The sequence below is a fragment of the Artibeus jamaicensis genome, unplaced genomic scaffold (genome assembly GCF_021234435.1).
Source record: "Artibeus jamaicensis isolate MK-2021 breed Jamaican fruit bat unplaced genomic scaffold, CSHL_Jam_final scaffold_612, whole genome shotgun sequence".
In the NCBI taxonomy this organism is placed as follows: Eukaryota; Metazoa; Chordata; class Mammalia; order Chiroptera; family Phyllostomidae; genus Artibeus; species Artibeus jamaicensis.
This window is the reverse complement of record NW_026522049.1, coordinates 3,492,104-3,770,283: the sequence shown is the minus strand read 5'-3', so window position 1 is coordinate 3,770,283 and position 278,180 is coordinate 3,492,104. Positions and strand designations below refer to the sequence as shown.

The 278,180-nt window shown below is 53.9% G+C and overlaps 9 protein-coding genes and 1 non-coding gene across 24 annotated transcripts in view; 4 read left to right on the top strand and 6 right to left on the bottom strand.

The window, feature by feature from the left end:
* Positions 1–7,957, bottom strand: part of RHCG (Rh family C glycoprotein) — a 13,208-nt gene extending 5,251 nt beyond the window's left edge. Inside the window, exons 1-4 of the mRNA XM_037145033.2 lie at positions 7,715–7,957; positions 1,856–2,042; positions 1,352–1,502; positions 186–333 (exon numbers count right to left, since the gene is read on the bottom strand). Of these exons, the coding sequence (XP_037000928.2) occupies positions 186–333; positions 1,352–1,502; positions 1,856–2,042; positions 7,715–7,904 (676 nt within the window). The 5' untranslated portion in view covers positions 7,905–7,957. The remainder of the gene's footprint in view (positions 1–185; positions 334–1,351; positions 1,503–1,855; positions 2,043–7,714) is intronic.
* Positions 7,958–30,331: 22,374 nt separating this feature from the next.
* On the top strand, positions 30,332–62,070 carry TICRR (TOPBP1 interacting checkpoint and replication regulator). The gene is made up of 22 exons (XM_037145032.2): positions 30,332–31,295; positions 35,975–36,254; positions 37,220–37,458; positions 39,382–39,616; positions 40,735–40,864; positions 44,691–44,830; positions 45,621–45,836; positions 48,381–48,532; positions 49,280–49,380; positions 49,673–49,766; positions 49,852–49,931; positions 50,102–50,341; positions 51,090–51,186; positions 52,921–52,978; positions 54,058–54,201; positions 55,073–55,163; positions 56,093–56,145; positions 56,793–56,927; positions 57,519–57,676; positions 58,768–60,874; positions 61,045–61,170; positions 61,861–62,070. The coding sequence occupies exons 1-22, from the start codon at positions 30,633–30,635 to the stop codon at positions 61,971–61,973; spliced, it is 5,652 nt and encodes a 1,883-aa protein (XP_037000927.2). The 5' UTR covers positions 30,332–30,632; the 3' UTR covers positions 61,974–62,070.
* Positions 62,071–94,264: 32,194 nt separating this feature from the next.
* LOC119049084 (neugrin) lies at positions 94,265–99,512 on the bottom strand. The gene is made up of 2 exons (XM_053658928.1): positions 98,867–99,512; positions 94,265–95,341 (listed from the first exon to the last, which is right to left on the bottom strand). The coding sequence occupies exons 1-2, from the start codon at positions 98,923–98,925 to the stop codon at positions 94,753–94,755; spliced, it is 648 nt and encodes a 215-aa protein (XP_053514903.1). The 5' UTR covers positions 98,926–99,512; the 3' UTR covers positions 94,265–94,752.
* A 725-nt stretch (positions 99,513–100,237) lies between these two features.
* On the bottom strand, positions 100,238–110,524 carry TTLL13 (tubulin tyrosine ligase like 13). Of its 3 annotated transcripts, XM_037144996.2 has the most exons (15): positions 110,366–110,524; positions 109,619–109,888; positions 109,226–109,266; positions 108,451–108,569; positions 106,958–107,088; positions 106,584–106,740; positions 106,030–106,173; positions 105,611–105,696; positions 105,097–105,328; positions 104,473–104,657; positions 102,697–102,882; positions 102,204–102,390; positions 101,731–101,910; positions 100,849–101,167; positions 100,238–100,494 (listed from the first exon to the last, which is right to left on the bottom strand). In XM_037144996.2, exons 2-15 carry the CDS (start codon positions 109,876–109,878, stop codon positions 100,238–100,240), a joined length of 2,484 nt encoding a protein of 827 aa, XP_037000891.2. In that variant the 5' UTR covers positions 109,879–109,888; positions 110,366–110,524. The 3 variants fall into 3 exon arrangements, with proteins under 3 accessions (XP_037000891.2, XP_037000894.2, XP_037000893.2); XM_037144999.2 differs by lacking the exons at positions 109,619–109,888; positions 110,366–110,524 and having other exon boundaries at positions 106,958–107,060; positions 109,226–109,265; XM_037144998.2 differs by lacking the exons at positions 109,619–109,888; positions 110,366–110,524 and having other exon boundaries at positions 108,458–108,569; positions 109,226–109,265.
* On the bottom strand, positions 109,808–115,098 carry GDPGP1 (GDP-D-glucose phosphorylase 1). 2 transcript variants are annotated; one of them, XM_037145002.2, is made up of 3 exons: positions 114,567–115,098; positions 112,364–114,208; positions 109,808–109,888 (listed from the first exon to the last, which is right to left on the bottom strand). In XM_037145002.2, the coding sequence occupies exon 2, from the start codon at positions 114,197–114,199 to the stop codon at positions 113,036–113,038; it is 1,164 nt and encodes a 387-aa protein (XP_037000897.2). In that variant the 5' UTR covers positions 114,200–114,208; positions 114,567–115,098; the 3' UTR covers positions 109,808–109,888; positions 112,364–113,035. The 2 variants fall into 2 exon arrangements, with proteins under 2 accessions (XP_037000897.2, XP_037000898.2); XM_037145003.2 differs by having other exon boundaries at positions 114,807–115,098.
* Positions 115,099–115,177: 79 nt separating this feature from the next.
* CIB1 (calcium and integrin binding 1) lies at positions 115,178–118,230 on the top strand. Its single transcript, XM_037145004.2, has 7 exons — positions 115,178–115,328; positions 115,460–115,494; positions 116,492–116,600; positions 117,199–117,349; positions 117,472–117,590; positions 117,667–117,755; positions 117,974–118,230. Exons 1-7 carry the CDS (start codon positions 115,278–115,280, stop codon positions 117,993–117,995), a joined length of 576 nt encoding a protein of 191 aa, XP_037000899.1. The 5' UTR covers positions 115,178–115,277; the 3' UTR covers positions 117,996–118,230.
* A 431-nt stretch (positions 118,231–118,661) lies between these two features.
* On the bottom strand, positions 118,662–185,719 carry SEMA4B (semaphorin 4B). Of its 6 annotated transcripts, XM_053658924.1 has the most exons (18): positions 185,547–185,719; positions 176,206–176,294; positions 170,671–170,719; positions 141,585–141,661; positions 138,904–139,083; positions 127,471–127,634; positions 127,230–127,292; positions 126,000–126,098; positions 125,429–125,540; positions 125,140–125,253; positions 124,877–125,028; positions 123,887–124,068; positions 123,654–123,804; positions 122,737–122,947; positions 122,498–122,613; positions 122,148–122,314; positions 120,590–120,675; positions 118,662–120,334 (listed from the first exon to the last, which is right to left on the bottom strand). In XM_053658924.1, the coding sequence occupies exons 3-18, from the start codon at positions 170,709–170,711 to the stop codon at positions 119,607–119,609; spliced, it is 2,643 nt and encodes an 880-aa protein (XP_053514899.1). In that variant the 5' UTR covers positions 170,712–170,719; positions 176,206–176,294; positions 185,547–185,719; the 3' UTR covers positions 118,662–119,606. The 6 variants fall into 6 exon arrangements, with proteins under 6 accessions (XP_053514899.1, XP_053514900.1, XP_037000882.2 ...); XM_053658925.1 differs by lacking the exons at positions 176,206–176,294; positions 185,547–185,719 and adding an exon at positions 170,853–170,901; XM_037144987.2 differs by lacking the exons at positions 170,671–170,719; positions 176,206–176,294; positions 185,547–185,719 and adding an exon at positions 149,852–150,030.
* On the top strand, positions 159,386–159,489 carry LOC119049149 (small nucleolar RNA U13). The gene has a single exon (XR_005082468.2). It is a non-coding gene; the product is annotated as a small nucleolar RNA U13 (small nucleolar RNA).
* A 16-nt stretch (positions 185,720–185,735) lies between the features above and the next one.
* Positions 185,736–200,266, top strand: IDH2 (isocitrate dehydrogenase (NADP(+)) 2). Its single transcript, XM_037145001.2, has 11 exons — positions 185,736–185,942; positions 194,072–194,163; positions 195,025–195,190; positions 196,415–196,575; positions 196,663–196,806; positions 197,230–197,366; positions 197,548–197,699; positions 199,040–199,152; positions 199,286–199,383; positions 199,476–199,568; positions 199,911–200,266. The coding sequence occupies exons 1-11, from the start codon at positions 185,828–185,830 to the stop codon at positions 199,996–199,998; spliced, it is 1,359 nt and encodes a 452-aa protein (XP_037000896.1). The 5' UTR covers positions 185,736–185,827; the 3' UTR covers positions 199,999–200,266.
* A 1,130-nt stretch (positions 200,267–201,396) lies between these two features.
* ZNF710 (zinc finger protein 710) lies at positions 201,397–250,755 on the bottom strand. 7 transcript variants are annotated; one of them, XM_037145009.2, is made up of 7 exons: positions 250,060–250,755; positions 248,592–248,673; positions 247,796–247,871; positions 208,842–210,330; positions 206,424–206,615; positions 205,775–205,949; positions 201,397–203,970 (listed from the first exon to the last, which is right to left on the bottom strand). In XM_037145009.2, exons 4-7 carry the CDS (start codon positions 210,300–210,302, stop codon positions 203,801–203,803), a joined length of 1,998 nt encoding a protein of 665 aa, XP_037000904.2. In that variant the 5' UTR covers positions 210,303–210,330; positions 247,796–247,871; positions 248,592–248,673; positions 250,060–250,755; the 3' UTR covers positions 201,397–203,800. The 7 variants fall into 7 exon arrangements, with proteins under 7 accessions (XP_037000904.2, XP_037000902.2, XP_037000903.2 ...); XM_037145007.2 differs by lacking the exon at positions 247,796–247,871; XM_037145008.2 differs by lacking the exons at positions 247,796–247,871; positions 250,060–250,755 and adding an exon at positions 249,068–249,467.
* Positions 250,756–278,180: the final 27,425 nt, after the last annotated feature.

Genomic DNA, 278,180 nt, shown 5'->3' with positions numbered 1-278,180 from the left:
GAAGTAGGATCGCACACCCTGCCTGAGCGCCGGCCGGGGTACTGCTGTGTCTGCCCTGCAGCAACCGAGGGAAAGTGCGGGGGGACTGGCCGGGCATCTGGGATCCAGGAAGGGTTCAGGGGTGACCTCTATTCTGGGGGCCCTTGGTCATCAAGGTGGCCCTCAGTGGTTGGGGCCGCTCTCACCGATCATGGCAAAGAGGTCCGAGTGGTACACAGGACCGTTCCTCTCCTTGCTCTGAGACAGGTTGGGTCGGTAGAGGATCCAGGTCACCGTGAGTCCAAAGTAGGCCCCGAATGTGTGGATGGTCATGGAGCCCCCTGCGTCCTTCACCTTGGGGACAAGGGGCCTGTCAGGCTGGGACAGCTCCCCCCTGCCCCCTGCTGTCCACTGATGACATTGCACCGTCTCTGACCTGACTGGTATTGGATGGAGCCTGGGGTCTCCACAGACCAACCCACTGGGAAGGGGAGAAAGGAGAGATCCCTGAACCCCGGTCACCCTCACCCGCGTGACAGGTGGGGGCAGGGAGTCCAGGGTCGGGAGCCTCTTGTGCCGTTACGCAGCTGGAAGAGGGAAGCACGGCAAGAACCCAGGGCAACCCTGCATCTGGTTTGCCCCCCACTGGCTTTCACCTTCTCTTACTTCTGGGGAGCTCTCCTGTCCTCTGGGCGTCCCCTCCCCAGGCTCCCTGCCACACACGTGCTCCTGGCCCAGCACCGCCCACGGAGCCTGCAGCGACCCGCATTCCTGCATCCTCTCCCACTCCTTGCCCCCCACCTCCCAGCTAACTTCCCGCTGTCCACCCCACCCCCACCCTCCTCTCCTGGCCAGAGGATTTCAGTTTCTCATTTACAAGGGGGTGGGGGGTGACCGTAGTGGCCTAGCAGGGCTACCTCAAGGATACACCTGGACCACCTGTGTGAAGCGCCTCACACTTGACAGGTGCTTCGCTGACTTAGCTTTCCTCCCTGTCCCCCTCCGCCCCGTCTCTTCAGCCCCCTGCTCCCCCCCGCTCAGAGCAGTCTTTCAGCAGGGCACGCCCAGCCAGAGCAGGCCATGTGCCACCTCAGGTCACAGAGCTGGCTGACACAGCCCGCGGACACTTCTAGCTGTGTGACCTTGGATGAGCCCCCTAACCCCTCTGCGACCCAGCTTGCCCATCTGTACAATGGGGGTAATAACTGTGCCGATCTCGGAGAGAAGCCACAGGAAATACGCCCAACCCAAGGCTGCTCCCACTTCCGAGGTGGACACAGTGGGGTGCAGAAGGTCAGGAGATTTGCCAAGACTGAATTGAATCTGGCTGGCAGGTCCCCCCCAGCCCTCTCTTCCTCTGCCCCCCAGGCACCTTCAGCAGGCTGAGGAGGATGAACTCGTTCACGGAGAAGAGGGTCACTTGGAAGAGAGTCATGATGAGCAACTGGATGGGGCTGACCTTGCCCAGAATCGCCCCAAAGGCCACACAGACGGAGCCCACGCAGAAGTCGGCGTTGATGAGGCTGTGGGGGGACAGGTCCGGGAGGGGCCCATGGACTGGGGTTTCTCGAGGCAATTCCCTCCCCCGTGTCTGCATGGAGGACCCAGTGGCGGCCCCTGGACAGGAGACACTGAGGTGTCTCTGCAGCCTTAAACTTAGGGGCAGGGAGACCCTCCCTGTGATGCGTGGACACTGTGAGAACTCCCATCCTAGGGACTCAAGAAGCAGGAAGGGGGGAGAGAGAGAGAAAGAGAGAGACAGGCCCAATGGATCCTGATTGGATGAGGAGGAGTGGGCACAAAGCCCAAGCCCTAGGCCCCGCCCCTAGGCCCGCCCTAGGCCCCGCCCCTCCAGGGCCCCGCCCCTACCACTCACTTCTCCACGCCCACGAGAATGTAGCCGTTGTGGAAGGAGTGAAACCAGCCCTGCATCAGCACTGCCCACTGGATGCCGAAGGCCGCCAGCAGGAAGTTGAAGGCCACGGAGCTGTAGCCATAGCGCTTCAGGAAGGTCATGAGGAAGCCGAAGCCCACGAAGATCATCACGTGCACGTCCTGGAAGCCTGCAGGGAGAGGGCGGCCAGGGTAGGTGACGTCTCCCGCTCTCCACCCTCACCCGGGCGTTGAAAATTGGGGCCGTGCTGTGGATTCCACCCCGGATCCGGGGCCTTGCCCCCTCGATCCCATTCCACCTGAACTTGGACCCCGGCTCCTGCATTTGCTGGGTAGACGGCTCTGCAGTCACTGAGCATCCTGGGGGCTCGGCAGCCCCTTCCGAGACGCTCACTCACAAATGCGGCAATGACGTGCAGTTCTGTCTGCAAAGCACCTCGCAGGGTGACTGTCCCGTCACAGGTGTCCAAGCCGGGCAAGTGTCCTCGTCTGGTGTGACTTAGGCACACTGTCACTCTGAGTCCTGGCCCAGCCCGTCTGCCAACTCGCAGCTCAGCCTGGACGAGCCACGTCCCCTCTGAGGGCCTCCGTTTTCGCCACGGTAACCCTGGAGGTAGAGCCACGCCCAGCGCCTGCCCAGAACGAACCCTGCATGGTCCTCCATTCCCAGGAAATAACAGAGGGCAAAGCGCTTTGAGACGCAGAGACAGTGACGCAAGCACGAACGAGCCTGCGGGTGTGTCACCGGGCACGGGGGCTGGCCGGAAGAGGTCCCACGGGCCAGGTCTGAGCATCGACATCGTGACGAACGGCCACGAATGAAAACCCCGCGGTTGCAGGGAAGTCCTGTGGCTGAGAGCAGAATGCTGAGGGCCCGGCGTGGGATGTGGAATGAGCCGAAACTGGGAAATCGGCGTTTTCACAGCAAAGGTTCCATCAGTGGGCGCCAAGTCCAGGGAGCTGTGCTGATGACGAGCGGGACGTTTGCATGGGTTTCGGGAGTGTCTCCATAGGGTGCTGCTGAGGAGTCCCAAGGGAGGGAAAAAGAAAAAAACGCCCAGAACAACAACCCAGTAACCAGACAGCGGAGAAAGTGGGCAGCAACTTGAGTGGACGATGAACACTGACATCACCAATGAAGGGCGGATGGACGCTGCCCGTCTTCAGATGTGACACTGAAGAAGACATACACCTAGATGGTATTCTGGCTGAGGAAGCACAGTGCCAGCCTCAGGCACGTTCGAGAGGGGAGAGGCTAAAGTCGATACCCCATTCCAGACTGGATCCTGGATTTGGCGGAGGGAAAGGTTGTTATTGGCAAAATTAGATGGAGACAGTAGAGGATGGCATTGTCCAGTGCAAACTGATGAGCTTGACTCATATGGTTTTGAAACAGAATACCTCTACTGTTAGGAAATACATGTGAGTTTTGCCGTGGCTGGTGTGGCTCAGTGGATTGAGTGCCGGCCTGCGAACCAAAGTGTCACCGGTTCGATTCCCAGTCAGGGCACATGCCCGGGGTCGTGGGCTGGGTTCCCAGTAGGGGATGCATGAGAAGCAACTACACATGGATGTTTCTTTCCCTCTCTTCTCCTCTCTAAAAATAAATAAATAAAATCTTTAAAATATATATACAGGAGTAATTAAGGCTCCTGAGCTGTGACATATATCTGGCCTTCAAATGGTCCAGAAGAAAAAAGTGTGTTTGCATCAATGTGTAGAAAAAAGGGGAGGAAATGGCTCTTTCGGAGTCAGAGAAGACCCACTGTTCTTTGGACTCTTTCTTGTTTTTGTAACTTTTTGTGCATTTGAAATGATCTTCTAATAAGTTCAACAGGAGCGGGGCGGCGCTGTGCCCTCCTGTGTCCCTCAGCCCCACCTGGATGACCTTCCCGCAGAATGGCCAACCTCTGCCCTTCCTCCAGATCTCAGCAAAGTGTCACTTCGTCACAAGGGCCTCCCGGCTCAAAGCCGGTCCCCTCCCTCGTGGCATTCCTCTTCCTTCTTTACAGTTTGCCGTTGGGTTGGTTTGTCAGGGCCACTAGACTCTGAACCGCCGAGAAGGTGAGGCCACGCCTCCTGGTTCACACCCAGGAGTCCCAGGTGGGCTCTTGATACAGAGCCATGAAGGAAGGAGAGCCCATGGCTCTCCTGTGGGCAGCACTCCGATGGGCTGGCTGAGTGGCAGTCCGGGAACCCGGGTGGGGGTTCCCCGTCAGGGGAGGCTGCAGCCCCCATGTGTAATCCAGTGCCTCCTGCCCACAGCACCCAGAGGCCCAGGTGCGCACTGCCGCCTGGCTGAGGTGCAGGGGCAGCCGCGCTTCCGCCACAGCTGCCCTGCCCTGCCCGGGTGGGGATCTGCCCTGCTCTGCCTGCTCCGCAGGCTTCCCTGAGGCCCGGGCCTCAGCCAGGGGCCCCTTGGCCAGCAGCCACCTGGGGGAGGCTGAGGAGGGCGGGCACACCTCGGGGAGGGGGCAGGGGGCGCACAAGCTGATGCAGGAGAGCTGTGGCCTTGCCCCCCCCCCCGCGCCCTGAGCTTCTGTGGGGGCACCGGAGCGGGTTCACACAAACAGCGGCTCGGCTTGCGTCTCACGCCATGTGCCGCTGATGTCGTGTCTTCCTGAGTCCCCTGGTTTGTCACGTTTCCCGCTGTCGTGGGGAGACAGAGCCAATGCATGCGAAGCAGCCTGCGTGGTGTCACGGTTATTCTCGGGAGGAGTGGGTGGGCGACAGACTGGGGGAGGGGTGCGAAACAGGGTGGGGGTGTGGGACCCGCTCACACTCAGGCTGCAGTTCTAGAGCCGGGAGGGGAGTCGGCAGGAAGGCAGGGCTGCTGGCCGGGAGGGCAGGGGGAGGCCACGGGGCGGGGTGGGGGTGAGGGGCAGGCAGGGCTGGCTGAGTGGGTGGGAGCGGGCATCTGAGACCCAAGAGGGCAGGCCTGCAGGGACAGCGGTGAGTCGGGAGGTGAAAGCCACAGAAGTGGAGTGCTGGCCAGCCCGGAAGCCCGAGGAGTGGACAGGGAGGGCGCAGGCAGGGAGCGGGGAGGAAACCTGGGAAAAGGCGGCCTCCGAGAACCCTTACCAGAAGAGGGGTGTCAACTGAGTGGTGGCACAGAGGGACCATGCGCGCAGGGGTGAGGCTGGAGGGGCTGGCAGGCAGCTCACTGGGGAGGTGTTTGCGGCTCAGGTCTGCCTCCCTTCTCCCTGTGAGCAGGGGCGGGGCCCTCCCTTCCCAGTGCTTCCCCCCTGCCTGCCCCCACTCCCCCCCTCCTCCCCCCTGCCTCTAGGGGTGCCCTGACCTGGCTCTGACCCTCCCTGTGGCTGTCTCTTCTCCCCCACACCCCTGCCTCAGACACAACCCCAATTCATTCTCTTCCTTCCTGTTCCTTTATTTCCCTAACTGGTCCTAACTTACAACCCAAATGAACCAGTGTATCAGTTCATTTCATAAGGTTTGCTGCTACCTGAAATGCTTTTTTTTTTTAAGATTTTATTTATTTATCTTTAGAGGGGAAGGGAAGGAGAGAGGGAGAGAAACATCAATGTATGGTTGCCTTTCTCGCACCCCCTGCTGGGAACTGGCCTGCAACCCAGGCATGTGCCCTGACTGGGAATTGAACCGAGATTGCCTGGTTCGCAGGCTTGCGCTCAATCCACTGAGCTACACCAGCCAGGGCGCCTGAAATGCTTTTTTTTTTTTTTTTTTTTTTGAAATGCTTTTTATAGTGACACTTCAAAGCTCCAGATGGGGCAAACCAGCAAGGACATAACCTCTCTGACCTGCTCTGCCTTCCCCGTCCAGTGGGGAGTCGTGACCACCTGGGAGCCCCTGTTTCACATCCCATGAGGGGATCCAACCAGCGCCCCGCCCCGGCTTAGGTCCGGCCCCTCAGCAATTGCTCCATCTTACTAGCTACCATTTCTCTTTTTCCTCTTTCAGGACTGACCAGCTTTGCATTTGTTGACATGGAGACTTGCTGAAGGCCAGTGGAAGTTGGTGAGACACCCCCTCCTGCCTTCTCTTTCCCCAGAAAGGGGTGACTCAAGCAGCCCAGCCCAGAACCTACCCCTTACATCGGGGGTCCCTGAGGGAGCTGCCACCCCTGAGAACAGCCACAAGGGGGCACCAGTACACAGCTGTGCTCACTGTCCAGGTCCCCCCACCTGCTTTGAAGCTCACTCTTCCCGGCCAAGATGACTCTCAGAAATCTCCGAAATCTGAAACAAAGTTTCTCACGCAGCTGTTGATAGGCCACAGCAGCTCCCGCCTCTCCCACGCCTTGGGGCCGTCCCCAGGCCCATGCCGTCCCTGCACAATCTCCTGGGGATGCGGTCAGGGGCTGGCAATGCCACAGGAGGCCCTGGAAAGCAGGTGGGCTGTGGGGGGAGGGCCTGGCTCCACCCCTGTGGGTGCCGGAGACTGGCTGAGCACTTTAGGCAAATCCCTAACTTCCATTTTCTGCACCACAACATGGGACCAAGCACATGCCATTCCTGACAGCTCTCCGCATGCAAAAAGCACGGGTAAGTGGGGACAGCCTGAAGGCATTGAAATGCTATTCAAGGTGAATAGCAGGGAGATGTGCCTTGGTTACATCTCTAAAGAGATGCAGGGAGATGTGCCTTGGTTACATCTCTAAAGAGATGCTGGGCCTCCACTTAAATACCTCCAGCGACAGAGCGCTCACTCCCTCATGAGGAATCGCAAGGCCAGCATTTACTGGCCTCTCACTGTCCTACCAGGCACCAGCCACCTTCCGTCTTTCTGGAGATCCTGTGCATGAAGTGACACCCCCAGTTTGCAGATGGGTGTAGGGAGTCTCACAGTCATGGCCCCAGAGCTGTGCGATTCCACAGCCCAGGTCACACCGCCCTCTGCTGGTGGGAAAGCTGGTCGCTCGTTCAATGGAGCTGAATCTGAGCGAGGTGCAGGTTGGCTGCTTCTCCTTCAGGCTGTGTCCCCCCAGATGAGGCCATGGCCCCACAGGCCCGGCAGTGCCAGCCCGTGTGCAAGCCTGGCGGTCAGCATTGGTGCCCACAGGCAGGACTCCGGGGGCCTGTGTGACCCAGGGTCGGGGCAGTTCTTCCCACCCCTGAGTCCTAGGGCATCTGTGTTCAGCGCCTTTCTAGTAATTGTCCCTCGTGAAGTGAGGGTTCCATGCCCAGCCCTGTCCCCTACCGGCCTCGCTCCACCCCCGTAAGGCAGGTAGGTCCCTGTTATTTTCATTCCACAGGTAAGGACAGAGTTTCAGCAAGGTTGGCAATGGAGCCACCCCCAGGTGAGCGGCGGAGCCAGGAGAGAAGTCAGGTCTGGCGATCCCAGGCACGCTCTTAATCACAGCACTTGGATCCCGAGAATTCGGCGGTGCCCCTTCTCCCTCTCCCAGCCAAAGAGGGCCCCACACCCCTCTCCGGGCAGCAGTTTGGGCAGGTCCACACGAGTCCCTGCGGCCCTCGACAAGGACAGTATGGGACAGCTGGACGGACAAGGGAGCCTCGGTCCGCCACTGGCTGGTGGCTAAGATGGGACTCTTTGAGGACATCGCTGGGGACTCTCCGACGGGGAGGTGGTGGCCCGCGGATGAGCTCCCCAGGTGGGTGAGGTCCCATATTACTTGTTCACGGGCGGGGGAGGGTGGTGGAAGGACTTTGCACTTCTGGCCGTTTCTCCAGCGTGGTGCCCGGGGACGCGCAAGCACCCGCGTACGGGGGACGAAGGGGGGCAGAGGCTGTGCCAAGCATCTCCTCCCGCCGTCGCCCTCGTTCTCAGCCGCCAGGCGCGGGGTCAGAGGAGGACGGGCTGGGCGTGCGGCAGGTGGGCCTGCCGGGGCGGCGGGACTTACTGGGGTAGCGGTAGTAGAATTCATTGTCCATGTCGCCGCCGGAGACGTTCCGGCTTCCCTTCTTCTCCATCCAGTGGGCGTCGGAATCCTGGTCGTAGCGCACGAACACGCCGAAGAGGACCACCATGGCCGCCTGCAGCAGCAGGCACGTGAGCGGCAGCCGCCAGCGGAGGTTGGTGTTCCAGGCCATGCTCGTGGCGGGGGGCTCCTGGCCGGGCGGCTGCGGCGGGAATCAGGCGCTCGGAGGCGGGCTGGCTTTTAATAAGACCGGGGCAGGGGCAGGGGCGGGGCCGTCGCGGCAGGTTACCCAGCAGCCGATCCAGGTGCCGCCCGTGTGCGCGCGCGCGCCCAAGCAGCAGCGACGGTACCCACGGCCCAGGCTGGCCCGGGAGAGGGACAGAGGTGGGCGCAGCGACCGAGGGGCAGTGGGTGGGGCGAGGGCGCCGCACCGTTGCAGGACCCGTCTCCGGGACCGCAGTGCCTGGTCCGCCTTGTTCCCTTGAATGGAGAAGAAAAGGTGATGCGTGTGCCTCCCGCCGAGATAGAAAACGGAGCCATTCCCAGACGTAAATGGACATCATCGTCGTTAGCATGAGCCCTTTTTTTTGTGTGGTTGCAGAATTCTTCTCTCAGGGCACCTGCAGAGCCAGGGGAGGCTGAGAGCCCGCCCCAGCCGCAGCGGAGACTGCACTGTGGAACAGGAGCAGGTCAGTGGGGAGGGTGGCGAAGCCTAAACGGCCTGAAGTTTAGTTAATAGCTGCAGGCCCACCCACGTGGGTTTCTTAGTTGTGGCCAATACACGCTGCTTATGTAAGATGTTAACAATATGGAGGTAGCCCTGGCCTGGTAGGTAGCTCAGTTGGTTAGAGCATGGCCCTGATACATGAAGGCTGCAGGTTCGATCCCTGGTCAGGGCACGTACAAGAGTCTGCCAATGAATGCACGAATACGTGGAACAACAATTTCATGTTTCTCTCTCTCCCGATATAAAAATAAATGATGGGAGGGTACGCAGGGACTCTGTACTATTTTTGCAACTTTTCTGTAAATCTCAAGTTATTCCCAAAGAAGAGGGTATCAAGGAAAAGTTGTATAAAAAGTTGTAAGAAGAGTTTGTGAGTTTCTCACAGGGTCACTGAGCGATGACTGGGAATGACCTGTTGGTTCATGTGTGGGATCTTGACTTGAGCTAACTCTAGAATTCGAGTTAAATCTATGCTTAGTCCATATTTGGTCCGAACAAATCTGGCTTTCTATTTTTTCTTTTAGAAAAAGTTACTATGAGTATATGGTAGAGATTTTGGGGGAACCCCCCCAGAAAAGTACGAAGAAGAAACCAAAAGGCACCTGTAACCACCTACAAATCGCACTAGTGAGAGAGCGTGACCGTAACACTGATTTATGGCCTGCTTTATTTATTTAGTATTTCATAAGCATCTTCCCACACTCTTCTTGCTCCACAACATCTTTTTTCTTTTTGCTCCTCACCGAGGACATATTTTTCATTGCATTTTTAGAGAGAGAGGAGAGAAATATCAACGTGAGAGACAAACATCGATCCGTTGCCTCCCACACGCGCTGCAGCTGAGGATCCAACCCGCAACCTACACATGTGCCCTGACCGGGGATCGAACCTGCAACCCTTTGGTGCAGGGGACAGCACTCCAACCCACTGAGCCACACCAGCCAGGGCACGCCGACATCATTGTAATGGCAGCATACCGTGCTTTATCTGGCCAATCCGTCCTGCCGAACAATGAGGTCGCCTCTGATTTGTTTGGTATAGTAAATAACGGTGTCAGCATCCAGGAACACCAGTCTTTTCCTAGAGGTAGTGAATTCCTAGAGGCGGAACTATTTGGAGACACATTTCTAGATTCCCCCGGAAACGAGGCAGGCACCCCCTGCCTGCAGAGCGAGCGCGGTGCCCATGACCTCCCCTCGCCAGTGCCGGATTTGAAACAACGGTTACCAGTCTGGGTCCCGGATTTGTGACAGCCACAGACGCCACACAGAACGCCTGGAACCAAGCACTGGATCGGGGTGCTGGGACCTCGAGCGGGGCCCCAGGGCGCCAGCCTGGAGCACCAGGGGGTCCCCGATTCCCTGTCAGGAGAAGCAGCCCGCATGCTTCAAGACACAGCAAACACCGCAGGAACAGTGCCGGCATGTGCCCACAGTGGCCAGACCCTTTCAGCATATCCCAATGACCCACGACCCTTCAGGGGGATGTGGGGGCCACTCCTAGAGATGAAGAAAGCAAGTCCTCAGGCAGGCTGAGAACGTGCTCACGGACAAAGACACCGGGATGTCCCATCTCACGAAACCGCGAAAGGCCCAATTCCCAGTGTGTGCGCTCTGTCCAGAGAAAGACATGGAAGCAAAGGACGGTGAGTGGAGGGGAGGGAGGCGAGGGGCTGGGACCTTTGGGGAAGAAGTAGGTGGGGGCACGCAGGCCTCTGGAGCCGTCCGTCGCCACGGTGGTGGGGCCGCTCCTTGAGGATAGAGGTGGTGTCTGTCTGATTCATAATCTGCCCCATGTGGCTGAGGAGGGAGGAAAGGATGAGTGATGTTCTCTGAGCACCTACTGTGTGCCAGGCACTGTTCTAGGTGCTGGGATGTACCAGTGAGACAAAGAGGCAAAAGGCCTGTCTTCATGGAACTTGCATTTGTTTTTTTTAGGGGGGTGGGGGAGCGATGTCAAAAAGAAAGCAGATGGGTCAGTAAAGTGTGTAGTCTGTTAGAGGCTGGTCAGTGCCGTGGAGGAAAATGATGCCCCCCCACGTTTGTACAGTACAAGAGAAGGCACGAGTCGTTTGCCTCTGTGGGTACAGCGGAAGCAAGCACTTTCCTAGGTTGTTGAGAGTTTGGAGGACACTGGGGTGATCTGGGTGGGCTTCATGGAAGAGGTGAGCTGATGCAGGATTTGCAGAGCAGATAAGAAGTGGACCTTCTCCTCTTCCCTTTGTCTTTTTTTCTCTTGTCCGCCCACCACGGGAAGAATCCAGGCCAGCTCCTCACCCAGCCCCAGGATTCTGATGACCATCAGAAAGCTGTCATTCTGGGCTGGCCTCTGAGAGCAGGGTTCAAGAAACCAGCTGTTCAGGTTGGCGGGGTTGGGCAGGGGTTTCCCCTGAGACGCCAGTCACTTCCTCCTAAACTGCAGCTGCCTCGATAATGGCGGTGACAGGGAGGATGCCAGGGACGGGATGGTTGTCTCCTCAGGGGAGAGAAGCAGAGGGCGTGGCAGCTGCCTCGGCAGGCAAGGGGTCGGGGGCGGTGCGGGTTGAGAGTCAGGGTGAGTCTGATTACCCTGCTCGGAGGCAGGGTCTCCCTGCTCCAGGCCTGGTGGCCAAGGTGAAGGAGATGTACAAGGGACAGGCACTGGGTCGTCCTTCCTTCTGCCCATCCGTCTTGGCAGATCGCCCTTGGCCTCCTTGGCCTCGGTCCCTTGAGCAGCTCGCAGCGGTGGCAAGGGCAGGACTCCAGGACTCAGGCTTTTCTGGGGCGGGTCCCAGGATGGCAGCTTTGGTCACAGCGAATCCCCTCTCGGGGCCTTGTTTCCTCCATCCGCAAATGACTGAGGACCTGTGGTCGGCCCTGCCCGCTGCCCTGGTCCGCTGTGAGACTCCAGGGAGAACCCACAGCCTGGTGCAGAGCCCTGGACACAGACGTTCAAAGGGGCGGGGGTTCAAGTCCCAGCCCTGCTGCCTCCCTCCTGTGCACCCTTAGGCAAGCTGTTGACCTCTCTGGGCCCCAATTGCCCATCCACCCAATGGGGTGAGAGAAGGACCCCACCCTCAGGAGGCCTATGAGAACCAGGTAACTCTAAGGCATGTCCTGACACTGAGGTGGCTCCTGGCTCCCGTGGGGATGGGTGACTTCAGACCAGGTGCCAATGCTTCAAGGAAGCAGTCACTTCTGTTTCCTGTGGAAGTGGGTGAGAGTCCTGTGGGAAGCTCCTGAGTAAAACCGGGACATGCTTCCACAGTGCACAGCAGCGGTTTTCAACCGGTGTGATGCAAGATTTTTTTTAATTGATTGATTTTAGAGAGAGCAAGGAAAGTAGGATGGAGAGAGAGACAGACAGACAGACACATCAATGTGTTGTTCCACTTATTTATGTATTCACTGTTTGCTCGTACATGTGCCCTGACCAGGGATCAAACCTGCAACCTTGGTGTATTGAGATGATGCTCTAATTAACTGAGCTGCTGGGCCAGGGCAAGAATGTTTGAAACATGCAATACCTGACTCTGCAGTCGGGGCACTGGCCTCTTTTCCTTCAGATGGTCAAATTTAAAAATGACAGCAGCCAACACAATAGTCAACTAGTGTGAATGAATCAAAAGTATACCTATTTTATTTTTTGTCAAACTGGCAAAAAAAAACAACACACCATGTTTTCTGGTGTGCCGCAGAATTTTAGTGATTAGTTTGAGTGCCACGAGGTGAACGAGGTTGCAGATGGCCGAGGTAGACCATGGCCTGTTCTCTCTGGGGCTCTCTGCCCTGGGCCCAGGAGGACTCAGGAGCCCCAGGCCTCCCCAGGGAGGGTGTGGCTGCCGGCCCGTGGGGGAAGGGGAGAGGACGCAGTCTTTGTGCAGAACTCTCTCCTCCGTGACAACCTGTGGGAGCAAAACCAAGGTCAGGGGTGCTGGGGGGCGGGACACCCTGTGCTCCCAGGTGGGCGGATCTGAGAAGGACACAGCATCTCGTCCGTGTCCTTGCAGGCAGAGACGTGTACCCCGACTTTAATCGCGCAGAAACAGTAGCACCCCCACATTGAGAGGCCTTGTGTAAGACAACAGGCCTGGGTTCTTTTTTAAAAAAAGATTTTTTAGTTTATTTACTTTTAGAGAGAGAGGGGAAAGGAGAGAGAATGAGAGCGAGGGAAACATCAACATGTGGTTGCCTCTCATGCGCCCTCTACTGGGGGCCTGGCCCACAACCCAGGCATGTGCCCTGGCTGGGAATCAAACTGGGGACTGTGGTTCACAGGTTGGTACTCAATCCACTGAGCCACACCAGCCAGGGTTGCTTTGTCTATCTCTCTTTAAAAAAATGAACTTGAGATTGCACTTATCACAGCCTCATATCAGTCCTGCAAGGTTATGTTTACTTATCTCTTCTCCCCGGTTGATTTCTGGTCATAGGGGTGAGGGGCCGGGTGGGGGGTACAGTGAGCGGTGAGGCTGGCCTGCGCCTGGCATGAGGGCCGTTGGAGGACCTAAAGCCTTTCTGTCCTTGCCTCCCTTTGTAGGAACGGCAGGTGGGGTGGGATCTGGCACAGCGGGGCATTCCAGACGTGCTCCCAGCCCTTCGAGAGAGACCAGCAGTGATAATGGAGGAAGGGAAGGAGCAGAGGCTCATGGAGCCACACCGACCCCAGCGGAAGGACCACGCTCCATCGGCCCTGCACCCTCAGCTCAGGGTCCCTCTGCCTCAGGTCTCCCTACTGGCTGGGGGGCACAGTCAGCCCAGGCAGAAGCTGGCCGTGCGCCCCCACCATCTGATGAAAACCCTCTCTCCACCTCACCCCAGTTTTCCCCGAATCAACCTTTCTGACGGAGTCTGCCCGATCGCCCCCCCTGGCTGCCTTCCCTCCGCACCCCGCCCTTTCTGTGAGTATAATTTTTATTTATTTTTATTTTTTAATTGCAGAACAACACAAGTGTATTCGTTTCCCCTCATTTAAACAGTTTCAGGGGGGCCTCTCTCCCTGGCCCGGCCCAACCTCTCGTCCTGCTCTCCGGTGCCCATGTCTGACCTCCAGAGTCGGCCCATCCTGAAACTGACCTCTCTAAAACCTGTATTCACGTGGCACACCTTTCAAAAATTATTTATTTATTTATTTTTAGAGAAGGGAAGGGAGGGAGAAAGAGAGGGAGAGAAACATCCATGTGTGGTTACCTCTTGTGCGCCCCCTACTGGGGACCCAGCTCGCAACCCAGGCATGTGCCCTGACTGGGAGTCAAACTGGTGACCCTTTGGTTCGCAGGCCAGAGTTCAATCCACTGAGCCACACCAGCCAGGGCACATGGCACACCTTTTAAATCCAGGAGAAATTTAGAAAAGGCAGGGACTCTATCCACAGACACAACAGACGTTCTATCAGGGCTAATGATCCCCAAGTGCGTCTTTTATTCAGTTACGGCCCAAACACGGCGGAGGGTCCAGGAAGGCTCCTTGGCAGAGGGGAAAGTATGAGAAAGGTCCCCAAATGCATTCCTGCCCCCTCACACCTTTGCCTAGAGGGCTCCATGACCTTAAGCCTGACAGAGACAAGCCTAATCACAGCTTTCTAGAAGAACTGTTCTCCTGTTGGAGCAAGGAAACCAGTTTTCCTGCATTTTTAAATTTGTGGGGAGAAAACAAAGAATGGAAGATTAAAAGATCTGGGCCCCAAACGCGGAAGAATTGTCAAACCTATGGTGAGAATCACGCGGCCCAGGCATGACCCCGCAGGGGAGGTGGGCAAGCCGCTTCCGAAAGCCCTGGGCGCAGAGGCGGACCCTGACTCAGCTGCGGCCGGCCGTGGGGTGAGCCGAGCCCAGCCCTGCGGTGCGCTCAGGCTGCTGCATGTCAGGACTAGGTAGGCTGGTTTGCAGGGGAGACAGAGGTGCAAGACGGTCCGGGTAATGCCCCAACCAAGGAAGTCCTCTTTGGCAGGGCTGGTTCTGTGGAGCAGGAGGGACCTGTTGGGAACCTGCAGCAGCAACAGATCTGCCTGTGAGGACTAAGCTATCATTCATTTTCTTCCCTGAGTAACTCTTCCTCGATTATCAGGGTTCATCACAAGTATCACTTCCTCCAGGAAGCCCTCCCTCAGGCCTCTGAGCACACAGCAGTGAACTCTAGGACTTCCCTGCTTCCCTCTCCAGGCTGCAGGTCCCTTGGGAAAGGACAGTAGGTGGTTCATCATTGTGTCCCTCTTGCGCGACAGATGACTGGGGTTGTGGAGGAAATGAGAGGAGCAAGGAATGGAGGGGAAGGAAAAGGGAGGAGGGGTGGCTCGGTCGGCTGGGTGTCATCCTGTACAGCAAAGGCTTGTGGCTTCGATCCCGGATCCCTGGTCAGGGCTCATACCTGGGTTGCAGGTCCCACCCCAGTTGGGGTGCCTGCAGGAGGCGACCCATTGATCTCTCTCTTTCTTTCTCATCAATAAATATATATTTGGGTGAGGATTAAAAATAAAGGGAGGAAGGAAGGGAGGGAGGCAGTAAGGAGGGAGTCTGGAGGAGGGAGGAGGGGAAGAGGAAGGGAGGGAGCAGTACGTGTCCCCCACACAGGTGCCCAGAGCTCACCCCTGCTTGGTGAACATTGGCTTATCCACAGTGTCAGTCACTCAGGCTTCCCTGCCATGGGACTCATCCTCTGCCCCATGCAGGCCCAGGCCAGGGTCAGGGGTCGGCCCTAGGCTGGTGGGTCTCGATCCTGGGATTGTGGGGGCTTGCGATGACCACAGGCTGGCAAATGAGGGTGGGCAACCCTTGGGGCCCAGGGGGAGCCCAGCCACAGACAGAACCGTGCAAATTCCCCTTGGATCCAATTCTCGTGCATTTCAATTCGATCCACACCGTTTCCGAGGGGTGTTCTTAGAGTGACATCTCTCACCAGTGACAATAGCATTATTGTCGTCCCTGAGGGTAGAGGGCAGGAAGCCCGCTGTGGCCAAGGCAAAGGAAAGAGCAGAAAAGTGACCTGGAATCCTAGAGATACCTCTCGCCAGCCTTCCGTGGCATTTCCTTCTGGAATTTACACGTGCTCTTACATATTGGTACCATAGCGTTTCAGTCTCTGACCGTTTTAGAAATAGCTCCCTGGTGAGTTAGCAGCCCTGTGACTTATTGAGCCCAGACTTGTGGGAGCGGCACAGGATCAGGCAGCGTCTGAGGCTGGGATGACTGGTCCTGAGATCTGGGAAGGAGGCGGCTCCCTCTCGGAAGCACGGACCCTGTGCGACCCCACCTGCAGGAGGCCCTGCGCAGAGGCCAATGCTTGGATACAGAGCGTGGAAGAGTGCCCGAGGGCGGGGGCGACGCGGGAGTGCAGGGTGCGTGTCTGGGGGCCGGAGGTCGTGGGGGGCGCAAAAGTGTGAGCGAGCTTAAAGCCCGTGAGTCGGGCACCTCAAAGTGGTTAAAATGGTCTGTTTTATGCGATGCATATTTTACCACAATTTAAACAGAAATTGAAAAAAAAAAAAAAAACCCAAAACTCGAGAGGAAGAAAGCCTGCGGGCGGGCGCACAGACAAGCGGCGTCAGGACGGGTGTCTGGGGCGGAGGCGGGAATAGACGGAGACGTGGGTGGACCGGGAACAGCAGTGGGAGGGAGACGTTCGTCGTGTTCCTCTCAATGCTTTTTCAATGACTCTACTGCCTACTCAAAACACGAAGCACATAATACTTTTTTCCCCCCAGCAAAAGAAAGTTCTTTCTGATATTGAACTAAAACCAGTCCTGTATCTGTGATAAGCAGGTCGAGTTCCTCCTCTCAGGGATGGTCCTCCGAGTCCTCCGAGTTTTCTGCTTCCCCTGGGCGTTGTCTTCAGTTCTCTGTGCCTCCTGATCAGTATTTTGGGGGTGCCGACCACTGCAGGAGGGCGTCTCCGTCCGTGTGCTCTGTGGTGGGCATGTGTGGTTTGGGGGTGTCGGCATCCACTCCCCCTGCCCCGCGGCCTCCTGCTCTTCTTTGGAGAGTCTCCCACTGTGTTCAGTCTCCTTTGGAGAAGGTCCCGACTTCCCACTGTGAAAGCAAAAAGTACCAATGGCCCCATCAGGAAGCAAGGTTGTGACTCAACCAATCCCGCTCTTCCTGGGCTCTGCTCTTACGCTTCTTCCTTTGCTACCCAGGCCTCCAGAGCTCCTTGGTTTGGCTCATTCTCCAATCCTAGCCTTCTAGCCTCCGTCACTTCTGGGAGCCCTAAAGGCTGTTGACCCTGGAAGGAATTTACCTGTGAGAGAGAACTCCTAGTGGGTAACTGGGCCCCAATTCATAATCAGAGGCTAACAGCTGTTGTTTACAAGAAGCCTCTGGTGCACGCTGCGCCGTGGGAAAGCCACATGCCAGGCTGCCTGCACTGCTATATCCTCATTTGCATCTTTAGTGACGAAGCAGAGTGGCTCCATAATGACCAATCAGGGGTCAAGATTCCAACCAATCCGGACAGTGCCATTTGGATCACTCAAACTGTGCAAAGTTGGATCCTTCATTTGCATAAAAATGGACCAATCAGGATCCAGGGTAAACAGTTGCTCTGTATAAGTGGGCATCCCCTTTGATTCGGGGGGAGCTCACTTTCAGCTTCCTCTAGAGGCTTGTTTTCCTGGATCTGCATACTACTGTCATGAATGAAGGCTCTTCTTTTACTGCATCCCAGACAGGGGACTCTGGGGGCAGTGACCTCTCGTTGATGAGAGCCTTCCAAAAATTTTTGCTTAAGCTGACCAGAGCCAGCCTCTGACGTTCATGAGCAAGAATCCTAACTGATAAAAGCCCCAATTTACATGTGATTGGGGTGGGGGTGGGGTGATGCTCTATTCCCCTCCCCCAAAGAAGGCCTCAGTGCCTTCCATCTCAGATGCTAGTCTACAGGCTAGCGGCTCCTTCCACGGAGAAGTGGGTCTGTGCCTTCTGCTCTTGAACCTGGACAGATGTCCACAAATAGATAATGTGAATTCTGAAACTAGGTCATGAGAAAGTTGGGCAGTTTTGGCCTGGTTCCTTGAGAGGCTTGCTCTGGTGGGGAAGTCACCCCGATAAGTAAGAAATTCAATGCCCCCCATGCTGCGAGGGTGCCTGTAGGTGATCTGGCCGGCTCTCCCAGGTGGGACCCCCCCAGCCAACAGCCAGGATCAGCCGCCAGCCCAGTGAGCACGTCGCTGTGGGCACCCCAGTCCTGCCTTCACAGGATGGCAGCCCCCGCCCACAATTGTCTGGGCGCCCCCAGCAAGGACCTCCCAGGTAAGCCTCCCCAGATTTCACACCCTCAAAACCATGAACAATAAGTGGATTTTTTTTTTAATTTTTAAAAATGTGTATCGGTTTTAGAGAGAGAGGAAGGGGGGAGAGAGAGAGAGAGAAAGAGAACATCCATATGAAAGAGGAGCATTGATTGGCTGCCTCCTGTTGACACCCTGACTGGGAATCGAACCTGCAACCTTTTGGTGTATGGAACAGTGCTCCAACCAACTGAGCCACCCCAGCCGGGAAAAAAACAGATCGCTTTAAGATGCTGAATTTTGGGATTATTTGTTATGCAGCACTAGAAACTAGAAACTCTTGCTTGTGACTTATCTTATGCCAAATCCTTTCCATATACCACTTCATGCAAAACCCTCATGAGTCTGTGAGTTGGGGACAATGATCCCCTGGTGGAAAAGAAGAGTCAGTCAGGCCTCAGAGAGGACAGGTGGCTGGACAAGTGTCGCTGTGCAGAGTGACACTGGTGCTTTGTCTGCTGGGGCAAAGCCCTCAAGCACAAGGCTGAAGGAGCAAGGGAAGGAAGAAAGGTGGTTTGGTTTTTTTTTTTTTTTTTTAGATTTTATTTATCTATTTCTAGAGAAGGGGGAAGGGAGGGAGGAAGAGAGGGAGAGAAACATCGAGGTGTGAGAGAATTATCAATCGGTGGCCTCCAACCATGGACCTGGCCTGCAGCCCCAGCCTGGGTGCCCTGACCAGGAATCACACTGTCAACCTTTCAGTTTTTGGGACAACCTTTCAGCGGCCCAGCCCTCTGAGCCACACCAGGGAGGGCAGAGAAGAGAGTTGAATTAAACAACTCGATGTTGCGAAAATCAAGTTTCCTGAAGCTTTGCGATACTTCTAAAGGGATTAAAGGGCCCACGGTGCTCCTTCCCACGCAGGGGCCACAGGACAGGTGGAACATGCAGCCCGTGATGTGGGGCTGAGGTGTAGGTGTTGTCTCGGAACCTTGCCGTGACTGAGTGCCACAGAGCGTGACCTCCTGGTGCTCGTAAATCACCTCCTGTGATTCTCTGACAAGTCTGTTAAGATCCGGGCTGAGCCCTCCGGCAGGTGCTTGGCTTCAAGGCGGGGAGACAGTATTTAGTGCATGACGGTAGCGGCCGGCAGGCTTAGCGATAATTCCCCGCTGAGCTCCTGTTAGGAGCTCGGCGCCTTCCGAACGTTGTCCCTAATCCTGCCAGGTTGACTGCGTTATCCTGTTGTGACAAGCGGAGGTGTTGTTTCGGGTTATGAAGTTATTTGTCCCAAACATCACTCAGTGAGGGCGTGAGAGTTAAAGAAGGGATCCCACTGGGTGGAGAAGACAGGGTGATAGGAGGTGACTCCACCCCAGGGCTGTGAGCTGCACGGAGAGCAGGTTCTGGAGGAAGAACTAGCAGAATGCAGGGTCCCCAGAGGCCAGAGGCAAACTTCAAGGGAGGGAGCAATGTCCCCACCAGCCTAGGGGGACCCTGGGGGACCCACACTAGAAGGTGGCCCATCTGGTTGGACCCCTTCCGTTGAGATGGGGCAGTGGCAGCTGGAGAGGACTTGCCTACGGTCCCCCAGGTGACAGCAGCTGGCCAGACAGGAGTTCATGGTCCTGGCTCCTGGACCAATTCCCTCTCAGCGTTGCCTTCCTTTGGTTCTGGGGACCAGACTCGGGCTATAAGCAGGGTGACCCTTTAATATATTATCTAAAGCAGAGGGAGGGGGCATTATTAATAACTACACTGGGGCGGCAGGTGTAAACAAAACTGCCCTGGGCTAATGGGACAGATGGTAACCCTAGCGTGACAGCTGAATGCCACTCACCTGCCCACAAGGAAGGCTTCCTTGCAGCTGAAGGGGACAGAGAACTCGTCATCACCCCCCTCGGCTGGTGAGGGGCCGAGGGACCCAGCAGCCCTGAGGGCCCGGCCTTCCCAGGGGTGTTCAGGGCGCCCAGAGCCAGCAACTGGGCGAGCTCCCCAGCTGGAGCTGTGTACACATAAACAGAGGCCTTGCTTATGCTGTCCCCACCTATCAAGGACAAGTGTCCTGCCAAGCCCAGCAGAGCTCCGGTTTCAAGTGCTTCCCTCTGGTGGGTGGCAGCCACTGAACCTAAGCTGTCTCGCCACACAGCCGTGAACAAGGCCCTGCTGTGCGCCCCAGGACCGCGGGTCCCTCCTGGGCTGGTTGCCGGAGGCAGCGGGAGCGTCCAGGGTGTCAGGGTGTCAGGAGCAGCCCTGGGGACCGGGGCTAGTGTGCTGTTTGCTCACCCTTCCTCATACCTCCTCCCTGCCCCAGGGGCACAGCCTCTCAGACCTCACCGTGCACGGGAATGCCGGGGACCTGGCTAAATCGTAGACTGGGACTCAGGAGGCCCGGAGAGGGGCCCGGAAGCGAGGTGAGGCCAGCACTGCTTGGCCGGGACCACGTTGAGTAATGAGTCCAAATGGCCCCCGTCAGGGAGGCCCTCCCTGACTTTGACCTATATGAGGCCCCCATCGCCCTCCCACGGCATCCCGCCTTCGGGACAGCCATCCTCGCTCATCACCGGCTTTTTCTGTGTGTGTTTCTGGCAGCGGGAGGTTGTTTCCCTCTGTCCACGCCTGAGCGTGTCTTCTATACCCACCCTGCTCCCAAAGCCTCTTCCCCGAGCGACACCGGGCCCTGTCCTGACAGTTGCTTGGGCACACGGTGATGCAGAACTGTGATGTCACTTCAGCAGTACGTGCATGCGTGCTGGGGTGTTCAGGCACCCCACTTTTCAAAGCTCCGGGGTTCTCTGCCCTGTGAAAACCGACCCCGGGATTCCCTCCGCTCCCCGCTCTCCTCCCAGGGACTGGTCTCCTGTTGATCTTCTCTTCCCCCTTGGGCTGAGCCGTCAGGGGGACTGCTTCCCGGCAGGAGGCCGGGTTGGCAGTATCTGTAATCGAAGGAAATGATGTTGTGCATACACTTGTCGCAAACCCAACCCCGCAGTGCGGGCGTGTGTATACACACTCCTAGAAGGAAGGGATCTTGCAGAGCATCTGGCCCAGCTACATTTTTTGGGTAAAGATTTTGTTTATTTATTTTCAGTGAGAGGGGAAGGGAGGGAGAAAGGGAGGGAGAGGAACATCCATGGGCTGCCTCTTGCATACCTTCCCCCGCCCAGCCCCGGATCCTGGCCCCGGCTGGGAGTCAGAGGGGTGACCTTTTGGTTTGCAGAGGACGCCCGGCGCACAGAGCCACACCAGGCAGGCAGGTCCAGTCACATGGGTTTCCCAGGTGAGGAAGGTGAGGCCCAGAAGAAGACTCGGCTGGTCCGAGGTTCTGCAGTGAGTGAGGTGCAGAGCCTGGGACAAAACCCCCGTCCCCTGGCGGGGAGCCCACGGCACTGTCTCTCCGCATGTCACCCTGATGCCTTCCTGGGGCTGCAGAGTGGAGGACTCCAGGCAAGGACCTGGCTCTTTAAACCCTCCTCCTTTTGCAGGCAGGGCGGGAGGGAGCCTGTGCAGTGAGGAAGCACTGGACCCCTCGGGAGGTGACCTTGGGCAGGGAGGGGGCAGCGCGGGGTGGGGGCACGTGGCAGCAGAGATCCGATGGCCCCTGAGATAAGGGAGACCTGTGGGGGAGGGGAGGCAGCCAGCTGAGACTATCGCTGGGAAAAGCAGCTAACCCTGTCCCCAGTGGCCGCCTACCCCTGCAGGGGGGAGGGAGAGGGGCGGGGAGGGGGGAGGCATGGGGCAAGGACAGCAAATAAATAGCCCCCTCCCCACTGCAGGGGCCCTGCGTGGACAGACAGGGATGGGGGTGAGGGTGGCCTGATCGAGTCATCCCCCCCCACAACACCTGCAGGACCCGCCCCTACAAGGGGCAGCCTCGTGGCCTCCTGAAAGGCCGGGGCAGGGTTTGGAGTCCTGCAGACGCAGCTTCAAGTCTTACTTTCCGCCTTCGGAGCGGGAGGGAGCCTCTGAGCCGGTCTGAGGCAGTCTCCCTGCCTGGAAGCCGATCGCAGTCCCTGGGTCGTGTAAGGATTCTGAGAACACACACACACACACACACACACACACACACGGGGCTCGGAGAGGCCCCTGGATCTGCACAGCGAGCCATGTGGTCGCCCACTCCTGGTTTGGAATAACACAAAACATGTCTGTTGGTCTCTGCCCGGTTCCGGGCGCCGAGCTCCTGGAACCCGGGAAGTTCCTGAGGGCCGAGGGCCCCTGGAGCACCTGTGACTGTGTCCAGGAGACCCGGGTGGGCACCTGCTCGGGGCTGGTCAGGACCATGGTGGGAAGCCGGGGACCTTCACCCCCACCCCCATCCTCCAACAGGGGAGAGGGGCTGGAAATGGAGTTGATAACTGATCGCGCCTGCGTGAGGAAGCCTCCGGAAAATCCCGAAAGTGTGGGGTTCAGTTTCCAGGCTGGCAACCTCGTCCACCCCCTGAGAGGGGTACCCCCCAACTCCATGGGGATCCTTTCAGACCTCCCAGAATGCACCTCTTCACCTGGCTGTTCATTCGCATCTTTAGCGTGTCCTTTACTAAACTGGTAAATGTATTTTGGAGCAGGTCATGGGCACCCCGATTTGTAGCCAAGTCAGATGTGGGTGACCTGGGACCTACTTGCAGCTGGCATCTGAAGCGAGGGACAGTCACCGAGGTGGCATCTGTCTCCAGGTCCACGGTGTCAGAATGGCTGAAGAGACTGCGGGACACCAGAGTACCAGGTGTGGGGAGTGCTGGGGGGTGCAGTTGCGTGGGAGGGAGGGAGCACAGGAGAGCTGGATGGGCGGGGGTGGGGGGGTGGGGGGTGGCGGTTTGCCACGAAGCTCCTGTCATCGGCCAGAAATGGGCCAAGAGGGTTCGTGGCAACCGAAGGCTGAGTCAGCAAAGCCTAGGACGGGTCCCCTGCCAAAGCAAACCTCGAGAGTTCCTCCGGCCTGTGCCAACAAGTGCTCTCTGTGGATCAGTTGGAGGCCTGACCACGACACACGGCGTCAGCACTGTCATCGTCCTCATGTTAAAACCAGAAAACCGAGAATCAGAGAGGTCCAGTGACCTTCCCACAGTCATGCCACCGGCTCGCTGTGGGGGCAGGGTCAAAGGAACTGTGGCGTTTCTTGCACACCTGGGACAGGACCTCAAAGTCTTGCATGTCTACACCTTAACTCGGTTCTGAAAAGAGCCCTGTCTCCCTTTGGCTGATGATGAAACTGAAGCCCCTAGAAGTTCAGGGTGTTGCTCACAGTCTCAGGGCTGGGAAATGGCAGAGGCAGCATTCAGGGCTAAACGCACCCTCCCAACTTCACAACTTTTCCACGGAACTGGAGGGGAGGGCGGGCAGGTGCAAGCCCCACCCCCACGGCCGTGGGATGTGCGTGTGGGATGTGCGTGTGAGCAAGGGAAGGGAGCGGTAGCCTTCACACTGACTTTCAGCAGCCAAGTAAGTGGAACAACAAATCAGTCTTTCTCTGCCTGCCTCTGTCTCCTTCCCTCTCTCTCTAAAATCAATCAATAGAAAATTTTAAAACATCTTTTGTCCCTAAACTAATAGAAAAAGGAGTAACCCACAGGCCCCATCCAGCACTGGGGTAAAGAAACCCTGAAGCTGGCTGGGACGCTGAAGTTTCTTCTGGACACTGGGAGACCTTGTGCTTGCGCTGTAAAAAAAAAAAAAGATTGAAATTGTACTGCTACGCAATGTTGTATGAGTTTCAGGCGTACAACACAGCGATGCAACATTTAATTCCCTTATAAAATGACCGTCATGGCAGCAGGAGTGGCTGTCACTCAGCACACAGAGCTATTACAGTACCAGCGACTGTTTTCCACGGCACACATTCCACCCCTGTAAGTCAGTTGTTTCGTAACTGGAGAGTGTGCCTTTCCCTCCCTGTCCCCTGTTTTACCCATCCACTTACCCTGTTGCTCTGTGTCTTAAACTTGCATTAAAAAAAACGTTTATTTTAATCCTCGCCCAAGGGCATTTTTTCATTGCTTTTAGAGAGAGAGAAACACTGATCAGTTGCCTGACTGGGGATCGAACCCGAAACCTGGGTATGTGCCCCAGCTGGGAATCGAAGAACCCGTGGTGACCTTTTGGTTGGGACAGCCCTCTCCACTCTGTGTCTCATCCTCGTGAGTGACTAGGCAGGAGGGAGTGTGGGGACAAGGTTTCGGACACGTCTTCACTCAACCTCCCTGCGCCTCGTTTGCATACTGATTACAGTGCATGGTACTTACCTCATGGAGCTTTTATGAAACGAAATGTTCACACATGCATCATTCTTAGCACAGCGCTCAGCTCAGGGCAAGTGCCAGTGATGATGAATATTGACTGTTCCTGTCTTCGTCTCCCACGGCTCCACCTGCGTTTCCTGCAGGAGGGAACGTGTCCTCGTGTCCTCGGAGGAGCCTGGAGAGTCAGGTTCCGAGTCCCAGTCCCAGAGCAGGGCCAGGATGGGGGCAAACCCCGGGAGCTGAGACGGGGGGCAGGGCTGGGTGACTGGAAGGCGTGGTCCTCTTTTCTCCTTCCGCTCCCCTGGGCCCTGGCTGGGGTCCAGAATGCGCAGGGGCTTCATCTCCACAATGTTATCAACGGAGTGAGCCAGAGGGCATCGTCTGGGCAGGGCTGTGACGTAGTGTGTGGCCGAGTGCTTTGGGATGCTGTGTGCACTCTTGCCCAATATTCTGACTCTGTCTATAGCTATGGGTTTCTCCCCACTCCTCCTCTCTGTAGGCACTGCACATGGTCTCTGGGAATCTTGAGGAGCAAAGAATCATGGGGTCCTGGGACCAGGGTGGTCCTATCCACTGAGCTCTGGGGGCATCCAGAAGGGATATGCATCAGAGGAGATTCTAATATTCAAGTAGGCCCAAGGGAAAAAACCTGTCGGGCTGGCTTAGGAGAAGTTCAGCTCTCCTGTGTCTGATGGAATGGGGTGGCTGACTCTTCCCTTTCGGGAGGCATAGGCGAACCCAAATGCCTCTGTGGGTCAGGAGGGCAAAGTCATGAGACTAGGCGAGTACAGGGGAGGGCACACGGGGCGCAGCAGAGGGACAGAAGGAGCGGCCCCTGCTGGGAGAGCGCTCCTTCCATTTGGAAATACGGAGACGGCAGCCGCTCGGAAGGTTCCAGAAAAGCCAGGAATCTGCGTTTCTTTCCTTGAAATCTTCCGATGTTAAAACCTTGGCTCAAATATTCTTGTTCTAAAAATTGTTTTATTATGAAAAGTTTCAAACGCACAGAAAAACAGTGACAGTAGAAGACGCACCCACACCCCAAAACATTCATCACTTAGATTCGACGTTTTGCCGTATTTGATTTTATCTGTCTCCTCCAGAGCTATTTCACAGTAACAAAGTCAAAGAAGCCAATAAACTATTTTTGTCTTTATTTATTTTTTTAAAGATTTTATTTACTCTCAGAGGGGAAGGGAGAGAGGGAGAGAAACATCCATGTGTGGTTGCGTCTAGTGCGCCCCCTACTGGACAACCTTACCTGCAACCCAGGCATGTGCTGTGACTGGGAATCAAACCAGCGACCCTTTGATTTGCAGACCGGCACTCGACCCACTGAGTCACACCAGCCAGGGCTGTTTTCATCTTTAAAAACTTCAGTAGGTGTCCCCACAAAACCTATTTTCCTAAATAGCTACCATACTACTTAGGAAAATGGACAAATATCTTGTTTTTTATTCAAATTCCTTTCAACCACCCCTGAAATGACTTCTTCAGATGGATTGTTCAAACTGTAATCTAATCAAGGACCAAGAACTGGATTTGGTTGTTGTACCTTAAGTGTCTTAAACTGGAAGAGTTCCCTGCTGGTCTGTTTTGTGACATTTCTTGTGGTTTTGCGGCCATCGACTTGAAGAACTCAGGGTTGACTGTCCCGTCCAGATATGTCTGGTCACGTCTGATCGCTTCCTCGTGCTCTCTCGTTCCTTAACCCCTGCGTCTCCTGCCACCTGGAAGCCAGATCTAAAGGCTCGATGACACTCAGGTTGACATTTGGCACGAAGACAGCCCAGGCGCCGCCGCTGCTGCCTGCGGACCCTGTTGGAACACGAGGAAACCTGACGTGCTTCCTGAGCAAACCCCAGTTTCGCCTCCTGTTTATTTTTTTTTGGAGTAAAATATACATGACATAAAATTGACCATGTTAACAGTGTTAAAGTGGACACTTCGGCGGCATGTAGGATGTCCCCAGTGTCCCGCCACTGCCACCCCCCTCCAAAATTGTTCCCCATCCCATTACGCAGCTTCATCTTACAAAATGGTTTTCATCTGTCCTTACAAATCTTTTAAACAAGTAGTTGAGGTCTTTTATAAATTGTATTTGTTGATTTGTAAGAGAGAGAGCACAAAACATCGATTGGTTGTTCCAATTATCGATGCGCTCATTGGTTGATTCCTGTATGTGCCCTGACCAGGGATCAAACCTGCAACCTTGATGCATGGGGACGACACTCCAACCAACTGAGCTGCCTGGCCAGAGTGTAACCTTACACTTTTGAAGGATAAATTAAAAGCACTTTCCCAGCCCTCTACTCCCAAACCACTTGGCAGCCTGAGGTTCACAGTGAGGTAAGAAATATTTCCTTGTGGCTCTGTGAGCCAGTCCGGGCCTCCCTGGCTTAGCTCACTCCAGCCTCTGAAACTGCAGGGTCAGTCTCCTAAACTGGGGGGGGGGGGTGAATTCTGAGGGGGGCCCTCCAGATTCACTGCATCCCTCCCTATGCTCTGGCCATGGCTTTTTTAGAAGAGGCCGCAGCACTTCCTGAAAGGGTGAAGCTACTTCCCACCCTCGCACCCAGGGCCCCATGGCTTTTCTCAGCCTCTGCAAGTCCCTCGGAATGTAGGACTGTAGGGAGGGGACTTGGAGCCCCTCCCTCCACAGCGAGGCCACTGCCTCCTGGGCAGATGGCCAGGGTGCTGGTCCCGGGGCTGCACTGCCCCAGCCCATTGGCAGAAGCAGGTTCTTTGCGGCATAATTGGCTTCAGCGGAGTTTGATTTTATCAGGAGTTTCAGCCCTGCTTGGCAGCCAGGGCCCCCATCTGCCTTAACTTCGTCCCCCAACAGGCTTCCTCAGGGGGTCTGGGCTGCCTCCAGGGGGGCCTTCTCTTCATCCTTGGACCCCCACACCAGTGAATGGACCTAGTGTTCCAGAGCAGGTCCGCAGGGCCGAGCCCAGGGCTTCCTGGGCTCTGCACAGTCCTGATAAGGCAGGCCCGGGTGCCACCCCACTGGCTTCAGCCCTGGCGTTGCTCTCCCAGACAGAAAGGGGAGGGCCCGCTCCTCAGACTGTGGGGCGGTTCTGGCCCTCAGACTGGTCTCAGGGCTGCTATTGTGGGAATGGCATGGCTCTGGAGCACATCCTTGGCCTCAGGCCAGCAGGGGTGGCAGGCAAGCACCCCCCAGCCTCATCCCTACATTTTGGTCCCTGTGTCTGAACCACCGCTGCCTGCCCCCCCACACACACACTCCAGTAAGCAGAGGGATGGCTCCATCAGCTGGGTGATGTCCTGCAACTTAACCTCTCAGAGCTGTAAAAATGAGGGTTACAAAACTATACCCAGAAGGGTTTGGGGAAGATTAAATACGAATCTTCTAGACACGCAGGAATTGTGTGATAAGCTTGATCTTCTTTTTTTTTAAATATTTTATTTATTTATTTTTAGAGAGAGGGGAAGGGAAGGAGAAAGAGTGGGAGAGAAACATCAATGTGTGGTTGCCTCTCGTGAGTCCCCTCCTGGGAACTGGCCTGCAACCCAGACTTGTGCCCTGACTGGGAATTGGACCGCGATACTCTGGTTCGCAGGCCCTCGCTCAATCCACTGAGCTACGCCAGCCAGGTAAGCTTGATTTTCTTTCTGCTTGTTTGTTTGACACAGCTTTCTGCCATCGCCGGGGCTGGGTCAAGGAAGCTGGGCAAGCTGGCCGTTCCCAGGAGGGTGGAGAAGCCACCTTGTCCCTCTGCGCCCAGAAATGCTGCCATAGACAGGTAGCTTCCCCCGGGACCACCATGTAATGGTGCAGTGTTGAGACCTTGGGCAGAATGGCCGCTGTGGAGGAGGGACAATGTCCTTGGAAGACCCGCCCCTTACCCAGAGCCACCAAGGACACATACTCTTAGTGTCAGTAAAAATCTCCCAGCTGAGACCTCAAGACTCCTTGTCCAGCCAGGACTGGAGTTGCCCAGATACCTCAGCTGCCTTTTCCAAAGGGGAAGGACATCTTCATTGTCATTGTTCCCCCCCCAACAGGAACCAGAGGCCTAGAGCAGGAGAGAATCCCCCCCCCACACGCAGTTCAGTGAGAATCTCTGGGGGTGGGGCCCGCTCTGGGTTGGGGATCATTTCAGATCTCCAGCAGGCGCCTCTAATGTGTAACCAGGGCCAAGTACTACTGGTCTGGTCCAGCCGCCTCATGGTGGAGAGAGGAACTCACAGGGAGAAAAGCAACCCCAGAAAGGTTAAAGGAAATGCTTAAAGTGACAGAGTGCAATGTAATGTAAACGCCCCAGGAAGGACGCTATTATGATTTCAGTATTTCTCTCACAACCATTTTCAACGTTAAAAAAAAAAATCACCTGGCACGCATACACTGATCACTACAGCTCTGTGGCACACCAAAAAGACTGGGTACACGCTCAGGGCTCAGAGGCTGGCTGGGTGCAGGGCTGGCCTGGCCTGGCCTGGCCCTCTGTTGCCCAAGGAGGTCCCTTCGTTCTGCCCCATTGCTGGGAGGAGGCTCTGTCCTCACGGCATTCGGTAGACACTGCGGCTCTTCAGTGCTCCTTCTTACTGGCTGTGAGAGGCCCTCTGAGCCTCAGTTTCCCCATCTGTGAAAGGGAGGATGTAACGCCTGCCTTGCAGAATTACCGGGAGAAGTGCACGGAATCATGACTGTCCTACTAGGTGCTGGAAATAAGTGCCTTCCCTTTGCTTTATTGGGCAGAGGGGGAATCCCCATCCACCCTCAGATGCATGGGCCCCGTGTGCTTCAGATGCAGCCTTTGCAGCCACCCCAAGGACTTTCTCCCCCGTGGGTGGCCCAACTAGAATAAGTTCCCGGATGTCTGCTTTTCTCACCCAAATTAAGGACAAGCCGTTCTGGGGAAAGGTTTCTTTGTGGAGCCCGACAGGTAGGCTTGGGAGAGGCCTTTAGTGAAGGTTGGCTGCTACTGCCCCCTGGTGGTGACTTATCTGTACCTGCACGAAGTCCTAAAATCCTGGGAAGGAAATGCTTGATAACGTAAACAATTCAATTTAAAAAAAAAAGTATTGCTACTGTGCTAGGCACTAAGGATACAAAGACTGATAGAACACAGTTCTTGCCCTCTCAGGACTCACAGTTTAGAAAATGAAGCAAACTCCTAAAAGTTGACACAGCACCTTTTGGGTGCTGTGCATGTGGGTGGCCCGGGATGCCCAGGCAGGAGGGTGTGATTGGGACCACGTGCAGAGACCACGTGGATTTGACGGTCTTTTTCCAAGCCATTGGGTCAGAGACTCTCGGTATTGGAAGGAAAGGCAGTCAGGTTTTGCAAGAGAGTTTAAGTTCCTCTCTGCTGTTACAACCAATAATACCTTTTCTGCAATCGAGGATTCTTTTTACTTATTAAAAAATATCTGCTCCCCGCCCCAGATCACTATAAAAAAATTTTAAAATCACCATAATCTCACCACCCAGAAACATGCACTGTAGACAAGTTTCATGCACAGTATTAGCTTAACAGTTTAGAAATACGTATGGATAGAAATTTGGAGAAAGTGTGTGCAGTTTGCAGTCTTTTTTTATTTAATCTAACATTACATATAACATTATTTTAAAAAGCTACCCGACGTTCCTTCCCCTTGAGTACCATACCTCAATCATTCCCGTTAGAGTTGTTTCCAATTTTTCTCAAATTAAAAAACAATGATGTCCATACCTCTTTTATTTGGAGCTGGTTACCTTCTTCAAATATAAGTTACTGGGGCAAAGGGAGTGAACTTTTCATTTTTTTAAAAGATTCTTATTTATCTTTAGAGGGGAAGGGAAGGAGAGAGGGAGAGAAATGTCAATGTATGATTGTCTCTTGTGCATCCCCTGCTGGGAAGTAGCCTGCAACCCAGGCATGTGCTCTGATTGGGACTAGAACCGCAGTTGTCTGGTTCGCAGGCCCGCGCTCAATCCACTGAGCTACACCAGACAGGGCAACTTTTAATTTTTAATAACGTCACTTACATTACAGAAAATTAAAGTCTTTGCAGTAGATTCTACTCCGTAGACAGTCTAGGGTGGCTTCAACCCAGTTGGATTCAAACCATCTCAAACTCCTTCCCGGTGCTATTTTCAAGGACATTGTAAACATCTAGAGCGGGTCGCCAAGCTTTTTGGCACCAAGGACCGGCTTTGTGGAAGACAACGTTTCCACTTGAGGGGGTATGGTTTCAGGATGATTCAAACGCATTACATTCAAGCTCACATCCTGCTGTGCCTGGGGATCCTGATAGACCCAGACCCGTACTGGTGGTCTGCGGCCTGGAGGTTGGGGATCGCTGCCCCAGAGGTGTGCGTTTCACACCTGCGCATTTTCGCCCAAACGCACATCTTCCCAGAAGGGAAACTTTCAGACACCGCCCTAGCACCTCCTCTTTAAATTTTAAAACGAAGGCTTAGGCCAATCAATGTTAAAAGTTTCCCGGAACACGGAGCCCCGCCTACAGACACGCCCTCCACCAATCAAGCTGAGGTTTTGCCCCACGCCCTTCCAATCAGAGCCGAGGAAGACGGTCGCTCACGTAAATTACGTAAAGGGAGGGACCAATAAGAGCCGAACTTGTAAACTGGCTCCGCCAATGGTATTGTTTCCTGGAGAGCGCGCGAGCTTTTAGACCAGGATCCCGAGGAGAAGTGAATGGCGCTGGATCCCTGAAGCAAGATTCCAGGGGACAGCCCCGGCCGTCCGGCGGCTGCGCGGCCGACATGGCCTGTTGTCAGCACGTAATGCTGCTGCTGGATACCGCGGGCGGCACCGCCGACCAGAACCTGGCGCGGCGGGCCGCCCTGCGCCTCCTCATCTACCTCAGCTGCCGATTCGGGCTGGCCAGGGTCCGCTGGGCCTTCCGGTTCTTTGACTCTCTGGGGGCGCGGAGCCGGCCCTCCCGCGTGTCTGACTTCCGCGAGCTGGGGGCCCGCTCCTGGGAGGACTTTGAGGAGGAGCTGGAGGCCCGGCTCGGGGATGGCGCCCCCGGCGCCCACCTGCCCGGCCCGGCGCCCAGGGCCGCCCACACGCACGGCGCCCTGATGGAGACGCTGCTGGACTACCAGTGGGACCGGCCCGAGATCACGTCGCCCGCCAAGCCGGTGCTGCGCAGCAGCGGCAGGCGGCTGCTGGACGTGGAGAGCGAGGCCAGGGAGGCCGGGACCGCGCTCGGGGGCTTTGGGAACGCGGTCTTCCTGCTGGCCCCCTGTCCGCACTCTCAGAGGGAGCTGCTGCAGTTCGTGTCCGGCTGCGAGGCTCAGGCGCAGGGCCCACTGCCTGCCGCCAGGCAGCTGATGGAGAAGCTGCTGCCCAAGAGGGTCCAGGAAGGCATGATCGCCCGAAAAATCACCTTGTACTGGGTGGACACCACCGAGAGGTCGCAGGTAAGTCAGATGCAGCGCGCGGTGGTCTCTTGGTGAACCGGACTCGACCATGACACAGGTAGGTAGGCAGGCCCTCGGTACCTACTAAGTCAAAGCGCTGGCGGCGCGAACTCGGCACCTTGTTTCCGCTGAGAATTTCAGTGCCAAGACTCAAACTATTGCATAAAGTAGAAGAAGGGGGCTCAGGGAACGAGCTACGGGGGCAAACGTAGGGAGGGCCCTTGGAGCACAGTGGGGAGAAGTGCGACGGTAACGTGGTTAGGGGGAAGAGGAGGGGAGGGAATAAAGGCGGGCGGATCCCCGGGGACCGGGAGTGGCTGAACCCAGTCCTAAGGGATTTAGGGCAGGATCTGTGGGCTGTTCTCCTTTCCTGCGGCGCCCTTTCAGAGTCCTGGTCGGCACAGGGGCGGGGGTCATCCGTGTGTGCGGCTGGTCCAGGTGTGGGCTGAAATATCTGGGTGCCCAGCCATGGGCCAGACTAGGAAAACGGGGACCTCCTTTCTCGCTTTCTTTTCGGAATTGTATTACAATAGGTGGACACGATCTTTTTTTCCCTCTAACCTTTTGTGTTTTAATTATATTTTATTGCTTATGCTATTACAGGTGTCCTGATTTTTCCCTCTTTCCCCTCCTCCACCCACACCCCCGACTCCCTCAGGCAATTCATGTCCATGGGTCACGAGTGTAAGTTCCTTGGCTGCTCCCTTTCTTTTACTGTGCTTGACAGCCCCGTGGCTTTTCTGTAACTACCTGTTTGTACTTCTTCATCCCCCTCCCATCTGGCAACCATCCAAACGCCCTCTGTATCCATGATTCTGTCTCTGTTCTTCTCATCTGCTGAGTTTGCTTTTTAGATTCAGTTGTTGATAAATAGGTATTTTTTGCCATTTTATTGTTTGTAGTTTTGATCTTTTTCTTAAATAAGTCCCTTTAACATTTCATATATGAGGTGGTGATGATGAACTTCTTTAGTTTTTTCCTTGTCTGGGAAGCTCTTTATCTGCCCTTCCATTCAAATGAAGGGCAGTCTTGGCTGTAGGGGACAGAATTTTTTTAAAGATCTCCTCCAGTTCTGATATGCCACCGTGGGACACGGTGGGTCTTTTCTGAGGCTTCTCACATCTGTTAGGTTGTTGCCCCCAGGAAAACACCTGTCAGGTGTCAGGTAATCTTAAACTTTGCTGTTTATTTTTTTTGTGATGATCTGCCCTTTCTCCTTCAAGAGCCTCTGGCCAGCCACACTGTGGAGGCAGTAGGGAGCCTCACCACCCAGGGAGGAGAGGGAAGGAGAGAAAATGCAGGGTCTGCCTGGCAGGACTCAGTCTGGAAGCTCAGATTCACAGAGGGTGGGGGTGTGGTGGGAGTGGCCAAGCTCAAAGAACTCTGGCAAAGGCACAGGGACCACCGTATGCTTCTGACTTTATGCTTCTGATGTATTCAGTGCCTATTTCTCATGTGTCTGCCGAGTGAGCTAGTGAGCCGAACGGGTGTGGTCCTGCTCTCTTGCAGCTTCTGTGTGGGATACTTAAAAATCCCAAATTTGAAACTACCACTAGGCAATGGCTGTTACCCTACCATATGCATAAAAATGAAAAATTTAACCATACTCCATATATTGCTTGTAGGTTTTCTGTTTGCTGATTCTCTGGCTGAAACAATTTCAACGAATTTTTTGTTTCCCTCTGGCAGAAACTAGGACCCATGGCATCTGACCTTGCTTTTCTATTCTCCCTGGCAGCAGGGAAGGCAGGCCTGGGAACGGCACGTGCTGACTGACTGACTGATCTCACGGCATTTTCCACACTGGCGTGCACCACTGAGCCCACCGTTCCACGATGCCTCATTTATCTGCACTGCATGTGATATTTTCTATTGTGCTCTGATATTTTCTTTTCTTTTTTTCTTTTTTTAATGCTGATTATGAATCACGCAGTTCATTGATCAAAGGATCCATCTAGGACCATCAATGGGTCACAAGCCTCTCGTTCTTTTTTTGAAAAGATTTTATTTATTTGCCCTGGCTGCTGCGGCTCGGTGGATTAAGTGCTGGCCTGCAAGCCGAAGGTCACTGGTTTGATTCCCAGTCAAGGCACGTGCCTGAGTTGCAGGCCAGGTCCATAGGTTTCTCTCACATGTTGATGTTTCTGTCACATGTTGATGTTTCTCTCCTAGTCTTTCTCCCTTCTTTCCACTCTCTCTGAAAATAAGTGAAATCTAAAGAGAAAAAAAAAGCTTTTATTTATTTGTTTTTAGAGAGGTGGAAAGGGAGGGACAAAAAGAAGGAGAAAAATATCTGTGTGAGATAGAAACATGGGTCGGTTGCCTCTTGTACCCGCCCTAACCAGGAACTGAACCCACAACCCAGCACGTGCCCTGACTGCGTAGGGAACCAGCGACCTTTCGCTTTGTGCCCAAAGCACTGAGCCAGAGCGGTCAGGGCACAGCCCTCACTTTAAAAGCACTATCCAAAATAGTCCTAGCCCTGGGTTCTCAAACTGATATTTCATTGTCTTGCTTTGACCTTGGGCACTCTTAGCCCCCTCTGAACATGACTATAATAAAACAGAAAGTTTGACGATGACCTAGCAACTTAGGGTCTCCAGTCATGAGCACCTGTGGAGTAGGAACCCAGCTGCCGATCGTTTTCTAGGGTCGATGTTCCTCCTCCGTGTTCCCGTGGTTCCTGACTGTTGTTATCCTGTGCTGCTGAGTTACATATTCCACCTTATTGCTCCTTTACTCACCCTCCGCCCCAACTATGGGATTCTCCAAGATAGAATATGCCTTGCTGGGTCACGGGCCCTAAAGGTTGCTCAGTAAGAGTTGAATGTGAAGGAGTAAGGCACGGCTTTTACAGAGAAAGCGGGGTCTGAGCTGGATGAAAGTCTGTGCTGTGATTACCCTCCAGCTGGTAAACCAGGAAGGGGAAGGGACAGGCAACAGAATCAGTGGAAACGTGGAAGCACTACGAAATGCGGTGTGTTGAGGAAACCGCAAATGATCCAGTGTGCGCGGAAGCTAGGGTCGAACGTGGGGAAGAGTGCGTTTGGGAAGGATCAGGGCTCTGTGCGGAGGGTTCTGTGGCTGTGCTGGGACGACCGCGCCGTGCAGGTGACGGGCAGCCCTGGGAAGCGTTTGGAGAAGCAGCGTGCTGCTGACACCTGAGCACTTCTTCCAGCCAATCTGCCAAAGGGTGAGGCTGGGCAAAGGCTTCAGGGCTACAAGCAGGCTGACAGGGACCAGAGGGGAGAGGGGAAGGATTCACAGGAACAAGTATAAAGGACACATGGACAAAAACCAAGGCGGGGGGGAGGGGGGAATGGGACTGAGGTGGGAAGCACTGGGGGGTTTGGGATGGGATGGGAGTAAAAGAAAACTGTACTTGAACAATAATTAAATTTTTTAAAAAAAAAGAGGTGATGAGAGCTTCGGTGCAGACAGGATGGAGAGGGCCTGCTTGGGCCCCGCCCAGTGCCGTGGGAGGGTGAGGTGTACCTGCCTGGCTCCCAGGATACCTGACCGTTGCTGTGGGGGACAGGGTTGTTTTATAAGTGCGTCATGGTTTCGTATTCCTTCCGACTCTTAACATTCTGTGGTGTAGCTCCTGGTGATTTGCATTCCTTCTGCTGCTTTTATTTTTATTTTTAAATTTAAAATATATATTTTATTGATTATGCTGTTACAGTTGTCCCACTTTCCCCCTTCACTCCCTGCACACCCCCTCCCACCCACATTCCCTCCCTTTAGTTCATGTCCATGTCTCATATTTACAAGTTCTTTAGCTTCTACCTTTCCCATACTATTCTTTCCCTCCCCGTGTCTATTTTCTACCTACCATCTGTGCTACTTATTCTTTGTACCTTTTCCCCCCTTCTCCTCCCACTCCCCTGTTGCTAACCCCCATGTGATCTCCATTTCTGTGTTTCTGTTCCTGTTGTAGTTGTTTGCTTAGTTTGTTTTTGTTTATATTTTATTTTAAGTGTGGTTGTTAATAATTGTGAGTTTACTGTCATTTTACTGTACATTTTTTTTTATCTTTTTCTTAGATAAGGCTCTTTAACCCCCACAGATGTTTTCAATCAGTAGTTTGAGGCTTTATTTCCTTGTTTGGGGCCCTGGGTTGTGTGGTCCGTCCTGTTCCCCAGTTTCACCTGGTTTATCCGCATGGGAATGTGGGACCGCCGGTCACCAGCCGCCGCCTTGCCATGGATCTTCTCTACTCTGGCTGCCAGTCTCCGCCCCACCTACCAGTCTGGATGAATGTGTCTTTAACTCCTTGGTTGTTGGACTTCCATACAGTTCGATTTTCTGTCAGCTCTGGTTGTTTTTTGGTTTTAAATAGTTGTCCTTCTTTTGGTGGTTGGAGGAGGCACAGTGTGCCTCCCTAAGCCTCCATCTTGGCCAGAAATCTCCCTTCTGTTTTTTGATGGGAAATAGAATTGAAGTGGCATTTTTCCTAAATGGACGCTTTCCTGAAGGTGTGTTGTGTAGTAATTCTATTCTTGGGCTGCACAATAATAGGGTGCTGGCCATTAGCTGTGTTGAGTTCAACACACACACTGATTGTGTCCTTTGATCCTGTAGTGCAGAAATCAACTTTACTTTCTCCTGGATTCCCTTAGCTTCATTTTGAATGTCTCGTTTAGAGTAACTTGAGGTCCTATGTCATTGTATTTCAGTTGCGGGAGTCCCCGGACCACCTCGGGTACTGGGCGGTATGCGAACTGCTCCACCAGGTGGGGGGCGCCATCTTGCCTTCGTACCTGTGGAGCCAGGACGGTGTGAAAGCTGGGGAGTCTCCGCCTGGTGGTGAAACGCAGCTGCCGAGGGAACCCGGCCTCTCCTCGTGGATTTCCACCCTGCCGACCGATTCCACTTTAAACTGTTTGCTCTACAACTCTCCTGAGTACGGAGCCTCATTTCCACGGACAGAAGGAACGTTGTTTCTCCCTGTTGAGGGTAAGCAGATAATGATTTTTCGGGGGTTCCGGTCTCAGTTACTGTCTATCCGTTTCTTCAAGGCGGGCCCACGCTCTCAACTTCTTTAGGATTTCAGGCAGCCCAGCCCCTCAACAAGGGCTTGTGATTAGGTGTCAGCAGAATCGAGGGCGCGCGGGACAGCACGGAGCTCTGGCGCAGCACGTCCACCTGAGAACAATTTAATTGTTCTACTGCCCACCAGCCCCCGGGTAGAAAGAATAAGTGAGTGCTTTCAAAGGGCCTCTCAGCAAAGAAAGACAGTATTGTTCAAGTGCCCAAGCAGACGGGCGGTAAGATTCCCTTGCCTCATAGAAGAGACTATGAACTTAGACCACGGGGAGACCATGACTGATAAGAAATTAGTAAAAAACAAAACAAAAAAAACAAGTTGAGAGTGGCGCTTGTGACCAGGAAGAGCCAGCGTGCGGGACCCTCCTCCATGTGCTTTGTTCACTGCTTGGTGAGCTCATTTCTGAATCGCCGTGTGTTCACACGGAAATGGCATTGTATAGAAAGATGAACACTAAACCATGGTATACATTATGGGCAGGTCAAGGAAATTTTTGTTTAAGCAATTTCATCTTTAGAATGCAATCGCCTCATAAGATATGCTGTGCACTGTGTTTTGTGGATTTCAGAAGTGACATCTTCTTGTTTGTAAGTAGTGAGTCCTGCTTGCATATTTATTTCTAAGTCATGGTTACTAAGATGGCCTGACGCCAGGCCTTGCCCCTGTAATGCTGTTCACGTACAGCTTTTCCTGTTGGGCTCCATGAACTTGCTGTTGGCAACGGGGTGAGGGCTGAGTGTGAACTAAGTAGCAATAATAGTCCCTCAGCTGACTATCTAATTTTTTATTCTTCTCACTGTTAAATCTGTGATTAGTAACCATTTATTACATTATAATGCTGTTGATTACATTAGATCTTCTTCATTTCTCACAGGCAAAGAGATTCAAGAGGCATGGGCGGTCGTCCTGGAGCCCTTGGCCATGCACCAGAGACGTTTTCAGAAACCAGTCCAGATTTTCCTAAAAGGCACGGCCGCCCGGTGGTCCCCGCCGATGAGCAGCACCGTGGGCAGTGACAGCTGGATGCTCCGGAGTCCGGAGCAGCACCCATCAACCCAAAGGGCGCTATTTCAGCAGCTGGTGGACAGGCTGACTGCCGAAGAGTTACATCTGGTAGGTCTCGTCCACGCACGTGCTCAGTCGTTCTTGCCTGAGATCACACTGTAGAGGGAAACGCGAGTGTCTATCATGGGACCCCAGGCACATGGACACAGGCATGTGATGCAGTCTCAGCAGAACAGACGTGTGTAGGTGGTGTCGCCCACCCCACAGCACCACGACGGTGCTCGTCAGTGAAGAGACAGCCTGTGGACGTCCGAGTGCCTGGCGTCCCGCCAAGTGACATTAGACTCACGCAAGGTTAAGGGCTGCGGGCCAAACGCCGAGATCGTGTTAGGGTGGCAAAGTGGGGGGACAGTCGCTCCTCCTCCCCCACCCTCATTATCCGCGTTTGCACTTTCCACGGTCAAATGCAGTCTGAAATAGTAAATGGAACATTCCAGAAATAAGTTTTAAATTGCAGCTGTTCTGGGTCCTGTGATGAGCTCTTGTGCCGTCCTGCCTGGGACGTGGGCCGTCCCTTTGTCCAGCGTCTCTATGCCGCCTACACCCCTGGCCCACTAGGTTAGCAGCCGTCTCAGTGTCACAGCGCCTGCGTTCAGGTGGCCCTCGCTTTACTTAACCACGGCCGCAGGGCGCAAGGCTAGTGGAGCTCACACGTCAGAGAGGCCACAGCGAGGCCGGAGGTGCTCCCTTCAAGTGGACGGGTGCGGACGGTGCAGGACGAGGTGTTGAGAGCGATAAACCACATTCCCCGTAACTTTTGTTAGTGTATTGTTACAATTGTGCTGCTGTATTGTTGCCTGTTAATCTCTTACTGTGTCTAATTTACGAAGTAAACTGTATCACAGGCCTGCATACACAGGAAAAAACGTTGCGTGCGTGCGTGTGTGTGTGTGTGTGTGTGTGTGTAGCATGCAGTGCTGTGTAGTTTCAGGCACCCACTGCAGGGCTCGGAATGCATCTCCCACGGACAGGGGGGGACTTGATACATACCTATCACTTTTTAGTGTATGTGCTGCCGAAGCGAGCACCGTACCTATCACTTTTATGTACAAAATACATTTCATTTTTTAAAAGCCCTACACTGTAAAATTAGATATAATAGTGTCCAATAGTTACACAAACTTAGAAGTGGCTTCTAAAAAGGAATACCTACCCAGGCTTGATTTAAGGGTGATGGTTATTTTTGTTTAATCTTTACTGTATTTTTCCCCATTACCATTTAGTCCCCTTCCACTCCCCGCCCCCTAGCAATCACCACACTCTTGTCTGTGTCCACGACTCTTTTTTCCTTCTTGCTGAAAGGTGATGGCTATTTTTAAACTGCCAACAAATCCCTTGCCTTATTTTGTCTTCTGGCTTTGTGACCCCAGAAGGCTTCTCTCTCCTAGACCGCAGTGTGAGAAATTCTGGAGATGAGCTGGGCGGTCCCTGAGCAGAGGTTCTAAGGCTTCTCTGCCCTGACAGATGGAAGAGCACCGGGAGGGGTGTCGTGCGGCGGGATCGGGGTCAGGTCTCGCCTCTCTGCCCACTGTGCGAGCTGGTTAACCCCACAGCGGCCGTACTGTCTCGTGATTAAGCACGGGTTTGGGATTCATGCACACGTGGCTTCTGCCCCTGGCTAACTGGGCGACCTCGAACTGGTTACTTATTTCTCGGCCTCAGGCCTCCAATAAAATGGGGCAGGAACCGTGTTTGCCTCAGAGTGGCTGGGGGCGCGGTGAGTTACAGCGAGCGCAGAGCGCATGCTCAGTACACACTCCCCGTGGCCCCGGGCTTTCCCGGGTTTGTTCATTGAGGAGTTAGGATTACGTGATCTGTAAATTCAGTTCCAGCGTTGACACCCTTAAGCCCGTCTCTACTCTAGCTTTTTATATGAATAATCGTTGGGAGAGGCTGCTGTTTCTCTTACTGAGTGACTTTCTTTACGCATACATCAGCGACCTTCTCAACTACCTAGAACTTCTCGTGTAGGTTGCCACCGTGGACCCCGGGGACGGCGGGCCGCCCGTCACTGGAGTCATGTCCCCGCTGTCTGCCAGCGCTACAGTTCTCACCGTGTTCCGCACCGAGGAGGCTGGATTTCAAAGACACGTTCTCCAGGCAGTGGTGGCAGAGAGCCCCCAGGATGCAGCGCCCCTCTTCCCCAGTGTGGTGGACGTTGTGGTGAACCGGGCTTGCAACCTGCGGGAAGGCCCCGCCGCCTCCGGTTAGTTCTGAACCGACTACTGGCACCCGGGGCAGTGGTTCGCAGCCACTTCCAGCATCAGGATTTTTCTCACTATGCTCTTGGTAGAGCCCTGATATCTGTTATAAAACAGGTAAAAGCAAACGGTAGTGCTTCAGCCAGTGTAAGTCATGTTTCCTTATAGAAATCCCGAAGTCCTTTTGAGAAGACCAAAGGCTCTGTGAAACCAGGTTGAATCCACAGGCGTAGCACGAAACCTGGTTTTCAGCAAATTTAATGAAGGCTGCACCTACAACTTTGGGGTTCCATCTGCCTTCCAGTGCACGGCATTGTTATTTATGCTAGTAGATAAAAATAAAATGAATGTGATATTCTGCCTACTGAACAGATTTAGGGAGTGCCTGCCATGTGTCAGGCATGGTTCTAGGTGGGGAATACGTCAGTGAACAGAATAGACAAAGGTCTCTGCTGTTGTGGGGTTTGCCATCAGTCCGGGGAGATGGGACAATAAACTGCATAAGGGAGTTACACAGTGTACTTGAAAGTGGTGAGTGCTATATAATAAACAGGGAAAAGGGAATGGAGCACAGTAAAGGGGAGTTGGAGGGCTGCAATTTTATTCTATGAAGGTTTATTTCTAGATGGGAAGGGAAGGTGAAAAGGAGGGGCAGAAACATGAATTGTGGCCTCGTGCACCTCCACCTACTATCGACCCAGCCTGCACTCCAGAAATGTGCCCTGACTGGGAATCGAACCAGCAATCCCTTGGTTTTCAGGCTAGTACTTAATCCACTGAGCCACACCTGCCAGGGCCAGAAGGGGGTAGTTTTAAGCAGCCTTGTTGAAAAGGCAGTATTTGGGCCCAGGCTTCACGGAAGTGGCAGGGAGCGTGGGTTCCTGACAGAGGCCGTGGGCCAGGTGTGCGTTCGCTGTGTCTGAGATGCGGCAGCAAGCATCTGCTCAGTAGCGGGTTTTCGTAGACACACGGGCCTGCCGGAGTTGGTGCAGCTGAAGAAATGCAGTTAATGCCCCTTCATATGTCCTTGGGGAGGAGGCGGTGGGTCCCCGGCAGGGGCCAGTGCGGGACCGCCACTTTGGTTCTCACGCCTCTTTCCCCATCTCTGCTGCTCGCCCTGCAGCGCCTCCCGGTCCAGAGTGGGTCCAGCAGGAGCTCAGCCGCACCGCGCCCTGGACCCCGGCGGTCACCGAGCGCTGGTTTCCCTGCTCCAACCTGAGTGGCGCCAGTTCCAGCTTGACGGAGTCGTTTTGGTAAAGCCTGTTCTTTTCTTCTCTGGGTGTTGACAACTGAGGCCGGAGCTGGGTGTGTGTGTGTGTGTGTGTGTGTGTGTGTGTGTGTGTGTGCGCACGCGCGCGCGCATGCACACTTTAACAGACCACATTTCATGAATGTAGTTCAATAATATGAAAAATGAATTACGTAACTGTGTGGTGCCAGGTTACTGGACTTATGACTCCAGAAACTATATAAGTGTCCACCCACCATGCCGCACCCCTGAGATACACATAAAATAATACTGAATGTCAACTATAATTTACAAAATCTGAAAAAGCAAATTTAAAACCCGTAGGATCGTGTTAGAAACCACTTCTACTGATTAAATGATTTTCAAAGTTAAACAAGTAAATTAAAACTACAAAAGGAGAGTGTTGTTCAGTGGTGTATATCCTGGTTTTATGAGACAAGGGGAGTTCTGGAGAGGACCATCACGAGCGATGGCCACGCAGCGTTGTGAATGCACGTAAATACATTTACGTTCTGTGTATTTCACCAGGTAACAGAACTTGGAAACAATTACAAAAATAAAATGTTCTCCCATGTCATGGTTGTGAGAAAATATTTAGTATTACATCTCTAAAAGTGGGAAATTGCACACTCGTATAATGCAGCTAAATTTATACTTGAAAGAAAATTTATAGACTTACTGTCTTTTAAAGAAGGAAAGTTAAAAATGAATTAGCTAAGTGTCCAACACAGAAAATGATACAAGAGAGGAAACCCAATAACAAAGAAGGAAGGCAGTAGTAAAGACAGAATAACAACGAATCAAACAGGAAACAAACAACAGAACCCACGGAAACCAGAGAGGACTGAGAAGCCACATGGTGTTACCTAGCTGGAGGGCAAAAGCACATTGGGCGATCAGAAATGAGCAGTGTGAGCAGTGCACCATGTGGCGGAAATGCAGGGTGCTCAGGCAGTTAAAGACGTTCTCTCTCTCTCTCTCTCTCTCTCTCTCTCATTCTCATTGTCTTGCTGTGGCGCCTTTGTGGGGATCAGGTGACCGTCACCACGCAGGCCTGCCTCTGGGCCTGGTCTGGCCCAGAAGTTCCCAGAACACCCCTTTGTCTTTTTTTTCTTTAAAGAGTTTATTTATTTATCTTTAGAGGGGAAAGGAAAGGAGAGAAGGAGAGAAATATCAATGTATGGTTGCCTCTCCTACGTCCCCTGCTGGGAACTGGCCTGCAACCCAGACATGTGCCCTGACTGGGAATCAAACCTCAGTTGTTTGGTTCACAGGCCCGCGCTCAATCCACCGAGCTACTCCAGCCAGGGCGCCCTTTGTCTTCATGGGTCCTGGCGTCAGGTGCTCTACGTCCTCGCAGCTTCACCACCCCCACCCCAGAATTTGTTTGGCTGTCCTAGATTTTTTTGCATTTCGATGTAAGTTTTAGATTCAACCTGTTAATTTCCACCAAGCAGGCTGCTAGGGTTTTCGATGGCCTGCATGGAGTCTGTAGGTCACTTTGGGAAGAGCTGACATCTTGGTCATGATGAGCCCTCTGATTCGTGGACTGGGCACAGCGTGAAGGGGCTCAGAACAAAACAGGTGCGCTCTCGCCAAGAGAGGAAAGCTTCCCACAAGCTCCGGTGTGAAGGTGCGGCTGGGTGGAAGGGTCTTCAGGTAGGCCCGTGGGACGGGATGGGGGCCAGGAGTGCAGTGGTCCCGTAATCAGACACGCCCCCTAGGACTTGCAGGTCTGATTAATGAAAGTCAATGCTGTGCGTAACGATGAATGGTTCCGTGAACAGGTACCTGAGAAAATACATTTTTTTATTTTAATTTTTTTATTGATTATGCTGTTACAGTTGTTCTATTCCCCCCCTTCATTCCCCTCCACCCTACCCCCCCATCCCCACCGTTACCCCCCCTTTAGTTTATGACCATGTGTCTCAAGTCCTTTAGATTCTATATTTCCCATGCTATTCTTGCCCCCCCATCTATTTTCCATCTACTGTCTATGCTACTTATTTTCTGTACCTTCTCCCCCCTTCTCCTACTCCCACTCCCCTGTTGCTAACCCTCCTTGAGATCTTCATTTCTATGGTTCCACTCCTGATCTAGCTGTCCTTTTAGTTTGCTTTCGTTTTAGGTGTGGTTGTTAATAACTGAGTTTGTTGTCCTTTCACTGTTCATGTTTTTTAAACTTCTTTTTCTTAGGTAAGTCCCTTTAACATTTCATATAATAAGGGCTTGGTGATGATGAACTCCTTGAATTTGATCTTATCTGAGAAGCACCTTATCTGTCCTTCCATTCTAAATGAAAGTTTTGCTGGATAGAGCAATCTTGGTTGTAGGTCTTTGGATTTCATGACTTAGAATACCTCTTTGCAGCCCCTTCTTGCCTGTAAGGTCTCTTTTGAGAAATCTGCTGACAGTCTGATGGGGACTCCTTTGTAGGTGACTGTCCCCTTAGCTCTTGCTGCTTCTAGGATTCTCTCCTTCATTTTAATTTTGGCTAATGTAATGATGATGTGCCTTGGTGTGTTCCTTCTTGGGTCCAACTTCTTTGGGACTCTCTGAGCTTCCTGGATTTCCTGGAAGTCTATTTCCTTTGCCAGATTGGGGAAATTCTCCTTTATTATTTGTTCAAATAAGTTTTCCACTGGTGGCTGTTCCTTTCCCCCTTCTGGTACCCCTATAATTTGGATGTTGGAGCGTTTAAAGATGTCCTGGAGGTTCCTAAGACTCTCCTCATTTTTTTGAATTCTTGCTTCCTGACTCTTTTCTGGTTGGCCATTATTTGCTTTCTTCTGGTCCACTCCATTGATTTGAGTCCCCGTTTCCTTTTCATTGCTATTGGTGCCCTGTGCAATTCCATTCATTTCAATTAGTTTCGCCTTCATATATTTGTCTAATTTGTCGGTATAATCAACCAGTTCTGTGAGGATCCTGATGACCAGTGTTTTAAACTGTGCGTCTGAGAGTTTTGCTATTTCTTCATCGCTTAGATCTATGGGCTGTGGGGCTTTGAGATCTTGTGACATTTTTGGTCTGTTCTGGCCCTTTAAGTGTGAGAAGCGGTGCCTTGGACTCCCAGGTCGCTGGGTTGTGACGCTGTATGTGGGGGCGTGGTCAGAGCGGCAAAATGGCGGCCCCGGCCCCGTCTGCTGTTTCTCACAGCTGGGTGAGGATTAGCGTCTTAGGTGGTTCACCTGGGCCGGGCCACTCAGAGTCGCTGGGTTATGACACTGTATGTGGAGGTGGGGTCAGAGCGGGGAAATGGCGGCGCCCTCCACTGCCACTTGCCGCGGGGACCCACCGGGCCCTGGTCCAACCGCTCACTCCCTCGCCTGTCCGCCCGCGCACAAATGCGCGACCACAGTCAACACACAGCACCGCTCCCCCGCTGTCTCCCCCGCGGTCGCTCGCCTAGTGGCTCGCTGGGTCGCTCACTAGGTCCAACCCTGCGCCTGGATTCTGCGCGTCTGGATTCCACACCTGAGTCCGTCTTACCGAGTCCTCCTGTGCAACCCCTCACCAGCCGCTGGTTTCGCCCCTTACCGGTCAGGCTGAAGAATTTGTTGTTAACGGACTTCCGAAAAGTTCAATTTTCCGTGTTCTGGCTGTGTTTTCTGTTGCTAATATTTAGTTGTCTCTAAACTTGGTTGTGTGAGAAGGCACGGCACATCCACCTATGCCTCCATCTTGGCGGAAGTCCTAGAAAATACATTTTTGAAGGCATCTTGTGGGGACACATTTTGATTAGCTTATCAGAAGTCACTGTCGTTTGCTCTGTAAGGCATCTAGGGAGATCAGACTCCAGCTTTTTACTCGACACCTTGTGTTCACAGCTTACTGCAGGCCGCGCCGTCTAGCAAGGAGGAGCCCTCCCAGACGGAGAGTGAGCTCACACGGCGCCTGTCGGAGCTCTACCTGCGGAAGGCTCGCGAGGAGTCGGCGGCGCCGGGCCGGGAGGACCGCAGGAGGAAACGTACGCATGAGGAGGGGGGTTCTGCGTGGTCTTCCGTGACACTGTATGTTTAGAAGGCCGCCATTCCCTAAAATGAGGTTGAAATGGTAACCGAATAAACGGGGACAAGTTCCTCTATTTCAAATTAGAAAATAATTACATTCGTAAAATAGCGATTTAAAAATCAGCCACAATTCTACCTTCTTAATGAATAAGTCATTTTTACTTTTATTTATATTTTATTTAAAGACTTTATTGACTTATAGAGAGAGGGGCAGAGAGGGAGAGAAACATCCATCAGCTGCCTCACGCGCACCCCCAACCAGGGACCTTGTCTGCAACCCAGACATGTGCTCTGACTGGGAATCGAACAGGCGACCTTTTGCTTTGTGAGATGATGCCTAATCCACCGAGCCACACTGGTCAAGACAAACAATATTCATTTTTAGTTTTAGCAGAACTTTAACTACAACTATGTGTGCCACTTACTGATTTCATCTGCTACCTTGCCTTTTCAGTTACTATTCCACCTCATTGCTTAACAAAACTGACAGAATCCTATGTTGTTGAACATCCAGGTTGTTATTTTTCTCATTATAAATAATACTGGTGTGTACATCATGACATGATTTGTTCTTTAGCCTAAGCTTCCAAGAAAAGTTATTGCATCATGAAGTGGGAAAAGTAGCTCTTGGTGCAGAATTAAAGTAGTGTTTTGGTGGGGCAGATTTTTTATTTTTTGTAACAAGCAGTGCTTGGTTCTGCCGGGGATAGAAACCATTTTCCATTTCTTCCCACCATACACTGGCAGGGGGTGGCCCTCGCACCCCAGTGAGGCAGAAGATGAAGACCATGTGCCGTTCCCTAAAGATGCTGAATGTGGCCAGGCTGAATGTCAAGGCTCAGAAGTTGCATCCGGACGCCAGTCCAGAAGCCGCTGGGGAGAAGGGGTCCCAGAAGACAGCCGGCGGGAGAGTGGCGGCTAAACCAGAGAGCAGGGCAAGAGCACGGAGCTCCAGAGTGAAAGGTGCTGCTCGCTGCCACGGCACTCGGTGTCCCGGTCCCTATGTGCTCCCCCACACCCCTGTGCTTAGATGTTCCCATCACTTCCCCAGCCAGCGAACAGTTAGTCTGTTCCGGGCCCACACGTGTGCTGTGGGGAACACAGTAACAGGATAATGCCCTTAGATTTATGGCCCAGCCACAAAGAACAGTAGTGAGCAGGTGTATATTGACAGATATATATGGATGTGTATGTGTGTGTATATATATATATATATATATATATATATATAATACACACACACATGTTTATAATATAATGAACTGATGCAGCTAATCCATAAGAGCTAAGATCCGTTACAGAAAATACTTGCTCATTTGGTTAGTAAAGACATAATAGGAGGCGAGAAAGGGAAGGTCAGTCTTGGCCGAACACGCTCAGGAGGCTTCCAAGGGGCCAGTGAAGGAGCACAGTGGCGGTGTGTGTGTGTGGGGGGGAGCCTGGCAGAGTGGCAGAGGAGGGCTGTGGCTGGGCCGCAGGGCGAGCGGTTAAAGCCGTTCTCTGCGTTTGTGTGGAAAGGGAGGGAGACAGGGGTGAGGAAGCGGGCGAGGTCCTGGGGGCCTTTCAGCGTGTGGTGTGGCATCGGGTGGCGTGGTGCCACCAGCCTTGTTCTTTCTCAAGACTCTCTGGCTATTGGGGGTCTTTTGCAGTCCCATATAAGTTTTAGGACTATTTGTTATAGTTTTGTGGGAAATGCTGTTGGTATTTTGCTAGGGATTACCTTGATTCTGTCGACTGCATTGGTTAGTACCGACAGTTCAATGATGCTATTCTTTCAGTCCCTGAGCAAAGTATATGCTTCCATTTATTTGTATGTCTCCAGTGTCTTTGTCACTGTCTTATAATTTTCGGAGGGCAGGTCTTTTACCTCCTTAGTTAAATTTATTCCTAGGTATTATGTTATGATGCAATTGTAAGGGAAATTGTTTTCTTAATTTCTATGTCTAATAGCATTATTGGTGTATAAAAATGCAACCACTTTCTGAATATTAATTTTGTATCCTGCTACTTCACTGCATTTATCAGCTCTAATAGTTTCTTGCTGGACTTTTTAGGGTTCTTTCTACATAGTATTAGGTCATCTGCAACTAGTGAGAGTTTCTACTTTTCCAGTTTGTTGTGTTTTATTTCTTGTCTGAACACTGTGGCCAGGACTTTTCGTACAGTGTTGAACGGAAGTGGTGACGTGGACATGTGTGTCTCGTTCCTGGTCTTAAAGAAACAACGTTCAGCTTCTCACAGTCGAGCGTGGTGGTAGCTGTGGTTGGTGCAGATGGGCTTGGTTATATTGGTGTGTTCCCTCTGTTCCCACTTTGTTGAGGGTTTTTGTTGTTGTTAGGTTAGGTTTTTTCCCCTCCATAAATTGGAGCTGGATTTTGTCCAATGTTTTTTACCAACCTTGCGTCCCACGAACAAATCCCACTCGATCATGGAGTGTGACCCATTTAATGTATTGCAGAATTGGACTTCCTAGTATTTTGTTGAAGATTTTTACGTCTGTTTTCATCAGGGATATTGACCTATAATTTTCTCTTTTTTTATAGTGCTTTTGTCTAGTTTTGGAATCAGAATAATGCTGGCCTCATAAAGTGAGTTTGAGAGCCTTCCCTCGTCTCCAATTTTGGGGAATAGTTTAGGAGGGACAGGTGTTAATTCTTCTTTGAATTTGGTGAGATTTGCCTGTGAAGCACCTGGTCCGTGGCTTGTCTGTTGGGAGTTTTGGTTATTGATTCCATGTCGTTAGTAGTTACCAGCCTGCTCCATCAGCTTTCAGCAATTGTGTGTTTCTAGGAATGTCCCATTTCTTCCAGCTTGTCCAGTTTGTTGGCATGTAAGTGTTTGTAGCATTTCCTTATAACCCTTTGTACTTCTGTGGTGTCACTTGTCACTTCTCTTGTATTTCTGGTTTTATTTATTTGGAACTCCTCTTTTTTTCTCGATGAGTCCAGCTAAAGCCTTATCGTTCTTGTTTCTCTACTCAAAGAACGAGCGCTTGGTTTTATTGATCTTTTGTGTCTTTTTTAGGATTCTATTTTGTTTTTTTCTGCTCTGGTCTTCATCATTTATTATCAGCAGAGTGAGTGAATTTGTGAGCAGGTGGTTTCTGCTCCTGCCCTTTAAGGGAACACCTTGGTCTACAGCAGCGCTTTGTCTTTCTCAACGCAATCTGCTGATTTTCACAGCCAGACACTGTGTGGGCTTTTCTCCCCGGCACTGATGCCCCTGGCTCGGCTGGGACCCTCGCTCCTCACGGGGACTCTGCAGCCGAGAGAGACCCCTCGGTGCGGGACCCGCCTGTCCACGCGTCCACCCCTCCCGTCGGTGTCAGCATGTCTGCCTGTACCCTTCGTTGCAGGACTCCGGTTCCGCTAGTCTTCAGGGGGTTCCCAGTGTGTTCTGTAATATAGTTGTGATGTTGGTGTGGTCGTGGGACGAGGCAAGCCTGGCCTTTACCCACTCTGCCATCTTGACCGGAAGTCCTTGATTTCACCCTACCCGCCACCACAGATTTTAAAACTGAAGAGGAGCTGCAGTCTTACCTGCATGAAAATTACCAAAAGACTGTGGCTACAGGAGGAGCCATGTTGCATTCGTGTGCTCAGAACATGATCTCAACTGTGAAGGCTTTCCTGAAGGCCAGAGGCAGCCGGGACTTAGAGGTGAGGAGCCCGACAACAGGTGCCAAAGATGTAGTCGTTGCCTTGTGCTGGGCGTGGTCCGTGCGTTCACCGTGCGGCACCCGGTTCAGTGAGGACAGAAGGGGGTGGAATTCCAGGTCTTCGAAGTGGACCTGGCGAACTTGTAAGGCAGAAATCGAGGAGACGTGTTAGGTCGGGTAATCACACACTTTCCCGCTCCTGAAAGTTCTGTCCTCTGAGCTGCACGAATAAGCCGGTGAGCACACTTCACGGTCACCTAGGACGTCTGTTTACTAGCTGATGTCCGCCGTCCTCCAGATGCACGGGAACAGGTCCCTGGGTGTTGGGACCCAGGCGTTCGTACTGTTGACCAGCTGCTCACCTGAGCCTCAGGCACAGGGAGTGTTGCGGAGCCCTGCGCGGTCCACGCTGTCGCTCTGTCCGTGGCGAGGGGGGCCCAGCTCCTCCTGAGCGAGCGGAGTCGTTTGCGTACTCAGGCGGGTCCGTCAGTGCTGCATGGAGTCTTCCCTCCCTGCAACAGAGTTCGGGTCCCAGGCCCACTCTGTCCATGCCCGAGTGTTTCCTTTGGTTTTAACCATGTTCGTCTGAAAGATTGAAAAGAATATTCATTTCACTATTTTTCATTCAAATGAAAGAAGGGGGGAAGGGAAGACACTGCCCTGCCCGGGGCCTCCGTCGGCCGTGGGGAGAGTGGAAGTAATGACGAGGAACATGACATGCTTCTGTGTCACGCTTCTGTGTTTTCAGATGGACTGCCGGGACCGGGTGAAAAGCACCCTCTTAAAAGCCAGCAAAAGTCTCAGACAGAATATAGGGAAGAGCCTGGGTAAAGAAGACAGAGTCAGAGAGTAAGTAGCTTTTCCTTTTTTTAAACCATTACTCCAAAACAAAACTCTACAGTGCACTTGTGTCCATTTGGAATAGATGGCAGGGTGCTTGATGGGTTTTGTCGCAGGTTCTTCACGAACCAACGTGCAGTTCGTCCTCAGTGTACCCATAACCTTGTCCTTACTGAGGAGACGCAATGGTTCTTTTTGTTGCTGTTGTTTTTTTTTACGTAGATGTACGATTCAGGAAGGGGCCTTCAGCCGAGTGGCATTCCGAGCTGTGGCCCATCCGTCTGTCTGTCTGTCTTTCCAGGTGCCAGCTTCAGGTGCTCCTGCGTCTGGAGCTGTGTCGCCAGTGCCCGTCGGTGCCCGACCGCGTGGACGCCGTGGAGCAGGTGGTGGACGAGGCAAGTGCGTCGCCTGGTGCTGCGGGCCGGTGCCGTGCTGCTCCCTGCAGAGATGCACGTGGTCATTTTCTCACCTCTCCCTCAGGTGACAGACTTGCTGCGCACGGTGTGTTTAACTGAGGATTCGGCGTACCTGGCCAAGTTTCTGGAAGAAATTCTGAGCTTGTAAGTTGGATGACCACCGCCTTAACTTCGAAGCTGTTTTCCCAGGAACTTCCTGTGGTAGCGCTGCACAGTCGGGGGACCGTGAGGCCCACTCCCCACGCTGGGCGAGGACAGGGACGGCGACAGGGCCGTGGTGGCGGACCGTCCCCTTAGAACCGACCTCCCCGCAGGTACGCCGCCTGCATCCCCGAGACGCTCGGCAGACTCTGCGACAGCCTGGGCTTCGTCGTCCCTCAGAAGCTGGCCGACGTCCTTCCGACAGGCTTCCTCAGCGACGACTCCACGACGCAGGACAGCCAGTCGCCGCTTCTTTCTGTGCCTCTTCCGTCAGGTGCTCCCAGGTCAGCGTCGGGCGGCAACGAATCCCACCAGCTGGAGGAGCTTCGCACGCGGTCGGCGAAGAAGAGGAGGTAGGAGCTCGAGGAACGGCAGGGGCCGTGCCAGTGCGGACGAGGGTGCGTGGGCGCCGCCGCCCAGCTGTCTCTGTTCGTGGCTGTTGACTTCCCGGCTGCCCTCCCGTCTGAGTCGCAGACGCCCGTCCTCGGGGTTTCTACTGCACGTCCCCTGAGGTTACCAAAGGTGTCAGCAGCCTGTGACACTGCCACCAGGGCACACACGGTGTCTTTGTCACGTAGGCCACAGTGCCCCTCTTGACCATCACAGGCTCTCTAGGGACTAGGAGCCTTCCGCAAGACAAGCTCTGGGTTTCAGCTTGCTTTTTTTTCCCTCCAATTTTATTTATTTACTTTTAGAGAGAGAGAGAAGCAGGGAGGGAGAAAGGGAGAGAAACATCAGTGTGTGGTCGACTCTCATGTGGCCCCCACTGGGGGTCCTGGCCTGCAACCCAGGCATTTGCCCTGACTGGGAATTGAACTGGCGACCATTTGGTTCAAAGGCTGGTGCTCAATCCACTGAGCCATACCAGCCAGGGCTCAGCTTGCTTTTTAGGCTTTTCCTGATGCTTTTCATTGCTCACGACCAGCAGAGTTTATAGTAGTTACTTTTGGAAAGTCTGAGGTTGACGTGTTTTGCTATGAATCTAGGCCAACACCAAGATCACTGACCTTTATTTCAATCATGTTTTATTTCACACTGTAGTTCCAGTTCAGCTTGTAACCTCTGCGAAGGGCATACTGACTGTTTCTCTCTGTTTAAAAGGAAAAATGCATTACGAAGACATAAAAGCGTGGCGGAGGTCTCACAGAATCGTCGTCAAATTGAAATTCCCAAAATGTCCAAGAGAGCCGCCAAAAACGTAAGTGGTTTCCAGGAGACAGGAAGCGGCGAGAGCAGTCCTTCCTTCCGGCGTGAGTCCCACAGGAGATGGGACGGAGCGGCAGTGTCTCGGTGCTTAGGCAGCCGGCCCTGGGGCGCACAGGAGTGGGGGGGGGCGGTGTCTGTGCGCACATGCGCACGTGCGCACAGCTGTGATCCGGGGACTACGGAAGGAGGCGTGTATTCACGATGAACCCTTTACCCAAAAGTGTGGCAGTCACAGGTAATTCAAGTGTAAAAAAGCCAGCCAAAGTTAGGAGTGAGGAAGTTCACCTGAAATCTTTAATGTAGGTAAGAATACTCATAAAACAATAACGCGCGTGCGCAGAGGCCATTGGAAAGTAGTGTGCGGTCGCAGCAGGGCTTCGGCCGCCTGCCAGAAAGTGCTTCTCAGTGCGTCGTGTGTTTCATTTCAGTGACCAGTGCAACAGATTTGCGGGGGGGGGTTGTGGGTGCTGTCATGAAGCCAGGAGGTAACTGGCTTTTGTGACAGATGTGAGGGCTTTTTGTTGGTAGCAGAAGAAAAGAAACCCAGGTGGCGTCTGTGGACCAGGTAGAATTGATGTGCTGCTAAGGAGGGAGGGAGGGGGGATGACAAGTGTGTTGAAACTTTTGAACCACATGAATTACTGAGAGAGTTCCATTCTGTGAGAACCAGCTTCCGAAGCCCCGATCATCACCATGGTGGTTTGTGGTCTGTTCCTCGAGCTGCCCTTTGGAATCGGAGCTGGGATTGCTTTTACAGCCGGTGGTCTGCACCTTCTTAGTAGGGCTTAGCCAGTGTAGGTGAATGAGCCGCAGATCTGACAGTGATGTGCAGTAATAGTTAGTGCTGTGAAGACTACTTCTCATACAGATGAAACTTTCATTTGAGGTTGGCCAAGAAAGTTACTTGTGGGTTTTTTTTTAAAGCATGCTTCTTTAGAACTAGATAACTTGAGATCAGGACTCGATTTTGGTTATTAAAGTGTCGGTTTGTTAGGTTTCTCCGCCTGCACGGCAATTCATTCTTCAGTTATTCTAGTGGTGTCATTTTAAAAAATCAAAAAATCTGCAAAAACAATTCCATTGTTGATATACACCTGGATTGTAGGCTCTTGAGTGCTCTGCTGTAGTAGCCAACAAGTGGCAATTTAGTTCAGAGAAGTTCCTAACAGTGTAGCCATCCTGCAATTAGTTTATGTGGGTTTTCAGTTGTACATAAGCTATACATACATAAAATATTAGTACAGAGTCGAAATGATACAAAGTTAAAGGTTAGGGTGTCCGTTCTCCATGAGTGTCCAGAAGTGACCACTGGTGACAGAGGTGTGTGTTCCCGGGCCCCGTCCTGCACGCACACACCAGCAGTGCACACGCATGTACATCACGAGTGGTGTACCTGCTGTACCTCATCTGCATGTTTACTTTTCCCATTAGGGACCCGTCCCTGGGTGAGTGTGTTCACGGGCCTCCGTCCACTCCTCTGAGAGACCTTCCTAACTTCCTTAATGCCTGCGTTGGAGGGAGGAGCCACAGCTCATTTCCCTCTGTGGATGGCACGTAGGCTGTTGCCTGTGTTGCGTTATTGCGCCGTGGCCTTTGGTGTCCTTGGAACAAATATCTATTTTTGTGCCTTTTGCAACTTCCTGTATGGGCCAAAGGGTTTCTTGGGGAAATTTACTCTTTGACGTTAAATGCACGCCTGCTTTCTTACTGGGCTTTCTTGTCTCAGGAGAACTCTCGCCCCAGTCTGCAGCAGCCCTCACTCCCTCCGAAGGACACGGTACAAGGTAGGCGCTTTGTTACCCCGGGGCACCTGAGTGCGGACTAGAGCGGCCCCTTTGTTTTGACTGCGTGAGCTGCAGCGGCTGCACTGTCTTGTGCTGGTTTGGGTTGACGAAAGGAGTCCCGGGAACACGAGCGAGCAGGACAGGGTGTTCCCGTGTCGCGGCACACTGCGCGCTGCAAAATAACTCACCTGAGATCTTTTTTAAAAACCGCCCTTATTGTGAAGATCAAAAGAATAAAAGACAGTGGAACTGGTTCAATGAGGGGCATTGAAGAGCGACAGCTAAATGCACCCCATGGCCCCTGCTTGAATCTCACATGTAGAAGGAAGAAAAGCTACACAGGATACTGAGAGCGCGAGAAAACTGCACACGGGCGGCAGGCTAGGTCACGTGCCCTTGCTCTTAGGACGCCCGTGTGGGGCCCTCCTTCCTTCGGTTTCTCGTCCATGACGGGCTCGTAGAGGCATTTACCAAGGAGAATTTTTGAGTGGCCTTCACTAGGCCAGCTTGAGACGAAGGTGCCGTTTTGCTAACTTTACCAAGGAGTTCCTGACTCATCTGCCTTGTTCCCCAACTGTGAGTCTAAATGGTCACGGCTGTCACGTTCTTAGGTCAGGAAGACAATTTAAAATGGCCCAGAAAATTAGTAAAACACTCATAAAAAGAAAGGAGCCTTTGAACCTGAGCAGTTTCCCACCACTTAGGCAGAGGTGAGTACAAAGCAGCAGGGAGGTCCGAGGTGACAGAAACCAGCACAACACTGGGGCCCGCTGAAAAGACCGTGACTCATGTCAGCCTTCCGTATGGGTCACGTCCAGTGTGCAGCGAGCGCAGCTCCTGGGGCAGGTGCTGGGTCCTGCCACGCATCTGAGAGGCGGGTTTTACGCCGAGTCTGTAAGCGTGGCTGACGTCAGTGCACCACGTGGGCACGGTGTGTAAGGAGGTGCTGTGGGTGCAGTCGTCAGCTTGTGGGGCGGTTTCCCTCAGCAGCTTCTCTGTTCTGGGTAACTTTTCCCAGACAGGGCATTTGTTAATGATAATATTTGGCCTTTTGGGGTTTCTTTTTTTCATGCTTTCAGAAGTGACCAAAGTTCGAAGAAATCTCTTCAACCAGGAATTTTCCCCGTCAAAGAGACCGGCAAAGCACGGGCTGCCCCGCAGCCACTCCGTGTCCGTAGTGGAAGGCCTGGCACGGGAGCTTGACCAGGCCGAGAGGGCCACAGGTGTGTGTGTGTGCGCCACCAAGGGAGCGGGCGTCCCCGGCCCAAACCAGCTGCGAGACTCGCGTCATCGCAGAAGCTCACTGGTCTCTGCGGGTTCCCTCTTCTCTGTGGTCCGGCCGGTCAGCGTCCCCTGGGCGTCTCTCAGGCCGTGGATGAAAACACAACCCTGGTCTCCTCTCCGCCCTTCCCAGGCACCCTGCAGACACGCGTCTGTGTTATAGAACCGGTCACAAGCAAAGGACGGTCACTCGGCAGTTTTCTAGTCTCTTTTTTAATATTTCAGGTTGTTTTGTTTTGTTTGGCTTCTTAAATAATTGAGATATAATTCATGTACTATGAAATGAACCCTTTCAAAGTATGAGGTTCAGTGCTTTCCAGCATATCCACAAAGGTGGCAACTCTCAGAGTTGTCTCCCTCCAGAACAGTTTCGTCACTGGAGGCAACCACCAGCCTACTTCCTGTTTCTGGGCGTTGGCCCGTCCTGCGCGTGTCTCTTCTCAGTGGGGTCGTGGAACACGCGGCCCGTGTAAGCAGCTGCCCTCGCTCAGTGCACTGTCTTCCGTGTTCGTGTGCGTCACACTGTGCCGGGTCTCAGCACTTCGTTTCTTTTTATTGCCAGCAAACGTCGTGTGGCCACATTAGATGTCGTTTATCCACGCATCACTTGGTGGGCATCCGTGTTGTCTCCACTGTTTGTCTGTTGTGAAAAGTGCTGCTGTAGACATTCATGGAAGAGAGTTTGTGCAGACACGTTTTTAATTCTCATGCACATGGCCAAAGCGGAGCTGCTGGGATGTAGGGTGGCCCACGCTCGCCCCTGGCTTCGCTGCTGTTTCTGGAGAAGTGATGGGTGTGCCGCTCACTTTTCAGGTCACCGCAGACTGCTGACGAGGACCGTGGCTGAGACTCCGGAGCACAAGCAGGTGTCCAGGAGGCTGCTGCACAGACAGGTCAAGGGCAGGTGGGTGACGTCCTCGGAGGAGCTTCTCCGACCTCCTCACCATCTTCGTGACGCCAATCTTAACTGTGTTTCCTAGAACCGAGGCGTATTCTGTCAACTCCCTGAGGGCCTGCAGGAGGCACTCTGTCCTGGCCTCGTTCACCTGGCATAATTGTCTTGAGGTTTATCCACATTGCTGCCTGTATCAGTAGCTCATCCCTTTGTGTTACTGAGTAATATACTGCTGAATGGATATTGTACAATTTTCAACTCTACTCACCTGCCGACATGGGGAAGGAAGGAGCCCTCGTTACGGCCAGGCAAGCAAGGCTAGAGGCTCTGGCCTCGCCTTCCGTGCTGGCCAGGGCCGGTTTCCCATAGCGATTGCTTGGGCCAGGGCAGCGCAGGCCCAGTCTTAGAAGCTTCTGTCCTGCTTGACCGCTCCTCTCCTGGTTCTCTGACAAAAGAGCTGGCCTTCCCGAGGACAGTTTTGGTCTGCGCTCCTTAGTGTGTTCCAGCTGTCAGCCTCTCCAGCACCCAAACTGGGGCCTGTGAAGCAAAAAGGAAATTCTTAGGGTCCCCCAGCTGGTCCCCAGTCCTGGCCCAGTTGCCTCTTCTCCCTCCCTTTGGGCCTCACTCACTGACCGGGGTGACTAGCTGTGCCTTAGAGGAAGACTGGGGAGAGGCACATGCACTTTGGCTTGTCACGGCTCCATCTTGTCATTACTGGTTTACGGGTTTCACGCGCTCAGGCCTGCTGGTCTATAATATAAGTTAGTTACAAGTAAAAACCGCCCCAACTCTGCACAGTGGAGTCTGAGAGCGCAGCACCGGCCTTACCAGACTCTGTGTCTCTGACCTTGTGGGCTGAGAGGCTGTGTCTCTAACATGGTAATTGTAAACTAGTTCTCAGTGATCGTGAATAATCCTCGTGTTGTTTATTCCTGAAGATCCTCTGATCCCGGTCCTGACGTTGGTGTCGTGGAGGAGTCCCCGGAAAGAGGTAGCGTGCAGGGTTTGGGGTTTGCTTTATCCACACACTGCTGGTCAGTGTGTCCAAAGGCGCCTCCCGGACACAACTCCGGCCCACAGTGCGCGTCAGCCACGCTGACCCGCGAACGGTCTCGTCACGAAGTGTGTATGACGGGCTTCCAAAATCTAACTTCTCTGTTCAATCAAGAAATTTATGTGTATTATAGAGAAATGAAGTATAGAGACGCCAAAATTTTAACAATCACTTGGTAATCCCATAACTCAGAACATTTACTGTTAATAAGATTTTGCTTTAGCAGTGTTCTTACAGGTAACATTCTACACAAATATGTTGTAATATACACATGAAAGCTACAGTTCTTAAAATTTTTTTTTACTTTTTTGGCAAAAGCCACCATGTCTCACACACATCCCCCCCAACACCATGCTGCATGGTGACGGTTCTCAGCACTGCCTGCAGGTGGCGGTCTCCTGGGTCAGTGGGGCTTTCACACCTTGTTGGGGCCACCCGTCAGCCCCTCTCATCCTTGTTACAAAAATTAATGAGTTTGATTTATATCTTGTGTTTGATATAACGTAGGTTTTACTCCTTTCGTACATGGGAGGTGGCAGGCTTGCACTTCCCCCTGATTACTAAGTGTGACTCCGGTTTTGTAGAAATAAGTCTGAGAAGAAGCCCTCGCATCAAGCAGCTGTCACTCAGCAGGACAAGTTCTGGTTCCTTTTACTCCGTGTCTCCGCCGAAGTCTCGAAGTGTGCAAAGAACTCACTCGCTTCAGCAGAACAAGCCAGGTAACGCACTTAGCAACCTGTGTTCCGCAATTCACGCTAACTGCATCGGGAGTGTTTCTGGGACAAGAAGTTTGAAATCTGACTTTTCGTTTCTTCACATGGGAGCTGTAGACCACGCATCCATGTTTGAGGTTCAGGGTGATGACCAGCTGAACGGTCCGGGGTCTTAATGATCAGGACCATCCCTCTGGATTCTGACAGCAGGTCATCCACACTGTTGTGATCGTACATTCATGGAAGAGGAATTTACCTGTCATTTCCAGCCTGTGTTCAGACCCTACACACGGAGCCACAGGTGGAAGGTGATGTCTGTGTGGCCTTCACCCAGTGCCATTAGCTTGTCCCATCAGCAGTGCGTTTTGATGCTACAGATTGTTTGTTTTAGTTGCCTACATCTCCTGACATAGAGGATGGAGTTGGCTGCAGCCACTGAAATTCAGGAAGGCAGCAGCTGCCATAGCCGGACATCACGTAGCAGGAATTGCCCTGCTGGTCCCTCCCCACGAGTATGGACCCGCTGTTGTTTGTATGCATGTTGAGAGGACAGAAGTGGAGATAGATTCAAATATTGTCCATGTTTTTGACTTGCAGACCAAAGAGAACATTCTACTACCCCAAGTGTTCGGTCTCCAAAGAAGCTTCTTTTTGGGGCAGTGTCTCCAATGCTCAGCCCCTCAGAGAAGGGCTCCGCTCGAACTCAAAGGCCTTGGGGAAAGAAGCTGGCTGCTGAGCTGCCTGCAGACCCTCAGGTAGGGCGTTTCCACGGCGCTTCGGCGGCGGTTCTGGAGAAGGAGGCCCTGTCAGCCTCACGCTCCAGTCCAGTCTAGAGTAGCGATGCCTAGAGGTTAGAGAAAGAAGACGGAGAGACGGAGATCAGGGAGAAGAGACTTCAGAGGGAGAGGAGACATGAGAGACCCGGGTAGAGAGACATTTGAAAAAGAAGGGAAGGAGGCAGGGGTCACAGACGGGTCTGTGATCTCAATTTGAGATTGGAGAGAGAGAGAGCGAGCAAGTAGAGACTGCAGACATCGTGGAGCCGTGTGGGAGGCTGGGCCGATGTGACGGAAGAGATGGGGGGGCTGGGGTGATCTGCCTGTGAGGAGCCGGGGGGGGGGGGCACACGCCTTGCCTTGCTGGATCGGCCGGGCAGGGGTGCTTACCTGCAGCGTTCTCCCGGTCCTCACATGGCTGCACCTGAAGCTTTTTTATTACTGAATTTATTGGGGTGCATTGGTTAACAGAATTAGATCTCAGGTGTGCAGTTCTATAGCATGTCCTCTGTGTATTGTATTTGCTCCTGAATCTTTGCTGTACGTGTGAATGACAAAGGAGAGAAGGGGTGGGGTAGGGAGTCTCAGATTTTAGAGGTAGAAAGTGGGGCGCGGGGGTTAGTGGGTTTCTTAACCAGCTCAAGGTCAGGCCCCAAAGGCAGCTCTAGTTTGGAGAATGTGCTTTTAGTGAGCGATGCCGCCTGTGGTGCACCGACTGTGCCTCTCCCACACTCCATCTCCAGCTACACACACACACACAGTCCTCGCCTGCTGAGTGTGGGTGGACAGCAGGTGATGTGTCACCCAGGGGCTGCTTCAGACAAAGATCAGAGACGGTCACGCTGAGGGGAAGGAAACCTGGGCATTTTGAGTGGCAGGGGGAGGTGGGAGTAGCATAGCTGCCTTACGCAAACTATTTATTTTAGGGAAACAGACTCCTATTGGATAAGTGCTTATTGCTAGAAAAAGTGGCCAAGTAAATAACACGGAGCCCGGCTGTGGACGTGGAAACTCGTCCGCACTAAGCTTGCTCCTGTGGCTGACACTGACATGAGCGCTTTTGTTCCCAGACCCCCAGGAAGAGTGCCCAGAAGTCTAGCTCTCCTGCAGCTGCCGCCAGAAGGCTCCCTGGTACCCCGCAGACCCCACCACTGCACACCCCTGAAAGGCAACCGAAGCCCCCTGCACCCCGGACCCCTGCCCGACAGGTGCTCTTGCGGTCCTTTCAGGATTCCTCCGTGCAGGGTTGCGATCTACCTTCTCCTCCTAAACTGCCTGCACGGAAAGGACGCCCCCTGCTGGAAAGAGGGGTCTCTCCCCTCGGAAGGATTCCCAGAACTCCCACAAGGCCACACGGCCGGCCCCTTGGGTTTTTGCAGGATCCTGCCCGGTCACCTGTCGTGAACTCCAGTCCTGGAAGCCCCTCTGGGCTGGCTGCCGCCTCAGTGCTGTCCACTGGCCAGGGAAGTCCTGGGGGTCTGACTTTCGGCAGGGTCTCTCTCAAGTCGCCCCCCGGAGAGGCACCGACAGGGGTGCAAAGGGACACAGCCCTCATGGGCACACCTCCCAACCAGAAACGCCAGTATCCCCGCGGCCTCAGAGCCTCTCAGGGAAAGGAGCCAGCACAGAAACAGCAGGTCGAAGCTGGCAGAACCCCAGAGAGGCCTGGGGACCCGCCCATGACGCCTTTCCCACCTGCTTCTCCAGAGGAGCCTTTGCCCTCTCCCGTCTGTGATGCCTCCCGGAGCCCACTCAGGACACCTCCGGCAGAATCTCCTCCCCCTGCACAGCTGGACTGGAAAGCGCTCTGGGATCCAGGCAGCCGGGCCCCGCCTCTCTCCCATCCTTCAACTGGCCCCAAAACCTCGCAGAGCGCTAACCCGGACGTCACACCCGGTCAGCCCCCCTCTCACATCAGGACAAGGGACAGCGGGACCTCCGATCCGGAGGGCCACTTCCCAGAGGGTGAGCCCAGGACCTCGGCTCCTCCTGCAGCTGATGCCATGGACAGCCCGGCTGTCTTCACCGACACTAAGAAGCACCCAAAGGACGTGGATCCCTCCTCTCCTAGGCCTCCCCAAAAGCACCGTGACCCTGCGCTTGGCTTCAGCAGTGACTGGCATCGTTCTTCCCCTTGGCTCATCGCAGGGGACACAGAGCACCTCCTTCTCCTGGATGGAGCCGAGGGCCGTGGTGCCCGGGGCCAGAGCAGCAGCGCTTCTCCCTCGGGTGAAGGTACGGGGTTGAGGACAGTAGTTGCCGATGAGGGGCCTTCTCTGTGTCCCCTCGGGGATCCCCCATCTCCCCGCTCTGGGCCCAGCTCCCCGCCGACACCATCCTGCACCCTGCACTGTCCTGAGCACAGAGGGCCACGCCGGGCAACCACTCCCACCCAGCTTTCAGGAGCCCCCACCAAGGTGCAGACCTATGAGGTGGAGCTGGAGATGCAGGCTTCCGGGGTGCCCAAGGTCCGAATTAAAAAGAGAGACGCCAGCCCTCAGTCAGTAGTCGAGCCCCCAAGGCGGGCCCAGAGTGTGCCCCCTGGTCTTGGCATGCCCAGGGCCAGCAAGCCCTCCTGCAAACCCGAGATCACCTATATGTCACCCCCCTGCCCCCACCCCTCACACAGCAGCCCCAGCAACAGTTGGGGACAAACCTACATCTGCCAGTCCTGCACCCCCAGCACCCCCAGCCCGTTTCAAACAGACGTTGGGGTCCCTTGGACACCGTCTCCCAAGCACGGTGGGAAGACAACTCCTGACAGCATCAAGGACTGGCCCCGCAGGAAGCGGGCGGTGCTCTGCAGCCTGGGCACTGCCACGGGGAGGGGCGACGCCGGCACAGGACTCCCTGCGGAGGGCAAGGAGCCGGGCCTCCAGCTCAGCGTCAGCAGGTCCCCTGTGCTGGGGGATTTTGAGCTCGAGGGGGTGTATCACCTGCCAGACCAGTCACCTCCCGGAGACAGCGAGTCAAAGGCCGAAGAAGCCTTCTCCTGGGGACAGTTTGGGTTGGGACCCAGGAAGAGACTACTTTCTGCTGAGGAAGCCGAGTGTGATGCCAAGAAGGTCTGTGACAGGCCGAGAAGAGACTGGGAAGTTGGTCAGAGCGAGGAGAGGTCCCCAAAGATGGGGGTGCGGCAGCTCCCTGCCACGGGGGTCGGCGAGGGACCAGTCTCTGGTGAGTCTGCTGACTGAGCCTGGCTGGGGGGCTGGGAGGGGTTGCTTCTCTAGGAGGATCGGGCTCCCTGTGTGGAGCCTGTAAGCCCCGCGGGTTGGAGGATGCCCTTCTAGACCTTAAGGGCCTGTGTAGGCTGAGCAGGGCAGTGCTGATCGAGTGCCATTCCGCAGGTTCCCCCTCACCGCCCGGCTGCGCCCCGCGCAGCTGCCTGTCTGCCAGCGGGCTCCAGGCACTGACCCAGTCCCCTCTGCTGTTCCCAGGGAAGACGGGCTCCTTGCAGCACAGAGACGCCCCAGGTAACTTGCGCGAGCTCCTGGGGCTCTTACTACGGCCAGCCCTGCATCCTTTGGGTGACTCCCTGGAGTAGGGTTAGGGCTGCCAGGCGGTTGAATTTGGGAGGGGTCCTGGCGACTGTTTGGTGACGGGGCAGGGGGCTGTCCCTGCAGCGATGTCCGCTGTGCCCTCCCCAGGGGAACGCCACGCTGAACTTCTGCAGGTTTGCACAGAAACCCCACAAAGCCCTACCAAATAGTTGAGGTTCTCGGAGATGGTGACAGAGAAGGGCACACGGCATGGTCCCTGGACTCTGAGGACACTGTCCCAGCTGGCCGTTCCCTCCAACAAGGGACTGGCTGTCGCTGTCAGGCTGCCCTTCTGCCGCCTGCCTGGAAAGCGCTGGGCTGAGCCCGTAAGCCACGCGGGTGGGAGGACGCCCTTCTAGACCTTAAGGGCCGTGCAGGAGGTGGGAAGTTTCCGTGGGCCTTGTCCCTTGAGACCATGATAGAAGGTGGGCAAAGTGGCATAAAGCCCCACAGACCTTTGTAAGAAAGACAAGTGGTCGGACTGAAGTAGGGCAGGGGCTTTGTTTCGACTGTGGAAAGCAGCTCTGCAGGGGAGAGCGTGACCTTCATGTGACCGCCTTCAGTCCCAGCCCGTTTTCCTTGTCCGCGTCCTCAGTCGCCACCTGTGTGTCTGCCTTTTTCTAGACGAGGACACGGACTTGTTTCCCCCAGCGGCCGAGGACTCGCCTTTCAGCGGAGCCTTTTCCAGGCGACGCCCCATCAGCAGAACCTACTCTCGGAAGAAGCTGATCAGCTAGTGAGGACGGACAGACCAGGGGACTGACAGCCGCAGACAGTGTGGGGCTGGCCCAGGCGCTCCTGCTTCCCCGCTGCAGAAGCGCTCCGGGAGCGCTGTGCTTGGCCACAGCTGGCGCTGCGGGCGCAGCGGAGCACCCAGAGGCTGGCGTCGCCTGAGCCGGGCCCGCCACACGGAACGGGAAGAATGGGCTTCTGGGAACTGGACGAGTTCCAAAGAGGAAGGTAGGGTCACTCCACAGGCATAAAGTCTCCGGGCCTGGCCCCAGCCTGCATCCCCTCAGCCCCTGCCCATGGTTGGAGGTGCTGTGCCTCAGAGGCAGCCTGGAGCCGGGCACGGCCCTGCAAGACCAGGATGCCATTCCAGCCCCACCCCGACCATGACCATGACAGGTCAGGACAGTGCTACCTTTCTTGTGAAGTGGGCCCCTTGTGAAGCTGCTACAAGGCTGGGACCCTGCCTGAGACAGGCGGGCGGCAGGGTGAATGTTTCACATTCCCTGTAACAATAAAGTTACCTCTGGCTACTCGGCTTCTGGCGCTTCTGAACAATGCTCAGCCCAAGGTTCACTGTGGCCGTGGCCCAGCTTGGTGCCCCGAGAGCCAGTTGCCGGCTCAGTCCTCGCCATCTGCGGGGGGGACTCACAGCGTCGGGTAGGCCGGCCTGCTGTGCTGCCCTGGTGCAGGGCCCGCCCGCAACTGCCCCCGGGTCTCGGAGTGACTTCCAGGCCCACTGCGCTCCCAGAGCCGCTTCCTGCTATTGTCGGTCAAACTCAGTGAACGCCCTGTGTCTCCAGAGGCTGTTCTCATTTATTACAAAATGTTTGTACAAAACTCCAAACACCTGCTGCTCTCTGACCCCCCCCCCGCACTGTGCCCACTTAAGCCCCAGGCCGCTCCGGGACCAGCTCCCAGCTGCCCTGTGAGTGAGCGCACAGCCTGCAGACCGGAAGCGACCTGCTGGAACCGCTCAGAGCCAAAGGCGGCCGTCCTACCGCAGCTCACAGGAAGGGGACAGTGGGGGAGCGATGCTTTTTAAAAAAGTCGTAACACCTGAGCCCAGTTCACTTGGGCTGACTCGGATTTAGAGTGAGGTGAGGACTCCTTGGCAGACGCAGGCACGCACTGTACCTTTCAGGGGGCTGGACGCCCCTCCAAGGCCGGCTCTGCCCCGGGCCTACAGGGGGCTCCTCCTGACGTCGATCATCCCCGGGCTGGCCCTGCGCAGCTCCCGCCGGGGTCTGCCCAAGGGCCCCGCCTGCCAGGGCAGGGCCCCCACCCCCACAGGCAGCACCTGCCCGACAAGGGGCTCTGAAGCCTCCCGCTGCCGCGGCTCCTCCGGGGACCCCTGCTCCTCACTGCCCAGGCTGGAGCGCTTCCAGGTCAGTGGGAGCGGGGCGTGGACCAGGCCCCGCCCCTCCTCCCGGGCACAGGGGGCGCCCTCTGCAAGGGGCAGCTGCCCAACAGGCTCAGGTGCTGCGCGCAGCTCGTCCTCATTTCCAGGACACGGGCCTGTCACGGAGGACAGCGACACCCAGGTCAGGAGGGGAGGTGCCAGCGCCCAGCACAACAAGCAATGTGGAAAAGGAGCCCCAAAGAGCTGTGGGCAGAGGGGTTTCTCCAAGGGAGGGCCGCGTGTCCAGCCACAGCGAGGCTCACCCCTGCTCGGTACCCCTGCTCCCGTACCGCTCAGCTTCTGCTTCAGCTCCTGGTTCATCCACATGTGGTGGCCCAGCTCCCTCTCCAGATCCTGGATCCTGGCCTCATACTGCCTCCTGCTGTCGGCCAGCCCTTCGCCAAGGTGGTCTGTGGGGACACACAGAGAGGTGGGGTGGCCAGGCGCATGGGGTGGGGCTGTGCGTGAGCTGCGTGCGGGCCTCACCTCGGCTCTGCTGCAGGAGCAGCTGCAGGCTCCTCTCGTGCTCCTTCTGCTGCCGGGTCAGCTGGCGGTCCGTCTCCAGGCGCTGCCGCTCTAGGGCCGCCTCCAGCCAGTACACCAGTCTCTGCTGCTCCTCCCGCAGCAGCGTCACCACCTGTGCGGAGGCCGGTCCTGCTCAGACATGGTGCTGACTCCCTGCACCAGGGAACCCTCAACCAGGGACAGACTGGCCAGCACTGCCCCACGCCATGCCCAGCATGTGGCTGTGGGCACACGCCAGGGGTTCTGTGTGAGGCCAGGACCCAAAGGACCCAGGAGGCAGGCCCTGCAGGAACCCTGAGGCCCCCCAGCCTGGCTTCACCAGCTCCAGCCACAGCCCCACCATCTCCTCCTGCTGCTCACGCAGAGGGGGGAGACGGACTAGAGAGCCGGGGCAACTGGGACGAAGCGCAGGAGACTGGGGAACAGGTGTGAGGCCCCCCACTTCCTGAGGAGGGTCAAACACTCTGATCACCTCTTGGTTACACACACACACACACACTCTCTCACACACATACAGCCCCCACATCCCCGCCCCAAACTGACTGGCTCCAGCTCTCATCCCACCCTGCCAGTCCTCCATGTCCCTGCCAATCACTGCCACCAGAGGGTGCCAGGAGCAACGCCGACCCAGTTACCTTGGAACCAAGAAAGGATCCAGCTACAGTGGCCCACCCTGCTGCCCTCCAGGCCCACCTGCCACCCACACTCAGGAGCATCCTGCACACCCACCCACACTGTTGTGTTCCACCACAAGGGTTTAGCTTCTGCCCGTTTGTGCACGCCCTCATCTCCCCTGCTCTGGCTGCTTTCCTCCCGCTGGGAAACTCGCTCCCTGGCACCCCCTCCGTGGAAGTGGCAGCCCCACCTGCAGCTTGTACTGCTCCGTGGCGTCCTCCAGGCAGGGCAGCCAGAAAGTCTCAGTTCTCCTCCTCCAGCCGGGCCACCTGGCTCTGCAGGGCCTGCATCGCCCCCTCGCCTTCCTAGGGGGCAGGGAGACAGGCTTCAGGGGCAGGAGGGAGCAGGACAAGCCTGTCTGTCCCTGGGGCACCCCAGCCCTCCCTCTGCCCTGCCCAGGGCCACACCTTGGTTTTGGCCACCTTTCTGCCACCTGGGCCCTGACCCACACTGGCCTCCATAGTGTACATCTATCCAGAGCCGGTCTGGCCATAGGCAAAGACCATGGCATTGAAGCCCCGAAGAAAGCCTCCATCAGGGGCTGCACACAGGCCTGGTATACGGCCTCCTGCCTGGCGTGCTGCACCACATGGAAGCCAAAGTGGCGGTCCCGGCCCAGGGTGACCTGGTTGCACCCCGGCTCCACCCGCAGACAGCGCTGGTGCCCACACAGCAGTTCCTTGGGCAGCAGTGGGCGGACTCGCAGGGCCACCCTCACCGGGGCCTCCTCAAGGCTGATGTGGCCCCTGGTGAAAATGAGTCTCACGTCCCTGGCTTAGATCTTTGAATCCTTAGTAAAACTCGGGAGTGTGGGCTGCAGGGGACTGTGAGAACCTGTCATCTTTGGAGCATTTTCTTCTGTGTAAAGGATAGTGAGCTTGACTTCTGCCAAAATGGAGGCATAGGTGGAGATGCCGTGCTTTCTCATACAACCAAGTTCAGAGACAACTAAATATTAGCAACAGAAAACACAGCCAGAACACAGAAAATTGAACTTTTCGGAAGTCTGATAACAAATTCTTCAGCCTGACCGGTAAGAGGGGCAAAACCAGCAGCTGGCGGAGCGGGGTAGCACAGGAAAACTCGGTCAGACGGACTCAGGCGCGCGGAATCCAGGCGCAGGGTTGGACCTAGTGAGAGACCCAGCGACCTCGGGGAAACAGTGAGGAAGCAGGGTTGCGGGTTCACTGTGGTCGTGCATTCGTGCGTGGATAGACAAGCGAGGGAGTGGGCGATGGACCGGGACCCAGCGGGTCCCCGCAGCAAGCAGCAACAGAGGGCGCTGCCATTTCCCTGCTCTGACCCCACCTCCACATAACCCAGCAACTCTGAGTGGCCCGGCCCTGGTGAACCACCTAAGACTTTGCTCCTCACCCAGCTGGGCGAGAACAGCAGAAGGGGCTGCCATTTCCCCGCTCTGACCACGCCCCCACATACAGGGTCACAACCCAGCAACCTGGGAGTCCAAGCTCCTCTCCTCATATTTAAGGGACACGAACAGACCAAAAATGGCTCAAGAAGATCTCAAAGCCTCAGAGCCTATAAATCTAAGCAATGAAGAAATAGCAAAACTCTCAGACGCACAGTTTAAAACACTGGTCATCAGGATCCTCACAGAACTGGTTGATTATAGCCACAATTTAGAGAAACATATGAAGGCGAAACTAATTGAAATGAATGGAATTGCACAGGAAACCAATAACGATGAAAAGGAAACTGGGACTCAAATCAAAGCAGTGGACCAGAAGAAAGCAAATAATGGCCAAACAGAAAAGAGTGAGGAAGCAAGAATTCAAAGAAATGAGGAGAGTCTTAGGAACCTCCAGGACATCTTTAAATGCTCCAACATCCGAATTATAGGGGTACCAGTAAGGGGGAAAGGCACAGCCACCAGTGGAAAACTTATTTGAACAAATAATAAAGGAGAATTTCCCCAATCTGGCAAAGGAAATAGACTTCCAGGAAATCCAGGAAGCTCAGAGAGTCCCAAAGAAGTTGGACCCAAGAAAGAACACACCAAGGCACATCGTCATTACATTAGCCAAAATTAAAATGAAGGAGAGAATCCTAGAAGCATCAAGAGATAAGGGGACAGTCACCTACAAAGGAGTTCCCATCTGTCAGTGGATTTCTCAAAAGAGACCTTACAGGCAAGAAGGGGCTGGAAAAGAGGTATTCTAAGTCATGAAATCCAAAGACCTACAACCAAGATTGCTCTATCCAGCAAAACTTTCATTTAGAATGGCAGGACAGATAAAGTGCTTCTCAGATAAGACCAAATTCAAGGAGTTCATCATCACCAAGCCCTTATTATATGAAATGTTAAAGGGACTTACCTAAGAAAAAGAAGTTTAAAAAACATGAACAGTGAAAGGACAGCAAACTCACAGTTATGAACAACCACACCTAAAACAAAAGCAAACTAAGAGGACAGCTAGATCAAGAGTGGAAACATGGAAATGAAGATCTCAAGGAGGGTTAGCAACGGGAGTGGGAGGAGGAGAAGGGGGGAGAAGGTACAGAGAATAAGTAGCATAGACAGAAAATAGATGGGGGGGCAAGAATAGCATGGGAAATATAGAATCTAAAGAATTTGAGACACATGGTCATAAACTAAAGGGGCGGTAATGGTGGGGACGGGGGGTAGGGTGGAGGGGAATGAAGGGGGGGAATAAAACAACTGTAATGGCATAATCAATAAAATAAATTTAAAAAAAAAAAGAATAGTGAGCTTCATTCCAGGCAGCTGGGCTTTAGGGCTTTACCAGAACCATCATCCTTTGGAGGTTTGGGGTTTTTTTTTTTATCTTATTTTTTAAAATATTTTGTTTATTTATTTTTAGAGAGGGGGAAGGGAAGGAGAAAGAGTGGGGTAGAAACATCAATGTGTGGTTGCCTCTCATGTGTCCCCTACTGCTGACCTAGCCTGCAACCCAGGCATGTGCCCTGACTGGGTAATCGAACTGGTGACCCTTTGCTTCACAGGCCCGTGAAGGGGGCAAGAAGGGAAGGAACATTAGAGGCTTCTTAGACCTGCACTATTGACACAGTTACTTCTGCCTACTCGCCATTGGCCAGAGCGAGACACCTGGCTGCATCCCCAGTCAAAGGCTGGGGAAATACACTCCTCCCACCTGGAGGCTGTGGTGAGGATATGGTAGTAAAGTGATGAATTGGGGCAAGTCAGTCTTTTTTTTATTTTTTTATTTTTAAAGATTATTTATTTTGAGAGGAAGAGAGAGAGAAAAACATCAATGTGTGGTTGCCTCTTGTGCGCCCCCTACTGGGGGCCAACCAGGCATGTGCCCTGACTGGGGAATGGAACTGGCAACCCTTTGGTTCACAGGCCAGTGCTCAATTCACTGAGCTGCACCAGCCAGGACAAATCACTCTTAACATGGTCAGTCAGTGATGGGATTCTGGATGCTACCTTTGACCTGTTTTGGCAAACAACACCTGAGCAGCTGTACTGAGCAATTGTTTGCTGAAATAACTGTGGTTCTTGGCAAGCTAGGGGAGAACACGCCCTGATTGAAGGGGCAAAGGTTAGAAAGAATGGGACCACAGAACGACAATATGCGAGGGATTGAAAGGGGACACCATCATTCATGCATTCTAATAACTCGAAATCTATGAAATCCGAGTTGAATAAGCCTGTCATACTGTATGCATCTGCATGCAAACACAGATGCACCGTGCTGCAGCTCACAGTACAGTGAAACCCTGGTTCTTGAACTTAATTTGTTCTGAAAGGCTGCTTGAGAAGCAATTTGTTAAAAAGCCAAATTATTCATACTCATGCATCTTCTCCATCATTACCCGAGAGACACAAAAATGTTTGATCACACATTTTTTCTGTGAATGACCTTGTTGAGAATGAAATTGTTCAAAATGAGAGACAGTGGCCCTGATTGGTATGGCTCAGCGGGTTGGGCATTGTCCTGTGGACCAAAAGGTCAGCTGTTCAATCCCCTGTCCAGGAATTGCTTAGGTTGTCAGCCAGGTCCCCAGTAGGGGGCACATGAGAGGCAACCGCACATTGATGCTTCTGTCCCTCTCTTTCTCCCTCTCAGAAAGTAAATAAATGAAATCTTTTTTTTTTTTTAAGTGTTTATAGCCCTGGCTGGTGTGGCTCAGTAGATTGAGCATCAGCCTGCAAACCAAAGGGTTGCCAGCTTGATTCCCACTCAGGGCACATGCCTGGGTTGCTGGCAAAGTCAATACCAGGGGTGTGTGAGAAGCAACCACACATTGATGTTTCTTTCCCTTTTTCTTCCTTTCTTCCCCTCTAAAATAAATAAATAAACATAAATAAAATCTTAAAAAAAAAAAAAAAGTGAGCCCTGGTGGGTGTGGCTCAGTGGATTGCGCACTGGCCTGCAAACAAAGGCGAAGGTCACAGGTTTGATTCCCAGTCAGGGCACATGCCTGAGTTGCAGGCCAGGTCCCGAGTCGGGAGTGTGCAAGAGAACAGAAACATTGATGTTTTTCTTACTCTCTCCCTTCCCCTTGCTCTAAAATTAAATAAAATTTTGGGGTTGGGAGAGAGGTTGTTTTATATATATATATTTTTTTTAATGGGGAACATTTGAGAATCAGGGTTTGACTATATTTAAAGCTGCTCCCAGAGCAAATATTACAACCATAAGCCCAAATTATTCAGTTTTGGCACAGGTTCTTCAAGATGCCAGAATAAATGAAAACTCACCTTAAAGCAATGAGTGATGACAGGTGAAAGGAAAACATTGAGAAGTAAGCATTAGCCCTGGCCGGATAGCGCAGCTGGTTAGAGCTTTGTCCTGCTACACCAAGGTTGTGGGTTTGATCCCCAGTCAGGGCACACCTGATAGTGATATGGGAAGCTCTGAAGAACCTTTGTTTACCCAAACGCCAAGCACCCTAGGAAGAGCGATAGGGCCGTTTGGGAAAGTGAACAGCAGGATATTCACAAGGGCTAGGACTAGCACCCCCGCGGTTAGAACTAATTTCCGCATTCCGCTTCTGTATCCCACTTTGCTACATAGACAGGAAGACCCCGTAGACTATATAAACCCCAAGAATCCTTTGTTCGGAGCTCAGAATTTGGAGACTGCCTCCTTTGGGCCCGTACACGTTAATACCTCATACTCCAGAATCCCTTGGTGTCTGGTAGCTTCATTTTCCTGTAACAATAGTTCAACCAACAAGTGCATAAACAACAAATTGATAGTTCTCTCATGTCAATAAATAACATTTTTTTAGAGAGGTGTAAAAAAAATTCAACCTGCCTCTGACTGGTATGGCTCAGTGGACTGAGCGCAGCCTGTGATCCAGGGGCAGAGGCCTTGCTCTCTCCCTTCCAGGAAGTTCATTTACTGGGACATCTGGTCGACCCACCAGGGCCCCCTGCTCTTTCTTCTAACTACTTCCCTTCCACTCTGTCCTTCATTTTTTCACCCTTAAATCATCACGTTTTTGGTGTGCCCTCAAACCCTATCAACACAACCACTGGACAGCATCTTAATGACACACGAGTCAGGTTAGGGGATGTTTTTAGAATCACTCCACCACAGAATCCCAAACACAGCGAGTGCAGAGCTTCTCTTTTCAACACACCATGCACTTGGCTCAGGCTCGTCATTCTCTGCTTTCTCTCACGCTGCACCATCCTCTCAAGAAACTACCCTCAATCACCTCTGTAGACTTTTGCTGTCTGATTGGAAGGGTGCTTCTCTTTCCCTTCTCTTCCCAAAATTATTGCTGCCGCACCCACTCTGCTCCTGTAGACACAACAGCCTGGCGTGGGCAGCAGGTTGTGCTGGGCCTAGAAGAAGGGCACATGCCCTGAAAACCCAGCCCGACTGTCACACAGCACCAGGCTGCTCAGTGAAAAGGCCAATAACCAAGTCCTTGCTGATACACAAAGGGCTCAGACCTGGGGACGAGGTATTATAACTCAACATACTCCAGTGTGGCCACATGCAGGTGAGCGGGTTTCACCCAGTGACCAAGGGCAGCTGTCCCTGGTGCCCTGCACCCCTTTTTCCCCCTAGTCCCCCCATAAAGGAACAAAGGGTATGAAATAGCCTCTCATTTTCAGGGTCACTTTTGTTGAGGAGACTGGGGCCAGCCCTTCACTCCTAAATGTACTGGTCTTCTGTTCACCCACACAGCACCCCACAGATGCTGTCTTCAGCTGGAGTGTTCCCTAACTTCTATTCCACTTTCAGGGTGGGGCCACAGCTCCTGTTATTCCAAGAGGCCTACTCTGAATTCACAAGTCACCAAACAGTGGAGGAAAGTGGCTAATCCAGTAACTTGTCACCCCACATCACCATGGCAAAGACCAGGGGCAGTGTGTTCTCACACAGATATGCACCTCTGTTTGGTGGAAATTATTCCCTCTGCTTCCTCTCAGGTTACAGCCCTTCATCCGGGGAAGGAGGTGGAGCCTGCTCCTGGAGACCTGGACGGACAGGCCCCACAGCTGGTGGAGGAGGCTAGGAAACCTTGCTGGTGTCCACTTGGGCACTTAGCAAGGTGAACTCTTCAACCTCACTTCGATTGCCTTAATGCACACTTTTTTCACACTGACTAAAAAGCCCAGGGGACATCCCATTTATTTCTGTTCTTAACCTCCAGGTTAAGATCCGTCCCCCCTCACAGTCTGTGCCAGGTCCCACCTCCACAGTGAGCTGGGTCCCGCTGAGGGCACTTCTGGTGAGGGCCACCTTCTGACGACCTGAAGCCACAGGAACCAGACAATCCTGCTTAGTGCCGACGGCCTCCTGGAGCTCTGCCCAGTTCACTGAGGCCAAGTCCTGCGCTCCCGAAGGAGGGAACGATGTAAGAACATCCACCCCATAGCACCTCAGACAACCAACGCAAATGTCCAGTGGATGGGTCAGCGTTGCAGGATGGCGAGGCCGCACCCACGTCTGCTGAGTCCATAGGTTCAACCTCAGAGGCATGTCTCTGACCTGACAGATGAACACAGGCCCCATGAGCAGAGTTGGTCACAACACAGGCCCAGCCAGGGGCAGAGCCAGTCTGAGGAGTGCATGAGGGCCACATAAGAAGAGCAACCAGGAGGGGCTGCGTGAGTCTCGCAGCCACTTTTAGGTAAAGTCTAGCTTACAACCTCGGAATAGGACCTCCTGACACAAAACACCAAGACCTGCGAGGTGGGGTCACCGCAGCCCCCGCCTCTCTCAGGCACTGGAGACCAGAGACCATAACGAGGTCCTGGGTGTACAAGAGCTGGCAGCGAGACCCCGATGGTGAGAGCTTCTGCAGAAGGGCCTTGTTTCTTTGGACCAGGGATGAAGCAAAGAGCATCGCTTTCCCATGCCCTGAAACAAACCTCTGTACCACCTGTGGCTCCCACTTGCCCCCACCATCAGGAGGGAGACCCAGAAGATTTTAGAAACACTCAACCTGGTGAGCAGCTCCCTCTGTGTGTCTGCAGCTGAGTCCATCTCGCCTGCCTGTGGGCCAGTTCTCACCTCCAGAGGGGAGGCCTCCGCTGTCCCAGTGGGAAGCAGTCTCTTCTCCCGTTTTGTGTGGAGCCCCAGTGGGCTCCTGGGGTGGAAGGGACTGGCGTTTTGCTGATCAACTAGCCCCCAACACAGCCAGAAGTTGCAGCTCACTGCAAGCCCCCAAAACCGTGCAGAGAACAGATGAAGGGTGGACACCTGGGCACTAATGGGGTGAGCCTGAAAGTGCCGACGACCTCCTGGAACTCTCGCCCCGGTACTGAGACCAAGTTCCATCCCTTACCCACTACTGTGTTTATTTCCTACCAGGAATTAACCAAAGAGAGCACCGCCTTCCCAGGCACCAAAACCTCTACCACCTGCGGCTCCGGCTGATGAGCAGCTCCCCCTGCCTGTTTTCAGCCGGGCTCACCTTGCCTCCTCTGGGCCAGTTCTCACCTCCGCAGCGGACTCCTCCCGTGTCTTCAGTGGGAGGCACTGCCTTCTCCCGTTTTCCATGGAGCCCCAGTGGGCTGCCACTGTACAAGGGACTGGCGGTTTGCTGGGGGCTAGTTAGCCCCCAACACGTTAGGCAGAAATTGCAGCACAACCACAAGCCCCCGAAACCATGCAGATACAATCTCCAGAGAACAGATGAAGGGTGGCCCCCTGGGCGATACCGGAGTGAGCCGGAAAGCACTGCCCACCTCCTGGAACTCTCCCTCGGGCATCGAGATCAATTCTCTTCCCTTACGCATTGCCCCCGAGCTCCCGCGGAAGGGAACAATATGGGAACAATATGAAAGCGGCCACCAGGTGGCGCTGTGAACACTGGCGCCGCGGTGACCAGGAGCGATGGCCGCTGGCAAGGGCGCACCTCCCGCCTCCCCCACTCCCTGCCTCATCTTGCTCACCTCGGAGCCCGTCCTTGCAGGGTTCCGAGCCCGGGCAGGGTGTCCGGCACGGTCCCGGGCGTCCACCTCGAAGTTCACCACTGGCATGACGCGACCCTGGCTGCAGCAGGGGCATTTGTAAGTATATTTTGGGGGGCGGCTGCAGGGATGGGACCAGACTCCCCACGCGATGTCCCCGGTGGCTGACAGAGACGTGTAAATTCCCCGGGACGCGAGCACGGGTTCCCCAGGGGCGCACGAACGGTTCTCGGGCTCCCGGGAGGACTTACCTGCAGCTGGGTGTGGACTGTAAAACGGAAACCATGCAAGTCCCCAAAGGACAGCAACGGACGGAGGAGTCATTTTTATTCCACAATACAACCAGGCATAATTGGACAGCAGACCCTAATAGTGTTTTTGTTTTGTTTATTTCTCCCCAGGTTTTTGGGGTTTTTGCCTTTCAGGAGATAGCAGGCCTTCTCTCCGCACCTCTGAGATCATCAGACCCAGCCGAATCAGATGTGCGCCCGAAGACTTATGCAGGCGCAGAAAACCAACCAATGAACCACCAACCGGGACAGGTGGCCAGATGTGGGCAGACCATGTCCTTGTGGGCAGTTTTCAGAAGCCAGGGGTGCCCGGTGATTTGTGCTTGGCTGGGCACCTAGATGTCACCCCATCTGACCCTGCCGACCCCGAATTCCTCTATGCTTTCCTTCACCTTTTCTATTTCTACCTTAGTTTAGTTCCAACACTGTCTAGTTAAGGCTCCCAGATTAAAAGTAATGAATGTGTCTAGTTTCTCCTTTTAAAAGCAGCACTGATATTTTTACTGGATTCATTCTTATCTCTCAAAAGTAATTTTGTACCAGCATTTTTATACTGGGAGTGTTTATATGTAGGGACAAAAATTTATAAATGGAACCACATATGAGTGAAACATTTCTTCTGGGTCAAAAAACCACCACCAAGCTAAGCAACAAACTGGTAAAGAATATTTGCAAACCAATACAAAGAAGACTTACAAGTCAATAGAAAATGTACTAAGAATGCAAATAATAAATGTCACAGAAAAGAAAGTTTACATGGGTTCTAAACCTCTGAAAAGATGTCCAGCCTCATCTATATGAAAGGGACACCATGCAATATCATCCTTCCTCCAGCCCCTGCTTTGGCCTATAAAGGTGGCAAATGTAAAAATAAATTAAAACAAAACTTAATAACATTGACAAGAATATGGGGAACCGTACACTCTCAAATCTCAAACATTGTGGATGGGAGTGTAAGTGCAACCACTACAGAAAGCAATTTGGATACAGCAGAGTTTTAAAGGCACACAGTCTTTACCTCACCAGCTGCTTTTCCAGAAACAGAAAAGGTTGCTAGATCTTATACTACCACTCACATTATGGATGATTGCCAGAATAGAATACCAGAAGTAAACAAATGTGCAAAACTGATTTTCATAAAGTTGCAAATGAATTCAGTGGACAGTCTTTGTCAATAATTGGTGTTGAAAAAAATGTGATGGCCATATGGCAAAACATAAACTTCAGCCCAAATCTCTCAGAAAAATTAATTTAAAAGAGTTCATGGACCTTAGTTATAAAACCCAAAACTGAAACTTCTGAAAGAAAGCATAAAACACCAATCTTTGTAAGTCTTGATTTAGGCAGAGATTTCTTAACTATGGCGGGAAGAGCACGGTCTCTGAATTTCTGCTCTTTGAGAGACACACGCCGTTAAGGGAAAGCGTAGGTTTCTTCCACCCGCATCTGGCACAGGACACCCTGGGGGCAGGTCGTCCTGAGTCCACGCTCCCCGGATCTGTGGTGTCTGAGTTGGTTCAGGTTTCGTACCGAAGTGTTATCGGCTGTGCAGCTTCTAAACAACAGGAATTTAGATCCCACGGTTCTGGGGGCTGGAAGTCGGAGACAGGTGGCCATTGTGGTGCGGTCCTGGGGAAGAAGCCCCTTCTGGTTGCAGAGGGCCACCTTCTGCTTGTACCCGTCCCCCCCCATGGCAGAAAGAGAGCAAGCCTGCTTTCTGGGGTGTCCTTTATAAGAGCATTCATCCCATTCATTAGGGCTCTACCCTTTCGACCTACTCACCCCCCAAAAGCCCTGCCTCCTAGTCCCACGTTACCTGTGAGACTTCCATTCCATTTGCTGGGTGGGAGGGCACACTGTCGGAATGACCTCTGAGTTCAGGTGTGAGTGGGGACTGGGCTTTTTCTTTTTCTGTTCTTAACTTAAACAATTTCATATTTATTGATTTTTAGAACAAGAGAGGATGAGAAAGAGAGAAAGAATCATTGGTTTGTTGCTCTACCCATCCATGCATTCATGGGTGGCTTCTTGCATGTACCCAGACTGGGGAATCGAACCTGCAATCCTGGCACATCAGGATGATGCTCCAGAGGACTTCCGCCAAGATGGAGGCGTAGGTGGAGGCACTGCGCCTTCTCACACAACCAAGTTTAAAAATAACAAAGTTTTAGCAACAAAAACACAGCCAAACCACAGAAACTTCAACTACACGGAAGTCTGACAACAACGAACCCTTCAGCCAAACTGGTAAGAGGGGCAGAGCCAGCAGCAGAGCGGGGTCAGGCAGGAAAGATCCACGGGACTGACCAGGGCGAGCGACCCAGGTGTGGAGAAGTGGGCGGACCCACTGAGGGCAGACCGTGGTTACACATTTGCTCGCAGATAAACCAGTGAAGAAACTAGCGGTGGTGAGATGACCGTGCAGGCCCCAGCAGTGGGAAGCGGCCGAGGTAACTGCCATTGTCCCTCTCTGACCCTGCCTCCACACACAGCATCACAAACCAGCGACTGGGGTGGCCCCGCCCTGGTGAACAACTAAGGCTCCGCTCCTCATACTTAACAGGCGCAAACAGATCAAAACATGGCTCAAGAACAACTCAGAGCCCCAGAGCCGATAAATCTAAGCGATGAAGAAATAGCCAGACTTTCAGATGCACAGTTCAAAACACTGGTGATCAGGATCCTCACAGAACTGATTGCTTTTAGTCACAAATTAGAGGAACATATGAAAGTTAAACTAATTGAAATGAATGGAAATACACAGGAAACCAATAGTAATGAAAAGGAAACTGGGACTCAAATCAAAGGAGTGGACCAGAAGGAGGAAAAAAATGACCAAACAGAAAAGAATGAAGAAACAAGAATTCAAAAAAAGGAGGAGAGGCTTAGGAACCTTCAGGACATCTTTACATGTTCCAACATCTGAGTTATAGGGGTACCAGAAGGGGAAGAGGAACAGCCACCAGTGGAAAACTTATTTGAACAAATAATAAAGGAGAATTTCCCCAGTCTGGCAAAGGAAATAGACTTCCGGGAAATCCAGGAAGCTCAGAGAGTCCCAAAGAAGTTGGACTCAAGACAGAACACACTAAGGCACATCATAATTACATTATCCAAGATTAAAATGAAGCAGAGAATCCTAGAAGCAGCAAGAGCTAAGGGGACAGTCAACTACAAAGGAATTTCTATCAGACTGTCAGCAAATTTTGCTACGTCCATTGCCGCGTCCATTGTTGGATCTTTCTCTCTGTGACAAGGTCTTGAGAGGGGGTGTAAGACTTCAAGGAAGCAGTTTCCAACCTGGTGGACGTGGCATGGAAGGCCTTGCAATACCTATTGTGATTGTGCTTGCTTTGGAGATCATGACCTTTTTGCTTTAATCATTATGAATACCCTGGCAGTGATTCAGATAGTGTGCCTGGACCTTTCCCGGCTCAATGAACAGAATAATAATATCATACTAGAACGTCAGGGAATATAGGCACAAAGAAACAATCAGAACAATCTGAGAATTCAAGCTTAATCAATAACAGATCATTAGAAAAACACCTAAGATAAGATAGAATACTCTAGGAAATCAGGAGATGATCTCACTGCTTTCTTAGAGGGAATCAAAGTACAAAACATGTCTATAAAAAAATTCTTAGAGAAATTTTTAAAAAGTATTTTTAAAAGCCCCTTGCAACATAGGAATAGCCCCTCTTTTACCTTGAATAGGAATATATATCAACTAGACAGGCAAAGTAATAATAAAGGCTAGTTAGTTATTACAAACTAAATAGTCACTAGGGAGTCAGAATTTATGGTACACTGAAAAAACATTTTAAACAAAAAAAAAGGTAGATAGCTAAGTTAGACATCACGAGGGCTTTATAATAAATCTCTTATTTTCTCTACTCAGTCTAGCGTATCTTTATGCTCTATACTAAATTCTGAGAAACTTTAATATACAATAAGATATTTTTAACTGTCTGATTAATGGCTCTCTTAGTCAAAATAATTTTTAACTAAACCTATGGGAACTTTTGTACTTTTACTGATTGCCTTTGTATTGATTTTTTCTGCTTAAATGATCATATTATACTGCAAATATTAATCACTACCTGAAATGAAAATATAAAAACCTGCTTGTACTTTCAATAAACGGAACAGAGCTTCACTGTCCTTTGAGGCGTGTTGTCGTCTGTTACCCAGCGCCGACGCCTTGCCCTCACCTGTGGGACCCCCTGACCCCCTGCGGCTGGACCGCGGCAAGTGGCGCCCGAACAGGGACCCTCAGGTAAGACCCCTTAAATTATTGTCGGGTAGGCTAGGCTCTCACCGACCGGGTGCTGCAGACCCCCTGGTAGACAGACCAGGTAGCAAAGGGTGAGTAATCATGGGACATGCAGAGTCCAAGGAAAGAGGTTTATTCATTAATATAACTAAACATACACTCCATAAGAGAGGAATAAGTGTGTCAGGAAGACAGCTTAGAGATTTTTTTCATTTTGTTCAAGAATATACGCCCTAGTTCCCGGAGGAGGGATCAGTGAATCCAGAGACTTGGCAGCGACTTGGCCAAGATATGAAGACTTATTATACCCTTCATGGGCCCGAAAAGGTTCCAGTAGGTGCTTTTCCCCTTTGGAATGTTTTAAAAGATAGTTTTGACCCCACTCATGAGGTTGCGTGCCTCGCTAAACAGGCGACCGAGGAGGAAAAACAGCCTGTGTGTGGAGGTAAAAATAGCAACTTGTGAAAATCTAGCGCCTTCTGCCCCGCCGCCCGCTCTAAATGAGCATGAAAAGAGTGAGAGTGAGTCTGACTCTGACTCGGATAATGAACAGCCTGAGAAAAAGGAAGAGTTGCCACCTGATTATCAGACTGAATTAGAAGAAGAAGCTGCTAGATATCATTCTAAAGATTTCGATCCCTTGGCGTTAGCTGCGCTGCGAGACCGGAAAGTGAAAGTAAAAATAAAGTCCGTTCGGTCTCGGCAAGCGAAGCGTCTGCCTGATAAGGTCGGGTTTCTAGGGGCCATGAGAGAGGCAAGGAGGCAGGGTGAGACCTTGAGTTGCTTCCCAGTGATTTTTCCAATGACTCCTCAGGACCCCCCGCAGTGGGAACCTTTGCCGTTTAAGTTAATAAAAGAAATAAAAACGGCTGTTAAAGACTTTGGTCCTACTTCCCCTTATACTTTACAGCTTGTAGATTCCATTACTGCTGAGTGGATGACCCCTTATGATTGGCAACAAACAGCAAAATCATGTCTTAACTCTGGGCTCAGTCAGGGAGCGCAATATAAAGGTTGGTCACCTGGCGCTTCGAGCCCTCCCTCGCAGTTTTAAAAGCGTGAGAAAAACCTGAAACCCATAAGCGGGGTCAGGGTACCCTGGGTACCAGGCAGCTCTCCCTGGGGGTTTTCACCAACAGCACATCTCTGACCCACCACACTACACTCCCCAATAACTAATTAGTTAGGCTTTAACTCAGGCTACAGAATCTAAAACAGCAGAAATCAAAAATAAAAAAAAAACTTTTTGACAAGTATAGACTCTCTAAAGAACAAGAGCAATTTGTACTAATTTAACAGTTTTTTAAAGTTGCTAAATATCTTCCTAATAAGGAATCTTTAGACTTAGTTATTTAGGAAAAGTTAGGCAGAGATTGAAACAACACCAGATAGTATAAAATAAAGACTAGTATCTCACTCCCTCCTTTAGAGGATTTAATTTAAAATATTAGCTTGCTTGAATTTTACTTTTGTTTTTATTTTTAAAATAACATGTGTCTCAAAATATTTCAATGAATAGAATAAGATCTCTAATATTATTACATCATAAAAATTCTACTCAGAAAAAATTTAAATTAATTCTTTAAAAAAAAAATCTCACTTCCCTCAGACAGTACAAGACACACACACAAAAAAAAAAGAAAATATGTCTTTTAACCACTCTGAATCCTCCTTCTAGAGACTCAGAGACTACTTTAATCTTAAAAACAAAAAGTGTAGAACTTAACATCTCCCCCCCCTGCAATAATCAATAAAAATTAACAAAAAAATTAAAATATTTACCAATAAAAAACTATTTCTAAAGGTTATAAATGTATTCATAAATTTATCAATATAAAACATAATAAAAGTGACATAAAAATATGACATATTAAAAAATATTAAAAATCCTCCTTATTTATGCCAGAACTGTGACCTTTATTATAAAACTAAGATCTAAGTACTGTCTCCCTAGGAGAACTAGCCCTTCTCCCTAGAAAACAAAATACCATTTTTTAACTCAATACCTGTAAACACTGATCATTTCCTTGGGAAAAAACTGACTATTCTATTCCCAAGGAAAAACGATTAGTCAATCAAGTCACAAAAAGCCCTTGACATATAACTATTTTTTCAAATTATTAAAAAATATCCTCATTTTACAAAAGTTAATCCTCAAAGATTAAATTCTCAAATAATTTGACAAACAAATGTCACTCATTACACTCTCCTTAGAAAATTTATATACATTCATATTTCTATCAATACTTCTTCTGACACTTTACATACATCTACTTTAAAAAAAAAATCCACAAAAAATATACAAGTCCATTAGCTTGAGAACAACCTCAGCAAATTAAAACTAATAATAGCCTAAATACCTTGCTTATTCTACTCAAGTTTTTCTTCAACATTAAAATTTCAACATAAAACAAAAAATACTTTACCATCCAACCAGTCAGACAATTATAGAACAAGCTCATAATACTTTACAAGATCTTCTTAAAAACAAAAAAGAGAGTCATGAGTCCTCCCCCCCAAAATTTAATTTTACTAGCCATGTTTACCTATAATTTTCTAAATATTAATATATTACTCTATACTCCAACTATAAAACATTTCCAAACAAAAAAGTCCAAGCCACCTTTATTTAAAAATCTACTAAGAAATAGCACTTGACAGGGCTCTATAAAACTTTTAACTTAAAAAAAAAGATATGCTTATGTTTACTTTCCAAAATGACTCTTAGAACTACAACAATAAAAATAAAACCATATCACAGAAAAAGTTTCCCTAGCCATAACCCACCTCCACTCATTAGACTCTCTTGATCCAGACTTCTCCAAGCTATATGTCATCTCCCTGAAATAAAATTCCAACTAACAGCCCTAAAACAATATTCAACATCACCTAAAAAAGACTTTTTCTACCAACTTAAAAAAACAAATTAATAAATTACAACTAGAACTACATTTAAAACTATAACAGTTACAAGACATTCAACACCTAACAGAAGAAAAAGTTCTTCAAACCCTCTATGACAATTTTAACTAACTGAACCCCAAAACATTAATTTAATAGACTCACTCTAAAAATATAAATCCTTAAAACCATTAATTATTTATTGATTCTAATAACACTTCGTAACTTATTCTTCCTAAAACTCTCTCACCCTAAGTTCAGACACAAGGCCTTACTGCATATCTTTAAAATAACTTCCTAAAGCCTGTGTCAATACTCCCCATACAATTTTAATAAGACCTATTTATACTGAACAACAAGAGTCTTCCTTTTATATTAATTATTCTAATTATATTTTAACTAATTACATTAATTCAAGACTACTCAAAAATTTAACTACATTCATGATAGTTTTTAAACCCTCGCATGTCCTAATGCCTATAATACTATCTAAAAATTAATATACTAATACAAATTTATATATACTAAAAAAAATAAATAAGTTAATAAGACCAAAAAAATTTGTAGCCACTCTAATATTAAGAATTACTACTTTAATCAATATAATAACCTCTATTACATTATCAACTACCGCTTTAGTACAAAAAATACATACTATACAACATATTAATCAGCTCACATTAATTCTACAAAAAAAATTAATAAAAAATTAAAAACTAAAATAAATGCCTTAAAAAATACAATTATATATTTAAATAACCAAATTCAAAATATAAAAACTCAAATGACTACTAGTTGTCATACAGATTTTAAATAGATTTGTGTCACACCTTTGCCTTATAATCAAAATTCCACCACTTAACCTCAGATAAAAACTCATTTACAAAATATTTAACACAATACTATGTTAAGACCTGATCTCAAAGACCTACATACCAAAATTACAAAAATTAGTCAAACATATTTAACTGCACCAGGTTCTAAAATTACAAACAGAATCTAAAAGTCTATTCAAAAATCCATTAACCCTATCATATAATAGTCTAGTTTAATACATATTAAAATCACTAGCCTAATTATTCTAATTTTAATCCTTGTTTTTCCAGTCGTCTTCCGAGTAATCCTCTCCTCCCTTCGAAAAACTACATTAAAATTTCATCACTTTCAACTAAAAAATAAAAGAGAGGGAAATGCCACGTCCACTGCCGCGTCCACTGTTGGATCCCTCTCTCCGTGACAAGGTCCTGAGAGGGGGTGTAAGACTTCAAGGAAGCAGTTTCCAACCTGGTGGACGTGGCATGGAAGGCCCTGCAATACCTATTGTGATTGTGCTTGCTTTGGGGATCATGACCTTTTTGCTTTAATCATTATGAATACCCTGGCAGTGATTCAGATAGTGTGCCTGGACCTTTCCCGGCTCAATGAACAGAATAATAATATCATACTAGAATGTCAGGGAATATAGGCACAAGGAAACAATCAGAACAATCTGAGAATTCAAGCTTAATCAATAACAGATCATTAGAAAAACACCTAAGATAAGATAGAATACTCTAGGAAATCAGGAGATGATCTCACTGCTTTCTTAGAGGGAATCAAAGTACAAAACATGTCTATAAAAAAACTCCTAGAGAAACTTAAAAAAAGTACCCTTAAAAGCCCCCTGCAACATAGGAATAGCCCCTCCTTTACCTTGAATAGGAATATATATCAACTAGACAGGCAAAGTAACAACAAAGGCTAGTTAGTTATTACAAACTAAACAGTCACTAGGGAGTCAGAATTTATGGTACACTGAAAAAACATTTTAAACAAAAAAAAAGGTAGATAGCTAAGTTAGACATCACGAGGGCTTTATAATAAATCTCCTATTTTCTCTACTCAGTCTAGCGTATCTTTATGCCCTATACCAAATTCTGAGAAACTTTAATATACAATAAGATATTTTTAACTGTCTGATTAATGGCTCTCCTAGTTAAAATAATTTTTAACTAAATCTATGGGAACTTTTGTACTTTTTACTGATTGCCTTTGTATTGATTTTTTCTGCTTAAATGATCATGTTATACTGCAAATATTAATCACTACCTGAAATGAAAATTATAAAAACCTGCTTGTACTTGCAATAAACGGAACAGAGCTTCACTGTCCTTTGAGGCGTGTTGTCGTCTGTTACCCAGCGCCGACGCCTACCCTCACCTGTGGGACCCCCTGACCCGCTGCGGCCGGACCGCGGCAGAAAAAAAGATAAAAAAGATGAACAGTGAAAGGACAGCAAACTCACAGTTATTAACAACCACACCTAAAACAAAAGCAAACTAAGAGGACAGCTAGATCAGGAGTGGAACCATAGAAATGAAGATCACATGGAGGGTTAGCAACAGGGGAGTGGGAGATGGAGAAGGGGGGAGAAGGTACAGAAAATAAGTAGCATAAACGGTAGGTAGAAAATAGATGGGGGGAGGGTAAGAATAGTATGGGAAATATAGAATCTAAAGAACTTGAGACATGAGGTCATAAACTAAAGGGGGGGAATGGTGGGGGAGGGGTGTGCAGGGTGGAGGGGAATGAACGGGGGAAATAGAACTGTAATGGCATAATTAATAAAATATATTTTAAAAAAGGAGGCATGAGGGGAATTGCGTATGATCTATAGATATTTTTTTTTTTTACCACAGGCAAGTTTTACCTTCAGTCAGCCATAGTGGAATGAGTTGGTCCCAATGATGATTCAGAGTTCCTGGGGTTCAACACGCTAAAGGAGCCCCTTGATCAGTATCCAGAATAGTGTAAGTTCCGGGAGATGAACAGATAGATATAAACCAAAAAAAGTTGTGTTAGCTCACCCTGTAGGCTAAAAACAACTTTGAAAAAGCCTGAATTAGTTAGGTTACAAACTAGTTATTAGAATAAGCAGCTGCATATATAATGTGAGGCAGCATGGTCTAGCAAATAGAACTAGAATCTAGCTTCATATCTTAGCTCTACCACTTACTTGGGATCTTGGGCAAGTAAGAAGAAAAATGATAGTTCCTACTTCATATGGACAGTATAATTAATAAATGTGTTCATTCACGTAAAGTACAGTGCCTGGCATGTGGATTGTACAAAATAAAGTAAAAGTATGTTGGTTGTTTGTGTAAATGTTCATATATGCTCTACCTCCAGATTTTGTGTGGCCAAGTTCTATTTGACGACACAAAGAGTATGGAAATAAATATCATCAGCCATGAAAAAGGAAAAAAAAAAGGATGATGCTCCAACCGACTGAGCTATACCCATCCAGGGTGGGACTGGGGTGTTTTTGGGGGGTGGGGCATAAGCAAGGCAAACATTGTATGCAGACAGCCTTGCTGTGGATACTTTGCGCAAACAGATTAAAGTAATGTTTTGAAGAAAACATTTGAACCCCAAACTTCTGCCCCGAGGGCCTTAGCCTCCCCAGTGTGAACTCTGCAGCTGTGATCCTGGGCAGATGCAAGCGGACAGAACATTCTCTGTTAGCATCCACCACGGTATGCGATCAGTTTACACCGGCTGAGACTTTTCATCTGTTGGGGAAGTGGACCCATTTCCCACCCGAGAGCAGGGATCCATGGCTCGTAAACCTACCTGGGTGTCAGAATCACCCGGAGTGCTTGTTAAACCTCCAAACTCCAGTCCCACCTCCGCTAGTTTCTCGTTTAGCTTCAAGATTCTAGCAGACCATTTTTTAGTTCAAGTCCTCTCATCTAAGAGTATCACCAGCTAGTTAATAAAAATTCCAGTATCATGATGTCATCTTTGAAAATGCTGGTAAAGGCGGTTATTAGAAATAGGTTATTATTAACCAGAAAATAAACTATCTGATCATTATTCTCTTTGGATCTAAGAAGAGACCTCGATGTAACAGGAATAGCTAAACACCACAAGAGGGCGCCATTGTCACAAAGTTCTAGCACTTGGAGCCCTGTGTGGGATTTAATACTACAATAGTCTAAGAAAATGTGTTCAAGAAGGATTCTTTTGTTTATACGTTTAAGGTTTTTTAAAAATGGCACGAGGCCCTAAGATTATGGAAGCTCGAGAAGGAGGTGCAGGGAGGAGCAAGTATAAAACAAATGGAGAAATTGAGGACCAATTTCTTGGTTACCAATACTCTGCTTATTATCTGAGGGCTTCGACTTGTGGGAAATTGCTACTTTTTTGGAAGGTTAGTTACAATCACATAATCAAGTGGATATTTAAATTACTCACTGGACAGGTTTGCTCACATCTTTCCTTTCAACCAACTCTCCAAACCTTTCACTTTTGTTTCACGTGCATCCTTGGAGTGTTTTGTTATAAAAGCACTAAAAATTATTCTCTCCGCTCCTTCCGCACCTTGCAGTACCCTTTCTGTCCAGTAGAGGGAGTGCTTCCTGCTCACTGTTTCACCTCTGCAGGGTATTTCTTCCTTTGATGGATGATGCTCCATCATTTTTGTCTCTATTCCCCAACAAATAGACACTCGGATCTAATCTGTTACTGTCACAAACAACACAGCAAAGAATAACCTTGTGTAGCTGTCATTTTGTACTGTACTGGAGGGAAAATTCTCAGAAGTGGGGTTGCTGGATCAGAAGTAAATGCACCTGCAATTTGCAGTTTTGACAAAGCTGCCTTTCGAGTGGGTTGCAGGACTTCGCAGCCAGCTGAGGGCGTGGGAAGTGGCAACAGTAGCATCGGAGGGCGCAGAGGGGGAGGGGGTGCTGGCGTTATGGCTGCCAATTTCCTTCTTGTGAAATTCACGGCATAAACAACAACACTGCAGCCACAACAGACATGTTTGAGTCACTTACTGTCTAGATGACATTGTGACACTGTTTGTGCAAATTTTTTAAATGGCTGTGCTGCTTTTAGGGGAAGTCAGGAGTTGAAGCACTTGTTACCACAGTCCAAGAAAATAGTATTGGGAGCAGTAACCAGAGGTCTGGCTGCTTCATAAAGTAGCTGGAGAGCATGTTACAAATCCCAGACTCCAGCAACTACCAAGGCTTGGAGAGCCTGTCCATAATTTTTTCTTCCTTTCCTTCCTTTTTTCCTTCCTACCCAGAACTTTTCAAAATCCCTCTCAGAAAAAATAATCCACACCAGTAAACATCTTGAAAAGCCAAGCCCTGGCATCCAAGGGCCTCATCTCTGCCAATTGGTACCTAGGCGGTTCTTCACTCTGAATCACCCCTGCACAATTCACGAAGCAGCCTTTTGGCACAGCCCGGAGGCCCTGGGGAGCCAGCTCCCTCTCGGCCAGGCGCAGCCCAAGAGCAAAGGCCAGAGATCTGCTTGGTCCATGTGCCCGGGCTGGCCAGGTGCTGTGGCCCCATGGACACATATTCTGTCTCTGGTCCCAGCCGAGATCTGTGAACGACAGCCAGGGCCGGCAGGAACAGCTTGGGAGCATCCGGAGCTGGGAGGGGAGGCTCCCGGCTCCGCAGCAGCTGCTCCCCTGGGTGCTGCTGCGTCGAGCCCCGGGCCCACGGGATGCCAAGGTTAGACACGGCCTCCGCCAGCTGGTTTTAATAAACAGTCATCACCTTCAGCATCCCGTGGGCCCGGGATGAAGGTGATGACTGTTTATAAAAACCGGCTGGCTAGGGGCTGTTTCCAACCTTGGGGCTGCACCTGGTCGTTTGCTGGGGCCTGACTGCGAGGACAGTGTCACCCATAATTATTTATCTGCAGCCTAAAATTCCAGCTCCCTAATGCGGCGTTCAAGGCTCCCCTTGTGTCCTGCCTCCCCCAGAGATTCTCCCTGGACATATTCTGCCTCTGACTTCTACACGTTCAGTAGTACCCCTTCGTGCCTACCTAGGACGCAGCCTGCTCCCTTCCAGAACCTTCCGGCCCAGCTCAATCCCCAGTGCCCATCACGACCTGCCCAAGCCCACCTCAGCCATCCTTAGGGGTCCCTCCTCCCTCCTCACTCAGGACATTTACGTTTGTCAGGGGGTCACCAGACACCCTAACTTTGCTGAGTGAACCCTGATTCCACGAACTGCGTCCTGCTGTCCCCATGTGTCATCAGAATGTTCTAGAAATCTCACAGCCTTGCGACAGGTGCTGAATCACCCCCACAATGATCAGGATGAAAATGTGCCAACAGCATCTCAGCCACTAGGGACATAGCCGCCCCCCCTCCCCCCCCCAAGGCCACCGAGGCTGGGTGCGCCTGCGGGGGCTGATGCAGCTGGTGCGAGGGGGCGCTGGGCACTGAGGCAGGGGCCTGGGGAGCTCGGAGAACCCCCGACACCCAGGCCAAACCCCAGCCAGTGCATTAGAGTCCCTGGGGCCCAAACCCGGACGTGGGCTCTTCAGGGGACACTTACATATAGTCCAGGGCTTTGGGGGAGGCCACACATGAAGAGACCCCCACACCCTGGCCCCGAGCTTCATGAACCTCAGTTTCCCTGGCTGTGAAATGGGGAGAATCCCAGCACCTCCCACGATGGGCCTGCGAGCCCCGCGCCTCTCCCCCTGCGTTGGGTCTGGGTGGCAGACACCCACAGTTGCCACCCCCGTGGCGACCTTCCTGTTGCTGTGGAAGCGTCACTGCAGATATAGCTGCTTTTCCGTACAACCAGGGTTACGAGGGTTACGTGGGGAGGTCACCCAGCACTGTGGTTTTAGCCGGGTGCCTCTCGCCTGCACCTCACAAGTGCCCAACGACTCAACTGACGACTCAACTCTCGGAACCAACGGCCATCAGCCAGCTCGCCGCCCTCCAGCCCCCGCCCCACCCCCGCCCGGACCCCAGGACTCACCAGCACCCACAGGAAACGCCGATTCTGAAAAGCCCCAGCCCCGGCTGGGGCCTCCTCGGTGGCTCTCATGCGGGCCTGGCCCCTGCCCTGCAGTGCCCGGAGACCAGCGACGCTCTCTCTGGAAGGATCTGGAATCCGGGAGCCAGGTGGGGCGGGCCTCTGCCCGCCCCTCCCCTCCACACCTGTCTCCTGTTAAGGGGGCGGGAGGGAGGGGGTGGGTATTGTTCTCCGAGCCCCTCCCACTGGGCCTCTGTTTCACCACCCGGACCCAGCAATGCCCTCTGGGCACAGAGGCATCTCCGGCTTCCACACCAGGCTCTGGCTCTTGCCAAGGGGGGGGGGGTAGAGGCCAGGCAGGCTCGGGGAGCTGCCCAGGCCCAGGCCCAGGCCCAGGCCACTGCCTCGGGGTCCCGGGGCAGCTAAGGAAGCAGCCGTCCTCCCTGAGGGCCCCCAGGGGCCTGTTGTGACCGGCCTTCGATGAGGCTGGCAACCAAGGTCCCCGTGGGTTCCCCCACCTTGGGGCCGCCATGGTGAGGGCCACCCCACTTCGCTGAGGTTCTGGGGTGCTGACTGCTCCGTGTTTCCCGCAGGGTGCTGGCAGCATGCTCCCCCACTTCAGGGTGCTCCGAGATGGGGTGTGTCCCCCATGGTTAGAGCTGGAGTCATAGCCTGAAGCTCAGGGTGCTGGGTCCCAGCCGCTCCTGCTCTTAGAGACAGAGACACCTGGGGAAGGGGCCTGTGCTCGGCAAGGGGTCCCAGGCACCGCGGCAAGCGCCCCAACCTGTGCGAGGCTGGCTTTTCTGAGCAGTAGGCGTCTCCCAGCCCGGGCTCAGCTCCCACCGGGCAGCCACTCCGGTTTCCCGAGGGACAGAGGAGGCTCAGGAGGGCCAGCCATCCTGCACCCTGAGTCTCCCGGACCTTCAAGGGCATCCGGGTCAGCCCTTTGCAAACTTTCACCGAAAAACCTTTTTCCTTAAACCACATCAGACCTGGACATTCATCCAATCAGCGGAACCTTGAGAAGGGCAAGTGAGAGTGGGTGGGGGGCGCCCCGGTGCCTGCCCACCCTATTCCGAGACCCCCAGCGCAGCGCCCGAGTTCCGAGGAACAGAGCGGAATCCTCTGATCTGGTGCTGTGTACGGACGGCCTGTTCTCTGAGGGCACCTAGCGGACAGGCGGACTGGGCTGCAGGCCCAGGAAGAGGACAATGGGGCCGTGGGACCAGTGGGCACAAGGGGTGGTGGCCCATGTGTGAAGCCTCTTGCTGGGCCTGCCCCTCACTGTCACTAACTGTGGCACAAGTTGGGACAAGCTCAGTCCACTCCGAGGGTACCGTGGGGACTGGAGGGGCCACACAGAGAGGCTTATAAATGCTGATCTATTTTCTCAGGTCTCACTCTGGTCAGGAGAGGCCGCCACAGTGGTTTTGTGGCATCCCTGTGACTAAAACGCCCTTCAAACCTAAAGGCGTATCCAAAGGAACAGATGTCTTAATTATTAGGAGCAGGCAGGGTCGCTTTGAAGCGGGCATCTAGATGCCTTTGGAGGGCCCTGCTGGGCCCAGGTAGGAAGGCAGGCCAGCCTGCCCGGGGGCGCTGTGTGAGAAAGGGGAGGCCTGCCCGCTCCCCGCACCCAGCTCCAGGCAGGCCCTGGTTGGCCCGCAGAAACTCTTCATGTAATCCCGCAATGGTCTCCAGTTGCTCTTCAGAAAGTCCTGGTGCTCACCGACCCTTCCCTTCCTGACCCCTGACCCTCCTGCACCCCAGGCCCGTGCTCCCGCATTAGGTCCCAGAGCTTGGTGGGAGCCCAGCCTCCCAGGCCTGCGTCTGGCCTGAGCACAGCTGTGGGGCACCTCCGTCACCTCCCCCATCTGTCAGGGCCTCTCAGTCGGCCATGTTCCTCATTCTCTGACACTCAGGCTGTGAGGCAGGAGGGGCAGCTGGGGTGGGCCACCACGGGCTCCCAGGTGGCCTCGGGGGACCGGGGAGGGGCTGCCTACTCGGGCCTGGTCTGCTGCTTTGAGGGAGCTCCTGCCAGGGTGCCCAGAGCCCCCACCCTGGGAGAGCAGGGAGTAGTCAGCAGGGTGGGGGCTGAAAGGAGCCTTCTCTAGCATGAATGTGTCCTTGATTGTGGCCTTGAAAGGTCCCAACAGGATCCCTCTGCGGAGATGGGCCTGCTCAGGGTTCCTTCAGCAACTGAGGATGACAGTCATTCGCTCACAGCCTGGGAGGGGGGCAGGCTGGAGGCTGGGGGCTCAGCGTTTTGACGTGGCTCTTTCCTGAGTGTCATTTCTGCCCTCCCAGCCCCCCACGGCTGCCCAGCTCTCCCGGCTCTCACACAAGGCCCCTCCCCCTCAGTGCAGAATAGAAGATGGTGATCTACAGGCACAGCCTGATGCTTGAACTATTTCATGGCTGTTCAGGTTGAATTCTTTTTCTTTCCTTCAAATGTGTTTCTTAAGATTCTATTTATTTATCTTTAGAAGGGAAGGGAAGGAGAAAGAAAGGGAAACATTAATGTGTGGTTGCCTCTTGTGCGTCCCCTGCTGGGAACTGACCTTCAACCCAGGCATGTGCCCTGACTGGGAATCGAACCTCCATCCTTTGGTTCGCAGGCCCGCGCTCAATCCACTGAGCTACACCAGCCAGGGCTCAAATGTGTTTCTTTTTAAAGATTTAATTAATTTATTTTTTAGAGACGGGAAGGAAGGGAGAAAGAGGGGAGACACATCAATGTGTGGTTGCCTCTCATGCGCCCCCTGCTGGAGACCTGGCCCACAACCCAGGCATGTGCCCTGCCTGGGTATTGAACTGGTGACCACTGGATTTGTAGGCTGGCACTCAACCATTGAGCCACACCAGCCAGGGCTCTTTTTTTTTTTTTTCCATCCTCACCCAAGGCTATATTTATTGATTTTAGAGAGAGGAAGGGAGAGAAAGAAGCATCCATGGGAGAGAGAAACATCAATACGTGCCCTGACTGGGGATCACACCCATAACTTTCTGGTGCACAAGACGACGCTCCATCCCACTGAGCCACCCGGCCAGGGCTGTGTTATTTCACACTCAAATCAACTGCGGTCCAATTTTCATGCAGTAAAAGTCACCCAGTTAGGTGTACAGTTTGAGGTGTTTTGACCAGCCTGTACACTCGGTGCCCACCACCGCACTCCAGATAAGGAATGTTTCCATGACCTCAGTATGTTTCCTGTGACCTTTCGTGGTCGATATCCTTTTCCTGTCCGCAGGCCCGACAACCACTGACCTGTCCTCCTTCCTGTCGTTTTGCCTTTTCTAGATTGTCCTACCATTAAAATCGTAAACTATGTCGCCCTCTGGGTCTGGCTTCTTTCATTTCCCGTTGGCGAGTCCGTTGAGAGCACTGCGTGTGTCCAAGCTTCAGTCTCTCGCTGCTGGGTCAAGCCCCTTTGGGTGGGGGTACCGCTCTTTCTCAGTCGCTAGGTGAGGGGCTTTGGGAATGTCCCAGTGTTTAGCTATTTGGAGTGAGGCTGCTGCGGCCATTTCACACATGAGTTTGTGCGTGGGTCTACATCTTCCACTCCCTTGGGTGGGATTTCAGCTCACATAGTAGGTGTACATTTCTTTTCTTTTTAAAATATTTTATTTATTTATTTTTAGAGAGGGGGAAGGGAGGAAGAAAGAGAGGGAGAGAAACATCGAAGTGTGGTTGCCTCTCATGTGCCCCCTACTGGGGACCTGGCCTGACTGGGAATCGAACCGGTAACCCTTTGGTTTGCAGCCCCCCCCCTCCCCCCCCCCTCCCCCTCCCCCCTCCCCCCCTCCCCCCCCCCCCTCAATCTGCTGAGCTACACCAGCCGGGGCAGGTGTAGGTTTCTAAGAAAGAGCCAAGCTGTTTGCTAAAAGGGTTTAGCACTTTGTTTTCATTTTTTTAATTTATTCATTTGAGAGAGAGAGAAACATGGATGTGTTGTTTCACTTATTCATGCGACCACCAATTGAGTCTTGCAGGTGCCCTGACCGGGGATCAAACCCACAACCTTAGCACGTTGGGATATCGCTCTAACCAGCTGAGCCACCGGGCCAGGGCCCAGACCTCCCTTTCCGTGTTTCTAATTCCACAAGTAAAATAGGAGGTCGGACGGAGCCTCACCCGCACTCCAGCCTGCTCCTGCCCCCAGCCGGTGGCGCTGTGGGCTGGTCCTACCTGGCTTGTTGATGCCTGTCACACGTGAGCACAGCACCTCGAACGTGGACCTGTGCGCTTTCTTTGTCTGTGTCCTTCCAACTTGCTTTTGTCACTGAACACCAGGACTCGGCGGCAGGGGGAACCTGGCTCTTACCAGCTATGGGAACACCCCCGGCGGGCGATGACGAATGTCACAGAGCTGCCCTGTTACTGAGCAGTGTGTGGCGTCTCTCAGACCTCACTCAAGACAGAAAGGCCTAGAAACAATAGTAAGAGATTTCCGAGGTGTGCGCTTCATGAACTGTCTGGCGTTGGCAGGATGTCGTTCCAAGTGCCCGACCCACAGCGCGGTGAGGATGCTGTCCTGAGTGAAACTAGCCAGGCACGGAAGCATGCCTGACTCCGTCCACAAGCACCGGAAGTACCCGAGTTCTCAGACAGAAAGAAGGCGGGGCTGAGGGAGGGGGCGGGGCCTCAGTGTTGGAGTGGGGGACCAGAGTCACGGGCTGAGAAGATAACACGAGTTCTGTGGGTAGCTGCTAGTCGCCTCAGGCCGCTGTAACCGAGCGCCCCGGGCCGGGGGACTCAAACGACAGATTTCCTCAGTTCTGGAGGCTGCAAGTCCAAGGTCAGGGTGCCGGCCTGGCTGGGTTCTGGTGAGAGCCCTCCTCCTCGCCAGCACTGATGCGGCCTGTCCTCAGGGGGTGCTCCAGGGAGAGGGGGCATCTCCTTCCCTTCTGAGGACACGAATCCCATCCTGGGGCCCCGCCCTCACCACCTCGGGTGACCCGAACTCCTCCTGAAGGCCATTACTCAAACTGAAGTTACAGTCATGGCACATAGATCTATGTAAGTAGTAGTCCCTAGCTCTTTGAGATGTAGACTGAAGGACATACAGATGAAGCATGTCTGCAATTTATTTTAAGCCGGAGGTTAATGTGCAAGTGCAGGGTAATGAGGAGATTTTGGTCACTTGTTCAATGTTACAGCCGGGTGACGGGTGCACAGGGGTCCATTCCCTTACAATATTCTTCCTACTTCTGTGTATTTGAAAAATTCTGTAAGACCAAGCGAAAAAGTACTGTTGTGCTCGCGCTGGGCTTCCAGGTCATCTAGCAGTGGATACTGAGCTTTCCTCCCCCACCCTCCCTCCATCAGACTGAATCTCGGCTGCAGAAAGGCCAAGGCTGCCCAGGACAGACGAGACAGTCGCTGCAGAGCAGGGGGACTTAAACCCCTTCTCCTGTCGTTCACCAGCCTCTTGAGCTTGGCCCCCAGTTCCTCTGAGATGTCCATTCTACTCACAGCTGCTTTTTCTCCAGGTCCAGCAGAACCCTGCCATCTGTCGCTCCCTCCACCAGACACTGCACCTGGGCCCCTGTGGGTTGTTTAGTCCAAGACACAGGATGGGAGGGAACTCAGGCTTTGCTGACCGCTACCTGCATGGGAAGGCCAGCAAGGGTGGAAGGCGGGGATTTCTGCTGCCCTGGGCGGGCTGTTTGGTGTCAGGCCCCCCACCAATTTCCTCACCCCTATGAGAATCCATGCTGGGAGCTGTGACTGCAGCAACACAGACACGTCTCCTGCCCTCGTGGGGTCCATGTTCTACTGGGTGGGTAATCACAAATACAGTGGTAATGTTTTCCAAATACTGGGAAAAATTAAACAGGGTGTGGTGATCATGAGAACATGGAGATGCTTTAGATCTGCTCATCAGGGAAAGAAAACCTACAAAAGTAACTTTTGACCTGAGTCCTGAATGACGAGGAGCCAGCCCTGTGAGGACCTGGGGACAAAGAACCAGGAAGAGCAAAAGCCTCAGACTGACCCGTGCAAGAACAGAAAGACTGAAGCCGAGTGAACTGCAGCGGAGGACAAGGTAAAGGGAATACCTACCCCAGTCTGTAACAACGGGGAAAATTTCCCACAGCCCACTGGGGACCGGTCCGGACAAACAGCATCTCGCACCTCTCAAACGATGGAAAAGTTCTAACAGAAAATGACCCTATTCTTTTAAAATCATCACATTGATACACTTTTACTACAAACTACAAGAACAGCGAGAACCAGGGCTTTGTCTGCCCAAGGCTGCATTTCCAACATCTGGATTTTCTGTGATTGGCAGGTGATAAGACCATTGAAACCAACCAAATGCTCTGGTTAGCAGTGAGGAGTGATGTAACAATGGCTGTTGATGACATTTGAAAGAGGAAGGATTCACAAACACATCGTCAATAACAGGTTTGGAATGTGTTTTCCTTAAACATCCTGCATATGTTTAAGCTCCGAACAACCAACTTTTGCTGTAAATTTTTGCTCATTTTGTTACAATGAGACATGGTTGAGAACTGTCACCAGGTTCCTGCTGCTTGCATGTCTCATTCCATCTCTATGACAATCAACTTTGTTATAAAAAAAAGTGTCTCCAGTTTTAGAGGCCTTGAATTAAGGATCAGACCTGGGTTCAATACCCGGGTCGCTACTTAGGAGCAGTCATGTGGCCCTGGGCACATCCACATTGCTTTGAGATGCTGTCGTTAAAAGGGGCGTTTTCTGTCCTTGCCTCCATCATAACACTCTTGGCAAGATGTGAAAAACTGAAGACATACTTTCTAAGTTTTTGAAAGGGACTGGAGATGATGAGGGCTCCAAGCCTTTGCCTGCGTTGCATTAAAAAAAAATCAAACCCCACACACATCTCAATCTTTTATAACCTTAGCAACTAGAAAAAATTCATGTCCTTTTTACCTGTCAGATTCCCACACTGAGCAGTGACCTACACAGCTCTCTGGGGGATTCCTGAGGCCCCTCTCCCTGCCAAGGAAGGACCCTCCCCTCTTCCTTCCCTCACCAGGTTTCACAGGTAAATCCTCTCACTCCACAGAACCAACAAACACACTGCTACGTTTCAGTTTATTTTGCACATAATGAAAACAGCCAATTGACTAAACAGTTTCAGAACTGTTAGTGTTCATTAATCAACAAATAACAAAGTCAGAAGGCCAACATCTCAATTCCTCCAAAACATTATCTTGCAGGTACAACTGAAATCCCTAACACATGCAATATGGGCTGGTTTGGAAAGAGAGAACCTAAGCAAGATGGGTGAGTAGTGAATGTCCGTGTGGGTCAGACCAGGGGAGCCAAGCTCCAGGAAGCTGGGCTGTACCCGGCCGGGCATTCACGCTGCCCCCATATACACCTGCCCTGTGAAGTCCACTGCCTCTTGTCAGCTGGAAACCCAAGCAACTCTTTCCTCCATTTCCAGACTCATCACCTCCTCTTATTTCAGGGTGGCTGATCCACACACAGGAATCCAGGCAGCGCAGATGCCCTGGCCCAGCTGGGTTTGACGCAGCATCTCCGCAAGTCGGGCTCCAGCTCAGATTCTGTACAGGAAGTTTCCACTGCCGTCAAAGAACTCGCGCCCCCGCTGCACCACTTTGCTGCTGAAGTTCTGGCCGCCCTGCTCTCCTGCCTTCAGCTCCTCCAGCCTGATCGCACTTGACAACCCAGCCCTGTCGGTCCCCCTGGCGCCCTCACAGTCCATGGTGGGACACTTCCGCGGCTCTCTCCAATGACGTTCAGCCACAGGCGCCAAGCTCTCCTCCTCCAGGCTCTGGATCCCGTTATTCCTTCTCTTCTGTCTCCTCAGTGGGTCCGTGCTGTGAGTATTCGGTTCCGTCACCGTCAGCGCTGTGCTGGGACCCTGGCCTTGGCATGAGGCTTCACCTCCCGACACAGAGTGGCCCGTGGGAAGCAGTTTCCAGGTGTCCCCAGAGCCCGGAAGCTGGCGGAGCGAGGGGGTAAGTCCCGCTTTCTTAAGGACTTTTTGATCCTGCTTCAGTTTCTGCTCCAATGTGGGAACAAACTTGCTCTTTAAAACCCTTCTGATCACATCGGTGCTAACATCAAAGCCTTCCGCCAACCTGGGGACTGACCAGGACTCGGCAAACTCTTTATGTAAGTACCTATAGGAAAACGAAGCAGTTTTTGAAATTGTCAAGTCCTCTGTCAGAATAGCTGACTGATAATATCAGTGATAAACACATAAGAGGAGCTGAAAACGCAGGCTGTGTTCCGCTCCTGCGTGCCGAAAGCAACACCCAGCCACCGTGAGATCACTTCATTTCCCATCGACGGACCACCTCCCACCGCACCACAGCCCCCGTTAATCCTGGTGATGGTGTGGAGTCTGTCCTTCCCTTTAAAGAACACACAATCCAGGGGCCAAGACAAGTATGCTGACGTACAGCACCGTGACGGGTCTCCCAGCACAAGACGCTGTGAGGGCACCCACAGCAGAGACCCAAGAACAGGCTGTCACAGCACGTGCAGCGTGGCCCAGGAGCTGCTCTGGGAAGTCGATGTCAGAGCTGGTCTGAAAGGATGCAAAGGAGTTAGAAAGCCGGCAAAGGGGGAGGAAGGGATCAAAAACACGGATGGCGGAGTGAGCATGTGAAATGCAAAGAACACCATCTTTGGGGGAATAACTCATCTGACAGCGAGGACGGGAGCAGGAGCAGGATCTCACCATGCTGAGTATGGAGTTCATCACAAAGCAACAGCAAACCAGGGGAAGCGTCTAAGGGGTGGAATGCCACGAGCAAACTTCATTCTGAAGCTCAATTCAGTGGTAGTCCTTCAGTGGCTAGACTAGAGGTGGAAAGATCGGACAAGAGGCTGTGAGAATAACCCAGTGAGTTCACAATCCATGAACTGAGGTGGTGGCAGTGAGAACAGAGGCGGCAAGAGACCTGAGGAATATTTTAGGAGGGCCAAGTGGTAAAATTTGGTAAGTGAGGAAGGAGGCTGAGATTCAGGAGTTTAGCTGGGGGACTTGTGGGATCATTCAGGGGTATAGCAAAAGCAGGAGCAGGATTAAACTGTCCAGAACAGTGAGTGGTGAGTTCTGTTCTGTACACGTTGAGTTGGAGGAACCTGTGTAACATCCAAACAGAGGCATCTAGTGCCCAGCTGGAGGTCAGAAGAAAAACACGGACTGAAGATGATGGCTCTGGAAGTCATAAGCCAACAGCAAAGGTGGTTGAAGCCATGTGGGTGGCTGGTATTAGACAGGGAAATATGCAGAGTGAGATAAAATACCTGACAACACACTAAAAAAACAGCAATATTTAACAAACAGGAGGAAACAGGGCTGTTCAGGAAGAGAAAAAGCAGCTCTAAAAATAGAAGCAAGTGGTACCTGGGTGAAGGGAGAAGAGAATTTCACAAAAGCCGACTACAAGGTCAAATGCTGTAGCAACGTTAGGGAGGCTGAAGCCCAGGGCGTCCGTCCCGCCTGGATTTGCTTCACAGACAAGACAAGAAACAACGGCAGGCAGCCTGCTCGGAACAAAATACAGGGAAAACTTCTGCTGACAGACACGGGTCCCCGAGGAGGCGGGCAGGGCTGCAACCCCGAGCACACAGAGGATGAGCCCCCCACGAGCTCCCTCTGCGGTGTAGAGGGAACAGGGTTGAGGTGGGAAGCGGGAAGGAAGACAAAGCAGCTCTGGGGCGGGCCCACCCAGTGGCCTGTTTTCCTTTGAGTAAAAGGACATTTACAGGCCCCAAAAGAGGATGAGACAGGTAGGAAGATTTGAAAGGCTTTTGTGCCAGGCAGGAGAGGAAGCCAACGGCGAGAGAAGCTACAGGCCCACACAGTCCTGCGGATCAGCTCCACGGAATCTGTAGGTCTCGATCCCTGAGTTGTTCCGACGAAAACTGAACACAGCACACAGCCCACGGGCAGCTATTTAGGGACAAAATGAAAACCCACCTGCCCGCAGGGCCGGCAGCCCCACTCTGGGGATGTGTGAAACCACTGCGCCCGGCAGACCTGGCGCATGAACGGTTACTCACTAGTGATCTTCAACCTCTCACCTCATGGCCACATAAACTCATCACTAAATTCTGGGGCACACCAAAAATGATTTTTTTTTTGGCCAAGCTGACCAAAAAAGGGCATATTTTGATTCATTCAAAATAGGATGGCTATTGTGTTGGCTGTTTTCACTTTTTTATTTGATAATTCAAGGGAAAAGAGGTCAGTGTCCTAAGTAAACAGTCGGGTATTGCACGTTTTAAACATTCTTGCGGCACAAGCGGGTGAGAATCGCTGCACTAGAGCACTGTCTGCCACAGCAAAGGCGTGGGAACAACCCAAGTGCCCATTAGAAAAGGCTGGTTAACTACACTGTGATTGCTATAAAAAACAAAGCGCTTTCTCTTCTTTTTTTAAAATATAACTTATTTATCTTTAGAGGGGAAGGGAAGGAGAGAGGGAGAGAAACATCAGTGTGTGGTTGCTTCTTGTGCGTCCCCTTCTGGGAACTGGCCTGCAACCCAGGCATGTGCCCTGATTGGGAATCGAACTGCGATCCTTTGGTTCGCAGGCCTGTGCTCAATCCACTGAACTGTGTCAGCCAGGGCAGACCTTCTTTCTTCTGAAGCAGAAAGATATTAAGTGAAAAAAGTACAGACAGCATGTATTTATAGAATCCTACTGTTTGTGATGAAAATGGAAATAAAAACTACAATTAAATTGCTTTATTTGCACAAGGAAACCTAGAAAAAAAAGCAAAAAAAAAAAAAACCCAGTAAAAATGGCACCCACAGGAAACTGGCTGGGATTAACACTTCCCAGTGTGAACCCCATATTATTCTGTCCTAATTTTGAACCATCTGCAATATAATCTATTCAAAACAAGAAACCTTAAAGTTTGAGAAAGGATCCCTTTAAGATTTCCTATGCTACAGGATCCTTTCCTCAGAAAAATGGGCATAACCACGAAAGCTCCCATCCCTGGTTCTTAGATTAAGAACGTCCTGATTTACTAGCTAGCGTTTAAATGGTGTGATGTCTGCAATGGACTATTTTAAAATTTCAGCAAAAAGAACCAACTGTGTCACAGTGTTAAAAATTTTTAAATCAAGACGATGGGTTTACAGTAGTTCATTATATTACTTTACCGTAAGAAATCGCAAAGGAGCCCTGGGCCAGTAGCTCAATTGGTGAAAGTGTGTCCCGGGCCCCAGACGCCAAGGGTGCAGTCTAGTTCGGGCACACCACAAGCGACCAATGCATTAATAAAAAGTGGGACAACAAGCTGATGTTCCTTGTTCTCCCTTCTTCCCTCGCTCTGAAAAAAAAAAGGAATAAGTAAGAAAAAAGAAATCTGAGCTCCGCCTGGTGTGGCTAAGTGGACTGAGTGCCCACCCTTGAACTGAAAGATCGCGGTTCTGTTCCCAGTCAGGGCACATTCCTGAGATGCCGGCCAGCAGGGGCCCAGCGAGAAGGAATGCAATGATGTTCTCTCGTACTCCGATGTTTCTCTCCTTTCTCACTCCCTTCCCCCTTCTCTAAAAGAAATGAAATCTCTAAAAAAAGAGAAACCTGAAATGATAATAAAAGAAAGTAGAAAACCCACACGATCTGGCCCAGTATCCTTCCCTCCCCAACGCAGCCGATCCGGACACCAGGGGGGTCTTACCGGATCTGCTCCAAGGCCTCCATCGTCAGAGTCCTGGGTGGGGCACCTGGCGCCTCCATTTGCCTCCGAATTTGCTGGAACCGAATAGCTTTTTTCTGTCGTTTCAGGGTGCAGGAGAAGAGAACCAATGGCAGGAGCCATGCGTGGAAGGAGGCTGGGTGGGTGAAGAGTCTCGGGCTAAATCACGGAGTGCTAGCCCTCCTCTTTGTTCACCGTCCCAGAAATCGCACACCTAGAACTTGGGCCAGCCGAACTCTCTAAACGGGTGATGAAATACGTCACTGGTGAGGGGACCCGTGGTCCCAAAGGAGCTGAATACTTGCCCCTGCGTCTCTGGTCAGAGTAAGAAACAAGGGCCGCTGCAAACGCAACGGCTGGACGCCCGGCGCCAAGGAGACGCGGCCTAGATCGCCGGGGCGGGAGACCCTCCTTCAGGCTGAGGGTTCGGAAAGGAGCTGGTACCTCTCCACCTCCTGCAGCTCCCGCTCCTCCGGTTCCCAGTCGGAATCGGGGTCCGGCTCGCGGCCGATAGAGCCTGGGCCTGCCACCCCTCGGGTCGCGAAACCGCAGGGAGCGACGACAGCGCGGACACGTCCGGCAAAGAAGAGACCCAGGGTACCCGCCATGTTGACAGAAACGCCTGCAGCCCAAAATGCGGCAGCAGCGAAGCCAGACGGCGGAACCGGAAGTGAAAGGGCTGGAAGGGGGGCAGGGCGAGGGTCACGTCCTTCGAGCTTCCGGCGGAAGGTGGACTCTGGGCTTAGGGAGCTCCGCGGCCCACCCTTCCCTGCAGTAACTACGGATAGGACTTTGCTAAGACGCGCGAGTCTGAATGAGGTGGAGGACGATCCTGCAAAACGGCATAAACTTTAATAAAAAGACGGGTTCAACTGCAGAGAGCCAACCCTTCCCCACAAGGGCAGCTCAGGCCGGCCAGTCTCCCCATTGGCGGAAGGATGTTCCCAAGGCGTTCTGACGGCGACAGCCCTGTGCCTTGGGCACTCCGCTCCTCTGGTTAAAGGAACTGCTTGTCACCGGGATCAGCTCCAGACCCGGGCCGCACCAGTGTTCAGACCCATCAGCTAATGACAAATCCAGGCTCAGTCTTTGAAGGGCAGAGATGAGTGGGTGGCTGGCCCTGGCGCCTGTCTTCACTGTTGAGTCTTTCCTGGTCCGGAAACACTCTTGGGGTACTGAGGAATTCTCGGTGTCTTTGTGTTTGTGCCTTAGGCAAACCAGTTCCTGGCCAGAGCTTTTCAGACTCAAGCTTGGTGGCTGTCTTTTCACTGAGAGGTGCTTGAAGGCTCTTTGCCCCGTAGGAAAGCTGAAGGGTTCTCCAGCAGAGCTTGAGTGCTGGCTTCCTTCCTGCATTTACCTGTGGTGGCTGATGTCCAGGGCCGCAGTGGTACTCTGCATCAGGGGTGCGGAGGCACGGCAGAGGGGCAGGTCCTGGGCCTTGGCTGCTCTGTGTCCACAGTCGACGATGGAGGGCAAGCTGCATTCAGTCCACGGGCTACTTACCACTCTTTCCCGTTGCAGAAAATAGCCCTGCTTTGGGGTTAAACAGGATGGCACTGATCCTGCCATGGCTCTGTTTATGGCTTCTAGCCTTCTGCTGGCTTGGCCTTCTGCAGTGGAAACATGGGGCCCCCTAAGTTGCTTGCCAGTCACAACTCTTTCCCAACTGTTGCTCAGTGACCAACACAGAGAAACGGCACCCTATGCTTCCCTCCAGCATCTTTACCACACTGTATTGCCACTGGTGCGTTTACTTGTCCATCTCCCTGTTATGTCTGTGGAGCGCTGGGACTGTATTTCTGCCTTTTCCATCACCAGGCTCTAGCACACAGGAGGCAGCAAAGGGCTCCGCTGCCTCCCACGTTCCCACATTGCTGGAGGTGCCATATTAAATTTTGGGAGCATCCCGGCTGTAATATCTGCTAGTGGGAGTTTAGTGACCAAAACTAGTTTTGCATACTTACGGCTATTGGACCTGACTCTGGGAATGGGAAAACAGCGTTCGTCAGATTTCTTCATTGACAATGAACAGGGGCCAAAGGCGGCTGGATCTCTTATCCAGTTGAAGTTCCTGGGCTGTAGGTAGTACCGGGCATGAGGCAGGAATGCAGTGTTCATGCGTGGCAATGGCCCTAAGATCCTGGGGATCAACTCGTGGGATCGAACTGGATGCAGGACATGAGGAGGGCCCTGCTCTTTGTCCGCCCTGCTCATGAGGACCAATGGGAACAGACTCATAGACGGCAGTTCTTGACTGCTCAGCCCGTCCGGATGAGATCTAGGCTGGAGGAGAAAAGCAGCCTCTTACCACATTTCTCGCGAGGCTGGAGGGAGTGGTGGGAAACACAGAAAACGGAAACACCTCTTCTGGGCCAGAGCCGCCACCTCACCAGCTCATTCTCCAGGGCTCAACAAAAATGGGACCCATCAGGTGTGCCACTACCCCAGGGAACAGTGAATGCGGCAGCTGTTTTGTAGGCCCAAGGCTTTACTCATCTCCCCTTAGAGCCACAGCAGGGGCAGGGCCAGGGAGAGGTTACACAGAAGCCACTGAAGGTGGTGGGTCAGTCGTGGGTTTGGGGTCATTGCCAGATAGGGCTAGAGCAAACAAGTCTCTTGTGAGAAGGCAGGGAGCTGCACTTGGCTGGATGTCACTAACGGCAAGGGAGCTTGGGGTGCAGCCATAATAGGAACCGACAGCCCCTTTCCTGAGGCCCAGCACAGACTGCTTTCCCAGGCTCCACTGCCAGACACCATCACATTAGCCTCCTGGGGCCGTAGCCACCATCGTGTGCCGGCACCGCCCTTGTTCCCTGCTGTGTGAGATGCTGCACGGCGACCCTCACCCGATACTCATGAAGCTTTTTCTGGTCCTGGTGGTTGGGGTGCACCATGCTGGTGATCTGCTCTACGATGCCCATGCTTCGGATGAGATTCTCCCGCTGCAGGAGGGCCTTCAAGCGCTCCAGCTCCTCCTCTTCCACAATTTCTTGAGGCTGCATGGTGTCCAGGTACCCTGGGAGCAGCTACAAGGTACACGGGAGATGCATGCAGGATTTCTGATGATGAGTCCCAACCTCCAACGGATGACTGCAGGGCTCCTGCCCACTCTCCCGCCATCCCTTCCCTGACCCTGCTGCCAGTCCCTTTTGCTATCCATTCTCTCACCTCCTGTTCCAAAAGGTCAGATTCAATGTACTCACTAGGAACTCCTCTCTCTGTCTCAAACAAGAGGAGGAAAGGACAGCAGAGATTCCCCTCTCTAATACTCCTACCCCATTTTCCTGCAGAAAGTCAAGAGCCACAAAGCCCCTGACACCTCTTTCTTCCGGTTCCGGTTCTGGTTCCGGTAAGCCAAGTGGGTGGGGAAGCCCCGGGGCCTGGTCCTGCAACAGCTCTTCTCCCCTGCCGACTCCCCCTGGTTCTGCTCCTTGTTTTCCTTTCGCCTCTTAGTGTCCAAGATGTCACGCTGTTCCTGCTTGAGGCGGATCTCTTCCAGCTGCTGCCTGACAAGAGACAGCAGCTTCAGATACCGGAGAACTTGTGTGTGCCAGGGGGAGGGCAGTGGGGGAGAATGGGGATGGGAAAAGAACAGGGAACGATGGTCCTTTTGGGGGACTGATGGGAGAGGGATGCGGGATGCAGGGGAAGATGGGACACCTACTAAACTGAACCATTAAAGGCCAATAAAATGTGTGAGTCCACCCCTCTTTCCTCAAGTGTCTGTCATCCTCCCCACCCTGCCGGGGAGCAGTTTGGCTTCAGGATCTGTCCGCACCCAAGCGGAGAGAGGAGCAGGCAGGGCAAAGTACCTGGCACACTCCTCTCTGGCCTTGGAGGCCGCCGTCTCCTGGAAGAGGGAGCCGCTGTGCTTGAAGAAGGGCGCGTACTTCTCTGTGTCGGGCCCAGGGTAGATCCTCCGGTAGCCCCCAAGGTGAGAATCCTCGTAGCATTCCTGGTCCAGCAGTGCTGCCTGGGACAACTCGGTTTGTTCGCGCCTAGGAAACCGAGCTTTGGGTGAGGCGGGGCGGAGCCGTGAGTGCTGCGGCGGGAAAGGCAGGCTGGCCGGGGCTCTGAGGACCTCCCCCCAGCTTCCCGGCCTTGTGGGCCCCTGCCCATGGAGGGCGAGCTGCAAACCCCATCTGTGGCCAGTCCCGCCTGTGTACAGTAATGAAAATAGGCTCGACTTCCAGAAATCTGGTTTTCGTCTTCAGTGCGGTGGGGTCTGCTCATAAGCCAGCACCAAGGTCCCTGATTATAGAAACTTGGGTTTCTAATTACAGAATCTCTAGAGGAGCAAAAAAGATGATTTAAAAAAACTGCCCACAGCCTTACAGTGCAGTTTGTATATTGGTCACGAGCACAGATTCTGAGGCAGGACCTCCTCCTGAGTCTGAACCTTGGCTTATCTCGTCCTTCCTTTCTTGTTTTGGATGAAAGCGGGATCACACATTTCTAAATGGCTGCCTAGTACTGAGTGTATGAGTGTAATCATCACGTTCAGTAGTTTTCAACCTCTTATCCCCATTGAAGGATGGGATTCAGCGAGTCACGTGCACCGTGCAGTCTCACGCAAACATCCAGGGCACGTACAGTTACACCCCCTGCCCTCCACTCGCACAGACGTCCACTCGCCCTCTGTGCGCAAGGACCTCAGGACGGCATCGCAAACCAAATACACACTGGCCCCGCATCTTGCAAGTGGGGAAGAACGTTATTATGCTAACCCGAAATCTACTCCAATTCATTTTTATGTCTCATTCACTGTAATTCTGTGTCAGCAATAAATTACCACGTTGCAACCCATCTTACAATGAAAACAACAGTGAGCAAACAATACTGATTTAAACCGTCCCCTAAAAACAAAAAAAAATTTAACAAATTCTCCCCTAATGTTGAATGACTAAACTGTTTTGTGTTTCATTACTATCAACTTTTCTTTTTAAATATTTATTTATTTGCAGGGAGAGGGGGAGGGCAGGAGAAAGAGGGAGAGAGAAACATCGACCGTTTGCCTCAAACCCGCAACCCAGGCACGTGCCCTGACCAGGAGTTGAACTGAACTGGCGACCTCTTGTTTGCCAGGACAAAGCCCAACTAACTGAGCCACACCAGTCAGGGCTCAGGACTGTAAATTTTCTCAGGAAATGGTTTCTACAGGAACTTTGTTTCAAAAAGAAATAGCTAATGAAGCCACACACAGCTAATGTGCAAATTGGAAGTAGCTCTGAAACACTGCCAAGCAGGGCACAGAGTATACACGTTACGCAGCTGTCTGGGCGGCAAAGTGAGAGAAGCAATTTGTATAAATACATGTATGTGTGTGCATTAGATGCTTGTGGAAACAGATGCGTGACCCAGGGTACGCTGACTGGCCCCACGCAGCTGGAGAAGGGAGGATGGCAGACTCGTCACTGTGCCCTCTGCACTTTGAACATCAGTACCTACAACACACGATGCACTATCTATGCCCAAACGCATTGTCTCTCATAGCACCTCAGCTCCAGGCTGCCTCCTCCTTCTCGTCTCAGGAAAATGGCACCCAAGCGGCACGTTACACAAGGGACCAGGTCGGGCGCCCGCCCTACCTGGCTTCTCGCAGCTCCTGCTGGCACTGGAGGAGCCGGTCTTTCACTCGGCGCCTGTCTTCCTCCAGCACCTTCCTTCTGTCGCAGCCCCGGAGGTTGATGAGGACCAACGTGTCAGAGAGCAGCGTGTCCTTCACCTCTTGGTCCAGGAGTGAGTCAGTGGTGAAGCTTGGAGAGTGGTTTACCTGCCAGGAGGAGTCATTATCTGCCCGCTCCTGGGCCACCTGAGCAGGCAGGTGGCAGTCTCGTGCAGGCCCGGGGAGGGTGCGGGAGCGACACCCCCTCGGGTGGCCTCGGCCAAGGCGGCTGGGTATTCCGACCACACAAGACCTAATAAACTATCAGAATGGCTGTTGAGACCTGCTGTCCTTGAAGACAAGGCTTACACGAGCCACTCTTGGGACCCAAAACCTGGATTCCTACAGTGGACACCAGAGACCACCAAGGTCTGACTCAACGCGTCTGAAGTATGGAGACCTCATGCCTCCTGCAGTTCCTCCCCACCCCGGTGCCGCTGCACCCCCATTCCCTGCTCCCCCCCCCCCAGTGTGCTCCAGTCCCAGCTGTCCTGTTCAAGGAGGCCGCTGGACCTTGGTCTCGCCGAGCCCAGGAGACAATCCTCACCTCCAGCAGCCAGGGCTTCAGCTTGTGGTCCAGCAAGATGTCAAAACCAAGGATTTCAAAACAGGCACAAGTACCCCCACTCAGGTACTGGGGAAAGCAGGTTCGGTAGTTGTGGCGGAGCACAGAATGAGCTGAGATGATAGTTTTGATGATGATGTCCTCAATGCCCCCCCATATCTCTCTGGGGTCGTAGCTGTGCTCCCGCAGCCAGGTGTTGAGCGTCGACAGCTTCCTGTGAGGCCCAGTGCTCAGAGGAAGAGGCGGGGCTGCGGGCAGGAGGCTCCCTGACCCTAAGTCCATGCCTAGGCCTCTTGTGCTCTAAAGGGGGGCCCCCAGCTCGCAACAGGGTTTAGTTATCGGGGGGGCGGGGGGCCTCCCTTGGTGATCACGCACGGGACAAGGGTCTGTAAAGGTTGCCTGTTCCTGAGCAGTCGGCCTCCTGAGAGCCGGTCTCAGTTTCGTGGCCGCTGAGACTAGGGCTGAGGGACAGGGAAGAAGACGGAGTGGGCCGTACCTCTTACTGCCCATGGCGTCATCCCGGACGAAGTTCTCGTTGTGCTTGTTGATCGCGTAGTTGGTCAGGTGCATGCAGACATCATCCTGGGGAGACAGCGGCCTGTGGCCTCGGGGCCGTGCCGCGCTCCTCGCCAGCCCTCCACTGCCTTTTGAGCACCCCGGACCCCTCATCCCCTGCCCCTCTGTCCCCCACTCCCGGGGAGGACCACGCTGGCAGCTGCTGGGGAGGAAGGTGCGCTGTCCCTCCCCTCCCGGCCAGGTGCCGGAGCACTCTCTGGCTTCGCTCCTTGTCCTGGGCGACCCGCCAGCTGCGTCACAAGCCCCCCTCCTCGGTTTCCCCAAAACACCTCAGCACTTAGCAGTGGAAACGGTGGGGGGGCGTGCTGCCCGGCCCCAGGCCTGCCCCCCAGCCCTTACCAGGTTGTTCTGGTTGGGCTCCATGTAGGGCATGGTGGCGAAGCGGGCCAGGCCCTCCTCGTACATGAAGATCCGAAGGGGGTCACAGGATGTGAGCAGGACGTAGACGCGCATGTCAAACTTGAAGCCGTCAATGAGGAAGGGCTGGGTGCACAGAGCCAGCCACCGTGGGGCAGGGGGGTGGGGTGGGGGGAAGAACAAGGCTTTTAAGTGCTTACTCTGTATCACCCAGGGTCCTGCGCGCTTCGACTATATAACAACTCATTTAAATTTCGCAATTACCATATTGTTACTGCTATTATCCCCATTAACAAGTGAGGAAACTGAGGTACAGAAAGGGTAAGACAGGTGCCCAAGCCCCATGGACCTAAAATGTGGAGAAACTCAGATTCAAACCCAAGTAGGCTGGCTCTGAGCCAGGGCTCCACATGCCGCTCCAAAAGTAGGGACGGCAGAGAGGGAAGGACCCTGAAACCGGCTTCCTCCCTGGCTTTGGGAGAGCCAGGCACGCCAGTGCTGACAGAGGGGCCTGGCGGTGTAGAGGCGCCCTTCACCTTGGAGATGTACTGCTGGCAGATCATATGCTCTCCCGGCTTGATGTCCCGGGGGTTCCGGGTGATGAAGATGCCGCGGCCCTGAGAGCCACTGTCTGGCTTGCAGATGAACGTTCGGGTTTTCCGCTGACGCCCACAGGCGTGGAAGTCCCCGTAGCTACGTGCGGACAGAGGCTGCTGGTCAGAGGTCCCTGAGCATCATGGCTGTGTCTGGGCCCCTTGCTTGGAGTCCCTCCTGCCCTCTGGGCCATGCTCAGGCTGGAGCCCTCAGTATCAGAGCATTCCACTTTCATCCCCTGGGACGTTCAAGGTCGCAGAGCCAGAGTCTGCGGGGAACCCGATGGCGACCCCTTTCCACCCAGCGTGCCACTCACTCGGCGGGGAGGCACCAGGTGCGCGGGAAGATGTTGTACTCCAGGGGGTAGAGCTTCTGCATGCGCTTCATGTTCCGGGCCAGCAGGTCTTTGCGGCAGATTTCTGTCATGCCAGGGAAGTGGTTGATTTTCTGAAACGGAGCCGGCTGGTTATACCACCCCCCGGAGCAAGCGGCCATTCCCGGGGTCTGGGCACCCGGAAGGCAGGTGAGGACTGGGAAGGTCAGGGTGGTCAGCAGAGGTAAACCCTACCTCATAACCCAAGGAGAAAATAGGAAGGTTCCCTAAGGCAGGTGAGAAACCCCTCCTCGGACTCTTCCCAAAACACAGAAACACTGGGGTTAGCAAATGAGGCTCAGCGAGAAGGGCGAGATAGGGTTGTGGGCCATCTAGAGCCACCCTGATGTCCCTGAGACCACAGGAACTAGTTCTGTAAGCGACTGGTGTGTGGCGGTACAGAGCAAATGAGACAGCATTTCCCCAGTGAGAAAAGGACGCTGGGAAGCAGCCCACTGAGCGCATGACCCCAGAGGGCACCGCGCCACCTGTCCACAGCACAGCGCGGGAGGCAGCCTGTCACCGCGCCTCAGGGGTCTCTTGCTGACTGTCCCACTCGCTAGCTGCATGAGCCTCTGAGGCGCAGCGTCCTCCTCTTCACGGAAGACATCTGCCACTCAGGGCCGTTTTTGAGGACTGGGACTGGCTACGGTCTCCTTAACAAGGTTATTTTGAGGTTTTCCCTCAAAATGAGCCTGGAAGCCCCTTTTCATTATTTTATCCCTAACCACCACCAAGACCCAATTAGAGGATCACAAAAACACCATGAAGAGGTCATATTTGGCCCTGGGTGGTGTGGCTCAGTGGATTGAGCGCAGACTGCGAACCAAAGGGTTGATGGTTTGATTCCCAGTCAGGGCACTTGCCTGGGTTGTGGGCCAAATCCCCCAGTGGGGGCCACGTGAGAGGCAACCACACCTTGACGTTTCTCTCCCTTTCTTTCTCCCTCCCTTCCTCTCTCGCTAAAAATAAGTAAATAAAATAAAAAATATGCACTTAAAAAAATAAGTCATATTCATCTCGTGGACCCTGGTCCAACTTTCTTGACTTCCTTGCGGCCATGAAGGGCCCCGCGTGACTCAGTGGCTGTGAGGTGCTAGGCTAAGCTGCTGAGACGGCTGGATCCCTCAGCTGGCTCTGAATCCGAATGGGCCTGCCCTGGAGGGGCCAGCTGGGTACGCACACCTCCACGCACACAGCAGACAGTGAGACGGGATGTGCCCAGCAGACACTGCTCCAGATTACAGAAGTGCCAGAGACTCCAGAGGTTCCAGGGGAAAGTACTTCCACTTGAGCACACGCCCCTGGCCATGGCCTTCCATGCTCTGTACAGGGGCATGGCCACCAACCGACGGCCTTGGGTGCCTGGCAGAATGGGTGGGAGTGGTCATTCTGGGGCCTCAGCCCCTCTGGGATCTTGGGTCTGGAGGTTGTACCTGAAACCTCTTCATGTCCATGACGCGTTCCAGTGAGACAGCGCAGTCTGTCCAGTACACGGTCCATTCTTCATCTTCCCCCACCTCCTTCAGGCCACACGTCTGGGCTGCCCGACGCACTGCGGAGAGAGGTCGCAGGGCCAGCCTGGGCATTGGCAGAGGCCTTGGGACTGAGTCTGGATTATATAAGGAACAGCCCTGACTGGAGAGCAGGTTGAACACAGAGGTAGTTCTTACCTCGCCTGGGCACTTCGGGTGCTGTGTGACAACTCCAAGTGCATGAAGCTGTCAGGGCTCTTCCACAACCTGACAGAGAACACTAGAGCCTGCCTGTCTGCTCCCGTCATTCCCTCTCGCCATTAGGATGCTTCCTAGCCTACAGAGCTGACCCTTAGTAGGACTCACACTGGCATCTCACCCTCTGGGTGGCCCCTTCCACTGGCGACAGTGGGGACAAGAGGGGGGAAAGAGACGGCTGACCCAGCTGGTATTTTCTTAAACAATCACTGAAGCCACCTCAAGAACTTCCTTGAAAACAATGATTTTAACCGGGTCGTGTCTCCAATAAAAACTGAAAAGGCTGAGGCAACGGTGCCCCTGAGTAATTTTTTTCCTCCTTAGCCAAAGGGATTCCGAATCTGCTGGTGGCCGAGCCAGGCCGCTCAGTTCGGGCTACAGGCCAGCCTAACAAGATCCAGGTGCTGGACGCCTGACTAGAGACCATCTCCAGGGTAAAAGGGAGAGCAGTGGTGAGAGGGTCAAGCCAGGCACTTACCACTCTCATACCTGCAGTTGGTCAGGTTGATGGCCAGGGCTCTGGAATGCAGGAAGAGCAGAAATCAGGCACACTTACAACAGAAGAGCAGATCACGGGCCGCCAGGCACCCGGATGAAGAGACCCCCAACAAACGCACAATGCAATTTGCTTCCTCCAGACACCTCTGGAGGGCCAGGATGATATGAACATGCTGAAATTCTACACCAAGTCAGCTCTAATGGCTCTGGATTTCCTTTGTTTTTGTTGCACCAAAAGTTTAATGATGCCCCAGTATTCCCTGCCGTCCTCCCCAGGCCAAAGGGAAGACGCCGAGTCCCAGCCCAACTGCAAAGGGAGGCCAGGGGGTGACTCTGGGGCTGAGCAAGTGAGGGGGTCCAGGGAGCAAGTTACCTGCATTTTTGCTTTCTCTTTCTTCTTCCAACCTCTAAATCATCTAAGTCAGCTGGGGCTATGTCTTTTTTCGGAATTTTCGTGGCTACAATGGATAAGGGAACATCATTCCCCAATGCCTCACAGTCAGCCTTTGAGAGTGTCTGCTCAGAAGGGTCAGGAGGGATGGTAACTTCCTCCTTATCACATTCCTCTTCGGATTCTTCTTCTTCAACATAGTCTTCCTCTGATTCACTCGTCTTACAGGTAGTCGGCTCCATCCTTTAGATTCTGAGGGACAGGGTGGATGGGAGTGGAAGATGAGACTTCCCTCCAGGCCTGGAAAGGCCTGCAGGAGTCTGCCCTAAGGACCTTCCCCATGTTATAAGGGGATGTTGCTGCTCCTCTAGAACAAGATAATCCCACTGCAAAACTGGCTGTTTCCAAGTAATTCCGGGGGTTATGGGATGCCTGTAATTATGCTGGGTTTGCCGAGAAGCCCTAGTCATCCAAGATCACACCACACAACACCCCTGGGTGCAGCAGGAGCCAAGGCCATGGCATACAAAGGGGATGGCTGAAGGAGCACCGATGGCTTTGGTCTTATGCTCTTAAAATAGAGCGTAAGACCAAAGGTTCCCTAGGCCAGCCCTTTACCTGTCCCATGACTCAGTTTCTCTGTGTGTACACACTGGGGCCGGGCACCCACTAGCTAAGACCCCTCGGGAACTGATGGCAGAGGAGGAGCCCCCTCCGGCCTCTGCCCACCCGGACTGCTGTGCCTGCCGCTAGTGGCCTGGAACTGGACTCAGCTGGTTGCTCATGCCTGCCCTTCCTGCCCAGGTGTTGCTCCGCCTCCGGGACCGCCTCCTTGTTCCTTCAACAGGGTTTGCCGTCCCTGCCGATCGCGAGGGGGAGCCCGCTCCCCACTGGGTTTACTCTTAGCTACGCGATCCCTGAGGCGGTGGCTTCTCCTTCCACAAGCTGGCCGCCACCGCCCACCGTCGCCATAGACACGAAGGCGACTCCCATAGGGGCAGCGTTCTGAGGGCGGGGCTTCCCGAGAGCCACACCCACTCGGCCGCACTCCCTCTTCCTGTGGAAGCTGACAGGGTGGATCATGGGATTTGTAGTCCTTACGCTGCCACGCTAGTTCGCTTAACCCCACTCCTTCCCTCTTTTGAATTTTCGGGCAAAGCCCGGAATTTGGCCAACTCTGTTCCGGAGACACATCTGCTTGCCTTTCTGAAATTTTAAAATAACCATCCCTGAGCAGTGTCTGCATTCGGCAGGGGCAGCTGCGGTTAGCACACACCCCCTGGAGGCGCTTTGTCTGGTGGGCTGAGACAGCGCCACTGACTAAGGAATAACGGCCTTCTCATTAGATGGCTCCTGCACTGGCTTTTCGACGTCCGTCCGCTCTAGCTGACTTCCAAGGACCACTTCCACCAAACTCAGCTCACCTCGTCACTTTTAGGATCATCACATGTGGCTCAATTTAGAGGACACTTCAAAAATTTCCCTCCTTTAAAAAGACACACACGTTTTCTGATTTACAGACTTCCCCATTTTTCTTCAGCTTAAGATACTCTCAATTACCCACTCCTTGAAATGCTTTGGAGTCCTCTGCCCTCCAGGACACTCATTTTTCTCATTCTTTCAACAAATATTTAGTGTTCCAGGCACTGTTCTAGGGTCTGAACCATCACCATTTCTTGCCTGAATTGCTAACATTCAGCAGCAACCTCTTCACTGGACTCCCTGATTCAATCCATGTATCCATCCATCCATCCAATGCAGCTAAAGTATCCTTCCTAAAATGCAAATATTACTCCCCCAATTGAAACTCTTCAGAGTTTCTCATTAGATCAAATCCAAAGCCTCCTAGTCCATCAACAAGCAAGCAAAGAGGTGGGGAGGCCGGGGGGCTGGATCAGCCCTTCCTACCACTACCCCAAGTGTTCCATCCTCCAGCTTACAAAAAGCTCCCATCTAAAACTTCCCCTTCTTGAGAACTTACAAAGTATAGTACCACCATAGAGAAAGCCTTTTGATTTTTTTCCCCCTTTTCATGGAAAAACTTATTTGGGACAGAGAAGGCTTCCCTCGGAACATCAGTCCTATGGAGTAACTGGAAAAGTCCTGATATTTGGCCTCACCACCTTGGCCACAAAATCCACTTTGCTATAATGGTCATATGCTCCTAAGTGCAGAGGGTTGCAGAAAGAGGTATTAAGCTAAAATGATTGCAACGTGCCAAAAACTTGAGGGCAAGCAAAAAGATTTGGTAGAAATGTAAATGTTCAACACATAAACATTGAAATTTTCAGTTATAATATTTCTCTTATGAGATGGGTTATGAGTACATATTTTGCCTTATTCCGATGAGACTTTATAATGTCTTTTAGGATTAAAACCTCTGAAATTCTAAATATATTAAAGCTTCATAGAGGCCTGGGGACAGAGAGCCAACCACCTGGGGACCTGAGCCTCAGCTCAGGTGAACTGCAAAGGAGAGCACCAGTGAAGAGTTGCTGCCTGGAGACGTGGTCCCAAGTGCGTGCTCCCAGCTCAGCTTCGGGCATGCGCAGTTCCAGCTCCGCTCCTGATGAGCTGTGTGACCTCAGACGAGTTACTAAACCTCTGTCTGCCCACCTCTATCTCTTCATCTGTTAAGTGGGGGTACTAAGAGAACCTATACCTTTAAAGCTGTGCGGACCATTTGTTTTCACACGAGACAAAGTAGGTGAAGAACTCTCAACTCACTGTTGGGGCTGGAGAATTCGAGGTGGTCAAGCAGGTGAAGAATGTGGTATATAATGAGGGCATCTGGATGGAGCAAGGCCTGAGGCAGGGCAGAGATGAAGACATAAAATGCAGTGGTAGAGCCTGGCTGGTGTAGCTCAGTGGATTGAGCGTGGGCCTGTGAACCAGAAGATCACGGTTCGATTCCTAGTCAGGGCACATGCCTAGGTTGCAGGCCAGTTCCCAGCAGGGGACACATGAGAGGCAACCATACATTGATATTTCTCTCCCTCTCTCCTTCCCTTCCCCTCTAAAGATTAATAAATAAAACATCTTAAAAAATGGAACGGTAGACAAAGGGGGAACAAGCAGAGGGGCAAGATCAGAGGATGTGGGGGTATTCTGGAGTATATAACTCTTGTGCATGCCCCTTTCTCAACAGTAGGTTTGACATCCCTGGGGGCTTGTCCAAGAAGAAAGGTGAAAAGAAGCAGATACATCCATGAGAGCTCATTCATTTGATTTATTCCAAGGTCTCTTCTCTTTAAAGAGACCATTTTTATCAGTTTTTTATCCATCCTCTTAGATGGAGACAGGTGAGAAGGCAGCCATGAAAATGCCCAAATGACCCTCAAAAGCAGGTCTCCTGAAAGGGACATAGGCCAGTGGGAAAAATAAGTATTTCTGGCAGGATTATGGCTCCTTCTGGGCAGTCAAGGCTACCAGGGCTGCCTGTACCTCTTCTGCCTGGGCTGGGGGCAGCAGACAGTCTTGAATGAGGGCCAGAGCAGCTGCCTCTGTCAGGCTGCCAAAGTCCTGCGATGTTTTGACAGGGAGGTGCCCGGCCAGCTCACAGAGAGCAACATTGAAGGCCTCACTTTCCTTTATCCCAAAGCTGGACTTCCGGGCCCAGAGGATGACTCGGATGCCTGTGAGATCTGAGGAAGGTGAAGTCTTTCCAGGTGGGGCTCCCCGGGTCACAAACAGGTTATGTGCAATCTCGTGGTCAGTCAGATAGTCAGTGGCTCGACATACCCTGCTTATCAAGGCTTCCAAGTCGGGCCTTGGCCCACTGGTATAAAAGAGGAAGCCAGGAGCTGGGACAGCCTGGAGCAGGTGCAAATGGCCCCCAGGGTCCAGGCGTGTACTTGGTGCCCTCTCCACAGGCAGTCTGTGGGCCAGGTAATAGCCATGCAGGTGGAGGTGGTTCACTGAAGCCAAGCCACCCAGGCTGTTGAAGCCCACGCGAAAGCCCGGGTGAGAGCTCAGCAACACAGCTTCCAGCCCGGCCCGAAGTGCACCTGGTAGCAGGCGCTGGGGGAGTGCCCGAGCTGGCTCGGGCACCAGCAGTACATGGCCCCACTCCAGGGGACTGATATTGATCATCACCAGGATATCCTCTTGTTGGAGAACACCTGGGAGATCAGGCTTTCGGCGCAAACGGAAGAGGACTTCTTCGGGCCGGATTTTGTTGAAATTAAACTGTTTAGGGTCAAATGCCTGCCTCACGCTGCTGATGTTCTGGGGGGGCCTCCTCTGCACCCCTCGCTCCACATTCAGCTGAGCCACAAAACCCACAGCACCAGGGAGGGTTTGGGTCTGAAGCTCCCCCAGGCAATAGCGAAACAGCCCCAGCTCCATCCGCTGCCTCCAGGCAGAGCAGAGTGCAGAATCAAAACTAGAGCGAGGCACAGGCAGCGCGTCTGGGCGACTGGGTGCATTCCTCGGCCACTGAATCCCTTCCCACAGAAGTTCCTGTTGCCCATAGACAAAGTCAGGAATGCCTTGCTCTTCCCAGTCCTCCTTGTTTGGAGATAGCAAATAGGAAGTTTGATTTGAACCATGTGAAACAGCCATGGGGCCGACCTGAAAACAATCACAAAAGGCGAGAAAACCTATGATGCGATTCCACTTCCAGAGATTTTTTACTTTCATTTTCAAATAATCTCTACTTGTTCTTCTGATTACAAAAGTAATATATTCTAAAAATTATATATGTTGAGTGAACTTTCTTAATGGAGAAAATACAACCTTTATTCTAATGGCCAGGGGAAAATCACAATTTACATTTGGCCCCATTTTTTTTCTATAAATTTTTTTGGGGAGGAAGCAACCCCACACTTCTACTCAATCTCGCCACCTCCTCCTTTCAGCAGCTTGGAACCCTCACTTTGTGCAATAGTGTTAAGTTCATTCATTCATGCATTTGTGAATGTGAACCTACCTTGCAGGGGAGTTATAAGAATGGAAGTGGGTCCAAACGCATAGCGTTTGGCATTCAGTGGGTCTTCAGTAAACAGCCTCAGTGAGCAACAAGTTTATGGCTATTTCTGTAGAGGCGACCGACATAGGGGTTGCAACACGTCAGGTAGGGACCCGGTAGTATAACGTCTGGATGGAAAAGCAGTCCTGTTGCACCGGGGAAGCCGACTGCCTTTGGCCACTCAGCAAGTTTCCCGGTTACCTTGGTTCCACAGACTTCCTGCTGCCCTTTACCGGAGCCCGACCAAGGTTGCCACCACCACTTACTTCAGGTGAGGAAGACGCACCATACGACCTGCGCAAAGTTCTTACAGCTGACTGACTGGTGACCTCGACGCATGCGCACCCTGAACACTGAACGCAAGCACGCAAGCACGCGGCGGCTCGCCCCGCCCACCTTCAGGAGGCGGGGCCTTGCAGCCTGGGCCCCGCCCCGGAGCGTCCGGCCCCGCCCCGGACCACGCCCCCAACTCGCTAAGACTGCCAGGTGCCCGCAGCGGGAGGCGGAACCCGCTGGGAACTCTTAGGAGCTTAAAGGAGGGGGCGCGTCCGGGGGCGGTGGCTCCACAGGCGGTTGCTGAGGGGACGGGACGGTGACGCGGCAGGAGGGCGGAAGTGAGAAAGTTGTCTGCGTCCCGAGACGAGTTAGCGGAACTCTGCGCGCGTCGAGGCGATGGGGAGCTCGGGCAGCCGTCTGTCCAAAGAGCTACTGGCGGAATACCAGGTGCGCGGGACACCGGGCCCCGGGGAGCTTGCGCGCGGGCCTGCGCCCGGGAGCGGCGTCCCGGTGCCAGCGGCGGGGCGGGCGCGGCCTCTGGGCAGCCCGCTGACTCCGAGTCCTGTTCCGCCTTCCAGGACTTGACGTTCCTGACCAAGCAGGAAATCCTCCTGTAAGTGCTGTCTCCAACCTCGCCTCCGGAATCCTCTAGAGGTGGCTTCGGGGGGCTCTTTCTTACCGACGGGGGAACTGAGGCCACCCAGAGGGAGCAGCAGGGGCCCGTCTGAGGTCGGCGGCTGGGCCGGAACCGGAGTCCAGCTCCCCGAGCCCGGGGCTGCGCCGTGCTGCCGGCACACCCTCTCCGCCGGCGTCGGGGACCCAGCTGTACAGCCTCCAGCCAAAGGGGCACTTTTTGGCCCTGTGCTCCGCTGGCTTCTGCATAACCAAACCTCCAGCCCCAGTCCGGCGGGGGCTGCTGCGGCTCTGCAGACAAGCCTTGGGGAGCATGGCTCCTTCTCCCAACTTCACCTGAATAATACAGGAACCGTTAACGCTTATTGATCACTTAACGCTGCGCCAGGGACGGTGCTAAATTACCTTACATTACCTCATTTAATCCTCCTGGGGGAGGTACGGGGACGACGAAACAGGTCCAGAGAACTCTGGTGCCTTGCCTACACTCCAGGAGAGGAATTGAACTAGGGCTGAACTCTCTTCCTAGCCGTTTGGCAGTTTTATGTGGCCAGAGCTTCCTTTGCCTCAAGAAATCCCTATGGCGAGTAGGCAGTGCTGCGGCCGAGATAGTTTAGAGTAGCTGCTAAAAAGAGGGAGGAGGCCTTGAGGAACAGGGGATCCCTGGAGTTTTGCTTATTTCTCCCTCTTCTTCTGAGCCAACTTCTGGCTCCTTCCCCAACCTTTCCACCCTTCAGGGAGCTCTAGAACCGGTGTCCAGCATACAGTAGGCCCTCAGTAAATAACCTATTGCTAGAACAGGCTCCCAGCTTGTTCTGTTTGTGACCTATCTCCCTTTGGCTTATCAAGCCTGATGACTCAAAAGTTCTCTGTACTTAGCTCAGCTCCTCACCCGGTGTATAAGGGGCAGCACGGCAGGGAGTGCGGGTGCAATACACACAGACAGGTGGGTCGACCAGTTCCCCTCCTTCTTCCAGAGCCCACCGGCGGTTCTGTGAGCTGCTTCCCCAGGAGCACCGGAGCCAGGAGGGGTCCCTGCAGGCCCGAGTGTCCTTGGAGCAGATCCTCAGCCTTCCAGAGCTCAAGGTGCCAGTTCCCCACCCTCCCTCTGCTGTTCTCCTGAGATCATGTAGTCACCGCTCCCATTCTGGCCTTTCCTCTGTTTAGCCCTAACTTCCTGGGGGTCAAGGGCTTTACCTTGATCACCCAGTGGCATTAGCTAGAGCAGTGTTTTTTAGATTGGGATTCTAGGAACACATCCCTAGAGTTTCAAAAGAAGTTCTGTCCTTTAAGAAGCACTGGGTTACCTTGAAGTTTGAGAGACCCTGTCCCAGAGGCTCATTGCTTCTCCGCAGGGCTGCTGTGAAAATTTCTATGTGAAAGGCCTGGCCTAGTTCATGTAACACAGCAAATGTTCAATTAGATGTTCTTTTTGCTTAGGATGGCTTCCTCTTCCTTCTCTGCCCCTAGGCCTGCCTGTGGTTAACCTGACTCCCAGTAGCTGTCCCTGCCCCCTCCCCAGCTGGGTCACTGGCCCTCCTGCTTTTCAAAAAGTGCTGGTCATAGTCCCCCATGAGCCTGCGCTCCTGGCATGGGTCCTGTGAACTGTCCCCTCCACTTCCCTGGGGGGTTTGAGCGTGACCTGGGCTGCGTCCCGCGGCCTTCACAGAAGCTGTCTTCCTAGGCCAACCCCTTCAAGGAGCGCATCTGCAGGGTCTTCTCGACATCCCCATCCAGAGACAGCTTGAGCTTCGAGGACTTCCTGGACCTCCTCAGCGTGTTCAGTGACACGGCCACACCAGACATCAAGTCCCACTATGCCTTCCGCATATTTGGTGAGGACCAGACGGGGCCCGGAGACAGGCAGGGACTTCTGGGTGGTGCTGGTGGGGAGCCGGGGGTGACCAGTACTCATCCTGATCACGTCCTTTTGGGCTCTCTGCACCTGCCTCTCTAGATTTCGATGACGACGGAACCTTGAACAGAGAAGACCTGAGCCAGCTCGTGAACTGCCTCACAGGAGAGGGCGAGGACACTCGGCTCAGTGCTTCAGAGATGAAGCAGCTTATTGACAACGTGAGCGGCTGGGCCCCGGGAGGGCGGGACCCCGGGCCCAGGGGACGGCCCTGGCCTGACACTCTCCCTTCCCCAGATCCTGGAAGAGTCCGACATTGATCGGGATGGGACCATCAATCTCTCCGAGTTCCAGCACGTCATTTCCCGGTCACCGGACTTTGCCAGGTAGGACACTGGTCCCAGGTGTGGCATCTGGTCTGGAATGTGACTATGGGGGCGGTGTCCAGCGAAAGCCCTAACCCCTGAGTACCCCAGAGGGGACGGACAGACGCGAGACGCAGCCCCCACCCCCCAAGGCTCTTAGTGGAGCGGTGGGTAAGTTTGGGTTTAGTCCTCACCCTCCTCTTCCAGCAGCAAATCCAACCCACTCTCTTCTTCTTCAGCTCCTTCAAAATCGTCCTGTGACAGGAGGCCCAGCCTGTTGCCCAGCACCCTGTAGCGGAACTCCTCCACGGCTGAGCCATGGCCAAGGTCACATCTGTTGCCAGGGCCGGCCAAGCTGGCCTGGTCGAGCTGGCACTGTGAAGCCTTGTCCCGGGCAGGGAAGGACCCTCCATGTCAGGGCCTCACCCCTTCTCATTGCCACCATCATTGCTCTTGTTTCTACTAATCAATAATAATAAAGGTTTAGAAATTCTGACCCTGTGTCTGACACTGGAAACAGCAATATAAAACTGGACTCCTAGGAGGCTTGGGTTGCGCTGGGCCCGAGCCTCTACCGCAGGGACCAGCAGGAAGTCCACGTGGCACAATGAATGGGGAGGAGTAACGGGGGTGGAGTCCGTTGCATCCTGATCATGGGGGTCATTACATTAATTTCTGCATGTGTCAGCATTTGCCAAACTGTTTACCAAAGGAAAAAGTTATTTACTGTTCAGGCATTTTTAAAATTAAAAAAAATTAAGGAGTTAAACAAAAAACCCTGGCCCGTGCCCTGACTCCGGAGCAGAGTAAGGGCTGAAGTGGCTCTGGCCCACCGGCCCCTGGAAATTGGGGGCACAGGGCCCCCCAGAACTCGGGAAACCAGACCAGCCTCAAGAACCAACAGTCCTTTAAGAGGAAGGCCTGTGATTCAACTTCAGTTCTTCAGATTTTATTTAAAAAACAAAAAAACAAGCATAAAGTGCATCTTATTTAAAAAAAATATATAAAAGCCACAAAAACTGGGGCCCTTGTCCTGGGCAGTGTTGATATCCCTTAGACTGGAGGCAGGAGAATGGAGGGTAAAGGGGGACTGGGTCTCAGACGAGGTCGGTGTGGGTGTGGGGACAGGGTCACCCAGGTTTCCAGGCTGGACGGAGGAAGGCAGGCGACAGTCTCTTCCCAGAATTCCGAGGGAAAGGTGAACATCGTCATACACTCTCCTGAGCTGACGCTGCCCGCTGTCAACATGGCCACAGCCTGATACAGGCCGGGAAGCTCCAGAGCTGTCTGGAGCCCGGGGCCCCGTCGCGGCTGCAGTGCCAGCGTAGCCCTCCGGTCCCTGAGGTGACGGGATGATGGCTGTAACAGCTTGGCCCGCTGGCCAGGCAGGACTCACGGAGCCCGAGGTGGGCCCCTGGCTCTGCGTGACAGGGGCCGCCTGTGGCAGTAGAATAAGGCAGAGGCTGGAAGAGGCCAGCTGGTGAGGGATTCCCGATTCTTGTCTCAAACCACCACATCGGATCGGTCCCCAAGGCCCCCACGAGGCCATGAGCCCACCAGGCCGGGGGCGGAACCGGAGCGGCTGTGTGTACCTGGCATTCTGTGTGGTCTCATCCTCATTTCACATTTTCAATGTTTTTTCTAAACCGAAGGCTCAGTTTACACCAGGAGCACTGTTCTGCCCACCCAGGCAGGTGCCCATCTTCAGCGGAGACCTCTGGGGCCACAACTGTCTCGGTCGGAGGGGCCTCAGTGCCCGAACAGCGGCCGGCTGGCCCCACTGCCCACAGGGCTGGGCACCAGAGTCCGGCCAGCGCCCTCTGAGCATTCACGGCCCCTGAAGCCAGGGTCCACTGCTCTCCAGGTCAGCTGTCACACTACCGAGTCCCGGATGTCAGAGCCCAGGCGGACCCGGGGCCGGGGGCACACTGGGGACACCTCCACAAAGCTGTCATGGACGCTGAGCGGCCTCTTCTCTGACTCAGTGAAGACCCGGGGCCCCGGGGAGTTATCCGACAGGGCCTGGTAGCCTCGGTGGTCGAGCGGGGTGCTCGGAGGACCCACGCCGTTGAGCGGCCGGGTCTCGGGCGGCAGCACCGCAGGGCGGGTCTTGGGGTGCACGCTGGCGCACTCCCCCTGCTTCAGGAAGAGCTTCATGCCGTCCCGATGCCGGTAGAGGACGAACAAAAGCAGCAGCACCACGGCGAACACGAACAGCACGCTCATCACCAGGAACTCGGTCCAGTAGGACTTGACCACACCCCAGCTGGCCTTGCCCTGGGACGGCGCGCTCACCCGAGACGTGAGAGGCACTTTGCCACTCCGGCCGGCCACCGTGCCCTCCACCTTTGGGCAGTACCTGGCCACCAGCTGCCGGAAGTTTCCCTCCAGAGACCAGCACTGGAACTCCCCCAGCTCCTGCTGGCTGCCCACCAGCAGCAGGTCCCCGGTGGGCAGCACCCGGCAGGAGGCGGAGCCGGAGCCATCGACGGGGACATCATTATGCAGCCAGAGCCGTGTCGCCAGGTTGGAGAGCAGCGGGCAGGCCAAGGTGTTCACTGTATTGGGCTGGAATTTGACGTGCTCACAAGGCTCCTTGTCTGTGGGCAGGAGAGGCACAGGGTAGAGAGGGCCGGGCATCCGCCGCAGCCCAAGCTCACCCACCTCCCTCTGGGTTGCACCCATCAGGCCTCGACAGCGACTATAATGTGACTCACGTCCCATCACCTTGCTTGCTGGCCAGAGGGACAGGGATGGGAAGAAAAGCACTTACACCCACCCACCAGCATCTGAGTTCAGGAACCTTCTAAGCAACTTGGCCCCTGCCTCCCTCCAACCTCTGACAGGCACCTTACCTGCTGGTACAGCAACCCGAGCCCTGACCGAGGAAGCGTTGCAGAGGTTGCTGGCATCAGCCCCCTCGATGTCCTGGACCCATGGCCTGTGGACCAAAGAGAGTCTAGGGTAGGCCAGGAACACCCTGTGAGCCTGTGCCCCCACCACCCAAGGTGCAGCCCTGAGGGCCAGGCCCTGGGGCTCAGGAACCTCCAGGCCCAGAGCAAGGGTCAAAGGCAGGCCCCTCTGTCTTCATGGTATTTCAAATAAAAGTCACCGTAACGCTTCCCTGAACTACGAAAGCAGTCCGAGCCTTTAGAAAAAGTGTGGAAGGGCACCTGGCTCTGTATGTACATAGTCGTCTCATTTAAAGCAACGCACACGCACTGACTCATTTCATACAGTGTGATGAAGGAAAAAAGTAATTCTTGATGCACACAGAAACACTCAGAATCACCCAGTCAAGCACAAAGGCTAAAAATACTGTAGGTCCTGGCCAGGGAGCTGAGTTGCTTAGAGCACTGTCCCCATACAGCAAGGTTGTGGGTTCGATCCCTGCTCAGGGCACATACCAGAATCAACCAGTAAACGCATAAATAAGTGGAACCATAAATCGATGTTTCTCTCAAAAATCAACCAGTCGATAAAAAATCATTTAAAAAATACCGTAAAAACCACCCACAACCCAGCAGCCAGCAATCATGACAAGGAGCATTTTGGAGGCATCTCTCCCAGGATATGTGTGTGCATTCACATCTGGTTTTGTGACATATAAAACTGGCACCAGTTGCCGTAGCTCAGCGAATCGAGCGTGGGCTGTTGAACCAAAGGGTTGCCAGTTCAATTCCCAATCAGGGCATGTGCCTGGGCTGCAGGCCAGGTCCCCAGTAGGGGGCGTGCAAGGAGCAACTGCACACTGATATTTCTTTCTTTTTCCTTCCCTTCCCCTCTCCCTAAAAATACATAAATAATAAAATACTTTTAAAAAGAACAACAAAAAAACTGGCACCAGCTGTCCCCCTGTGTGCAGCAAGGACACACCACAAGTGTGGCAGGTCCCATTCCTACTCAAAATGCACTTAATTTTACACACACATATGTAGAAAAATCGGGGAGGATATACACCCAGGCGGGATTAGCCGTTGCTGTATTTTGATTAGGCTTCCCTCCGTTTTCTAAGTTTTCTACCTGAACGTTTTATAACCTGGGCAAGTTCCACTGAAGACAACTTTCAATGGCTTCCCTCGTGGACTGTCTCGGAGCCCTCACTTTCTGTGGTTTAGATCTGCTCACGCACCAATCCCAGCTTTCCCGCCAAGCTTTCCAGAGCTGCAGCACGTCCAAATTTTCCAAATCATGCCCCTCTTCCCCCGCCTCTCAGGTGGGGAAGGCCCACAATTTACCATCTGGACTACAACACTTTTGAGAGTCAGAAGGGGAGCGGATTCATAATCGCATTGCACCAAGACTGTGGTGGTAAGAGAAACTGCACAGTGACTGCAGAGCGCCTGGGGCCGGTGGTCTGAGGCCAAGGGCACAGGGACAGACAGGCGGGATGGGGCCTTCAAAAGCTCTCACCTGGAGGCCGCCTCAGGGCGGTAGAGGCTGAGGTGCAGGCATCTGGAGCCGCTCCAGGCGCAGTAGGGGTCCCGGGCCAAGAGGCAGTCCCCGCAGCTCGGGTACAGGCTGCAGTTGGCCACGGGCACCTGGACCACACCCAGGTGGGAGGCTGCGTACAGCAGGCCCTGTGCAGATGCTGGCGTGAGAGGCAGCCCCGGCCACCGCCCCCAGCCACACCCGGCTCAGGTGCCCAATCAGAGCCACTCCCCAAGGGCCTCCTCTCATGCCCTCCTGACACCCTACTTTCCCACACTTGTCTGTGAGAGGGGCACCCCAAGTGTGCTGACCGGCCTCTTCTGCCTGCTTACCCTGCCGGGGTCCAGGAGCAGGTTCTGCACCGGCTGGCCCGGAGGGAAGATCTGCAGCTCCTCAATGACGTGCACTCGGGGGCCCACGCTCACCGCCTTGTGCAGCCGGCCGTCCCCTGGAGTGAGGACGGTGGTCAGGCCCTGGGCGCTGCCTGCTGCCCACACCCCACAGCCGCGCCCCGGGGCCTCCGCGCCCTCCGCGCCGACCCCTCCATGCTGGCCCTTCCATAGGCACTCACCGGTGCCCAGGAAGAGGACGTCGTAGGTGCCGTGCAGGCCTTGGACGCGGTGCACAGCCACGCGCTGGTAGCGGGCCTGCGGCTGCAGCAGCAGCAGGTGGCTGCGGACCTGCCCGTCCATCAGGAAGTGGTCCTTGAGGAAGTTCAGCACGCGGTCGGGCAGCTGCAGGGACGAGTTGATCTTTCTCTCCCGGGTGCTGTTGGTGATGCACTGGAGGAGGAGGTGGCGGCAGCGTGAGGGTTGAGGGTGGGAAAACCCATCCCGCCAGGACGGCTTCTCCAGAGGAAGGCAGGTGTGTCTGCCCCTCCCTCAGAAGCCGCAGGTCTGCAGAGCCCGGGGCCGACCTAGAGGGCAAAGCCCAGGGTGCGGGCACCCAAGGGTCCCCGCTGGCAGATTTCCCTGCAGTGCGGCTTTCTGCCCCGCCCGCAGGCCGGGAGCAGCAGGCCCACACTCCCTGCTGCGTTAGCAACCTCTCTCTGACCAGGTGTCCTAGCACCGGCGCTGGTGATACACACCCCAGCTGACCGTGCCCAGGCGTGCTCCACACACCTGTATCCTGGCCCAGGTCTGCTCTGCAGGAGCCCATGGGCATGGAAGGAAAGAAGGAAGCACTGCCTCTCCACAGCCTGGCCACGCTCCTCACCCCAAAATTAAATAAGGAGTCACCGCCATCAGGGAGGCATGAGTGGGACAGTCACACAGGCGGGCAGTAAGTGACAGGGACACACTGCCCATCCTGAGAAGGTTCGAAGGCCTTCCGACAGTCACGGTCACAACTGTCCCAGTGGGGGCAAGCAGGCCGGAACTTTTGTCCTCACGTTCAAAACGGACTTGGAGAAGCCACGTCATCCCAACCTGGGGAGGTGCCCTGTCCTCCCGGCCGCCCCCCCGCCGGGGTGCAGGGAGAAGTCCTCACCGTGCCGGGCCGCGGCGTGGGCACCGGGTTGGTCACCGTGTACCACTGCTGGGTCTCCCGGTTCACCTCCTTGTAGAGGCCGCTGAAGGCCCTCTGCACGTCCCTCATGGAGAAGACGCAGACGGCAGAGCCCTCCGTGGTCCCTCTGTGCCTGCAGGAGACACGGCTGCTGAGCCCGGGAGCCCGGCCTCCCCCTCGACCCTCCCGTCCCCCGCAGGGTCCTGGGGCCCTACCACTGGGACGTGAAGACCCCGTAGAACAGGGTGTCGCGCCAGTCCTGGGGGCTGGGGCTCAGCGTGAAGACGTCCTGCAGCACGTTGAAGGGGAAGCCGTCCTCGGGCCGCGAGCACAGCAGCTGGGCCTTCAGAAAGGACGTCCAGCGCTGCTGCAGGATCCGCCCGCCGCCCTCGTCGCCCTGCGGGAGGGAGAGAGGCCTTGGCTCCCTGCGCAGGAGCTGCCTTTCCAGAACAACTCTCATTTGCAAGTAGTTCTCTTATAAATATTTACACACAGGCGAAAGAGAAGGGATTAGCAAGGAACCTCCTAAAATGTTTGCAGCGGACTTTTCATAGGACAGGGAAGGAGGAATACAATGTAACAGTCGACGTTTAGTTTGCTGCCTGCCACACGCCGACAAGGTTTACAGGGACTAGTTTAACCCAGACGAGCAGGAGGCAGGTTTGGTTCATGTTCCCACTGCACAGACCAGGGCGCTGGCGCTGAGCAGGGACAGGACTTGCCCAAGCTCACGGGACGGGCAGGGACCGAGCGCATGCAGCCCGGCTCCGGAGTCCACACTCGTTTATTTTCTTGAATTGATTTTAGAGAAAGAGTAGAAAGCGGAAAAAGAGAAACGCCGATTTGCCGTTCCACTTATTGATGCCCTCACTGGTTGGTTCTTTGTATGTGCCCTGACCGGGGATTGAACCCACAAACTAGGCGCGCTGGGACGATGCTCTAACCAACTCCAGCCCAGGGCCCGAGCCCAGGATCTCTCTCTGTCTTGGGATATCTGCATGTAATTTTCTGTCCTGCAGCTCTCACTTTTTACGTAACAGAAAACAGTAAGAGGTATTGTGACTTATAAAAGGAGAGAAAAGCCGTTAGCTAGGCCGTTCTTCCCAGAGAACAAGAGAACCTCACAGAAGCGCAAACCTCCTGGTGGCGTCCTGACCTTGGCCTCAAGGAGCCTTTTCAGGGCTCTGGGTGGCCCACCCCCTCACCTTGCAGATGCGGGCAACCCGGGACACAATGGTGTTCTCGAAGAATTCAAACTCCTTGCCGGTCTCGCTGAAGAAGAAGTAGATCTTGTCATCGTCCCCTTGTAAGCTGCCCAGGCTCTCGGGGACGTAGGCTGAGGCCACAAACGCCGGGTCTGCGGGAGCCGGCGGGGAGCCAAGAGTCAGCCCGGGAATCCCAGGGCGGCGAGGCTCTGATCTCAGGCCCCTCCCCAGGGCTCTGGACCCTGCCCACGGCAGGGCCTCACCTTGCAGCCAGTTGAGGGAGCTCTCGGTCTTGGTGGGGCGGCGGGTCTGGCTCCGGGAGATGGCGGGGTCGTTCCCCTGGAAGTTGCTGACTGTTCCGGTATAGAGCTCGCCATCTGCCAAGAAGACATTCCCACGGGGCTCAGACCTGCAGTGACCCCAGCCCTGCCCCTCACTTGGGGCGCACAGAGGAGGGAACAGGAAATGGGAGAGGCCAAGGGCAGCCCAAGGTCACAGCTGCATTTCACACCCGTGGAGTTTCACCGGAACCTTCCGGCTCCCAGCACTCACCAACCATGAGGGCCGTGGACTTGAAATTGGGGTCAAAGGGACAACGGCCCTTGCCGTCTTCCAGAAGGATATTCCCCGCCTGGTCCCGTGCCAGCGTGAAGTTCTCCACGTTCTGTAGGGAAACAGATGAGGGGGCTCAGGGGAGAAACAACTCTGAGGGGGCGGGGGAGAGGTCGGGTGGGGGGGAGCCCAGTCTGGCAGCAACCTCTGCGGTGGGCACTCGCTGCCCCAGGAGGCAGAGGGGCAATGCAGCTTAGAAAGATGGGAGCCAGGAAGGAGCAGCCACAGGATTCAAACCCACGTTTGGCCGGCTCCGGGCGGGAGGCCCAACCCACAGCCTCCGATAAGGTGAGCACAGGGCAGAATCCCGTGGGTGTGAGAGTGTGGAGGGGTGTACAGGCGGGCTGTGAGGAATCTGCAGGGTGTGGAGTTGCGGGTCAGCCGTGAGCCCACCGCCACCAGGGGGCCTCGCTGGGCCCTGCCTTGCACCAGGGGTCGGTGCTGGAGAACAGCTCCCCGGGCCGGAAGTGGGGAAGCTCCCAGGCCGGCTGGGCTGAGGAAGGGCACTCACGATGTAGGTGCACAGGGGACTGAAGGCCCCCGTGCCGCAGGTGAACAGGTGGCTGCTGTTGAGTGGCAGGAGGATCTTGATATAGTTTTGACAGTCCCGCTGGGGAGAGACGAAGAGGGTGTCAGGCCCAATCCAGCCACCAGGGGGCACCGCCGAGACCCAGGGCCCTGGAGTCGGGTGGGGGTGGAAGGGGAGACCCTGCAGAATCCAGAAGCAGAAGCCAACCAGGGACCACAAATGTGTCATGTGCGCTGGAGGGGGACCTTGGGGCTCCGCTCGTGCTGTGGCTGGCAGCCCTCTCCTCAGTCTGGAGCGAGGGCAGAGAACGCCTCCTTTAGGCTGTCTCTTCAGAAGGTCCTCTTCAGGACGCAGTGTGAACAGCGGGTCCCTCCCAGCCCCCTTGGGGAAGAAGCCACGGCCCGGAGCCGGAGGAGACACGCAGCCGGAACCCTGGCTCCAGACTCACACAGGCTCCGCCGCCGATGGCGGCTCCAAGCGAGATTCCGCTAGTTCCCCCAAACCTCCCTGGAGACCTTCCTCTTTCACTCACACAACTCCACCCTCTGTTTTTTAAATGAAGTGTGTAACCTGACTACCTTTTAAATGCACCGGTTTTTGCCTATTGTTCGTGCTTCTTTATCGCAGTGGGGGCCCCCAGTGCCTAAAAATACCTGGGCACAAAGCAAGTGCTGAACGAAAACTACCTGTACGGCTGGGGCGGCCAGGGCTTGAACCTGTGGCTTGATCCCAAGGCCGGTGCTTGTCTGCCTCCACCTCAGCTGCCCTCCCCCAGCCCCACCCCCACTGGACTCAGGACCAGGAGGCTTCTGGGAATGGCGGGGAGTCCTCCAGAAGAACCCCGGGCTGGATCGGACCCACCCCCATGGGTCAGGCCCCCAAAATAAACAGGATCTGTCTGTCCCCACCCAATTGCTGCTCCTGCTGGAAGCTTGCGTTTATTCCGCACTTATTTTGTGCCAGGTGCCTCACCCCTATCGGCCCATGGAATTGCCCCTCACAGTCAGCCCGGGGACACAGGCACCACCAGCCCCATTTCAGGGGTGAGGACCCTAAGGCTCAGACAGGCCCATCTATTTGTCCAAGATTCAAAACCAGGTCCGGCCACCTCAGCAGCCTAGGTCCCGCCCAGCACAGCTGGCTGCGGCTGCCGCTGCCGTCCTGGGTTCAGGTCCACCCTGCACCCCACCCGCAGCCCAGGTGCCGGCTCACCTGTGGGTCCTTGCCCTTGAAGCTGCACTGCTGTTTCCTCTGGGCATCTGCGCTCCACAGCAGCTGGGGCGGGCGAGGGGGCAGGTGAGTGTGCACGAGGCAGTGGAGGGTCCCCAGTTCTTCACTCCGTTCCCCTCTCCGTGTGCCTCAGGCCCGGGCCCAGGAGGTCAGTCCTCCCGCCCTCCTTCCGCACTGCCATCCTCCCTGCCCAGCTTACCCAGCCCCGGCCATCGTCTCTCACCTCCTGGTACCCCCCGCCCGGCAGGAAGCTGGCGCTGCTGTTGAGCGCAAAGAGGACCTCTCGGGCACCCACGTAGAGGGTCCTCCCGTCACCGCTCAGCAACAGGGCCGTGTAGTTGGAGATATTTTCAGCTTGGAATCTGAGGAATGGCCGCTCTTCAGAGCCTGGGGAGAGGAAGACGGACATTACTTGGGGGCCACCCCTCCCACACAAACCCAGCCTCTAGGATGGACCAATCAGAGTGAAGGTAGGTCAGTAAGACAGTGGGTGGTGAGGGGCTGGGGACAGGGGGGTCGGGCTTATGGGGGGCGCAGCATTCCCCCCTTGCAAACATTCTGTGTGAAAGAAACAGAAGCACACAGATGAATGGAAAGGAACATGAGTTCATCACAGCACCATTCACGGCAACGAAACACCGAGACCTAAATGTCCGCCCACAGGGGACAGAAGGCGACCACTGGACAGGACACCAGCAGCTCGTAAAAAGGGTGTTTGTGTTTTTTTTTTCCAGAAGCCCCAGAAAAACAAGCAAAGTGACATAAGAAAAGGACATGGTCGAAATATGAAGTGAAGTAAAACACAAAGGGATGGTTTCGGAGCCCATGTCTGAACGTAGGAAAGTGGAGGATGTTCACACGCGCCCGAGTGGCAGCAGGCCCCAGGAGAAGGCTTGGAAGCACCGCCCAGCCCTCGGCCCTGCAGAGAACAAGCCTCCACCGGCACAGACATGCGGACAGTGGTCTCCAACCCTTAGCACCACTCCGCAGTCACTCGTGAAACAGTTACGGTTATTAAACAGGATGCTCACCCTGGCTGGTGTGGCTCAGTGGACTGAGCACCAGCCTGGGAACCAAAGGGTCGCCGGTTCAGTTCCCAGACAAGGCACATGCCTGGGTTGTGGGCCAGGTCCCCAGTAGGGGGCACTCAAGAAGCTACGCACATTTATGTTTCTCTCCCTTTCTTTCTCCCTCCCTTCCTCTCTCTCTAAAAAGTAAAAGAAAATTTAAAATAAATGAACAAATATTCACGTTACAAACCTTGACCTCGGGGAATCTGAACGCACCCCCACACCAACCCGAGGAGAGGATAAGGAAGAAAATGGGAATAAACGCACACCCATGCACCGGGGTCCAGGGTGGGCTCTGGGCGGCAAATGGATTTGGAGAGAAATCATTCTGAAAACTCTATGCAGCTGATATGAAAAGAAAAACAAGCACAAGGCAGCTGCTCTGCCCAAGCTCAGCTGTCCCCTCACTGGCCAGTGGATGGTGACCACGCAGACGAGCATCATCTCCTGAAGCAGAGGAGGCGAAGGGTCACACGCCAACAGAGAGCTGTGAAGACGGCTTCGTGTGTGTCTCCACGGTGAGTGATTTTACACGCCCCCAGCCCGGCTCCACAAGAGTGAAGAAACACAAGGGAAAGAAGGTAACAAAATATAAACACTAAAGTCAAGAGCAGGAAAAAAAAACCTCCACATCTATGGAGAAAACACTGAAACCAAAAAGGAAGAAAAGGGAACTATAAGCAGGTCAGAGATCCCCACTCATTTAGCGCTGAGCCTCCCAGTGACCAAAGAGAAAAGGGAAATGAGGTCACCTTACTGTCCAGATTTGGAACTGGGCTGCAGTGGGAATTCACAGGGAAAATCCTCCCTGAGGTCCGCAGCCCGAAGTCTGCCGCTGCGACCACAGGGCAGCTGCGGTCGGAGCAGTTAAGGCCTGTCTTTGGACCCGAACGTCCAGAATCACAGGAGACTCTAGGTCTTCTGCCTCAAATTCCCAACTCCTCCGCACTTCCCATGGACACCCCGTGAGGCTCCAGGACATTTCCAGCACAAACCTCCCACCTCTCCCAACCAGAAACCTCCCGACACGCTGGCTCCCCAGCAGGTTGCTCCAGCTCTGTGCGGCCGACGAGCTGGCCTCCTGTGCTCAGGCCCGCTGGGGAAGAACCACCACCCTGCAGAGAGCCCTCCACAGCCGCCACAGGCCCACTGGGGAAGGTGCCACACAGAATGCATCGTGGAGACCAAGTCCTTGCATGCCCACAACCACGCCGGGAGGCAGAGGCTGCTGTTCTCCCCCTTTACAAATGAAGAAGTCAAAGCTCAGAGAGGTGAAGCAACTGACACAAAGACACACAGCAAAAAAGAGGCCGCAGTGGGAGTCTGGCTCAAGAGGTCTCCTCCCTGAACCCACAGTCTGCAAACAGCAAGGTGCCGCAACACCGCCCGGAAGACCTCAACTCCGGATCCTGGGTCTGCCGACCCTGGACGGGGCCTAAGAACGTGCAAATGGACAACCTCACAAGTGATTCCGGAGTAGAAGGTCCAAGGACTGTACTCTGAGAAGTGCCCCGTAGGTGCCCTGTAGGGCAGTGGCCACGTCATCTCTCTGGGCTTTGGTGTTCTCCTGCGCATCACGGGGGATAACGCACACCCGGAGCCCTCACAGCAGCCCCGCGGGGACTCGCTGAGTCCAGGGCAGGTGGCGATGGCGGTCCCTCCCTCCGTTTCCTGCAAGGGCAGGTCCGAATCTGCCCACGCCTACCTGCCCGCAGAGGGGCACTTGTGTCCAGGCAGGAAGCTGTCCTTGGAATCTGCCCAGATAATACAGAAACGCCAAAGGTCAGAGATAAAAGCTAAAGTCCAGGTGGCGGCTCGGCCCCACTCGGCCTGGAAGGGAGTGGGGACCTGCCAAGGGCCAGGCAGGCTGAGGGCAGCCAGGACACCCCCTGTGCACCCCACGCACAAGCCAGACACTCAAGGGTCGCCCTCTGCCCCCTGCAGTCACACTGGGAGAGAACTGCCTTGGAGAGCTGCTCAAAGGGCCCCTCACACCACGCCTTCCATTCTGGGGACACCCCTCCTGCTTCCCCCTGTCCCACGTCTCTCCGACTCAAAGCCATGGTGTCCTGAAGGCCATGCCTCCGACGAGCTCTGCCCCTGCCTGGCGGACGTCACCAGGGCTGGCTTCCCCATCGAGACAGATGAGGAGTGCAGAGAGAGCCCTGGGTTCAAATCCTGTCTCTGCCACCAGGACCAGCCGGATAACATCTTGGGGCCTCACTTTCCTTATCTGTAAAGTGGGCCTAATAGCCCCACGCCTCCTGGGCTTGTTACCAGAAGGAACAAGATTACGTATGTAAATAATAACACACGGAACCAGCCGGGTCTGCCCAGTGCTTACTCCACACAACCGCACACACGCCCCTCCGCCCCCCGGCGCTGGCACGGCGTCTGGCACACGCTCAGCGGCTCAAAAACAAAACCCCAAGCCCTGCAGGAAAATCCAGCCCAGCCAGCACGGCCGAGGAGCAGGGCAGGGAGGAGAAGCCGAGCCTGCCCGGCCCTCCCGCTCAGCCACCACCCGGGGGCTGCTCACACCAGGGTCGCAGGCCAATCGCAGAGCGGCGGGAAGGTGACCTGGTCCCCCGAGGTGCTCGGAGAGACAGGTGTTCTCTGCCTGAGCAGCCAGCGCCTGGGGTCACCCTCAGAGTCACACACGGCACAGGCGTCTGCGCGGGCCCTGCCCGAGCCTGCCCGCCCGTCTGCGTGTGCGTGAGCCCCACAGCCGGGCCTGTCTGTGCTTGTGTGCGCTCCGCTCCGGGTGCTCCTTGTGCAGAGGTGACAGGGAGGGGGGCTGGTGCTGAGCGTGTGCCGGCACACACCTTGGGGTTGGTCTGGGCAGGCGCAGGAGAGGGTGCCTTGTTTGGCCACAGGCATCCCCTCCCACTGCGTGAGTCCAGGACAGAGAAAGCCAGGCCGCCTGAGGCTGGGGCCACTTTCCCAGGTGGGGTGAAACTCTGGTGGCTCGTCCAGGGCTCCGGCCTGGGGCTCGGGGGACACAGAAGTCGGGTGGAGATACCTGCGGGGCCCCAGGATACCAACAGGAAGTGATGCGGGATCTACTCAGTCCCCAGCCTCACCTAGAGGTTCTTGCCTCCCCAGTGACTCAGCTGGAAGCTTGCAAGGAGCTGGAACAAGACGGGAAGAGGGCTCAGCGCCGTCCCCATCCCCCACCCGCAGGGAGGTGACTCAGAGCCTCACCCTACCTTTCTCTCCCTCTCCTCCGTGGCTGCCCACACAACACCCAGGCTGACCTGTCCCTGACAGCCCGCCCTGCACAGGCCCCGGCAGGATGAGGCTGAAAAACATCAGCTTCCAGGAGAGTCAGAGCCAGGACGCGGGTCCTCAGCAGGGGTGGTAGTGCCCTCACTCCCCTCCGCGGGAATCCCCAAGTCCCAGGGAGGGTCTGGGCTCAGGAGCAGCGCCTGCTCCCCGGGAGTCCCCCTCCCTGGACCCTTGGACCCGCTGGTGCCTCCCGGGCAGGGTGCTGACTCAGTGACTAACCAGGGCAACCGGCGACCTGGACACACACCGTCTCTCCGCACCGCCCAAGCGCAGGGCAGGGCAGCCCGACGGGCCAGAAACAGCGGTCACATTCTGCCGTCAGCAAACCAGTGCCGGGGCAGAGTCCCCAACAGGGGAGACGGGGTACGTGCCAAAATCGCCCTCCCCGCCCCCGAGGCCTGGGGTGGCCAAGAAAGAGGCAGGAAGGTGAGGGAGCTCAGCCTTGTAGCATCTGGTGCTCCAGGCAGGTCCCCGCTCTGCCCTGCTCCGCCCGGTCAGCAGCCCCCTGTGGCCCCCACCCCTCACAGGCCTCCTGGTGCCCACCCGGCCAGTAGAGCCCTAACCAGGTACCTGCCCTGAGCTGCCATGGCCTTGAGCACCTGACCTCTGACCCCCACCCCCAGGACCAAGGGCAGCTCCTCCAGCCCCTGCTGGGTGGGTGGGGTTCGGGCAGATCCCTAACGCCCCCTCCTCTCTCCTGAGGCCCCAGCGCCCACCTTTCTCCTCACAGGTGCCTCCCCATCCTCTGAGGAAAGTGGGGCCACCAGGCCAAACCACCCCCGACTTCCCACTGCTCCCCAGGGCCCTGCACCGTGTCACGGAGCCTCGGTCCTGGGTCCACAACCTCCGCCGCGCAGAAAGCACTGTTCTCCTTCCCTGTCTACCCTAGAACCACGCGTGCCTCCCCCTCCTGCTTCTCGGCCAAAACCGTGTAGAGAAGGGCCGTCCCCATCTCTGAGCTCCCACTCACTGGAGTCGGGCCTCAGCCAGCCCCACGCTCGCCCAGCCGCCGGGGGCCAGGCACCCACGGGCTGCCAGACCCCAGACGCCACGGGCGTGTCCTCGTGGAGGTCCCTGTCCTCCAGGTGTCTGCCACAGCAGCCTCAGGGCCGCTGCACTCCTCCCTCACGCTCCCCTGGGGCCCCCGTGCCCCCAGCGCTGAGGACCTGCGTGGCACTCGCTAAGCACCTTGAGCGATTACTGCCTGTAATCCTGGCAAGGCTGCCGTGACGTGGGCATGACCACGTGGGATTTTCAGGGGAGAAGACTGAGCTGCCAGTAAGGTGAGGGGCGTGCTTCCCGAGCTGGGAAGAGCTGGGTTTTGAACCTGACCCCCTGCCCCCGGTTCCCAGGTATCACCACATCCCCGGCCGAGGCTGCTGGGTTGGCCCCTGTTCCCTACCATGGCGCTACGCTCAGGGCCTCAGCTGGACCCTTGTCCCATCCAGGGAGTGACCTCAACAGATGTCTTGACCTGAAGGAGAGAGACGGCCAGCCGATTACGCAGGGTGGGCTGGGGTCCTGTCCACTCCACAGGTGACGCAGGAGGCAGCTGCAGCTGCAGTGCTTCCCTGGGCAGACGGCTGCGCCCCGAGGCCTGGCCCCCAGCCTTCCTAGCTGTGTGACCTGACTACGAGGCTTGGCTTCTCTGAGCCCCGGTCCCCTCACCCGTGGGAGACAGAATGACCTGTACAGCCAAGGTCCCCCCTGCCTGGTACATGGGGGACCCTCCTGGGGGGTTTGCTCCCTCTCGCTGTGACGGCCTGTCTCAGAGGACAGGTGGGGGGCACGGGGACAAAAAAGCAGCAGCAAGTGGGTTCACTTGGCCCCTCTGTGGGAATGCTGGTAAAATGAGACCTCTGTCTGCTGTCCCCACTGAAAACCCCTCGCCACAGGGCCGCCCTGGAAGGGCTTCTCAGGGACCCACAAGTGCAGAGACCAAAGGGGAACAGGTTGGGCCGCAGGCTTGGGAGGCCGAGCTCTCTGACTCGGACGAAACCTTTCTGCTCTCTGAACCTCAGGGACCTGAGCTGGGAAACGGGGTAACTGCAGTGACCAGGCAGGGGGAGACTGGACGACGGACGCCTGGGGCCCCCGGGCAGCGCTACCCACACCTGTTCCCGGGCGCTGAGTGCTGGGCACAAACGCCAGGAGACTGGCAGTGTCCCCTGACAGTGACCCCCGGAGGGCTGACTCCTGCCTTGTAGTGGACATGGTCAGGTGGGAGCGGTGGCTGAGGAGTGACCAGGGAGACCGCACAGGGCGAGGAGCAGAACACAGGCTTGTGGGAAAGGCAAGAGGTGCCTTTATGTCCCAGGACAGCCCCCCCTGTGCAAGCACGGTCTGCTCTGGACACAGGGGCGCGCTGCCAGGATGGGGAGGTCACCACGCAAGGACGGAGGCAGGGAGGGCTAGCGGGGGGGGGGGTGACAGCCAGAGGAACTGCTGAAAACAGGCTGCCTGCGACCTCGGGCGTCTCGGGTCCTGTTTGCTCCTCTCACCCCCGTCGCCCAGCGAGGGCCACCTCAGAGCCCTCTCCACCAATCCTGAGCACCCGCAGGGTGAGGGGCACCACAGGCCCCAAAGGGGACGTAGTGCCCTGGCTGGTGTGGCCCAGTGGACTGAGCACCGGTCTGCGAACTGGAAGGCCGCAGGTTCGATTCCCAGTCAGGAGGGCACGTGCCTGGGTTGCAGGCCGGGTCCCCAGTTGGGGGCGTGCAAGAGGCAACAGATTGATCTCACGCAGGTTTCTCTCCCTCTTTTCTCCTTCTCTTCCCCTCTCTCTAAAAATAAATAAATAAAATCTTAAAAAGCAGAAGAAAAAGGGGACATGGCAAGGAGTGACCGACAACCTGACCCAAATCCAGCCTTTTCTCCCGGCCCGATGCCACCCTCTGTCTCTCTAGTCTGGAGGACGACCCAGCAGGTGTACCCAGGTGTGCCCCAAAAGTTGTGCAAGCTTAGAGCTCTGTCGGACACCCGCATCACAACACCCAGCTGAACATGGGTCACACAGAGGGCAGAGCGGAGCCAGCGCGGTGCAGGGAGGAGAGGGGAGCGGCCCAGCCCCGGGCAGAGGAGGTTCTCTGGGCACAAGAGGGCTCTACACGAGCCGAACCAGGAGCACTGGAAAGGTGCGGGAGCCCTGGCCGGGCGGCTCAGCTGGTTGGAGCGTTGTCCCGGACACCAAAAGGTCGTGGGTTCAATTCCCAGTCAGGGCACATGCGTAGGTTGCAGGTTTGATCCCTGGTTGGGGCCCGTGTGGGAGGCAACCAATCCATGCCTGTCTGTCTGTCTGTCTCTCCTCCACACACTTTCTGTCTCTATAAACAAACATATTTTGGAAGAAAGAAAAGAAAAAAAACAAAAGAAAAGAAGGCTAAAAGAAGCGGGACCACGGGGCCTCCTCCAACCACCTTTGCCTTTTCCCCCGGGAGATGGGTCCGCACCATCTCCTTCCTTGACCTGGAGGTCTTGGCACCTCGCCAAGGGGCCACATACAGCCAGGGCTCCGCCAGTGTCTCCCGAACAAATGTAGGCAGCGCCCCCGCCAGGCCGGGCGGGCGGGACAGCTCCGCGCGGAAGAAGAGAAGCCGCTGCCTTCACTGGGGGTGCTGCGGCTGCCAGACCCAGCCAGGTGGTTCCGGACACGACCCCCACCTCGCCGGCGTGGAAACGGGCCCGCGCGGGCTGTGCCGAGAGGGGGAAGGCAAGCCCCTCTTCCACGCCGCGCCACCAGCACCCACACAGCTCTGTCCACGTGGCCTTGGGCCAGGCAGAGGCCAGCTCAGGGGGCAGCGTTGAAGACCAACGCTGGAGGGACAGCAGGGACCAGCCAAGGAAAGGACTTTGAAAGGGGACTGGCCCTGGACGGGAGGCTCAGCAGGTTGGAGCGCCGTCCAGTACACCAGGAGGCTGCAGGTTCAAGTCCCAGTCAGCGCACGTGCCTGGGATGCAGGTTTGGGTTTGATCCCTGGTTGGGTGTGTGGGAGAGGCAACTGACTGATGTTTCTTTCTCACGTCAATGTTTCTCTCTCTGTCTCTCACTTCCTCTCTTCAATAAACATCCTCGGTGAGATTTAAAAAAAAAAAAGCGGCCTGTACAGAGGGGGAGGGCGGGGGGGGGCGGCTTCACCAGGGGCTTCTCAGAGCAGCCATGACCCCGGATGCCCCTGGGGTCAGAGGTCACATGGCTGATCCCTGCCTGGACCGTGTTCTCCCAGCTCAATGGGGTTTTGTTTGGTTGCAGGGCCCAGGCCTGCGGATTTATTTCAACCTGGCTTGGAAACACTGTGTCGGTCCACAACCTCCCAGGCAGGCACTTCTGGTCAGAGGGAAATTAGCAGCTCCCTTTAATTGCCCAAATAAGGGGACCCAGTAACACGTTCAGGAGTGGGAGGGGCAGGTTTTGTTTCTTCCCTCATGGCAGGGCTGGGAGGCTCGGGGGGGCCCCCCAGCTCACCCCCTCAGCTGTCACCTCCACGCAGCGCCTCTCCAGCCCCTGCCACAGGGGACCCCGAGGCCCTGGAACACCAGACCGCCCAGCTTGCCACGCAGCGGAACCCGAATTCCACACACAGCTTTGAGGCGTCTCTTTCAAACCCACGTTACTTCCCCTCAAGGGCTCCATCTGCTCTGCTTACCCTACGGCCCCACCAGTCCTCCTGCCTGGCCTGGCCACAAGTGGGGCGCCCCCTCCGGGTGGCCCCGGGACTCTGATGGACAGCCGTGAGGGTTCCACAGGAAGGACGCCCCACTTCCAGGGGCTTGCTTTGAACCACAGACACAGCCCGCTATCTCCAGGCTTCCAGACCCTGGGGGGGCGGGGCAGGGGCTCGGATGAGCATTCCCTAGGGGAGGGAAGGTGGCAGGGAAGGGGGTGTGGGCTCTAGTTCCTGGCCTCGCTCCCTGTTCTGTGAGGAAGGGGCCTGGGGGCCAGTGGCCCATGGTGACCATGGGCCTGCCCGGATGGGCAGGCTGCCAGGAACATCTAACGAGCCCCCAGAGATGAGGCAGGAAGCAGCCTCCGGCTGAGCTGGGAAGGTGAGCCTGCTTGGTCACCAGGACATTCCCCTCTGGGGCACCCAGCCTGCCAGGAGAGCCTGCACCGAGACCAAAGGGCAGGGGCTACCCGGGCCGGGGAGGAAGCCCAGGGCAGCTCAGGGAAGCGTGGACTTGAGCTCCGCTCCCCCGCTCCAGTGCCCGGGCGCTGCCAGGCTAGGCCAGGGCACTGGAGGAACCGGAAAAAGACACCCCTCTGGGCAGACCCAGCCTCGAGAAAAGAAGCAGCGGAGGATCTTCTCCTCTCCAGGATCCACGACCTGGAGAACAGAGTGTGGGCTGTGTTTCCAGCCCCGAGTGGCCCCCAAACCTGGGTCACGGGGGAACCCAAGCGTGTCGGTCCTGTGGGGGTGAGGACTGGCAGATGTGAATTTTGGAATGACGTAGAACCCCAGCCTACAGCACCCATGGACATGAACTGGGGGGGGGGGTGGACAACAGGTGTGTGGGCTCGGATTTGAGGAAGTGGGCCGGGTCTCGGGGCTGCGTGTGTGGGTGATAACCACAAAGTATTATTCTAGGTGCTGTCAGAAAGTAGGTCCTCTCGGTTCCTCCTCGGGGCTCCCTCATCGCGTCACGCTGGGGAGCAGTCCCCACCCAGTGCTCACATCTGACATGCCCCCGGCAGTAGCCCAGCTTTTCTGGGGGGGGCGGCCGTCCGTGGAGACCCCAGAGCATTTGTCTCCACCTCAGGTCACGCTCTCTCAAAGCTGAGAGGGTTTCAGGGCACCAGGGAGAGCAGTGGTCACAGCAGGAAGACAGCGAAGCAGCAGGCCGGGGTCTGGATGCGCCTGCTTACCCTCTCTGACCGCGCCGCAGCACCCAGGCACCATGGTCAAAGCTACACACCAGCTCCGCCGCCCGCCAGGCAGAACTGCCCCCGTGATCTCGGGGGATGACAGCTACGCTCCCTGAGTGGTTTCTATGTACCAAGCCCGGTTCTTTTCAAACACAAACTGGACGTGCTCCTCACAACCTCCAGGCAGGTGCTCACAGTGCCCCTATTTTACAGATGAGGAAACCAGGCCCCTGAGAGGACCGGCAGCTCACTCCAGGTCACGTGGGTACTCAGGGGCTGAGGCCAGACTGGAGCGGGGCCACCTCCTCAGCACTAACCGGGCTGTGTTTCGGAAAGGGTTACTCCGGGCCAGGCGGTTAATGGAAGTGCTGATTCTGCTACTCTGTCCCTTTGTAAACTAGAACGCTTTTCGGGGTGGGGACGCTAAGAGAAGGAAGTCCGGTACAGTTTCAGGCTTGTACCCTCTAACTCCTAAGCCCCTTTTTCTAACTCGCACAGTGTGACAACCAGGCGTGTGTTGGAGAATCAGCATCCCCTGGGCACACACAGACGTGTTATGTCCACGTAACACACCTAGTTGCACGAACTCTCTGAGACCCGCCTGCAAGGGACCCGTGCCTGGGCCCATTCTGCAGATGAGCAAACTGGGGCTCAGGGAGAAGGGGCTTACTTGCCCAGTAGTAGAAATAGGCTTGGCATCCAGTCCCTCAAATTTCAGAGAGGAATTGGAGAAGCAACCGGGAAAAAGCGGGGTAAGGAGAGGGGAGAGCAGAAGTCAGCGGGTGGGCTACAGAAGCAGAGTTGAGCCTAGGAGGGGGACCTGGCCCGTGAGGATGGTCCTTCTTGGGTGGCTCGAGGACCATCCTGGCTTCCAGGGCCTGGGAATCTCTGCGCCCAGACTGCCCCCAGCCCTCGTTTGGTAGCTCTCCTCGGCCCTGGGGGGGATCCCGCCGTGTCTACTGGGGTGACGGATGGGGCGCCGTCCTGCGGCGGCTCCCGAGTGACTCGCCGGAATACCAAACCCCAGTGTTTACGGGCAGCAAGCACGGCCCCCTCCACCCGCGCTGCCCTGGGGGGCGGCACCGCGCCTGGCTCTGGTCAGCATCAAAGACAAACAGATGCGCAGGCGGAGGGGCGAGGCGCGGCGAGGGGGGGGAACCACCACCGGCCACCACCGAAAGGGCGCCCACAAGGGGCGACAGAGCAGGCGAGGGCCCCCTCCCCTAGCATTAAAAGAATGGAAGAAAGGGGCCCGCGGCCCCGCAGCTCCGCTCTCCCGCTCTCGCCTGGCGCAGCCCTTTGAAAGGAGGAGGGGGTCTCAGGCAACCCCCCCGCAACTCCGAAGGGCCCCCTGCCCCCTTTGTCACGGCAGCGTCCGAACCGGGCACTTGGCCCGCCCTCCCCGGCCCGCGCCCCCGCGGGGTCGTCCCGCACTCACCCAGCGGCAGGCTGATCCGAGGGACCAGCGCCCGAGCGCCCGGCGGCGGCGGCAGCAGCAGCAGCAGCAGCAGTGGCGGCAGCAGCGACTGGGTCCCCGGGGCCATCGCGGCGCGCGGGGCTCGGACAGCGGCGGCGTCCTGCGGGCTCCGGCTCAGGTGGCTCCCCTGCACTGGCGGACCTGGGGGTTGGGGGACGGGTCACGTGGCCGCCGCGAACGCGCCCCCTCGGCCCCCCGCAGCGCAGCGCGGTCCCGCCGACCCAGCTCCGAGGAGGCTCGCGGGGCACAGAGGGCGGCGCCGGAGGAGGAAGTGGGCGAGCGCCGAGCCTCTCCCAAGCTCCTTCTCCCTGCCCTGCCCTACCTTCCCCCTTCCTCCTTCCTGCTCGCCAGCTGGGTGCGAGCCCGGAGGTGTCGGGGGTCCTCCAGGCGCCGGGAGAGAGCGCAGCAGCGCACAGCCGAGCCCTAGGTCCCCGCCCCCACCGTCAGACCCTCCCACCGCAGCCCCGGCCCCCTTCCGGCCGCTCCGCGACCCTCTGCAAACTGCAGCCGGAGGTTTGGGGAAACGTGTGGGTCTCTCCGCTGTGCGCCTGGTGAGGGTCTGGCCTGGGTCTTGACCCTTTATCCCAGCGCCCCCCCCCCCAGCTAATGCGCCTGGCACCCACTTGTCCGTGACCACACGAACTGTGCCGAGCTCCAAGCGGACGCTGGGCTGGTGGCTTCGGAGTCTAATTTCTGCACGGGTCAGCCCACCTTGGGTCCTGGCTGCGTTCCCTGCAGGCCCACCCCTTAGTCCGGTACCCTGAGGGGCGTCTACGCTTAGAATTCTGTGCACGCGAAGCCAAGCCTCGGACAGGGGGGCGGGGGGGGGGGCGCTGCAGGATTAGCTTACGTAGAATAATAGGATTCGTACGCAGGAGAGGAGGTGAGACCTTCCCCACGGCCTGCGCGTGGCCAGGCACGAGACAGCACCGTTCTCCCTCAAGATGGAGGGAGCCCAGAGGCTCCCACTCAGAATCAGGGCCCAGCCTCCCTCACCACCCTGCCCCCTGACGTCCCCAAGGATGGAGCTCCGTCCTGCTTACAGCACGGGTTTCAAACTGCAACCTGCAGCAGCCCTCCGTAGATCCTGAAATCAATGCCCCCTTTCTGGCATTTAAGAAAGAAGTAGAAACGGCGGAAAGGAAGCTGTGGGAAACACGTTCCAACTTTTCCCAAGAGGGCAGGGGACCACAGGGAAATGTAATTGTTCCTGCGGTTCGAGGCCGAAGGAGTTTCAGAACCCGGCTCGTCATTTCCACCGCAGGGGGGAACGGTTGCTCCCGGAATGAGCGGCGGTCCTGGGAAAGCCCGCCTGCCCCCGCGCCAAAATCAGCTCCTCAGCGCCATCACCTTGTGCTCTCGCCCGCCCCGCCCCCCAACCCAGGCCCGCCGCATCCCCTCCAACAGGGCGGCAGCCAGGGTGGGCACAGTGCTCACGTGGTCCCAGGTTCCCTCTCTGGCAGCCCAGCTTCCCCAGGTCCCACGACTCCTGTGCCCCTGCGCCAGCCTGACACCCTTCTGTGGGCAAGGGCGAGGCTCGCAGCGCCCGTTTTAAAGGGTCTCCCGAGACAAAAGAAAGAAAAATAAAAACAGAGGGGCTCCCAGCACTGGACACAGCATTGCACGTGGGACGGGGGTGGCGCCAAAGCACCCCAGTTCTAGCCTCGCCCAGGCCTTGGGTACCACTTTTATTGGCGGCGTCCATCCATCTTCAGCCAAGGGTGCCTATGCTTCTGTCTGCAGCCAGGACCTCTGCCCTGAGTTCCAAGTGGCCTCAGCATTTCCACAGGCCGTCTGGTCTGCCAGCCATCCAGCACGTCCCAGACCGAGGTCCTGGCCTCTCCCACCTGTGCAAGCCTCTTCCCGTCCCATTCGGCCGCGAGTCCCCCTCAAAGCTGCTCAGGTTAAAAACCTTCCTCCTCCTTGCTTTTCCACATCCAGCCCATGAGCAAATCCATAAGCCGAGGATCCTCACCATCGTCCTCTTCCTCATGGTTAGGGCAAGGTCTCCCTGCTTCCACCTCTGTGGCACTGAAATTGGGGCTCAACTCGGCAGCCCACGCATGGGGCTCAGAGACAGCTGGGTCACAGCACTCGGCCACCCAGGCTCCCTTAGCCGAAAAGCCCAAGACCTCAAGGAGGTTGCAAGGCACAGATGTCATCCTCACCCCAGCGGCCACTGCCCTTCCCGCTCTCTCTCCCGCAGGATGACTCAAAAGTACTGCACCGGGACATTTGCCCTGGCTGAGACTCCCGAGGCCCGGAGCCTTCCTCCCAGAGTCCTTTGCTTCCTCCAAATCCTTGCTCAGACGTTACTTTCCTGAAGAACCAGAACTTCCCCCAATATTCCCCTCCCCCCGAGAGTTTTCTCCCCGCAAAGTACTCATCCCTTTCTAACATAATATTTGATTTGCTTATTTGTGGTGGTTTTTGCTTGCTTGTCTGAACTTCCCACCTGCCCCTCCATCCCCAAAATGGAGGTGGGCAGGGGATTCTGCGTATCTGCCTGACAGTTAGCCCAGGCCTCTAGGACAGTGCCTGGCGTGGGGCAGGCCCTCAGGAGATACTGAGGATGGTTGGATGGATGCAACCTGGGGATCATGCGATGCTACGGGCTCATGTCCACCAACAACCTGTGTTACCTTTGGATATCACCTTCAGTCCAATACTGCGTTCCCCCATGGCCTGACCGGTGTGGCTCAGTGGGGTGGGCGTCACTCTGCAAAGTGAAAGATCACAAGTTCAGCCCTGGCTGGTGGAGCTCAGTGGCTTGAGCGCAGCCCTGTGAACCAAATGGTCGAGGTTCGATTCCCAGTCAGGGCACATGCCTGGGTTGCAGGCCAGTTCCCAGCAGGGGATGCACGATATTTACATTGATATTTCTCTCCCTTTCTCCTTCCCTTCCCTTCTAAAGAGAAATGAATAAAGTCTTAAAAAAAGAAAGAAAGATCACAAGTTCAAATCCCACTCAGGGAACATGCCCAGGTTATGGACCAGTCCAGATTGGGGGGGGGGTGCGTGTGAGAGGCCTCGGATGGATATTTCTCTCTCGCATCAATGTGTCTCTCCCTTTCTTCCTCCCTTCCCCCCTCTCTAAAAATAAGGAAATAAAATCTTTAAATCAAAAAGAGTTCCCCTCAAACCCGAAATTACGCCATTCTCCTTTTCACCCCGAGCACGGCACTTCCTACTGACATCTTTGAAATCTGTTGGTTCTGGTTCAACTTTCGCCCTGTTAAGGTCATTCTGCGCGTTGATTCTATGATGCATTTTGCTTCTCCTCCCAGTTTCGAGTCATCTGTAAATTTGATAAGCATTCCTAATGCCTTTAGTCAAATCACTGGTGAAGGTGCTAGGTGCGAACACCTACCACCCAGTTCTAAATATCACTGTTTAATAAAAGGTTCCAGGATTCTGGGAAAATGAAAAAGAAAGTGTAAGGTGAGCCTGGGACTTTTCGTTGAGCCAGAACACAAGGGAGGGGTTAAAGATTAATAGGATCGTTGCCAAACGACAAAGAGCCAGCTCGATGATAAACTTGAGACAAGCTGAGCATCACAAAGGGTAATGAGCCCTGGCTGATGTTGCTGAGTGGATTGAGCATCAGCCTACAAACCAAAGGGTCGCAGGTTTGATTCCCAGTCAGGGCACATGTCTGGGTTGCAGGCGAGGTCCCCAGTAGGGGGCATGCGAGAAGCAACCACACATGGATGTTTCTCTCCCTCTTTCTCCCTCCCTTCCCCTCTCTAAAAAGAAATAAAATCTTCCAAAAAAAGCATCATGAAATAATGGATTCTAATGCATGAAATGAAAAGCAATCCATCCATCCACAGTGACGTTCAGAGAAACACAGGACGAGAAGGGACAGGAAGGAAGCGCCCTGCCTGGTACAGAGAAGTGTGAGCAGATAAATATGGAATAAAATGATAGACCTGGAAAACCTAGCCTCCAGCCGGAATGACCGCTGGGTGCCCGACCACCGGCAGGAAGGCGGTTGGGAGCCTGCGTGTTAACGACGTCTCCGAGTCAGCCCCACAGGTGACTCTGTGCCTCTGAGCTGGCTCTGGCTGCGTCACCAGCATTGAGAGGAGCAGCGCTAGCGATGGGACTTCCAGACAACATTTCCGCCCTGACGTGATGCAACGCACAGCCAGATGCATCCAGCATCCTGCTGACGGCTGGCTGGCATGCTTGGTAAAGTCCCCTCTGATGAAAGGCAGGAAAGCCGGGGACTGTGGAAGGTTAAGGAGCTAAAATGAGCTGAGGATCAAAGGCAACATGTGAACCCCCCATGCACCGGGGGGGGGGGGAGAAGAGGAGGTGCGAGCAGCTGGGGGGGGCGTTCGCCCACCCCAGGTATCAAAGGCTATTGCGGTGATGCTGTGCATGTCTTAGGTATGGTGGTGGCGTGCGGTGGCAGGAGAACATCCCTGTCCTTCGAAGATAGATGCCTGCTGAAGTGTCAGGATGTCAGCAAACTTGCTTTCAAATGATTCAGCAAAAACCTGTGTGCATGAGCATGCATGTGTGTGTGTGTGTGTGTGTGTATTAAGAGTGTGAGTGTGTCTGTGGCAAAGTTTTAACAATTGGTAAATACAGAAAAGCTACGGGTACTTTCTAACTCTGGGGGAGGGAGGAATTGGGTGATACAGGGCCCAAAACAGTCCAATGCCTTGTCCAAGAGACTTCCATCAAGCTTAAGACTGACCCATATCCACCCTGGCCAAGTAGCTGAGTCGGTCGAAACAGCGCCCCAATCTGCCAAGGTTGTGGGTTTGATTCCCAGTCAGGGCACGTTCAAGAATCCACCAATGAATGCATCAGTAAGTAGAACAGCAATTCAATGGTTCTCATTCTCTCTCTCTCTCTCTGCCCCTACACTTCCTCTCTCTCTCTCTCTCTCAAAGCAACAAGTGAAAAAAATTTTTAAATGATCAACACCCTTTGCAGGTGGAGCAGCTGGCGAGGTGGGCTTCCCCTGCTCTCGTCTGCCTCCGTTCCTCCATGTTTCCCATAAATCTGATGAAAAAGTTGCAAGAGATCTCGTTGCAACCAGGGAGCTGGCTGTAGCCCTTCCTCTGTCCTGTGCCTTCGGCTGTCACCTAGAACAGGGCCGGATGAGGGACACCGGCTAGTGCCCGCATCTGTGCAGCGGGTAGGTCGTGAGGGGGCATTGAGGCTGCCTTGCCCTGTGTTGTGGCAACACCTGGATTGTGTGTCTGCCGGGCTCACCCCGGAGGAGCAGAGGCAGGGGCTGCTGCAGCCTCGCTGGTGGGTAATTACATCCCGCTCACAGCCGCTCTGATGCGCTGACCATGCCCCGTGCCAAGTGGGTGACAAGCCTCTCCAGGACAGTGACAGGTCTTCCGTCTTCCAAAGCCCCACTGCCAAGGCCAGGGGGCAGACCAGGGAACTTGAGGGACGGTGAGAACCTTCTGCACCCTGATCTGGGTATTGGTTTCCCCAACTGTGTGCAAATGTGAAAATATTCCAAGCTGTATGCTTCAGATGTCTGCATTTTCCTGGGTCTACGTGTGTACTTTATACCTATTATGATGGGGAAAAAAACCATACAAAGAAGCTAAAAGGTACCAAAAAAAAAAGTCACCAGTAGGATTAGGTGGAAGGTTAAAAAACAGAAGAGCCAGAGAAGGAGGGAGAGAAGGAAGAGGCACAAAGAGAAAACGAAAGGGAAGTGTGGCCATAAATATGAGGCGGACGGAAACCTGCATCCGCCGCCTCTCTGACCAGCTCAGCACAAAGGGACAGGCAGTGGCCGCGGGCAACGGCCGAGGGCTGGCAGCGGGGTGGTCAGTCCAGGCCGTCGTGAGCCGCGCCAGCAATCAATACTCACTAATCATCTCTAAGGACAGCCCCTGCCCAGATGCGGGCTGGCCACGGTCTGGGGCGCCGATGGCCGGGCCTGCCTGCTCTTATCCCACTGGGGGAACCCGGCCCTGCCGCTCTCACAGGGCTGCTCTGGGAGCCAGTGCTTTGTCTCCTGGCCGTGGGGGAGGGGCCTCCTGCCAAGCCCGGTGGAGCTTGAACCCAAATGTCCCGCCTGCCCCCTCCTGAAGTAGCACTGCTCCTCCTCATTCCCGGGTTCCGGCTGGCAGACTGCCCGGCAAGCCTCGCAGACATGCACTGGCCCCGGCCCAGCTCCCCGGGGCCGTGGCCCCCCGCCACCGTGCCCCCGTAGCCCCGAGCCCTCCCTTATGCCAACTTGCAGCTGCAGCTCCCCGCCCTGCCCTGGCCGGGCGCCCCACCCCCACCCCGGTGTTTCCTCCCTGGGGTGGGGGGGCCGGGCATCAATCTGTGCTGCTGAGGAAGCGACAGCCCCTGGCACGCCCTGTGTGTGCTTTTAAACCAGCCAGTGACTTCCAGACCCTGGTGGCAGAGCGCCTCCTGGGGCAGTGGCCTCCACAGCAGAGGGCATTCCCAGGGGCGACGGTGAGAACCTTCTGGACTGACACGGCCTCTGGTCGCAGGAGCCGCATTCGCCAGCTCTGGCCATAAGTGCGCCTGCCCTCATCCCAGGTCCCCAAACTCTATTCGCCTCCAGAGTGGCCCTGGGACTTCCCGTGCTGGTTTACACGCAGGAGCAGAATCTCAGCATCACTGTCGTCACTTTGTGGACTGGGGGCAAGCCACACCACCTGTCTGGACCGCAGCTTCCTCGTCCGTGACTTGGGACCAGACAGACTCCAGGGCGGACGGGGGAGGCGATATGAGTGCCCATAAAGGGACTAGCACATGGCTCTGGGGACAAAGCTGATGTGCTCATGCTGGTGACCGACAACTCAACCACGTGGGCCCCCGACCCCGAGGACCCCCTTCTGGGCTTTCCCTCAAACCAAGTGCTGAGGCTGCAACTCCCTCACCGGGAGAAGGAACCAGCCAGCCTGGCCCCAGCCCGGGTGCGCCTGCCGTGGGCCTGTCGGGGCCTGAGCCGGCCGCTCCCTGGGAGGGGATCGCCAGCGCCCAGGGGGCCGTGGTGCAACCAGCAGGGCTCAACCTGTCCCTGCCCCGACAGGGCAGGACACGCAGTTGCTCCTGTCACTCCCCTACGCCCCACACAAGCTCAGGAGCCGCTGTCTGCCCTGGAGCCTGCTCACCTGGGGGCCTCAAGGGCCTGGGTACCTGGCCGGGGTGACACTGGGCACAATGACTGTGTAGTGATGCTCTTGCCCCTGAAACCACTACAGCCAGGCACTGTGGGGAGGTGGATGTTCTCGGCCAGGTGGGGGTGGGGAGCAAACGGTGGAAGGGGCTGGGAGGAGGCTCTAGCTTCCAGGTGGGCTCAGCAGACCTGAGGCCCCTCCGGCTCTAAGATCCTGAGAAATCAGGCATCTGCATTCCCATTTTCCCACCAAGTTTTTCCTCCTTAATTCCCTCTCTGAGCCCTAGGCCACTGCCCCAAGGAGGAAAGAAGGCCTGGGCCAGGGCCCTTCCCCCACCTTCCTTTCCAGACTCCCAAGGTTCTCCTCTCAGCTCCTCTGACCTCTGGAGCTTCCCAGCCACCTCCGGCCTCTGGTGGCCGCCACTGCCCCAGACAGAGCCTCGCTCTGGGTTCCGGCTCTGCCTGCACAGGGTGGGCTGAGCAGGTGAACCAGCGGGGTGATGGGGAGGTTGTTCCATTGACTTCCTGCCCCTCCAAGGACTGCACCAGCCGCCTGCTTTGCCACTGTGTGTGGCAGGGCGCCCACCTGCCACCCTAAAGCCACGGCATCAGGAGACACCCCCTGCAGAAAGCTGGAGTGAGGGCGGCCCCAAGGAGCCCGGCTTGGGCAGGGATCTTGCACACTGGCCAGCGGGGCCCCAGGCTCCTCCGGAGTCTCGGCATCTGCACTGAGAGAACCCAGAGCTGGAAGCTGCCGTGAGGCGCTAAGTGGTCCGAGGGGCCCCAGCAGATGAGGGCCTGGACCTGGGGTCTGACCCACCCGCTGTGTCAGCTTTTCTCCAGCTTCTCCGCCTAGCGGTCTCCACAGGGACCCCACAACCCCCCTGAAAGGCCATGTTCCCGCCTGGCCTCTCCCAGACCCTTCTTCCGTGACCGCTGCCTCAGTGTCCTCATTGCAGCCTGTGAGCAGGGAGCCCCTGAGCCCCAAGGGTGGGCGTCAGGGAGCTGCGAACTGACCCCTGAGAATGATATATGCTGCCCCATGAGAGGGATCAGAGCTTTCATCTGATCTGAAATGATCAGAAAGATCACTGTCCTCGTCCCCGACCCTCCCATAAAAAAGCGGAAAAGCATTCATTTAAGGTTTTCTGCAGGCACGGGGCACTTCCAAAATTAGCCTGTATCAGGGTTAAAAAGAAATTTATTCCTCCTTTTGGAGCACTTCTATAACTGTGACCTGCCTTACTTGGAAAACTTTTCCACCTAAATCAGAGCGGACGTTTATTTATAAGGCCACATCGATGCAGCGCTTTCGGGGAGGCGCACGCTCCGCTTTCTACAGCCCATCAGCGATTTCGTTCTCGCGACAGAGGGAGACAGGAATGGTCCGTTCCCACTCTCCCACACTGGAGCGCGGAGCGCTTCGGGGACTGGCTATGCTTCCCCAGGCACTGAGTCCGGGCTGGGACCAGAACCCAGGTCGTCCATACTCTGCCTACAGGTGGACTTTATGTCCAGTTATAGCGGTCCTCCTCCTGCTGCTCCTCCCTCCCTTCCTTCCTTCCTTCCTTCCTTCCTTCCTTCCTTCCTTCCTTCCTTCCCTCCCTCCCTCCCTCCCTCCCTCCCTCCCTCCTTCCATGCAGCAGCACCTCCTTCTGGTGCACAGGCTGCCTCTGCAGAACTTATACTTGGTCAGCATCCCTTACCACATTCCTTTGGATTCACTCCCTCCCTCCTGTCTCCAGCACAGGTAGGGGCTGAGGCCAGCCTGGCGCAGCCCCAGCCCTGCTCCAGGCTTCCCAGGCCAGAGTCATGCTGGCTCCCTCTGCGCTCTTCTCGGATTCTGCCAAGGCGCTCATTACGGGGAAACACTCGCTGACACATCGCATCCCTCCCTTCCCTTCTCTTCTGCAGGCTCCTGGCACCACGCAGGCACCGGGCCAGCCTCGGCCAGGTTTGTCCTCTCCAGCCCTCTCTGCACAGGGCTTGCCGAGAGCCAGGCCCCCAGTTTAATATTCACTAGACCAGTACATGAGTTTTCTGCTCTAGCTGAGTGCCTCGCACCATTGCCAAATGATTCCCTCCAGGGTCCTTTCCCTGGGCCTCTTTTCCCACCCCCCTCTCATCCTTTTCACAGGGAAAGGCACCTCACCAAGGCGGGAAGTCCCATTTCTCAGCTTTTGGGCTGCGGAAGGGTTTCTTGTTCCTATAGTTTCAACAGATAGGCTTGGCTTCAGAGGAGAGGGGGCCCTGGCTGGTGTAGCTCAGTGGATTGAGCACGGGCCTGTGAACCAAAAGATCATGGTTCGATTCCCAGTCAGGGCACATGCCTGGGTTGCAGGCCAGTTCCCAGCAGGAGATGCACGAGAGGCAACCATACATTGATATTTCTCTCCCTCTCTCCTTCCCTTCCCTTCTAAAGATAAATAAATAAAATAAAAAATTTAAAAAAGAAGAGAAGGTACATGCAGAGCTGGGAAATGTTTTGGCTCTAGGGGATTTATTTACAGGGAGCCCCTAGATGCTTCGGGAAAGCGAGCCCCAAGGCGCAGGGGCTTTTTCCGAGGTTCTCCCTGAGACTCCGGCCTCCTTCCCTCATCTTTCTGTCACCTGCCGCCAATGTGCCTGGCCTTGGGGGACCTGTCACCCAGTCCCCCAAAGCTTGAACCCCAGCTTCCAAGGAGAAACTTCACTGATGTTCCTGCGTTTCACTGAGAATGGTCATCAGAGGAAATAGCTCCCACCTGGAAGTCGGGGGACGAGTTTCAAATCCTGACCGTCCCAACCCCCTGTGTCATCTCAGGAAGTCATTTACACTCTGGGTCCAGTTTCTCCTGTGAAAACGAGGCAGGGGCCCTGGATGGTGTGGCTCAGTGGATGGAGCCCCGGCCTGGAAACCAAAAGGTTGCCGGTTCGATTCCCGGTCAGGGCACCTGCCTGGGTTGCGGGCCAGGTCCCCAGGAGGGGGCGTGTGAGAAGCAACCACACATTGATGTTTCTCTCCCTCTCTTTCTCCCTCCCTTCCTCTGTCTAAAAATCAATAAATAAAATCTTTTTAAAAAGAAAGAAAATAAGGGATGGAACCCTATGGATTTCCACATCTCTTCCAGTTCTAAAGCATCCATGGGGAGAAAAACACTTTTTAAAAATGTGTGCTTCTTTGTCCTTATGACATTTCAGCCTTATAAGAGCCCCATGGTTTGTAAGTCAAAGGATACACTCATATTACAGGTGACAACATGTGAGCAGAGGTTGATGACCTTCCCCAGGTGACCCAGGGCACCAGGGTCCTTTTGCCAAACCACACCTGCCCCACGGAGGCCACCAGAGCTCCCTCACCGCCAAGATCCTGTCTTCCTTTTCCTCCCGTCTCCTAAATCCACCAGTCATTCAAAGAGAAGCAACCGAGACAAAACAGCTTAAGTCGAAGGTCATGCCCACGACGATTTGGAGAAGGAGCCCGGGACCTGCCCAAACTCCAAACCACACCCCTCCAGAGCCGGGATTCCTGCCTCTCTCCGTTTCAGGTGTGGCAGGGGGCGGTGAAAGGACAAGGTAAAGGGACTGCGCGCAGAGGCCGCGGCGCCGCGGGAACAGGGGCCCAGCCTCCCGCGCTGCGGAGGCGACAGGCTTCCCCAGTGGCGGGCACCGTTGCCCATCAGAACTTGCAGGTGGCGCCCTCTTGGAGACCGCCCGGCGGGAAGTGGGGGCGGTGGCATTCCCATCGGCCTCACCCTGGTCCGCCCACTCCTGGGCGAGGCTCCCGCCCACCCTGTCCCCTTCGCTCACCTGGGAGTGTCCCTGCCTGGGCGCGCGCACGAGACCCCCGTCCCCGGCGAGGTCACCTCTGCGGCGCGCCCCCACTTCCTGCAGCGTCCCCAGCTGCTCCCAGCTGCCAGGCCAACCCAACGCCTTCCCTGGGGACCTGGAGTGTCGCCACGAACACCCTCGGTCCCGCGCAATGTCCCCGGAAACGCGGGTCTGCTGCCAAGTCCCGCCCCGCCTCGCCCTTGTTTACTGGAACTGTCGGGAGGCGCCCAGCAGGCCCCCCCAACTACCACACGCCCCGGGCGTTGAAGGCCACTCTGGACTCGCTGCTGTCCGCCCTTCCCCCAGCCGGAACCTGCCCCCACCGGGGCCGTGCAGGCCGGGTCGTCTGAGCCGGGCTGAGACGGCTGAGCGCTCCCTGGCCCAGGGGACAGTGTCACCAGCTGGACTCCCACGGGCCCAGGTCGCCAGTCCCAGAACTACCACCACCTGTCTGGCTGTGTTACTTAGGGCGAGTTCCTTAACCTCTCTGAGCCTGCAGGTTCTTGATCTGCAAAGTGGGCATCAGGAGAGCTGGGACCGCACAGGGTGAGCAGTGCAATTAGGGAGGCACACACCTGGCACCCGGTCAGCTCTCGGTAATAATAGACCTGTTTACGGAGGGGGGGGGGCGAGAGTGGCGCAGAGACACCCTGCACGAAACCACCCGCGTCTCCACCCGCGGTCATGGATGGGCCGCGCGCGCAGTCAGAGTGAAACGAAACGAGTGAGATACGGTTATAAATATCCAGCACGTATCCAGTGACCTTGGCTCGGCCCTCCCCAGGGCTTGGGAGCTGGCTCTGCTATCTTCCAGGAAAGCCACAGCGGCTCTCAGGGCGGTTCCTGAAACAAACGAGTTCTGGGTGTGTACGCGGCTGAGCTGGCCCAAGCTGGCTGGAGAAACTGGAGGCCACGGCCAGCATCGCCCAGGGCCGGGGCAGGCCCGCTGGGCTTCTGCGCCTCCCACTCGGACCGGCTTGAGGGCTGACCACGGTCCCCGGGTGGTGCTCCCAAATAAAAAGAAAGAAGCAGCGACCTGGTTGTCTCTCTATCGAAGTGAACACATATTTACTACAAAAAGGTTGGGAAACAGAAAACCTATTTTAAAAACAAAAGCATCACCCATGATTTCAGTCTACCCGGAGACCGCCAGTGTCAGTATTTTCTAAAACTTTTTTTTAAGATAAAATGTACATGTAGAGTACCCTAGTCTTCAGGTTAAGGGTGTTAATATTTTAGCGACTATCCTCCTGTTTCTTTTTTATGTAGTTATACATTTATAGTTTTTATAAAAAGAATAATAATTCGGGGCCCTGGCCTGGTAGGTCAGTCGGTTGGAGCATCGTCCTGATACACCAAGGTTTCAGGTTCTATCCTGGTCAGGGCACCTACAAGAATCAAGCAATGGAGGCATAAAAACGTGGAATAAGCCCTGGCTGGTGTAGCTCTAATCGGCACAGGGGTGGCGATCAGAGGATTGAGCACGGGCCTGCGAAGCAAAGGGTTGCCGGTTCGATTCCCAGTCAGGGCACATGCCTGGGTTGCAGGCTAGGTCCCCAGCAGGGGACACATGAGAGGCAACCACACATTGATGTTTCTCTCCCACTCTTTCTCCTTCCCTTCCCCTCTCTCTAAAATTAAATAAAATATTTAAAAAAATGAAATAATAAAATACAAGTCCACATCACCCCCCCAAAAAAACAAACCACAAAACGTGTAACAATAAGTGGATGTTTCTCTTTCTGTCTTTCTCCCTTCCTCTCTCTCTAAAAAAACAAATCAATCCATAAAAATTACTTTGTACATAATTATAAACTTTCTCTAGAACAGCAATATATTCAACATTTTTCCATAACATTAAAATTTCTCACCGCCCTGGCTGGCATAGCTCAGTGGATTGAGCGCGGGCCTGTGAACCAAAGGGTCGCCAACCAAAGGGTCGCCAGTTCGATTCCCAGTCAGAGCACATGCCTGGGTTGTGGGCCAGGCCCCCAGTAGGGGACGCATGAGAGGCAACCACACATTGATGTTTCTCCCCCTCTCTTTCTCCTTCCGTTCCCCTTTCTCTGGAAGTGAATAGATAAAATCATTTAAAAAAAAACCTTCTTGCACACCTTCATTTTAAATGTATTCCAGCATATATATATATATATATATATATATATATATATATATATAAAATTTTCAACCAACTCTCTACTCTCGGGCCCTTGTTTCTAACTGTTCGTGATACTAAGTCACGTCCAGGTGTACATCCTTATCATTAAGCCTCTAAGCACTTCCTCAATCATTTCCTTTCGTTCCCAGTATTCTTCCTTCCTCTTCACAGTCAGCCAGTTGGGACTCTGCGTTTCGCAGCTGAGGCAGTGCCTCCGACTCGTGCGAATGACTTTAACAGGCGTGCACTCATTTCGCTGGCTCTTGCTCGCCCACAATGAAGGCAGGAGGCTTGGCGGAGACTCAGCACTGCCAGTCCCCCGCACTGAGCACAGGCTGCTCTCGAAGCCCCTGGAAGCCAGGGCCAGGGAGCTCCAGGGCCTTCAGCAGCCAGGACCTGAGCTTTCCTCAGACCAGCCCCCAGCCTGCAGTCCCCACGGCCTTCCTCCCCTCCCGTCCCCTTCCCTACACGCTTTTTTCCTCCCTCTCTCTCTACCCTGGGGCATCTCTTCTCCTTGCCTTTTTCCCTGCTTCTCCTCCTCCTCCAGCCTCCTATTGAATGAAGCAGAAAGCTTTACTCTATGGAGAAAGGGTCTTATCTTTAATGGTATTGATCCCCGTCCCACTACCCGCTTCCCTGGCTGTGGACCTCAGGTGCAGAGAGGCTACGCTTAATCACCCTGTCAGCTCAGCTCACAGCCCTGGAACCACGGGTCTGGTCCCCTGATGCATGTGGCTGTTTATTCCCTTTTGTCCTTGCCCACTCTCCTCCCACGCCCTCCCCCCACCGGCGGCCACTCCGAGGCACTTACTATGCAAGCTTTTGTTCCTCCGAAGTTCCCGGCCAAAGGTGTCTTGTATAAGGGTATAGCTGTGCTTTTCTCTACCTTCTTGTTTTGAAATAGCTATCGATCCCCGGAAAGTTACAAGACAGTGTGTAGGGGCCCGTGAACACCTCCCCCATGGCTTCCCCCCATGGCGACCTTACAGAACTGTAGTTCAGAGTCACATCAGGTGATTGACAGGGGGATAATAATACTGTCACTCTGTTTCACTGGTTTTTATACGCCCTTGTGTGTGTGTGTGTGCGTGTGTGTAAGGGTTGTGCCGCCCTGTACTAATCAATCCCGTGAGTAGATTTGGGGAACCACCGCCACAGCCGAGATCCAGAGCCGGCTCCCTGCGGTGCTCACCCCCCCCCCACCCCGAACTCAGGTCTCCTCTGTGTCTGCGGTTCTGCCGTGTGGATGGACCATCCCCGGAAGGTTCCAGACTGCAGCCGGAGGCCCGTCTGCCCTGCAGGGCCTGCACCTCCTCCACCTTCCCATCCATTGTTGCCCACCCCCTCTTCCTCCCCTGATTTACTCCTCAAAGCGTTGAAACATGCTCAGTTCTCTCCCACTTGGAAAAAAAATGTTTCTTTACATACACAAACACACAAATATGCCACGACCTCCCTCCATATCCTGCAGCAAGCTCCTTCCGGCCCCCGGGTCCTTCCCCACTTCCTCCACTTCCAACCGCACCCAGGTCAGCCCTTGGCGCTGCTCCTGGACCTTCATACGTGCACATACGGGGGAGCCTGTGAACAGGCATGTTTGGATGCTGCAGGCCTGGGGTGGGGACAAAGGTTCTGCTTTTTTCTTTTTTAATTCTGACCCAAGGCTACGTTTCTTGATTTTTGAGAGAGGAAGGGGGATGGGAGAGAGAGACAGAGAAAGAGAGAGAAACATCCATCAGTTGCCCCCCCCCATGTGGATCGACCCCGAACCTTCTGGTGCACAGACAACACCCCAAGCGAGTGACCCGATCGGGGTGAAGTTCTGCATTTTAATGAGCTTCCAGAGGCAGACGCTGGGTGCTATTCTCCATCAGCAAAGCTGGACATCCCGGCCGAGACGTCTCCCCGGACCTTCCTACCTGAAGTGCCCCCCCAGAGGCCCTCTCAGCAGCAATGCGGTGCTCGTTCCAGCCCCACCCCCGCTGCGTTCATGGCCACCCCTGTGCCGATCGATCCGATTCGTCTGCCCCTCCAGGGGTGAGTGTCCCCAGAGGCTGACATAGTGCCTGGCACTTAGCCGGTGCCCCATACACAGCTGTAGGATGAAGAACGGAATGCATCGCTCAGTCGGTCAGAGCAGCATCCGGATGCGCCAAGGTTGTGGGTTCAATCCCCAGTCAGGGCACATCCAAGAGTCAACCAATGAAAGCATAAAGAAGTGGAATGACAAATCAGTGTTTCTCTCTCTCTAAAAAATCAATGAAATTAAGCCCTGGCTGGTGTAGCTCAGTGGATTGAGCGCGGGCCTGCGAACCAGACAATCGCGGTTCGATTCCCAGTCAGGGCACATACCGGGGTTGCAGGCCGGTTCCCTGCAGGCCAGTTCCCGGCAGGGGATGCATGAAAGGCAACCATACATTGATGTTTCTCTCCCTCTCTCCTTCCCTTCCCTTCTAAAGATAAATAAATAAAATCTTTATAAAAAAATCAATGAAATTAAAAAAAAAGTCTCTTCTGCGCCCCCAGGCATGACCTACCTCCCCCAGAAAACCCGAAGGAGGACAAGACCGACAAAGCTTTCTAGCTCCCTGGAGACGGGCCTCGTTTTCTGTTTTCTTGTTCAGCGCTGTGGAAAGGGTTAAAGCGCTTACGGAGAGCGAGGTCCCCCCTCACCCGCCCGCCCAGGCCCCTCCCCGACAGCTCTTGAGATGCTCTGCAAAGGTCAGATGTTTCCAGAATCTCAACAGACTGCCTGTGTCTGTTTAAAGAGAGAGACCAGTCCTCGGCCCCCAGCCAGCTCCCCAGGCAGCCCTCGTGGGCAGCGCCCGCCTGGCTCTGTGGGCAGCGGGCCAGGGGCCCGGCCGAGAGCACCTGCCCTTCCCCCTCCTGAGGGCCCCCGGGGGCGGGCCTGAGTTCTCCAAAGTCCAGCCTGAAGTCCGGAGTCTGGGGAAGGTTGGCATGTCATAAACAGGGCACAAGTATCTGGGCCTGGGATGCCCCGGGGAACAGTGGGGGAGGGGCAGCTCCCCGTGGACACGAGATGTATTCAGCTGAAAGGGACTGTATTCTGGACCGTCATGGTAGAGATGAGGATCATCAGAGGGGTGGCTGTGCTGTCACGTAGAAAATCCTGGGCCCTGGCTGGGCGGCTCATTTGGTTGGAGCATCATCCCGTTCACCAGAATGTTGTGGGTTCAATTCCTGGTCGGGGCGTACAGCAGGCAACTGGGCAATGTTTCTCTCTCAAACTGATGTTTATCTCTCTCTTCCTTTCTCTCTCAGATCAATAAAAACATATCTTTGGGGAAAGATTAGACATAAAGAAATAGAGAGAGAAAGAGAGGAAGGAAGGAAGGAAGGAAGGAAGGAAGGAAGGAAGGAAGGAAGGAAGGAAGGAAGGAAGGAAAAAGAAAACCCTGCTTTCTCTGAGATGTATCCAAATTGTCAATGTCACTACTCTCCAGCTACGGGACTGTACTGAAGTAAAATCAGGGTCACCTGAACACAGGCATTGCGGCACCTCCACAGCCCATCTGATAACAGAGCCAGCTACAAAGTGGCTACAGGGTGGAGACTCTGGACCGGGCGACAGTTCCCATGGGGGGTTGCCCGGTGGGAGAGTTCATCTCACTGCTCAGAACAGCGTGCAATTTAACCCTTGTGAATTGTTCATTTCTGGAATTGCCCATTTAATGTTCCAGACTGAGGTTGCCCATGGATAAGAGGTAGAGTAATATATATATATTTGGGGTAGATATATAGGTTTATAAGATTGGATTCAGACCTAGTCCTCTCTGACTGCAAAGTGTACATTATGTTTTGGAGTTGCTACTAGGAACGTCAATGTGAAGAGAAGGGCCTGCAGCGGATGGCTGTCTCCTTCCCAGGGCTCACCGACATTTCCAGCTCCCCTCCCTCTGGGCACATGAAGGGTTGGACATCCACATGCTCTGGAAACTAGATGTCACCACGTGACTGCCGTTGGCCAGTGAAACGTAGGGGAAAGTGGCATGTCTCCCTTGCACTGGTGACCCCTGCAGTCTCACGCTGGGAAGGTGGCACCCTAAGATGACAGCGGTGCTATGATGACTCAGGTGCTGGCTGCCTAGAGCTGAGCCCTTGCCAGCCATGTTGGGAATGAAGCCAAGAAATATGTCCTTGTTGTTTTAAGCCACTGAGATGCTCAGGGGTGTTTGTTACCACGGCATACCCTAGCCTGTCCTGACTGATGGAGGAGTTCCATGTCCAAATCTACATTTTCCTGTAGTTTTCATCGCTGCACAAGGAGAAGAATCCATCCGTAATTCTGGGAGCATAACACACACACTGCTGTGCAACGTCCCTCTTATGCTTAAAACCCACCATTTCCTAGATCATTTTACATAGATCTACTTCATTCTTTTTGTCAGGATGGACAGGGTAGGACAAAATGGCACTGGACTACAATCCAAAATGGCGTCTGGACTACAATCCAAAATGGCGGCTGAGGTTAAACCAGAGAGGTGAAAGGGTGGGCTTTGCCAAAGCGGATATCCGCATAGCAACCTGAGCCTGAGGAAAACCACCAATGATGTATTTCCGCTTTGTTCAAAGGGGACCAATCCCCAGCTCCCATGGAGAGCCAACGAAAATAAAACCCCGCCACATTCCCTGCTCCAGCAGCGACTTCTCTGGCTCCGCACTTTGAGGACTGTAGAATCTCACCCGGGTGCCCAAACCCCAATAAAGCTCTTTATTGCCTGACTTTGTGGCTGATTGGCATTTCTTTCTCAGCAGAGCCTGAGAAAACCTTTCACTTTTTATTTTTTATTTATTGATTTTTAGAGAGGAGGGGAGGGAGAGAGAGAGAGTAAAAGTAAAAGAGAGAAACATCAATTTGTTGTTCTGTTTATTGATGCATTCACGATTCTTGCCTGAGCCCTGACTGGGGATCAAACCTGCAACCTCAGCATGTTGTGATGATTCCCTAACCAGATGAGCCACTAGGCCAGGGCCTTGTCCTATTCTTTTTAACAGCTGTATAGTATTCTAACCCTCAGGTATACCGTGATGTACTGTAACTGACCACTGTGGAGAGACTTCTAGGTTCTTTCTGGTTACTCACAAAACACATGCTCTGAACCAAGGCTAGTCTGTTGCAACATTTGTGGGAAAGGAAGTACCAGCATTTACTTGTTCTTTGTTGGTTCTTATCTGGGAGTTTACAGCTCAGCACTCCAGAGGGTGCACAGATGAATAAGCCAAGCATGCCCTCGCCCTTCCCCGCATTTACGCTCAAGGGGCTGGGGAGCGCCTGCGTGTGTGTTCGTGTGTGTGAAGCCGGGGGCCGGCCCCAGAAGAGCAGGCAGGGCGGGAAAGCAAGTGTAGACGCAAGTTGGACTGACCCGAACTAATGGGTTCGGGCAGCTCAGTTAACGGCCTGGAAACCCCAGAGCTCTGAGTAAGTTCTGACTCACAAACAATCATCCATAAACAAGTCATCTTCCGCTGGTTCTCTCCCAGCACAGGGCAAAACCTTCGGGAAGGGCTTGTGATGTTAATCATTAGCACCCTGAGACACAGGCAGGAGGCCTCCTTCCATTTCTTTATTTCTATTCAGGGGCTTTTTTTCTATCGCTTTTCAACAGGAACATGGCTTTTATTATTGTCGTTGTTCTCGTTGTTATTATTACTATAAAGGAAAATGCTTCTCATTGTGAAAAAAAATCAGACAGTACCAAAATGCATAAAGAAGAGAATAGAAATTACCTGGAGATGCCACCACTGGCATTTTAACGTGTACCCTCCCGCAGGGTCCCCGTGTGCCCAGGCACGCCCTCCCCGGCACACTGATAGAGATTTCTGTTCCCCCTTAGGGGGGCAGCCCGGCGCATCTCGCCTTCTCCCTCCTGCCACAGGTCCAGCAGAGGTCATAGCAGCCCTGGCTGGTGTGGCTCAGCGGGTAGAGCACCAGCCTGCAAACCAGAAGGTTGCCAGTTTGATCCCTGCCCAGGGCACTTGCCTGGGTTGCAGGCCATTTCCCCAGCTGGGGGCATGTGAGAGGCAACCACGCATTGACGTTTCTCTTCCTCCCTTTCTCCCTCCCTTCTCCTCTCTCTAAAACTAAATACATAGATAAACAAAGTCTTTTTAAAAAATAAAACGTCTTAGCAAGACTTAATAAGCCCTTAATGAGCTTCATAAAGGCATTTAAACGTGGCGTTATGATCTCAACAATTTACGGCGGGGAGAACTCCACCTTCCGTGCAGTTGGGAGTGAATTTGTGGACAGGTGAGTGGGGTCGGAAGGACCAGCTGGGTCAGCTGGTGGACTTGCAGACCTGCCTTTGCCGCTTTCCTGCTGGGCCAGTCCCTGCCCCCGCTCTGAGCCTGGTCCGCAGTTGAATACGTGTAACACCCAGTGGGACTGACACTGAGTGGGGCCCATGGCTCTTTGGAGCACTAGGTACTCAGTACCAGGGGCTGAGCAGAGGGGTCCGAGCAGCAGGAGAGGGAAGCCGCTGAGACGGCTCAGCCGTGGAAGAGAGCAAGGAACACGGCATTTTCCTGGGTGAGACTTCAAGGGGACGCCTATCACAGAATCCCAGAAAAACTCAGAGCAGGAGAGCGGGCCTCGGAAATGAGGGTCCTGCCCCCCACCCATGCAGCACTTTTGCATATGTGTCTGTCGCTCACACCACCCAAGGGGCCAATGGGTGGGAAATGTGAATTTTCACTTGAAAGGCCTTCCCACGTCTGGCCCGGAGCCTTGGGCGGAGCCTCGGAGGAGGCTCTGCACTTCTGACACACAGGGCTTCAGACAACTGCTTCCAGCCTCCGGCACCTCGGTTTTCTCATCCATAAAACGGAGCGTGTGATCTCGCTCGACCGGTCGGACGGGCGGGTCAGCGTGAGGTGGCGGTGAAGCGCCCGAATGTGAAAGTGCGTTGGGAATCTAAAGTGTTTTCACTCCAGGAATACGCTGCCTCATCACAACCCGGTTCGCTGCCCAGCTCTGGGGGGCTTCACGCCGCGAGGGACTCACTGCGGCTTCCGGGCAGGGGGTGGTGTTTAGCCAGAGCCCCGCCCCCCCCCCCCCGAGAGCGCCAGGCCCTGCTTTGGGGCTGGAGAGACAGTGGAAGGAAAGACAGACAGGGCCTTTCTCACAGAGCTTAGATGTCGGTGGAGAGAGAGACAATGAAAAGGGAGACAAAAAACTGGCCCCGGATGGGTGGTCTGTGGGTCAGAGCATCGTCCTGATACACCAAGGTTGTGGGTTCGATCCCCAGTCAGGGCACCTAACAAGAGGCAACCAATGAGTGCATCCATCAGTGGAACAACAAAAAATGAATTTAAAAAAATAATAAAATTTTTTGAACCTTCCGTAGTTCATAAACGTGATGATTGGATGTTCGTGCTTTTGTGTGACATGTGCCTCCCACGAACCTTGTTACCACATTGGCACATTACCCGTGTGACATGAAAATAAACAAATAAATAAATAATAAAAAAGAAAGTTTTTAAAGGGGCGACACAATAGCAACAAGATCACTTCAGAGAGAGAGGCACGAGCCCTGCTCCAAACGAAGCAGGATGAGGTGGGCACAGAGGGACCGGGCAGGGGCTGGTCCCCCTCGCTCAGGGGCAAGACTTCCCTGAGAAGGTCACGCCAAGGCCCTGAGACCTGAGCGACAGGGACAGCTCCCTCCAACACCTGGGCACACAGTGTTCCAGAGCAAGGAGACAAGCGCAGAAGCCCCGAGGCCGGAACACACTCCTGTGCAAGGAACTCCGGGAGGTGAGCGGCAGCCAGAGAGGGCGTCGGGCGGGGCCGCGGGCGTAAGCACAGGTGCCACGTGATGTAGTTCGTGTTGTACCGAGATAACCCTCCACTGGGTTTGGGTTGGCTGGGCCACCTCCCACAGGCGGCGCTGGGCGCCCCGGAAAAATGTTAGGGCCCACCGGAGCTCTATCTATGAGCCAGCCCAACCGTCTGAGCTACACCCTAGGCAGACTAGGGCTCCGAGAGAAAGGTAGCTTGGCCATGGTCACTATTGCTGCTGGCATTCAAGCCCAGGTGTCGGATCCTGGCCCCAGAGCCCCCGCCTTCATCCCCAAGGCTACCGCTCCAGGGGGGGCTGGGAGGGTGTTTTTCCGAGGCTCCAAGGCTGGAAGGGCACCCAGCCCCCCCCCCCCCAGCTTCCTGCTTGGGTCTCACTCACTGAGACCCCCAGGCTATAGGCTCCAGAAAGAAAGGGCATTGGCCAGCTGAGCCCTGGCCTGCATCCCCAGCCCAGCCCTGCCCCCTCAGCGGTAGGGGCAGGGAGGAGGGGCCGCTCCGCCGGCCCAGCCAGCCAAGAGCAACCTGATCGCCCAGGAAACCAGGAAACACGGCCTTGAGCCAGACAAAGCGCCAACTGAGCACCTGGAGCTTTTGTTCCCTTTATTCCCCCTGCAAACTTTCCCAGGCACCTGCAGCGGGGCCTCAGGAGCACCTGGGCCTGGACGGGGCTCCCACGAGATCTGGTTCTCCCGCAGCAGGGAGTGGCCCGCCTGGTGACCCTGAGGGAGGTCCCCTGGTATCACAACAACAACCTCCACCACAGCGTCCGCCTTCGGAGCTCTTGCCACACATGGGTGTCATGTCATTTAACCCTCACTCCCAAACCCACGAGGCAAGTACTATTGTCGTCCCCACTTTACAGATTAGGAAACAGAGGCACACGGAGGTCAGGTGACCTGTGCAAGGTCACACAGTAGAAGGAAGTAAAACGGTTTGGGCTTTGGACTGAACCGTAGCCCATCCCTCCCTGTGTCTTTGACCTTGGACAAGGCATGTGCATGTCACTGAGCCTGTCATCTCATTCTGACCTCAGCAGATGACTTTGCGGAGGGAATGACTTGGCGTGTACGAGGTCTCTGGCACATGGCTCCCAACCCAGACACATCCCGCCACCCTCTTCCCCACTTCCCACAGCTCTGTGCCCCTGGGCCCGTGCCCAGCGCCCGGCCTCAATTTCCTCGTCCAAGAAAGCAGCACATCACCACCTAACAGGGCTCCTCCGAGCTCTTCAGAGAGGGATGTCTCATCTTCAGAAAGGGCCACATGCCGGAGACCATCCAAGGAAGGCGGCGTTTCACAAAGTTGCCTGGTCTGCTTTCTCCCAGAATAAACACAGAAACACAAATAGGAACGCCAGCCTTCAAGGCATTTTCCATTCGAGAGAAAAAGCCAGCGTTAACTCACACTGCAGGGCTTGGCGGGTTTTCTCGGAAGGAAACCCGGGAGACAATACGGCCGCAAGTGTTCTCCCTCGTCCCACCCCTGAGACAAGCCACGCACACCACCCAAGGTGGACAGCTGCAGGCTCACGCCAAGTGTGGGGCAGTCCACCAGGGGGTTTCTGCCACGGAAACAATGACAACCACCAGTCGCCACCAGAATCTTTTACTGTGAATCGGCCAATATTTATCAAGTTCTTGTCCGCAGAGGTGCTATGGGCATGTTCGGTCCCCAATAACGAAAAAACGTAAAAACGTAAGTACTGCATCTGTTGTAGGTAACGCGTCAGGGTGGGGTCCCAGCTCTTCCCAGAGGCCATGTCAGTTTCTCTGATCCATGTTTTGGGCATCAGTTGCTCCCTCTCTAGTCTAACCCTGCTATTTAAATCGGGGCTGCCAATCATCCTACATCACTGCCCCCAGGGCCACTGCGATTGGTCCAAGGGAAGAGCTTGTCATCCAGGAAAACCATGCCTATCAGAGGTTTCACCAGGATTTAAACACTGCAGCTGGGCAGTTGGTTGGAGCACCATCCCAATTGTGGGTTCGATCCCCGGTCAGAGCACATGGAAGAATCAACCAATGAATGCGTCAACAAATGGAACAACGAATCGATGCTTCTCTCTCCCTTCCCCTCTCTCTCTCTCAAATCAATAAATAAATTTTAAGACATTGGACCTGCAGAGGAAAACCCTAGTCATCTTGGATTGCTGAGCTCAAAGGAGAGGATGTGGACCAGCTGACGGGAGTTTTCTGGGTGGAGGAGGCCTTTCTGCAGAAGGAGGGGGTGCACACACGCTGAGTGGAGGCATGTCCCCACGTCACAACCCCTCATGCCTGTCCCACCCCCCCCCCCCCAAGGCAGGCTCAGCCCTTCCTGCCCATCCCCTGGTGGTACGGTCCAGTGAGCCAACACATTCCTTTCTGTCCCTTGCAACTCAAGAGCCCGGCATGACCCAACCACCACGCATCGGTCCAGTGGTCAGTCACGAACACGCCCACGCAGCGGGAGAGATGCCATGGGCAGGCCTGGAGGACGTGCCAGGTGAAAGTTTGAAGCAATCAGGTTGTGAAGTCACACACAGACAAGAACAGCTCATTCAGCCACGTCAGCGACTCTTGACTCAGCCCCTGCTTTCGTTACCCACTAGAACAGGGGCTGAGGCAGACGAGGTCCCTCTTCTCCCTGGGGAGTAATGGGAAGGGACTTCCTAGAGCTGGAGAGGCTGGGAGAGGTCCCTGGGGGATGGGAGAGTCTGGCCCGGCAGAGCAGGGCGGGGAGCGAAGCATGAATAAGGACACAGAAGCATAAGAGTGTAGTGCTCCCAATGTCTTTTTTTAATTATATTTTATTGGTTATGCTATTATAAGTGTCCTGATTTTTCCCCCTTTGCCACTTCCTCCCAGCACCCCGACTCCCCCAGGCAACCGCCCCCCACCCTCGTTCCTGTCCATGGGGCGTGCATATAAATTCCTCCGCCCCTCCCCTTCCTATACTGTACTGTACGTCCCCGTGGTTATTCTGTAACTACCTGTTTGTGCTTGGTCACCTGTTCCCCACACCACGCCCCCCCATCTGGCAACTATCAAAATGTCCTCTGTATCCGTGATTCCGTCTCTGTTCTCCTCTGCTGAGTTTGTTTTTTAGATTCAACTGTTGATAGATTTGTGGGTTTTTTGCCACTTTATTTTTCAGAGTTTTGATCTTCTTCTTTTTCTTAAATAAGCCTCTTTAACATTTCATATAATAAAGGCTTGGTGATGACGGACTCCTTTAGTTTATTTCTGGTCTGGGAAGCTCTTTATCTGAATGACAGCTTTGCTGGGTAGAGCAATCTTGGCTGAAGGTCCCTGCTTTTCATGACTTCGAATATTTCCTGCCAATCCCTTCCAGCCTGCAAAGTTTCTTTAGAGAAATCAGCTGACGCTCTTATGGGAACTCCCCTGTGGGCAACTGTCCTTTCTCTCATTGCTTTTAAGATTCTCTCCTTATCGTTAACCTTTGGCATTTTAATTATGATGTGTCTTGGCGTGAGCCTCTTTGCATCCATCTTGTTTGGGATTCTCTGTGCTTCCTGGACTTGCCCGTCTATTTCCTTCACCAAATTAGGGAAGTTTTCTTTCATTATTTTTTCAAATTAGATTCCCACTCCTTGCTCTTTTTCTTCTCCTCCTGGCACCCCTATGACGCAAATGTTGGACCTCTTAAAGTTGTCCCAGAGGCCGCTTATACTAACCTCTTTCTTTTGGATTCTTTCTTCTTATTATTATTCTGGCTGGTTGTTTTTTGCTTCCTTATGTTCCAAATCATTGATTTGAGTCTTGGCTTCATCCAGTCTTCTGTTATTTCCCTGTCAATTGTTCTTTATTTCAGTTAGAGTATCTTTTGTTTCTGCCTGGATATTTTTTATGCTGTTAAAGGTCCTCACTCAGTTCCTTGAGCATCCTTATAAACAGTGTTTTTAACTGTAATTGAACAACAATAAAATAATTTATTTAAAAAACCCAGCGTTTTGAACTCTGCATCTGGTAGACTGCTAACCTCCATTTCATTTAGCTCTTTTCCTGGAGTTTTGATCTGTTCTTTCAGTTGGGCCATGTTTCTTTGTGTCCACGCTTTGGCAGCCTCCCTGCATCTGTTGCTATGTACTAGGTAGAGCTGCTTTGATTCCCTGTCTTGGAAGTGTGGCCTAATGCAGCAGGTGTCCTGTAGGGTCCAGTGGCACAGCCTCCCCTCTCACTCAAGCTGGGTACTCAAGGTGTGCCCTTCATGTGGGCTGAGTACACTCCCCTCTTATAGATGAGCCTTGATGGCTGTTGGCAGATCTGTGGGAGGGATTTACCCGGGCCAGTCGGCTGCAAGGACTGGCTGTGACCACTGACCACTAACCTCCACCCTCCACGGAGAACCAGCTGTGCAGGGGCAGGGTGGTGGTGCTCCGACATGGTCTGTAGCTGTCCACTGGGTGCACTGGCCCTGGGGTTTCTCAGGTGGTGCAGGCCAAGGTCAGCTCCGACTTGTGTTTCACTTGGGGCCACCCTTGATTGATCTATAAAGCAATCTGAGATGGCTGCTACTTGTGCTGGGCTTGGGGATTCCCAGGCAAAGCCAAGCTGTGATGCAAAGCTGGTTGCTGCTAGCGTGGAGCCTGGGGCTCACTGGGGCCAGCTGCTGCTGGTTTGAGAGGATTCAGGAAGTTGTGAAGGATGAGCCAAGACCAGCCATTCAAATGGAAAAGCAGCTTAGGTGGGCTTGTCAATTGGGTGAGGTGGAGTCTCAGGGGATCTCCGAGGCGGGCCAAGCCGTGTTAGCCAGATTGATGGAGTCTCAGATATGGCACCAGCTTGCAGGCTCAGTCTGGATGGATGTGGTGTCTTTAATTCCGTAAGTGTCAGGTTTGCATTCAACTCAAGATCTGACGGTTCTGAATGATGGTTGTTCTGTACCACCGCCTGGTTGTAATTTTGATGTGGTTGTGTGAAGAAGACAGCCATGTTTTCCTACACTGCCATCTTGACCAGAAGTCTTTTTTTTTTTTTTAATCCTCACCCAAGGCTATGTTTATTGGGGAGGGAGAGAAACATCGATGAGAAGGAAAAATATCAATCGGTTTCTTCCCATATGCCTGCCGACTGAGGATCAAACCTGTAGCCTAGGTGGGATCGAACCCACAACTTTTTGGCGCATGAGATGACGTTCCAACCAACTGAGCCCCGCCCCCACCTCCCGCACCGGCCAGGCCAAGGCACAATGTCTTGTGTCTTCGTCATACCTGGCTACAGCGGGCATTAAGTGTTTAATGAATGAGTGAATGAATGAAGTAAAGTACCAGTTATTTGGGAGAAAGGCAGGTCATCATCTAGCTGGGCTGGAGAAGAGCTGCTTTTAGAGGAGGTACTGTGCAGGAAGGGAGACTGAATCCAGGCCACAGGGGACCGCGGGGGAAAATGTGAACTTTGCCTGAGCCACATCACACAGCCCCAGGGAGGCGACGTGCTGGCCGGGCAGCAGAGGCCCCCAGCTCTATTGTGGTCGCCGCACCCAGTCGGGCTCCACCCGGCCCCCTAACCAGCACCACAGTCCCCGAGGTCATGCCCCAGCCAACGCCGCCTTCCTGGCTGCCGGGCACAGCTGCCAGCACAGCAGTTCTGCTCAGTCTGTAATTTCACCAAGATCTCCTCCCCAGCCTGACCACTCCTGGCCCTCTGCACTTCAGACAGAGCCGCCTGAGTCAGAGAAGAGGTCTGGCGTCCAGGCCCAGTCCTGCACCTGGGCTGCAGAGCCCGGGCTGAAACGCGCTACCTGGGCGCAGCCCCAGTCCCCTTCGTAGGCTCCTTAGAGCCCAGCACTGTGTAGATGGCGCCCCCTCGTGGCCAGAAGCTGCCATGCACCTTTGTCTTCCTCAACACTGAACATTTGTAAAAAAAAATTTACTTTTTTATCTTTTAAGACTACCTTCTGAAAAGCCAAGCACACAAATAAATTATTTAAATTACACAGCTTGCCATTTCAAGGAATCTCGCAGTTGAGGCTTTTGGGGAAAACGGTTTTAGATTTTTCCCGAAGCCCAAGCAAACGTTCCTGACTCTGATTTCTTTGACTGCGTGTGCGCGGAGGCAGACAGCCGCGAAACTGTTGTTTTCGTTACTTGCCAGCTCTGTGAAGAGTCTCCCCGGGTCAGTATGTTCCGTGTGGTTTACGCAACAGGCCTCCCAGTGTGCTGTGGTTCTCCCAGCTCTCTCTCCGGCCAGACCTCGCCTGCTCCGTGAACTGTAGAAATAAGGAGGTTCCTGTATACACATTCCTCGGCTCTGGAAACTCAGCTTTTCACCTACAGAGAGAGCACTTGTTTACGGCGTAACGCTCGCCCGTTTACCAGCGTTTTTGCCCGTTAGGTCATGCCTTATCTAGTTACTGGCAGTGGCCGCGGTGGTGGTGGTATGTGATGAAGGAGATTCCAGAGCAACACAAGACAGATTCTGCTCTGAGGGGCCTCTCTCTGCCTCAGACACCACATCCACACATGATACAACGTGCAGGCAACCGCAAATCCACGGCAGAGCCCAAACTGAACACGCTCAGGCTGAGAGCAATAATCAGAGTGGGTACAAGGCAGATGGCAGGAGACCTGCTGGACGTACAGTTTTTTTAAAAATATTTTATTTATTAGAGGGGAAGGGAAGGAGAGAGGGAGAGAAATATCAATGTATGGTTGCCTCTAATGCATCCCCTGCTGGGAACTGGCCTGCAACCCAGGCATGTGCCCTGACTGGGAATTGAACCATGATACTCTGGTTTACAGTTCCCGAGCTCAATCCACTGAGCTATACCAGCCAGGGCTTAGACATACAGTTTGAGAGGAGTGTAGAGAAATGCTAGAGCCACAGATGCAGGCCTTGACAGCTGGACTGACGTCCTGGAGGAGGCCAACACCCACACGTCTTTGGAGATACGACCATTCTACCCTGCAAGGCACGGTGGCCCAGCTGGACCTCCTCTGCATGTTGTGTCCATACCAAAGACCCCACACGCCTCACACCTTCCTTTTGGCTGCTGCACGATCAAACATGAACCACTACCGGGGTGCTGGGCCCCCCTGTACACTCTCACGGCTCCTAGCAGCCCTAAGACGTGTGAGGGGAGATCAGAGTACCGCCTGCCAGCAGAACCCTGGGGAGGGTCCCCTGATTACGCCTTTGCCCCGGCCATGCCTGCATCTCAGGAGGCAGCAAACCAAATCCTTCAGATCCTGGTTGCCAACTCCAGAAATCAGGAATCCTCCCTGTCACTGCAGACAACTTAGGCAGGGTTGGCGCAGACCTGCATGCAGGTGGGGCTGCTGTAGACTGGTGCCAGCTGTCCACTGCTCTGACTGCCACCACTCCGGAAGTCTGTCCCAGCCCCGGGGCTCAGCGCAGAGCGCGTGGGTGAGAACACGCCGCACCTGAAACGGTGCTGCCGGGGAGCGGGAGCCAGCTGTCTAACCGCTTCTCAGACAAGGAAGGAATGCTGGGTGTGCAGACTGTGGGATTCCAGGATCCCGCTGGGCCTGTCTGGTCCTCACTGGGGCTTTTTCGAAAGCCAGACAGGAGGCCGATTTACTCACTGATAGCTGGGTGGAGTTCACGGTCGCCGCACAGTTTGGGGCTACTCAGGAACCCTCAAGGGGCTCTCTGAGCAACAAATTCCACAGAAGACAATCAGAAGCACCCAATAGCTAGAGGCAGCGGGACCTCAGGTCAGGTGAGACCCAGGCAGCGTCTCCTGCCAGGACACTGAAGCCCTCAGAGGCAGCCCCTCTCATGCCCGAGAGGACCAAAAATCGCCCTGGGTAGTGCTTTCAAACCTTAGCTCCCTCGGCTGGCCAGTTCCCAGGAGGGACTCTGCCCTTAGGGAAATCCTGTGCCTGTTTGCATCTGGTTCAGCACTGAATAAACCAGGGAGACGCTGTCATAGGGCTTCCGGTTCCCGGACAGAGCTACTTGGCTCTAGAGCTTTGGGGGTGGGAGGGACGTTATTTGGTTCCAGGTAACAGAAACCCTCGGGACATTCATTGACATTCACTAGGAAGCCCCTTCGGCTTCAGGTCACTCGATTCAGCATCGCCATGAGGACGTAAAGGGATTGTGCCGGTTTCCCTTGCAGCATGACAGCGCCTGCTTCTCCACCGCCTCTCCAACAGAACACCTGGTCAGACAGTTCCATTTTTGCCAGTCTGCTGGGTGCAACATGGCACCTCCGAGCTATTTCCCTTTCAATCACTCTTATTATTATGAGAGACGTTAACCATTTTTCCATCTGCTTAAGGGCAGCAACTTTTTCCCCCTTGTCTGTGAACTTTTGTCTCCACCAACGTGGCTCACGTGTCGTTTGGGTTGTTGGTCTTGGGTGCGGGTTCTCCCTGGGTCCCTGCCCTCAACAGAACCAGGGTGACCGCACTGTCCCAGACGTCCAGAGCCCCGGACATGAGGAGCGTTGCTTTCTGTTTGTAGCCGACTTCATTCCAGTTCCCAGCCCCCTGCTCCCTGGCCTGCGTCTTCTACAAATAAGAAGAGATAAAAACTCGCCACCAAACCAAGGCCAGGAACCACCTACCTCCTGGCTTTCGCACTGAGCTCATTGAAGATCTCCACTCCAAAACCGCTGCTGCTTCTCAGGGTGTGGGCCGTGGGGCTGGGGTGGCCGCTACATGCTGATAACATTTCTAACTGACAGTATGTGCTTCAGGACATATTATCTCCTGAAGTCACCCCTTCGTCTCCCCAGAATATTAATCGCCCTGGGTGTGCTCTTTTCTGAACCAAGTGCCCTCAGGGGGACCAGTCCCGCCTTAGGTACCTCCTGGGGTGTGGGGGTCAGCATTCCCTGAAGCATATGGATGCAAGGAAGGGAGGAGGTACCTGGGTGTGGGGGATGGATCTGAGCCTCGGGGAGCAACTTGGGGTCTCACCTGCATGAACCAGTTGCCCAATCATGTGGCCCTAGGACCACACCTGTGCTCCAAGGTTAGAAAAATGTCCTGCCCCTGAGGCAACTGTCATTCACACCCTAATGGATCGTTAGTTATTGATAAGTTATTGATACACGGTCTGTATCTCCCTCAGTGAGGTCAAAGAGATACCTATAGTCCCATAAAGCAAAAACACACTGTCCTTGATGAGCACAGGTGACACTGGCTTCCACACTCCACAAGCACAGGGTCTACCTTTCCCATCGGAGGTATCGCTGATCCCCAGCACCTGATGAGAAATGCTGGCCAGGACAGAGCATTGGGTCTTAGACCTGGACACCTGCTGTCACCTTGACACCCACCCAGTGATCGGGAGGTGTGTGGAGGAGGGGCCTCTGTAATTCCATCTGCTCCCCTCGGACCGGACCGCAATGTACTGGCATCTGCTTCCTGTTTCCTCGCCTCCAGGGCAAGAAACCAGTGTCATGAGGGTCGCGAGGCGGGTCTGGAGCTGGGGCTGTTGAGCCCACGCTGGTTCCCGAGAACCACCACCCCCTTTCCTGGGGCAGCCCACATCGCCGCCACTTCACTCCCGCTCCGCCCAGGGTTGGAGGGCTCCATGGCCTTTTGACCCTGGCCAACCTTCCCGCTCTCGTTCTCCACTGTAATTTTGCAAGGACCGCTGCCCGTGACTCAGCACCCTCTTCCTCGGTAGCCAGGGTATAATTAGTCCGGGCCCAGGGACCTTAATCTTAAATCGCCAGGAGATCCTTTGCAAACGCTGCGGCCCCTCTGGGACCAAGGGGAGAGCGGGCTCCTTGCAGTCGGTGCGTGCGCATGCGCGCAGGCACGCAGCCCTGCTTGCAGGTCCGAAGGCAAAGCCCCATCGCTGACAGGCTCGCATCTTCTGTTGCCTCCACCAGCGTCCCAACCTCGGCCTGCTCTGTCTTTCATCTTCACGGTCAGGCCTGAGCTCAGCGTTCCTTTCAATTTTCCTCCTGGGCGGGATTCCATGGCAATTTTCTATTTCCCCCATTATAAAAAGTCGTATGCGCTCATTAAAGACAAGGTAGAAAATCCAGTTAGGTAGGAAGAGGGAGTAAGAAAACTTAACTCCCTGCCCCATTACAACTCAGCTTAGTTAACATCGCAGCACTTTATGGAAGGTGTTCTGGCAGGTCTCGGTCTTTTTTTTTTTTTTTTTTTTAAGATTATTTATTTATTTTAGACAGAGGGGAAGGAAGGCAGACAGAGAGGGAGGAAAACATCAGTGTGTGGCTGTCTCCCGAGCGCCCCCTACTGGGGACCTGGCCTGCAACCCAGGCATGTGCCCTGACTGGGAATCGAATCCATGACCCTGTGGTTCGCAGGCTGGTGCTCAAGCCACTGAGCCACACCAGCCAGGGCTGTCTTTTTAAATAAATTTATTTAATTGATTTTTAAAGGGGGGGGGTGAACAGGAGGGAGAGAGAGGAAGAAGCATTGATTCATTGTTCCACTCATTTATGCACTCATTGGTTGATTCTTGTATGTTCCCTAACTGGGGATCGAACCCTCAACCTTGGCTAGTGAGACAGTGCTCTAACCAGCTGACCTACTGGGCCAGGGCGCTCATTCTTCTTTGAGTGCCTTCTGTGTAGAATTCCCTTCCACATCTAAGCTCTGTTAACCTTTTGTAGACCCTTCCACAAAACAACCCATTCAATTTGTTCAGAGATTCTCACCTTCGTTTCTTCATTTCTAAGTTTCCCAGCTTTCTATAGGGAACATGAAGTTGTTGTGTTGTCGCAAAAATGCAACCTGGGTGTTATGGGCTGAAGGGGGTCCCTTCAAATTCATGTAACACCCAGTGCCTTGGAATGTGACCGTGTATTTGCAGACAGGGTCTTCACAGAGTTTGGGAGACTGGGTTCGGGGTCCGCGCTTACCTGGGCATGGCGATTCGGATCCCAGCTCGGCTGCTTAGCATTCGCTCGTCTGTAAAACGAGGATAACAAAGCATGGTTATGGGGGCTCAAAACATTAGTGTAGTCAAAGGGCTCACATATTGGAGGGACATTTCTAAACTGCTCTGCCCAGTAAAGTAGCCACATCCAGAAACAGAACCCACCTGATTCAGGGGGAGCGGAGCTCCGAGAAGTGAGCATTCACGTCAGACTTTGAGGACGAGACGGAAAGAGAATGTAGAATAGCTCACTAATAATTTCAAACATCGACTGCATGCTGACATGATAATATTTTGCATTGAGTGGGCTACATAGAATACATTTTCAATTAATTTCACCTTAATTTTTTTTTAATTGTAGAAGAGTTATGCATTTTCCCCCTGGGTCTCTCCCATGTCTACACATGAATAAACTTCTGTTTCATTTTTTTAAAAATATTTTATTTTTTAATTACAGTTGGTATACAATATTATATCACGAAGTGATCACCCCGGTCAATCTAGTGACCATCTGACACCATAGTTATTATGATGTTATCGACTATATCCCTTGTGCTGTACTCTACAACCCCGTGACTATTTTTGTTTTCTTTGTAAAAATAAAATAAAATAAACTGTAGCTAGTAGAATATTTATCATTGCACCACGGCTTGCATTTGTATCATTGTGCATCGGTTAGAACAGTGCCTGGCACGCAGCAACAGACGGAACATTGCCAGAAGGGGCTGCTGGCAGGCTGCCAAGAGGCTGCCCACAGCGGCCTTGACCCTGATACATCCACTCCTGCGGCCCCCAGGTCTGTCCTCAGCCTGGCAGCTGGCCCAGCAGGACCAGGAGCCTGCGCGGCGGACTCGGACTTCTCTGTGTCTCAGGAGAGCAGCGTGAGCACCAGATGGTGAGTGCACAACGCAGTTAGCAGGGTGAGAACAGTTTTGTTTAGGAAAACATCTCCGTCAGCCGCGTGGCTGAGGAAGGGGAGGTACCAGGGGCATCCCCGAAGGGAGGAAGTTAAACACGGGAGGAGTTAAACAACTGTGCAGGGGTTGTGATCAGGAGAGAAGCTGAAAGAAATGAAGGGGAGGCAGGGAGGCCAACATAGTGCGGTACAAGGCCCACAACGCAAGTGACCGTCCTAACCACGTCTAGGGGTGCAGCTCAGTGGCACCGTGGACAGTCACAATGCACCACTATCTCCATCTCCAGAACCGTTTTCACCCCCCCACATGAAAAACCTGTACCAGTGAAACAATGACTCTGCATCCCCTCAGCCCCTGGGGGCCACCATTCTGTCTCCCATGTCTATGAACTTGACTTCTCCAGACATCTTGTACAGGTGGAATCATACAGTGTTTGTCCTTTGGGTCTGGCTTATTTCTCTCGGCAGGATCGCTATGGCAGCCCTGCAGCATCTATGCTGTTTGTATTCACTCGCCGATGAGGCACACGACATCCAGTTTCTCCGCGTCCTCGCAGACAGGTGTTTACTTTAGGTTTCTTCTCTTCTTTTTTTTTTTTTTTTAAGATTGTATTTATTTATCTTTAGGGACAGGGGAACGGAGGGAGGGAGAAAGAGAGAAAGAGAAACAGCAGTGTGTGGTTCTCTCTAGAGCGCCCCTAGAGCGCCCCCTACTGGGGACCTGGCCTGCCACCCAGGCTTGTGCCAGGACTGGAAATTGAACTGGCGACCCTTTGGTTCCCAGTCCAGCGCTCAATCCACTGAGCCGCACCAGCCAGGGCTGCATGTCTGTCTTTACAGCAGTAACACATTGCTTCGATTACTATAGCTCTGCAGTACGTTTTGAACTCAGGAAGAGTGAGGCCTCTGTCCGTGGTGTGGTCTTCCTTCCCAAGACCCTTTTGGCTGTGAAGAATCCCTTGAGATGCTTTATGAATTCTAGGATGGATTTCTCTAGTTCTGAAAAGAAGTCCTTGGGATTTCGGTACCACAGGACTTGCCAAGACCAGGCTCTGCAACATTCCATTCTAAATTCTTCGTTTCCCTGCTACAGACACTCCTCTATCGCCTCAGGCTGCATCCTGGGCCAGGAGAAGTCCCAGCTAAGAGGCAGATGCCCAGGGCAGTTGGGGAGCAGGGCAGACGGAAGACGCAGGGCCAGGGCATGAGAGGCTGGGGCTCTGGAGGTGAGCAGTGTGTGGTTCCGGCTAGGGGGACTGGAAAATGAGCCCACCGGAACCCCGCAAACGGTGAGGAGGGTGCTCGGGGATCCTTCCGCATGTGAGATGGGGTGGGGGCGGGGAGATTCCACTTAGATCCAAACCCAGGGCCTCCCCATCAGGCACATAGGCCTTTGACGTGGCACTTTGTCATGGGCAGACCAAGCCGGAGGCCCAGCCAAGGGAGGAAGGCTGGGTGGGCTTGGATGGTGTCGAGGGACCATCTGGAGCCATCTGGCGACTGGCTTGGCCAGGTGAAGGACATCTCAGCCCGAAGCCCTGCCCCATGGCCCTGCCTGGGTAGACACTGCCACCTTGTGGCTCATTGTTGACTGACCGCCCCTCCTGAAGAAGCTATTTCTCCTGTACCTGCTTATAATCAATCCTACCTTCCCCCAGGGTGCCCGGGGCCGGGGAGGGGGGGGGGCGGAGGAGAAGGAGGGGTGGCGCACAACCAAGACCCCTGTGCTAGAGTGTGGCTGATCCGCACCATTTCAACCCTTCAGTCTCCTCCCACCCACCACCGACTTACCACAACCGTCACCATAACGCCTCTCCAAACACACTCCAGGGTTTGGAGGGTTTGTCTGCCCTCCTTTGCAGGGGGGCCTGGGCTGGGGCCTCACTGTGGCCAGCATATCACTGGAACAAAGGCACCCAGCCCTGTTTCCAGACCTTGTCCACGGTTTCTTTATTTGATGGTCGGTTGGTTTTTTGGGGAGACCCCCGGCCCCTCCCCAGCTATCGTTCCCTCTCATCTGCTAGGTCCCTGTAAAGAGGAGAAGGAGGGGGCGGGTGTCTGTCTGTTTTATCTCAGTGGTTTTTCTCCGCTTCCTTCCCTTCTCTTTCTCTCTCTCTCACCTGAGCTGTGAGCAAACACTCTCCTGGCCCGGGAGAGAATCGCTCTGGTCTGGCCCAGTGCCCTCCATTGGAGCCTCAAACTCAGGGGTGCGGCCCCAATTGTCTGCACCAGCCAGCAGGCACCACCAGGGGCTCCTGGGCGTCTCCTCCGGGTCTCCCCTGCCCCGGGCCCAGCCACGCCCACTGCGGGTCCTCCCTCCGCAGGCCCCCTTGCTGGCTTGAAGACCCCCTTAACAACTCCATGTTTCCGCTTCCACCTTCTCCACAGGCAGACTTGCCCATTGGGCACCCCAGCAATGTGGTTCTTCCCTCCTTGTCCCCCGCTGCCCTGTGCCGTGTGCTTCCAGTTTGGGGTCTGAGGGCCTCAGAGGTCCCCAGGAGCTGAACTGTGAGCTGGAGGCCAGGACTGCTCCCTGCAAGGAGGCGGGAGCGCGTTGGCGGCTGTGCAGCCGGACCCTGCAGGGCTCCCAGACAGCTCTCTGTCCTTGCCACCCTGTCACATATGCTGGGTGCTCGCCCCTAAGGAGACCCGAGGTTGACTCAGGACTTCCGAAGCCGCCCAGACGCATGGATCCCAGCAGAACAGACACACATGAGCCCCTCTGTTCTCACGCTGCTCCACGGGGTGACCGTGAGTAAGTGGGGGTGAGGGGGGAGGCTTAGCAGAGAGAGCCTCCATGGAACTGGGAGGAATCACCCTCTGTCCTGGTGGCTGTCTCCCCAACGGTCAGACCTAGAAGGACCCCGTCCTAGTGACACCCTCCCAGTGGCTGCGCTTGCCAGCCCCTCCGCCCACCACACAGCCTCCCTGGGACGCCTTCCATGGCTGCCCACAGATCCTGCAATAACAGTGCCCTCCCCAGGCCTTCTGGGCCCAGGGTGGGGGGCCCAGCCCTGCCCGCCCCTCGGAGCTCAGCGCCCCAGCCCCGACCCTGGCTCGCCCATTTAAGCCCCAGAATGCTCTTCATGCAGAAGCGGCCTCTTGTCATTCTCTCTGCAGCCCAGACGCCCTCCTCCCCGGGCTCCTCCCACCTTCAGTGGCTTCCCCTGCCCTTTCTGCCCGATCCAGATCCTCAGCCCACTTTCTTCTCCACACCTCTCCCTTCCCGAAGCTTCAGGGGCCCTCACTGGCGTGGGACCCTTCCAAGCCTCCATGCCTAACGTTGTATTCTTTTCTTTAAAAAGCAACCCTCCACCTCAACCTGCCCCAGCCGGGCCAGCCTGACTCTGGGAGCTCCAGGCTGCAGAGGACCTAAACCCATTTGTACACAGAGCACAGGCCCGGCTGCACTGGGGACGTCCTGTGCCTGCCTCTGGCAGGAAGACAGGCTCAGCGTGGCTCCCGCCAGGCTATTTTGACAAGCCCCCACCCCCCCAACCCCCCATCTCCTCAGGCCTGAGTGCCAACAGGGAGCCTTGCCCAGAAATCTCGGTAGCTGCCCTGCTCACCATGCCCCGAATTCAACAGGGGGGGGGGGGGGGCGGTGCTGACTCAGAGCTGGTGTTTGTCCTTCTGGATGCCCCCTGCCTTGACTTCCCCAAATAGACATAAGCATTCCCAGTCGGCAGCCACTGCACTGGGAACTACTCAGCGAGGTCCCTGACCAGGCGGCTCAGTTGGTTGGAGCATTGTCCTGATACACCAAGGTTGTGAGTTCAATCCCCGGGCAGGGCACATACAAGAAACAACCAGTGAAGGTGTGAATAAGTGGGATGGCACATTGATGTTTCTTTCTCTCTCTCATTCAAATCAATCAGTATATATATATATATATATATATATATATATATATATATATATATATAAAAGATTTTATTTATTTTTAGACAGAGGGGAAGGGAAGGAGGGGAGAGAAACATCAGTGCTTGGTTGCCTCTCACACGCCCCTCACTGGGGACCTGGCCTGCAACCCAGGCAGATGCCCTGACTGGGAATTGAACCAGCGACTCTTTAGTTCACAGGCTGGCGCTCAGTCTACTGAGCCACACCAGCCAGGGCCATATATATATATATAAACGCCTCAGTGAGGAGACTAAAAAACCAAGGCGTCTGCAGAGTCTTTCATCTCCTCCCTTTCCAAGCTTTTCTGCAGGGCCCACCCTTCTGTCTACCAGCTTCCTGACACTGACCAGCCCGGCAAGTGCTCACAGCACCCAGGGGTAACTCCCGCCCTGCCCTGTCCTCGGCAGACCCGGCTAATTGATCACAGAACTCTTCCTAGGTGGCTCCTGTGTCACCGCTACCCAGAGATCAGAGAGGAAACCTCTTCCTCCTTCTGAAACCCAGGTCTAAATTATGGAAGAGAGACATCAAGTTCAAAGGCAACGGGCCGATGCTTGCCGTGAATGTCTACAACTAAGCTGACTCCACAGAGGCCAGTTCCAAGGCCGTCTTTTCTGTTTGACCAAGTCAGGGGAGACCTTAGGAGACCACGGCGCCTCGGGGTCCATCACGTGACACAGCAGTGGAGAAATTGCTGACCTGGCTCTGGGAGTCCAAGATCGAGGTGCTGGCTGACGCTGGGTCTGGTTTCCAGGGTGCAGACAGCTGGCGTCTTGAACCCTGACGGGCTGGGAAGAAATCGAGACACCATCATGCAGCTTTTAATGGGGGGGTCAGGGTGAGCTGTCCCTCGAACCTGGAAGGTTCCTCCTGGTGGCAGGAAGGGACGTGAGGAACGAGCCCCATGGCCGCAGAGGGAACCAGCACCCACACTGAAGTCTCAGGATAAGGCTTCTAGGGCAATGGACGCCTGAGGGGACTGTCCCCTTCATAGGTGTCACGTCCTGCTTCAGCTGCCTGTCTTGGCAGCCTCCTCATCCTGTTCTCCCAAACTGGGTGCTACACCCGCCACTAACCTGCTCAGGGGCCCCCACAACCCATCCCCCTCCCTCTCTGCTTTCTCCCTAGAGGCCACCAAGCAGCGACCTCTCTCTGCAGCTTGGACGCCCCAGTGTGTGGGCTCAGTCCCCCCCCCCCCCCCCCCCCCCCCCCCCCCCCCGTCACTGGCACCTTCAGCCTCACCTCTGCCAGCTCCCCTTCCTCCACATACAAATTTGCTAAGGGTATTCCCAGCTCATAAACACAACACAAGACCCCCCAAAAATCCAACCTAAAACCCAGATCCCAAAGCCCTCCCTCTGCCTAGTATCTCTGTCCTGCGTTCTCCTTCTTTTTTAAAACCCTCACCCCAGGGTATGTTTTATTGATTTGAGAGAGAGAGAAATATCCCACGAAGTGACCAGGGATCGAACCCACAATCTTTTGCTGTACAAATGACGATCCAACCAACCGAGCCAGGTGGCCAGGGCTCCTTTCTCCTTGGAAGAGGTCTGCTCCGGGGGACCCCCAGCCCCCCTTCAACCTGCTGCTCTTGGTTCTGCTCCCCCTGCCACAGCCTCCTCACCATCCGGCAGAGAAATGAAAAAACAGCCCCTGCTGGGGCCCCGGACAGCCCCGGGGTGGCTAACTCCAGGGGACATCTTCTGATTTATTTGTCCCTTTTGTAGCTTCCTCACTGTGTTGTGTCCCCAGACGTCTCGCACTTTCTATGACTCTTCTGGGTCTGCTCTTCCTCAGGGGCTCTTAGGGGCTGCTGGTCCCCAGGGTCACACCGAGGATCCCCGCTCCCTCCCCCTCCATCCTCGCAGCCCCGCCTCTCCTTGAGCCGTCTTCTCAAACCCAGGGCTCCCACCACAGCCTCCAGGCTGAGAACACCATGTTGTGAGCCCCGGGTGGGACTAGATGAGTTACATCTATGTCTGCTGTGAGGAGACCATGTGAAGGAAGACAGCTGAGAAAAAAAGGAAAAACCCAGGGCCTCCCACGGGCCTGTGTCCAGGGCTTGTCATCCACACAGCTGGGGTGAGAACAGTGCCCACCTTGGCGGGCTGCGGGGACCCTGCAGCAGGTCCATCCAGAGTAAGCACCCAGTGCGCGTCACCCTCAACAATATGACTGACTGTCTCTGTTATGTGCAAGGGGACAGCCACTGTGAAAAGAACAAGGTGACACTGGGGAACGGTCCTGTGGATCCAAGCTTTGGAGCACACACGGGGGGAGTGGATCTCAGGGTCCAACTGCCCAGGGCTCTCCTGCCCCGAGAACGTGGCTGTCCTGAGACCCAGAGCCCGCAGCGGCCGCTGCCCCGAGGCTGCTGCTCCCCTCTGCCCACCCTGGGCGCCCTCGGCAGAGCCCGGGCTGGAGTGGGGGCAGGTGCAGGTGGACTGGCATGAAACGCAGCTCAGAGCCAAGGAGGGAAAAGGTCACTTTTGGGGCTGTGTCCTGGGCGGGGGAGGGGACACAATTACCAGACACACAAGTGTCTGTCCTGAAGAAGTACCCTCAGCCTGTCCGGGTGCTTGTCCCCCTGCCAGGTGCTGAACTGAACACAAAGGTCACCAGTCCGAGGTAACAGGCTCTAAGAGAGGATCCAAGGGCTGGTTCAGCGCTGGCTGGAGGAGGCTTATCCAGGTGCAGGGAACCAGCTGCCACAGTCTCAGGAATTTTGCAAGCCAGTTGCTAAACACAGCCATGATTAAAAATTTGGTAATAGCCCTGGCCGGGGAGCTCAGTTGGTTAGAGTGGTGTTCTGATACACCCAGGTTTCGGGTTTGATCCCCGGTCGGGGCACCTAGAAGAATTAACCAGTGAATGCATCAGTAAGTGGAACAACAAGCTGAGAATTTAATTTCTAAACAAGTAGAAGTAGAATGTATAATTTCCAAATCGCAGAAGGGGGTAGGGGAGATTAAAGAAATCTTTTTAAGTAAAAAGGAAATCTTTTTTTAATAATATATATTTTGAAGATTTTATTTATTTCCAGAGAGTGGGGAAGGGAGGGAGAGAAACATCGATGTGTGGTTGCCTCTCATGCACCCCCTACTGGGGACCTGGCCCACAACCCAGGCACGTGCCCTGACTGGGAATCGAACCTGTGACCCTTTGGTTTGCAGGCCAGCGCTCAGTCCACTGAGCCACACCAGCCAGGGCAGATTAAAGAAATCTTAATCGATCCAACAGAAAATGGAAGAGGATGTGAAAAGAAGCAAAAAGAATCGTGTCGTATGTAGTCACGATGCTGTACACATTACCTTTACACTGTGTGCCCATGATATCCCAATAAAACTAAGAAAAAAGGAGAAGAAATGGGGGAGAGGTGGGTGGAAAGGGCCTGATACAGGGTGAGAGAAGGTGTCCTGACTCTGGGTGGTGGGCACACAGGGCAACGTGGAGACTCGGTATCAATGTCCACCTGATACCCCGGCCGGTGGCTCAGTTGGCTGAGCATCGTCCCACAAAGGGAAAGGTTGTTGGTCTGTTTGATTCCCGGTCTGGGCACGTGCCTGGGTTTCAGGTCCAGTCCCCGGTCAGGACGCACACGAGAGGCAGCTGAAGGAACTTTTCCTCCTACATCAACGTTTCTCTCGCTCTCCCTCCCTTCTCCTCTCTCAAAAAAATAAGTAAATAAAATCACTCAAAAGAAAAGAAATGAATGTACACCTAACACCTGTATGATCCCATTCACTAGTGCCATCCCAACAAATTTAATTGGGGAAAAAAAAAAGAAAAACATGGCAAGTAGAGAAGGTAAGATGAAGCGATTGAAGTAAGTAAACAGTGTTCGGTGACCCCCTATCCATGCGGAGAGTTTCAATGCGTCTTCAAAGCCAGAGACTTTCAAAGTCTGAGACAAGCTGGGCAGGCCAGCTGCCTTCCAGAGTCTGTTACGGAGACAGCAGCCGGCTACCGGTGGACACAGGCGCCAGAGGAAAACGGAAGCGAACAGCATGAGAAAAGGGGTGTCAGGCAAACACCCACCCAGACAGAGCTGATTGGGCAGCATAAATGTGGTATAAAATAAATCGTAAAGCAAAAAGCACTATGTGTTAGGTATACAGATGATCATTACTTCATGAGAAAAGGAATACTTCACTAGGAAAATATAACAGACGGGAATCTAACACAACAAGATAACTTCAAAATATATTCGGCGCTCCTGGAGGGAATTATCGGACAAAGAGCAGCCCCCCCTGCAACTGCATCGGGGGATTTAATTTCCTTCCTCCAAAACCAACAGATCTCCGGGGCTTGTAAAGACATAAGAACGTCGGTTTGAAGGACACAGTTGACGAGCATGATAATATGAAGGGCAGGGGCCCAACTCTGCATCTTACAACTAGGGCGCTATTTTTTTTCCCGTTTATTTTCAAGAACACACAGAACTCACACGTTTGACCACATGCTGAAACCACAACGGAAGAGTCGACAGTTGCAAAGAAGGCGAAGTCTACAGACAGAGCGCCATGAGACATCCAGTCACTCTGCAGAGGACAGTCCCCAAAACAAGTTAGAAATACCAAGGACAGGACAGACGGACACCTGGGGCCCCATAGTGCCACCCAGCAGAACGACGCAGTCCGTGGAGTCGCCCTGTTAAGAACGTTCAACTCAAATCTAATGATGGAAAAGAAAAGGGGGGAAGTCTTTCCCCAGCTTTTTAGATATTAGGACAGTCTCCACCCCCCTTATCAGAGACCATCTCATTGTTAAAGATCAGCAATACATACCAAAAGCATAAAGTGGAGTATAAAAAAACCGTTTTAATGCATATGAATCAAAGCTCTTTATAGTTCTTCTCTCAAATATCAGTTAAGCATGAATTTAAAATAAATAAGAGGCCCTGGCTGGTGTAGCTCAGTGGATTGAGCACAGGCCTGCAAACCAAAGGGTGGCTGGTTCGATTCCTAGTCGGGGCACATGCCTGGGTTGCCAGACAGGCCAGGTGCCCAGTGGGGGGAGTGTGAGAGGCAACCACACATTGATGTTTCTTTCCCTCCTTCCTGTCTAAAAATAAATAAATAAAATCTTAAAAAAAAGAGAGAGAGAGAGAGCAATGTCCAGAGGGCTCTGAGCACAGGAGCTTCTGTCCTGATGCTTATGACTAATGAGGGACATGGCTACCACTCAGGAAAATCCACGGGTGGTAGGAGCTCTGGGCCAGGAATATGGGCAAAGACCAACTATACTCCTACAGCTCAACCTTCTCAGGAGGTAGGCGTGGCAGGGACCGATAGGCTTGAGTCTCAGAATCACCTTGACAGAGCGTCAAAGCAGTTCTGTTTCAGGAGACAACATGTTTGTTCACTCGGGCTACAGCTGAAGGACGGTGAGAGCCAAGAAATGCTGTACGCTGTTCAGATGGTATTGTATCAGGCAGTGGAGACCTACTGCAAACACCTGACTGCAAGCAACTGCTGGGGGGGAGGGGGAGGGAGGTGGGGAGGGAGCAGCCGAGGGCTGGCCGGGAAATCACTGTGGAGACGACCACAAATAGCTCCGAGATCAGCACCTTCCCCACAGCCTGCCCTGCCCCCTAAGGCTCTGATTTTCTAATAATGGCAACACCATTCTTCCTGCCCCAGGGACACACCTCTGAGTCACGAGGCACAGGCTTCTCCCCAGGGATCTGCCCATTCCATCTCGATGCCGTCTCTGAGTCTTGCCCTCTTGGGGTCCTCCTAGAATGCTCTGTCCGGCCCCCCGCTCCTGGCTCTGGCACACTGGCCTTCCTTTCTTCCCCACGCCTGATACCCCAACGCCCCTGCACTGCTGCTGCCAGATGTTACCCCTGCCCACAAACACCCCACACAACGAAGGCCCTGGAGTGTCTGTCTTGATGAAATGCCAGTCCCGCACCTCTCCTGGCTGCAGACCTTAAAGATGCTTGAAAAGCCAGCCTGATGGGCGTCCCCCATCAGGGGTGACTTTCCCTTTGCCAGATGCCTGACGTGTTACCTAAACTCCTCCTGGGACACGTGCCTGCTCCGTGCTGACCGCGTGGACGTGCGTCTGGCTCCTCCAGGGGAGGGACGGAGTGACGGGCGTCTTTGTGCCTTCCCAGGGGACTCACCCCTGACCCAAACTCAGTGACTGGTTGGGATTTGATCGCGAAGGTGGAAGGCAGGGACGTTCCCATTCTGCTGAGCACACCGGAGGATCCAAGCACCTTTTCTTTAAACTCCGTCTGTCTCTGGAGTGGTTTTCTGGGCTGCCACCCCCAGGAATTCCAAAAAGTGCATTACATAAGGGCTCTGGCTTCCCTCCCTTTCTCTGTCAAAGAGCAATGATTTGTCCTGGCTGCTGTGGCTCAGTGGATCGAGTGCCCGCCTGCGAACCAAGAGGTTGCTGGTTCAATTCCCAGCCAGGGCACATGCCTGGGTTGCCAGAAGCAACCACACATCGATGTTTCTCTCCCTCTCTTTCTCCTTCCCTTCCCTTCTCTCTAAAAATAAAAAATAAATTTTATATATTTATATATATATTTTTAAAAGAGCTGTGATCTAGACTTCTGCCGAGATGGAGGCATAGGTGGATAAGCCGTGCCTTCTCACTAAACCAAGTTTAGAGACAACTAAATATTAGCAACAGAAAACACAGCCAGAACACAGAAAATTGAACTTTTCGGAAGTCTGTTAACAACAAATGCTTCAGACTGACCGGTAAGAGGGGCGAAACCAGCAGCTGGAGGAGCGGGATTGCACAGGAAAACTTGGTCAGACGGACTCAAGCGTGTGGAATCCAGGCGCAGGGTTGGACCTAGTGAGAGACCCAGCGACCTCGGGGAAACAGCGAGGGAGCAGGGTTGCGGTTGACTGTGGTCTCACATTTGTGCGTGGATAGACAAGAGAGGGAGTGGGCGATTGGACGGGACCCAGCGGGTCCCCTCAGCGAGCAGCAGCGGAGGGTGCCGCCATTTCCCCGCTCTGACCCCGCCCCCACATGCAGCGTCACAACCCAGCGACCTGGGAGTCCAAGGCGGCGCTCCTCACACTTAAAGGGCCCGAACAGACCAAAAATGGCTCAAGAAGATCTCAAAGCCCCAGAGCCTATAAATCTAAGCGATGAAGGAATAGCAAAACTCTCAGACGCACAGTTTAAAACACTGGTCATCAGGATCCTCACAGAACTGGTTGATTATAGCCACAAATTAGACAAACATATGAAGGCAAAACTAATTGAAATGAATGGAATTGCACAGGAAACCAATAGCGATGAAAAGGAAACTGGGACTCAAATCAATGGAGTGGACCAGAAGGAAGCAAATAATGGCCAAACGGAAAAGAGTCAAGAAGCAAGAATTCAAAAAAATGAGGAGAGTCTTAGGAACCTCTAGGACATCTTTAAATGCTCCAACATCTGAATTATAGGGGTACCAGAAGGGGGAAAGGAACAGCCACCAGTGGAAAACTTATTTGAACAAATAATAAAGGAGAATTTCCCCAATCTGGCAAAGGAAATAGACTTCCAGGAAATCCAGGAAGCTCAGAGAGTCCCAAAGAAGTCGGACCCAAGAAGAAACACACCAAGGCACATCATCATTACATTAGCCAAGATTAAAATGAAGGAGAGAATCCTAGAAGCAGCAAGAGCTAAGGGGACAGTCACCTACAAAGGAGTTCCCATCAGACTGTCAGCTGATTTCTCAAAAGAGACCTTACAGGCAAGAAGGGGCTGGAAAGAGGCATTCCAAGTCATGAAATCCAAAGACCTACATCCAAGATTGCTCTATCCAGCAAAACTTTCATTTAGAATGGAAGGACAGATAAGGTGCTTCTCAGATAAGATCAAATTCAAGGAGTTCATCATCACCAAGCCCTTATTATATGAAATGTTAAAGGGACTTATCGAAGAAAAAGAAGTTAAAGAAACATGAACAGTGAAAGGACAGCAAACTCACAGTTGTTAACAACCACACCTAAAACAAAAGCAAACTAAAAGGACAGCTAGATCAGGAGTGGAAATATAGAAATGAAGATCTCAAGGAGGGTTAGCAACCGGGGAATGGGAGGAGGAGAAGGGGGGAGAAGGTACAGAAAATAAGTAGCATAGACAGTAGATAGAAAATAGATGGGGGGCAAGAATAGCATGGGAAATCTAGAATCTAAAGAACTTGAGACACATGGACATAAACTAAAGGGGGGGTAATGGTGGGGATGGGGGGTAGGGTGGAGGGGAATGAAGGGGGGGTATAGAATAACTGTAACAGCATAATCAATAAAAAAATTTAAAAAAATAAAAGAGCTGTGATCTATATATGGGTATGAAGGAGAGATCTACTATTTGTTAGCTGTGTGACTTGGAGCAAGTGTCCTGACCTCTCTGAGCCAATGGAGCTGACACCAGTTGCCTCGCCCAACAGGCACTGTATGAGGAAGGCCGGCTTGGGACTGGAGCCCCAGGAGGTAGGCAGTGAGGGGCAGTTTAACCAGGACTTCGCTTCTTCTACTGCCCTGGGCTGCTGCTGTGCCTGCAGAGAATTCACGTGCCCGCCCCACCCCCCCACGCCTTCCCCTGCCCCGCCCCCTCCCGATCCCTCGCAGGCAAAGGCCAAAGGTCAGATTCTGGATCACCCTGAGGCTTCGGTACTGCCTCCGATATACCAGGCAAACATGTGGAGGAGCAGATGCGCCCCTGGGGATGATGGGCGGCAATTTCTTTATGAACGTTTCAGAAGTTGGTCGCGCGGCCCTGGCCCCTGTGCTTCAGTGGGTTGAGCATCCTCCTGCGATTGGAAAGGTCGCAGGTTTGATCCCTGGCCAAGGCGTATGCCTGGGTTACACATACCAGAGGCAACTGCTGGAAGTTTCTCCCATTGAGGTTTCTCTCCCTCCCTGTCCCTCTCTCTAAAATCAGTAAGCAAAAAAACAAACAAACAAAACAAAAACAAAAAAACACAACTCCATAGTATGACAGACACAGCTGACCCTCGGAGGCCTGTTCTCCCAAGTACTGAGAATACAGGATGGCATGAGAACACATTCCAGAAGCTTTCATGGTCTCTGCTTGGGTTTTGAGCAAGAGAATTGGGAACAGAGTGGAAGGGATAACAGGTCGTTCTGGGACATTCTGGCCCAAGAACAGGCACTGGAGGGAGGCCTCGGACTTTGGGGGCGGGGGTGGCGGGGGCAAAGGCAGCCTCCCCTTGAGCCGGAGCAGGAGCTCCGCCTGGTGGGGATCCGGAGAAGGCAGCGGTGAAGTCAGACTGCCAAGGTCGTTTCGCTGGGCCCCCTCCATCTGGGGATGTTAACTCCAAAGAAGCCTAAACAGGTTGGGTGTATGGGAAGCGCGTTTGTGACCGGGGCAAAGACGGAGTGGGGGGGGGGACTGGGGGTCAGATTTTTCTACATAAAACCCCCGCCGGGTGGGTGTCTCCTTCCAAGAAAATGGGTGGAGGGAGACGGGGATGGGTTCGGGGATTTAGGATGGAACCAACCACTATTGTCTTTTCGATGAAAACGGGCACAAAACGGAAGCGTTTACCAGGGGGAACGCCGAGTGTGTCCAGCCCAGGCTGCGCGCCGAGTGCACATCTGGAACCGGGCACGGCGCGTGTGCCCCAGCCTCGCAGGCCGCGGGGGGCGCGCAGGCCTGTTGCTGGGAGAATCCGTCCCCCTTCAGACCCGAGGAAAGTCATTCTCCGGCTGAATGACTTCGGGGGCGGGGGGGTGGGGGGGAATAGCAGCTGGACCTTCTGGTGAGACGCGGAAGGGGGCTCCAGTCAGTCTACACAACCCCTGGAGGGGAAAGGGGGAGCCGAGAGTGAACCCGGGGTCCCCACGGCCTTAGTCCAAGAGCGCAGAATGCGCACTTGGTTCACGCGCCCTTGGGTTTCAGCCCCGCAAACGCGAAGGGAGCAGGTGTTCCCTCAGATTTGCCGTTTGGGTTTAAGCTGTGTCAGCCGTTGACACCCCAGTTTTAATGGGGTGTCCTGGAGAGAAGGTTGGCTTCGCTAGCGGCTCGCCTAATCCTCCAGAGCCTACCCTCGCGCGCGGGTCCGGGTGGGTCTCGCCCGCCTCTGGCGCAGGTCCAGCGGTGCTTCCCGCCTCGCTGATGGGGCTCCGGCTGCGCGCAGGGGCGGGTTCGGCCCGGCCTGGTCCCGCCTAGTCCCCGCGAGGCCCAATGGGGCAGCGGCCCCGGCAGCCCCGCCCCGGCCGTGCCTGCGCTCCCCGCGCCCAGGTCTGGGCAGCCCGCCGCCAGGCAGCCGAAGCAGCGGCCGGCGCTTGGATCTCGCCTTCCCGCTTGGTTCCCTCGCCTGCTCCGGATGGCTGGCTACCTGCGGGTCGTGCGCTCGCTCGGCAGAGCCTCGGGCTCCGGGCCGGCCTGGGCGCCGGCTGCCCTGACAGGCCCCAACTTGCAGGACCAGCCGCGGCGCCACTGTGAGTGCCAGAGTGTCCGGGCGGGTGCGCGCCGGGCTCCGCGACGTGGCGGCCTCCGGGTGGGGGATCCGGGACGCTAGCGGGCTGGGGACACCGGGATTGGGCGCACAAAGAGCTAGGGACCGCGTCGCTCCGCCGTCCCCTGCCTCAAGCTTCCAGGCCGCGCCAGGAGCAGTGGTGGGGACTTGAAGGACGGTGGCAACTGGTGGCCCGGGCGATGCCAGCCCTGCGGCCGTGCGCGGGGGGAGCTCCGGGCTGCCTCGCGCCCCCAGATATAACCGTAAGGGGCGCTGGAGGTGTCCAGGACCAGGAGGGGATCCTGCCCGCGCTGGCGGGAGACGAGCAACCGACTGGGGGTCGGAGCACTTCACGAGCCGACTCTGCTCAGACAAAGGCGGGAGGGAGGAGGCGTCCACTTCCCGTTCCTTTTTAGCCTGGCGCGCCGTAATCCCTGCTCGCTGCCAGGCCCTCGTCAGCTATTTTGGGAGCCTTTCGCGCGACAGCTGGAGGAGCGTGCTTTTCATTTCGCCCCTTTGTTTGGGCTCCCTCCCCCCCCCACCGCCCTTCTCCTTGTGGCTGTACTTGAGGCTCCCTCCGAGGCCTGTCCTTGGGTTGATCGGCCTTTTCTCGCGCGCCCGCGGCCCCTGCGATGCTCCTTGGCCCTGCTTCGCTCACCGGTGCGGAGACTTTCCGAATTGTTCGTTGTTTACAGCTTCTGTGGTACCCTCAGCTCCCGCCTTAGCAGAGAGAACAGCAGTCAGGTCTCGAGAAGCAGGTTGCAGCCCGAACCCCCGAGATCAGTGCAGGCTGCCCCCGCTGGGCCGTGGGCATTGCCCACACCCTGCTTCTCCATGCCAGGTGCAAACAACAGAAAAGGGTGTAGGTCCTTTGGCCCTGGCTGATGTCTGTTGTCAAGGAAACCCCTATCCTGACCTGGCCAGGAGTCCCTGGAGGAGTGTGCAAGGGGGGTGGGCCCCAGGCGGCCTGGCCTTCTCGCTGTGGTAGGTAATCGTTAACTCAGTGTTGGGAGCAGCTGACTGGAGCTTGGGCCCTGGCACTCCGCCCCCGCCCCCACCCCAAGGAGAAAGGGGCAGTTCTGTTTTCCAGGGTCCAGGGTTTGCCTCTACAGGGTTAGCCCAGCAACCCCAAAGTTTAGAGTGCCCCCGAGCCCCAAAGCAAGTTTCCCATCAGGCACCACCTTTGGCAAAATATGGTACAAGTTAGATATGTTCGCCAGTTTTCCCTTGGATTCTGCACTGATGACTTAAAAAAAAAAAAAGGAAAGAAAGGGAACATACCCTCCTCACCCCTCACTCCCCCCCACAGCACTTTGAGGGGCCTGAATTTTGGTAACACAAAAAGAGCAGATCCTTCTAGAAGGCCCCAAGGGAGTTGGTTATTCCTGGGAAGAATGCCCGGTGTTTGAACTGGACGCGAGACCACAGGGCTGTGTTCTCTCCTCGCTTGTCCCCTGGCGGCGCTGCCGGGGACAGGATCGTGGGCACTCCCCTGAACGACAAGGGGAGAGTGTTTTGGAGCTGAAACACCCTGTTCCTTTGCTGCCCGGTGATTCCCACACGTGTCTCTTTGCAGCTTTGCAACTCACAGGCCTCCAGCCTTGGCTGCCGGGGTTCTGACCAGTGAGCGTTTGGGGGTGTCCGCTTGGACCTATCGCTCAGTGGGAGAATTACCTACGGAGCCTTCCTAGGCTCCACCCCTAGCTGGGGAACAGCCTCATTTTCTCAACTGCCCTTTCATTCTTCAGATCTTGGCGGCGGGCCTGCTTTCGTAGATTCCAGGGCGCACCATTTAATGATTGTACAGGGTTTTGCGAACCAGTAGAGTTCTTAGGTGTTCTCCACGCAGCCTGGCTTCAACCACATCGCATAAGCCTGCAGCTGCGCCCCCCGCCAGCCTGCCCGCTCCCTGGCATCAGAGCCGGTTTGGGTGATGGCGTTTAGGCCCCGCAGGCTTTGAGGAAAACCCGGGGACGTCTCTCTGTGAGGATGAGGCCTCCTGTGCTGATTCTGTGCAGGGTATTTGAGGGCTGGAATCTGCTCTCCGGTTCCCGGACTTGAATGCTGCTGTAAACCCAGGTTTCAAATGCCAGCAGAAGGCAAATGTTAAAACACTGTATATACAGTGTGAGCTTGTCCAGAGCGGGGAGCCCGTTGCCCGGCAGACTCGCCAGCCACCGTGTCCGGTTTTTGCTGGTCTGATGGTGTGGCGTCACCAGCCTCCGTGTGGGTGACTGCATCCCAGCAGGGTGGGGGTGGGGGAAGCGCACTTCATTCAAACGGGAGGTGACCGCGTTGACCAGAACAGGACATTCATTCATGCCTTCAGCAAATACCGGGCTTCTGCTGCGCATCGGGAACCCGGCGAGGTGCTGGGGGCAGAGCCGGGGGACAGAGCCGGGAATGAGAGGCAAAGACTCCTGTTGTCAGTGGAGTTTCAGTTCCGACACAGGGACAGACGGTACACAAGACAGACGTGGGCTCGTGGGGCGCGGGTGTGCCCGAGAGGTCGGACAGGGTGGCCCGGGAAGGCCGCACTGAATGCAGCCCCGAGCGAATGAAAGAAACAGGCCCTGCTATTATCAAGGGGCGAGCGAACTGCAAGGGCCAAGGCCAAGGTGGAGGAGAACACCTTCACCTGAGGGACCCCAGCTGCGTGAGGCCGGTGGGTCAGAGCGCAGGATGGGGAATGAGAGGTCAGCCAGCTCGTGGGGGCCGGCGGACACTGGCAGGCCATTTGTGAGGACCTTCGTTTTCGAGGGAAAAGAAAGGCTTTTCAATCCACTGAGCCACACCAGCCAGGGCTGAAAGGAGCAGCTTTGCAATGTCATGACCTGATTTCTATTTTAACAGCAGCACCCTGGCCTCAGGGATGGCTGGGCCGTGGGTGGTGGCCCTGGGGGTGGTGAGAAGTGGTTAGATTCTGGACGTATTTTGAAGAAAAAATTAGTAGAATTTTTTTTGTGATGGGTTGGATGTGGGTATGAGGAAAGGGGAGGAAAACACTAAAATGTCTTCCAGGATCGCTCCCCAAAACTGGGGCTCCACGTTCTGCTGGGCCGAGCTGGCTGAGCAGGGGCAGGAGTGTGGTGGGGGCAGTTAATCCTGGGTGCGGCTGCCTTTCAGGGGACCTTGAGCCTTGTGTTGGGAGCAGCAGGCAGATCCTGACACCGGCAACAGGTTTTGAAATCCTGACTTGGTGTTGGGTGCCGCGAGCCCCAGACGGAAGACGGTTGGCCTCACCGGCCTCCTGTGACCACTGTAATTCCACCCCGTGCCCTGGCCACGGCGCATGTGCAACGCCTCCCTCTGAAGATGTCACTGTGTCCCCTGGAGACCTTCAGGGAGGCCCAGCCGCTGTTCCCTGGATTTCAGGTGGCTTTTCACCTCTTGTCCCCAGGGGGGCCGACGTTGGGAGTGTTTGCCACCGTGTTGGCCAAACCACAGACAAGATCTCAAACTCGGACACCTTGGGGTGCCCTGGGGGGGCACATGGCAGGCCTGGCGGGAGGGGACAGGCCACCTCGGCCCTGCCCGTCTGGGCCACGAGCCAGCATCGGCTCACCGTGCGGAAGCAACGGATTCTTCAAAAGAAGCTGGATTTTTTTCTTATTATTTTTAATTTCATTTTGTAAATTAAAAAAATTAATTACAGTTTATAATCAATATTATTTTGTGTTTGTTTCAGGTGTACAGCACAGCGGTTAGGCAATCTCACAATTTACAGAGCGACCCCAGGTTTCCAGGACGCCCCCCGCACGGTCCAGAGTTACCACATATATGATGGACTGTGTTCCCTCAGCTGCACTCACCATCCCTGGGACTGTTTCATAGCTGCCCCTCTGTCCTTCTCAATCCCTTCACAGAGGGGCTGGGTTTTTATGTAAAATCTCCTGGCTTTTTTTTTTTTTTGACTGGTTTAATTTTTTTTAATTAAATTTTTATTTATTTTAATTGGACACATGCATCACAAAAATTTACATTTTACCCACTTTTAAGTCTGCAGTTGAGGACTGGGAAGTATTTTTACATTATTGCGCAACCAATCTCCAGGGCTTTTTCATCTTGCAAACCTGAAACTCTACACCCATAAAGCCCTACCCGCCCCCCCATTCCCTCTCCCTCCAGCCCCGGCCAGCGCCGATCTCCTTTCTGTTTTCATGGCTGACGGAGTCCTCCAGGCACCTCACAGAAGGAGAATCTCACAGCATTTGTCTTTTTGTAACTGGCTTGCTTCACTTAGCATAACGTCCTGAAGGTTTGTCCATGTTGTGGCTTGTAACAAGATTTCCTTCCTTTGGAGGCTGAATAATAGTCCATTGTAGGTGCATTCTGCCTGAAAAATATTCAAGTCAAAGTATATCGGTCTTCTGAGTCAGGTAAAGGAATCGTGCAAAGATGAGGGGATAGAGGTATTAAATCTTTACATACTTAATACTGCTTCTAATTTGTCATAGGAGTTACTTCCCCAAAGTGGTCATGGCGGCTGGGTTGAAAGAGGGTTGGGAAATGTGGCAATGTTGTGTCGATAAGTATACTGCCTTGTAGTAGACACTTTGTGGAAGTATACTATACATTGTAGCACGTATCGTTTATATAAGTGTACCACATTGTAGTGAAATTGCCTGCCTGGAACTGAAACAAAAGAACAAGAACGAGCCCTGCCCTGGCTGGTGTAGCTCATTGGATTGAGCACGGGCCTGTGAACCAAAGGTTCGAGGTTTGATTCCCAGTCAGGGCACATGCCTGGGTTGTAGGCCAGTTCCCGGCAGGGGACTCACAAGAGGCAACCATACATTGATGTTTCTCTCCCTCTCTCCTTCCCTTCCCCTCTAAAGATAAATAAATAAAGTATTTTTTAAAAAAGAACAAGCCCTGAAATCTGTTGTGTTTGTTCCAACGTCACTAAAACACGGAGACTCTTCCTTCATTAGTCTCAAAGCAGGTACATCCGTGGTTACGAGGTGGGTGCCTAGTCTTTAAAGACTTCGAGTAACCGACATTGTTTAACCTTCAGGAGAGTTTCTCTTGCCTTTCCTGGGTTAGGTTCCAAAGTCCCGTTCTTTTCTTGAAGGTTCACGTCGCACTTGGTTTATCCATTCACCTGCTGATGGACAGGGGTCATAGTGCGTCATGTTGCCGTGAGCCCGGGTGCCCAAGACCCTGCTTTCAATTTCAATATGCTCAGAAGTGGGGTGTGGGGATCATACGGTGGTTCCAGCTTTAATTCGTGGACCATACATGGCAGTTCCAGAGAAAACGGTGCAGAACCTCTACATGGTTTTCTGCAGCAGCTGCCCCAGTTTCCGTCCTCACCTGACGGGCACAACTTCGGGTTTCTCCACATCCTCACCCACGCTTGTTGTGGTTTTAAATTCCCCAGCGATGGTGATGTTGAGCATCTTTTCACGAACTCTTCGGCCTTCTGTTCATCACTCTGGAGAACTACCGACTCAAGCCCTTTGCCCATTTGTTAACCAAGTTATTGTCATTATTACAATCTCCTGATTTTTAAACCGTGGCCACCACTTGCAATTTGAGGAAAGCACCGTCTAGGTCAGACGGAGCGAGTCTCTGCCGCTTTGGTTCCCATCGCCGTCCCCGGCTCCTCTGAGGAGTTGGCTTCCAGGGAGGTTGCACTGCCGATTTTTTAAAATATTTCGTTTATTTAAAAACACTTTTTTTTATTGTTTAGTTACAGTTGTCCCCATAACTCTCCCCTGCCCTACTCCTGTCCCTGTTTGTATGTTTAGTTTTAGAGAGAGGGAAAGGGAGGGGACAGAGGGGGAGAGAAATATTGGGCAACTGGAGACCGGGCCTGCAACCCTGGCCTGAGCCCTGATGGGGAACAGAACTGGCGAGCCCTGGGTTTGACACCCAGTGCAGGGAGCCCCACCAGCCAGGGCGGCCTAGCTGACTTTGCTAAAGGCTCTGCCTGCCTCTGTTCGTCTCCGCTGGGTCTTCTCTTTTACGCACCCTCCCTGGGGGCAGCCCTGCTGTGTGTCAGTGGTTTCAGGAAGAGGCGCTCAGCACCTGATTGTAAATGAGGGGGCCCGTAGCCTCTGAGGGTTCGACTCCTGTGTGCACAGCGGGCAGGTTGGCTGCTCTGACCTTGACCTTAAACTCCCTTGCAGAGGAAGTGTGGTGTCCGTAGGCCAGAGGCAGCCAGCCTGACGCCCAAAACGTGAATGGAGGTCAAGTTTGAAACCTTTATGACTTGGCCCCTAAATGAATCTCTCCTTAGGGATCCTGGTTAGGGTTCAATCTATTCTTTAAAAATTGGATTAGCAAGTAACCTCACAGGAGGTGCTCCTAGAAGCTAAGCTAGCCCTGCCGCTGCCCCCTTGACGTCCTTCAGGTCCCGAAGCCCTTCTGTGGACACTGTGGACCAAAAAGGTGAAGGAGTTCCGTAGCTTGGATCCCAAACCCCTGTAAGGAGTAAGGTCTTTCCAGTCAGTGTTGCTTTCTGCTTCTCTTTCTTTTACATTTTTATCTATTAATTTGAGGGAGAGAGAGAAACATCAATTGTTCCACTTACTCATGCATTCATTGGTTGCTTCTCGTATGTGCCCTGACTGGGGACCGAACCCGCAACCTTGGTGCCTTGGGACGATGCTCTAACCCACTGAGCTGGTCAGCCAGGGCGCTTCCTGCTTCTGTGTATTTGACCCACAAGGGCATGGAGGCTGCACTTGAATGAGGGGGCCTGTGTTCTGTCCGCCACAAGCCATGCTCCTTGGTCTCATTTGTCTTCCCGAATAATCTCTAAGATTCTTTTTTACGTTAGAAAAACGAAACAAACGAGAACAGCAGCAACAACCTGTTTGTATACCTTTGGGAAGGGGGTCATTTTGCTGCGCATGTCAACCTTTTTCCTAGCGGGTCAGGAGGTCACCGCGAGTCACGGCTGTGGTTTGTGTTCCCGGCGCTGAGGTGCGGTCTGCTGCGCTTTGTGGCCCCTTCCGCCTGAAGCGGGCTTCGGCGGTCATGCTGTTGTAGTTGCCGGGCCTGCTTTGCATAGGGTTCTGTCTCAGGTTGTCAACCGAGCAGATGTCCCTTCCCCAGGGTTGGTGGTGTTTTCAAGTGAACACCCTCTTTGGTCATCTCTCATGGGGGTTAGGGGGAGCCCTCACTGCATCTGTGCGGATCGTGGGGGACGGAAGAGCACACAGTGGGGGGTGCTCAGATGCCCTCTCAGAGGGTCAGCAAGCCTCCTTTGAGGCAGCCTCTGCCGATTAATCAGACAGGCCATTTTCCTGAGTTTTCCCTGGAATTCGCTCCCCAGGCTGTTGGTTTTTCTCACGAGTCAGGATTTCCTTGAAGAGCTGCGCCTGGCTCCGGTTCCCCCTCCACCCTCCCCCAGGACCTGGGTCAGCCTCATGACCGGTCCTGTGATGTGTCTCTGGCGCGGCCAGACTGGCCCACCTGAGCCACTCGGAGCCGGAGGTCCGCGCCCCATTCCCAAGTGCCCTCAGCCCGAGCTTCCCATGGTGCAAGGTGTGAATCTCCCCGGGGCAGGAAGCCGGGAAGGAACCTCAGCCTCCCCACCTTTGAAGCGGAGGAATAATCCTCCCTCAGGGTGCGGTTCGAGGACTGAACAGAATGATGTGAAGGGCAGTGTGCACTGTGGGGCGCGGCAGAGGTGCTAATACGGTCCCTCTCACTCACGTAAGTCAGGGTCCGGGTTGCAAGGGACACACCAAGTGAGTGACAGGCTGGCTTTGAGAGGGCATTGCGGCAGAGGTTATTGGAAGGACGCAGGGTAGCTCTGAGCACCGCTCGGACTGGATGAGAGGGCACTGCCAGGTGTGCTGGGCAGCCAGGTGGCGGGGCAGCCTCTCCCGGCTTGTTGCTGGACTAGGCGGCCCCCTCGGGCTCTGGTTCCCTGTGCTGTCTCCTCTGCCTTCAGATCCCAGGGGAGGAGATCCGACTGGTCCTGGCCAGCCACGCTCAGTGGGGGATCCAGGTCCCCTGCAGGAAGGGCATGAGCACTGGGCAGCTGGGTCCTGGCTGACTCCTGCTCCTTCCTGGATGGGAGGGTCTGGTGGGGAGGAGAGGGGCTCCCCTCCTGCCTCCCCAGGGACGTCATGCGCTGTCTGCCCCCCGTCCTAGATGCCGACAAGAGGATCAAGGTGGCCAAGCCGGTGGTGGAGATGGACGGCGACGAGATGACCCGTATCATCTGGCAGTTCATCAAGGAGAAGGTAGCTCCCTCCCAAAGCTGACGGCTTCGCGGAGGTCCGCCCCAGCCCGGCTCTCCCGGCCCCGCTTCTGGCCCCGCCCCGCTTCTGGCCCCGCCCATCCGCCCAACTCACCTGTCCCCTGGTGGGCAGCGGCGTTCTGTCACATTTCTGTTGTGTCCAGACCACTCTCGGTTCTTTGTGATGTCTGGCTGGGGTTTGTCCTCATAAGTCTGTGTCTCATGCTGGTGCCAAAGTCTGCCTATCTTAAAACTGTGTGCAGATTCAAGGCTGACGCTGTACCCCACCCACCATGACCCCTCTACCCCTCTGTGCGTGGAGTTAACCTTTCCTCAGTGGTTCGGGGACGTCACCGTGCGTGGTGGCTGCCGGTTGTGTTCTAGGGTGGTGATATGTTTGAGCCACTGCAGCACATGTCCCCAGGGTGGCCTCTTGTCTTCTCCCAGTCACGGGGGTCTCCCTGGGAGACAGTGCTGTCCGTGGGAAGACCCCACAGTCTGTGTACATCCACAAGGAGGTCAAGAATCACCGCTTGTGAATGGGGAAGACGAGGGAGCCCCGCTGTTTAGGGAACATAGATGCAGCTGGAGTCGGGGTGTGGCTGAGCCAGTGGGCCACCTTGGGGAGCACCTGGTCTGTGCTCCGGGATGAGCCCCCCTGAGGGGCTGCATCTGGTCTGCTGGCTGCCCTCCAGCGGTGGCTGGGCACTGAGCGATGGCGACGCCAGCTCTGAGCTGTGCTGCCCCTCCTCCCACTGGCCTTACCGCCTCCCAGCCCTGACTCAGTGTCCTCTGTCATAGTCTGTGCGTGGCCCTGAGTCAGAGTCCTCCGGGCTGACGCCTGACCCTGGCTATCTGTCTCTAGCTCATCCTGCCCCACGTGGACGTCCAGCTCAAGTATTTTGACCTGGGGCTCCCACATCGGGACAAGACTGATGACCAGGTCACCATCGACTCCGCGTTGGCCACCCAGAAGTACAGTGTGGCTGTCAAGTGCGCCACCATCACCCCCGACGAGGCCCGTGTGGAAGGTGCGGGGGCTGGGATGCCTGGAAGACAGTGGTCCCTGTGGGTGGGGCTGGGGTGGCCTCAGTGTCCGTGGTCAGGGTGTGGTAGAGCGAGGCCAGAATCCACTCTCTGGCTCCTGTGCCTTTGGTGCTTCTGCTGTGCTGGGTGGCTCCGGCCAGTGGCCATGCCACTGGGAACCGGGAGCAGGAGGAGGAAGCTGATGCTGTCACCGTGAGACCGGCCTCTTGGGGCAGCCACCCCTGTGGCCCCCTGGACTGTGTTGCAGGCAGGTTGAGAGAGACCTGGGGCCACCTCTGTCCAGAGGAGGGCTCTGTGTCAGGCCTGTATCCTTCAGAGCCTCAGGGGTGGGGGCGGAGGCTCTGGGGGGGTATCACTGGTACCCTGCGCAGTTTTGGTATTATTGCAGGACTGACCCTGCTGCCTGGAGGGGTCTCAGAGAGGTGTCCCCGCTGGGCTTGGATTGGCTGCTGGTCCCTGGCTCTGGGGGCTGCTCTTGAGGCTTCCGTGACATGGCTCTGTGTGGATAGAAGAGCCCGGTTTGGAAAGTTCTGAGAAAGGGTGGGTTAGGCGTTTGCAGAGTTCTGTCTCCCTACTTCCAGCAGCATCGGGGGATCTGGATGGAAGCATTCCAGGTGGACCCCCCGGTCCTCCTCCTTGTCTTTCAGGTGTGCTGTCCTTAGCGTATTAGAATCATTTGAGTGCTAAGCTCTTCTCTCAGGCATTTTTTTTTCTCTCCCAAACCCTGGGGTTTATATATCACCATTTTCCAGATAAGAGAGTTGAGGGTCATGGTCTTAGGCACTCGAGGCGACTCGGCTGTTAGTGGCTGTCCTGGGCTGGAACCAGAGCATCTCGAGGGAGGTGGGGTGTTGTCAGGGATGGTCCGACTGAGCTAGACATCCCAGCGTGATATGGGCATAAGAATAGTCACCCCACAGGCCCACCCGGGACCGGGCACTGGGCTAGGAGCCCCTTTCATCCTCCCGACAGCACGAAGGGCTACGTATTCCATCAGTACTTTCATTCCGTAACTCTGGTTAAACCACCTGCGCCAGATGCACAGGCAGGCGGTGGCGCTGGGTTCTGAAGCCAGGGTGTCTGACCCTGGGGCCCACACATGCGCACCCTACACTCCACCCGGCCGCGGGAGGAGTGTGAGGACCCTCCTTCGGTTGCGTGCTTGCTTCAAATTCTGCAACGGGGCCACCCCATCTCTGCCCTTCTAGAGTTCAAGCTGAAGAAGATGTGGAAGAGTCCCAACGGGACCATCCGGAACATCCTCGGTGGGACTGTCTTCCGGGAGCCCATTATCTGCAAAAACATCCCCCGACTTGTCCCTGGCTGGACCAAGCCCATCACCATTGGCAGGCACGCCCATGGCGACCAGGTGGGCCCCTGCAGGAGACGGGCTCCGCTGGCCTGGGGACTCCCACATCTGGAGCCCTTGGCCTGAGCCACCCTCTCGTCTCTGCAGTACAAGGCCACAGACTTTGTGGCTGATCGGGCCGGCACCTTCAAGATGGTGTTCACCCCGAAGGATGGCAGCAGTCCCAAGGAATGGGAGGTGTACAACTTCCCTGCTGGCGGCGTGGGCATGGGCATGTACAACACCGACGAGGTGAGGCGGGCACAGCGCCTGAGCGCCTTTCTCCCAGCCTGGCTCCCTGCTGCAGGCTTATGCCTGCCAGCTTGGCCGGTTCGGCAGCCTTGCTTGCCTCACTCACATGACCGCCTCTGAGCCAATCACAGAGGCCCGGAGAGAGGGGAGCGCTCTGATTGGATAAACCAGACACAGCCCACTCTAGATGACAGATCCCATTCCCATCCCCGCCACAGGGTCTGAGAATTGTAGAGAGGGAGCTCACTTTCCGAAACAAAGCTGGTGGGCAGTTCCCTCCCACCAGTGGGGGAGAGGGGGGATGGCGACAGGGCCTGGTGACCCTGTCGCCAGACAGGGTCATGTGCAGGGAAGGGTGCCGTTCCTGGGCGGAGCCTGGCCACAGCGGGACCATGCCAGGGACCTCTCTCTCCCCCCCTGCAGTCCATTTCGGGGTTTGCGCACAGCTGCTTCCAGTACGCCATCCAGAAGAAGTGGCCGCTGTACATGAGCACCAAGAACACCATTCTGAAAGCCTACGACGGGCGCTTCAAGGACATCTTCCAGGACATCTTTGACAAGTAACAGCCTCTCCCTTCACCGCGTTCCCTGCCGACACAGCCCTTCCTCCTTGTCCCCCTCCCGAACCCCTGCCCTCATCCTACCTGGGGAGGTCACTGTCCCTATGCACTTGGCCTAGGAAGGGATCCCCAACCTGTCAGCCTCCCGCCCTCCTGCCACAACAGGCGCCTTTGCCTCCAGGCATTATAAGACCGATTTCGACAAGAATAAGATCTGGTACGAACACCGGCTCATTGACGACATGGTGGCTCAGGTCCTTAAGTCTTCCGGCGGCTTTGTGTGGGCCTGCAAGAATTACGACGGCGACGTGCAGTCGGACATCCTGGCGCAGGGTATGCCGGGAGCACCCTGCTCCCTGTGGGGGTGGGTTTTTGGGTCATTTTCAGACCCTTTTGGTGGAAAACTTTAGCCTTGCCGGCTCGCTGCAAGGTGTCCCCCACCCCACGTGGATGGCAGCGGGTGGGAGGTCCCAGGCAGCTGAGGAAGGCTGAGGGAGAAGGGACCTCTCCTGGGTGTGGATGAGTGCACTAGGGCAGCTGCGGATGAAGAGAAAGGAGGGCACAGGAATTCAAGTTGGTGCTGAGGTTTCTGTGCAGGGAGGCCCCAGGTGACTAGGCTTGGCTCCAGTGAAAGCAGACATGGCATGGAGCACAACTGGGAGCTCTTCAAAGTACAGAGCATTTGTTTTGCCCAGGGAACCTTTAGGATGTGGGAGGGTACCAGGGAAGATGGAAAATCCGCAGGCCCTCGAGCGTCCTGAAGCGTTGATCAGAAAGCCTGGGCCAGCCCTTAGAGAGGAACCGTGAGAAAGAGCCCAGCGTTGGGGAGGGGGGCAGGAATAAGGGGAGATGGTGGGAGGAGGCTGCATGCAGGGCAGGGTGGGGATGGGAAACAAGGGTGAGTGAGAGGGGTGAGGTCCAGCTCCTGAGAAGGAGAAAAGAGGAGCCCAGGCCTGGCTGTGGTGAAAAGGCAGAGAGCCTTGAGGCTTTATTTTGCAAAGTTCTTTGGCGGGAACAATTCCCACCTAGACTAGAAGGATGAAAAGCCAGAGCAGTGAGAGACAAAGGCATGGGAATTACCCCTGAGGAGATTGGGGGTGGGTGAGGGAGAAAGCACAGGTAACAAACAGACCGACATCTCAGCCGAAGAATTTCCTTACAGGAGTCGCCCACTTTTTCTTTCCTGGGACTTTCTAATTCTTATTGTGGTGTCCAGTGTGCAGTCCGGGAGACCTTGTCTCTAGGAAGGGTTCACAGGGGCCTTGGGGAACATTGGAAAGACCTCACAAAGCTTTCGAGCAGCCGCTGAAGCGGTCACTGTGAGGGGCTGCAAGCGGCTATGTTCTCTCTGCTTGAATGTGCCTCTCGGCCTCCAGCCAGATTGGGTGCACAGAGCTCTCTGAAGTCTTGAGTGCTGAGGACAATGGGCTCTGGGACACCTGGAGGTGGGGCCACCGATACGTAATTTCCAGGTGCTCTCCTGCCCTGTGTGGGGCCCTGGAGACCCCCCCCCCCACCAGGGCAGACAAACCAGAAATGTGTTCCTCCCAGTTACAGTTGGGGGTGGGTGGGGACATGAGTTGAGTGACAGCAGGAGGGTGGGCGGTCTGAGTCCAGCTGTTCTGAGGGGAGAGGGGCACCTATACTTAGAGGAGGGTCTCCTCGTGCTTCAGGCTTTGGCTCCCTGGGCCTGATGACATCCGTGCTGGTGTGCCCGGATGGAAAGACCATCGAGGCTGAGGCTGCTCACGGCACAGTCACCCGCCACTATCGGGAGCACCAGAAGGTCAGTGTGGGGGGCCCGCACAATCTCTTGTGGGGGCCGAGGCCCCGCTGGCCCTGAGGGGTGGGAGGCGGTGTCCAAGCTGTCCCCTTGTTGCCTTGTTGGCTCTTAATTCCCCTGCAACCCTTTCCCCTAGGGCCGGCCCACCAGCACCAACCCCATCGCCAGCATCTTTGCCTGGACGCGTGGCTTAGAGCACCGGGGAAAGCTGGATGGGAACCAGGACCTCATCCGGTGAGTGCAGGGCCCAGCTGGAGTGAGCCCAGCGTGGGCGGGGGCTGGGCCCTGACCCTGCTGTGGTTTTTGCTCTGCCCTGTGCTCTGCAGGTTCTCCCAGACCCTGGAGAAGGTCTGCGTTCAGACGGTGGAGAGCGGAGCCATGACCAAGGACCTGGCGGGCTGCATCCACGGTCTCAGCAAGTGCGTGGCCCGGGTAGAGGGCAGGGCCGGCCTTCTGGGCGGTGGAAAGAGGCTAAGGCCCCTCCTGAGTCAGCTTTGCTGCCAGGAGCCCGGGGCAGGACAGGTGCCCACCCCTTCCCGTACCCATGTCCCAGCTTCTCCCAGGACAGTTTGTACCCAGGGCCTATTCTCCTGGAAAAGGACAGACATGCCTTCCCAGGTTCCCACTGACTTTGCTGCGGCCCTTTGGCCATGAGCTACTGGTAACCTTTGACCGGTAGCCTGGCCCTGCCTCCCCTACAGGGGCATGAGAGACAGAGAGAAGGGGCTGAGCCTCTCACATGCACGGTGTTCTCTCCGCAGCGTGAAGCTGAACGAGCACTTCCTGAACACCTCGGACTTCCTGGACACCATCAAGAGCAACCTGGACAAAGCCCTGGGCCACCAGTAGCGGGGAGTGCGGTCTGGCGCCCCCGCGGCGGACACCGATCCTCGCGCATGCGCCGGAGGGTGAGCCTCACGGCCCTCTCTGGAGGCCTTGCTAGGGGACACTTTTTATAAATGTTTTTAAAAGAACCTGCGTTTCCCCCCCACGGTGACGGGAAGCAGGAACAGTGTGTTTTACCTCAGCCCGCCAGTATGTTTTGCATACTGTAATTTATATCGCCCTTGGAACACATGGTGCCATATTTAGCTACTAAACTCTCTTCACAAAACTGCCTGCTGTGTGCGTGTCCCTCGGGAAGGAGGCAGTGGGGGCCTAGAGGTGGAGGCCGTCAGGGGCCTGGGGTCTCCACCAGGGACAGACCGGACCCCTGTTAGGTCTCTGCCCCAGGCTCCATCCAGTTGGGCCCACGATGGGGGGAGGGGACGAGGTAGCATTCGGGCAGAGCCACCTGAGTAACCGCCGTGAGTCTGGAGTCGCAGGCCTATGGGTTCCCTGGAGTTTCCTACCACAGTTCGTGTATCATTTTAGGGCTACTGATTCTGGTTACGTTTTCACTGATTTCTTTCTCTGTTGGTTTTAACGTTCTAAACATCTCCAGACCGCTTTGCCCTTTTCTTGGTACAAAAAACAAGCCCTACTCGGCAGCTGGCTGGGGGCTGGGGGCTGGGGGCTGGGGACTGGGGGGTGTGGACAAGGGGACAGTGGGTCCCAGGCTCTGGTTCATCTCCATTCTTCAGCAAAACTGGAAAAGTAAGGTTATAAAGTTGCTGGAAAGTTAAATAGATCCCATTTACAGGGCTACTCTCCTATTCCTAGGGAGGAGTTGTATCCTATTCACTCACTAAAATAAATATTTGGCAGCCCTAAGTCCATTTCCCAAATTTGGGGTGGGGGACCCTCTCACAGCTCCTAAAACTGAACCCTTGGGAAGGCGCGTCAGGTTTGAGGTGGGGCTGTAGCGGCCGCGCACACTGGCGCCCCCTTCAGTTGGAAGGGCTGCTCTGCTGCCAGGGCTGTGGGAAGAAAAGCTGCCAGGCTGGCGCTGGTCTGCCCAGCTCAGGGTGGGGAAGGGGAAGGGGAAGGGGAAGGAGGGAGCTCAAGGTTTCCAGCCCCTTCTCGCCCATTAGTAGCAAAGACCTGCAGCTCCCCAGAACACACAGCCTCTGAAGTCCAGTGTAGCATGGTGAGCTGGCTCTTTAACTGGTGCCCTGTTGGTGGGTCAGGAAGGGAAGCGGCTTTTCTGCTGGGGCCTTGGCCTGTCCCCTTCTCTGGGGCTCGGAGCAGCTCCCTGTAGGCACCTGGTGCTACAGGTGAGCAGGACGGTCCCTGGAAGGGAGAGCGAAGTTCTGGGGGGGCGGGGGAGGGCGTGGGGAGGGTGGAAGGAAGCACTCGCAGTCGTCGTGCTAAAGAATATTCATTTATTTATAATTATTGCTAAGTAAACTTTTCTCTTAAACAGGAACGTGGAAACACAGTAGGGCTTTGCACAAGTGGGACGTTCTAAACGGTTGGTGTGTATACACGTCAAAATAAGTTAGAGTGGAATTCGTTCAGGAGTTTCCGAGTCGCCCGAGAGGCCGCACACCTCTTTTGCAAAGGCTGGGGGCCAGGGGGGAGGACAGGAGCCTGGCCAAGACCACTCCCCCCACCAGCTCAAATTGTGAGTTGTGCTGTCTCCCTTCTCTTAGCTTCGCCCAGGCCCAAGGCACAGGGCGGGGGCGTTCAAGTATCGAACCTCGCAGAGGGCCGGAGCTGACGGTGGGGCTGGGGGAGGAGAGCCCCACCCTGGGGCCCGCACCTTCTCCCTTGGGTTCCCAAGACCAAGGCCACTGCGCTGGCAGGAGAGAGGAGGAGGAGGAGGAGGAGGAGGTACAGGGTTCTTTTTGGTACCAGGGGAGAAAGACGTCGTGGGAAGAGGTAGTTTGCAGGGGAAGATGCTTCTGCTCAGCAGGAGAAAATGTCGTCTACAGTGACAGAGTCACTGCCACCTGAGGGTCATCACGGCGGGCACCTGGGGGCGCTGGTGGCCTCTGCCCTCTCACCTGTTGCTTAGCATGCGCTGTAGCAGAGAAGGAAGGTGCACCTGGCTGCCTGGTCCCAAGGCCACCTTGTCTTCCCCTCAGTCCCAGCCACAGCCACCCTGAGGCCTGGCCTGGTGCTTCACTGGGGGTCCAGCCTTGGGCACAGCTGCACCTCAGATTCCCCTCCCTGCCCCCCGCTGTGCCCTGCCTACCCCTGGCTTCCAGGCTGTAAAGTTGGTGGCTTCACCTTCTTCCATGCCTTTGGGGACAGCCCTGCCTGCCACTCCCCACGGAGGCCTCAGGAGCCTGGGAGGCGGGAGTCTGGGTGCCCTGTCGTTCCTGAATGTGCCACCCCCCTGCCCTGGGCCTGCAGCCTATGTTCCAGGGGCAGAGGACAGTGTGGGGACAGCGGTGAGCAGAGCGGGCGGGCGAGGGAGCGAGCCTCTGGCAGAGCGGGGTCCTCGGCTCCGGCCTCTGGCAGGAGATGCCACCGGCCCCGGTCCTGCCCGGCCGGGCTGCTCTAGGTTGGGGGCACACAGCACATGAGAAAAGCATCCGCAGGGAAAAGAGAACGGCCTCCATCAGGAAAGGTCATAGGTGACACAGTTGGAAAGGAAAATAAGTAGTAATAAATTACCTTCCAAATACCCCCATGTGCTAAAAAAAATCCTTTGTTTTTTCCCCTCTGTGGTCTTCACTTTCCTTTTTCGGTGTTGCTCTTTCCGGGAGCCTGCTGACTCTGGGCTGTCCCCATCTTCAAAGGGGATACTTGTTACATTTTAAATGAGAAAGATGCTCTAGCTCCCCCGCCCCAGGCAGTCCTGGCCTCCTCGGAGGACAGCTCCCTTGGGTCCCCGTGACCTCTGCACTGTGCCCTGCACCCTTGTTCATGGGGCCTCCCTCTGTTAGTGTGTGCCCAACACGAGGCGTGTCCCGGCTCTGTTCACGGGGTGGGGGTGGGCGGGGACCCTGGCCTGGAGTCCCAGATCAAGAGAGAGTTGGATGATGTTTGTGGAAATCCATCTTAGGGCTGTAAGATGCAGACCTTCTAGGGGTGAGGGGGTGGCCGGAGGGGGCGCTCGAGGGGGGATCTGAGCTGCACCTGCTCTCCCGCCAGCCAGGCCGGCCCGAGCACGCTGGCTGTGGGGCGGGGGGGTTGGGGGCCTTGGGAGGCACCAGGAGGTAGACACCAGGGGCCCTGCCTGGCTGTCCACCGACAGGGCGGGAAGACAGCTCTGGGGCCTGGGCTTCTCGAAGCCCGGGGGCTAGCAGGCAGTGGTGGGCGGTGCTGACCAGCCCAGGAGCTCAGACACCCCCTGAAGCAGGAGCTGGTCCAGAGGAGAAACAAAACCTGGCTCAAGCAGCCTCTTCTTCCAGTGTCAAGACCCCTGTGGGGCCAGCAGGAGGGTTGCCCCAGCTCTGCTGGGCCTGGGAACGCCCCGGCACCTGTGCCCTCGGGACCCGTCCCCAAATGGCCCCTGTCCACATGTCCCCCACTTCCCACAGCAGCAGGCTCAGAGACCCAGGCCTGGGCCCCTGTGTTGCCTTCCCTTCCCCGGGATGCCTGGGGCCTGGTTCGGGTTCACAGCTGAGGCCAGGGGTGCAGTCCATTTGGTCTCCAAGTCCCTTGTGGTGCACGCGACTCGGTGGGGAGCAGGGAGGGCTCGGAGCCGTGGGGCAGTAGTCGCTCGCGCCTCCACGGCGGCAGGCGCAGCCCGAAGCCCGCGGGTCTCACCCCCACGCCCTGGGCCCTCCTCGCCCCAGCCCGGGTGGCTCGGCGTCGGCTAGAGCACGTTGTAGTAGGCCATCTCCTTCATGGCCTGCTCGGTCAGGACGCTGGCCTCGGCGCTGCCGTCCACGGCGGCGTAGGTGAAGGCATTCTCCTCGAAGTCCTCCATCTCCTGCTGGCCGTCCAGCTCGGAGGGGTCAGTGCCCGTCAGTTCCATCATGGGGTCTGCAAAAGAGGCGCACAGTGAGGCCCAAGGGCTGCCTCTCTGGGGAAGAGGTCGTCGCCCCCACACAGGAAACCGGCAGCTGGGAAGCGGCTTCCCAGGCCTGAGCTCTAGACCTGTGTGTGCAGGGCTCTTCTTTGGGTCCTGCCTCTGTGGTCCCTCCTGAGTCACTAAACTGTCTGCAGTGTGGTCCCCTTTGCCACACGAAAGCCAGCCTGCTGCCCTCTGCCCTGTCTCTGCATCAGCACTCATTTGGCATCTACTGCATGCCAGGCATGAGCTCATCCATTTGCTCCCAGCAACCCCACTTAGGAGACCAAAAGGCAGCTGGGAGGGGTTTGGCTGCTTGCCAAAGGGCCCCAGCAAGTGCAGCTGTCTTCATTCACTGCGCTGCTCTGCCTCACCTGGTGGGGGCGCTGGGGAGCAGTGCGGGGGACCGGACCTCTGAGCCCCTTGCAGCATTGGTGCTGGAAGCCAGTTCTACCCAGTGGTCTCTGGGGCCTGGCTCTCCAAGGACAAACACCCGAGGAAGGTTAACACAGAGGGTAAGGCAAAAACTCTTAATCAGAGAATGTGCCCTCCTCTAATTTTATCCAACAGACATCTTACTATAATGCTCTTACTGTTGGATCAAAAGCCAGAGAGAAAACTCCGCACTGGAGGCCTGGGCTGCCTTCCAATGAGTCACAGGAGGACGGCAGCCTCTGAGGAGATCTGGGGACCCGGGAGGGTGGCCACCAGGGACTGAGGCTAAGCCCCAGTGTTCATTCTGCCCCGTCCACCCAGGACACACAATGCGTTTTGGGGAGAAATGGATCCCAGACTGGGGGCAGTAGCCCTGGTAAGGGTAAGGCAGGGACTCCAACCCTGGCCCTATTAACATTTGGGGACATCTTACTTGCTGTGGGGACTGTCCTGTGCCTTGTGGGATGTTTCACAGCATTCCCCCCTCCCAGTGGGGACAACCAAAAATGTGTCTAGACATGGCCAAAATGTCCTTAGGAGACAGATTCACCCCCTCCATTGAATACCACTGGTCTAAGAGGAAAGCCCACTGCTGGCCAAATGAGTGGGACCCACTTCTGGCCAGTGAACTATGAGGAAAGGCTAGTTTGTGAATTCTTAGAATATTCTTGTTGGTTTCATAGAGCAAAGGGGAGCAGGCTCTTAACACTCCCACTGGATGTGGACAAGGGAGCACATTGCTGCTGTAGGTTACTGGCAGCCATCTTGTGCCCATGAGGACAAGCACACTCCACCTTGGCTACTGGGAAGGTCAGAGGTCCCCTCTGCGTGCCTATCAGACAAGTGGCACTATGACCTCACCTGGCTCTCCCTTACCTTTCCAGTTGCCATTTTCCCATTTGATACTTTCTTTCCCAACCTTTTATTTTCATATCATTGCTCAGTAATGAGATAAAGTGTCTTTCACCTCCTGTCTGTCGTGATTTTGCGTGAGTTACCTAACTCCTCGGTCTTCGAGTTTCCGCCTCTGTCAAATGGCGCCCACCTCCCCGTAAGGGTCACATAAAGTTAATGAAGGCCTGGCACACAATTAGCATTCCATAGGTTGTTATTATTTTTATTATATAGTTTACGTGAGCCCACTTAAGTCCTTTGAAGAGTACACAAACATCCCATCATCAGCACAGTGGCCCTCCAGCGTGCCCCCTCTCCAGACCTGAGCCCACCCCAGTGAGGTCTCAGGCCTGGCCAGCCTCCCGGTCCCCCTCACCGGACAGGAGGCTCCTGCACGTGCCGTGAGGGCACCGCTCCGGCTCCGTCCGCTGCGCGTGGCCCACCCACCTTGGCTGTCCAGACCAATGTCCATGACGCCGTGCTTGACCTTCATGTGCCGGCTCAGGTTGCCCTTGAGGTTAAACTTGCTGGAGCAGTAGGGGCACTTGAAGGGCTTGCTGCCTGCGTGCAGGTGCATGTGGCCCAGCAGGTTGTACATGCGGTTGAAGGACTTCCCGCACACCTGGAAGACACCATGGGCCCCATCAGCCCGCCCTCCAGGACCCCGACCCCCTCCCACCTCCATGGCTGGGCTGCAGCCCCACTAGCTATGGACAGCGCTCATTCTACTCTTTCCTGTGGGGCCCAGAGGTCCGAGAGGCAGAGAACTGAGGGGCTGCACGGGTCACCAGTTCTGTGGGGCTGCCCCGCACTCCCTGAGCCGGAGCAGTTGGGAATCCAGGCTCGGATCTGCTGCAGCACTGAGTCCGGGGCCTGGGTGCTTTCCCTGTGGCTGTGCCAGGATGCCCCCTGACTCTCAAAAACCCCAAACAACTGCAGCCGCTGTGGGATCTGAAGCCCCACCGCCCACTCCAACTCCCTGAAGCCCAGGCAGCTCCCCTCAAGCAGGCCAACCCTGTGTACTATGCAGTGACTCGCCCGCTGTGGCCAGGCCTTTCAGGGGACTGCCCCACTGTGGGGCTGGAGGGCCACGTACCTTGCACTTGAATGGCTTCACCGGCGAGTGTACAATCATGTGGGTCTTGAGGGTCTGCTTCTGCACGAAGGTCTTGAAGCAGATGTGGCACTGGTAGGGCCGGACACTGGTGTGGATCAGCATGTGCCGCTTCATGTTCGCCTGCAGCGTGAACTCCCGGCCGCACACCTCGCACTTGAACTCCTTCACGCCCTGTGGGGGTGGGGACGAGCGAGGCTCAGGGCCAGACCATCTGTGCAGCTGCAGGGGAGTGACTTCCCAGGGGTGTCCCAATCACGGACCACGAGTTCAAAACCATGGGGAGAGTGCCAGGGCAAGGCCCCCTGCTCCAGGAAGCCCTGCAGTATTAGGCAGAGATGGGCTGGGCCTTCTGGTTCCTACCTACATGCCTGCTATCTCCAGCTCGCCAGGCAAATGTTTTAGTTCATTCATTCATTCATTCATTCAGCAACCACGGACCAGGCACGTGGCTACAAACCAACATCACACCAGGCGTGAGGGGCCAGCCTGTGGCCTAGAAGGCGCAGGTTTAGCCTGGTGGCCACGGATTTACTTCCTCGCATCCAGAATGTATCTGAGTGTTTCCCTCCTCAGTGATCTTTCCCACGGACCCCTTTGAGAGTATGATTCACGTACAGGTGCCCGAGGAAACAGTGACACTCGGGTCTGTGTAGAATTTAGGCCCCTCAAAACTCGGAGCCCTTCACTGACCTCCCAGAGTTTTCCAACCTTCCCTGGCGCTAAGGACCACATGTGATTCTTGATAGAGGAACAGCTTCTCGGGCCGCTCCTTGGAGATTCCCATTTGGCACGACTTAGGGGCTCAGCAGGTTCCTTAGGTAATTCTCATTATTGGTGGGGTTTGGGGCACTCAGCGCCAGGAGACAGAGTCTGTGGTTTGGACTCTCACTGGGCTTTGCCACAAAGTCTGGAGGTGGCCCCAGAGCAAGACAAGGTGCTATGGGCACAGATTGTCTGGGGAGAAATGTTAGAGCAAAATTTGGGAACTGAACTCTTTGCTAGAACCCCAGTCAGTCAGTAGAGTCCCAGTGGGACACACACACACACACACACACACACACATTTCTGTGGTTGCAGCTGCCATCCCTGTCCCTGGTATAAAGTGTTGGGTCGTAATGGAACGGTTCCAGTGTCTATTCCTCTTAGCAGGCCTCCCAGGCTCGCTGGAGGCGCGGAGACATGTGTGACCACCAGGGGGCCCTGCCCTTTGGGAGCGCACCCGGCAAGCGCCTGACACATTGTACAAACTTAGGCTGACGAGAGGAATGTTTCCAATCGGATTAGCCTTTGATTTTTGCCTTTCAGCTTTTCTTCACTGCATTATGTATCTTTTAACACTTTGCAGACAGGTGGGGAGTTTCGGCAGAGGAGAAAGATGGCAAATAAATAGCCTGCGAACTTAGCACTCTTCACTCGCACTCCCCACAGACACAATCAGCGTCTGGTTGGTGCTTCAGGCACGTTCTGGGGTTGGGACTGAGCCCAGATTCTGCTGCAGAATCCTTCTTAACACGGTGCTCTTGGCAGCTACACCAACCGAGCACAGGAGCACCTGGCCCGAGCCTACACATCATGTCTGCTCTATTGGAAATGTCCCAGCCCCGGGGCGGGCGGGGTCCTTGGCCTGGCACACGGTTGCTCCCCCATCACCGTGCAGTGTCCACGGTGAGAGGCAAGGGCACCGGTTTGCCCTGGGGTGTCTCTAAGGCCACCCCTACGAAGAGAGGACACTGTCTGCACGGTGCTTCAAGGTGTGCAGCTGGCTGGGTTTGGGGTGGCAACCAGAGCACTGGCCGGGTGCCAGAGTGGGATGTGGGTCCCGAGAGGCCTCGTTCCACCTGCCTGGTCATCAGGGCCTCTCAGAGGAGGCGACGCCGGCTGAAAGGTGGGGTGGCGACTGGCCTGAAAGGGGAGGAGGGAGGAGGAGGGGGAAAACACCAAGGTTGAGAACAGTACGGTCCACCTTCCCTCTCCATAAACCACTTCTAAACTCAGCTATACTTTTCCACAACTAATATTCTTCCTGACTGTATTCTCTTTTACATGAAATATATTTAGGTTTTTCCTAAAGGGAAGTTGCAGGTTTTGACATTCTTTTGTTACGAGGAACAAAGGAACCCATCTGTAGGTCCGTCCGTCCAGTCCGTCCCTCCCATCCATCTATAAAGCAGGAGGGCAGGTATATGGTTTCTCAAACGTTTCAGGAAAAAAAAAATTTTTTAAAGTAAGTCAGGTTTGATTATTTAAGACAACTAACCTAATTGCTATATTTTTCATAGACGTCGCTAAAAAATAGGAACTGTTCACCTGCAAACCATGCCTAAATGATCTCACCCAGCTCTTTGGGAAGCGCGGGGGCGCGCAGGCGCACAGGGGTGCACAGGCCCGCAGCCGTACCTTGTGGGTGAGCGAGTGCTGCTTGAGGTGGTGGATCTGGCTGAACTCCATGCCGCACTCGGTGCACACGAAGGGCCGCACGTTCTGGTGCTTGAGCATGTGGTTCTGCAGCTGGCTGCGGTAGTGGAAGGACTTGTCGCACTCGAGGCACTGGTAGAGGGTGGGGCCCTGGTGGGACGCCAGGTGGCGCTTGAGCTGGGTCAGGGTGGAGAAGTCCAGGCCGCACTCGACGCAGACGTGGCAGCGGCCGCTCTCGTGCTTCACCTCGTGGGCCTTGAGCTCGCTGGGGTAGGCGAAGCCGCGGCCGCAGAAGTGGCAGCTGTAGGGCTTGACCTCCGAGTGCAGCAGCATGTGGCGCTTGAGGTGGCTGGTCTGCGTGAAGGCCTTGTGGCACACCTGGCACTTGTGGGGCCGGGTGCCCTGGTGCGTCAGCAGGTGCGTCTGCAGGTGGCTGGGCTGCTTGAAGAGCTTGCTGCAGTGCGGGCAGGAGTGCGGCTTGATGCCGTTGTGGCCCAGGATGTGCGTCACCAGGTTGTACTTGGACGTGTAGGACTTCTCGCACATGCGGCACTGCCAGCGTTTCTGGCGGTCGCCCGCCTCCACCAGGTAGGAGTCGTCGATCTGCACGTTGATGTCCAGCCGGTCCAGCTGCGCCTTCTTGTGGCGCTCCACCGTGGAGCCCGCCGCGTCCGCCTCGAACTCGCCTGCCTCCTGCCACACGAAGCCCTGCTCCGGCTTCACGGGCTCGGGGGACTCCATGGTAGGGGCCTCGGGGTCATTCAGGGGCGCCAGCGGGGGCGGCTCGAAACCACACTCCGTCGGCAAGGCCTCGGGCCCTGGCAGCGCCATGCCAGGCTCCGGGAAGCCGTCCCGGGCCGGGTCGGAGAAATGGGGGTCGTAGGGGGCCACATCCAGCTCTGGCCGCGGGGCTCGGGGCAGGGGCCGCAGTGTCCGGGGCTTGCGGCTGAAGGCGCTGAGGTCGATCATCTTGACGGCGCTGCTCTGCACCAGCGACTCGCAGCCGCCGCCCGCCACATCCGCGGGCACCTCCACGGGGCCTGCGTCCTTGTCGTCCCCAGGCACGGACACCTCATAGACCTCCTGTTCCTCCTCCTCCTCCACCTTCTCAAACTTGACCTTGGGCACCAGCCGCACGGGCGGCCGTGTCTTCCGCCGGGTGTGCTTCTCGAAGGCCGCCTCCACCTCCAGCACCTCCTCCTCCGCCGGCTCCTCCAGGGCCCGCCCGTTGCAGGCCAGCTGGTAGACGTCGGGACCCGGGGGGCCCGGCTCCCCCATGGAAGCCCCGGACAGCTCGGGCCCCAGGTCCGGGTAGAAGGCTTCGGCGCTTATGGTGGCTCCGAAGAGCTCATTTTCCGAGACCAGGCCCAGCACAGCAGCCTGAGCCAAGGACAGCACCACCACGGCGTCCGTCTGAGTCCCTGAGTCCATGAAGCCCTCCATCCCTGGGCGGCTGGCTAGGAGGGCATCGCTGCGGGGGAGGAGAGAAGGGTGCATTAGTGCTTCAGGCTTGCTGCTGCACAGACAGACAGACAGACACGCATGTAGTCACAGCAAGAAATTGGCTAATTTGAGGTCTGTGAGTGCCCCAAATCACTCCTGCCTTGAGCACAGGGCACACATAATCACAGGGAACAGTGACCACCGTTCCAGCCCCTCGAGTCTCTGCCCATCCACTTATCTTCCTACAGATCCTGGGCAAGCCCGCCTCCCCCCTCCCCCGACCCGCTGGCCTCGGTCTCCCCATCTGTAAAACAGGGAGGTGGAGCGGTTCTCAAAGCATGCCCGGCACAGCCTCCTGATTAAAAAAAAAATCACAAGAAGGAAGGACTCCTCTATTTTTAAAAGCCGATTTTAGAAAACCCATCTGCTCCCAGGTATATGCAGCACACCTCATTCCATCACGCGCTGTGGCCCCTCCGGCTTTGTTGCCAAGGTGATTGATTTTGCCCGGGCCTTGAGACCACAGCGAGGTGTCACACAACCGTCACCACGTGCGACAGCCCGTCCATACGAATGAGGAGGGGCTTCGGTGTTGCAAAGAATGCACATCGGGCAAAAACCAGGTGACTCGCAAATGTACATTAGGGCCAAGGCCAACCTCACAGTGGCTCCCACCGGTCACCCTGACACTAAGTGACCAGGTCCCCCACAGGTCGTAGTTCTCAATTGGCTAAATGTCACGCACTTAAGTGTCCAAACGTATACCGGCGAAAAATAAAGTTTTGTTTTCTGACTTGCGGATTGGGATTCCATGCGAGATCTGATTTGAAGGCAGGGCTCAGCAAAGGCGAGCCTGTTTGAGGCAACCGTCCTTTAAAAAACGAATGTGCCCACCTGTCCAGGTCCAGACCCTGAGTTCGTGGGCATCCTCTAGGGGCTCCCACCCTTCTCACCTGTTTCCAACCCCGCTGAGCTCCTGGCTCCTCCCACCAGCAGCCTCCCAGGCTGTTCTCAAATTCCACCTGTTCCTGGGGCTCTGCTGCCCGGCTTGGCTCACGGGCCTGTGCCTTCTGCCGGCCTCTCCTGGCCTGCAGTGCCCGGATGTGGGAGGGCCTCCTCCGTGGCCTGAACTGGAGACTCACAATCGAAGCCTCCACTCCCGGCTCAGGGCTGGGCGCATGGGAGGCACGCCATAGGAAGGCGGACATTCCTGGGGTGGCTCCTGCCTGCCTCGCCCACTCCCCCCAGCGGGGCTACAGTTGGTGCACAGCTCAGCGGCAGCCCTTCCTCAGGAAACAGGCCCTGGCCTGGCGTCTCCCCTCCAACCCCCCGCAGGCCAGCAGAGCCTCCCCTTCCTGCAGCCGGCTAAAAATAAAATCCCCCAGACAGGAATTTAGCCTCCTTGACACGGACTCTAAAGACTTAACTATTAAGCCTAAAGCAGGGTTCTCGTGGAAGGGGTCAGATGGAGGGGACCTCTGACTCGGGGCTCCGGCCCATCTGGGACAGGCTGAAGGGGCCCACCCCCAGCCCCGTGAGGAAGTCGGGGCCGCTTAGCCTCAAGTCCCAGCTGTCACATGCAAGTGACTAAGCACTGTTATTTCAAAGTCACTTCGCTGCCTGTCTCCCCATCTAAAGGTGGGGATGAAAACCCTATCCTTGGAAGGGCCATGGCCTCAGCTATCTCTCTGGGGAAGGAGCTCAGTTCCTCAGGGCACCCTCACAGATACGAAGAAGCACTGTTCTCCGCTGCCCAGGTCTCTAGAAGCAGCCTTTTCTGACGAAAGCCCCAGAGATGAGAGGAATTGCCATTCTGGGGCCCCCAGTTCAGCAAAGGTTTGGGTGACTGCAGACAACCTCTGGAAACGGAGAACTCACCTGTTCGTTTGTGGGACAAATACTATTTGCTAAATTTCCCTGCTCCGGGTCGGGCCCTGTGCTCCAAGGTGTAGGTGGTGAGGTGGGGGGGAGGGGACCCTGCCCTTACGGAGCTCTCAGGGGAGATGTTGTGCCCGCCACAGCCACTCTGCGGGCTGCACCACATCGACTGGTCTCACGCAGCACCCAGCACCGCCCAAGGCCACCCTCATGTCCGTTGTGGGTTTGAGCAGACTACGAGCTCAGCTTTTTTTTCCAGACTTCCCCAGGGGTAAGGCCAGTGGGCAGGCAAAGGGGAGGAACTGACCCTCAACAGCAGATTCTATGAGCTTTGAGTTGGCCCTGAGCTTTGAGTTCAGTCTGCACTTGGTCCTTCTTGTAGCCCAAGCAGATCCCCTCACATCAAGTCTCAGTTTCCTCATCTCTATGGTCCGAGGTCCCTGTTCTGTCTCTATGGACTAAAGTTTCTATTCCCTCTCTATGAAATGCCTGACTCGAGGGGGGAGTGAAATGAGGTCAGTGTGTATGCCAGTCCCCTTCCCTGTCCCTTCTTCCTGGGCCCCAGTCCCTGGCACCGCCCCTTCCCTGGCAACCACCTCTAGGGAATGGAGGCAAAGACAAACATTACTCTACCGGCAGACAAGCCGGGGACAAAGTGGGCCAGCACCTGCCTGTGGGGGCCAGAACCTGTGTCCCCTCGAGGGAGAGTCATCCCTCCTGTTAGAAGGGACCATCTAGAGTGAAAGGGCTATTTCTACCGATGACACCAGGACCTCCCCCCCACAAGCCAAGCCTGCCCCCCCAACCAGGTGTCCCCTTCCTATGGTGACAGGGAGGTGGCGGTAGCTTTGGGGCTGAGGATGAGAAGGTGTTTCTGTTAGGACCTATCCCTGGGTGTACAAGGGGATGTGGCCAAGTGTTGGGGGTAGGGGAGAGGACACAGAGCTGTCAACTGTCGGCCACAAACACGGGTGGCAGTGCCATGCTAAGTGAGCCCACTTAGTCATGAAACAACCCCAGGAGGTGGGGGTGCGTGGACCCCATGTCACAGCCCAGGGACGGGGACCGATTAATGTGTTTCAGGGGGCCCGCGAAAAGCAGGCAGATCGGGCAGAGCGGGCAGAGCCGGCTCCGCTGCCCGGCTCCATAGCCTGTGCACCCTGGAACCGCACGTCTAGGCCCGAGGCCCAGTCTCGGCTCCCAGCGGCCACCCTGCGTCCACATCGTCCTGCGTGCAGGGGGCAGCCGCTCGCGCGTGCGCACATGCGCGTGCTCACGTGCTTGCGCGTGCGCACAGCGGGGGCGCTGCTGCTGAGACAGACGCCACGAGAAGGCAGGCGGAGGGCCTCTTATTTGCCCGCATTCCGCATGCGCGGTTCTTTCTGTCACACGTGGAAGTGACTAGTGGGAAGCTGGGGGTTCTGCAAACGGATGTCACGCTTCCTCTTCCTGCTGGGCCACCTTTCTGGTCCCCCACTCTCCCCTTGTCAGGCTCCTTCTCAAAGGCTACAGCACCCCCCGTTTGAGGCCATGGAGAGTCTGCCACATTCTCACCCTCTGCGTGGCAGGGCGGGCTTTGTCCTCCGCCTCGGGCTACCCTTGCGACACTGTCCTCAGGGCACGGCCTCTCCTGGCCACCGGTGCTGTGGGCTCAGAACAAAAGCTTTGCACAGTGTCCAGGGCAAGGGGAGCCCAGACTGGCCCTTGGCTGTGAGGGGAGGGGTGTCATCGGGTGCAGCTCTGTCTCCTAGCGGGGCACCCACCGTCCCCTGGGCACAGAGAAAGGAAATGGCAAAGGCAGGGAAACAGAGGAAACGGAACAGGCGCCTGATTATAGTTTAAAGACGTGCGCTAGGAATGGGGGAAGGGAGGCCACAGCAGAGGGAGAGGGAGGGAGGGAGGGAGGAAGAGAAAGAGGCTGTGGAGGCCAAGAAACAAAAGCACGGGCAGGGGGAGGATAAGGAGAGAGCGGAGAGGGAGGAAAGGCCATGTGGTGTGACCCCGCAGCCCAGGGCTGCCCCGTTTCTCAGGGCTCAGCATCGCCCCCTTCCCCCTCCAGCCGGGCCTGAGGTCCGGCCAGCCCCTGGGGAGGGGCAAGAGGCGAGGTCAGGGCTGAGGCCCAGCAGAGAGCCTCCCCCACCCAGGCAGGGCCCAGAACTCCCGCAGCTCTTTCCTCTCCTGCTGTAAACACTGACAGGCGCTTGTCAAACGAATCCATGACTGGCTGTGGGGCCTTGGACAGGTTGCCTGGCCCATCAGGGTTTCTGCAGGTGACCACCCCTCTTCTGACTGAAACCCCTGGCTCTGACGGCAGGGAGGGCCAGGGACCTGTGGGGGGCTGGGGTCCCCAAAATGTGAACAGTGGATTAGAGTGCGGGTGGACTGCACACTCCGGCCCTGGCTGGCCTTGGGGCCGATGGGACAGGAACCATTTTGAAGGCAGAACCAGAAGGTTCTGCCCATTCTTCGACTAACTCCCACCACCTGCTGGAGACATGGGAAGTCTCAGGGCCACTGCCAACCCAGCCCTGGGATGTTACCAGGCACACTGTCATGGATGTCCTTGGAGGGGCCCAGCAGGCATCGGGCTGCTGCGGGGAGGGCAGGGTGGCCCCTGGGCCCCTCATATTGGCTTTGACTCCCCCAGCGACCCAGAGGGTGAGATGACCAGTCCTGCCACCAGATCACTGGTTCAACACGCATTTACTGGGTGCCTGCTGGGTGCTGAGGTGCTAATCTTGGTTGTGCGGACACGGCAGGGACCAAAATAAAGTTCCCTTCCTCAGGGAGCGGCCCAGAGTGGGCTCAAGCAACAGTTGAGGTACCGGGACCTTTGGGAGGCAGGAGGTGCAAGTGGGGTCGGCTGGGGCCTGGGGGGAGGCAGATCAGGGCCCCACAGAGCTGACAGCAGAGGGGCCCCCTCCTCTGCCTGTCACGCAAGACCTGTGGGATCTGGCTCCTGCTTCCTTTTCTGCCCTGGCACCAGCTGTCCTGCTGGTGTGCGTGTGTGCGCGTGTGTCTGGGTGTCTCTGGGCCCTTTGTCCCCCGGAGCCTCAGAGATGGTAAGATGAGTCTGGAGTGGGCGGGGCAGGAACCTGAGCCCAGTGAGGGGAAAGGAGGTCCCAGGTGTGGACATGTCTGTAAAATCACTCGTGGGACTTCCACGTGCTGCAAAACCGCCCTACCCTCCTTGTCCCCTCAGCACAGACGTAAAGGCAAGCTCTGCTCACGTGCCCAGACTGGAAGAGGAAGCGAAAGCAAAAGCCGGAGGCTTGTGCAAACCTCAGTCTCACTTCTGCAGTGGAAGGGGCCGTGTGGGGTGGGGGGTGCCCCGGGGGAGGGCGTGAGTCTCTTCTTCAGAGGACTCTCTGCCTCAGCTTCCCCTTTTCTCTGTAGACAGGTCTGCTGAGCCACCCATGTGCCAGCCTCCCACACACCACACAGGGGCCTGCGGTTCCTTGTGCCCCAGGGAAGGGAAGAGACAGGGCCAAGGCCATATCTCTTGAGATGGCAAAGCAGGGACCGACAATGCCCACTCTCAGCCGCATGTCCAGTAGGGTGAAGTTTCCCCAACTAAGCTCCACCTGACCCCTCATTAAGTCTCCTGCTCCTCTGTATGCCCCATGGGTGTTTCCTGCCTCAGGGCCTTTGCACAGGCCGATCCCTTTGCCAGGACTGCCCTTTCCTGCGGCGGCGGTGGGGGGGGAATCCTCACGCCAGAGGATCGGGTGCAGCTCCTGGGGCAGGGTGAAGGCGTCCTCCACAGCGTGGGAAGGTCAGGTTAAAATCGTGTGGGACTTTGCCAGGCTGTGGTGCCCGGCGGTTGGTCAAACACTCACCTAGATGTTGCCCCTAGCTACTGTGTAGATGTGATTACCTCCTGCCACCAGCCGACTTCAAAGAACAAAGGCCACCCTTCCTAACTCAGACAGGTCTCTTTCAAGCAGTTGACGTTCGTTTTAAGAGAACAACTGAAATCTCCCAGATAAGAAGGAATTCTGCCTCAAGACTGCATCCCGGAAATCGCGCCCAAGTTTCTAGCCTGCCCTGCAGATTTCGGACTTTCCAGCCCCCACAATCATGGGGGCCAATTCCTTAAAATAAATCTTTCTCTCTCTGTGTGTATATATAAATCTACTGTTTCCATTTCTCTGGAGAACCCTGGTACAGTCCCACTGATTCACAACTGTATCTGTTTCCAGGTCAGAGGTCAGCAGAGTGGGCCCTAGGAGACGGAAAGGGGAAGGGAACCGACGCACTCACTGAGGCCTAGGATGAATGGATGGGTGGCCGGCCCAAAAGCACCTCCCATCTCCCACCCAGGTTCACTACGCTGGATCCAACTTGATCCAACAGGGGAAAAACCCACAAAACCTGGGCTCCCAAGTTCACGGGACAGAGACAAGAAGCACAGTGAAGGAGCACCAGGCGCCTTTATCAGGCTGGACCTCGGTCAGGTGCATGAGGAGGCTTCCAGGTGACCCTCCGCGGTGGGGAGCCCCACTTCCATTTCCCAGGAGTGGAAACTGAGGCTGGGAGAAAGGATATGCCTGCAGGCCCCCCCAGGCCCCAGACCCAGCTCCCTGCACCCTGCCAGGTCCAGGCGTGGTGGATGAGCTTTCCGGGTTGTATCTTCCTCCCCCGCCAAACTCGGTTTCCCCACAGTGGGGCCTGGTTCAGCCCTGGGAGCCAGCCCTACGTGGCTTCCCTCCCAGCTCCATCAAGCCGGTCTCCAGCCCCGTGCGTGCGTGCGTGCAGCGCCCTCAGCCTTCTCCATCCAGCCTCCCTCTCCCTCCATTCCTCCCCTCCTTCCGTTTCCGTGGCAACCCCATCCTCCGCTCTGCCGCTCGCTTGGTCCTGCGTGCCCATCGTTCCCCTCTTTCATCTCTCCCCTCCTCGCAGTGCACGGTCCCAGGGCCCCTCTGTCCTTTGCTTCTGGGCTCTCGCTCCCTTTTACTCTGCTTTCATCTCCTTCAATGTTCTCTTGTCATCTCAGGGCGACATTTATTTATCTCTCGCTTAAAAAAAAAATGGAAGGAAGGAGGGAAAACACACACACACACACACACACACACACACACACACACCGCCATTTCATCAGCCGGGCCTCTCTAGCTCTCAGTCCCAGCCTTCTTTCTCTCGGGTCACCTCCAAGGGTCAAGCCAGAAATCCTGGAATGGACCCCCTGCCTGCCACCGTGTGGGCTCTCGACTGATCTCACCTGCAACCGGCAGAGAGAAGCTACAGGGCACCCCAGGGGGCGACGGCACCCTAGGGGGCTGGGCTCCCTTCCCCAAGCCTGGGCTGAGGACCGGAGCTACAGGCCCCTCAGGATGAAGCCAGAGCAAAACCTAGATGGTGGATGTGAGGCCCAGCCTTACCCCTCAGTGCTGCTGCGGCAGGAACTCCCTGCAGTCCAGGGAAGCCCACCCACCTGCAGCCCCCGCAGCCCCACCTGCCCGGTGGGGGTGAAACACAGGCCTCAGCCTGCGGCAGAGGGTGAGCGGCTGCCCAGGGTCCCCGGCTCTTCTCACTCCAAACAGGACTGTGAGATCCGCCTGTTCTTCAAAAGTCACTCTTTGCCATGACCCTAAACTGCCTCTGAGAAAAGGAAGCACCTCGAGCGGGATCCCCCCCCTGGAAGTCCTGGCTCCCCACCCCCACACATCACGGCCCAGCGTCCAGACCTTCGGAGCCCACAGACGTGCCAAGGACCCAGCAGCCCGGCTTCCCCCCTAAAACCCTGGCTTAGCACCCCAGGAACCCCAGGAACAGGACAGAGAGGAGAGAGACCCAGCTCTGCCCCAGTGAGCTGAGCGGCCCTGGGGAGGTCCCTCAACCGTCCTGGGACTCAGTTCCCTTGCCTTGGAGGCGGGATCAGTGATGTGCCAAGGACCCACCTTGGATGGAGCTCGTCCATCAGGCTGGGCCTGTGTCCGACGGGATCGCAGCTATAATGCATGGGATCTTGGAAAACAAAACCCACTTGACAGGGAAAAAGGGGAGACCAAGGCACAGAAGGCAGAGCGGCAGATGGGCAGAATCCTTGGGCTTGACCTAGACACTTTGCCTTTCATATAAAGGCGATGCAGGAAATAAGGAGGCTGGTGTGCGGCAAGGGCTCCGTGACCGGAAGTCACTATTATTATTACACTATGATTATTACTCTTGTCACTCCCAGGGGCCAGGCTGGGGCTGGCTGCTGGTGGGACGCAAAGATCCCCGTGCTCGGGGACCTCACATTTTGGTCAGAGCAACAAGAACCACGGAGCAGCAGAGCACACACCAGACAGGAAATAAGCAATACACATGCGGGGTACCACAAGAGAACCAAGTCACTTTGCTGCTTTTTTTCTTTTTCTTTTTTAAGCATTAAGGAAGGGGTCAGAACATTCTCGCACGCCGAGTCTCAGCGTGCATTGTGGCCTCTGGCCCCGCCCCTACACGTGTGTTTGTGTGTGCCTCAGTCTCCCCTTCTGGGGCATGGGATCGTGGTGCCCACTTCCCACTGCTGTTGGGAGGCCGTTAGCCCAGGGAGCATGATGGGTGGTGTTCCCTGCACCCAGGCCGGGCGGCAGGAACACAGAGGTGTGCCCAGGGGGACGCGCCGGGCGAGAAGTGGGGCCTGGGCGCGGAGCCTTCTCCCCACCCGCCCAGCAGCCAGCGTGATTCATCCCAGGCCTCAGTCCCAGCAGAGCCCCTGGCAGCCGCCACCGCCACCGCCTCCTGAAGCTGCCGCTGTCGTAATCAACATTGATTTTGCAGTCACCCACACACCCGAGGCGAGGACGGATTTATGCCAGGAGAGGAGTCCAGAATGCCTCTCTCATTCACGTAATGCCTCCGTGAATCTCCGGGGGGAGGGACAGCTGGCGTAGCGTTTAGGCTGACAGTGTACACACAGGCGCACGCACACACAGACACAGCCGTCCACACAGGCTGCCGACGCGAAGAGGCGGGCCTCAGTCACCTCCCAAACGCTACTTTCACGGAGTGAGCGGAGGGACAGGACGCCCAGGAGGGGCGGGAGCCCCTGCGTGCCCACCTGTGGGGCGGTGAGAGCAGGGGCCTAGTCCAGGTGCAATTGGGGCCCAAGCGCTCTAGGGGACGCCAGTTCCCCTGGGACTCAGAAAGACGGGCCGGGCAGGGCAGGGAGCATGGCCATTCACCTGTTTACAAAGCCCTTCCCGGGCACGACGCCACCAAGTGGGGGCAGCGCTCTCACTCTCGTTCCCCAGGTCACAGAACCCCAACCCCAGCACACAAGCTGGCTGTCTGTCTTGAGAGTTACAGCGCCAGCCTAGGCCAACACTACAGGCACCAATTTATCACAGGCCGTGGTCTGTGTGGCCTGCACTCCCGCCCTCACCGCGGTCCCGCAGAGGAGGAAACTGAGGCGGGGACAGGTTAAGACCGCTGTCAGGGCAGGCTCCCTGGGACTGCTCTCGACTTTCACGGCAGTTGGACATTGCTCTTGGCATCCAGGAGGGTTTGATAAAAGACTGGTCTGCAAAGATTACAAACAGTAATTTAGGAAACAGGATGAGAAGCACCGGTTTAGAGCCCTGACTCTGGAATTCGAAGGCCCGCAGTTCAAATCTCACTAAGTGCACGGGTGGTGCCTGGGAAAATATGCCAGGTGCTCACTGCAGAACCCGGCAGCATCGGAACGTGCCCGGGCCACAGAGCTGGTCACAGGAGGAGCCAGCTTTCCTGATGCCCGTCCTCAACGGGGACAGACCGCCCCTGGCTTCTGTCCTCTGCCGCCCTGGACACGGAGCCCCAGAAACCTGTCTGCCTCCAAAGCCCGTTCCAAAACGCAGACCCAGTCTGCCCCACACCCCCAGAGTGGGGCTGCCTTTCATCTCCAGGGCTGCTGTGGGTGCTTAATGGGGTGTAAGGAGGCGTTCTTGCCCAAACCGGAAAAACCTGCTGGGCAGCCAGGCCTGCTCCAGCAGCCTGCAGGTTTGCCAGCAGGTGTCTGAGAAGCAGGTAGGGCCAGGAAGGGTGGTGGTGGCCTGCCCCGTCTGGCGAGGCCGAGAGGGTGCACCTGTTCCCCAGCCATCCACGTCCCGTCCCTGGAGAACAAATCCCCAGGCAGCCAACCACACCCCCAGCTGCCCTTACCCACCGCTCACCCCTGTCTCAGCACGGCCCTTTCCCCAGCCTCTTAGAGCCCTGGCTTGTCCTCTGAAGAGTGTGTCATCCTCCAAACAGGCACACAGTAGGTGCTCAACAGGGGTCCCCTGAATGGATCTCAACTCTTCATGGGGGTTCAGATCTGCTTCCCAGACCCTCTGCCACTCCCTGGGCCCCAGTCGCCACCTGGGAGCCTGCGCACTGTCCCACCTGTCCCGTGTCTGGCTGGGCCGTGCGCTGCTCTGTATCCTGTCCATACCTGTGGACAGATTCAATTCACACTCCGACGAATACTGCGGGCAGTGCAGGGCGTGGCCGAGGCTGGAGATTCAACCTTGCATGCTCCTGGGAGCCCAGACCTCGAGGCCCGGGACTCGCGCTCCACCCCCCCCAACCACTCACACCCCAGGGCCCCCTCTCAGAGATGCTTCCGAGGGACCCTGGGCGATTCCGGGCTAGACTGTGGCTCCCAAGGCTGGGGGCCTGGAGGCACAGACCTGGCCCTCTGCCCTGTGCTCCAAGGAGGGGCAAAAGGCCTTCCAGACCTGCAGCCTGAGGCCCCTCCCGCCCAGAGAAGAACCGGGTCCGGAACGGGCCCTCTCTTGTCCAGGGCTACCCTGCCCCTATTCTGCTCACACCCGGGGGTAGCCCCCAGCACTGCCTAACTTTTCCCCTTCTCTCCACCCCCTGAACAACGGTGTCCAGTCCCACATCCACTGCCTCTGTGGCCTCTGCTCTTGGTCCCCTCCACTGAAGCTCAGTTGTCCTCTCGAAGGTTACAGAGGCTTAGATTCTGCCCCTCCCACTCCCAACTGCACTCTCTCTGCCCCTCTCCTCGTCCTACAGGGGGGGCCCCCTCCAAGAAACCTTTTTCCCGTGGCTTCCTCTCTCCTCTGTGCTGGTCTCGGCCCAGGGCCTGCGACCTCTCCCAGCTGTCGAACCTTCCCATCGACCATCATCCATCTCAACTCCAGGCATCGCTCGCCTCCTCAGAGCCCTCGCCACTTCCCACTCCTCCTTCCCTCCGCACCGTGGGGGCCTGGCCCGGCCAGCCTAGCGCCGCGTGTGAACCGGGCCTTCTTCTTCCCACTCAGCTTCATGGCCACAGAGGCCTGGCTCCCCAAGAGGAGGGAGGTTTTGGGGACCTGCGCCCCCCTCTGACCTTCCCCCTCCTGTCAAGGCTACCCTAAGCCTGGACCGAAAGGGAGATGGCCCCCAGGGCCATGTCTGTATGCGGCTGGTGCACCCCAGGCCTTTCGCCAGCTCTCCTGGTGACCCGTGTGGGGTTCCTCAGCAAGGACCCCCTGGCCTGGGGTACAGGGGCCTCTCTTGTCCAGCGAGACCAGTTCCCTTCCCTCTCAGCACACGGGCCACAGGAAACCAGCTTCCCGCGTGGTGATTTTTTTAAAAACACATTTAGAGCCATGGAGAAAAATGCAAACATTCACATTCTCCCTTCCTCAAACAAACCTACTTCTCTACTCGGCCAGGCCCTGGAAAACAGAAGCACTATTCAAAAAGAAAAAAGGAAAAGGAAAAAAGAAGTTCCAGAAAAAGGCAAAAAGGAAAAAAAAGGGGAATTGAAAAGAAGAAGAAGAAAAGGAGGGCTGGGGGGAAGAGAGGAGAGGAGTGGTCCCGAGGGACCAGGCGAGAGCCAAGAATAAAAGGCGGGAGAGGGAAGGGACAGAAAGCAGAGATACAAAGGGGAGAGGAAGACAGGGGCTTTGGAAGAAAGCGCGTCCCGGAGTGAATGCGGCGGGCAGGGGGAAGGAGGGCTTGAACAGGAGCAGCCCCCGCGCCGTGACCCCGCGTTCCCGGGAGGTGCCAATCACGGTGACAATGTGGACCTTGCCTTCCTTTCTCCTTCTCTCCTTTCTGGGGAGAGAGGGAGGGAGAGGCTGAGAACGGCACGTGAATTCCAGAAAACACAGAAAATACGTTCAGTTTCAAGGCAGACGCCTCCAAGGGCGGCTTTCAAGGCTTCTCCTGAAATCCGCCACATGTCCAAGGGAAGGGCTGCCCCTTGGGGAGCAGGGGACAGAGGCTGGCGGCCATCAGCTTCATGTCAGGGTCCTGGCCTGGCCGTGGCCTCGCTCCCGCTGGCCCCGTGTGAGCCCAGGAGGAGAGATGCCGCCCCGCGGGGACACTGTGGGCGAGCCGGGCCGGTCCCCCAGGGGCCTGGCCCTCTTGGTTCTGTTCCGGTGGACAGCCCAGCGCCCAGTTACGGGGGCGCAGGGCCTGGGATGGGGTGTCCTCTCCAGTGACTGCTCAGGCCCCAGGCCCCCGGCCCAGGGTTGGGTGACAAGCTGCAGACTGGCCTGGTCATTTGCCCTGGCTGCCAACTGTCCAATCAATGTCCTTACAAGGGAGGGGCGTCCGTGGACACTGAGGCTTACTGTCACCACAGGTCGGCACTTCCCTGAGTTAGCAAAGGCCCCAACGATTACAAGACAGACGGGTGTCCCCAGAGAACCCCAAGCGCCTCTTCGAGGACAGGCCTGGATATGCATGCCCACCCTTCTGACATCAGCTGTCATTGGTATGTCCCGTGGGCTGGGCCTGGTGCACAGGACAGACAGCCCCTGCCCACACTCAGCCCTCAGCCGAGCCACCTAAAGGCTCCCGGGACGTCCCTCTGGGATCCCCAGTGAACAACCCCTGCCCCCGGGGCCTCTCCTTCTCTTACTCCTCCCGTCTTTCAATCCTCAGCGAGTCAGGACGGAACCTGACACGGGGCCACCTTCATGCAGAGGGATCTTCTTCCTTCTGATCGTCTGAACGCCGGGCTGTGAGAAGAGCCTGGGAACAGAGAGGCTGAGTGGGGGGGCGGGGGCTGATCAGCTGATTGATCGACTGATTGATCGAGCAGTCAGTCTGTGCCGAGCGCAGCGGCCTGGGCTGGCATTTTAAAGCAACGAGGACCAGTCTGCAGCCGGAGCCCTGAGCGGCTAGAGGCCAGTCTAGTGGGGGATGTGTGTGGTGCCAAAGGGCTGTGGACACCGCAGATCCGGACAGGACACCCTGCCTCGGGGAGCTGCCTCTGGGAAAGGGTGCCCTTAAGTTGGACCAGGCCCAGGACGGCCTCCAAGCCCAACAAGGAAACGGAGAGAAGGGACCCGGGGAAAATGCCCCGGAGCACAGCGTCAGAAATGTCGCTGGACCACTGGGAGCACGTGGCTCTTGCATTTCAACCCAACAGATGCAGGCTCCAGCCAGCACGCTTCCTGCGCCCGCCCGCTAAGGGCCGGCCAGCTCTGTGCCTCCCTCGGCCTGAGCAAGACCCAGCCCTGCACTTGAGGCCTCCCCGTGCGGTGGGAGCCACAGGCAAGGAAACAACGAATACAGTTTAGTGTGAGCTGGGCTGTGTGAGGAGACCTGAGAAGTGGGGGCGGGGCCCAGAGGAGGGGCGGCCTTGGGCACCTGGGAGAAAGGGAAGCCTTTGGGGGGGGGCGGCACATGGAGTTATCCTACAACTCGGCGCTGGGGGTGCCGACCCCCACATGCGGTCAAAAACCTGTGTATCACTGTTGATTCCCTAAAAACGTAGCTACGAATTGCCTTCTGTTGACCAGACACCTTCCCGCTCACATGGCCGGTCAGCCTATTCTGTGTGCTATGTGAATTATAGAGCGTGTTCTTACAGTAAAATGAGCTAGGGGCCAAGCGCATTGCCAGTACTGAGCTGTATTTATTGACGTCTGTTTACGGCTACGCGGTTTCTGGCTGGCGTGCGGGCCTGGGCCCTGGGCCCCCATCACCACGGCCCAGCTCCAGCCGTGTGGTCCCCTTGCCCCCGAAGTGCCCTCCTTCCTGCTCTGATACTCCCACACGCAAGCACGCACGCACGCTCACCAGCCTCGCAAGCTAGATGTTACAATCCCCCCCCCAGGGCTTCCAAACTTGACAAAGGTAACAGCAGCAGCACCCCTCTTGTGCCGGGGGGCGGGGGGGTGGCGAGGTATTACAGCCAGTCTTTCCTCGGTGGACAGAGCCCCTCCCCCTCTGAGCTTTGGGACTTGTTCCCCTGGCTTCCCTGACCACAACCAAGGCGTAAGCAACATGCAAATTGGGAGGAGGAGCAGCAGCGAGGCGGGAGGGCTGCTGGAGGGGGCCGTGACAGCTGCCCCCTCGCTCTCTCTCAGGCAGGCGCAGGATGAAAAATGACCAAATGGCAGCCTGGGAGCTTGCAGGGCGGAGCAAGCTGTCCCAGCACCTCGGGACATGGTTCAGTGGCTAAACTCATCACCGTGACTCGGAGTCACCGAGACAGGTTAGAGCGCATTCAATATTCTCAGTCTAGCGCTCAGCGCAGCACAGGTTGGGTGCAGGGCTTCCGGGACTCCGCCCTGTGATCAAGCCAGCCCTGGGGCAAGCACCGCCCAGGTATCTGTTCCCCCCCCTTCTCCCAGCTGCCGCTGCAGCGAGGCTCAGGGCAGGTACCGAGGGTCTGAGGGGCCAGGCTCTGGTCCGGTTCTAACGCCACAGACCAGGGCACGAGCCCAACCTCCCAGGATCCCACCCACCCACTGGATGAGGAGAACGCCTGCCCAAGCCGAGCAAGGGCTCGGATCGCTGTGCGGTCAGGTAAAATAACCCTCCGTCTGCTGTAACATTTTATAAATAATGTTACTAAGGCCTCTAGGCATCCTATGACTCACTCAGGGGACAAAGGAGATACTCTCAACTGAACCTGTCACTTTAGGATTGTTTCAGACACAATGAAGCAAGTTATTGGGGGAGTTTCCCTGGGCTGCCAACTTGAACGTCCTCAGGCAACACCAGGGCCCGTTCTCTGGCCTCCTCAAAGCCAATGTCCCACACACAAAGCAGGGGCACCGCTCTAGAGTAGAAGACCCTAAGGAAACGCAACCACCCAAATGCCGACTCGTGAGCCTTTTCGAGTCAGGCCGGTTCAAGAGAACCGGGGGGATCGGAATAGCGCCATCTCTTAGATGGTGTTCTCAAATACAGGTCCTGTTTTAGGTGTGATGGTCAGGTTGTAATTCCGTAGGGAAAAGTCCTTGCCAACGTGTTTAGGGGGTGAACCATTGCACCCCCCACCCCCCGAAACTTACTTGGAAGTGATGCAGCAGAACCATTGGAAAGAGAGACAGAGCAAACCCGGCAAAGTGGTAACAACTTCAGAATCTACACGAAGGCTCTGTTTTGCTGTCACACCTGGCGTTTTCCAAATCAGAAGTTATGAGGAACTGGACCTCGCCGGTGGGCCGTGACTTGTTTTTGCGTGCATGGTGGGCTGGTCCTCGGATGGTTACCAAGAGGCCCAATGTGGAAAGTGACGCACTGGCCGGCAATCCAGCCTCGGGCTCCTCTTTTGAACCGGGTCCCTTCCAGCTGACTGTCTGGGGGCCCCAACTCTGCTTGGCACCGCTCACTGGGCTCACCCTGGCCCAGGGCTCCAGGTGGATCCAGCGGGCAGCCTTCCCACCAACGGAGAGGGATGCCAACCCACCCCTGCGGTGGAAGGCCCGGCAGCTGCTTCCTGCCGCCTTCCTGAGGTGCGTGCGGGTTGGGGGGGGGGTGTCCCTGGGACTGGGGGGCACAGAGGGAACAGACGCTAACACACACAAGGTGGGCCCACCCCCAGCGACTTTGGTAATTCGGGTAATTGGCAGACGCACCAGGGTTGGGTACTACCTCCCACAGGCCAGGGCCTCCAAGCACAGCTGGACTTGACCAGGGTCACACTGTCCCCCTCCTCCCAGCCGTTGCAGATTTCCACCTTCTGGCTGGCCTCTGGGCCGCCCCTCCCTTGCAAGGGCCCCACCCCCTCTCCACCTCCCGAACCTCTAGCATTCTTCCAGGTGGGGCTCAAGTGTCTTTTCAGCAACCCCCTGGCCAGCCTCTCTGCAGGAGGGCAGGGCCTTGAAGGCCTCACACAGGGCTTGGGTGCCCTCACGGGCACAGGGAAACCAGAGGAGGGTTTTAAGCAGAGGGGACGTGCAGTGGCTGCTGTGGAAATCCTCTGGTGACAGTGTGAAGAGCGTGGGGAGGGCCGGGCAGGGCCCCCCCCCCTGGGCTTATCTGTTTAACCCCTTCGCAGCCCCTGGCTCCGGCCCCAAGCCTCGTCACTGGGAACCGGGACCAGGTCTGTCACCCGGGCTGTGTCACGAGGAAGACCGAAGCCAGCTTTCTTTCCACTGTGGCCAGGAGGGCTGGCAGCTGAGTTGGGGGGGGGGGCGGTGAGTGACAACGGCTCACAATGAGAATTCATCCCAGGCTCCCAAAGGACAGAGACCATCTGGACAGAGCCGGAGGCCACTGGAGGGGCGTCCCTCACGGGGCAGGGGTGGGGGGAAGGTGCTTGCTTGAGCCACTCCAGCGAGAGGCTTCGGTATCGGAGGAGGGTCGTGAAAATCAAACAGGACCCCGCAAATGGCTGAGAAGTGCCACACAGGGAACCCAAGAAGGGTTTTTCTCCAATAAGCACCGAAGGAAAGAGGAAGAGAGAGGTGGAGAAGGAGGGAGGGGGGAAGGAAGGAGAAGAAATTGGCGGGAGGGCCTGGCTGAGTTCACAGAAAAAGGGAGAAATGCGATGGAGGACAAAAAGGAGAAGCAGAAGTCACTCCAGCCCCGGACGAAAGCCGCCCGGGGTGGGGGTGGGGGGTTCGGAGGGTGCGTCTCCGGACTCAGCTGGTTTGGATGTTCGTCCCTCTTTTACCAAAAAGAAGCCCCTTGTTGCCGCTGGGTTTTCACGAGGACACGCAGAGCCCTGGGGTGCCGTCCCTGCACCCCAGCCCCAGGCCCAGGAGGACCCGCCTGGGTGTCGTGGCTCTGCTGTCCCCATCTTCAAATTCTCACTCCTTGTCAAAGGAGAGGCCTCGTTTTCATTCCGCCTCCCGCCTCCCACGCGAAGGAGCGGGTCCCGGTGACCTTTGCAGAGGACGTGTTGCTAGAAAGGCGGGAGTGGGAAGGCAGTGGTCCGGCTCTGCGGTTGCGCCCTGTTTGCTAACCAAACACGCGTCCCCGGTGTTGTTGACTCAGCCATTAGGGCTGAGCAAGCGCCTGGCTTCCCGCCCCAGCTGCGGAGCCGGGCCGACTCCGAGGAAATGGATGCAACCCGTGTGGAGCCGGGAGGGTGTCCACGCGCTTGGCACATCGGGGCCCTGGCCGTGTCCCCGCGCGCAGGAAGCCTGGGGCGTGCTGAGGCCCGAGGGCCAGCCTGAAAACAGCTGCCCCGTCCCGGGAGACCTGGAGGCTCCGGGTCCATGTCCTCCGGTGCCTGGGCCCCTTTTGTGGGAGCCTCGGGGTCTGAGCAGGGACTTTCGGCTCCTTGCCTACAGTCTGCAGTGGAAAGTGAGGGTGTTGCGTGGGGCGAAGACCGCGGCCTCATGGCCGTGGCAAGCCCAGCCCCCTCCCCTGCCAGTGCACCGCTTCTCTGCCGGTCCTTCGCAGGCCAGGGGCCCCAAATCCCAACACTCCACTGGCCTCTCTACGCTCTAGAACCTTTCTTCTGAAGATCAAAGACAGGGGCCCTCTAGACTTGCAGAGAAATCCTGGGGTCTGCTACCCCAGTCTGGGGTCCTTCCTGCCTTCAGGCCTCTTCTGAAGGGGCGGAGGACCTGACCGCATCCTCTCCCAGGGCTTACGGTTCAGGCGACCAAAACCTCTTAGGCCCAACCCGGGGGGTGACTTGAAAGAGGCCTAAGTCCCCGCAGGTGCCAGGTGTGCAGAGGACACGCACCTGCCGGCAAAACCTGAGGAAGGCAGAACCGAGGGGCCCCAGGCAGGGCCAGAAAAAGGCCGGGCCCCACAGGCCAGGCCCCGCTGGCTGTTCTAGGGAGGACCCTCCGGGAACTGACTTAATCAGCAGGAAACCAAGGGCTGTTTCCTGACAGCAACAGCAGCAGCAGCAGCACAGGCGCAGAAAACACACACACACACACACACACACACACAGTAATTGGGAAATGGGAGGACAGCTGGCAACTTCCTGGATACACACAATGCAATCCACTCTTTCAAGTAACACAGACAAAGCAACCCAAAGAACCCTTCCTTTCTTCCCGGGGCAGGCCGTGGGCTCCGAGCCCCTGGTGTATGTATCTCATTCCTCTCTCACGCGAGGGCACTTCCGGAGAGAGGGAAACAGCGATCCGCCGCCTCTCTCGAACGCTCTCGGACGTAGGACCGAACCCACGACCCCGGCGTGCATCTGACCCGGAGACCCACCCAGGACCTTTCAGTGCGTGGGATGACGCAGCCACCAATGGAGCCACACCGGCCAGGGCTCACTCCCTGTTTTGAGTCCTCAGGCACAAAGACAGAGAGTGAGTGGACCAGGCCACGTGCTAGAAGGAGCCCCAGTGATCAAGACCAGGACTAGCTAGACCCCAGGCCCAGGTCTTGAACCACCTCCCTGCACGGCAGGCCAACACATCCCTCCCAGGGTTCACAGGAGTCCTAGGGGGCACGAGGTGGAGGGGCTCAAAATAGAGTGGCCAGCTGGCGTGGCAGCTGACTCCCTTCTGCATGAACAGGTCTGCCGGGATGGAGCGTGAGGACGCAAGTCCTCCACCTCTCCCCTAATTCTTCTGTCGCTCAAACTCCCGCGGCTTTTAGCACGGCCCGGGGCCCCCCAAACTCCCTGCGGTGGAGGATCAGTTTTATTTGAATCCCTTGAGGCAGCTCCTGGCCCCAGGAGGTCGAGGACGCCCACACTGGTCCCCGCATTGTTCAAGACGCAGCTGCCAATCACCCCACTTGGGTGTTGTCATGGCAACATCAAACTATAAAAGTCTCTAAGCCTTATTCTCAAGGGCCACACCCAACTCCTGTTGGCCAGGTAACACCAGGCAGAACAGTTCTGGTCCACGACACCCATACTTTTGTATGCTCCTGGCTTAAGAATACACGAGAGTGTTTCTAAATTTAAGATTTTAAAATGCGGATGTATCTATTTCCTCTTGGAGGTGGATCCTACTCATAGGTAAGAGAGCCTCAAATTTGCCTTTTGCTAATATTCGAAACGTGATTTCTTAATTGCCACTTTTGGTGGGGGGGGGTGTTCAATTTTCCACGGTCATCACGCCTTCCTCTCCTCTCTCCTAAAAACAGAAAATAATGCTTTTAAGTTTCTCAAGTGTTCTTGGCATTTACATTCAACGACATGCAGCCTGCGGGGCTCCGGGAGGCTGAGGTTTGTTTACAGTGCTCTGCCCCTGGGAAATTCGCAGGTGCTCAGGAGAGAGAACAGAACCCGCAGTTCTTAACCACCTTTGAAACACTGCTGGCTTCCCGCAGATGGAAATGGGCTTCCCTTTATACCAGCCCAAGCATGGGCAGGTTTAATCAGAAGAAAAAGGCCACTGTAGCCCTGGCTGGTGTGGTTCAGTGGATTGAGCGTGGGCTGCGAACCAAAAGGTCGCCGGTTCAATTCTCAGTCAGGGCACATGCCTGGGTTGCAGGCCAGTTCCCAGTAGGGGGTGTGCGAGAGGCAACCACACACTGATGTTTCTCTCCCTCTTTCTCGCTCCCTTCCCCTCTGTCTAAAACAAATAAGTAAAATCTTCAAAATAAATAAACAAAAGGTGAAATTGGTATTGTACTTTGAGAACTTGCATTGCATTCATTCACGTGTTTAACAAATATTAATTCAGGATAGTATCCACCATGCAGTGAATTGACTTGGTCTTCGACCTCATGGAGCATACCTTGGCCTTCAAGTTTTTTACAAAAAACTTGATATTTTCAAATACACACACACACACACACACACACACACACACACACACACACAGGGTTGCAGATTTGATTCCTGGTCAGGGCACATGCCTGGGTTAAGGGTTTGATCCCCGGTCAGGGTATGTGCAGGAGGCAACTGATCGATGTTTCTCACTTTGAAGTTTCTCTCTCTCTCTCCTCAATAAACACACCCTTGGGTGAAGATTAAAAAAATAATAAACAATTTTGGAAATTCACCTCTAGCTCCGGGCTTGGTATAAACTGTACCTACTAAGGTTACCCTTACTCCCTCTTTATGATACATTTCTGATTCCCTAGCACCGTGCTGACTAGTATTTAAAAAGTAACATTTAAGCAGAGGAGGGGCCGGCCTGTGCTGTCCCTGGTTTGGGCAAGAATCCCTCCGCTGCTTCCCAGTCAGCCTAACAGTGGATATTGGTTTGAAATAGATATTCTTAGGCATGCTAACAATGCACCCTTCTGTTCCCTTTTTTTGGTGTATTGATTAGGCAGAAATGGCTGTTTGATTTCAATCAGTTTCCCCCATGCATATATCGGAATCAATGGGTTTTGCTTCTGTAACCCATTAGTATGACGTAGTTGCTATATTAAGCTTCCCTCATATTGACAAGCCCCCCTGCCCCCGCCACCTGGCCCCACTGGGTTATGGTGGATGACTTATTGAATACAGTATTGAATTCTATTTCCTACACCAGGTTTTCATTCTTTAATGTGGTCTCTTTGTCATGTTTAATACCAGGCTTATTTTGCTTTGTAGGATGAATCGGCAAGCTCTCCATCTTGTGCCGAGGCATGGAACAGACCAGCGTTATTAGCATCGTCAAATTGGGAATAATTACCTGGCAAAAAACACTTGGGACCAGTGTTTTGGGGGGTAGAGGAGGCAATGCCCTGATAATGATCACAGATTTTTTTCCTCAACTGGCAACATATACACACACTCAGAAACACATTCATGTAACCGAGGTTCCTGTGTATCCATTTTTTTATTTTTAAAAAATCCACCTACTGCAACGTTTCATTTCTATTTTTCCCTCTTTTATTTCTCAAATAGATTTGCCAGAGGTTAGTCTACGTTACTGTTTGTTTAAAACAGAACCAGCTTTTAGATATATTTGCTAATTTCACTGTGTTTCTATTTCCTAATTCATTTATTTCTGCCTTTACTGTTTATTTCCCTTCCTGTTTTCCTGAGGGTCTGTTTTTTATTCTTCTCGCTCTTTTTTTTCCCTCCCTAAGATCTCAGGCTAAATGCTTCATGTATTCTCTTTCTTTTTTAATAATAAAAGCATTTAAGGCTATGAGAACAATACCAGCTGTCCCCATAGGTTTGATTATGTGGCATTCTGGTGTTCAAACGTCTTCTCAGTGTCTGTCCCTATATTCTGTCTTTCTTCCTTCACCCAACAGCAGTTCAGCAGAGTGTCTTAATTTTTTTTTTCAAGTGGTTGGGTCCTAGTTTCAGTCTGTTTACATGTACAGATAGTTTGGTTTACTGCCTGGCGATCAAAGACCTCGCAACTGGCACGGCTGCTGTCTCGGGGAGAATGTGCGTTCTTACAGCTGCGCACTGGCGGCTGACAGAGGTGTTTGCAAAGCCCACGCTCACTTGCAAAGCCCAGGTGCTTTTTAAAAGTGTTTGCTTGCCATAATGTTATGGCAAAGGAAAAGGAAAAAGGATATGAAGTTTGGTGTGCTTGTAACCACGTTTAAGATGGAGTATATTCACATATGAGTGTTGAAAACAGACAGTGAGGAAATATATATTACATGAAGGTACTAAACAGTGTTGGTGATTGTTTTTAAAGGTTTTATTTATTTATTTTTACAGAGAGGGGCAGACAGGGAGAAAGAGAGGGAGAGAAAACATCCATGTATTTGAGAGAAACATCCATCCGTTGCCTCCTGCATGGGACTGGCCCACAACTCAGGCACCTGCCCTGACTGGAATGGAACCAACCAGCCACCTTTTGCTTTGTTGGGACCTAAACCACACAGTACATTTTCTCTCTGTGTCTTTTTAAAGATTTTATTAATTTATTTTTAGTGAGAGGGGAAGGGAAGGAGAAAGAAAGGGCATCCATGTGTGGTTGCCTCTTGCTTGCCCCCTACTGGGGACCTGGCCTACAGTCCAGGCACGTGCCCTGACTGGGGATGGAACTGGCAACCCTTTGGTTTGCAGGCTGCCGCTTGATCTGCTGAGCCACGAGGATTGGTGTGTTTTCAACCCCAGGTCAACTGCCAGAGCCCCTCTGAACTGAGACGACCGCTCACCTTAGACTTGGATAAGGCGCTGATGTTCACCTCCGCTGTTCCCCCAGCCTACACCAGGACCAGCAGCTCCGGAGGGAGTGTGGCCGAGTGTCCCCAAAGCTGTCCCGTCAGCCTACCTACCTGACCAAAAACTCCAGAGAGATCCAGGAGCTCGTTCTGTGACTGGCCCCTTGGAGAAGAGAGCAGGGATGAGAAAGGACGAGAAAGAGCGAAGAGGTATGATAGGAACTACAGATGAGGGAGTCCACGTGGTCCCTGGGAGATCCCTCATTTAACTAGCATGTAACTAGCAGACATACCTTGCAGGCAGACGTACCTTGTAGACACGTGCCACCTGGGCTAAGTGCCCCCCTGGAATTTTTTACCACGACCAGGAGTCAGCTGCACCAGGGTCTTCCCTGTTCCACGACCCTCATCCCCACTGACCTGAATCCTCTGCGCTGGGAGCCAGAAGCAGAGAGGAGGAAGGAAAGGGCACAGGTGGGCCTTCAGAGACCTCACCTGCTGGTGTCCAGGTAGCTCAGCCCAGCCTGGTGGGGAGTCTGAGCCACTGAGTCAGAAGATGACGACCCTCTTAGAGAGTCACGGAAGAGAATGTTGACCGAGGGGCCTCTTCCCACAGGGGATTCTTAAGAGATAGCCAAGCAAAGATGGGCAGAGCCGCGAGGAAGGGCAGCGATGGGCAAAGACACATGGGCTGGGTGCTCAGCTCCTCAGCAGGGCGCCTGGTCCCTTGAAAATGCTTGCTGCCTGGGCACCAGGTGGAAGAGTGGTCCAATGGACGGAGTATGAACTTCCGACTCAGCGGGGTTCGAATCTCACGACCACCCCTGACAGGTGCCAGCGAGGCCTTGGGAAAGTGGCCACCCTCATGACCCCGGTTTTCCCATCTCTAAAATGGGACAGGAATGCTGCCCCTTGCAGGGTCACTGAATGAGGGGTGTAGCCCAGAGCTGGCCCTGGAGCCAGCGGTCAGCAATCACTGGTTCCTCTTCTCTGTCCCTCGCCCGGACTGGGAGAAACCCAGCCTGAAGATCTCACGCGTGCATGTGAAATTTCCAAAGAACTCAGCCATTCTGAAGTCCATGCAGTAGCTATGTGTATGTGTTAAAAAGCACACCCTGGGCCCTGGCCACGTAGCTCAGTCAGTTAGAACATCATCCCAATATGCCAAGGTGGCAGGTTCGATCCCCAGTCAGGGCACATTCAAGAATCAACTAAAGGAATGTATCAATAAGTGGAACAACAAATCAATCAATCAATCTCTCTCTCTCTCTCTCTCTCCCCAACCCCCCCCTCCTAAAGTCAATCAATTAAAAAAAAACAAACCCTGGCGGGAACATTTCAGTTGGAGTTATTTATTTCTTGGGGAGTTTGAGAAAACACGACCAAGAATAGAAAACGGGCTTTTGCAAATTATGTGCAAACAGCGGGTGCAAAGCAGACATGTCAGGTGAAATGAGAAGGAATTCAAGCAAAAACGTTCTATTTATTCCTCTGAGGGGTTCTCCACTCTCAGATCAACACTGCCGAGGGGGTTCCCCACGTAGATGCAATGACAGCACAAGCCCCCGGCCCCGTGGGATACGCCAGAGCGAACTATCGCCTCTTTGCGCAGAACCCACCAGCGGCTCCCAATTGCGTCTGGATAAAGCCCAGACCTTCGGACAGATTCCCAGAGCAGCCCCTACCCACATCTCCAGCTCTACCATCCTCCCTCCCCACCCCATCCAACCACCACTGACGGACTCTTCTTTCTGCCTGTGCTCCCCTTGTCTGCTGAGTCTCCGCTAAATACCGCCTCTACCAGGCAGTCCTCCCTGCTCTCACCACATTCCCAGAACTAACTTCCTGTGCTTCTGTTAACACATCCGACATCCTTTCCGGCGGAGGACTTGCTGGGGACAGAGACCATGTCATTTTCCTTTATGTCACAGAGCTTAGCACACACAAGGTGACTGATCAATATTTGCTGATTGAATAAAGAAACAAAGAAAAGACTAAGAGAGAGCAGTAAGAAAAAAAAAAAGAGGATTCAGAATGACCTGGGCCTTGGCCCTGACTTCACAGGTAATAAGGTTAACCACGCATTACACAGCACAGAGCAAAGCTGAGGAAAGCGGGTTCACGGACCCATTTCACAGGCCGTGAAACTGAGGCTCGGACGGCAGGGCTGGGGCTCATGTGGGCTGGGAGGTGGCGAGCCAAGATGGAAAGCCCTGGCTTACAGTCCCCTGGCTAAGAATAAGATCCGCCCCTTGCTCTGGAGCCACTTCCGTGGGGAGGAATCTTCCACACCCATCCCCGCCTGTGCGGAAAGGGGCAGCTCTCGGTTCCCGTGTTTTGCACACTTCTCACCCTGCAGAAGCCCCCGAGGCCGAGCCCCCAGGCTGGAGGCTGGAACGCACACTGGGCTCCACCTCAGGCCACCCCGACTAGACGCCCTCACCCTGGGACCCAGCCCTCTCCACACTGCTAAGAGTGGGTGCCTCTCACGAACACCAAAGTCGTCCCCCCCGCCTGTGCCCTTGGTGGGTGCAACACCATTCACAGTGGACCCGTTTTCTCCAAATCTTAACGGCCGAGGGAGCAAAGTGACAAGTGTCATGGGAATCTGAGGCTGCAGCGTGGGATCTCGGACACTGTGTCACAAACGGGGTGGGGCGGGGAGGGGGCAGGAGGGTATGGGACCGCGAGGACGGGCCAGGCAGGGAAGAGGGGCAGGCCGGGCCGATGAGCGACCTCACCGGGCAGACAGACAGATCACCCGGCGAACCTGACAAACCAGCTCGCAGCCGCCGTCGCCGGCAGGTTGAGAGAGGAAGAGCGTATTAAATTTTAAACAAAGCCCACCCCAGGGGAACCTGCAGTCTCCCTCTCCCAACTGCACCTTTCGTCTCCAACCCACGTGTCGCCTGGCGTTAGGGACACGGAAGCACCTCTCGTGGCAAGGGGCTGGGCTGGGCATTTTGGTGTCTGTCCCCTGATGGGCAGCAGCTGGCACGCCGTGTCTCTGGGGGCTGCTGGGGGAACAGCTCGGGCCTCCACGCGCCCGTGGCCCTCCCACCAGGCCTGGGCCCGGGTCCCTTCCCCCCAGTTCCTCTAATCCAGCATAAGCAAAACCTACAACCAAGTTTTTAAAAAGAATGAGACATGACATTCACCCAAAAGGAATTAAAAAAAAACCCAACAAACTAGATCACATTTCCTGGAGAGCAGTTTAACCCCCTAAATCCAGAGTTGTTAGCCCTGGCCAGGTAGCTCAGTTGGTTAGAACATCGTTCTAATACGCCAAGGTTGCAGGTTCGATCCCCGGTCAGGGCACATACCAGAATCAACCAATGAGTGTGTGAATAAGTGGAACAACAAATCGATGTGTGTGTGTGTGTGTGTGTGTGTTTCTCTCCCCCTTCCATCTGTTCTTTCTGTAAAATCAATCAATAACTTTTGATGTGTAAATCCAGAGCCTTCAGAATGTGTCCTTGGGTGGGTGGCTAAAGCCGTGGGCTCTGTGGGCGGCAGACGCCTGGCTTTGACCGCAGGGGGTCCCAGGCCCAGTGACTCCCTTCTAGAAACACACCGAGGCCCAGGGCAGAAAGGACAAGGGTGCCAGCACAGCACCCTTGAAAATAGAGGGGACACGACCTGCCCACGGGAGGCAGCTCAGATACGGACAGTCCATCTGTTCAAAAGGCCACCAGCACAGCCCTTTGAAGTCACTTGCAAGAGAATGTTTAACCTAATGCAATTTTTAATAACATAAAGTAAAAGCAAAAAAGAAAAATCAAAAAAGGAGTAAGAGCGTACATCCACGGTGACCTCATTTTTTAAAATTAAAAAATACATTTTGAAGGTATCTAGAAGATACTAAAATATTAATAATTATAGGTGGGTGTTTTTTTTGCTTGTTCCCTAAATTTTCTGCAACAATCACAAATCTCTTTGTAACAAGAAAAGAAAATCAATAAGAGCTATTTTCTCAAAAACAAAGGGAAGAGATCCAAAATCCCAGAGACGGTTCACTCCTTGGACATTCAAATCTGAACTCGATTTGGAAAAAAACTGCACAGAACGGGACAGAGACATCTGAAAACCACCTTGGGCTGTTTCAAGGACTCAGAGGTGGTTTCCAGGGGGAAGTAAGGAAGTGACATCCTCCAGAAGGTACGAGTCAGTGCCGGACGGAGGGACGGATGGACAGATGGACAGGGACAGCCCTGGCGGAGGGCTTCATCCCCAGGACCCAACCCGGGGTGGGGGGTGGATACGGGCGCCAAAGAGGGGTCCAGGTGTGAAAAGGCAACACAAATGGTACTTTTGTCCTCGGTCAACCAAAGGACAAAGGCCATCTCTTCTGACAATGAACTCCAAGGGGAGAATAACAGAGGCCTCCTCCTGACTGGAGATTTCGACGCTACCTGGCGACAGGGAGTGAATTCTCACCATGAAACCATAAAGGCCTGAAAACAGACATTTGAAAGAGAAATGGTGACAAGGTCTACCGCAGGACACGAGGTGGTGACGGAGTGACCCACACGGGACGGCGTTGTGACGCGTGGGGAGCGCGCCGGGCGCAGTGCGTGAGAGAAGGCTGGGAGCTGGAGGGAGGGGAAAATCCCACCGGGCACGCGCTTCACTTTGCCGGCGACGGGAAGGAACCAGGAAACAACAGGGAACGTCTGCACTGCTCCATTCCCCTTTCTGATCCCAAACTTGAAAGCCCAGCTCAGATGTGAAAACTCATCCATGTGGCCAACGGTTACTGGTGCCCCCCCTCCGTGAGCGCATTCGGCACACAGCTGGGCGCGAACCTTCCCCGGGTGCAGATGGCACCTGCAAGCACTTCCACTTCCGTCAGTGTGGGTCACCGCGCGACAGATGCCAGTCCTGGCCCACGGGCCCCAGTGTCTTCCTACCCCCATGGGCATTCCTTCCTTGGCCCCAAAGGGCCCTGCCTCTTTCTTAAGAGACGTTGACTCCAATGTAGAAAATATACATGACACTGCACGTGAGGACTGGTGGTGCTGGGTGACATTCTGTCTCTTTAAGGACATCAGATTCTCCCTCCGGGTGACGCTGTATCCTACACATCCTAGCCTTGTATTCTGTATGGCCCACACCTCTAGTCGTGTTCCCCCTACAGCATTCTGCTTCAGCAAAGAGAAAGCAGCCGAGACCCTGCTTTGAAAAAAGCACAGGTGTTCTTGTGAGACAAGTAAACAAAAATACAACCCCCCCAAAAAAAAAATAACCACTTCTCCCTCCTTCAATGAAAGAGATGTCATTGGATCGCAGGTGGGGGAAGAAAAATAGCAAGTTATTCTTCCAGAATCTTCCAAGTACCTAGTGCCTTGAGCCTTGAAAAGTTCACCGTAACACAAAGTGAAGGCACTGGGCCATGCTGCTCCCCTCGGCACCTGGCACCCACCTGAGGCCAGTTCACAGGCAGTAATAAAAGCTCCCTTGAATAAATGTGAAGGTTCAGACACTCTGATAAAAGCTGGGAACTTCAAATGCAGGACTCAAAGCCCATCCCCAACCCTCCTCAGTGTGTCTGATGTGGCTGCCTGGGCGCTGCCGGGCTGGCTGCCCCACCTGCTGCCCGAGCAGCGCCCTGTAGGTGCTCAGCGAGCCAGCAACCCAGCTGGTGAAGCAGAGGGAGCTTCACACTCGCTTCCCAGGGAGGGGCGGGGCCAGGCGGGGGCGTGCAACCATTGGCCCTTAACCTATGACGTGGCGGCTAAAAATAAAAGAAGGAAGCAAGAAAACACTGATCTCCAACGCCAGGTTCCAGGGCTCTCTCTCCACGAACTTGGGCAAGTCATTCTAGACTTCAGACCGTCCTTTTCTCGGCCTATGGAAATGGTCACCTCTCCGGGGTTGCAGAGGGGAGTACCTAAAGTAGCCTGTGTGAAAATGCAGAGCGAACGTGAGATCCTCCTTCCCACCCTAACCTCCTCTCCTTCTTTAAAGATAATTTATTAGATAGTACACGTGTAAGGCACAGAAGTCAGAATGTAGAAACAGATAGCGTGAAAAGTCAGCCCCGCGGTGGGAAAACCAGTTACTAGTCTCCGAGGTATCCCGGCAGAGCTCCGGCACAGCCAGCCGTCCGGTCCCTTAATATTCTCACTTAACTGCTCAGTGACCACATGGGTACACAGATGGCTTCCCATTCTGCCGTACAGCTGCACACGACTGCGTCCTACGGTTGTACAGTCATTTATTTACCCATTCTCTAAGGATGAACGTTAACTTTGCTTCCTCTTTTCTTTTTGCTTTTACAAGCAATGATGCAATGAAAGATCTTGAAAAATGCATTGTGTACCCTGGCCGGGCAGCTCAGTTGGTTAGAGCGTCGTCCCGATACGCCAGGGTTGTAGGTTCGATCCCCAGTCAGGGCACATACAGGAGTCTACCGATGGATGCATCAGTAAGTGGAACAACAAATTGATGTTTCTCTGTCTAAATTCAATTAAAAAAAAACAAAACACATTGTGTTTCATGTGTGCAATGCATCTGTGAGAGGACTTCCCAGAATGACTCAGGCACTTTTAATTTTAATACATATTGTCAAAGTCCTCTCTAGGCAGGTTGTACTGATTGGCACTGTCAGCAATTATGAGCATTGTTTTCGCTTTCATTTCTTCATAGTCAAGTTCCCTTGTGTTTCCCTTATTACTAGTGGGCTGAACACGTTCTTGAATGGTTAACAAGCACTTATATTTTCTGTGCACCATGTTCATACCCATGTTAAAAGTGGGGCTGATGGTCTTTTTCTTGTTGATTTGTAGGAACTCTTTAGATATGAAGGGAATTAGCTCTATTTCTACTGTACGTTGCAAAAATGGTTCCCTAGTTTCGAGAACTAGGAGGCTCTTTGACTATGAAGATTTCTGTCTTGAGCAGAGTTGAATGTATCAATCTTCCTCCCCCCCCCATGGTCTCTGGGATTTAAGTCATACTTAGTCTTTTCCCGAGTTCCTTGTTTTATATTCATCATCTTTGATCCATCTGAAATTTAGTTTGTGATAACGTGCTCTCCTATTGTTTTAGACAGCCATCGAGTTGCGCCTCAGGTCACAACTGGTTAAATGCCATCTTCGTTTCATATTAATTTACCTTTGAGTCCCTTCTCCTTTCTCTCTTCCAAATCATGCCCGGTTACCACAGCATCCCGTTCCCCCTCTCCACAGCCCCCTCGGCCCTCCGTTCCATGTGTGACCCGAGAGTGGATCGGTGTCGTTGTGACTGACAGCCACACGCGTTACTCTGAATCTCAGTATCTCACAGCGAGTCGAGATCTCGGAAGCAGCCCTTCCATTTCCAGCTAAGGACACTGAGGTCCAACGAGGCGAACTGGACCTGGCCCAGACCACGGGGCAGGTTAGTGCGTGCGATTTTTTTTATTACTATTAAAGAAGAAGAGAATATTGATTTTGGCATAAATTCTGTTCGATCGATAGATATCTATTAAGCAGCTACTCTGCCCAACAGTGAGCCAGGCACCAGGGCTCCAGGAATAAATGACACAGCCCTGGGCTTTTAAGAAGCTCAGAGTCCGGGGGCTGGGGAGGGAGGCGAAGGGAAGGGGGGGGATAATGGTGATGGAAGGAAGCTTGACTTGGGGTGCTAAACACACAATGCAATAAAAAAAAGCAAAAAGAAGCTCCGAGTCCAGTGTAGGTGAGCCTGAGCGTACACACCTACAGCTTACGAGGTAAGGCAACAGTGGCCAATGGGTGTGGAAGGGGAGGCTCATTCTTTTAAGGGGTGACGTGGGGAAGGCCCAGGAGAGACAAGGTTTTTACTGGACCTGGAGAGACTAGGACTTTTTTCAAAGATGAAGGAAAGGTGTTTGCAGTATGGGAACAATGGGCCGAAGCAGGGTATCAGGTGATTTGGAGTCAGGAAGAAAGTAGTCCGGACTAGTTAGCTGTAGAAGGAGTTTTTAAAAAAGAAAAAAGTCTCCTCTGAGAATCCGTGGTCAGAGGAGGCCCTCAAGACCGCAGCTACGAATTATAAATACACGGGCCGGCGGGGCCTGCAGGTATCTGGCCAAAGGAAATACTGCCTCCCTAGAGGGACGCACTCTCATCTGTTACTTCAAAGAATTCTCGCAGATGGAAGTCTAGCAAACCTAAGCTCAGAGTCAGAAACCACCCTGGAGGGTGGGAATCAGCGGGAGCATCAAACCACAGAAGTGTATCCTGCAAATACTTCAGATCCCGGAATTGCCAGATGCAGAATGCAAAATAAGTATGTTTAATGTGATAAATGAAATGAAATAGGGAATTCCAGACATACGTAAAGAGGAATAGCTAATTTTTTTTTTAAAAAAAGGACCTTGAAAAAGGATGAAGTAGAAACACAGAAATAAAAAATATCATCATCCAGCCCTGGCTGGTGTAGCTCAGTGGATTGAATGCAGGTCTGTGAACAAGAGGATCAAGGTTCGATTCCCAGTCAGGGCACATGCGGGAGTTGCAGGCAGGTTCCCAGCAGGGGACGCACAAGAGGCAACCATACATTGATGTTTCTCTCCCTCTCTCCTTCCCCTCTAAAGATAAATAAATAAAATCTTAAAAATAAATAAATAAATAAAAATTAAAAAAAAAGAATCTTTAAAAAAAATATATATATATATCATCATCCAGATTAAGAATTCCAAGGATGAGTATCAAAATAACTGTAATGGATTAAAACACATCAAATATATTAAAATCTGTGAGTTAATATTGACATTAAAAATAACTTGTGGAAAGGCTAAACAGAAGATTAGGGAAAACTAAAGAGAGAATTAGCGAACTGAAAGACAAATAAGAAATGACTCAGAAAACATCACCAAAAAACTAAATGATTGGAAATAAAGCCCTGGCCAGTGTGGTTCAGTTGGTTGGAGCACTGTCCCATAAACTGAAAGGTCACAGGTTCAATTCCCAGTCAGGGTGCACGCCTGGGTTGTGGATTAGATGCCAGTCGGGTTGCATGAGAGAGGCAACTGATTGATGTTTCTCTCTCACACTGATGTTTCTCTCCCTCTCTTCTTCCCGTCTCCTCTTTATAAAATCAATAAGCACATCCCAGGTAAGGATGAATGGACAGATAAAAAGGACAGTAAGAGACGTAAAGGATGGAATCTCACATACATCTCACTGGAGTTTCCAAAGGAGAGGCTAGAGGGAGATAATGATGGAGAGGCAACATTCAAAGAGATCATGCCTTTAGACTTTCTAGAACTAATAAAAAAGTCACCCATCTTTGGTTTCAGAAAGCCCGATGAATCACTAGCCAAATAAAATAAAATAAAATACACTTCTAAGTACATCATAGTGAACTGCAAAGTACATACACGTGCATGTCTACACACAACTGTACCACCATCACTGCCAACAGCAACCACCGGAGAGATTACAATAGGAAATACCTAGGAAGAGATTACCTAGGAAATATAATAACTGGGTCGCCAACTTCTTAACATCAGCAGTGACGGCCAGAAGGCAGCGTAATACTATCTTTAAATACGATGAGACAATAACGGTCAAGCTAATGTTTTATACCCAGCAGAACAATCCATTTCAGCCAAACAGGAACTGAGAGTTGATGATTACAAGACCTTCACCCCACGATGTTCTGATCCCCGGAAAGAAAGCCTGAGATGCAAGGAGAAATCTGAGGAAGCAAAAATGGTCAGTATGTGGAAAATCAGAGCCAAGATTAAATGCACAAAACATCAAAAAATAACGCCCAGTGTGTAGAGTTCAAGAGAGAAGGTGCAGTTAGCCTGCTGTGTGGCCACTGAACGTGAGCAGGGGCAACAGTGACTTCACATAAAGCATTCTGAGGTTCCCGTGTTACTTGAAAAATAACACCAAAAGTCACCAACCTGACTTTAAACCTTATGCAGTCTGCATGCATCAAAGAACAGAAATAGAGTGTGTAAGTTCTGAAGCAGTACAACAAAAATAAAAAATGGAGTGAAGAAAAAGAAACACCTTTCAATCAATTTAAAAGAATGAACAGAGATAAAAAAAGAACCAGAAAAAAGAAGACACAGAAAACAGAAAATAAGATGGAGAGAAATCTGTGTCTATCCAAAGCTCTACCAAATGTGAACCTAGCCCTAAGCTGCTTACAGGAAATGTGAGGACAGGGATATAGGTCAAGAGTCCCTGTCATGCAGGCTGAAACCATAGACAAGGGAAGCAAGCAGCAGAGCATGGCCCTGGCCCCAGGGTGTAGCCAGGAGGGGAGGGAGGGGTGGAAAAAGCAGATGAGAGACCCAGAGCGAGGAGCCCGAACCCATGGGCGGCAAGATTCTCCACAACAGTACCTGCCACAAAAAAGTCAGGTAAGCAGAGGCCACAAAAGGGGCCACTGGGTGTGACCAGGAAGTGGCCAGGGACCTCTGGGCGAGCAGGCAGGAGTAGGGGGTGACATCATCTCTGGAGAGGAGAGCAGGGACAGACCGGGTGGGCTCTTCCTTGTGAAGCCCTAGCAGGGACGTGATGCGCCATCCTGGGGGGTCAGGGAGAAGCAGGGACAAAGGAGAGGCAGACAGGTGTGTCGTAGCTGCAGTGGGGAACTGGGGCGCAGGGAGGCAGCCAGGGCAGGAGCAATGGGTCGGGCTGATGGTGGGCACGTGGCCCAAGGGAGCAGGCGTGGGTTTCCCAGGGCTGCGTGGTAAGGGAGGGCAGAAAGAGCCCGGAATTTCGGAATAATGGCAAGTCCACGGGGGTCTTCGGGTATGCAGCTGTGTAGATGGTGAATAGCTGGGAGGTGAGGCTGGAGGGCGAGGGCGGGGCTGGTGGTCCAGGAGCTGACGTCACAGGCTTTGGTTAACCAATCACCAGCCCCGGAGAACGCCAGTCGCCCTGGGGCAGGCCAGCTTGCACACGGGCCTTGGGAGGTGGCTACCAAGAGGCTCAGCAACAGTAAACCTTGGCAATTGTTTCTTTGTTCTGTTTTGTTCTGCCAAACACAAGCACCACAGCAGTCCCCACCTGGAAGCCCATCCCACTGATGGCGGCCCCTCCCTCCCCGCCCCGCCCCCAGGGAATGGGATGGGGTCAGGGTAGCCCTCAGGCACCACAAGGGTCATCACAGAAATGACAGCTCCCCGTGCACACCCAGGAAGTGGACACTGCTGTTTTCTGAAGTGAGCGTCCTCACCCGATTTTCATTCTCCACTTATTATCTACCTGGGGTGTGGGAGACCGCAAGGCGAGATGTTTTTATGCTCCGCTTCCGACCGCACCCTGAAAAACCCTCACATTTCCGAGCGTTCTCTCGATGTTCCCAAAATACACGTAGTACAGAGCACAGATATCTAATACCAGAAAGTCCTTTATGAGGACGGTGACGACGACGGAACCAAACCCACCCTAGAGGTCAACCCACTTCTAACAGTCTTTTCAGTCCACTTACAACTTTATAGATTTTAAAGATAATACACCCTGATAAAAAAAAATTCCGATAGCGCAGAAATGAATAAAAGACAGACAAAAGGCCTCTGTACTCGGGGTTAGGCACTCGGGATGGGGGAAGGGTCAGGTCTGCGAGCCACACACATTAATTAGTAGGTAATAAAAACCAGTTATTTTACCTTTTGAAGCTGCGGATCCCACATACATTTGGCCCTGCTTTGGCCTCTAACCTCCTTTAATCCCCTTTCAGAATCCACACCAATTTCCTGTCACCACCTCACCCGCCTCACTCGACAGTGCAATTCTTTCGGCACCTTCTGTGTGATACCAGCATTGTTAATCCAGCTTGCAGGACCGCATCTGTCTTGTTTTCTTTTTTTTTTCTTGGCTGACGGGCACGAGGTGGGCCCAGCAGTGACCCGGGCTGTCATGGGCTAGTCTGGCCACGGGGTTCTATTCCCGACAGGTTTCCTTGGGGAAAACCCTTCCTGTTCCTTGTCAAGCAGGGGCCTCTCTAAGCTCAACTTCCCTTCTACCAGCAAGAGCTCACCATGAGTCCCACCTGCCCTGTTCCGAAGGTAGGTTCTGGGAGCAGGGCCTTTGGGTACCATCCCGCTTCTGACACTTCCTAAGGGTGTGACTTCTGGACAGTTATTCAACGTAAATGAACTAATATATGGAAAGTGCTCAGAATGGTGCCTGGCCCATAGGAAGCGCTGGGGGAGACTGGTCAAGACAGGCACTGGTGCCCGGGTGCCCTGGCTGGGCAGCTGAGCGGGTCAGAGCACCCTCTCCACACGGCAAGGTTGCCGGGTTCGACGACCAGTCAGGGCACATGAGAATCACGCAATGAATGCATGAATGGGTAGAACAACAAATCGATGTTTCTCTCTCTTTCTCTCTCTTCCTCTATCTCTAAAATCAATAAATAAAAACTGAAAAAAAAAAGGGGGGGGGGCACTGGCCAGGCAGCTGCAGACAGACCCCTCTGAGGCTGGCGAAAACTATGGGTCTTCCCCTCAGAAAAGTGCACACACACAGACGTAACCCTCTGCACGGTGGTAGCTGGGACTGAAGCCCACACACAGACTGCAATGCTCCTGGATCCCCAGGTTCAGACCTTGGGTCCTCGCTACAGTGACAAGAGAATCTCGGGGACAACCAGGCCATGGCGATTCTTCAAGTATTTCACCCACACGGGCAAACTGTTCTGCAGATTCCTTCCACCCTCCTTTTGGGTTCCCCTTTTCTGCAAAAATGTTACACTTTTCTTCCCCAAGGCCCTTTTCGGCCCTGGCCAGTATTTCTTTTGCCTCAGGCCAGACCCTTAAGACAATCTTCTCTGTGTGCAACCAAGCTCCACACGCTTTTTGTGAATCGTTCTGTTCCTTGTCCGAAGCTCTCAGGGTCTAGTCCCTCTTCACCACTTCCCGAAGTCAGACCAGAGCGTGGCCGAGAGCTGCTGCACCAAAGGCACCTCCGAGGTGGGTGCTGCATAAGCCTAGGTCCTCAATAAACCTGGAGGCTGAACCAACCAGCAAGAGCCCAAGATCCCCAAGGCCAGAAGGAACCAGTGAGTTGACCTGATTCCCTCGTCACCCACAGCAACAACTTGCCCGAGGTCACTGGGCTCGTTCACAGTGAAGCCTCTCGGGTCTGAACTTTGATTCCATCAGCATTTCTCAGACTTGACCCTGCACACAAGTCTTGCTAAAACGCAGGCTCAGCAGGTCTGCCCCGGGGCCTGAGAGTCTGCATTTCCAACCAGCTCCCAGGAGTTGGTAATGCTGATGGTGCGCAGACCACAAGGAGCTGCAAGGGTTTAGGTCAAGGTTAATGGGCTGTCCCACCCACCTTGGCCCGTAACTGTTCAAATGCCCTTTCTTCAGACAGGCCTCCCTGCCTTTTCCTCCCCGACTGTCAGCTCCCATGGCCTCCACACTCCTTCCTTTGAAGCACTGGCAACAACTGTAATTAAAGAGCATTTGTGTAATTATTAGTTTAATGCCTGTCTCCCAGGGAGACTGCAAGCTCCACGCGGACGGGACTGGCTCAGCGACTGGGAAATCTCACTGTTGACAAAAGGATGGCTGCTGGGGTCTGGAATGGCCTGGGCCCACACCCTGCAGGGGGTGGGTGTGGTGTACACATGAGGAAAACAACTTCTGTTGGCCTCAAGGACAACAGTGACGTCGTACCAGCTTTAAAATTCCCACCTGCTTCAACCCTGGCCCTGGCTGGTGTGGCTCCGTGGACTGAGTGCGGGCCTGTGAACCAAAGGGACACTGGTTCGATCTCCAGTCAGGACATGTGCTTGGGTTGCCGGCTCGGTCCCCAGTAGGGGACGCATGAGAGGCAACCACACATTGATATTTCTCTCCCTCTCTGCCTCCCTTGCCCTCTCTCTAAAAATAAATAAAGTGTTTAAAAAAATACGATTTTCACCAGTTTCAAATCCATGACAACCCTAATTTAAGCTGAAAAGCATACTCCCCCTGGCCCCCCCCAAAGTTTTCCTAAAGCTTTATCAGGTGGAAAATAGTCTCAATTGCACTAATCACTCTGCTTGGAAAACAGTTAAGCCCCCCAAATAAACACCCCCTAGAGTCTCCCTGTAAGGGCCCTGGCAGCGAAAGCAAGGGGCACACTCCCTGACCAGCCTCACTCTTCCCCTGCAGACCAGCTGCTTTCTCTTCCAGCTTTCCCGCTGCCACCCCTTTGAGGAGCCCCAACACTCCGAGTGCCACCTCCTCGGTGTGGGCAGAGATGTCCGACCTCGCCATCCCCAACCACCTCCGGGAGGCCACGTTTGCAGTCAGCCTGCCTGGGTTCCAACGCCAGCTCTGTGCCCTCAGACGAGCTACTCGACCCCCCTGTGCTTCAGCCCACCCCCCCCATCTGCCAAGTGGAAATCTACATCGTAGCTGGCAACTGCAAGAACTAAGGGAGATGATATTCGTAAAGTGCTTTGCCAAGCCTGGCCCAAGAAATATAATTAGTATCATTCTCCCATATCCAGTCCTCGCTATTGTCTTGCACAAGTCCCCACCCTTTGGCTCCACCCCACTCAGGGTTTACTCTTCCTGGCTCCTCTTGCCTCACCTGTCAGGAGCTTGCATAAAGCAATGACTCACTGCAAAACTCGGCGGCTCCCTCCATCAATCACTTCCCTGTCCCTGCGTCCTTGCATCAGTCATAGGTCTGTCCCTTCTGGGAGGGAAATCTCTTGCCGAATATCCAGTACATTTATTCACAACAAGTATTTACCGAGGGCCCTCTACCTGCCAGGCCCTGTTCCGGGCACAGGGGTGGGTGTCTTGATGCACGAAGACAGACTTTGACCCTCCTGAAATGATGTTGTACAAAGGGCTCTAATCCACCCAGAGAGGTCAGGTCCTTACACCCCCACCTTCTCCCCAGACCAGTTGCAAGTACCAAAGGATAAAGAAAGAATTCCAGATCTTAAAAAAAAAATAGCGCTAAGTGTGACTTGAGAACAGCCTGTTCAACTGGTAGACTTTGAAGAAGTCTGTGTGGAATCAGCCGGAAGCACCCCTAGCAGTCACGGGGCCCGTCCAACCCTCGGGGCAGTCTGCAAGTAACACACTAGGAAAATGAGGCTCCCGTCACCCGTCTCACGCATCACCTGTCTCACACGCAGAGCATCTGCCCATGGTTTCATGTTCGCAAAGCCAGGAAGGGCTCCCCAGCAGGCAGAGAGGCAGCAGCCTCATGGAAAGAGCACTGGAAATGAACTCGGAAGGCTCGGGGTCAAGTGCTGGCTCTGCCGTTTACTGCGGGCCTCCAGGCATCAAGCTGGTCTCCTGCCTCAGTTTCTTTTTACACAACCTCTAAGCATCTCTTCTGGCTTTAAAACCCAGGGGCTGGGATCAACCATCACCGACAGGCCACTCGGCAGACTCACAGCTCCCTTAATTCCACAGAACCAGCCCCTGCCCTGGGACTGGGGAGGGGGGTACACAAGCCAGATGGGGAGCCTGCGGGGGGCATGCTCCGACTCCCTACACCCCCAATTCCACCTGCACTTACTTATTCCCTGCTAGGGTCAGGATCCAGCTTTCCAAGCACAACTCCGGGAGAAGCGTCTCCAAGCCGAAAGGCAAATCTAAAATAGAAGTTGTACGAAATCTCTGGTGGGCCCATTCGTCTCTCTTCCTCCAACTTGAAACCCACTCTCCAGACCTTGCCTGTCTTCTTGTCTCTAGACATAAAAATAAGGCTCGCCAGTGGGAATGGAAATGACCCTCAAGTACAGAACCGATGACCTGCTGGCCACACACCATAGAGCAGACTCACCCCGGGGATCTGCTCTGAGGAGAAGAGTGAGACTCCAACTCCCACTTCGCCTCACTGTGTCTATCACCAAAGGCACACAGGAGAGCCTGGAGGGAGGACTATACCACCCAAAGGCCCCCCACCCAACAGCCAGCAGCCTACACACACTGCCCTCGGGCCAGAAAGCCAAGTTTTGCAGGTTACTGCAGCCCTAATTCAGTGGAAACTGCAGGTGACCGATTAAGAGGTCCCGTTCCAAGATGGGCAGGCGCCTGGCACAAGGTGACACTTGGCCGGAGCGCCACCTGATGAAACCACCAGAAAAGCTCTGGAAAATAACATTCACTTTAAAACAAATGAGAAAGGGACAGCCATACTTAGTCTCCAAGATGAAAACCAGACAGGCCCACAGCTTTGATCACGAACACGAAGGATATGTATGTCTCCCGGCACTGGGGGTGGGGGGGGTTCTTGCCCTCCCCACCTGGCCCAGCAGGTCCTTCGAAAGCTCTCTACTTGGCAGGCACGAACTCTGCCTGTTGTTACTTACACGTATTCAAAGGCAGGGCTGAAAGAGTAGCTTCAAAGTTGGCTGGGTGACCCTCAAGGGTGCAAAGTCCTTCTCCGAACACCTGTGGGAAAATTTGGCAAATTTCCCAGGAGCCCACTGAAAATGGTTATATTCCCCTCCAGATCGCAGCCGGCTGGGATTTAGGACACTCGGCAAGCAGCACCAGGGAGGTCCTGGAGAATGGTCCCTCCCTGGAACGGCCAGCACCTCGCAGGGTCCCCACGGAAAGGCGGTGAGGCTAAGGCTGCGCCTTGCCCCAACCATCGCGGAGCATAGAGAGACATTAATGACTGTTTTGGGTTAGTTAAAACCCACGCAAGCACCTCTCTGGCCTCTTAAATCTTCCCAAACTACAGCTCAGACTGGAGGCAAACAGTGGCAGCGACCATAAAAGTCATCTTAAAAGGCAAGTTGGAAAAAAAAACAAAACCAAAAAAAAACCCCCCGATACGCACTAGTTAGCAAGTCCGCGGTTAGGGGGACGGTGGCAGAGGGCCGGATCTGCGGGATCCGCGCGCCGGGGTAGAGACGCAAGGCTGCCCCAACGGTCCCCCGGCCCCCCGCGCTCAACCTGGCAGCCTCGAGGCCCCCAATCTGACGCGGAGGATCACACCCCCATCTCTGTCCAATTAGGAAAATGACCGCGAGGAGACGTTGAGAGTGGGCGACTAGGAAGGAGGACTGAGACTCGGGGGACTCGGGACAGGCCCGTGGGGACCCGGCCAGCCGGCGAGCGTCTTCAACAGGTCCCCGGCTAAGGCGCCCCGACGCCGTTCCGGCGGGGGCGCCAGGGCGCACGGCTGCCCTCGGGGACCCCCGAGCCCCCGGAGGCGCGCTCCGCCCTCCCCCACCCCGGGTGTCGGGGACGCGCGGGCCACCCCACCCGCCCGGAGAGTAAAGTTTGTGGGCAGCGGAGGGGCGGGGCGGCGCGGCTGGGGGGTGAAACTTTGAGTCCCGGGCGGGCGGCGGGGGGGAGCGCGCCGGCGCCGGGACACCCACGTGCGGGCCCCGCAGCAGCAGCCGCCGCCGCCGCCGCCACGGCCCGGGCCTCCTGCGCGGCCGCCGCCACCGCGGCGCTTTCCTTTCATTTCTGCTTCTCTCTCTCTCTCTCTCTCTCTCTCTTCCTCTCTCCTCCGTCTCCCGTTCGCGCGCTCGCCTCCCTCCCTTCCCCCTCCTCCCAGCTCCCGCCCCCCCCCACCCCAGACGCCATCTCTCCCTCTCTCCCTCCAGCTCGCCGGCAGGAGGGAATGTGGAAGTGAAAGGGAAAGACGACATGTTTGCGGCGCTGCGCGGGCCTGCGCGCGGCCGTCCCCGGGGACAGGCGGGGGGCGGGCCGGCCCCGGCCGCAGCGACCCACCCCCGCGCCCCCCGCGCCCCCGCCGCCGCCCGCCTGCCCGACCGCCCACCCGCCCGGGGCTGCGGGGCCGGGGCCGCGCGGGACACTCACCCTGGTCCGGGCGCGGCTCCTGGGCTGGGGCCCTCGGCGGGCCGGGGGCTCCTGCTACCCACCGCCCGGGCTGCTGCTGCGCGCCCGCCGCCGCCTCCACGCGCGCCCGCCGCCCGCTCCGCCGCCCGCCCGCCCTCCGCGGCTCTCCCTCTCTCTCTCCGTCTCTCTCTCTCTCTCTCCCCTCCTCTCTCTCTCCGTCTCTCTCTCTCTCTCTCTCTCTTGCTCTCTCCTCTCCCTCCCTGGAAGAAGGGAATGAGGCAGGGCTGACGTGAAGGGATGCAAAACAGCTCCTCCTAAGCCAGCTCGCAGAGGAAGAGAGACAGAAAAGCAGCCCTTTTATCTCTCTTTTGTTTTCTCACTTCCTTCCACCCCCCCACCCCCTCCTGTCAGCCCAAGTTTTCTTTTCTCTTTCCACCGCAGACAGGATTTTTTTCTTCCTCTCTTTCTCTGCCTTTCGGTTCAACTCTCCCACTCAAATGGAAAGCCTGGAGGGTTTGCGGCCCCCCTCCCGTTTCTTTTCTTCCCTCTTTTCTTCCTTCTTCCTCCTTTCTTATTTCTCTAAAAGGGTTTTGTTGGCTGTGGGAGTTTCGTTTGAAAATCAAGTCACGCCTTTTTTTCCTCCTTTTCTTTCTCTCTCTCTTTTTTTTCTCCTTTCAGAAAAGGGGAACAAAGATGAAGTGAAGCGGGGGAGAGGGGCAGCGGCAGCGCCTCTCATGGAAATGGGGGGGGGGCGGCCCGGCACAAAGGGGCCCCAGGGACTGCGCGCCCCCTCAGACCCGGGGAAGCCTGGGGCGTCTTCAGGAAGGGGAGACGGGAGGTGGGGGGCGCGGCTCCGGGTGCCGCCCAGTCGCCCCTCCCCGGCCCCGAGGTGGAAGGCTGGGTGTGTTCTTTACTCCTGTATTTTTAAAGTAGGCAGATGGGCTCGGAGCAGGCGTCCCCGCACCGCGCTGAACTGTAAAAGAGCCTTGAAACAGCTGTCGGCAGAGCCCTGGACAGCCAGGCTCGAGGGAGCGGCGCGGGCGGCGAGCGCGCGCCCTGCCCGCGTGGGGACCGGGCGGGGGGGAGCCGGGGTCGTCGTCCTTTCGTGGAGCCTCCAATCCCAGGGCCTGGGCCTCGGCCCGGGCCCCGCTCGCACTGCTGGGGGCGCCGAGGCGTGGCCGTTCTCCGCGCAGGGTCAGGCCCTTGTGCCTCCCTGCAGGAGGCTTGGCACAGCCTGGCCTCCCTTCAGCTCCCCCGCAGGCTGGACCCTCGGCCTCCAACCAGCAAGGCCCACCCCTCCGGAGCCGCGTCTTGACGCCCAGGCTGTCCTCGGAACGGAGCGGGGCAGAGCCACCACGAAGGGTCAATTATTCATGGGGCGCCTGGGCGTGCTCCCAAGACCTGCTCTGCCCTTGGCTTCTCTGGGGAAGTGGGGAGATGACAGGGGAAAAGTTCCCAGAGCAAAGTTGGCCACATTTCTCATTTTTCCAAGTAAGTATTGAGCACCTGCTGGATGCCTGGGCCTCGGACTGGGGCTGCCCCCAGGGGCTGGGGAAAAAAAACGTGAGGTCTCCGTGGGTGCCCCCTCTCGCCCCCGCCACTCAACCCCCCAGAGTTTCCGCAGGAAACAATGCCGGAGAAGGCTGCAGCTTCGAGACCATGTCAGGGAGAGGAAGGAAAGCCTGGATCCTTGCCTCCTGCCTCTCTTCCTTCTCTTCCTTCCTCCCGGCTGCATCTCCTTGGCTCCACCCCTTCTCATCAATTCCTCCCACACTTCCCTGCTTTCCCTGGCTTTTCACTAGAGGGTCCCTTCTCCCAGCAAGGAGCAGATGCTGAGCCCCATTGTCTCTCCCCCAGTGACTGCAGCCTCCCCGGACCGACCTGCTGCTCTTCGCCCCTCCCCCGCAGCCAGGAGGCCTGGGCCTTCTGTGACTGGGGAGCCCCAGAGCCATGCCCCTCACCCCACCCTAAACCAGCTCCTGGGGATGACTTTAGTCACTCAGAACATTATTTGTTTCTGACTGAGAGTGAGAAAACAGGAGCGTGAGACTTGGCTTGAGTGAGGAGGACTCAAGACCAAGGTGTCAATGTCAGCGCCCTGAACATTCCCCCCTCTGTGACCCCAGAGCCTGCGCCCACTCTGCCCTCTTCCTAGGAAGCCACGTTTCCGTCGTCGTATGTTCTCCCGCTTAGTGTACCGAAGCTGCATCCTTCAAACAAAGCACGACGCAGCTCTGACAGGCAAGCGTTCATTGAACAGATGCCGCCTGAGCATCGACTGGGTGCGTGCTCTCGTGCTGGGTGCAAGGGACCCCCAGCGCCCCTGGCCCTGGATGAGGCCTTGCAGACCCAGGAAGCAGCAAGAAGACAAGCAGCCACAATACCAGGGAATGTACGTCAAGAGGAACCAAGGAACATGGAAGCGGGTGCTCAGGGGTGGCTTCCTGGAGAAGGTCACATGTAGATGGGCAGGCCTGTGCCAAGCAAATGTGTGGGCCGGCACAGCGTGTCCAAAGCCCCCAGGGCAGGAGAGCACATTCTTCCTGATGCTGGGAACTGACACAAGTAATCTCTGCGGGGTGGGTGCATGTGGGGGGGCAGGGAGTGAGGGCAGTGTCAGGGCATGTGTGTGGGGGGGGCAGTAGGGAATGTGACCCTGAGGACCAGGCGTCAGGGGAGGAAGGAAGGCAGCAGATACCAGGGAGACATTCCCATTTCAGCCTCTCCCACTTGCTAACTTCATGCACTTGGGTTCCTAAAGCCTCCATGAATAACTTAGACTCAGTTTCCTCACTTACAAAACAGGGGAAAGCAGGTCAGTGGACTGCAAAGGCAGCGACTTCCGATGAAGGGCCCAGGCCTCCTTGCTGCATGCCCCCGGGCGATTGGCCTCTCTGAGTCTCTGTTTTCTCACCTGTAAAATGGGTATGAAAACACCCGTCTCCCCAGGATTGCTGTGAAGCCAACACGAGCCCGTGGGCAGGGTGGTATCTGGTGAAGAGTGTCGATACATGGTAGCTTTCCTTCATTAGTTTTATAAATCAGGGCGTGACAGGAAGGTGCCTTTACTACCTTAAAATGAGATTATGCTCTGGGTTGAAACCAGAATGACTCACCAAGTCAGAAACGGGATGAACCCTCTGCGGAGGAAGCAGTCATTGAAAGATGCTGTGTGTCCGGGATGGGGGACACCTACGTCTCATCCCGGTGGCCAAGGTGTTATCTCAGGGAGTGTGACTGGGGTGTGGAGACTGATTACCAAGGGCTGGCCACATCTGTGGAGGAGCAGCCTGCCGAAAGGACGAACGGGGGTCAGAAAAGAGGGACCCTGGGAGCGGGTACCTGGCTGAATTTGCCCAGTGGAGAGAACGAGACTGTGGAAGAGTGAAGGGGAGAAAGGATTATTGACTCCTCTGGAGTCTGATGTAAATCTTAGCCTTTTGCTTGGGTTCCTCATTCCCCGAGGAACATGCAAGTGAACTGGGCACCTGCACCTGCCCCTGGATCTGGGCACACCGGTGTTCCAAGTCCTGTACTGTAGTCATTTTGCACGTCTATTTATTCTTTACAACACAAGTTCATTGTGAAAGAACAGGAAAGTCAGCTGAGCAAAACGGAAAAGGGACCCCCATAGAGCCATTATAGTTTGGTGTGTGTCTGCGGACATTTATACCCACGAATTCACATGGAAATGCACATAATAAAACTATACAAAGTAAACGTTGCCCCACAAAGGAGTGACTACACAGGTAGATACGTTATTTTTAGAAAACTAACAAAAATGAAGCAACCCTATACCTACTGCATTGCAGCCACTTTCACCCAATGCTATGTCACAAAAATATCTTTCCCTGTCTCCAAACATGCTCATTATTGTTCTCATTATCTTTCTTAATGAACACCATTTCATGACACGCTTGCATCTTAATTTGTGTAAATCCATTGTCGGGCTTGTGGGATGTTGCCAGTTTTTCACTCTTACAGGCCATCTGTGATGAATATACTGTCACCTTTGTGACAGGTAGATGTCATATTGTGAGGGGACCAAGGCACAAGAATCTGAAAAAGGAGTCCCAAGGTCACGGCCATGGGGTGGTGAGACAGGATTTGCAGCCCGTGTCCAGTTGGTAGTTCCTGTGAGCATGTTTTCTCTTTAAAGAGGCCCCTCTCCCTCCCCTTTATCTTCTTCTAGTCCAGGTCACCGCCCTGGGAGAACCTGTCTGGGCAGGTGACCCACTTCCTTCTCTGATTTACTATTTTATTTATTTATTTTTAGAGACAGGAGAAGGGAGGGAGAAAGAGGGAGAGAAACATCAATGTGTGGTTGCCTCTCAACGGCCCCCACTGAGACCCGGCCCGTAACCCAGGCATGTACCCTGATTGGGAATCAAACCGATGACCCTTTAGTTTGTAGCCCATGCTCAATCCACTGAGCCACACCCCGCAGGGAATCTGGCACCTTTTTAATTTACTAATCTCAGCATCCTGGGACTGGAAGGAATGAAGGCAGGTAATACAGAACAGGTAATGCATGAGAGCGTATTTTGTAAATTGTGAAACCGGTGTGAACATTACTAGGCCTGAAGTCACAGTGAGGCCCTTCCAGGGTTTAGCCACATCTGACCTGCGCAAGCCCCGGAGAAGCCTCCAGATTCTCACTAGAGAGAAAGAAGTGGGCAATTCTTATGCAGAAGCAGTCCAGGGGGTCTCCCCTGTGCATTTCAGAAACCCGAGAGTCGCCACCCCTCCAGCTGAAATGGGCAGGGGGGGTTGTTACTAACCAGGTTTATTAATCCTCAGGATTTCCCCCAGTGAGGATGTGTGCATGCCACAGACTGCCCAGAATGTTCCTCTCCACCTCTGAAAAAGCGGAGGCGTATTGTAAACCGAGAACAGGGATGAAGTACCGCTCTTCGGTGTTGCAATGGACGTGCTCACCACAGTGACTGCGGGGAGAATAGCGGGGTTTATTCCGATCTGCGGCTCTCGTGGACGGAACCAAACATTTAAAAAACCATCGGCGGCATGGCACTACTTCATGTCCGCTGTTCAGGAGGGCTAACCCTCCCGACTGGAATGGGCCAAGGAAAGGTGTCGGGCCCCAGGACTGCACTGAGAGGAGTACTGCAGAAGGCAGGCGTTTCACAGATCTCCTTCCTTCCAGAGAAACGTTCCCATTTCCCCTTCCCAGCGGAGGGGCGCCCAGGGCTCCCCGGGGACGGCGGGGGACCTGGGACCGATAGCACGTCCGTCACGGAGAACTGAAGTGGCGACACAGCGCCACAGGAAATGTGTGGGGCAGCCACCCAAAATTCTGAGAAGTATGAAACAATCTAGGAATAATCCGGGCTTCGGGTGGAAAACCCCAAGGACGCAGAAGTCTGTGTGGGGTGCGCATCCGGCATTTGGAGATTATTTTCCCAGAAGAAGTGACAGGGGGCGTCCATGGATCCACCTCCAAGAGCGCCCCCCACAGCCTGGGGCCGAGGGTGCATAGTTGCGTGGATTGATTCCCAATGACGTCACCGGCCTTATTTGCATACATATAAGAAGGACTAAAAATAGCGCCCAAGGAAGCATAGGCGTGGACCGTAAACAGGAAACTGACAACTTCGCCAGTTAAAAACAAATACATACATGAAAGCTCACTGAGACAAAGCCTGGACTGTAACCGAATGTCAGAGATCAGGGGAAGCCTAAAAGTTTACAGCTCTCGGCTCCGCAGCTTTGGTTCTAGAAATCTATTCGTAGGTATCAGCAGTGTGGACAAAGATGTGTGTTAAGGATGTTTATCAGAATATTATTTACGTTGGCAAAAATGACAAACATAATAGGAAAAGGGAAGTCAAGGAAGAAAAAACTGAAGTATTCACAATAAGGAAATGGTTGGAGTAATGGTCTGATATCATACAGCTATCAAGAAAACGTGTTTTTGAAGACTATTTAATGAATTGGGAAATGTTGGTAATATACGGAGCGAGATCCAAAATTGCATGTGCAACAGAACTATATTTTTGTGCAATGTTGTATATGCTTGTATATTTATCCCAAAAAGTACATGTAAAAGAAAAAGCCTTAATTCCCAGTCAGGGCACATGCCTAAGTTGCAGGCCAGTTCCCAGCAGGGGACTCATGAGAGGCAACCATACATTGATATTTCTCTCCTTCTCTCCTTCCCTTCCTCTCTAAAGATAAATAAATAAAATATATATTTTTAAAGGCTTAGAAGCCCTGGCTGATGTAGCTCAGTGGATTGAGCACGGGCCTGCAAACCAGACAGACAATCGTGGTTCGATTCCCAGTCAGGGCACATGCCAGGGTTGCGGGCCGGTTCCCTGCAGGCCACTTCCCAGTAGGGGACGCACGAAAGGCAACCATACATTGATGTTTCTCTCCCTCTCTCCTTCCCTTCCCCTCTAAAGATGAATAAATAAAATCTAAAAAAAAATTAAAATAAAAAAGCCTTAGAAATGCAAATAAGTTAAAACTCTTTCTGGGCTTTTTTTTGAATTGTAGGTGATTTTTATTTTCTTCTTTCTTATTTAGCATATTTACCAAATTTCTATAATGATTGTATTATTATTTAAAATTTTCTTTTTAGCCCTGGCTGGTGTGGCTCAGTGGATTGACTGCTGGCCTGGGAAGCAAGGGGTCACTGGTTCAATTCCCAGTCAGGGTACATGCCTGGGTTGTCGGTCAGATCCCCAGTAGGGGGTACGTGAGAGGCAACCACACATTGGTGTTTCTCTCCCTCTCTTTCTCCTTCCCTTTCCCTTTACAAATAAATAAAGAAATCTTTAAACATATTTTTAAAAATTATTTTTAGAGAGAGGAAGGGAGGGAGGGAGAAAGAGGGAGAGTAACATCGGTGTGCGATAGATACATCAATAGGTTGCCTCTTGCACGCCCCCCACTGGAGACCCAGCCCCGCAACCAGGCATGTGCCCTGAGTGGGAATCGAACCAGCGACCATTTGGTTCACAGGACTGCACTCAATCCACTGAGTCCCACCAGCCTGGGCTGATCATATTATTTTTAAACAGTAGCATACAGTTAGAGGACAGACCTAGGGTTCGAGTTCACTCCACAGTCGAAAACTCAGATCAGGCCTTCAAAGAGCTTCCAGTCGGAAACAGCTGAGCAAACAGGAAGTTCTGCTGCAGAATGTGTGAAGGGCTGGGAGGAAAGAGGAACCAGTGTTTTGGTTGCTGATGATTTGGGCTCTGAGGTTGAATAGACTCTCCATTGTGAAAGTGTATTGTGCAAAAAAAAAAAAAAGGAGAAAGAAAGAAAAAGAATGGGCTTTTTGTGAAGGGAGATAAAGAGTTGCAGGGTGGGAACTGGGAGGATCAGGGAGGAGAAGGCAGGCCTGGATGGGGGAGGGGGGGATTGTGGGATTATGGGTAGGGCCGCCCTGCAGATCCCTGCACAGGGTCCTCCCCAGCCTGCCCCTGGGTCTCCGTGTCCAGGGCCTGCGAGTCAGGTGCGTGGGGGTGGGGCGCTCAGTAAATGTGTATCGTTCATAAAGACAGATAAATGCATCAGCATGTAACCTCGGGGATGACTCTCATGAATTTCCTTGACGGCATTCATTAAAACATGTGGTCTGGGGGCGGGTGGCAAAAAAAGACACTATTGTGTGTGATGATGACTGAGATGACAGGAGTAAGGCAGGTCTGCGCATCTGCGCGTCTCCGCTGTAACGTCAGGAGGGGCCTGGGTTCACCTTGGACTGCAGCAGGGACTGGAGTCGAAGGAGCTCTGGACCCTTTTGACTGGCGTGACCTTGGCCAGACTCCCGCTGCGAATGCTTCACTCCCTAGGCTGTGGGCTCGGGGTGACCTGCGTGGCCGAGGTTAAACAAGATCGTGCACGGAGGATGATGCTGCGGGGACTCTGCACGTGGGTGGAAGGAGCCGCGGATGTCACTGTGTTTGCCTGGAAACCCCCGGGTCGCACCTGGTTGGCAGAGGTGCGGGAGAGGTGCCGCAGGGGGATGGCTTTGCTGTGTTGAATTTCTAGATACCAGTTCTTTTTGGTCTCCTCCCTTTGTCTTTCTGCTTTGCTTCATCACCACACATTTATGAAGCACCCCTAATGTGCTAGCCACCTTCCAGGGTCCCCCAGGCAACCAAGGGGGCCAATTGTAAGACTAGAGAACATGCCCGGGCTGGTGTGGCTCAGTGGACTGAGTGCCAGCCTGGGAACCGAAGGGCCGCTGGTTGGATTCCCAGTCAGGGCACATGCCTGGGTTGTGGGCCAGGTCCCCAGTAGGGGGCGCATGAGAGGCAACCATGCATCGATGTGTCTCTCCCTCTCTAAAAAATAAGTAAATAAAATCTTTAAACAAAATAAAAAAGACTAGTCAACAGAAGAAGGGTACCCAGCTCTCACTTTTGGGAAGCCTCCTTAGAAGAGGTGATATTTCGTGAAATGGGTTTTGAATCCTGGCTTGTGCGGCTCAGTTGGTTGGGTGTCATCTTGCAAACCAAAAGGTTGCAGGTTCGATTCCTGGTCAGGGCAGACACCTAGGTTGTGGGCTTGGTCCCCCCAGGCGGAACACGGGCAAGAAGCAACCCATCGATGTTTCTCTCTCACATCAACATTTTCTCTCTCTTCCTTCCCCCACTCTGGAACCAATAAAAGAAATAGAAATAGTGAAAATTAGGTCTCGAAAGGAAAGTGGGGACCTGCTCAGCAAAGCAAGGACAGGGCCCTGAGCAGGGCGACGGAGTTTAGGAAGTTACTTAGCCTCTCTAAGCCCTGGTGTCTGGCCCCTTCAAGGAGACGGTGCCTGCCGGGTGCCCGCAGCGCGGCGCCGGGCCCGTAGTCAGTACTGAAAAAGGCCAGTGCTGTCCCTTTGTATCTAAATCGCTTCCTCTCTGAAGCTTACTTCCTGTTCACATTTTGTTCTCTCTGCCGGTTCCTGGGGACACAGTGACTGTTGGCCTGGGCCGTCAGCTATTCCGCCCACTTTCCAGGGTCTGCAAAATCATTTAAAGAACAGATCCTATTTTTCGCCGTCAGGAAAATCCCGTTACATTTGAAATGCAGATGACCTAGGGCCCAGTTCTCTGTTCACAACACGCTGAAATGAGAAACTCATTATTAGAAATCGGCGATTGAAAATTCTCCAACATAGCTTTTGGGGAAAGGAGGGAATCAAGAATTAACTGTTAATTAAGAAAAATAATAGAGAATTGCACCTATGAAAATCAGCAAGACATGTGTTAGGTTTTACCCAAAAAGTTCTGTAGCTTTTGTGATGATGTTATTATGAAACCGAGGAAAAGTTAAACAAAATACCCATGAAATCATTTAGAAATATTTTTTAAAAAGCAACTCCCCAGATAAAGATAAGGAAGGAAGGAATCAGGGAAAAAAAAGCAGAAAAGAGTAACTTAGAAACTAAAAAAAAAAGAACCAGTCGAACAAATAATACCTATGTTCTTGAGCTGGTTCTTTTAGTAAAAACAAAAGTCAAAATAATACAATGGACAAATGTAACGGAGAAAAAAATAAAACAAACAAACGCAACTTAAGGTGAAGTAAATGGTGGCAATCACGACAGACAGGAGCTGAAAATATAAAAGGATATGATGTGAAATTGCTGACAGATTTGAAAACTTGAATGAACTAGATAGTTTTCTGGGGTAAAAAAAAAAAAAAGAGTGGCGTTTCCTCCCTTTGAGAGACTCAGAAGTAGAAAACGTCAACTACCTCCTTGGGTTTCTGTTCAAAGGCTCCCTGGACAGAGAAACCCCCCTACAATCCCCCACTCCATCAGCTTTTAAAGCGACACCCCCACCCCCTTCCTCCCCACCCCCACTTCCATGTTCTCAGCAGCTGATGCGACATGTGTCCGATTGCTGACGTGTTTCCCTTCTCTCCCCACTAGAATAGGAGCTTCCTGAGAAAAGAGAACTTTCTTTAAAAAAAAAAATTAACCATTTTGTAATAATAGTGGGGTTTTTTTAATGAAATGTTTTATTTTGAGATCATTGTAAGAAATCTGGTTTGCATGCTGCTGTGGCGCTACTAGACCCAACTGGGCTGGTCACAGAGCAGGCATCTGAAATAAGTACTTGTTTCATGAATCAATGAGCAGAAGAATTTAAGAAAGCTATCAAAAACACTGCCCCCAGAAGTTCTGTGTCCAGATGGTTTTACTGGGGAGGAGGGGTGTCACTGGATGTTTTGAGGCATGGGTAACTCTGAGTTATATAAATTAGTCCAGAACACAGCATTTTCCATATGAAGAAAATTAGATTTTTTCCCCCTAAGGGATATAAGAAAGGAACTTAATAAGGAAAGACATGCCGTATGTCTGATGCCCTACGTCTAATGTACAGATGGAAAGGTCAAATTAATGTACAGGCTTCGTGCAAATTCAAATGTGATTCTTTTTCAAACTTTTTAAAAAGAGATTAGAAAGAGCTTGGCCTTCAGCGGCCAGCAGAGGAGCCTTGACCTCGGCTTAGCTTGGTTGCTGCCCCCAAACACGGAAAGGTCTCGGGTTCTACACGGTCGGCATGCATCTCACGGCTGTGATAGACCGGGGTGAGTGAGCATGGCTGTCTCACCTACTCCCTCCAGCAGGTAGTTTTCTCTGCAGGTCCTGCCTCTCCCCTGCCGCCTCTGGCCCAGGCGCTGACAGATTGCCTTCTGCTGTGCCTCCTCTCCTTCCCTTGTGGGTCCGAAATGACTGGTGACGCTGTGGAGTGGCAGAGACTCACGCCTTCCTGGTACCCTTGTAACAAAGCAGATGGAAGAGGGCGCCCTCCTTGATACACTTACATCGAGCAAGAGGGAAACCACACCTCGCGAAGGGAAATTCACATAACAGAGTCCCTGAGAGGCTCACGAGCCCGCTTCCCACCTGCACCGGCGCCTCCATCGGATTCTCTGTCACTAAACTTGCTTTTTCTCAACAACAACAACAAAAAAAACAGCACTCGCAGTGAATACAGACAAGGTTTTCAGATCCAAAATCTTTTTTATTTATCACCCACGGTTGTTGAGTTTTTGCTTTCTGTTTCATGGCTAACATCCAAGCCTTTCCATTAGATCACGAATTAAATAAGTGTTTTCAGCGAGCATGGGAAATTGACAATTAAAAATCCCCCTCCCTTCCCCTCCCTGCATGGAATCCTGCCCTCGCTCCGCAGCTGCTTTGGTGCTAGGAAGGCCCAGTAGGGTGGTCCCCAAGGGCTTGCTGCTTAAAGAGGTGTGCAACCCCCCAGGCTCAGTGCATGAATTCATTACAGTGTTAGTGAGGCTGAGGCCCCCCTTGGAAGCATCCTGTACCAGTTGGCTTTGCTACGTTTCTTTATCGGAGCAGGAATCGGTGTCCAGCTTTTAGATGAGATTTCTAGAACTCTCCATTCTTAAGGAGCAGCTTCCAGAATGACCAGGAGCTCCAGGGGACTGCCTGATGGGCCACCCTGAGGATGGGCTGGGGCAGGGGAGGGAATGAAGTCTCAGGCCGAGCAGCAGAAGGTGGAAAGGGTCCAGAATCTTTGAAAAGTCCTTTTTTTTTTTTTTTGGTGGGGTGTCAGGGGGACCCGAGGCCTCTGGGACAGAGAGCTCTGTCCTGCATGAAACCTTAGGTTGTTATACAACAGGCTGTAATTAATATCACCCAGGCTCGAAAAGACATCCCATCATTCTAATAAAAAATGAAAGCCAACTGGGCCCAATGCCCAGAGCCGGCAGACACGTGCCAGGCCAGGAGCCTCCAGCAGAGGGCGCTCACAGGGACCTGAGGTGCCCCCATGCCAATCAATGCCCCTAGTGCCGGCCACCTGCAGGGGAATGCGGCCCTGAGCCACCCGGTCCTGTTCAGCCAGCCAGAGCAGGACAGGTATCAGACGTCCTGCCGCCCCTGGGGATATGAGTCATTCAGAGGGGAGGTCTGGGAGTGTTACAGGCAGGAGGCCAGGCTCCACCCCGGTGCAGAGCACAGAGGTGCAGCCAGGACTCGCCCCACCTCGCAGAGGATTAATTAGAGAATATGCACGAACCACACGCCCCACATGTGACAGGCACTTGTAATGGATGTTTGTGATAATGATAATGCTGCTGCTGCTGAGCTAACTCCTCCCTTTGTAACTTCCCCCTCCTCACCCAACCTGAACATTTCCACCCTTCACCGCCCAGCTTCCAGCTCTCTTCCTCCCAGAAGCCATCCAGGATTGCTTTGGGTCCATGGATTACAAACCTGGGCCACTTCAGATTCAGCTAAGAAGGTGAGAAGGTTTCTTTTTTTTCTTTCTTTCCTTTTTCCCTTTTTTTTTTTTTTTGCATGGTTGGAAAAAAATCTTTTTGTGTGTGTGGTAAAAACACACATAACAAAATTTGCCATCTTCACCATTTTCAAGTGTACAGTTCAGTAGCATTAAGTGTATTTTGCTTCGTTGTGGAACAGATCTCCAGAACTTTTTCCTCTGGCAAAACTTGAGAATGTACACATGAAACAAAAACTCCCTATTTCCTATCCTGGCTGGGTTGCTCGGTTGGTTGGAGCGTTGTCCATACACCAAAAGGTCACAGGTTCAATCCCCTGGCTGGGCACATACGTAGGTTATGAGTTTGATCCTCAGTTGGGGCGTGTACAGAAGGCAGCCAATGATGTTTCTCTCCCGTATCGATATTTCTCTCTCTCCCTCCCCCTTCCTTTCTTTTTAAAATCAATAAACATATCCTCAAATGAAAATTTTAAAAAACTCCCCATTTCCCCTTGTCCCAGCCCCTGGTGACCACCATTCTATCTTCTGTGAGTTTGATTGCTTTACGTACCTCGTATAAGTGGAATCTACACTATCAGTTTTGTTGTGATTGACTTATAGCAGCATAATGTCCTTAGGATTCACCCGAGCTTAGCAGGGGACAGGATTGCTCTCCTTTCTAAGGCTGAGTAATATTCCCCTGTAGACAATGCACCATGTTTCGTTTATCTGTTCACTTATCGGCGGCCGTGTGGGTTACTTTCACTGTTCGGCCACTGTGATTAATGCTGGTGTGTACTGGGAGTGCAAACGTCCGCTCCAGTCCTTGCTGTTGTGACAAAATCGGTGTCATGAGGCTTCCCCCCCTGTGCTTTTTTTCAGGGAGTTTTATAGTTTTGGGTCTTATGCTTAGGTCTTGGGTCCATTTTGAATACATTTCGGTACTTGATGGAAAGGTCCAGTTTTACTCTTTCACCTGTGGATTTCCACTCTTCCCAGCACCATTTGTTGGAGAGATTTTTCTTCTCCCATAGAGTGACCTCGGCACACCCTTGGGGTCCCTGGACTTGACTGACAGTATAGAGCAATCGCTCTGGCCAGAACTTCCAGGACTATGTTGAATGACGGGCAGAAGCAGGCCTTCCTGCCGTGTTTCTGCCCTTTGGGGCAGAGTTGTCTGTCTGTCCCCCACTGAGTGTACTGTGAGCTGTAGGGTTGGCCAAAAGGTCCGTATGCTTTTTTCCTTAAAATAACAGACATGTTTTTCACTTGCACCAATCACTTGATGGGTTTGGATATCCTGAGTATGTTGGCCACCTCCCGTGTGGTATAACATCGATTGTGCTCAATCTGAGCGCCGTCGACTCGTCGACCTGACTGTAGGGCATCATCCAGCGAGAAATCTCCAGCAAGAAACTTCGCAGCTAACGACTTTTGATGCGTTCCATCAGTCACAGCACCTTCTCTGCACACTGCGCAAATCTTGTGTGTGTGTTTCAGGTGCATCTTTACCTTTCTTGAAATAATGAAGCATAATAATATGCCAAACATGTTGCGTATTTTCTTTCATTTTAAATACTAGAAAGGCTACACAAAAATTCACCTGTTTTGAAAAGTTTTTTTTTTTTAAATACGTGCTGATATGGCCCTAGCTGGTGTGGTTCAGTGGATTGAGCACGAGCCTGAGAACCAGAAGATCAAGGTTCTATTCCCAGTCAGGGCACAGGCCTGGGTTGCAGACCAGTTCCCAGCAGGAGGCGCAGGAGAGGCAACCACACATTGATATTTCTCTCCCTTCTCTCCTTCCCTTCCCCTCTAAAGATAAATAAATAAAATCTTTAAAAAAATACATACTGATATGGTAGCTGTCACAATGCAGGCCAACAAAATTATTTCCAGTGAACTTAAAGACCTCTAAGCACTGCTACAGCCATGGTAGGAAAAAAACAACAAACCAGTGAACGAACTTCTTGGCCAACCCAACATATGGCCTTTATGACAGTAACCCCCCTCCCCAACCTACAGTTCCACACTCCAAGGCTTTATTTACCCATGTCCACAGTGGTCTGCAAGTATTGAATCGAAAATTCCAGGAATAAATAATTCATCCATTTTAAACCGCACCTGTTCTGCCTAGTTTGACGAGATCTCGAGGAATCTGGGGCTGGAACCTTCCTTTGTTGGGTTCTTCACAGGGAGGACGCTGCCCTGCATCCCTCACAGCAGCCAGTATGGTTATGGGAGGGACCGTGAGGGCACCGCAGGGTGGGTGTCAGCGTCACCCTCGTTTTACTTATTAAGGACCCTAAAGCACAAGAGTAGTGACGCTGGCCATTCCGATATACTGGAAACAGAAGCTGGGAAGTGTGTGTATGTCTAGGAAGAAACAATGTGTGTGTGTGTACATATATGTGTGTGTACATACATGTGTGTGTATATATATATATATGATAGGGGGACCCCCAAAAAACCGGAATTGCTTTCTGGAGGGTGGGCCCCTCATACTCCAGGCTTCCCCTGCCAGGTGAGTGTTCTGGGAACCCATCCATATCAGTGTACCAGCCGGTGTTGTTGTGAGAGGCTGGGTTCAAGCTTCAGTGAATTTTTTCTGAAGACTCTTTCAAGGTGGTTGCTCGTTTCACGATGGGTGACTTTCTAGCACACCTGCCCACACCGTGTTGAGTGTTCCCCAGTTTTTGACCCAAAATGGCCATGCCCCCCGTGCCCCACCCTCCCCATTCACCTGATCTCTCTCCAAGCGACATTTTTTGTTTGTTTGTTTTCCCCTGATGAAAAAAGCCCTCAAAGGAAATCGCCTTGCCAGTGTGGAAGAGGTGAGACAAAAAATGGCAGAAGCGCTAAAAGGCATCAAAATTGACGAGTTCAGAAACTGTTTTGAGCTGTGGAAAAAAATGTCTCCATCGGTGTGTTTCGTCAGATGGAGAGTACTTCGAAGGTGACAGAAGTTTAAACATGTAAGGATAAATACAAATGAAAACTCTTCACACAAACATAGAATAAACACACAAGTTTTTATAAATAAATTCTGAGGGTTTTTTGGGTCCCCCCCTTACATATATAATAAGGTGAAGTACTCTCCCTGGTTTCAGGTATCCACTGGGGGTCTTGGGAAATATCCCCTGTGGATAAGGGGGAAAGTACTGTATGTCGAAGTAGTTCCCTTCTTTTTTTAAACTTTTTTTAATTAAGAAAAATTTTTATTGATTATGCTGTTAGTTGTTCTATTCCCCCTTTCATTCCCCTCCACCCTACCCCCCATCCCCACCGTTACCCCCCCTTTAGTTTATGACCATGTGTCTCAAGTTCTTTAGATTCTGTATTTCCCCTACTATTCTTGCCCCCCCATCTATTTTCTATCTACTGTCTATGCTACTTATTTTCTGTACCTTCTCCCCCCTTCTCCTCCTCCCACTCCCCTGTTGCTAACCCTCCTTGAGATCTTCATTTCTATGTTTTCACTCCTGATCTAGCTATCCTTTTAGTTTGCTTTTGTTTTAGGTGTGGTTGTTAATAACTGTGAGTTTGCTGCCCTTTCACTGTTCATGTTTCTTTAACTTCTTTTTCTTAGATAAGTCCCTTTAACATTTCATATAATAAGGGCTTGGTGATGATGAACTCCTTGAATTTGATCTTATCTGAGAAGCACTTTATCTGTCCTTCCATTCTAAATGAAAGTTTTGCTGGATAGAGCAATCTTGGTTGTAGGTCTTTGGATTTCATGACTTGGAATACCTCTTTCCAGCCCCTTCTTGCCTGTAAGGTCTCTTTTGAGAAATCCGCTGACAGTCTGATGGGGACTCCTTTGTAGGTGACTGTCCCCTTATCTCTTGCTGCTTCTAGGATTCTCTCTTTCATTTTAATCTTGGCTAATGTAATTATGATGTGCCTTGGTGTGTTTCTTCTTGGGTCCAACTTCTTTGGGACTCTCTGAGCTTCCTGGATTTCCTGGAAGTCTATTTCCTTTGCCAGATTGGGGAAATTCTTGTTTATTATTTGTTCAAATAAGTTTTCCACTGGTGGCTGTGCCTTTCCCCCCTTCTGGTACCCCTATAATTCAGATGTTGGAGCGTTTAAAGATGTCCTGGAGGTTCCTAAGACTCTTCTCATTTTTTTGAATTCTTGCTTCTTGACTCTTTTCCGTTTGGCCATTATTTGCTTTCTTCTGGTCCACTTCATTGATTTGAGTTCCAGTTTCCTTTTCATCGCTATTGGTGTCCTGTGCAATTTCATTCATTTCAATTAGTTTCGCCTTCATATATTTGTCAAATTTGTGGCTATAATCAACCAGTTCTGTGAGGATCCTGATCACCAGTGTTTTGAACTGCGCGTCTGAGAGTTTTGCTATTTCTTCATTGCTTAGATTTTTAGGCTCTGGGGCTTTGAGATCTTCTTGAGTCATTTTTGGTCTGTTCGGGCCCTTTAAGTGTGCGGAGCAGAGCCTTGGACTCCCAGGTCGCTGGGTTGTGACGCTGTATGTGGGGGCGTGGTCAGAGCAGGGAAATGGCGGCCCCCTGTGCTGTTTTGTGTCGCTGGGTGAGGAGCAGTGCCTTACGTGGTTCACCAGGGCCGGGTCACTCAGAGTCGCTGGGCTATGACGCTGTATGTGGAGGTGGGGTCAGAGCGGGGAAATGGCTGCGCCCTCCGCTGCTGCTAGCCGCGGGGACCCGCTGGGTCCCAGTCCAATAGCCCACTCCCTCGCTTGTCTATCCACGCAGGGATGTGCGACCACAGTCAACCCGCAGCCCTGCTTCCTCGCTGTTTCCCCGTGGTCGCTCGCTCAGTCGCTCGCTCGGTCCAACCCTGCGCCTAGATTCTGCGTGCCTGAGTCCGTCTGAGTTTTCCTGTGCAACCCCATTCCACCAGCTGCTGGTTTCACCCCTTACCGGTCAGGCTGAAGAATTTGTTGTTAACAGACTTCCGAAAAGTTCAGTTTTCTGTGTTCTGGTTGTGTTTTCTGTTGCTAATGTTTAATTATCTCTAAACTTGGTTGTGTGAGAAGGCACGGCTTATCCACCTATGTCTCCATCTTGGCGGAAGTCTCCGAAGTAGTTCCCTTCTATTCTGAGTTTATTGAGTGGTTTTTTTTTTTTTTAATATTTTATTTATTTATTTTTTGAGAGAGGGGAAGGGAAGGAGAAAGAGTGGGAGAGAAATATCAATGTATGGTTGCCTCTCATTTGTCCCCTGCTGGGAACTGGCCTGCAACCCAGGCATGTGCCCTGACTGGGAATCGAACCGCGATACTCTGGTTCGCAGGCCCGCGCTCAATCCACTGAGCTACGCCAGCCAGGGCTGAGTGGTTTTTTTTAATATCGTAAAACTTCGTTAAATTTTGTCAAAGGCTTTTTATGCATCATTTGGGATGATCATGTGGTTTTGCTGTTTGTTCTATTCATGTGGTGTATGTATTATGAGGATTGATTATTGTATGTTAGGTCGTTCTTGCATTTCAGGAGCAAACCCCATGCGGTTATAATCCATTTAAAATGCCACTGAGTTTGGTGGCTAGTGTCTTGTTGAGGATTTTGGAGTCTGAGTCCTTCAGGGACATTGGTCTATGGTTTGCTTTTCTTGTGTTTTTGTCTGCCTTTGGTATGAGGGTGCTGCTGGCCTCGGAGCATGAGTCTGGGGTGTTCCCCCCACCTTCGGCTTTTTTGGAAGAATTTGAGGAGGTTTGGGGTTAATTCTTCGTTCAATAGTTGGTAAAATGCTCCAGTGAAACCATGTGGTTCTGTGTTTTCCTTTGGTAGGAGGTTTTTGGTTACTCATTAAATTTCCTTTGGGGTCTATTCAGATTTTCTTTTTATGGAGATATAAGGGACACCTAACGTTACATCAGTTTCAGGTGTACAACATTACTGATTCGATGCGCCTAAGTATTTAGCAACAATCACCACATTTGGTCTAGATAACATTCATCACCGTATATAGTTAAACATATTTTTCTTGTGATGAGGGCTTTTGAGGTCTACTCTCTTGCAACTTTCAAATATGAAATACAGTATTATTTTTTTTTTAGAGAGAGAAGGGAAGGAAGAAAGAGGGAGAGAAACATTAATGTGTGGTTGCCTCTCATGCGTCCCCTACTGGAGACCTGGCCTGCAACCCAGGCATGTGCCCTGACTGGGAATCAAACCAGCTAGTACCCAATCACAAGCTAGTACCCAATCCACTGAGCCACAGCAGCGTGGGCTGAAATACAGTGTTATTAACTATAGTCACTATGCTGTATATGATATCCCCCATTTTTTTTATTTCTTCATGTTCCAGTCTGGTAGTGTGCATTTCTAGGAATTACTCATGTTTTCTAGGTTATCCAATTTGTTGGGGTACAATTGTTCACGATATTCTCTTAAAATCTTGTTTTATGTCTATAAACTCAGTTGTAATGTCTCTTTCATTTCTCATTTTAATTGCTTGAGCTTTCTCTCTCTTTTTTACTTAGTTCATCTCGATCAGGGCTGTCATTTTGGTTGATCTTTTCAAACAGTAACCCTTAATTTTTGTTGACGTTTTTCCATTGTTTTTCTATGCTGCGTTTTGTTTATCTCTGCTCTCATCTTTATTATTTCCTTCTTCTGCTAGCGTGGGTTTCGTGTGTTCTTGTGTTTTCAGTTCCGTGAGGTACGAAGTTGGGTTGTTGATTTGAGGTCTTCCTTTTTCTTTTTCTTTTTAAAGACTTTTTTTACTTGTTTTTAGAGAATGGGGAACGGAGAAAGAGGGAGAGAAACATCACTGTGTGGTTGCCTCTTGCACGCCCCTCACTGGGGACCCAGCCTGCAATCCAGGCATGTGCTCTGACTGGGAATCGGACCAGGAGCCTTTGATTCGCAGGCCCGTGCTCAGTCCACTGAGCTATGCCAGCCAGGGTTGAGGTCTTTCTTCTTTTTTCATGTGAGCATCTATAGCTATTATAAACTTCCCCTTAGCTCCGTATTCACCGCAACTCATACGGTGTGGGATGTTGTTTTCCTTTTCATTGCTCTCCAGGTATTTTCTAATATCCCTTGTGATTTATTCTCTGACCCACTGGTGGTTTAAACGTGTGTCATTTAATTTTCATGAATTTGTGGATTTTACAGTTTTCCTTCTGGTATGGATATCTAGTTTCATTGCACTGTTATTGGAAAAGATGCTTTCTGTGATTTCAATCTTTTCGTATGGGTTCGGCATCAGCAGGATGGAGTGGGAAGGGGAGGGAGGGGGTCCTGGGGACCCCAGTGAGGAGGCAGGAGGGTCCCCCATCAAGGCATCCGGGACTTACTGGGCCAAGCCAAAGAGTCAGGGCTCTGTTCTCAAGGCACTGGGGAGCCTTTGAAGAGTTTATGTGGGAGAGTGAGTCTCTCAAATTTAATTTTAGAAAAAAATTAATCCTCTAGTGAAAGTTCAAGAAGAAGAAGGAGAAGGAAAGAAGAAGCCGCAGCCCTGCCCTCGTCCCCTGACATTGCTGCCACCAGCCGCTGCCAGTCCTGGGCCGACCACGACTATAAGTTTAAGGGCGCATTTGTAATTTAGGAAGGGACGTCACCCTCAAATGGACTGATAACCACAAATGCAGCTCCCGCCAGCAGCTCAGGGCTCAGAGGATGCTGCTCCGGCTGGGGGGGCTGCCCTCTGGGAACCAGGGGGATCTGGGTGGGGAGGGGGTTGCCAAGAGCTCACTGCCAGCCTCAGGGCGCCCATCTGTGCCTGCAGCACCCTCGGCTGATTGGAGGTCAGCATGGGGGCACCTTGGGGCTAAGGAAGCTGTGGGGGGGGAGGGGCCTGTGTTGGTGTGAGAACAGAGTGATGCTTGAATGGGGCGGCCTGGGGAGGCTGCAGTTCTGGTTTTGGGGGGCACCACTCAGGGTCACTGACTTCCCCAAGCACTTGCTAGCCACCCACCGTGTGCCAAGCTCTTGGCAAACATCATGGGATTACTCCCTGCCGTGACATCTCCATACAGTGGGCAGAGGCTCAGATGGGCAAGGTCACCTGCCCAGGCCGCACAGAAGAGGCAGCAAGTGACAGGGGAGTGATGGACGTCGGGGCTGAGCACTGGCCCTGGGAGCTGCAGAATCTACTCTGAGATAAAGTGGGGGACCCTGGTAGGTGGTGCTCTGGCTGCTGGTGGCCCCAGAGTCCCTGAAGGCACTGTCATCTCTCTCTCAGAGCCCGTGAGACACCCTGAGGACCCTGTTGGACCACCTCGGGGGTCTCCTTTCTGCAAGACCTGCTGGAGGACTCACCGGCGTTGGCAAGCCGTCTAAGTGGTTTCTTTTCAGTCTCGCTGGCTGTTGATTTTTATTATCTTAGCTTTTTTTAAAAAATCATTTTAGTTTATGTTTTATCATTCTGACTTGCCTCTTGACTCAATCGTCTTTCCGCATTTTAATTTTTTAAAAAAATTTTAGAGACCTGGCTGGTGTAGTTTAGTGGATTGAGCACGGGCATGCGAACCAAACGATCGCGGTTTGACTCCCAGTCAGGGCACAGGCCTGGGTTGCAGGCCAGTTCCCAGCGGGGGGGCGCAGGAGAGGCAACCACGCATTGCTGTTTCTCTCCCTCTCTCCTTCCCTTCCCCTCTAAAGATAAATGAATAAAATCTTTTACAAAATTTTAGAGAGAGGGGAAGGGAGGGAGAAAGAGAGGAAGAGGGACATGCATGTGAGAGAATAGCATCAACTGGCAGCCGTGTCGATACCCTGACCTCAGCCCGAACCAGTGACCTTTCGTTTTAGCCAGAGCCGTACTTGGCAGGGCTGCCTTTTCTTCTTAAAGGTTCTCCTTTTACCTTCTACCTTTTCAAGCCTGTTCAGCCTTCTGGTTTCCTTTCATGTCTTCTCTTTAAGTATCTGTTGTTATTGTTGTAGCTCCCTTCCACTTAAAAAAAATCATGTTTTTCTGACTAGAAAAGTATCATGCATTTTTATTGCTAAATGTTTGGAACGTATAGGAAAAGGTGTAAAGAACACAATTAAAATATCCCATTAAGCCTCCTCCGGGAATAACCACTGTTGATATTTTATTCTCTTCTCTCCAACTACCTTTTCTATTCATGAACACTTAGAGATATTGCTTTAACCCTTTGTCTCACTTATGTGTTGTAAATATTTTCCTATGATCTATTTGTTGAAAAAACTTCTTTTTAAAAAAATAGCCAGCGTTGCCTATGGTTGCTGCAAAAACATCAAACATTAACGGGTCTCCAGCAAACAGTGAACATGCCCCCATGCCTGTCCCCAGGGACACCGGGCCGGAGGTAACCGCCACTCACCTTTCAATATATACATCCTTGTACACTTTGCCAATGCATTTTCCTGTGTGTTTCCACAAAACAAACGCATGGAACACAGTTTCTCCTTTGGCTTTCTCACTCAGCGGGGAACTTTTGACCCCAGCCCCGAGCAGGGGGCGGTGGGGTGTTAGGGTAGGCAAGCTTGGGAGGCTGCACTTGGCCATGGTCTCCATAGTTCCCAAAGGAGCTCCAGTCCGTGGGTGGGTCGGCTGCGGAGGGCCGATCACAGCACATTCACCTGCTTCACTGTGCACTGAGCGAATGCCTGACGCCAGAGAGAGCTGGGGTTTGAGCACCAGCACGAAGCGCGTGCCCTGATGCTTTCCTATTGTAACAGTGTCATTGGCTGCAGTTAGCGCGCATAAAGTGGGGTTCAGCCGGCATTGGCCAGGTGAGGACGGGCTGGGGGCTGTGGTGTTAGGAGGTGGCTTCTTCAGGTGCCTGGTTCCCTCTCAGGAGAGGTGCAAGGGTAGCTGGGCTGGGCAGGCTGAGCCCTGACTGTCTGGGCAGGGGTTTCTGAATTCTTTAGATTGCATTGTAATGATGGTGACAATTAACACATAGTATTCTGTGCCACAGGTCTAGGTGTATTTTACACGTACTAACTCATTTAATCCTCATTAAGAGCCCTGGAAGCTAAATATTATAAGACTAGTGTTTTAGTGTAGTAATAGTTTGCAGAGGGAAAAAACAGAGGCACAGAGTGGTTAAGTAACTTATCAAAGGTCACACAGCGAGCTAGGCATAGAACCTGGGTTTCAATCCAGGCAGTCTACAATCTGTGTTTTTCTTTGTTTTGTTTTGTTTTGTTTTAATCCTCACCCGAGGATATGTTCATTGGTTTTTTTTTTAGAGAGAGAGAGGAAAAGAGAGAGAGAAACGTTAATAGGTTGCCTCCTATATGCCCCTAGCCCAGGGATTAAACCTGAAACCTAGGCATGTGCCCCAACTGGGGATCCAACCTGAAATCATTGGGTGTGATAGGATACTCTCCAATCGCCCGAGCCATCCGACCAGGGCTAAAATCTGTGTTTTTCACCAATATGCTGTTCTTTCTCCCTAGCTACTTTGTTTATCATGGCTTCTGGCTATTTACATCACCCGGATCTCGCATCTGGATGCACGGGACTCTTCCTACTGCGCAATGCCACGCTGCTCTAGAGCCCTCTGGTTACAAAGCAAGGCTAGGCGTGGCCTGTCCAGGTCACGCAGCAGCCATATGAGCACATATTGTCATTTGTCTCCTGGGTCAGGAGGCCCAGCAGGCCTGGCCTTGTCCACCACAGCCTCGCTCAGTCCTGGAGCCTGGGCTGAGCCTGGGAGTCTGGCCAGCCCCCAGGTAAGGAAGGGGAGGGGAAGCTGGCCAGCAGCTCCCAGTGTGAGGGCAGAAGGTTGAGGCACGGCCAGGCCGCCCTGAGGCCGCCGCTGCTTGATGACCATGGTGGGCATGGAGGGGCAGCAGCGTGGAGATGCAGCGTGTACGGGTCCTTTTAACACCATGACCTCCTCTCTGCTAAACGGGGCTTTTCAAAGCCCACCAACTCCTCTCCCACAGGCTGGCCCTGCGCCAGAGGAAGCGACAGACCCATCTTCCCTCCACGTAAAAATACATGCAGGGGTGCACATTCTTTTAAACCCCGGCACATCACGCAGACAGAAGATTACACTATTCACAAATATTTAGATTATCTCTCTTTCTCTCTCTTTTTAAATATAAGCAAAGCTGCAGCGGAGAAGTCCCGATCCCTCTCCCAAGCTCTCCCTTTTTCCAGGTTTTCTTTAACGTCGTCTAGTAAGCTTGCACGGTTCTGTTGTCCCGCATTTCTTGCTAAATTTATTCCTAGGTACTTTGCAGCTGTGGTGTATTGTGGTGTTATAACATATATTTCTATAATAGTTTTATATCTTTATACTCTTGAATCTGTCCACCTTTGTGCGTGCCCATTTTGAATTGAGGTTAGAGAGGCCTTCTCTGCTCCAAGATAATGGAACTATTTGCTTTTATTTTCTTCTAAAACTTATGTTTTTACTTAGTACGGCTGAAAGTTTTTTGTGTGCATCTAAATAATATAGGGACTTATTTAGGGGCTTATGGTGTGAGGTGGAACTCACCTTTATCTTCGAAACTGTTAGTCATTTGAACCAGTGAAATATACCACATTACCTGTCTTTTCCCCATTGATTTGAAAGCCCGCCTTTATCACCCATCCAACTCTTATATCTATTGAATCTCTTTCTCAGTTTTCTATTCTGTTCTATTGATCTGTTAGTTTATTGCCGGGCCAATCCCACAAAATGACTTTATTTCTTATTAGAAAAGCAATAAAGGCTTATTACAGAAAAATGAGAACATAGACACAAAGAAACCAAACATAAAACGCGGGCGATCGCATCCAGGGATAACTACCGTATTCCCGCGGCTTCTACCACCTCAGCTCATTTAATTTATATAAGCATGTGTAAATATATACTTCTCCGGCCAAACTAAGACCATGCCACATAAATCGTTCTGCAAACGTTTTTCCACTTTATGCGGCTTCAGGATCATATTTTCCTTGCTGGTAAGTCCTCTCCTTTCCAAAACTCTGTTTGTTGTAAACTCGAACACCCATCCAGAAAAAGCACACAAAAGAAGCAGGTGCAGTTCAACAATTTATCACAAAGCGGGCGCCCACGGAACCTGGACTCAAGGTGAGAAACACAATCCAGTGAGGCAGCACCCAGAGGACCTCATCTTGCTGCTCTTCTGGTCACTGCTTCCTCCCACAAAGATAACGCCCTTGCTTTGCTTTTAGAATTGTGTGACTTTTAGCCCTGACTGGTGTGGCTCAGTGGATTGAGTGCCAGCCTGTGGACTGTGGCCTTTTCTCATCTCGGTTTAATTCTACTGAATTTATTTCCATCAATTTTTTTTTTCAGTTATTTCCTCCTCTCCAATGTTTCCCCCTTTTTTTGAGGGTTTCATTTTTTGTTGGTTTAACTGTGTTTTCTGTTGGCTATGCTTCTTTGTGGTTGGCAGAATAATGGCCTCCCGAAGATGTCCTTGCCCCGGCCCCCAGAACCTGGCTGGTTCGATTCCTGGTCAGGGCACATGCCTGGATTGCAGCCTGGGTCCCGAGCTGGGGGCGTGCAAGAGACAGCCCAACGATGTAGCTCTTGCACATTAGTGTTTCTCTCCCTCCCTTCCCTTCTCTAAAAATAAATGAATAAAATCTTTTAAAAAAAGAATTGTGCGACTTTTAGAATTTTACAACTTGTATCTCTTAACAATATTGCTTAATCTTGCCTAATTTTTAAACTGTGTACCAATAGAGTTATACAGTCTACAAATCCTTTAGCGACTGGTTTCTTTCATGCAACATTACATTTATAACAGCCTTCCAAGCTGTTGTAGACATAGTGCATTCATTTTTATGGCTGTATAGTATTCCGTGATAGGACTGTAATTTATTGATAACTTCTACTTTCTGTACATATTTGGTTGTCTCTAGTTTTGAACTGTTATGAAGAGAGCTACCATAACTCTTCTTGTGCGTATCTTTTGGTGAATGGATGCATACATTTCTACGGTTGTGTACCTGGATGTGGGGTAGCTGGGTTTACATATGTTTAGCTTTCAGAGATACCAAAGTAATTTTTCAAACAACTGTACCTCCTACCAGCTGCATATGAGATATTTAATTGTGGCTGAGGATTAAAAAAAAAAAACTAAAATGAAACAGATAAAATTAATTTGAATAATATATTTTATTTAACTCAATACATCAATATATTATTTCAGCAATATACAAATTTTAATGAAATATTTTACATTCTTCATTGGTATTAAGTCTTTAAAATCCAGTGTGCATTTTATACATAGAGCACATTTCACATCAATTTAGCCACATTTCTAGTGCTTGTTAACTACATGTAGCTAGTGGTGAAAAGCATTTTTTGTCTTGTCTTCCATATTTCGATCTAATCTACTTGAAATACAGAGTCTAGCACAAATAACACCCCTTTTTATTACAGAATATTTTATTTAAGATTTTATTTGTGTATTTTTAGAGGGGAGAAGAGAAAGTGAGGGAGAGAAACATCACTGTGTGGTTGCCTCTTGTGCGCCCCCTACTGGGGGCCTGGCATGCAACCCAGGCCTGTGCCCTGACTGGGAATGGAACCAGTGACCCTTTGGTTCACAGGCCCATGCACAATCCGCTGAGCTACACCAGCCAGGGCTACAAAATCTTATATTACGAAATCATAAGCATGCCATTCTGTAACATAACAATATCACACTCAAGCACACCATATGACATGATAGGTGAAATGTTCAAATTAAAACTATAAATGATTATACCCATATGACTGTCCGACCAACCACACTCAAGCAGGCCTCACTTCTGCTGGACCCTGTAGTTTTTTTTTTTTTGTATATTATGGAGGTCTCTCCATATTATGGAGCTGAGTCTCTTTTTATTTTCCTTGCAGATATGCTGTCAACCCCACACCTTTTGTTAAGACTACCTCTTCCCTGCCGGTCTGTAGTGTCGTCATTGTCATAAGTCAAGGTTGCACAGCGAGAATTCTTCTGCAGGGACTTGCACACGTAACCAGCATTGCACCAGAGAGAGGCCGGAGCATACTCTCGTCCACAGTGAGCATCTCATACAGGACATTTCTTTCAACATTAACGACTAAACACATCAACCAGGTGGGGAATGAGTCTCTGAGAGTCTCTACCAAGCATAAATCGTAAGTTATCAGAACACTATCACTTTTAATGTGAAACTAAGTGGGGGACAATTGGATCAAGCTATGCACGTGTTTATTTCGATCCCAGCAGAATCAGAAATTATTGCCAAGATGGGTGGTCAGGTTGATGTATTCACCATATGACTGCTGAAAACAACCACGATACCGAATCCCGTTATGCATTCAGGAGTTATATCATCAGGGCTGACATTAGATTTTATCTCGGGATGTGACAAATGAGCCATTATAGTTTTTGCCAAGGTTCTTAGTGAAGGCTCACCCCTGTGTAAAAGGAAAAGGCTAACATTTCAACGCTGACGATGGAAGCCTTCTGAAGTACCCGCCCCCTCGGTCAGGATGCACTTGACCATCGACAGCCACAGGGCCCATGATAAAGGAACTCTGCACCACTCTAAATAGGCAGGACCTCTGGAATGCAAAATAGAATTTCGAAAAAGAAACTGGACACATTTTGCACAGAAATCTAATTTGAGTGGCCAGATGCTCTGTCACTCAGTCTCCGAAAAGGTGGGCTCTCCCACTGCAGAGTCAGGACCAGCCTCTTTGATGGTCTCTGCAGGTGCTTATCGACAGTAACCAGATGTATCGATCTATGGAGCGCGCTCTGCCATGCATTTTTTTTTTAAGATTTTATTTATCTTTAGAGGGGAAGGGAAGGAGAGAGGGAGAGAAACATCAATGTATGGTTGCCTTTCATGCATCCCCTGCTGGGAACTGGCCTGAAGGGAACCGGCCTGCAACCCATGTATGTGCCCTGACTGGGAATCGAACCGCGATTGTCTGGTTCACAGGCCCACACTCAGTCCGCTGAGCTACACCAGCCAGGTCTGCCATGCATTTTTGAAAACACTGAAAACTTTCATTGGGGAGTATGGGTTATATTTGAACACGGCTATATTCACAATGAATCTTAAATCGCCCCTATCTGAGAAACACAACATTCCTTAAAGCGATGCTGCGGCTGTATTCACTCCCTCTGTATTTTCATATGCACAAATATGGAAATGGATAAGCCACAGAATAAATAAAATGATTCCCTATAAGAGAGAAAGGAGACAGGGTGAAAGCGACCTGGATGGAAATCGTATTTCTCTGAAGGTACCTGGTTTTGCAGATTTGACTCTAGAATGACGTGAATGTTTAACAGAGTAAAACAAAGTTAAATCAGAACGCATTGGCAATTTTTGTCTCCCTTTCTTTTTTTTCGCACTTGTCTATTTAAGGTTGATCAATTTTATCGATCTTTTCAGAGAACCCGCTTTCGGCCTCATTGATTTTTCTCTAATGTTTGCCCGTTTTCTATTTTATTGATTTCTGCTCTTATCTTCTTTCTTTTTTTTTTTCTCTCTACTTACTTTGAGTTTAATTTGCTCTTCTCTTCTAGTTACCTCAGATGGAAGGCTGATTTAAAAAATTTCTTCTGTTCTAACACACATATTCACACAGCGATAAACTTCCTCCTAAGAATGCGGCATGTGTGTGTGTGTGCATGTTTGAGAAGATGTTGTTCTTAAATGATAAATCCCATTTCCGGAAGAGATACAGGCGTGTTCAGATTGTCTGTTTCTCCTCCTGCCGGTTTTGGTCACGCGTGTGTTTCAGGGACCCTCCCCACCAGGGACCGTGGTGGGTGTTCGCCGAGGCCTGTGCGTGCAGGCCACCCAGCATTCACACTCCTCCGGGCCCGGAACGAGCTGCAGGAACTGGCCGGGCCTCCAGCTCCCGGACAGTCTGCCAGGGAGTGTATGTAAGTGTAAATCTATACACAGGCTTCTTGTGTATCTCTATCTATTTCTTTATATTGAAAACCATGAGTTCACAGGACAGCTGGTTGTAGCCCCTTCTTCCCCTTGCATCTT

Bases quoted from the DNA above. Each gene is read 5' to 3' on its own strand.
- TICRR (XM_037145032.2), top strand. From the start codon at position 30,633: ATGGCCTGTTGTCAGCACGTAATGCTGCTGCTGGATACCGCGGGCGGC. The intron at 40,865-44,690 runs GTAAAGCCTGTT...TTGTGTTCACAG, and splicing joins AGCTTGACGGAGTCGTTTTG to CTTACTGCAGGCCGCGCCGT. The intron at 51,187-52,920 runs GTAAGTGGTTTC...TTCTTGTCTCAG, and splicing joins CCAAGAGAGCCGCCAAAAAC to GAGAACTCTCGCCCCAGTCT.
- LOC119049084 (XM_053658928.1), bottom strand. From the start codon at position 98,925: ATGGAGGCGCCAGGTGCCCCACCCAGGACTCTGACGATGGAGGCCTTG. The intron at 95,342-98,866 runs GTAAGACCCCCC...GTTTTCCTATAG, and splicing joins GAGGCCTTGGAGCAGATCCG to GTACTTACATAAAGAGTTTG.
- TTLL13 (XM_037144996.2), bottom strand. From the start codon at position 109,878: ATGGAGCCGACTACCTGTAAGACGAGTGAATCAGAGGAAGACTATGTT. The intron at 108,570-109,225 runs GTAAGTGCCTGG...CTCTCTCCGCAG, and splicing joins CAACTGCAGGTATGAGAGTG to TGCGTCGGGCAGCCCAGACG. The intron at 106,741-106,957 runs GTGAGTGGCACG...GTCCGCACGTAG, and splicing joins ACCTGGTGCCTCCCCGCCGA to CTACGGGGACTTCCACGCCT.
- GDPGP1 (XM_037145002.2), bottom strand. From the start codon at position 114,199: ATGGCTGTTTCACATGGTTCAAATCAAACTTCCTATTTGCTATCTCCA.
- CIB1 (XM_037145004.2), top strand. From the start codon at position 115,278: ATGGGGAGCTCGGGCAGCCGTCTGTCCAAAGAGCTACTGGCGGAATAC. The intron at 116,601-117,198 runs GTGCCAGTTCCC...CTGTCTTCCTAG, and splicing joins TCAGCCTTCCAGAGCTCAAG to GCCAACCCCTTCAAGGAGCG. The intron at 117,591-117,666 runs GTGAGCGGCTGG...TCCCTTCCCCAG, and splicing joins TGAAGCAGCTTATTGACAAC to ATCCTGGAAGAGTCCGACAT.
- SEMA4B (XM_053658925.1), bottom strand. From the start codon at position 170,889: ATGCTCACTTCTCGGAGCTCCGCTCCCCCTGAATCAG. The intron at 141,662-170,670 runs GTAAGCGCGGAC...TTCACTTTGCAG, and splicing joins ATCCGAATCGCCATGCCCAG to AGTGACGCCCACCCCACTGA. The intron at 122,315-122,497 runs GTAAGCAGGCAG...GCATCTGCACAG, and splicing joins TGCTCCTGGACCCCGGCAGG to GGCCTGCTGTACGCAGCCTC.
- IDH2 (XM_037145001.2), top strand. From the start codon at position 185,828: ATGGCTGGCTACCTGCGGGTCGTGCGCTCGCTCGGCAGAGCCTCGGGC. The intron at 194,164-195,024 runs GTAGCTCCCTCC...ATCTGTCTCTAG, and splicing joins GGCAGTTCATCAAGGAGAAG to CTCATCCTGCCCCACGTGGA. The intron at 196,576-196,662 runs GTGGGCCCCTGC...TCGTCTCTGCAG, and splicing joins GGCACGCCCATGGCGACCAG to TACAAGGCCACAGACTTTGT.
- ZNF710 (XM_037145009.2), bottom strand. From the start codon at position 210,302: ATGGAGGGCTTCATGGACTCAGGGACTCAGACGGACGCCGTGGTGGTG. The intron at 206,616-208,841 runs GTACGGCTGCGG...CCACCCCCACAG, and splicing joins AGCACTCGCTCACCCACAAG to GGCGTGAAGGAGTTCAAGTG. The intron at 205,950-206,423 runs GTACGTGGCCCT...GGTGTCTTCCAG, and splicing joins TGAAGCCATTCAAGTGCAAG to GTGTGCGGGAAGTCCTTCAA.